Genomic DNA, 288358 nt, shown 5'->3' on the forward strand with positions numbered 1-288358 from the left:
AAGGGGCCAGATAATAAGCCAGACAGCCCACAAAAAAAAAAAAGAAATCCAAATTAAAAACATCGCTTTTAATAGAGTTGACAGATCTGCATAGAAGGAATAAGGTTAATTACAGCGCAGGCATTTCTAAACGCATCTCTAATATCACATAGTTCTAATAGAACTACATAATATGGACCTCTTTAAATCCGAGTTAGCATTGAGAAAGAAGAAATTAGACAACTATTGGCTAGTGAATAAAACTGGAGCTTATTTAGCGAGGCAAATCAATAGAAGAACCAGTCAGAAAAAAAATTTGTATATGTACTCCCTACAGGGAGGAGGGTTTACGATCCGAGGGATATGGCAGATGCTTTTGCTAACTACTATGTAGGATTATATAATTTAAAGGAAGACCCAAATATTATGCAACCAACTGGAGAACTTATAAATGGATTTCTTTCTAAAGTAGCTCTGCCACCCCTCACAGAGGCCCAAATGTTGGGGTTGTGCGCACCTTTTTCGCTAGAAGAAATAGTGAAACAGGTTCACCTCCTTAAACCTACAAAGGCGCCTGGACCAGATGGTCTAATAAATTAATTTTTCAGGACTCATATAGACAGGTTGTCTTTGCACCTCACAAATTTATTTAATGAGATTTTGGACACAGGCTTTGTAAGGGGGGAATTGTTGTAGGCAGTGGTAATCACGCTTCAAAAAGAAGGGAAGGATTGTTCTTCCCCCTGAAAATTATAGACCAATCTTCTTGCTAAACGGAGATCTCAAAATATATCCTAAAACACTGGCAGCAATATTATCGGAAATTCTCCCCAACCTGATCCACTTGGATCAGGTGGGATTTGTAAAAGGTCGCCAATCATCAGACGGGACCAGAAGGCTGTTGAATCTTGTGGATGGGGCGGTGTGCGGTCGAATGCCTTCTCTCCTCCTTGCTTTGGATGCGGAGAAGGCATTCGACCGTGTCCACTGGTGGTATTTCAGGGCAGTGTTGGAAAAATTTGGCTTCCCTCTATATTGATTTTGGCAATAATGGGCCTCTATTCTGCGCCAACTTCTAGGGTATGTGCGGAGGGAGCAATATCAAGGAGATTTGGAATCTCTAACGGTACAAGACAGGGGTGCCCTTTGTCCCCGCCTGTTATTTGTTTTGGCGATAGAGCCGCTGGCCCAGCAGATTCGGGATTTGGAGGGGATAAAGAGCATTCCTGTTGGAATAAGTGATCATCGTATAAGAAAAATAAGGGCATAACCGTTCTCAAGCTAAATCCTGTAAATGTGTGCATATGTTTTAGTGAGAATGGTTAGGTCAATGAGTACTAAAGAAATTAGTTTAAAATTATTTATATTTATTATTTCATAAACAATGTACATACATCAGTACTTTCAGTGTGTTGTCTGCAGGGCCCATGCAGATCACCCACTGTCACGATTCGGCTTCCAGGTAGTGGATCCTCTGTGCCAGAGAGGGATTGGCGTGGACCGTGCTAGTGGACCGGTTCTAAGCCACTACTGGTTTTCACCAGAGCCCGCCGCAAAGCGGGATGGTCTTGCTGCGGCGGTAGTGACCAGGTCGTATCCACTAGCAACGGCTCACCTCTCTGGCTGCTGAAGATGGGCGCGGTACAAGGGAGTAGGCAGAAGCAAGGTCAGACGTAGCAGAAGGTCGGGGGCAGGCGGCAAGGTTCGTAGTCAGGATGGGTAGCAAAGTTCAGGTACACAGGCTTTGGACACACTAAACGCTTTCACTGGCACTAAGGCAACAAGATCCGGCAAGGGAGTGCAAGGGAGGAGACTAGATATATCCAGGGAACAGGTGGGAACCAATTAAGCTAATTGGGCCAGGCACCAATCATTGGTGCACTGGCCCTTTAAATCTCAGAGAGCTGGCGCGCGCGCGCCCTAGAGAGCGGAGCCGCGCGCGCCAGCACATGACAGCAGGGGACCGGGACGGGTAAGTGACCTGGGATGCGATTCGCGAGCGGGCGCGTCCCGCTGAGCGAATCGCATCCCCAACGGCCATGACAGTGCGGCGCTCCCGGTCAGCGGGACTGACCGGGGCGCTGCAGGGAGAAAGACGCCGTGAGCGCTCCGGGGAGGAGCGGGGACCCGGAGCGCTAGGCGTAACAGTACCCCCCCCCTTAGGTCTCCCCTTCTCTTTGCCCGGTAACTGCCTCCCCTGGGATGAGGACACCTGGAAAGAATGGAGGGTTTCCTCAACGGCAGGCAGTACAGCAGGAGTGGGAATGGGGAGGGAGGGCAGAGGGCGAGGCCTGGCATGGGGCAGTGTGACACCAGGACGGGGGCCATGGGGTGGCACAGAGGCTTGGCTGACGGGACTGGGAGGGGGGGAAGGGCATTTCCTGTGGCAGGCAGAGTCCTTAATGACCTTAGGGGGACCGGATACAGAAGGAACCACAGGGTCACGGCAGGGAGTACTGGGAACCGGTTTTAGACAGTTCTTGGAACAAGAGGACCCCCAACTCCTGATCTCCCCAGTGGACCAATCCAGGGTAGGGGAATGAAGTTGAAGCCAGGGAAGTCCAAGGAGAATTTCCGAGGTGCAATTGGGGAGGACCAAAAGTTCAATCCTCTCATGATGAGATCCGATGCTCATAAGAAGGGGCTCCGTGCGGAAACGTATGGTGCAATCCAACTTGGCTCCGTTGACCGCGGAAACGTGGAGTGGCTTGACAAGACGGGTCACCGGAATGCGGAATTTATTCACTAGGGACTCTCGAATAAAATTTCCAGAAGCTCCAGAGTCCAGGCAGGCCACGGCTGAGAGAGAAGAGCTGGCTGAAGCAGAAATCCGCACGGGTACCGTGAGACGTGGAGGAGCAGACTTGGAACCAAGAGACGCCACACCCACGTGAGCTGGGTGCGTGCGTGCGTTTCCCAGGCGTGGAGGACGGATAGGGCAATCCACCAAGAAATGCTCGGTACTGGCACAGTAAAGACAGAGATTTTCTTCCCTGCGGCGATTCCTCTCTTCCTGGGTCAGGCGAGACTTATCCACTTGCATGGCCTCCTCGGCGGGAGGCCCAGGCGTAGATTGCAACGGATACTGTGGGAGAGGTGCCCAGAGATCTAAGTCTTTTTCCTGGCGGAGCTCTTGGTGTCGCTCAGAAAAACGCATGTCAATGCGGGTAGCTAGATGGATGAGTTCTTGCAGATTGGCAGGAATCTCTCGTGCGGCCAGCACATCCTTGATGCGACTGGATAGGCCTTTTTTAAAGGTCGCGCAGAGAGCCTCGTTATTCCAGGATAATTCTGAAGCAAGAGTACGGAATTGTACGGCATACTCGCCAACGGAAGAATTACCCTGGACCAGGTTCAGCAGGGCAGTCTCGGCAGAAGAAGCTCGGGCTGGCTCCTCGAAGACACTCCGGAGTTCAGTGAAGAAGGCCTGGACTGTGGCTGTGGCAGGATCATTGCGGTCCCAGAGCGGTGTGGCCCAAGACAAGGCCTTTCCTGAGAGAAGGCTTACTACGAACGCCACCTTAGACCGTTCTGAAGGAAACAAGTCCGACATCATCTCCATATGCAGGGAACACTGAGACAAAAATCCACGGCAGAGTCTGGAGTCCCCATCAAATTTGTCCGGCAGGGACAAGCGGAGGCTAGGAGCGGCCACTCGCTGCGGAGGAGGTGCAGGAGCTGGCGGAGGAGATGGTTGCTGCTGTAGCAGAGGCAGAAGTTGCTGTAACGTGGCGGTCAACTGCGACAGCTGCTGTCCTTGTTGGGCAATCTGCTGCGATTGCTGAGCGACCACCGTGGTAAGGTCAGCGAGACTTGGCAGCGGCACCTCAGCGGGATCCATGGCCGGATCTACTGTCACGATTCGGCTTCCAGGTAGTGGATCCTCTGTGCCAGAGAGGGATTGGCGTGGACCGTGCTAGTGGACCGGTTCTAAGCCACTACTGGTTTTCACCAGAGCCCGCCGCAAAGCGGGATGGTCTTGCTGCGGCGGTAGTGACCAGGTCGTATCCACTAGCAACGGCTCACCTCTCTGGCTGCTGAAGATGGGCGCGGTACAAGGGAGTAGGCAGAAGCAAGGTCAGACGTAGCAGAAGGTCGGGGGCAGGCGGCAAGGTTCGTAGTCAGGATGGGTAGCAAAGTTCAGGTACACAGGCTTTGGACACACTAAACGCTTTCACTGGCACTAAGGCAACAAGATCCGGCAAGGGAGTGCAAGGGAGGAGACTAGATATATCCAGGGAACAGGTGGGAACCAATTAAGCTAATTGGGCCAGGCACCAATCATTGGTGCACTGGCCCTTTAAATCTCAGAGAGCTGGCGCGCGCGCGCCCTAGAGAGCGGAGCCGCGCGCGCCAGCACATGACACCCACAAAGCACTGTACAATAAAAGTCTTTAAATAAAATCTAAAAGATATAGTGCAAAATATGTACACCGCTGGCTATGAGTCTGTATACTGTGGAGCTGTATGTGTTGGCCGCAATGAGTATATATTGTGGAGTTTCTTAGTATACCATGTGTACGGCACGTGTTTTGCTGTTATATGTGACTACATAGGTAAAATATGTAAAAATATGTAGTACATAAACCTCTTTTGTTGTGCCAACATTCAGATTGACAATTATAACTTACAATATAAAGCTCCTTCTGGGTAAACAATTTGCTGACACAATATAAGTCCTGTGTCAGCAAAACTGGAAGATGGCTTTGAAGGGTTGCTTAAAGGGGTTGTGCCCTGACTTTCGGAGCTCCGCTCACAGCGCCCGGAAGTTCATTACTCCGAACGCTGTGTGCGGGCTTCCGTGTTCACAGCCGCCGGGCGTGACGTCTCGCCCGCCCCCTCAACGAAAGTCTACGGGAAGGGGGCGCGACCGCTTCCCATAGACTTTGGTAGAGGGGCTGGCGTGACATCACAAGGGGGCGGGCGAGACGTCACGAGGGGGCGGGCGAGGGTAATAGTAATAAACTTCCGGACGCTGTGAGTGGAGCTCCGAAAATTAGGGCAGCGCACAACCCCTTTAACCTTTTAAGGACGCCGGGCGTATGCATACGCCCTGCATCCCGAGTCCTTAAGGACGTGGGGCATATGCATACGCACGTGGGAATTCTCCCACTGTTCCAGTTACAGGTTGATACTGTACTTTGTTTACATTTGCACATGTTGAGCCTGCATCCTGCCATGTGTGCTGAGACACTTTGTCTATATTATGTATGTACATCCTCCTTGTAAGTTGTAAGTTGTTAAGATTACAATTGTGGCAGCAGTGATGCCTCTTGTTGTCCTTGTTCCCCTGCTGTGTATGTTTTTACCCTCTACCACCATCATTTTTTATCTTTATTTAATAAAAGTGTATTTTTATTATTCTTGAAAAATGACTCCAGTGTCTTCTTAGTGTGTGCACACTAAGGTACACTAAGGACCACATTTATCATTGTCTTTAGACTGTTTTTTATGTCTAAAAAAAGGACAAAAAAGGCGCAAGCAGGGTTTTTGCGGCTTTTTTCCCCCTTTGTGTTCACACATTTCTGCTGATTTTGAGTTGCAATCCATTGATTTTGAGTTGCAATCCACTGATTTTGGCAATAGACATGATATGGAAGGGATTTATCATTGCCCCTTTTTGTAAAAAGGAGCAAAAAAAGGAGCAAAGCCAGTGAAAAGTCCCTAAAACTACACCAGGTGTAGCTTTTTGGTGTATGTGTAGACACAAAATTTATCAAAGCTCTTTTACCTTTTAATAAATTTGGTGCTCTTACACATTATCAGCACACAAAAAAAAAAGGTGTAAAAAAATGCTTCACTGGCACTGCAATGATAAATGTGTGCCTAAGCCTGTAAATAAGGAAAGTCATATGGCAATGTATGCCAACTCCAGAAATGCTGTGGAGTAAAAGGACAGTAAATTCCTGAGAATGAGCTTTCAAACTACATCAGCAGCTATTGAAAAAGAGACTGAGGAAGTCTCGAAACGCATCTAGCCAGGTTACTCAGTACACCACCATATCAGGTGCACATAGCCGCTTATATCTATCAAGATCATCATCTGTAAACGTCATCTTCTACTTCCAGCGACAAACCTCCACCACCTGACCTCTCCCTCCCTAGACCCGCCGTGATCTTACCCCCGCCAGCTGGACAGTGAGGAGGCGACCGGCTTGAGCTTACGATGGGTAAGTGTGGGAGCTACGTGGGATCTCCATTGGATGAGCAGCGCGAGCAGCACACACCTAATAACTGTATGTACAGCATACCTTTCTTCCATATGCATAATGACTATCGCATCGGGTGAGCAGCGCAAGCAGTGTACACCCATCACACTAAATATATGCATGAACTTTCTCTACGTACTGATAAGTAACGGCGCATAGCGCTGATGCAATAACCTCTACAGAAGGCAGGAATTTACTGTCCTTTTACTCCACAGCATTTCTGGAGTTGGCATACAATGACATATGACTTTCCTTATTTACTGGCTTAGTGTACCACGTTTTTAAGTAACCTCAAGAACACACGTTATTAAGCAACCTCAAAGCCATCTTCCATTTTTGCAGACACCAGGACTTATATCGTGTCAGCACAACAAAGAGGTTTATATACCACATATTTTTACATATTTTACCTGTATATTTAAATATAACACATTTACAGGATTTAGCTTGAGTACGGTAATACCCTTCTTTTTCTCCTACAATTCATGAGGTTGTATTAGGTACACAACCTTATACCGGTACTCGCTAAAAACCTGCTTTCAACATCTGTGGAGCCACCCCCTTTCCCCTTTTATATTCATCATCGTAGAAGCTTGTTTGCAGACGACATCCTTATTTCATGTACAACTCCAGTGGAATCTCTGCAGGCAGCAAATGAAGTGCCGGCACATTTCAGTACAGTAAGCTACTATAAGTCGAATACTGCTAAATCAGTCATACTCCCATTGAGAATAAGCAAGGAAATTAGAACCCAGTTAGAAACAAAATATCCCTTTGTATGGGCTAGGGACTCTCTAACATACTTAGGCAATAAATTAACCTCCTCTCCATCTCACGCTATACGAGTAAACACAGAAACATTAAAACATCAGCTGAATACTGATATTGTTAGCTATTCCAAACTGCCGATATCTTGGTTAGGGAGGATAGCGATAATCAAAATGGTTTTATTACCAAAAATATTGTACTTCATCAATTTACCTCTTAAGTTTCCCAGACAAGTGATTAAGACTCTTCAAGTAATCATTCTGAGATACTTTGGCAAAATAAAGGCCTAGAACGGCATCAACCCCCCTATTAAGGAAGGGGGGTTGGGGTGCCCAGACCTCCTGGCCTACTACCAAGCAACTCAATTCACCCAGGTACAGAAATTGTGGCATAATTAATTAGACAGACACTGGGTATTAATGGAAACACAATGAAGTAGGGCTGAAATGCCTAGATTAATATTATGGTAAACCGCACTATTAGGCCAAATATCAGATTACGATAGTCCAACCTTAACTGCAGCTCTGAAAGTGTGGTTGTATGCTGTTGAACATCAAGCCTTGAGCCCCTTGAAATTTAACGACGTCCCTATGGCTTTGATTCATTATTTACTCCCAGCAACAAACTTGTCTAATTGGGTTAGTAGAGGTATTAATACTTGAAATTAGCGAAAAAGGCCTCTTATTACCCTTTGAAACTGTTTCCAAATGCTTTGGAATATCACCAAAGGATTTTTTTTAAGTATCTCCAAGTATGTCACTGTGTAAACTCCTTTAAATGGGGAGGGGATAAAGGGTGGAATCCATATGATGACTATTTTATGGAATTTAACCCCTTCCCATAGAATAACTTATATAAACGTCATGATGTGCAGGTAGTTCGCGCATCATGACGTTTATATAAGTCATTCAGTTAACCCGGCGATGCGAAGCAGTTACCAGCGGGGGACAAATTCTGCAAGCCCCCCCAGGACCATCTGTGAATGGTCCTGGTCAGCGATCATTGTGATTGGTTCCTGTGGACCAATCACAGTGATCGTTGAATGGGGGACCACGGCATATACCTATGGGACCGGTGCGGCAGTGGGGACCGGGGATCGGCGGCAAGCACACGTGGAGGCAGCGACAGGCAAGTGGAGCCAGCAGTGAAGGGCGCTGTAAAGTGATCTTCACTGCATTCCTCTAGGAGTTTCAAAACTAAAACTCCCAGCATCTGGAGGGCTGCAGTTTGGAGACCACTGTGCAGTGGTCTCCAATCTGTGCTCTTCCAGATGTTGCAAAACTGCAACTCTCAGATGTTGCCGAACTACAACTCCCAGCATGGCTGGACAGTCTGGGCATGCTTTAAGTTATAGTTTTGCAACATCTGGGAGGGCTACAGTTTGGACACCACTACTTAGCGGTCTCTGTGTCAAACTGTTTTCCACCAGTTGTTGCAAAACTACAACTCCCAGCATGCCCTTCGGCTGTCTGGGCATGCTGGGAGTTGTAGTTTTGCAACAGCTGAAGGCCCACGGGTTGGGAAACACTGAGTAAGGAAACAATGTTTCCCAACCAGTGTGCCTCCAGTTGTTGCACAAACTACAACTCCCTGCATGCCCAGACAGGACATGCTGGGAGTTGTAGTTTTGCAACAACTGGAGGAGAACAGTTTGGAGACCGCTAAGTAGTGGTATCCAAACTGTAGCCCTCCCAGATGTTGCAAAACTTCAACTTCAAGCATGCCCAGACTGCCCAGACATATAGGAAGTTGTATTTCGGCAACATCTGAAGGGCCAGATGTTACAGAACTACAACTTCCAGCATGCATAGACAGCCAAAGGGCATGCTGGGAGTTGTAGTTTTGCAACATCTCGAGGCTTGACATCCCCCCCCCCCCCCAATGTGAATGTACAGGGTGCATTCACACGGGCGGGGATTTACAGCGAGTTTCTTGCTGCAAGTTTGAGATATAGCAAATTTTCCGCTGCAGCTCTAACTCACTTTCAACCCCCGCCCGTGTGAATGTACCCTAAAAACACCACACTACAAAAAATAAAGGGTAAAACACAAAACACTACACATACATATACCCCTAAACAGTCCGCAACCCTGGAGGCACCCTGTTTGGGAATCACTGGCGTAGAATACCCCTATGTCCATCCCTATGCAATCCCTAATTTAGTCCTCAAATACACATGGCGCTCTCTCACTTCGGAGCCCTGTCGTATTTCAAGGCAACAGTTTAGGACCACATATGGGGTATTTCTGTACTCGGGAGAAATTGCATTACAAATTTGAGGGGGGGGGGCTTTTTCTCCCCATATGAAAAGGAAAAGTTGGGGTCTACACCAGTCTGTTAGTGTAAAAAAATTAAAAATTTTACACTAACATGCTGGTGTTGTCCCATACTTTTCATTTTCACAAAAGGTAAAACAAAAAAAAGACTCCCCAAATGTGTCATACAATTTCTCCTGAGTACAGAAATACCCCATATGTGGGCGTAAAATGCTCTGCGGACGCACAACATGGCTCAGGAGTGAGAGCGCACTATGTACATTTGAGGCCTAAATTGGTGATTTGCACAGGGGTGGCTAATTTTACAGCAGTTCTGACATAAACGCAAAAAAATGAATACCCACATGTGACCCCATTTTGGAAACTACACCCCTCACGAAACGTAACAAGGGGTATAGTGAGCTGTAACGCCCAACAGGTGTTTGACAAATTTTCGTTAACTTTGGATGGGAAAATGAAAAAAAATATGTTTTCACTAAAATGCTGGTGTTACCCTAAATTTTTCATTTTCACAAGGGAAAATAGGAAAAAAAGCCGGCCAAAATTTGTAGACTCATTTTTTCTGAGTAAGAACATACCCCATATGTGGATGTAAAGTGGTCTGCGGGCGAAATACAATGCTCAGAAAATAAGGAGCGCCATTGGGCTTTTGGAGCCCCCTGTGGTGCCAGAACAGTGGACCCCCACCACATGTGACTCCATTTTGGAAACTACACCCCTCACAGAATTTAGTAAAGGGGGCAGTGAGCATTTACACCCCACTAGCGTTTGATAGATCTTTGTTACGTTCCTCGAGGGGTGTAGTTTCTAAAATAGTGTGCCATATGTTATTTTTTTTTGCTGTTCTGGCACCATAGGGGCTTCCTAAATGCAACATGCCCCCAAAAAACATTCCAGCAAAATTTGCTTTCCAAAAGTCAAATGTGACTCCTTCTCAGCAGAGAACTTGACGTCCACACATGGGGTATTTCCATACTCAGAAGAAATGGGGTTACAAATTTTGGGGGGCATTTCTCCTATTACCCCTTGTAAAAATGTAAAATTTGGGGAAAAAACAGCATTTTAGTGAAAAAATAATAATTTTTCATTTACACATCCAACTTTAACAAAAAGTCATCAAACACCTGTGGGGTGTTAAGGCTCACTTTACCCCTTGTTACGTGCCTGCCATGAGGGGGGTGTAGTTTCCAAAATAGTATGCCATGTGGGATGTTTTTTTTTTTTTTTTTTGCTGTTCTGGCACCATAGGGGTTTCCTAAATGCAACATGCCCCCAAAAAAACATTTCAGCAAAATTCACTCTCCAAAATCCCATTGTTCCCTTCTGAGCCCTCTAGTGCACCCACGGAGAACTTTACATCCACATATGAGGTATTTCCTTACTCAAGAGAAATGGGATTACAAATTTTGGGGGGATTTCTCTCCTTTTACCCCTTGTAAAAAAAAATGACTCTACAAGAACATGCGAGTGTAAAAAATTTAGATTTTGAATTTTCTCCTTCACTTTGCTGCTATTCCTGTAAAACACCTGAAGGGTTAACAATCTGAATGCCATTTTGAATACTTTGAGGGGTGCAGTTTTTATAATGAGGTCATTTATGGGGTATTTCTAACATGAAAGCCCCTCAAATCCACTTGAAACTGAACTGGTCCCTGAAAATTTCCGATTTTGAAATTTTCGTGAAAAATTGGAAAATTGCTGCTGAACTTTGAAGCCCTCTGATCTCTTCCAAAAGTAAAAACATGTCAACTTTATAATGCCAACATAAAGTACACCTATTGTATATGTGAATCAATATATATTTATTTGGAATATCCCTTTTTCTTACAAGCAGAGTTTCAAAGTTAGAAAAATCCAATTCAGTGGTCATATTTGCAAAAAAAGGGCTGCGTCCTTAGGGTGAAAATAAACTGCGTCTGGGGTTAAAAAAAAAAAAAAAAGAAATGCTTTTGACTTCCCAAAGCTTGTCTATACAAAATATTATGAGAATACTTTCACACGGGTGTATTTCTTTTCAAACTCGCAGCGGATTTTCCACACGCGGAGCACACGGAGACCCCGCATCTTTTCAAACTCGCAGGAAAATCCGCTGCGAGTTTAAAAAGAAATACACCTGTGTGAATGAGCCCTTAGGCTACATTCCCACTATGTTTTGGGAATCTGGCTGGCAAAAAAGGGATCCGTTCCGCATGCCATTTATTTAAATGAGCTGGCTGAAATCGGCTCATTTTTGCACCTTATCAGTTTTATTGCGAGACTAAAAATCGCAGTAGACCACAGTCTTCAGTCCAGAAACAAAACCAGATACGGTGCAAAAATGAGCCGACCGGAGTTGTAACTGTGACTTCAGTCAGCTCATTCATATGAATGGGATGCGGCGGCATGGGTTCGGAAGCCGTATCCCCAAAACGTAGTGTGAATGTAGCCTCAGTCCAATAAAAAAGGTATTACTAGATTTTGCACCATTCTATTATTTTGTATCTGCATCACTGGACTTATTCAACTACTTGCCATATTCTTTTGATCTATTTGAACTTTTTTGCACCATTTTTAGAGATTTAAATACAGGTAATGTTTAGTTTTATGTTCTTTTCATATGTAGAACATGCTTTTTTTTAATCAATCTTACAAGAATTCAATGTGGTAGATGACTTTTACACTAAATTGATACCTGTCCTGTCTTGTCCTAACTTGGTCCCCTATATCATCCTGTGACTTTCATTATGGGGCCAGTATTGGCCACTTAGGACCGGAAGGTGTTTGGTTTATTTACTATTATTTTGCTTTACTATATTTTATATTAGTTTTGAGTTATTTCATATTCATTTCTTAATTAAATATAGAACTGCATTTATTATTCTCTGTGCTGATCTTTCAAAGAGCAGTTTGGTTTCATTCCCATGATTTTAAAGGGGTACTCCTCCCCTAAACATTGTATCCCCTATCCTTTGGATAGGGGATAAGATGTCTGATTGCAGGGGTCACCGCTGGGCACCCCTGTCATGCGGTGCACCCCTGTCATGCGGTGCACGGAGTGAACTGACGGATGACGGGCGACCACAGCCGTCATGTCCCCTACATTCATGTCTATGGGGTGAGACGTTACGGCTAAGTACTAGCCGTCACATCGCCTTCCATAGACATGAATGGAGGGGGCATGGTGTGACTGCACGAACAGGGAAGCTCCAAGTTTCCCTGTTCAGAATGCCCTGGTGCTGGCCCTGAGATCGTGGGGGGTCCCAGCGGCCGGACCCACCGTGATCAGACATCTTATCCCCTATTCTTAGCATAGGCAATAAGATGTCTAGTGGTGGAGTACCTGTTTAAAGGGGTACTCTGCTATAAACATCTTATCCCCTATTCAAAGGATAGGGGATAAGATATAAGATCTTGGGGGTACCGCCGCTGAGGACCCCTGCGATCTCCAGCAACGGCTGCGTCTGTAACACGGAAGCTTGCAGCATTCATGATGTCACGCCACGCCCCTTCCATTCATGTTTATGGGAGGGGGCATCATGCCAGCCATCACACCTCCTCTCATAGACATGAATGGAGGGGGTGTGGCAGCTGACATCACCAATCATCAGGCACAGAGCGGAGTTCTCTCAGTGCACCGAATGACAGGGGTGCCACACTGATCCTTTGGATAGGGGATCAAATGTTTAGAGCAAAGTACCCCTTTAAGGAGAAGAAATGAGTGATCTGGCTATACTTTACTGTGGCTATGTCATCCAGCCAATCCTATAAGCACATCAGGGGACACATAGAAAGTAGATTCTGTGAGACTGATGTACAAGATTCAGATACAGTACAGCTAAGTGTGTAACTTGTGGTTTTCAATCCTAAAAGTAAACCAGCTGAGCTACTGTGCATATATTTTCAGAAAATGTGGGGGAAATGCTGCAAAAAGTAAGAATGCTATTAAAAAAAATAGAATCAATAGAAAAAAAACTACTATCAATTAAAGTGTACCTGTCGTTAGCAAAAACCTTTTATATAATAAAGATAATACCAGTATATGTATATATTTTTGGGTGAAAAATGCTGACCCTGCAGCTATTGTGTGTGTGTCTCTATGAGGAGACCAAATACAGGAAGTGAGGGCAGGACAAGCAGGGCTCCGTGCAGGCTCCTGGCTTGTCAATTATTCTGCCATGTGAGCCAGGGGCATGTCACAAAGCCTCAGTTCACAGAGCCCTGCTTGTTCACACTGCACAGAGTCCTGCTTGTCCTCAGTGTACAAAACCCTGCTTGTCCTCAGTGTACAAAACCCTGCTTATCCTCAGTACACAGAGTCCTGCTTGTCCTCAGTGTACAGAGCCCTGCTTGTCCTCAGTGTACAGAGCTCTGCTTGTCCTGAGTGTACAGAGCCCTGCTTGTCCTCAGTGTACAGGGCCCTGCTTGTCCTCAGTGCACAGAGCCCTGCTTGTCCTCACTGCAGAGAGCCCTGTTTTTCCTCACTGCACAGAGCCCTGCTTGTCCTCACTGCACAGAGCCCTGCTTGTCCTCAGTGTACAGAGCCCTGCATTTCCTCAGTGTACAGAGCCCTGCTTGTCCTCAGTGCACAGAGCCCTGCTTGTCCTCATTGCACAATGCCCTGCTTGTCCTCAGTGTACAGACCCCTGCTTGTCCTCACTGCACAGAGCCCTGCTTGTCCTCAGTGCAAAGAGCCCTGCTTGTCCTCACTGCACAGAGCCCTGCTTGTCCTCTCTGTACAGAGTCGTGTTATCCTCAGTGCACAGATCCCTGCTTGTCCTCAGTGTACAGAGCCCTGCTTGTCCTCAGTGTACAGAGCCCTGCTTGCCTCATTGCACAGAGCCCTGCTTGTCCTCAGTGGACAGAGCCCTGCTGGTCCTCAGTGTACAGAGTCCTGCTTGTCCTCAGTGCACAGATCCCTGCTTGTCCTCAGTGTACAGATCCTTGCTTGTCCTCGGTGTACAGATCCTTGCTTGTCCTCGGTGCACAGAGCCCTCCTTGTCCTCGGTGCACAGAGCCCTGCTTGTCCTCAGTGTACAGAGCCCTGCTTGTCCTCAGTGTACAGAGCCCTGCTTGTCTTCACTGCACAGAGCCCTGCTTGTCCTCACTGCAGAGAGCCCTGCTTGTCTTCACTGCACAGAGCCCTGCTTGTCCTCACTGCACAGAGCCCTGCTTGTCTTCAGTGTAAAGAGCCCTGCTTGTCCTCAGTGCACAAAGCCCTGCTTGGCCTCAGTGCACAAAGCCCTGCTTCTCCTCAGTGTACAGATCCCTGCTTGTCCTCACTGCACAGAGCCCTGCTTGTCCTCAGTGCACAGAGCCCTGCTTGTCCTCAGTGCAAAGAGCCCTGCTTGTCCTCAGTGCACAGAGCCCTGCTTGTCCTCAGTGCACAGATCCCTGCTTGTCCTCAGTGTACAGATCCCTGCTTGTCCTCACTGCACAGAGCCCTGCTTGTCCTCACTGCACAAACCCCTGCTTGTCCTCAGTGTACAGATCCCTGCTTGCCCTCAGTGCACAGAGCCCTGCTTGTACTCACTGCACAGAACTTCACTTGTTCTCACTGCACAGAGCCCTGCTCGTCCTCGGTGCACAGTGTTCTGCTTGTCCACACTGCATAGAGCCCTGCTTGTCCTCACTGTACAGAGCCCTGCTTGTCCTCAGTGTACAGAGCCCTACTTGTCCTCCATGACACCATGCCCCCCCCCCATTCATGTTTCTGGGAGGGGGCCTGAAACCGTCATGCCCCCTTCAATAGACATGAATGGAGTGGGTATCGCATGATGTCACTACCATGGGCTTTGGATAGGGGATAAGATGTCCAGCAATGGAATACCCCTTCAAAACCAGGTGAGATACAGCCAAACTCTGAAATAAAAGGTAAGCTTGGGGAAGGTCGTTTCATGTCCCAGGTCATACACCATGGCTAGACTGAGCAGAGCAACACAAGATAGTTATACTGCATCAGTAAGGTCAAGGTGCAGCAGATGAAAGACATATTGATGGACATTTATCCTCTGGTTTAGTCAGGTTTTCTTTACTATAATTGTCGCAAAATTGTCGCAACTGCGACTACGTGTGTTTTTGTGCGACAATTTGCATGAAGAACAAGAAAAGCAAGAAAATTCAAACTTGCTTACGTAGTAAATTTTTCAAAATGGATTTGCTTTAGTCGGGTATTTATCAACTGCGACTGTCACAACTGCGTGGAAAAAAAAAAAGAAACAAGGTTAAAAATTGACTTAATTTACTCCAGCTCAAACATGGAGCAGAAAAAGCTACTACCAAAGTAAAAAAGGAAAAATTGCTTATGTGAAAGAAAATTATCAACAGGCTGAAACCAGTTGATAAATAAGTCACACATAAGCAAAAAAAAAAGTAAAGAAAAAATTATTAAAAAAAAGAATACATAAGCAAACATTGATAAATGTCCCTCATTATGCTTACTTTCCTTCAAAAATTGTAATATACTCAGCAGTGCCATCAACTCAAAACTAGCAGAAAACAGAGGGACCCTGCACGTTGAAATTATCCAGCAGGAGCTACGACCGTTCAGAAATGCGCCGTCTCATAGACGGCAATGCATTTCCTGGCGAGATTCGCAGAAAGAATAGACAAATCGGAATCTGGATTTCTGCGACCGAAAAATCTGCCACAGAAATTCCACTGTGTGAACAGTGCAGCAGAATCCCATTGAGATCAATGGGTCTCTGCTGCAGTGGAATGTCTGTGTGGAATTTTCCAGCGGAATTCTGCATGGACATTCCACCGTGTGAACATACCCTTACGCAGACAGAGCTGTGGGCCATATTGTCTTAGCTTTGTTTTTTTTTCAGTTGTGGACCAACATCTATTAGACCATTTTGGCATACCCAAAGCACATGTCCTGAAAGTCTGAAAACGCAATACCCCTTATAAACCCCTCTCCTCTGCTCCTATGCCCCCATAAAAACACTGCTTACATGCACTGTCTACATACAGTACAAGGTATAGCAGACAGTATTATTAAGCAGATAGAGAGGTGGCTTGTGGACATTAGTTTTGATGGAAATTTTTTGGTCATTTTAGGGGTGATATCTAAGAATAAATTACATGTACCAAATTCACTTTTTTCAGTAAATTTTTGGGAATTAGACACAATTCACCTAAAAATTAAATTTTTTTCATAATATATTGCAAGCAATGTGACGGCAACTAGAAGATACACCAGACTGTGTTCATTGCCAAGGATCATGCTTTTTCTTAGTCTAGACACTAGATGGCATTTGACTCCACATTAATAAGAAAACCTTCCTCTTGTTGTTCTATAAAACATATACCGTAATTTTCTGAAATGTATTTTACAATAAAATTCAGTAACTTATTACGATGGGGAGTATAGTAGTATTCTTACTTAAAAGCGTACCTATCGTTTAAAGAGATTTTTCATAAACCTGCATGGTGATAAGGTTATTTAATGCTCTTACTGCTATAATGGAGCCCCAGAGAGTCCCCTCCATGGTGTGCAGTTATTTCTTATTCTCTATATTTCAGGGGGAAGGATCTGAGCATGGCTCCTTGCCAGTAGTACACATACATGGACTTCCTTCTCCTTACTCTTGGCCAAACGCAGAAAAAAAATCTACTCTTTTCTGTTATACCATGACTTGCTTGACTGAACAAGCTGTACTGTGCTGGGGGATAATTTACATAGTACACCACTTTACATAGCATGTGACAGGAGAAAGTGTTTCTGATACACTGGATTTGTAAGTTGCTATGTGAGCTTGATTCCATCTATCAGTGGTCTAGCCCAGTCACAGCAGTCACAAGGGCCTAGTACAGGCCTCGGGTTGCCATGACAATGGAATGGCTCCCTTGATCAAATTTTGGGGAGGTGATCTAGCCACTGAACCAGGAATGACACGTGCCAATCATTGTTTAAGCACTGCTGTTTTGACAGTGGCATTTAAAGAGTTAATAGCCCGTTATTGCTCCATGCTGGCTATTAGCAGTGGCCCTGAAAGCAAAGTTCTATCTCCAAGTCCTCTCTATACTTCCTTAATGGCCTCATGACATGTTGCTCACTGCAGCGACTAATGTCTTTGTCTGGAACTGTCCAGATTAAGAGCAACCCCCAAAAGGAAACCACCCCTACTCCAGAACTAATTAAAAAACCTGTATAAATTTCATCAGTTAATTTAAAAATATTTTTTTTCCAGGGCCGCCACGCCTCCTCCATATGGCTTTATGGGAAAGCCATTCGGCAATCATTGTCTCTCACATAGAACTATATAGAGGGGGCTTGGTAGCCCCCGCTACGGGCAGGGGTCGTGATGCGCTGCTGTGAAGAAGAGCTGGGGCTCTAAATGGGAGATTGCGGGGGGCCGCAGCACTCGGACCCCCTATGATCTAAAACTTATAAGTTTATTTTCATGATACTTGTACTTTAACCCCTTAAGGACCGGAGGTTTTTCCGTTTTTGCATTTTCGTTTTTTGCTCCTTGCCTTTAAAAAATCATAACTCTTTCAAATTTACACCTAAAAATCCATATGATGGCTTATTTTTTGCGCCACCAATTCTACTTTGTAATGACATCAGTCATTTTGCCCAAAAATCTATGGTGAAGCGGGAAAAAAAAATCATTGTGCGACAAAATTGAAAAAAAACGCTGTTTTGTAACTTTTGGGGGCTTCCGTTTCTACGTAGTACATTTTTCGGTAAAGATGACACCTGATATGTATTCTGTAGGTCCATACGATTAAAATGATACCCTACTTATATAGGTTTGATTTTGTCGGACTTCTGGAAAAAATCATAACTACATGCAGGAAAATTAATACGTTTAAAATTGTCATCTTCTGACCCCTATAACTTTTTTATTTTTCCGTGTATGGAGCGGTATGAGGGCTCATTTTTTGCGCCGTGATCTGAAGTTTTTAACGGTACCATTTTTGCATTGATAGGACTTATTGATCACTTTTTATTCATTTTTAAATGATATAAAAAGTGACCAAAAATGCACTATTTTGGACTTTGGAATTTTTTTGCGCGCACGCCATTGACCGAGCGGTTTAATTAATGATATATTTTTATAATTCGGACATTTCCGCACGCGGTGATACCACATATGTTTATTTTTATTTTTATTTACACTGTGTTTTTTTTTTATTGGAAAAGGGGGGTGATTCAAACTTTTAATAGGGGAGGAGTTAAATGATCTTTATTCACTTTTTCTTTTCACTTTTTTTTTTGCAGTGTTATAGGTCCCATAGGGACCTATAACACTGCACACACTGATCTTCTATGTTGATCACTGGTTTCTCATAAGAAACCAGTGATCAACGATTCTGCCGGATGACTGCTCATGCCTGGATCTCAGCGGTCGCCCCCCCCCCCCGCAAACTAAAACATATTCCCTATCCGCACGATAGGGGAAACGTTTTTCACCACAAGACTTCTCCTTTAAAGGAGTCCTAAAGAATGGGAAAAATGTCTAAGGAATCAGAGATATGCGATAGTCCTAAAGAATGTGATATCCCATGTACATTCACTTATTAAATATGCATTTACTATACAAGACAGATACTAGGCTTGTGTAGGAAATATACATGTAAATGAGTTGGTGTCTGTATGTATGGTTCTGTGGTAATCCTGACGAGTTTTCTTTCTTGTACTTTACACGATTCTACTCCATGCAATGCTGAAATGTAACCCCTAGGTGGCTCTGTGCTGCCATTTATACTCAACCTCCACCGAAAACATCTTGAGAAATTGAATCTATGCAGCAGAATAAAATGTTACAATCATGCAGGTAATTTAGGGATTATTAGTCCTATGCCAGTAGTTCAATGTACAATTTTTCTTTCAATGTCCCTTCATAGACATTTTGGTTACCGTATACTTAATTGAGACTGAAATTCTCTGCCATGCTGTGTGGCCAAACACCACAACCAGCAATATAGTGAATTCAGAACTCTGGGAACATGAATCTGTTATATCAGGATGACTGAAATATCTTTAAGGTAAATAAACCTCAGGCGATGGCTAAAATCTGGTGGTGTGCGCCGCATACCGGTGCTTACCATTACCGTGCTTCCCGTGCAGCGTCTCCACCTCACTGTAGGCTCCAGTCGTCCTTCTCTTCTGCACTTTCTCATGTGGTAGCAGTTTCTGCCATGTTCCATAGGGGCACATACACAAGCCCCCTCTTATAGCTCTAGTGTGTACTCTTGATTCCTGTCCACCTCCATTCTTTGCCAGGCACCACCTATATGAGAGCACTTCTTCCTTCCTGTGGTGTCTGGCACAAGCAAAAGGGGTCTGTCCCTTTGTTCCTGACCTGAGCCTGATATCCTGACCCTGCTACTGCCTTTTACCTGCTTGATTCTCCTGTGTATGACCTGCATCTGCTGATCAAGCATGCTTCACCTAGCAGCATCTGAGCTCCACAGCTCTGCTGTTCTTACAGCTCCAGCTCTACTATAGCACCAAGTCAGCTCTACTTTATCAGACTCTGTTGCTGCACTAATACCATCCATAGCAACAATTTGCCCCACCTGCCTGTATCCTTGGTGCTCGATATCAGGGCATTCTAGCCTGCCTGGCCAGCTGCCACTTAACTGGGACCACTCTTGCAGTAGCAAAATGATGTCTCCCCTGCAGCTGAAGTCAAGCTGCTGCATCCTAGAGTGGGATAAAGGTTGAAAATGAGGGGAACACTTGGACTCTGGTCCCAAGTTTGGCCCAAAGCCAAACTGGTAAGTGGCACAGCAGGTTCACAACTGTTAGGACATTGCAGTTGGCCATCATGTGCTTGTTGGTACTGATATTGTTTTCTCTGTCATGCAAATATTCAGAGCCATGGCCCCTAATTCTTTAGTTCCCTGGGGGTCCCTGAGGTCGAGTTCCCACTTATTGTAACTCGACCTCAGGTCCCGTGGACTATCGGGGCCCCATACAGGAGATTGCGGGGAGCCCCAGCGGTCGGACCCCCTAACGATAGGGGATACGTTTTTCACCACTGGACTACCCCTTTAATGCCTATATCATGCACACTCACCATCACTATTCCTAGGGCTGGTGCAAGGATTTTTGTCACAGGGAAAAGGGTAAGTAGGTAGTTAGATATCCCCCCTCAGTGGGGGGGGGGGGGGTGAAATAGGTAATTCCCCTACCAACCCCCAACCCTCATAAGGTAGATGCCCCCAGTAGATAGATAGGAAATCCCAAAGGTAGATATTAGGTAATCCCTACTTTTGTGTAGGTAATTTCCCCTGCTGGCAAAGAAATGGCCCCCAGAAGATATATAGGCAATGACCCCCCAGTAGATTGATAGGTTTAATAGGTAATGTCCCCAGTAGGTAGATACTCCATCCTAGTACATAGCCAAATGATTCGGAGATTGCTTTTTTGTGACACATTGTTTTTAATGTTATTGGTAAATCTTGATCAATACCTTTGTAAAAAAAATTAAAAAAAAACTTAGCTAAAATTTTGAAAAGCTAGCATTTTTCTAAGTTTGACATTCTCTGCTGTAAAGAAAGATAATCATTCCACCTACATTAGCTAATAATTTACAATATGTCTTTTTTCTGTTTGCATCATTTGGTAAAGGTCCATCTACTTTTTAGGTAATTTTATAAAAATTCCCAAAATCTATTCCTTAACCCAAGGACCAGGGGTTTTTCCATTTTTGCATTTTCATTTTTTCCTCCTTACCTTTAAAAAATCATAACTCTTTCAATTTTGCACCGAAAAATCCATATGATGGCTTATTTTTTGTGCCAATAATTCTACTTTGTATTGACATTAGTCATTTTACCCAAAAATCTACGACAAAACGGGATAAAAAATCATTGTGCGACAAAAATTTAAGAAAAAACACAATTTTGTAACTTTTGGGAGGCTTCCATTTCTACACAGTACATTTTTTTTTGTAAAAATGACACCTTAGCTTTATTCTGGTCCATAGGATTAAAATGATATGCTGTGGCCCCACGTTATAGAGAGGGAATGGACTCAGGGCATACAGGTACACCCTTGGTCCTTAACAGGTTAAGAAAGCAGATTATTTCTGAAGTGGATTTGAGAGGCCTGAATCCTAGAAACCCCCTAATGTCGCCCTATTTAAATTAAAAAAAAACTGTAACATTTTATACTTTGTAGTACTACTGATAAGATGACTTTTTAAAATATACATTTATTTAAAAAATCTATTTTACTAAAAAAAAAAAAAATGAAAATAGGGGTCATCTATCTTTATGCAGACAGGCTTCTCTGTATTTTGCAGCATACTGGATACCGGCCATAAAGTGTGTTGGTATCTAGTACAGGAGATCACCATTGCACTACTACAGCCTTCAGCTGTTCCTAAACTACAACTCCCATGATGCGAGTTGTAGTTTTGCAACAGCTGGGGGTACAATCTTTGTAAAACTCTGTTTTAGAGCTGTGTATTCTCCAGCTGCGTGCCTCCAGCTGGGCATGCTGGGAGTTGTAGTTTTGCAACAACTAAAGGCAACACTGCTCTAACACAGTGAAAAATAATAATTCTGTCATACATGCTACCCTTTGATCATTTTTATTCAGTTTTTTTGGAGGCAAGGTGACCAAAATGAGCAGTTCCGTGTGGGATAACTAACATTATAGTTCTATAGCACAAGTTGTTACAAATGCAGCAATACCTAATAATAAGAAAAGGACATTTTCTTGTTTGTTTTTATTTTTTGAAAACCTGAGATTTTCTGCTTCCTGTTATACCATAATGCAGCATCTCAGTGAACCTCAAAGGCTACTTTAGCAGAAAGAGTCCAAGCAAAATCAAGGTAAACTCAGGGACTCTGATTGCTGGGGCAACCATCAGAACCCCACGATCACCTTCTCACAAGCCCCTCGCCCGATCAGCTCTGTAGATTCGGCGGCCACACTGACCTCAACATCTAGGGTTTACTGTCATTATTGGAGCTCCGCTGTATATGTCACAGAAAGTTTAGTACTTTTCCCCCCTATGATGTGTATGCCCGTTATATTGTGGTAAGGGGTAAACATGGATGTTTTTTGCCAGTTTTTGAGCCAAAAAATAGCTATTAGGGCAAAAAAAGGCCCAAAAAATCAACACATTTGAATGTCAGCATTATGTATGTATTATGTGCCTGAGTATACCAACATTGTTTAGTGGTTGCCACATAAAAATAAACAGTATTATAAAAAGTGCATGGTAAGAAAGGCCATCATAACAAGTGGCTCCTATTTTTTGTAAAATGTTTGCCCAGTTTTTAATCCATATAGTGATAGATCTGTAGACTTGTAGTTTTCCCCTATTTGGATCAAAGTATAATGTTCTACTACTTGTGGTTAATGAGCTATTGGTAACAGGGGAATATATCATAAAGAGGTAGTCCACCAATGTAAGAGTTGACTTATGTCTGAGGCAGACAATCATGTCATGGCCATAAAGTAGTTAAAAAACAAAACAAAGCAAAGAACTACCAGAATGATGCCTATATTTCATGTTCTCCTTATCTTGTTTACCTTTATTGTGCTTAGCCTTACCCCTATTAAGTAATTGACCCATTGCTGCCATGTAAGGTGAGGAATTTCTGTCACGACTGAAGGCCAATGAAGATTGATATTTTTGAAAATTTAACAACTAAATTCTGTTTAAAAACCGGCCTCTGGACAAAAATATAACAATAATAATACTGCCCCTTACGTTCAAGAATATAACTACAACTATACCACCCTTTATGTACAAGAACATAACTACAATAATACTGCTCCTTACGTACCAGAATAGAACTACAATAATACCGCCCCTTATTTACAAGAACATAACTAGAAAGAAATGGAGTTGTCCAGCGCAGGATGTCAAGCAATACGATTTTTATTCAGCTGTAACAGTGGGTGATGACAAGGTTACGTGTTTCAGCCGCACTCAGCGGCCTTAGTCATACTGGCCGCTGAGTGCGGCTGAAACGCGTAACCTTATCATCACCCACTGTTACCGCTGAATAAAAATCGTATTGCTTGACATCCTGCGCTGGACAACTCCATTTCTTTCTATTATTACATAGACTGAGGTCCGGTCCGGTCCTTGAGCGGGAGGGGCGATCGAGTGAGCTGTGACGCACCTGTTGCACCTATAAGAACATAACTACTATAAAGCTAGGTTTTCACACATTTTTTTCTGGCATTTTTTGGAAATATGCCATTGCAGTTTTTGAGCCAAAGCTAGAAGGAGATTCAAAAGGAATGGGAAATATAAAGGAAGGACTTAAAGGGGTACACCGGTGGAAAACTTTTCTTTTTTTTTTTAAATCAACTGGTGCCAGACAGTTAAACAGATTTGTAAATTACTGCTATTAAAAATTCTTAATCCTTCCAGTACTTATTAGCATCTGTATACTACAGAGGAAATTCTTTTCTTTTGGGATTTCTTTTCTGTCAGGACCACAGTGCTCTCTGCTGACACCTCTGTCCATTTTTGGAACTGTCCAGAGCAGCATATGTTTGCTATGGAGATTTTCTCCTGCTCTGGACAGTTCCTGACATGGACAGAGGTGTCAGCAGAGAGCACTGTGGTCAGACAAAAAGGAAATCCAAAAAGAAAAGAATTTCCTCTGTAGTATAAAGCCATTAATAACCAAACAAGAGGAAGTCCAGCTCACTCCCAAGCCTGCAGCGCCTGGACTGGCGTGGGCAGCGCCTATAACACAGCAGTGAAAACGAGAAGAATGTCCAGAGCAGGTAGAGGAACTAATTCTTTATTTCATGTAAGCTCCAGCACACGGAAAACATGACAGAGTGACGCGTTTCGCGCCTTAGTCATACCTACCCATGACTAAGGCCCGACGCTAGGGCCGAAATGCATCCCTCTGTCATCTCTGTCATGTTTTCCGTGTGCTGAAGCTTACATGAAATAAAGAATTAATTCCTCTACCTGCGCTGGACATTCTTCTCGTTTTCAAAGCCGTTAATAAGTACTGGAAGGATGAAGATTTTTTGATAGAAGTAATTTACAAATCTGTTTGACTTTCTGGCATCAGTTGATTTAGAGAGAAAAAAAAGTTTTCCACCAGAGTACCCCTTTAAACTTATTCCTACTAGATTCATTTCTGATTTTGACGCAAAAACTGCTGTGGCAGTTTTACAAATAATGCCCGAAATACACCTGTCAGGAAATCTAGCCTAATAGTGATCCTATGTGCAAGAATTAAACTTCTATAATACTGCCTCCTATGTACAAGAATATGACTACTATAATACTGCTCCTATGTACAAGAATATAACTATTATAATATTCTCTCCTATGTACAAGAATATAACTATTATAATACTGCTCCCCTATGTACAAGAATATAACTACTATAATACTGTCTCCTATGTACAAGAATATAACTACTATAATACTGCTCCTATGTACAAGAATATAACTATTATAATATTGTCTCCTATGTACAAGAATATAACTATTATAATACTTTCCCTATGTACAAGAATATAACTACTATAATGCAATATCAAATAGAAATGAAGATAGACGGACGACTCACCCAGGTAGCAAAATAATCTTCTTTATTCAGAGCTTGCAGCTTAAAATAACAGCAGGTTCAGGGGGGTCTGTCAGCAGGAACGCAGGGCTGTGGAGTGCAACGACCGTATCGCTTCGGACTGAAGCTTCTTCCGGCCTCCAACAGGTGTTCCACGTCCTGCTGTGATTTAAAACCAGGTATGTGCAGAAGGGGGGAGGGGCCTTCACCTAGACAAAAAATCACCTACGTGCTAGGACATATCTAAAAGATACCACTCACCTGATAACCTCCATTCAATCCTTTCACATCTTACCAACAGACACCTTAGGAAGTATCGACGTAGAAAGCCTGTATACCCGTATCCCGTTGGATGCGGGTATACAGGCCATCCGATACTTCCTTACAAAAACAGGTAAAACCAACCATTTTATTAATTTTGTATGTGAAGCTCTCCATTTCGTATTAACAAACAATACGTTTAAATACGATTCCCAGTGGTACCAACAATGTACTGGTACCGCGATGGGGACCCCGGTTTCCTGTACATTTGCAACCCTTATTTTTAGCTGCATTTGAAGATCAATACAGTTTTTCTGATAGTAATCCCTACCTGCCATACGTGCGCTTTTTCAAGCGTTACGTAGACGATATCATAATAGTGTGGAGTAACACAGAAGGAAAGTTTCACAAATTTGTGCAATATCTAAATTATGTCAATTCCTGCAACATGTTTTTCACGGCAGTATATGGCAATAAAAGCTTACAATTTTTAGATACAGAGATAAATATTGAAGGTAATATGATATCAGTGACAGGCTTTAGAAAGAAAATAGCAAGAAACACTCTACTCCATTTTAAAAGCTCCCACCCTCACCATGTAAAAAAGGGTCTGCCATACAGCCAATTTATTCGATTAAAACGCATTAATACACACGAACATAAATATGAAATACAGGCAGGGGAATTAAAAGACAGGCTGTGAAAAAGAGGATATCCTGAAAAACTCATACAGCAAGCCTATGAGAAGGCAAATAAAAAGAAAAGAGAAGATCTGTTAGTTAACAAACAAAAAGTATCTAATATGCATGATATAGGAGATAAAAGATTTACCTTCTCATTTGCCAACACACCTATAAACAATATAATAACTAAAGCTATACACAATAACTGGAAAATATTAGAACAAGATGAAGATCTGAAATTAGTAGCCAAAAATAGACCTTTAATAACATTCAGAAAAAATAGCACGATCAGTGATAACATTAAAAAAATAAAAAAACGCAAGGAAACCGCACAGAAAGACAGAAAAGATTGGCTGACTAGTTCCCTTCCCCCAGGCAATTATGCCTGTGGTCAATGTTCACATTGCTCTCAGAATATGAAAGTGAATTTTGTAAACCTAGGAGGAAGGAACATCACTGTCAGAGAAGTTATAACATGTAAAAGTACACATGTAGTGTACGGATTAATGTGTCCCTGTGCCCGATTCTACATCGGGAAAACGAAAAGACAATTGTCTACCAGATACAGAGAACACATTTATTCATTAAAATCAGGGAAAGGAGTTCCAAAATTAATGAAACATATGAAAGAAGAGCATGATAATGATTCCAGGGCTCTTAAGTTCTTCGGTATCCAGCGCATTCCTCCCCCGAAAGAAGGAGGTGACAGAGAAAATATTCTTATACAAATGGAAACACGCTGGATACTAAGAACCGGAGCCCTGGGACCAGCGGGACTCAACGATAGGGCAGAATTTAGCCCATTTTTGTAAATTCGCTAAGAATGTTTTTAACATTATGTTAGCACGTAGGTGATTTTTAGTCTAGGTGAAGGCCCCTCCCCCCTTCCGCACATACCTGGTTTTAAATCACAGCAGGACGTGGAACACCTGTTGGAGGCCGGAAGAAGCTTCAGTCCGAAGCGATACGGTCGTTGCACTCCACAGCCCTGCGTTCCTGCTGACAGACCCCCCTGAACCTGCTGTTATTTTAAGCTGCAAGCTCTGAATAAAGAAGAATATTTTGCTACTTGAGTGAGTCGTCCGTCTATCTTCATTTCTATTTGATATTGTATGAAAGACTTTGCTCTTTAACAGACGTAGACGCTCCCCATAGCATCCAGTGCAGCAGGTTACACACCCGGATAGTCCGGACAGGATATTCTGACTTACAGTCGAGTAGACAGTGCCTGGTGCTCCTCTCTCTATTACAATAACTACTATAATACTGACCCCTGTGTACAAGAATATAACTACTATGATATTTCCTCCATGTACAAGAATATGACCATTATAATACTGCTCCCCTATGTACAAGAATATAACTATTATAATACTGCTCCCCTATGTACAAGAATATAACTACTATAATACTGTCTCCTATGTACAAGAATATAACTACTATAATACTGCCCATATGTACAAGAATATAACTACTATAATACTGCCTCCTATGTACAAGAATATAACTACTATAATACTGCCTCCTATGTACAAGAATATAACTACTATAATACTGCCTCCTATGTACAAGAATATAACTACTATAATACTGCCCTTAATTAACAAGAATATAAGTAATTACAATATATGTGCCTTCAAAACATCTTTACTTAGTTCATAAATGTGAAGGATCCAGCAGTTTAATAATTTCATGTCATGGTTTATTTTCTTTTTTCAGAGTGTCAGGGTGATTGACATATTTTATTTAATAATAAAAAAAAAAAAAAAAAAACTTTTCCAATTAATTAAATGAAATAATGTTTAATTTCCTTTTACAGTAATAAATGCAGAATTCAGTTCTTGTTAAATAAACAGGGTAAAATTGCTCATAAAATATGATCCCTGAAAAGACGTTTCTCCTGGTATGATCATTTTCCTCTGACAATCCTCATTGTTATTAAAAACGTGATGCTGTCTGGTCACATTTATACATGGAGCCTGCAAAAAGGCAGTCGAGATGACAATGACAGATTGTTGCATTTTGCTCTGTTTGATCAATTATGAAAGAGATTCTTTTATGAAATGATCCTCAGATGCTAAGAACAATGTATCATGGCAGATAAAGGATGCCGGACATGCCTTTGGCGAAGTAGCAGTCACATCAAGAGCTGTCCTGTCAGTCAATCGAATGCAAACTTCACTTGGGGTTTGTTAGTTCTGAAAAGTAGGATTAATATTGATGTTTCTCTAAGGCTTCTCAGCTTCTCATGGCCAAGCCTTTGAACAGGACTTAAATGCCGAATTGACGCATAATTTATCTTGTAAATAGATTAGAGGAGACATTTAACCTCCTGAAATCATTGGGTGATTGAGGGGTACTCCGCCCCTAGCCATATTATCCCCTATCCAAAGGATAGGGGATAAAATGTCTGATCGCTGGGGTCCCGCCACTGGGGGATCCCCGCGATCTCGGCTGCAGCACCCCAGACATCTGGTGCACGGAGCGAACTTCGCTCCACGTCGGATGACTGGCGATGTGGGACGAAGGCTTGTGATTCCACAGCCACAGCCCGCTTGTGACATCTTGACCACGCCGCCTCAATGCAAGTCTATGGGAGGGGGCGTGACGGCCGTCACGCCCCCTCCCATAGGCTTGCATTGAGGAGGCATGGTCGTGATGTCACGAGCAGGGCGTGGTCGCGATGTCACGAGCCTCCGGGGCTGCACCTGACTCTAAACGAATGCCGGGTGCAGTAGGGAGATTGCGGGGGTCCCCAGCAGTAGGATACCCACGATCAGACATCTTATCCCCTATCCTTTGGATAGAGGATAAGATGTCTAGAGGCGCGGAGTATTCCATTAACCTTTCCAAGAATAATCTCTTCATGAAGTTTCTTCATTATTGTGTACCAGTCTAGTCAGATCCTCCAGCATGACATCCTATTTTATGCGGGTCTCCTTGGGATTGCTTCAGAGTCTCACCTGTTTTGGAAAACAAGCTGGGTCAGCAAGGTCTTTTTATTTTCAGATGTGACCTGGGACCTTACCTTTAGCCTGTTGTCTACGTTGTCTGCTTCGAGAAAGAGGCATTGTTTGATTTGACTAGTAATTTGTTGCTCTTCTTGGATAAGCTGCCAAAAGATATTTTGTCCTATCTGTCCCATGAAGCGTGCCGTTCAAAGTCTTCACAAACGTTGATGGTCTCCTGGACATAAGCCCATTCTTCGAACAACTTCTCGGCTAATATCTGTTGGCTATGATGTTTTTAGCCATAATAAAACTCTTTGGAGTGATAGTGAACTTTTCTGATCATCATGCAGGCTCATAAGTAGTGTTGCTCGCGAATATTCGCAATACGAATTTTATTCGCGAAGATAGCATATGCGTGAATTCGCGAATATTCGTGAATTCGCGGATATAGCACTATATATTCGTAATTACGAATATTCGTTTTTTTTTTTCCACAGTACACATAACAGTGATCATCCCTCTCTGCTTCCAGCTTGTGTGGTGTAAAGAAGGCTCTAATACTACAGTGTGAGACTGGTGTGCGAAGTTTTGCATATGCGAAAATTTGCATATGCTAATTTTCGCATATGCGAATTTTTGCTTACTCGGGTTTTCATATATGCGCATTTTCGCATACGTGAATATTTGCATATGCGAAAATAAACCGCGATTATTCGCGAATATATGACGAATATTCGTCCATATATTCGCGAATATTCGCGAATTCGAATATGGCCTATGCCGCTCAACACTACTCATAAGCAGACTTCTGAAAAAGTCAGATTTTTGGCTAATCCACTGATGTTGACAGCATGTTGGTTCAGTGGTTTGTACTGTTAAAGGGTTTATCCAGGAAAAAACTTTTTTATATATATATCAACTGGCTCCAGAAAGTTAAACAGATTTGTAAATTACTTCTATTAAAAAATCTTAATCCTTTCAGTACTTATAAGCTTCTGAAGTTAAGGTTGTTCTTTTCTGTCTAAGTGCTCTCTGATGACACGTGTCTCGGGAACCACCCAGTTTAGAAGAGGTTTGCTATGGGGATTTGCTTCTAAACTGGGTGGCTCCCGAGACACGTGTCATCAGAGAGCACTTAGACAGAAAAGAACAACCTTAACTTCAGAAGCTCATAAGTACTGAAAGGATTAAGATGTTTTTACTTTCTGGAGCCAGTTGATATATGAAAAAAAGTATTTTTTCCTGGATAACCCCTTTAATTTCCACAACTGAACTTTGGAAATTCAGTTCACCCAAGGTCAACATGTGTCTGGAGCTGTGGCTTCTCCCTAGGCTTTTTACCTACAATCCAATGGCATGACTGATTGGCCTTGTATGAAAGTTGTCCTAAACGTGTTCATCTAACAGTGTTATATTTTGAGACTAGCTGAGTTGTGGACCAGGGCTCAAGTCCAGCAGGAACGTGTGGCAACTGAGTTCCTGGACTTTTTCCACAGCAGGGATATTGTTCCCATTAGCAGGACCAGCCTTTGAGTGGAAAACTTGGGTGAATTCACACACCTTTTTTCCCAGGACTTGACCACTGAATTGGACCACATATGCTTTGCAGTAAACTTTTGTACAGTTCGACTTGCCAGGCTTGCCAAATTTTTTTCAGAAATTGTCGATTTCAGTTCGGTTTGATGCGAACAGGCAATAAAATAGGCCCCTAACCATGTTTATAACACTGCCTAACAGCTCTAAAGTCCTGTATAACACTGCAAGGAATGTATTCAAGTAGTTTTAAAGTGGTTTAAAGGCTCAGTTATGGCGACATGCGGTAACTCATCGTAACCAACAGCTTGTTTAATTCTCAAGCAGATATTTTAGGCTTATTAACACAAAAATAAAGTAGCATAAAGTATCCTTGGTTGTCAGTTGATGCCTGCCGGTGTTAAAATGCACACAGAGGTATCTGAGGAGGCAGTGACCTTTTCCAAGCATGCCAAAAATTATCCCTAAATTAGGCACCTGGCTACTGTTGCTGCTATCATTACTGGTGTTGGTACTGCCACCAACATTCTTACTGGCAAAGGACATGGCAGGGGTCTTCAGTCCTCTACCCTGTCCAACAATTTTATTACCAGACACATTTTTTGTCAGTTTGATCTTTTTGCGGCGATTTCTGACTCTCCGACTAGTCAACTTTAACTTTCTATGCTTTGAACAACATTGTTATCTTACAACTAGGTAAGTATAAGGCAAGATTGATTAAACAAAGAATATAAATGTACAGTCGCTTTACAAGGCTAATGTGTTGTAACAGTGCTGGTTACTATGTGTCCTGGTTCTTACCAGAGTCATGCAACATCTTTTGTGCCATGTGAATGCTTCCTGGCCTTCCTCCTCTGGTTTGTCTCCTGCTGTTTCTGCCATAGCTGCAGTTTCCACTCTACCTTCTAGGGACCACATGCGAACACAGGCTGAAACATATAGAGCTAGTGTGGATTTACTAATGGATACCTTTATCATCTCCCTGCTATACAGAGAAGCTCTAACCTAGGTCAATCATTTATGGGAGTGATGCAGTCCTACTGCAAATCTACAAGTTTTCCTGGTAATTTTTTGCACAGCCTTTGAGGAACCAGGTCATGTCTCATCCGCAGCTTCCTCTCTCCTTCGCCTGAGACAAGGTAATCTGTCTGTGGCACAATACGCTATCCAGTTCTGTACCCTTGCTGCAGAACTGTCCTGGACCGATGAAGCCCAGTGAGTAGTTTTTGGAGAGGGCCTTAGTGACAGAATAAAAGAAGAGCTGGCTGGAAGGGATCTCCCTGTCTCCTTGGATTCTCTAGTCACTCTGGCCCGACACATAGGCGTTTCTTCCAGACCAATGAACAAAGTGGACTTCTGAACTGACTCCTGTCTTCCAGAGCCCTGTACAGACTCCTGCTGCTTTTCTGTCTGAGAAACCAATGCAGTTTAAACATCTGAAGCTCATTGATCTGGAGCATCAGTGCCTCCTGTGGCGGAAAAGGTCACATTGTGCGCAATTGTCTTGTCAAGGTGGAAAAAACTCAGTCCCTAGGCATTATAGAAAAAGTGATCATAGGCAATAGAAGTGATTCTCCTAAGCTCTTAGGGGGAGATTTATCTAAACCTGTCTAGAGGAAAAGTTGCTAAGTTGCCCATAGCAACCAATGAGATCGCTTCTTTCATTTTTTAAAAGGCCTATGAATGCTATGGGCAACTCAGCAACCTTTCCTCTGCACAGGTTTTGATTAATCTCCCTCTTTATTCCTGTGATCTTGACTAAGGGGAAAACCTGCATTTCTGTACCTGCCATCCTGGATTCTGGCAATGCTGAGAATCTTGTTAAAGAGGCACTGTCATTATGAAAAAGGTTTTTATATTTTGTAGTACTAGTGATAAGATGAGTTTTTTAGATATACATTTATTTTAAAAAAAATATATATATTTAAAAATGAAAATAGCCGCTTACTCTGTATTTTGAAGCATACTGAATACCAGCTGTAAAGTGTGTTGGTATCCAGTATAGGAAATCACCATTGCACCACTACAGCCTTTAGATGTTCCTAAACTACAACTCCCATGATGAGAGTTGTAGTTTTACAACAGCTGGGGATATAGGGAGAGATTCATCAAGACTTGTGTAGAGGAAAATTTTACTAGTTGCTCATAGCAACCAATCAGAGTGTTTCTTTAAATTTTTAGAGGCCTCTTTAAAAATGAAAGAAGTGATCTGACTGGTTGCTATGGGCAACTGGTCGACTGTTCCTCTGCACAAGTTTTGATGAATCTCCCTCAAAATCTTTGTAAAACTCTGTTTTAGAGTTGCAAAGCTACAGACAAATGATGTGTGGGCATGCTGGAAGTTGTAGTTTTGCAACAGCTAAAGGCAACACTGCTCTAATACAGTGCTTTACAAACATTGCAGCTCGTGCTGTTGCAAAACTACAACTTCCAGTATGCTTAAACAGCCAAAGCTTTCTTTGACTCTTGAATAGTGTTGAGCGGCATAGGCCATATTCGAATTCGTGAATATTCGCGAATATATGGCCTAATATTCGTCATATTCGCAAATATTCGCATATTCGTAATATTCTCATTTTATTTTCGCATATACGAATATTCGCGTGTGCGAAAATTAACATATGCGAAAATTTACATATACATAAATGTACGTATGCGAAATCCGCATATGCGAAAATTAGCATATGCAAATTTTCGTATATGCGAAAATTCGCACACCAGTCTCACACAGTAGTATTAGAGCCTTCTTACACCACATAAGCTGGAAGCAGAGAGGGATGATCACTGTGATGTGTACTGTGAAAAAAAAAAACCAATATTCGTAATTACGAATATATAGCGCTATATTTGCGAATATTCGCGAATTCGCTAATATGCGATATTCGCAAATAAAATTCGAATTGCGAATATTCGCGAGCAACACTACTCTTGAATGACAAAGAAGCTGATCATACATGCATACGTGAAAGCTTAATGACCCACATAGTGACAGCTATGTTGATTAGCATCCAGCTTTATCAGATGTATGCATAATGTAAATGTATGCATAAAAACTACTGTGCAGTGATTTGCAGACTGCCAGGCTTCTCCCAGACTCAGCGCAGATGAGTCATCACAGTGAGGGAGAGAGACGGAAGGCAAGAAGACAAAGCAAGTGAGCAAGCTATAAATGCTATTTGTTAGGGATATATAGGTCCTAGACACATAAAAATCATATGTACATGATCAGGATTAGGTACTGAGTAACATATCACTTTTTATTTTCTTTTGTATGCTTTAACCAAGACCTGGTAACCAGTTACCTACTACCAGTTTGAAGAAGCCACTGGTAGCAACATCTGCTAACATCCACTTCCTGAGCCTATTGGTATTATCAATACACTATAAGGCTACAAGTTGGCTCTCAACACTCTGAAGAGATCTCTTCCTATGTCCTTGTGGACTCTGCCGATCTTGTGCTTTTCGGACTGCACTGGTTGCAACAATATTCTCCAGTCTTAGATTGGCATACGGGCAATATCCTTCGCTGAGGACCTCTGTGCCATACCTTATGCCTTTCTTGTCCTCACATCTGTGTTCCAGAGACCTGTTCAGACTCCTGCTGTGATAATGTTGATGAGAGATCAGAGCCATGCCCTCTCGTGTTGGTTTCAAAAAGAAGGGGCATAAGAAAATGGGGAGTGGTAGGGAGTACTGTAACACCATTAGTTGGCAACCATGTGTCCTGGTTCTTACCAGCGTCAGATGACATCCTATGTACCATGTGCCAGTGACAACCCCTGTGCTTCCTAGCCTTCCTCCTCTGAAGGCAAGCTGCTTCTGCCATTGCTGCAGTTTCCACTCTGCCCTCTAGGGGCCGTGCACAAGATCCATGCTAATAAATCTGTTCCACCTGTTCCCTAATGCCTGAGCAATAGTGTAGCTCCTGCACAGCAAAGGTATCTGTGTTTGCTGTTCAAGTGTTTCCTGACTATAGACTGCCTTCTGGACTTTGCATTAGCCTCATCCCTTGTATCATGTCTCGTTTCTGGCATGAAATTAGATTGTCGATCATGGCTCTGTCTGCCTGAAAGCTTGTTCCAACCAGCTTCACCTGTAGCCTACTCGGTTCTGCTGGTCTCACAACACCTGCTTTGCTATAAACAGTTTGCTCCTCCTGCGTCAGTTTGCCCCTCCTGCCTGCCCAGCCAGCTGCCACTTACCCTAAGCCAAGCCAGTTAGTGGCACATATATGTTGCATGCACACATTGTTATTGGGCTGCTATTTCACAACCAGAAAGATATAATGCATGTTTGGTAAAACCAAGAATTTACACATTCAGTGGCTTTATAAGGTAATATGTGATGGGTGCACAGGTTTTTAATTGTGCTGCTATTTTTACAACCAGGTAGATATAATGCATGTTTGATAAAACAAAAATATACATGTTCACTGATTTTACAAGGCAAATATGTGTTAAATGCACAGGTTTTTAATTGCGCTGCTATGTCAGAACCAGATAGATATAATGTGCTTGATAAAACCAAGAATATACACGTACAGGAGCTTTACCATGCTAATATGAGTAGAATGTACACATTTTTAATTGCGCTGCTATGTCACAACCAGGTAGACATAATGCGTGTTTGTTACGCCGAGCGCTCCGGGTCCCCGCTCCTCCCCGGAGCGCTCGCTTCACTCCCTCCGCTGCAGCGCTCCGGTCACGTCCTCTGACCCGGGGCGCTGCGATCCTGCTGCCAGCCGGGATGCGATTCGCGATGCGGGTAGCGCCCGCTCGCGATGCGCACCCCGGCTCCCCTACCTGACTCGCTCCCCGTCTGTTCTGTCCCGGCGCGCGCGGCCCCGCTCCCTAGGGCGCGCGCGCGCCGGGTCTCTGCGATTTAAAGGGCCACTGCGCCGCTGATTGGCGCAGTGGTTCCAATTAGGGTTTTCACCTGTGCACTTCCCTATATTACCTCACTTCCCTTGCACTCCCTTGCCGGATCTTGTTGCCTTAGTGCCAGTGAAAGCGTTCCTTGTGTGTTCCTTGCCTGTGTTTCCAGACCTTCTGCCGTTGCCCCTGACTACGATCCTTGCTGCCTGCCCCGACCTTCTGCTACGTCCGACCTTGCTTCTGCCTACTCCCTTGTACCGCGCCTATCTTCAGCAGCCAGAGAGGTGAGCCGTTGCTAGTGGATACGACCTGGTCACTACCGCCGCAGCAAGACCATCCCGCTTTGCGGCGGGCTCTGGTGAAAACCAGTAGTGGCTTAGAACCGGTCCACTAGCACGGTCCACGCCAATCCCTCTCTGGCACAGAGGGTCCACTACCTGCCAGCCGGCATCGTGACAGTAGATCCGGCCATGGATCCCGCTGAAGTTCCTCTGCCAGTTGTCGCTGACCTCACCACGGTGGTCGCCCAGCAGTCACAACAGATAGCGCAACAAGGCCAACAGCTGTCTCAACTGACCGTTATGCTACAACAGTTGCTACCACAGCTTCAGCAGTCATCTCCTCCGCCAGCTCCTGCACCTCCTCCGCAGCGAGTGGCCGCTCCTGGGATACGCTTATCCTTGCCGGATAAATTTGATGGGGACTCTAAGTTTTGCCGTGGCTTTCTTTCCCAATGTTCCCTGCATCTGGAGATGATGTCGGACCTGTTTCCCACTGAAAGGTCTAAGGTGGCTTTCGTAGTCAGTCTTCTGTCCGGAAAAGCCCTGTCATGGGCCACACCGCTCTGGGACCGCAATGACCCCGTCACTGCCTCTGTACACTCCTTCTTCTCGGAAATCCGAAGTGTCTTTGAGGAACCTGCCCGAGCCTCTTCTGCTGAGACTGCCCTGTTGAACCTGGTCCAGGGTAATTCTTCCGTTGGCGAGTATGCCGTACAATTCCGTACACTTGCTTCAGAATTGTCCTGGAATAATGAGGCCCTCTGCGCGACCTTCAAAAAAGGCCTATCCAGCAACATTAAAGATGTTCTGGCCGCACGAGAAATTCCTGCTAATCTACATGAACTTATTCACCTAGCCACTCGCATTGACATGCGTTTTTCTGAAAGGCGTCAGGAACTCCGCCAAGATATGGACTCTGTTCGCACGAGGCGTTTCGTCTCCTCGGCTCCTCTCTCCTCTGGTCCCCTGCAATCTGTTCCTGTGCCTCCCGCCGTGGAGGCTATGCAGGTCGACCGGTCTCGCCTGACACCTCAAGAGAGGACACGACGCCGTATGGAGAACCTCTGCCTGTACTGTGCTAGTACCGAACACTTCCTGAGGGATTGTCCTATCCGTCCTCCCCGCCTGGAAAGACGTACGCTGACTCCGCACAAAGGTGAGACAGTCCTTGATGTCTACTCTGCTTCTCCACGTCTTACTGTGCCTGTGCGGATGTCTGCCTCTGCCTTCTCCTTCTCTACAGTGGCCTTCTTGGACTCTGGATCTGCAGGAAATTTTATTTTGGCCTCTCTCGTCAACAGGTTCAACATCCCAGTGACCAGTCTCGCCAGACCCCTCTACATCAATTGTGTAAATAATGAAAGATTGGACTGTACCATACGTTTCCGCACGGAGCCCCTTCTTATGAGCATCGGATCTCATCATGAGAGGATTGAACTTTTGGTCCTCCCCAATTGCACCTCGGAGATTCTCCTTGGACTTCCCTGGCTTCAACTTCATTCCCCAACCCTGGATTGGTCCACTGGGGAGATCAAGAGTTGGGGGTCCTCTTGTTCCAAGAACTGTCTAAAACCGGTTCCCAGTAACCCTTGCCGTAACTCTGTGGTTCCTCCAGTAACCGGTCTCCCTAAGGCCTATATGGACTTCGCGGATGTTTTCTGCAAAAAACAAGCTGAGACTCTACCTCCTCACAGGCCTTATGATTGCCCTATCGACCTCCTCCCGGGTACTACTCCACCCCGGGGCAGAATTTATCCTCTCTCTGCCCCAGAGACTCTTGCCATGTCCGAATACGTCCAGGAGAATCTAAAAAAGGGCTTTATCCGTAAATCCTCCTCTCCTGCCGGAGCCGGATTTTTCTTTGTGTCCAAAAAAGATGGCTCCCTACGTCCTTGCATTGACTACCGCGGTCTTAATAAAATCACGGTTAAGAACCGCTACCCCTTACCCCTCATCTCTGAACTCTTTGATCGCCTCCAAGGTGCCCACATCTTCACTAAATTGGACTTAAGAGGCGCCTATAACCTCATCCGCATCAGAGAGGGGGACGAGTGGAAAACGGCATTTAACACCAGAGATGGACACTTTGAGTATCTGGTCATGCCCTTTGGACTGTGCAATGCCCCTGCCGTCTTCCAAGACTTTGTCAATGAAATTTTTCGTGATCTGTTATACTCCTGTGTTGTGGTATATCTGGACGATATCCTAATTTTTTCTGCCAATCTAGAAGAACACCGCCAGCATGTCCGTATGGTTCTTCAGAGACTTCGTGACAACCAACTCTATGCCAAAATTGAGAAATGTCTGTTTGAATGCCAATCTCTTCCTTTTCTAGGATATTTGGTCTCTGGCCAGGGACTACAGATGGATCCAGACAAACTCTCTGCCGTCTTAAATTGGCCACGCCCCTCCGGACTCCGTGCTATCCAACGCTTTTTGGGGTTCGCCAATTATTACAGGCAATTTATTCCACATTTTTCTACCATTGTGGCTCCTATCGTGGCTTTAACCAAGAAAAATGCTGATCCCAAGTCCTGGCCTCCTCAAGCAGAAGACTCCTTTAAACGACTCAAGTCTGCCTTTTCTTCGGCTCCCGTGCTCTCCAGACCTGACCCTTCCAAACCCTTCCTATTGGAGGTTGATGCCTCCTCAGTAGGAGCTGGAGCTGTTCTTCTACAAAAAAATCCTTCCGGGCATGCTGTCACTTGTGGTTTTTTCTCTAGGACCTTCTCTCCAGCGGAGAGGAACTACTCCATCGGGGATCGAGAGCTTCTAGCCATTAAATTAGCACTTGAGGAATGGAGGCATCTGCTGGAGGGATCAAGATTTCCTGTTATTATCTACACCGACCACAAGAACCTCTCCTACCTCCAGTCGGCCCAACGGCTGAATCCTCGCCAGGCCCGGTGGTCTCTGTTCTTTGCCCGATTTAATTTTGAGATTCACTTTCGTCCTGCCGATAAGAACATTAGGGCCGATGCTCTCTCTCGTTCCTCGGATGCCTCAGAAGTTGATCTCCCTCCGCAACACATCATTCCACCTGACTGCCTGATCTCCACTTCTCCTGCCTCCATCAGGCAGACTCCTCCAGGAAAGACCTTTGTTTCTCCACGCCAACGCCTCGGAATCCTCAAATGGGGTCACTCCTCCCATCTCGCAGGTCATGCGGGCATCAAGAAATCTGTGCAACTCATCTCCCGCTTCTATTGGTGGCCGACTCTGGAGACGGATGTTGGGGACTTTGTGCGAGCCTGCACTATCTGTGCCCGGGATAAGACTCCTCGCCAGAAGCCCGCTGGTTTTCTTCATCCTCTGCCTGTCCCCGAACAGCCTTGGTCTCTGATTGGTATGGATTTTATTACTGATTTACCCCCTTCCCGTGGCAACACCGTTATTTGGGTGGTCGTTGATCGATTCTCCAAAATGGCACATTTCATCCCTCTTCCTGGTCTTCCTTCTGCGCCTCAGTTGGCTAAACAATTTTTTGTACACATTTTTCGTCTTCACGGGTTGCCTACGCAGATTGTCTCGGATAGAGGGGTCCAATTCGTGTCTAAATTCTGGAGGGCTCTCTGTAAACAACTCAAGATTAAATTAAATTTTTCCTCTGCATATCATCCCCAGTCCAATGGACAAGTAGAAAGAATTAACCAGATCCTGGGTGATTATTTGCGACATTTTGTTTCCTCCCGCCAGGATGACTGGGCAGATCTCCTTCCATGGGCCGAATTTTCGTATAACTTCAGGGTCTCTGAATCTTCCTCCAAATCCCCATTTTTCGTGGTGTACGGCCGTCACCCTCTTCCCCCCCTCCCTACCCCCTTGCCCTCTGGTCTGCCCGCTGTGGATGAAATTTCTCGTGACCTTTCCATTATATGGAGAGAGACCCAAAATTCTCTCTTACAGGCTTCTTCACGCATGAAGAGGTTCGCGGATAAGAAAAGAAGAGCTCCCCCCGTTTTTTCCCCTGGAGACAAGGTATGGCTCTCCGCTAAATATGTCCGCTTCCGTGTCCCTAGCTACAAGTTGGGACCACGCTATCTTGGTCCTTTCAAAATTTTGTGTCAAATTAATCCTGTCTCTTATAAACTTCTTCTTCCTCCTTCTCTTCGTATCCCTAATGCCTTTCACGTCTCTCTTCTCAAACCACTCATCCTCAACCGTTTTTCTCCCAAATCTGTTCCTCCCACTCCTGTTTCCGGCTCCTCGGACGTCTTCTCGGTCAAGGAAATTTTGGCTGCCAAAAAGGTCAGAGGGAAAAATTTTTTTTTAGTAGACTGGGAGGGTTGTGGCCCTGAAGAGAGATCCTGGGAACCTGAGGACAACATCCTTGACAAAAGTCTGCTCCTCAGGTTCTCAGGCTCCAAGAAGAGGGGGAGACCCAAGGGGGGGGGTACTGTTACGCCGAGCGCTCCGGGTCCCCGCTCCTCCCCGGAGCGCTCGCTTCACTCCCTCCGCTGCAGCGCTCCGGTCACGTCCTCTGACCCGGGGCGCTGCGATCCTGCTGCCAGCCGGGATGCGATTCGCGATGCGGGTAGCGCCCGCTCGCGATGCGCACCCCGGCTCCCCTACCTGACTCGCTCCCCGTCTGTTCTGTCCCGGCGCGCGCGGCCCCGCTCCCTAGGGCGCGCGCGCGCCGGGTCTCTGCGATTTAAAGGGCCACTGCGCCGCTGATTGGCGCAGTGGTTCCAATTAGGGTTTTCACCTGTGCACTTCCCTATATTACCTCACTTCCCTTGCACTCCCTTGCCGGATCTTGTTGCCTTAGTGCCAGTGAAAGCGTTCCTTGTGTGTTCCTTGCCTGTGTTTCCAGACCTTCTGCCGTTGCCCCTGACTACGATCCTTGCTGCCTGCCCCGACCTTCTGCTACGTCCGACCTTGCTTCTGCCTACTCCCTTGTACCGCGCCTATCTTCAGCAGCCAGAGAGGTGAGCCGTTGCTAGTGGATACGACCTGGTCACTACCACCGCAGCAAGACCATCCCGCTTTGCGGCGGGCTCTGGTGAAAACCAGTAGTGGCTTAGAACCGGTCCACTAGCACGGTCCACGCCAATCCCTCTCTGGCACAGAGGGTCCACTACCTGCCAGCCGGCATCGTGACAGTGTTTTTATTAAACCAAGAATATGTAAGTTCAGTGGCTTTAAAGCCTAATGCGTGTTGACTGCAAACACTTTTAATTGAGCTGGTATGTTACAACTGGTAGGTATACTGTGTGCGCGAATTAATCCACAAAAATGTAAGTAAAGGTGATATGCCGCATTTATGATGCTTTCAATATGTTTTGCTATCGTGCAGGTCAGCCACAGCTTTGCTCAGTTCAGTAGTTCAGTTTTTGTATAAGCTTAGAAAAATGCTTGCTAGGATTTGTAGTACAAGATGAAGGTTCTTGTTACGGTGTTTTCCTCTCTGCAGACCCGCTGACCGGGAGCGCAGGACTGACACTGCGGGCGGGGATGCGATTCGCATAGCGGGACACGCCCGCTCGCGAATCGCATCCCAAGCTACTCACCTGTCCCGGTCCCCGGCTGTCACGTCCTGGCGCTCTCTAGGGTGCGCGTGCGCCAGCTCTCTAAGATTTAAAGGGCCAGTGCACCAATGATTGGTGCCTGGCCCAATCAGTCTAATTAGCCCCCACCTGCTCCACGTCCTTATAACCTCACTTCCCCTTCCCTGCTTTGCCGGATCTTGTTGCCTTGTGCCAGTGAAAGCGTTTAGTGTATCTCCCAAGCCTGTGTTCCAGACCTTCTGCTGTTGCCCCTGACTACGACCCTTGCTGCCTGCCCTGACCTTTTGCTACGTCCGATCTTGCTCTTGCCTTGTCCTTCTGTACCGCGCCTGTCTCAGCAGTCAGAGAGGTTGAGCCGTTACCGGTGGATACGACCTGGTTGCTACCGCCACTGCAAGACCATCCCGCTTTGCGGCGGGCCCTGGTGAATACCAGTAGCTACTTAGAACCGGTCCACCAGTACGGTCCACGCCAATCCCTCTCTGACACAGAGGATCCACCTCCAGCCTGCCGAATCCTGACAGTTCTGTAGCAATAGACAGGAGGTCACACTAAGATGAGCCCACAGATCAAGGGTGTGAATGATCACGTTGGTGAGGATTTTTGTATAGCCTGTAGAGTATTTGTGCCAAGCCTGCTGTGGAGGTTATTGATAGAATAAGGGTTTTGGGATTCTGCAGGATTCAGGCTCCTGTTCACACATACTGTCTGTCTGTCTGTATCTCTGTCTGTCTGTCTCTCTCTCTCTCTCTGTCTGTCTCTCTCTCACACAACACTTACCACAACGCTGTAAGCCCTTAAAGCTGTGTAAAAGTTCCTACCCCCTTGCTGTCTCCTATTGGCCTTTGGAGCTGATTGACATATAATCCAGCAAATCATATAATAACCTGGGATGTCATGTAATATGCCTGAAACCCTGACGTCATTTCACCGACCTCTTCTCTTCCTGCTTCCTCTAGGCTCCAAAACGCCATGTGTTCCATGGGATTGTGAGATTTTTTTCCCAGTTCACGCAAGCCAAGCCAAACCCGAAAATCTGGGTTCGCTGGGCGTAGCTTGCTCATCTCTCTGCAGCTAGTGAAAAAGTGAACCCTACATTAGCTCCCTTATTTTAAAAGCTAAAATATTTTTCGGGTTCTCACCTTTTAAGTTGGTGTTGAGTCTTGTTTTGTTTTTTTATTTAACTCTGCCTTTTGAGATTGTTGCATGCCTGGTTTTAATGTATTTGTAGTCCCTGAATTATCTTCCCTAGGAAAGCATCTCCCTCTATTTCAAACAACAGCCCAAAATGGCATTCAGTGGGGTTGCTACTTCCACCAAAATTGAGGTATGTGGGGTAAAGTCAATCTGTACCTTTAACATTAACCAATGGAACTGCACCCCTTATTCCCACTGTATGCTCTTTGAATTAGATATCATAAATGTTTAGAGAGATAAACACAACACGGATACATTCTGCACGGGAATCTAATAATATCCACAGCGGCCAATCTCAGCTATACAAACCAGATTTATTGCCTATCAATAATGTATTATGCAATCTGCCACAATAAATGCATAGTATTCTCTGTGTGGGCTGCATGCAGATGATGAAGGTTTTCTCCCCAGCTGGTTGCAGTGTATGATGATGCTTCTGTCACTGTTATGGCAGGGTTGTCATGGGCAGGATGGAGGGTCCTGTGGGATTGATTACTATTAGTTTTAATATCCAGAATTTTATGAGATTATCTTCCACCCACCTGTCATTTGTAAGCCCGTAATGGTCGGCCGGTAGTTACACGGGAAGAAATTAGTTATATATATGCAGCCACAACATGTTTATCTTTACTAGTGTTGCTCGCGAATATTTGCAATGCGAATTTTATTCGCGAATTCACGAATATTCGCGAATATAGCACTATATATTCGTAATTACGAATATTCGTTTTTTTTAATTTATTTATTTATTTTTTTTCACAGTACACATCACAGTGATCACCCCTCTCTGCTTCCAGCTTGTGTGGTGTAAAGAAGGCTCTAATACTACTGTGTGAGACTGGTGTACGAATTTTCGCATATGCTAATTTTCTCATATGCAAATTTTCGTTTATGTAAATTTTTACATATGCAAATTTTCAAATTTGCGAATTTTCACATATGCGAAAATAAAACGTGAATATTACGAATATGCGAATTTAGCAAATATATGACGCATATTCGTCCATATATTCGCAAAATATTGCGAATTCGAATATGTCCTATGCCGCTCAACACTAATCTTTACCTGTCATCTAATACTTTAGCAAAATCCCATTTGCAGTTGCACACTTATTTATCCATAAGTGACCTACAGTCTATTTAGTTATATACTATTAATTGTTTAGTCACAATTTGTGTATTTTATATATTAAATCTCTATTCCTTGTATCAAGTCATAAGGGGCTACTGACCTGACTGAAGACTGGGGGCACTATTTCCAGTAATTTTATTACTGTCTGTAGGGGCAGTATTATAGTAATTATATTCTTGTAATAGTAGTTATTGGAGCATGCAAACCTGGATTTGACCCGAATTTTGGGGTGGCCGCAGAACTTTTGAACATTTCCCGGGAAACGTGCAAATTGATAACATGTGGGAGGAGGAACACATGTCGTTTTCTCGACCACGGGAAGCAGAAAGTACTGGGGCAGCGAAGTGATGTCAGATTGAAAGCATTCCTTACAACTATCACATGATAACCCCAGGTCATACAATGATTTGCTGGCTTATATGTCAATCAGCTCCCAGGCCAATAGGACACAGCAAGGGGAGGGGGGACTTCTACACAAGTTTAAATGAACTGTACTTTCAGATTACTAGAAAGCATGCATAAGCAGGAAACCCTTCTCATACCATACCCTGAGCACAAACCCAAATCTCTAAGTAGAGTAAAGCAAAGTAAGCACAGCCTTGATCTGTGAGATGATCTCAGGGATTGTCCCTACCTGCAGAAGTCTGATCATACACTAGAAATCCCAGACAGCATTGTTCCAGGCCATACATTTTATCACATACAAATATCTGGACAACTGAGCAAAGCTGTGGGCTAACCTGTATGATAACAATACATATTTAAAGCACCATAAAGGCAGCATAGCTATCTAAAGCGCCTTTACTTCCTGGTTATAAATTAACGCAGTTAACATTTTTTACATCAAACAGGCATTACCTATCTTATGCGCCTGCACGTATATATTCTTGGTTTAGTTAAAGGAGTTCTCTAAGCTAAAACTTTTAACCCCCGCTGTGCCCGGGCTGTAAAACTATACATAATAAACTTTCACTTACCTACCTATGATCCCCCGTTGTTCCGATATTGCCGTCCCGTTCTCCGGTCCCGGTCTCTTCCACTTCCTGCGGGTCGGTGACTTCACTCTGCACTCAGCCTATCAGCAGCTGCAGCAATGCCCCGTCGCGGCCGCAGATAGGCTGAGCGCAGAGTGAAGTCACCGACCCGCAGGAAGTGGAAGGGACCGGGACCGGAGAACGGGACGGCAATATCAGAACAATGGGGGATCGTAGGCAGGTAAGTGAAAGTTTATTATGTATAGTTTTAAAGCCCGGGCACAGTGGGGGATAAAAGATTTCAGTTGGAGAACTCCTTTAAACACACAGTATACCTACCTGATTGTAAGATAACAGCGTAATAAAAAGTGTGCAAATCAAACACGCATTAGCCCTCTAAAGCCCCTGTATGTATACTGCTCAAAAAAATAAAGGGAAGACTTAAACACCTCAATGTAACTCCAAGTCAGTCACACTTCTGTGAAATCACACTGTCCACTGAGGAAGCAACACTGATTGACAATCAATTTCACATGCTGTTGTGCAAATGGAATAGACAACAGGTGGAAATTATAGGCAATTAGCAAGACATCCTCAATAAAGGAGTGGTTCTGCATGTGGTGCCATAGACCACTTCTCAGTTCCTATGCTTCCTGGCTGATGTTTTGGTAATTTTTTTAATGCTGGCGGTGCTTTCACTCTAGTGATAGCATGAGACGGAGTCTACGACCCACACAAGTGGCTCAGGTAGTGCAGCTCATCCAGGATGGCACATCAATGTGAGCTGTGGCAAGAAGGTTTGCTGTGTCTGTCAGTGTAGTGTCCCGAGTATGGAGGCGCTACCAGGAGACAGGCGAGTACAACGGCGCAATAAAAAGTGTGTACATCAAACATGCATTATCCAACTAAAGCAAATAAAGCAAATGTATCTATATATATATATATATATATATATATATATATATATATATATATATATTCTTGGTTAAATCACATACACAGTATACCTACCTGATTGTAAGATAACAACACAGTTCAAACCACTGAAAGTTAAAGTTGACTAGCAGGTATGTATAAAATCACCCCGATAGGATCAAAATAACCCTTAAATCTTTCACAATACACCAAAAATATGTCAGTTAAAGTAATTGTCAGAAGGGGTAGAAGAAAGAATACCCCTGCAATGTCCTCTGCCTGTAAGAATATTGGTGGCAGTACCAGCACTTATAAAGGTTAGTGTTGAGCGCGAATATTTGAAATGTGAATTTTTACTGCGAATATCGTCACTTTGCGATTTTGTGAATATTTAGAATATAGCGCTATATATTTGTAATAACGAATATTTTTTTGTTTTGTTTTTTTCTTCACAGTACACATCACAACAATGATGTGTACTGTGTAAAAAAATGTGATCATCCCTCCCTGCTTCCTGCTTGTTGTCCAAAGAAGGCTCCAATATTAATTTACTGTGTGAGTCGGTCTGGAGCGCGAATATTTCGTTTATACAAATATGCAAATATTTGCATAAGGGATTAATGTCCAGAGGACATTAATCCCTTCCTTCTTTTAGCTTTAGATAGGATAAGTTAGTTTAACAGATTGGTTCTAATGTAGGGTATAGTGTTAGTAAGTTGAAAGATATAATCGCGCATGCGCACAATACGAATTTCATTACGATTTTCGCATGGAAAAAAAGTGAACAAACATAGCAAATATGCAAATTTTGTATGTGTGTGTGTTCAAGCATCACGTCCAAACGGCTAAAGATATTAACATGAAACTTGGCACACATGTTACTGCTAATTTAACTGTTACCCACCCCCATTTACCAGGGCTGGGGTTTTTGTTTAAAGTCCCATACAAGTCTATGGGAAATATATGTTACTGCATAACTTCTAAATGGCTGCAGATATTTTGATAATACTTGGTCACATGTAGTGTTGAGCGGCATAGGCCATATTCGAATTCGCGAATATTCGCGAATATATGGACGAATATTCGTCATATATTCGCGAATATTCGCATATTCGTTATATTCTCGTTTTATTTTCGCATATGCGAAAATTCGCGTATGCGAAAATTAACATATGTGAAAATTAGCATATACAAAATTAGCATACGCGAAATTTCGCATATGCGAAAATTAGCATATGCGAATTTTCGCACGCCAGTCTCACACAGTAGTATTACAGCCTTCTTTACACCACACAAGCTGGAAGCAGAGAGGGATGATCACTGTGATGTGTACTGTGAAGAAAAAAAAAAAAAAAAAGAATATTCGTAATTACGAATATATAGCGCTATATTCGCGAAATTCGCGAATTCGCGAATATGCGATATTCGCGAATAATATTCGAATTGCGAATATTAGCGAGCAACACTAGTCACATGTTACTTATATGTCCACTTAAAATATAGGATAGTTAATTTAACCCTTAACTACCCCCATTTGTTAGGGTCAGGGTTTTTGTTTAAAGTCCCACATTACTTCTGTATGGCTTGAGATATTTCAATACCTGGTCACATATTACTTACATGTGAAATAAAAATATATAATAGTTAAATTAACCCTTACCTACATCCTTCCATATGGGGGATATGGGGTCGGGCTCTGAGGTCGGGATATGAGGTTTGACATATGAGGTCGGGATATATGGCTGGGATATGAGGACGAGATATGAGGTCGGGATATGAAGTCGGGATAGGAAGTCGGGATAGGAAGTCGGGATAGGAGGTCGAGATAGGAGGTCGAGATAGGAGGTCGAGATAGGAGGATGGGATATGAGGTCGAGATATGAGGTCGAGATAGGAGGTCGGGATATGAGGATGGGATATGAGGATGGGATATGAAATTGAGATATGAGGACGGAATAGGAGGTCGGGATAGGAGGTTGGGATAGGAGGTCGAGATGTGAGGATGGGATATGAGGTTGGGATATGAGGACAGGATTTGAGGTCGAGATAGCAGGTCGGGATAGGAGGTCGGGATAGAAGGTCGAGATATGAGGATGGGATATGAGGTCGAGATAGGAGGACAGGATAGGAGGTTGGGATATAAGGACGGGATATGAGGTTCAGATATGAGGATGGGATAGGAGGTCAGGATATGAGGTCAAGATAGGAGGTCGGGATAGGAGGACAGGATATGAGGTCGAGATAGGAGGTCGGGATAGAAGGTCGAGATATGAGGATGGGATATGAGGTTGGCATATGAGGACAGGATAGGAGGTCGGGATATGAGGTCGAGATCTGAAGTTGGGATAGGAGGACGGGATATGAGGTTGAGATATGAGGACAAGATAGGAGGTCAGGATATGAGGTAAAGATATGATGATGGGATATGAGGATGGGATATGAATTTGAGATATGAGGACGGGATATGGGGACGGGATATGACAACAATGTATGAGGATGGGATATGAAGCCAAAAGCTTCCTCCTTTGTTCATTTTCCTCCCCAACAAGGATTAGGAAGGAAAAAACGGGCAACGCCAGGTACTCAGACTAGTATTCTAATAAACGTTAAGTTTTGGGGCTATCTCCTAAAAGGGAGTTCTGTACCCCTGACATTGCGTGCTGGGGTAGTTGTGTTCATATACACACAGTAAGTACATGGAGTGACATCACAAAGCCTGGCTACAAGTTTTCTCAGTCCACCAATGCCTGTTATCTGGTAGCTACAGCTATCATTACTTAACCACTGCATGCTGTCTTCTGTGCATAATCAAGTGATGGAGAAAGTAGCCCACTGCATGCGATGGTCGGGGTGCAGCACAGTGGATGCAGTGCAAAATGTGAAAAACCTCTGTTTATTATTTGAAAAACCAATTTTTAAACATTTTGCTGTGTGCTGGTTACTTCTAGACCCACCAGTCCGCCACCTCCTGCTGTATGCTGACTACTACTATACAATCCACCAACTCCTGCTGTACATTAGATACTATAACTACTACCAGTCCGTCACCACCTGCTTTACACTGTCTTTTACCAGTCCCACACGTCCGCCATCACTCTTGCTGCTGCTACTTTAAGTGAAAATTGGAAAAACTTATTTAAACCTTCTGCTATTTCCACTATTTTTGGACACCAAAACTCCCAAAAATGAATAGTTTATTCAAAAACCCATTGCTTTTTTTTTGATATGTCTGTGTGCATTGTAAGGATTCTTCCTTGGGGATTAGCTCCGGGATCGTCCTGGACACTGCCACTTCCACTCAATAAACCCGCAGACAACTGTTATTCATGCAAGCCTGGCACCTTGCCAGCTTTATTTAGACAGGTTGCAGGGGGAAAACAAACATAACACAGGAACAAAACAAAATCCTAGACCGTCTGGTCACTGACTACACATATCAGCATGCCCTGACTACTAGCTGGTGAGCTACCCTCAGCCAGTTAAACCTGTGACTCCTGCAACCTGTTACTCACAGTTCACACCACTTCTTAGACCACTCACAACTTCAGCTGTGAGCTTCCTCAACAGGGTCCGAGTGTCTCCCCCTACAGTGATGTGCTGTTTCCCAGGGAGAGCCCCAACTATTTTGTTTCTTTTCCTTTTAAACACACTTTCCCTTCCTGATACCTTATTAATCAGGCCACAGGTGGAGCATTTTCTAGAGTTAGCAAGGGAAATACACCCTTTCCTTGCCACACTGCCATAGTATTTAACACCGGCAAGTATCTAAAGACAACCAGGGATATTCAGCAAGCGCATTAAGCAAACTGTTAGTTACCATGGATTGCCAAATGTCGCCATCACTGAGCCTTAAAATCACTTTAAAACTACTTTAATACATTCCTAGCAGTGTTATACAAGACTTTAGAGCTCTTGGGCAGTGTTATAAACGTGTTTAGGGATTTATTTAATTGCCAGTTCTCAACTAACTAAAACAATTCGAGTAGTTATATTCTTGTACATAGGGGGCAGTAATATAGGAAGTATATTCTTGTACATAGAATCAGCATTATAGTAGATATATTCTTGTACATATGGACAGTATCATAGTAGTTATATTTTTGTACATGGGGCAGTATTATAGTAGTTATATTTTTTAACATAGGGGACAGTATTATGGTAGATATATTCTTATACATAGGAGACAGTATTATAGTAGTAATATTCTTATACATAGAGGGCACTATTATAGTAGTTATAGGCACGGTAAGAAGACAGCTGGGTGGCACCACTACATAAGCGTAATAATATATTCTAAAAATGTCATATATAATCGTGGAGTCCAGGGGAAGGAAAAATAATATGGTGGTGCACATGACAAAAGCAATCGTAATGCAGGAGAAGAGAGAAAAATTGTCAATGGCACTAGTAGTTATATTTTTGTACAAAGGAAGCAGTATTATAGTAGTTATATTCTTGTACATAGGGGGCAGTATTATAGTAGTTATATTCTTGTACATAGGAGCAGTATTATAGTAGTTATATTTTTGTACATAGGAAGCAGTATTATAGTAGTTATATTTTTTGTACATAGGAGACAGTATTATAGGATATATATTCTTGTACATAGGGAACAGTATTATAATAGTTATATTCTTGTACATAGGATGCTGCATTATAGTAGATATATCCTTGTACCTAGCAGGCAGTATTATAGTAGTTCTATTATTCTTTTACATAGAGAAAGTATTATAATATATTTTTATATATTGGGACAGTATTATAGAAGTCAGTAGTTTTGTCAGTTTTTTCAAATTTGTTTTCTAAGATTGATTTAATGTGTTACGTTATGCGCTCCCGACGCACACTCTGGCCGTGAGCACATGGTCCCGTTACCTGCTGCCGCTGGGGCTGGGATTCGCATCGCAGGACACACCCGCATGCGAATCCCAGTCCGTCACTCACCTGGTGCTTCCCCTGCCTCTGCCTCTCTGATCCAGCGCGTGTGTCCCTGTCCCCTTGGAGCTTTAAGATTTAAAGAGCGAGTGCGCCCATTAGTGAAGTAACACCTGTGGCTCATTGACAAATTCCTCCACCTCCCACACTTCCCTGCTGGATTTTTGTTGCCCTAGTGCCTGAGAGAAAGCGTTCCAGAGAGTTGCCTTGCCGTGTATCATACCCTTTGCCGCTTGCCTACTGACCTCCTGCTATGTCCTGACTACGCTACTGTGCCACCTGCCTTGACCTTCTGCTATCCTGACCACGAGTTACCTTATCCCACCTGGGCCTCAAATCACCTCAGCCGCCTGTGTGGTCGAGCCGTGCCAGTGGTAGCGACCTGGGTGCCGCCTGCTGGAGCAAGTCCATCCCACTTTGCGGCGGGCTCTGGTGAAAACCAGCAGCACCTTAGACTCCGCTCCCTGGTACAGTCCGAATGATCTACCACACAGGTCCAGCGGATCCACTATCTTCAGTGTTCCAGTCTACTAAAACGTGAGTGTTCCATAATGTCTATGTTATGAATAAATACATTATCATTGCTGTTTATCTAAGTAGTCATTGCATTTGTAAACGTATATAGTATTCTCAATGGTCTTTTGTCAGTTGTCCAGACCATGAAATTTGGTTACCTATGCTTTGCTTTAAAGGTTGTGTAGTAAGTCATTGCACGAGGCTAACAGCGTTATAGATCCCTATAGCTCTGCTCATTATGATGTTCTTACATATCATAGGGCAGGCAGATAATCCAACAAATGATTATGTCCTGGCAGGAGATGCATACATTATTAGAATGTAAGGCAGATTGAAATGAGATCTTCAGGTTAACTTTTGAGCTCCATCAATATATGAATGTGAGGACAGATAAATGTGTGCTCTCAGCAGCAGGGATCGGACTTTCTTTAATAAACCTGTCTTGTTGGGTGAGATGGAGCTCTTCCATTAAGATGCTAGGCTTGTCTCTGGCAGGTTCCTTGGCTGAGACTTATATTACCATCGCAGAGCAATGCAGATCCACAGCCAAAGGTGTACATGGAATAACACAACATAAAGCACCTAATCTCCAAATACAAGCATACGGCAGAGTCATATATCACACAGATCTCACCGCTAGCATGACACCTGGGAAGACATTTTCCTTGCGTTCAAGATGTGTATCTGTCGGATTGTTGGTCGATGATCGATGGTTAATGTTTAACAAGAGGGATGATTAAACTGTAGGTCTCTTATAGAGGAGGCTTGATACAGCCTATGTGGTCTGAATTCATGAGTTGTTTCTACCAGAGTCTAATGTGCCTCTCAGTTGATTCTCAAAGGTCAATACAAGGCAACAACCAACAACATAGATAAATTATTATTATTATTATTTTACTTTGATTGTTACTCCAATTGTGTACTTAATATCATCTTTACTGTAGGAGGAGCTTGCTACTGCATTAGGGATAGGTCAGAAATATTTACCATTGGAATATCCCTTCAGCTTTTGACACAACACATTAGTTTTACTGACCCGTAAGGATCAGTTGTGCCAAATCCAAAACACATACCCAGCTCTTCTACCTGTAAGTCACCATCCAATCTGAGCCAACATGGTTGCCATAAGGATCAATGATTTCCATGTCCGGCTCAGGTCACATATTATAATTTACTACCTGTGTACTGTCACTGGTTGCTTATTATCAGGGTAGGGAGGTATCAGTAGCCATTACAGTGCGGTGTTGGTGGTACTAAGGAACCATTAATACTTCTCTAATAGATGCTGACATTAGTACTAAGTCATTACTGTCAAACATTTCAGGTTCAGGGGAATATATTAAGGCTACTACTAGGAAAATAATGTTACTGGAGTATTTTCTTAGTTCCAGACTAACGTTAACATTATTACAATGTCTCAAGGGCAAGGGCAATATTAACTCTCTTATTATAAGGGGTCAGTACTCGGGGAGTATTACACTCTCATTAGTAGACGTGCAATTTGTTTCGGCACGAATGTCTAATTTACCGAATTTTACCGTTAATAAATTATTAATACATAATGTAATGTTGAATGAATGAGTGAATGAATGAATGTTGTATGAATGATTGATGTGTTTTATTGATGTGTTTGATTGTCGGGTGATTTATGTATAACATGTCATGTCACTTGCGCTAACACTGTTACTGTTACCAGGGTGCCTCAAGCTGTTGCAAAACTACAACACCCACCCAGCATGTCCTGACAGACAAACGCTGTCTGGGCATGCTGGGAGTTGCAGTTTTGCAACAGCTGGAGGCAAAACATGCGCAAAGCTTTTTAATTCATTTTCTACTTCCGCTCGCTTTTTTCAGAAATGGGTTAGTAGGTCAATGACATGCATAGTAATTGCCGTGGGAAAATTTTTCATTCATAAAACCGCAGGCTTAATTGGATAATTGCCGTTTAGAACGTTGGGACCCCAAACGTTCTAAACTTCAATTATCCAATTAAGTCTGCGGTTTTATGAATGAAAAATGTTCCCACGGCAATTACTATGCTGCAACTCCCAGCATGCCCAGGCAGCCTTTGGCTGTCAGGGCATGCTGGCTGGGTGTTGTAGTTTTGCAACAGCTGGAGGCACCCTGGTAACAGTAACAGTGTTAGCGCAAGTGACATGACATGTTATACATAAATCACCCGACAATCAAACACATCGATCAAACACATCAATCATTCATACAGCATTCATTCATTCAACATTACATTATGTATTAATAATAAATCACATAAAATTATATTATCTTACCTGTCTTCCAATGTTCCGATCTCTGCGGCTACCCTCTTTAAAAAGATTTACCCAAATGTACCCAAATACCAAATGTATCCGAAAGAAAATAAAAACCCGAATACTGAATTTATCCGAAAAATCAAACCGAACACCCGAATACCGAATGTATCCGAAAAATCAAAAACGAAAATATTACCGAACCGAAAATTTTATCCAAAACGAAAAAACAAAACGAAACAAAAATATTTCTTGTGCACAAGTCTACTCATTAGAAGGTGTATTAACAATCTTAGCTAGTGTATATTGCCATTTTTATTTGCTGGTGTCCAGAGGTTTATCTTGTAGCTTTTGGGCCCTGATGCAAAATCTGCAACAGGGCCCCATATGCCAATTATAATACTGGTCTCTTATGGGGCAGATGTGCTTTGGGGCCCCTTTAGGCACCAGGGCCCCGTGCAGCTGCCACCTCTGCTACCTCTGTAGCTAAGCACCTGCTGTTGTCAGACTAGAACAGTATAAACAATTATTTGCCAGTATTAGGGTAGTATTATCAGTCTCAATAGTGGACTAATATTAACAGTCTCATCAGCAGGTGTCAGTTCTGGGGACGTTATAACAGTCTTAGTCAGGTGTCAGTAATAGGGTAGTAATATCACTGTCATTAATAGATGTCAGTTTTAGGGCAGTTTTTGCACTCGCAATAGGTGTAAGTACTAAGGTTGAAGTAACACTCATTAGCTGGTGTCAGTACTGGTGCAATATTAGCCCTCTTATTAGGTGGTGTTAGTGCTAGGGTACTGTTAATGGAGTAGTATAGTGAAATTATATTCTTCCCTTTGTGCCCGTGCCTGCAAAAAAATAAATAAATAAATAAAACAAACATCAACTCACCTTTCTCCGTTCCCACGTTGCGTTGTTATAGTTCTTCAATCCTCCGTTCTTCTTCCTTCTTCTTTATGCACGGATCGTCACAATACGGTCAGCGTATCGCTGGTTGCAGTGATGGGCCTCGCCTTCTCCCTGCTGCCCGGGCTCCTTACATGACACTGAGCTTAGTCTATCACCGGCTGAGGCGGGACATCACTGCATTCGGCGATACACTGACAGCAGTGTGACGATCCGTGAGAACAGAGGAAGGTGAGTTAATGTTCACTATACTACTCTTTTAAAGGAGTAGTCCAGGAGTAGTCCAGTATAAAAATAAAACTGGGACCCCCGCAATCTCCTGCCCAGCGCCCCCTTATTCTCTACATGAGAGATGCTGTGTCGTCCATGGAACAAAGCAGTGGTGAACACGCCCCCTTCATGCATCTCTATGTGTCTGAGGTACATGAATGCTGAGAAGGACAGGAATCAAGGACATGCACGGACCTTAAAAGAAACAGCCTGAGCATGCATACAACCCCTAAAGGGTGTACCAGAAACTGCTGCCACCTGTGACAGTGCAAAGAAGGCTGTCCAGAGTCTACAGTGGGGAGGAGGAGAGCACGTGGCTCTACCGGCGGTAAGCAGCAGGACACGTTGCATGCATGGGACTGACAAAAGCCAGCGTTAAACTAGTGAGAGTGTTAATACTACCCTAGTACTGACACCAGCTAATGAGTGTTAATACTACCCTAGTACTAACACCAACTAATGATTGTTTATAATACCCTAGTACTGACACCAGCTAATGAGTGTTAATATTGCCCTAGTACTAACACCAGCTAATGAGGGTTAATACTGCCCTAGTACTGACATCAGCTAATGAGGGTTAATACTGCCCTAGTACTGACATCAGCTAATGAGTGTTAATACTACCCTAGTACTGACACTAGCTAATGAGTGTTAATACTACCCTAGTACTGACACCAGCTAATGAGGGTTAATACTACCCTAGTACTGACACCAGCTAATGAGTGTTAATACTACCCTAGTACTGACACCAGCTAATGAGTGTTAATACTACCCTAGTACTGACATCAGCTAATGAGTGTTAATACTGCCCTAGTACTGACACCAGCTAATGAGTGTTAATACTACCCTAGTACTGACACCAGCTAATGAGTGTTAATACTGCCCTAGTAGTGACACCAGCTAATAAGTGTTAATACTATCCTAGTACTGACACTAGCTAATGAGTGTTAATACTACCCTAGTACTGACACCAGCTAATGAGGGTTAATACTACCCTAGTACTGACACCAGCTAATGAGTGTTAATACTACCCTAGTACTGACACCAGCTAATGAGTGTTAATACTACCCTAGTACTGACATCAGCTAATGAGTGTTAATACTGCCCTAGTACTGACACCAGCTAATGAGTGTTAATACTACCCTAGTACTGACACCAGCTAATGAGTGTTAATACTGCCCTAGTACTGACATCAGCTAATGAGTGTTAATACTACCCTAGTAGTGACACCAGCTAATGAGTGTTAATACTACCCTAGTACTGACACCAGCTAATGAGGGTTAATACTGCCCTAGTACTGACACCAGCTAATGAGTGTTAATACTACCCTAGTACTGACACCAGCTAATGAGTGTTAATACTACCCTAGTAGTGACACCAGCTAATGAGGGTTAATACTGCCCTAGTACTGACATCAGCTAATGAGTGTTAATACTACCCTAGTAGTGACACCAGCTAATAAGTGTTAATACTATCCTAGTACTGACATCAGCTAATAACACTCATTAGCTGGGTGTCAGAGAATGACTGTTCTTAGTGATCACATATTCAGTCTAGTTAGTGCTTATGAATAAATTATGTTCTCTAGCAGTGATCATGAATAATGGATTGTGAGGTCTGATTCTGTCAACATGAATTATTGATTAGGACTAGTCTTGACTATTTACAATGCATCAGTACTAGTCGGTGTTGTGTAACGCACCCTGGAGTCTTCCCCTGTCTTCCAGACCAATGATCCGGTCCCAGCTGCCACCCTGAACTGATGGATATGCACAGGCAACGAAAACCCCACAAAATCTCAAATAACTTCCATTGATACATTTAAAAACTTCTCCAAGTTCTAACCTCATTACTAATTATTTAGGAAACATTCTAAAATTTCCTGCCTACATCTCAGGTTCCCTGAGGAAGGTGAATTCATTGGGCTGTCAAGTATAGAAGCAAACTGGAAATTGTTTATTCTTGCCAGATATTCAGAAAATAGAAAATGTATGTCATGTCTCTGGTGGCTTTAAGAATTATACATCCAAGCCTGAGGATAACCAAGACAGCGGTACCAGCAGCCTGGATGTTTTATAAGGGATATTGTCTTGCCTGGGGGATTAGTACAATGTGGGGTGGATAGGATAACATTTCAGGATCACAGTATTAGAGAAAATCTTACACTCCAGTAAGGAATGACAAAAAAGTGACAAGATGTGTCTTGGGACCTGCAGGGATATTCTAAACTTTCCAGTGGGTTCCTGCCAGGAGCTGTCCAGTGTGCTGAAATCAGCACCTTTATCAGTGTAATGCACCTTAAGTACTGAGTGAAAGCTCCGATATTGCCGGCAAATGTGGGATAAGATGGGGATGCTCAGAGATATGGCGGACCACCAGCCGTTGCTGACATGTTCGTAGTCTTTGAGGAACGCTGTTGAGATTTTCTGTTTAATTTCACACACAGTGAATGTCTGAGGACTGTGGACAGGATGGTATTATTCTGAATGTAACTATTCTCTCTCTTCCACTTCTTTCACCCTATAAATCCCGCCGGCTGAAAATTATAACATTTATCATTTGACACTACAGTAAACAGGAGATATTGAAAATTTCATACTGAGCACGATAGTACAGTCAACCATTTTTTTCCAAGATGACCTGTTTTCATAGCAGTGGGAGTAGCAATCAATCTAAGGAGTGGGCTGCAACACCCCAGCCATTATAGAGGTGACATGTCAGCATATGTGGGATCAGTGTGGAGGACGATCTTAGATGAAGATTCGAAACCAAGAATATGCAATGAATCCTTCATACTTACATTACCCAGCAGATACATCAGCAAAATGTAGGCTGATGTTCCTGGAATATAACCTGTATACAGGTAAACAGAGAGAGATGGATCCAGCTCGTGCAGATAAAAGAATTTTAATCCATAAGACAAGGAGAATACAAGTAACGCGTTTCAAGCGCTGAATGCGCTCTTAGTCATTGGTATGACTAAGAGCGCATTCAGCGCTTGAAACGCGTTACTTGTATCCTCCTTGTTTTATGGATTTAAAATTATTTTATCTGCACGAGCTGGATCCATCTCTCTCTGTTCTTCTGATTAGCTGGTGCCGTCCAGCACCTGGATCCGTGCTCTGCTGTCCGGGGCGGGGTGAGCTGGTCTTCATCTTACCTTTACCTCTGTATACAGGTAGGGTGATAAAGCTGCAGGGGAGTTTGAAATTCCTTAGATCTGCTGTTTATTCTCTTGTGGCTTCTGCAGCTGAATAGTATAATACTGACAATAACATTATATTGCAGCTTTAGAGCTAAGATCAATGAAAAACCTGAAACCTCAGAGCTGTCCAGTACACCTCACAGGGCTGGTTCTGATTATAGGTAAAATAGGCAGCCACCTAGAGGGCCCTCTTGAAGGGAGCACCACTCTGCCTGCTCTAAGAAAGTTAGTAGCCAGCCAGCATCCAAAGCACCTGCTGCTCATGCAAAGCACCCTCCCAGCACCACCATCGCACCCCCTAACCGAATACCCCCCCCTGCTGGAGGATTGTGCAGTGCCAGCCCCAAGACAGACAGGCAGGTCAGGTCATCGCATGCGCCTCCATACATCTGCCACAACTCTCGCCCTCCTGAGCGATCACGTCTGTCTGCCTCAGAGGAGTACTGCTTTCAGCCGCAACTTGCTCCTCCGAGGCAGACAGATATGATCGCTGATGTCCTCTTCCTCATGAAATCACAACTCCGTCTTCTTCTCCTATAGAGGAAAATGATTCTGATAAATTTGCTTAGTGTTAGGACCTTGTATGCGCCACTGCTGCAACCATCATACAATGAGACTAGAGATGAGCGAATTTTTGAAAAATTTTATTTGGCTGATTCGGCGAATTTTCCAGAAAAAAATCGGTTTGGTCTGAATTTATTTGCTGTGAATCTGTATTAAAAACGGCCTACAGAGAGCCTCAATAGGGGTGTAGAACACTTTGCCTTGCTGTAACATGCATAGGATGTGTGATGGGTTAGTGAAATAATACTGTTATTCAGTATGACATGCAGATTAGAGGCGTCGCTATTAGAATCACTGTCGCAGAGCAGCACAATGACAGAGCCTGGAGGTGGCATCAGTATGAGGAGACCATATAGTAGCTGAATGACACAGCGTAGATGTGGCGGAAGCAAGAGCAGACCATATAGTGGCTGAATGACACAGCCTGGAGTTGGCGGCCGCATGAGGAGACCATATAGTGGCTGAATGACACAGCTTGGAGTTGGTGGCAACATGAGGAGACCATATAGTAGCTGAATGACAAAGCCTGGAGTTGGCAGCAGCATGAAGAGACCATATAGTGGCTTAATGACACAGCCTGGAGTTGACGTCAGCATGAGGAGACCATATAGCGGCTGAATGACACAGCCTGGAGGTGGCGGAAGCATGAGGAGACCATATAGTTGCAGAATGACACAGTCTGGAGGTGGCATCTGCATGAAGAGAACATATGGTGGCAGTATGAGACAGTCTGGAGCTGGCATCAGCATGAGGAGAACATATGGTGGCAGTATTAGACACCCGGTGATATAGAGGGGCAGTGGGTGGCAATACCAGTACTCGGTGACGAAGGTGGGTGAAAAAAGGAGAACTTTGCATGAGATGTGTGGCATCAGGCAGGTGGCAGTATCAGAATAGTAGCTGAGGCAGGTAGGCAGAAGAAAATGGTCTCTTTTGTAAAAGTGTTACTGTGCATGTATTGAGGCTATGCATTACGTAAAACGTAACTTTTAGTAATATTCTTTGTATAAAATATGTGTACCAAATTTTTTTTTAAATCAAACAAAAGGAAAGGTGTGCAAAACACAATGTGTCACCTACACCACCAAGTATTGATGTGATGCAAAGATCTCTAAAAGGTGGAAGGGAACAACGTATGGTTCATTGTAACCGGTGGGGGTAAAAACTTCCCCTGTAAGGCTCTACTCTCTCATTATTATTTCCCTTCTTGGCAAGTGTTACTCGCCCTAAAAAGGGTGGCCCCACATAGGAACCTCTCCCTATTTCCACTTGCAAACACTGCAATTTCACAGGGTTTTTAGGAAGAAATAGGGAGAGGTTCCTGTGTGGGGCCACCCTTTTTAAGGTGAGTAACGCTTTCCTCGAAAAGGTGGAAGGGAACAATGTATTGTCCATCGCAGCAGGTGAGGGTAAAAAATTCCACTGTAAGGGCCTACTCTCGCCCTATCAATTCACATCTTTGCAAGTGTTACTTGTTAAAAAGGGCGGCCCCACACAGGAAACTCTCACTATTTCCACCTAAAAACCCTGTGAAATGGCAGTGTTTGTAGGTGGAAATAGGGAGAGGTTCCTGTGTGTGGCTGCTCTTTTTGTTCCCTTCCACCTTTTAGAGGTCTTGGCATCACATCAATACTTGGTGGTGTAGGTGGTACATGGGGTTTTTTGCATACCTTTCCTTTTGTTTGATTTCAAAAAAGATTTTGGGTACATATATTTTATCCTAAGAAAAATTAAGTTTTAGCTAATCCATATCCTCACTACTTACTTGTGGCCTGATGTGGAGGAATGTCTGTAACTGGGGAGCAGCATCTTAAATATGTTTTGCACTATCCATATTTGTAAAGTGTTGGTGTGGCACCATGGTCAATCTACTCTGATACATCAGCCATTGGTGGGTGAAAATCCTGGCTGATCCATGCCTGATTCATCTTCACAAAGATCAGTATCTCCACATTTTTCGAGTGGGGTTACTATGGCCCCCACTGTGCTAAACACCCACTCTAATGGCACACTACGATTATATAGGGCTGTAACATCACAGGGGTAGCTGGCTGCTGATAGGCTGCATGTGATTCAGAGTCATCCCGCCGACCCTTGTTCCTGCCTTCCCAGGATTCCTTTCCCCATGTCCTCACATGTGGATACGCCATTTTAAATGCCCGACCCCTAAAGCCTGGACCACACTAAATGGAGTTTAATGAAACAATTCACGCTATCGAATCACGGAGATATTCACATTCGTTACGAATCAAATTTTTCCTGAAATTTTTAATGAATTCGGATTCGTCAGATTCGATTTGCTCATCCCTAAATGAGGCCACCCATAATTGCATTGAAAACTGGTCTTCTGTGGGGGTGGTGTTGTCAAGGAAAATGGCTACTATGCACTAAAAATCAATTATATGAAATTGGTCATGGATAATGGGATAGTCTTTTCAAAGAGGTGTTCTTTGTGTGTAAAGTTTATTGTGTGTAAGTATCTGTGTGTCGTGGTCAGTGTATATGTATGCCGTTTCTATTTCTATCATCGTGCAGTTGTTATGGATTTGCAGATTTGTATATGATTATTTTACTTTCTGTATTCATTGCTGTATGGCGTGTATGTTCTCCTGATCTTTCATCAGCTGCACTCCCCTCTTTCTTCTTTACACGTCACCATCACAGATACATTACGCTATTGCGTTTCCTTACTGCAGTGCAGTGTATGCTAAGATGTACAGATTCCATGGTGTAACAGCCATTATTGATCTAGGCTGCATGCCACTTTGGTGAGGCAGAGCTGAGAGAAATTGATAATAGAAGCCCAATACTGTCGTCTTAGTTGATTAATCGCAGCATATCTACATTGACTGGAGAGCCACACTATATGCACACAAAGAAGCTACGTGGCTGCTGTTCCTTTTAATCCTTAATGGGTTACTCTGTAGGATCGGCCCCTCCCTGCTCCCCATGCCTGGAGAATGCAGCCTGTTTTGTGGAAATAAACCGGTTTTCCCTTTTGCAGCTTCTAGGAAACTAAATATCATAGCTGCAAGTATATCTGTAATGTCTGTCTTGGTTTATGTTCGGACGCAGCCCTTGGATTTAGGTTGTGGCTGAACAGTTTGATGTTCCCTGGCTATGGAATAGTTAAAGCTCTTAGCCTTTCACCCAGTGGCAGTGCAGGTGCCTCTAGCTCAGTCTAGGTTCTGAGCTGGTGATTGACCTGTTGCTACGATGATGTTTGTTTGTGCTTACATGCTGCTATGAAGTTGTTAGTGCAATGCTATTATGAGTCTGTGCAATTTACTTCTTAGTCTGCTTTAGCATGCACTTTGTATTTATCTTTGATATGATCTGAGTTTTTAGCCATCGGTTACATAGTTACATAGTTAGTTAAATAGTTAGTACGGTCGAAAAAAGACATATGTCCATCAAGTTCAACCAGGGAATTGAAGGGTAGGGGTGTGATTTGAAGGGTAGGGGTTAAATAGACTTTTATTTTAGATTTTAGTCTGTGTTTCATTAGTTGGTTTTTAGGATTGTATTTTCATTCTGCTAAATCGCTGTTTACACTGTGAGTCTTTTTGTATCTGTTTCCTCAGTTTTTGTAACAAGAAATCCCTGTGACCTTTTTTGGGACTCTGGAAAATTGAGTTTTGGTACAAGATATCTCTGTGCTCCATGGTGGACTCTGGGAGATTGAGTTCTAGTATAAAGGCATTCCTGTGTTTTCTGGAGGTTTTCTGGGGGATTGAGTTTTTAATCCTGTTTGTTCCTAGAGTCCATGCTGACTCATCTGTTTCCCAGCCTTGTGTTCTGGACCTAAACTGTTAGTTAGTTATTTGTGTCCAGTGTTCTATATTTATATCCTGTTTGGTTGATCTGATCTTTGTTCATTGTACTTGTATCAGCTTGTAAACAGTGTCCTATGTTCCTGATCAGTTTGCCTGTTTATATTCTGCCCTGTTAGCATTTGTATCCTGTCTGGTATGTCTGGTTTTCTAGTAGTTTTCCATTTCTGTTTCTGGCCTGTGACCAACTATGTATATATTTGTTTTTACTCCATTTCACTTTAGCGTAGGCAGGGACAGGCTCCAAGTTGTCGATCCATCGCTTAGGATGGATGGGCAAGCAGTCAGGGAGAGTGTTTTTAGGGTTAGTTTAGGTGTTCACCCTCCCTGTCCCCATAGTCGGTCATGACAATATCATTGAGAGCAAACTGGTTCATGAAGAATAAGACTCACATTCGGCAATGGTCTAAAGCAGGCAAAGGCAACATTCGGCACTGAAGATGTTTTGGATGTATCTCCCATGATGCTCTTACAGCCAAAATGCTCACAAAGCATCATGGGAGATGTAGTCTAAAACATCTGCAGTGACGAAGGTTGCCTATGCCTGGTCTAAAGTCTCAGCACACGCTGCTTTGGATCCATATCATTGACATGTACATCATTATATACTGTATGTTAAAGGGGTAGTTCTGTCAATTTTTTTTAGCTTATCCAATATGCCCAAGCTGCCACTATTGGAATAATAAATGTAAACTTACCTCCCACTGCTCTACTGGTGCCACCAATATCTGTCTCCCATTGTCTGGCCCTGGTCTTCTTCCTGCTCTTGGGGCAAGACACGTCACACACTGTGGCTCATCTAATTGCTTGCTGTATAAATTTCTCACCTTGGCCGGTCATAGGCTGAGCACAGTGGGATGTAAAGGGCACGGGCGACAGGTAAAAGGCCAGAGGGAATGGATTATGGGCAGAAAAAAAGGAGTAAATACCCTTTTACCTATACCATCTAAGAGCATATAACACCCTCCTCAGACTTATTGTGTGCTGTTATGTGAGCATTGTCTGTTGGTATTATTTGGGCACTGCATATCACAATGTAAAAATAATTATGCCCCAAAAACACATACATAAGGTATGAGGAGGAAATTTAACCCTGATACATGTATCATACTCCCATATAGTAAATAATATCTGGAAATAGAAATACAAACAGCCACAGGGTCTGTGATAGCGTCACAGACCCTGTAGATGTCTGTATTTCTTTGCACTTTCAATGGTCAGTATGGCATAATCATTGCACTTTATTTATACAAGTGTTGTTCATTTGTTTAGTTACTTTAGAGCCTGTATTGTAGGCTGGTTACACTATTTCCATTTTTCCAGTATGTATTATGACAGTGCAGGTTCCGGTATAGTTGTCTTTTGCATGTGATGTGTCCTCCTTTTAAATAAAATATTATGTGATTTGAGATGGGCAAATCAAAGCTGAATTTCATGAAAAATTTGATTCTGAACAAATCTGAATTTCCTCGCGCTTCGTGGTAACGAATCGCTTCATTCATTACATTTTGTGCAGGTCGGGGGGCTAAAATGGTAGCTACACGTGTGAGGACATGGGGCAAAGAAGTCTGGGAAGGCGGGATCACCCTGAATCACATGGCGGCATGCAGCTTATCAGCAGCCAGCCAGCCGGCCCTGTGATGTCACAGCCGTATATATTAGGCAGCCATTGCCAAAGACGGGCATTTCAGAGAGCAGAGACTGTGTGTGCGCACTAATCACCCGCGACTGACAATACAGATCTTAACAGCAGCAAATCCATTCAACTCAAGCCCGCATTCATTCTGGCTAGAGAGAGAGCAGACAATGTGTGGTCACTAATCAGCGTTACTGACAATACAGATCAGCACAAAAATCGATTGACCTCAAGCCCGCATCACTGCAGGCAGGCAGGGAGAGTTTAGAAGTCATTTCATAGTCTGCCAATTGAGAACATCACAGGAAGTACTCCCCATTCAAAGACTGCAAGCAACCATAGTGCATCCAGGCTCTGTCATTGTGCCGCTCTGTGGCAGAGATTCTAATAGCGACACCTGTTATTGTCACGATGCCGGCTGGCAGGAGGTGGATCCTCTGTGCCAGAGAGGGATTGGCGTGGACCGTGCTAGTGGACCGGTTCTAAGTCACTACTGGTGTTCACCAGAGCCCGCCGCAAAGCGGGATGGTCTTGCTGCGGCGGTAGTGACCAGGTCGTATCCACTAGCAACGGCTCAACCTCTCTGACTGCTGAAGATAGGCGCGGTACAAGGGAGTAGACAAAAGCAAGGTCGGACGTAGCAGAAGGTCGGGGCAGGCAGCAAGGATCGTAGTCAGTAAGGTAATAGCAGGAGGTCAAGTACACAGTAAGGACAACACAGTAACGCTTTCACTAGGCTCTAAGGCAACAAGATCCGGCAGGGGAGTGCAGGGGCAGAGGTCAGATATAGTCTGGGAGCAGGTGGAAGCCAATTAAGCTAATTGGGCCAGGCACCAATCATTGGTGCACTGGCCCTTTAAGTCTCAGGGAGCTGGCGCGCGCGCGACCCTAGAGAGCAGAGCCGCGCGCGCCAGCACATGACAGCAGGGGACGGGAACGGGTAAGTGACCTGGGATGCGATTCGCGAGCGGGCGCGTCCCGCTGTGCGAATCGCATCCCCGACGGCCATGACAGTGCAGCGCTCCCGGTCAGCGGGACCGACCGGGGCGCTGCGGAGAGAGAAACGCCGTAAGCGCTCCGGGGAGGAGCGGGGACCCGGAGCGCTAGGCGTAACAGTACCCCCCCCCCCTTAGGTCTCCCCTTCTCTTTGTCCGGTAACTGCCTCCCCTGGGATGAGGACACCGGGAAAGAATGGGGGAATTCCTCAACGGCAGGCAGTACAGCAGGAGTGGGAATGGGGAGGAAGGGCAGAGGGCGAGGCCTGGCACGGGGCAGTGTGACACCAGGACGGGGGCCATGAGGAGGCACCGAGGCTTGCCTGACTGGACTGGGAGGGGTGGAGAGGCACTTCTTATGGCAGGCAGAGTCCATAAAGACCTTAGGGAGACCGGATACAGGGGGAACCACAGGGTCACGGCAGGGAGTACTGGGCACCGGTTTAAGGCAGTCCTTGAAACAAGAGGTACCCCAGCTCTTGATCTCCCCTGTGGACCAATCCAGGGTTGGGGAATGGTGTTGAAGCCAGGGTAGTCCAAGGAGAATTTCGGAAGTGCAATTGGAGAGGACCAAAAACTAAATTTTTTCGTGATGAGGTCCGATGCACATTAGGAGGGGCTCCGTGCGGTAACGCACGGTGCAATCCAACCTGACTCCGTTGACCGCGGAAATGTAGAGTGGCTTGACGAGACGGGTCACCGGGATGCGGAATTTATTCACCAAGGACTCCCGAATAAAATTCCCAGAGGCACCAGAGTCCAGGCAGGCCACGGCTGAGAGGGAAGAGTTGGCTGAAGGAGAAATCCGTACAGACACCGTGAGACGTGGAGAAGCCGACTTAGCATCAAGAGACGCCACACCCACGAGAGCTGGGTGCGAGCGTGCGTTTCCCAGACGTGGAGGACGGATAGGGCAATCCACCAAAAAATGTTCGGTACTGGCACAGTACAGACAAAGATTTTCTTCCCTACGGCGATTCCTCTCCTCCTGGGTCAGGCGAGACCGATCCACTTGCATGGCCTCCTCGGCGGGAGGCCTAGGCGTAGATTGCAACGGAGACTGTGGGAGAGGTGCCCAGAGATCTAAGTCTTTTTCCTGGCGGAGCTCTTGATGTCTCTCAGAAAAACGCATGTCAATGCGAGTGGCTAGATGAATGAGTTCATGCAGGTTAGCAGGAATTTCTCGTGCGGCCAGAACATCTTTAATGTTGCTGGATAGGCCTTTTTTAAAGGTCGCGCAGAGGGCCTCATTATTCCAGGATAGTTCAGAAGCAAGAGTACGGAATTGTATGGCGTACTCGCCAACGGAAGAATTACCCTGGACCAGGTTCAGCAGGGCAGTCTCAGCAGAAGAGGCTCGGGCAGGTTCCTCAAAGACACTTTGAATTTCCGAGAAGAAGGAGTGTACAGAGGCAGTGACGGGGTCATCGCGGTCCCAGAGCGGTGTGGCCCATGACAGGGCTTTTCCAGACAGAAGGCTGACTACGAAAGCCACCTTAGACCTTTCAGTAGGAAACTGGTCCGACATCATCTCCAAGTGCAGGGAACATTGCGAAAGAAAGCCACGGCAAAACTTAGAGTCCCTATCAAATTTGTCCGGCAGGGACAAGCGGAGGCTAGGATTGGCCACTCGCTGCGGAAGGGGTGCAGGAGCTGGCGGAGGAGATGGTTGCTGCTGTAGCAGAGGCAGAAGTTGCGACTGAAGTTGCTGCACCGTGGTGGACACTTCCGACAGCTGGTGGGTTAGATGGGCGATCTGTCGGGATTGCTGGGCGACCACCGTGGTGAGATCAGAGATAGAAGGCAGGGGAACCTCAGCGGGATCCATGGCCGGATCTACTGTCACGATGCCGGCTGGCAGGAGGTGGATCCTCTGTGCCAGAGAGGGATTGGCGTGGACCGTGCTAGTGGACCGGTTCTAAGTCACTACTGGTGTTCACCAGAGCCCGCCGCAAAGCAGGATGGTCTTTCTGCGGCGGTAGTGACCAGGTCGTATCCACTAGCAACGGCTCAACCTCTCTGACTGCTGAAGATAGGCGCGGTACAAGGGAGTAGACAAAAGCAAGGTCGGACGTAGCAGAAGGTCGGGGCAGGCAGCAAGGATCGTAGTCAGTAAGGTAATAGCAGGAGGTCAAGTACACAGTAAGGACAACACAGTAACGCTTTCACTAGGCTCTAAGGCAACAAGATCCGGCAGGGGAGTGCAGGGGCAGAGGTCAGATATAGTCTGGGAGCAGGTGGAAGCCAATTAAGCTAATTGGGCCAGGCACCAATCATTGGTGCACTGGCCCTTTAAGTCTCAGGGAGCTGGCGCGCGCGCGCCCTAGAGAGCGGAGCCGCGCGCGCCAGCACATGACAGCAGGGGACGGGAACGGGTAAGTGACCTGGGATGCGATTCGCGAGCGGGCGCGTCCCGCTGTGCGAATCGCATCCCTGACGGCCATGACAGTGCAGCGCTCCCGGTCAGCGGGACCGACCGGGGCGCTGCGGAGAGAGAGACGCCGTAAGCGCTCCGGGGAGGAGCGGGGACCTGGAGCGCTAGGCGTAACAGTTATATGCATGTCATACTGAATAACAGTATTTCACTAACTCAGCACACTCCATATGCGTGTTACGCCAAGGTAAAGTGTTCTACACCCCTATTGAGACTCTCAGTAGCCTGCCCATCTCTAGATGTGATGATTTTAATCAATTGAAATAAAACATGTAAGTTTTAATAGAATTGTTGCAGTGGCTCCATTTTTCTTTCTTTTTTTTTTTTTTTTTTTTTGTATTAGCGTTAGTCTTCTGCCTAAAGTTTAATTTTTTTTTCCTAAGCTAGTGCCTTTCCCATGCTCCTCAAAACATACATGGTCTCCCACACAAGTTAGCAAATGAAAATTTTAGCTTACCTGTTGCTGTATTCCAAGATGACCAGAAGGCTCTCTCTGGGTCGTTATATATGCAATATATGTGTCGTTGTAAATGCAATATTCAACAATATATGCACTCACCCAGTGATATTACGCTACCAGGGAAACAAGAAGATAGAGTGTAGGTAAATGTTGTCCTGTGTATGTCACACCAGCCAGTATCCAGCCATAATCCAGCGTGGGACATGGAAAAGCAGCACAGTACAGAATATTCTTTGCCAAAGCAGTGGAGGAAGAACAAATACTTGTATGGTGCCAACCAGAAGTACACCAAATGACAGGAGCTTTATTGACTGCTTAAGAATAGACAACGGGGGATATTTATCAAAGAATTTAGACAGGTTTTTCCTGTCTTAATTTGTCCCACAGAAAGTCGCAGTCTAAATATGTGCGACTTTTTTGCAACTTTTGCTCTAGAGGATTTTTAGAACGTGATGCATTCCAGTCTATTTTAGACGGAAATGCATTGGAAAATACATTGGTGCTGAATTTATCAAATGCGACTTTTCAGCGACAAGTCGCATCGGCTGAAAGTACGCCGAAATGTCAGACCATGTTGGAGCAGGTTTAAATACAGTCTAAAGCATAGATCACAAAGTCTGTGCGCAGAATTTATCAAGAGCCGTGCGCCTTTTGATAAATTAGGCGCACAATAGACCAGCCAAACCCTCTGTGGTTTACATAGAAAGCTTTGATAAATATCCCCCAACCTGTTTCAAATGGTACATACCTTCTTTTTCAGGGTACACACAAGAAGTAGATGTATATTTACAGAACTTGGAGATGGTATATATTTACTGTCGCAAAATAACACCAACCCATGGGTCATGGTGACGTGATTTACTCACACACAGCTATACTTCACAATACTAAAACAATACTAAAAAAGGGATGTAAAACACATACAAAGACAGAACAACATCTACCTAGCACCAGAGAAGTATCTGTTCAAACACAGATCCAAGGTGCACATGGAAACAGTGTACATAAAGTGATTCCAGCATTCGCGTAATGAGGAACAAAGTAGCTTTTTTTATAAGGTGATATTAAAATGTCATTTAGACAACTTGTCCCATATCACAAGAAGTCAAAAGTTGTGATCTGTCATCACTGAGACCTATGAGGAGCGCTGGCTGGTTCTCCTAGTGGGTTAGGGTCTCGGCAGCTTTTTGATATACAGCAGTGGAAGACACCTTTGCGCACTTTTGCGGGGTTTAGAAACAACTGAAGTGGATACTTCCATTGTAACCATCAGTCATATTTTACCCACAGATTAACCCCCTTGAATTGTTCTGTCCCATTAGGCAGCAGGTTTTTGATGCTGCCCTCACAGATGACCTCCATACAGTATGACCTTTCCCGCAGATGTATCGTATATGTTCTGATGATTAAGAAACAAAATACAGATAGAATAATAGGAGCTGAGCGTCAGTCAAGTGGCTGATACATTTAATCTCTGCCAGCTGCAGTCAATTGTGCGGCTGCATTATTCCATCCCCCAGCTCTCCGATTTAGTAGCTTCCTGAGACAGATTGTGAAACAAGAGCAGACTCCAGAGGACGGGAAGGGAAGCTGAAGAGGCGCAGCTAGAATATCACTTTGGAAATTTTAATGTCGCTTTTCAAAACGGTGATATGTGTCCTAATTGTTTAAGATGATGTGAGAACCTACTTGAATAAAAAGTAGCCTACGTGCCAAGAGATGTACCTTACAATGTATTTGTAAACTTGTGGCGCCTTGATGATCAGCTGCTGAGCTTTTAAAGGAACTATCCACACAAGTATAACACAAAACTTAGTATGACAACTAGAAGTATTGGATAAAGGGGCTGTCCACTTTCAACAATACGTACTTGTTTAAAGGTTCCCTTAACAATAAGCTGTTTACAAAGTATCCCCTTGCTGTATCACCCAGTGGTCATCTGTGATATTTCTGTAAGGCTAAGTTTCCACTTGGTCTTTCTTTTTTTTTTTTTTTTTTGGCAGTTTTTGGAAAACTGCCACTGCAGTTTTTGAACCAAAGCCAGAAATGTATTTAAAAGGAATAGGACATATAAAGGAAGAACTTACACTTCTCCTCCCTTATGGATCCAACTTCTGACTTTGGCTCAAAAACTGCAGTGGCAGATATCCAAAAACTGGCAGAAAAATAACCAAGTGGAAACTTAGCTAAGTGTTCACTGCCCCTGCAGCAGCGCCACCACAGGGGAAATTAAACATTACGTAGTGCACATTCAAATCAGTGGGTTGTCTGTGTAATACAGGCCGAAGGTTGCCTATGCCTGGTCTAAAGGCTCAGCACACAGGGGGAGATTTATTAAAACCTGTGAAGAGGAAAAGTTGCCCAGTTTCCCATAGCAACCAATCAGCTCGCTTCTTTAATTTTGCAGAGGCCTTGTTAAAAATGAAAGAAGTGATCTGATTGGTTGCTATGGGCAACTGGGCAACTTTTCCTCTAGACAGGTTTTGATAAATCTCCCCTACAGTGCTTTGGATCCATATCATTGACATGTACATCATTATATACTGTATGTTAAAGGGGTAGTTTGGTCAATTGTTTTTATTATCCAATATGCCCAGGCTGCCACTATTGGAATAATAAACTTTAACTTACCTCCCACTGCTCCCCTGGTGCCACCAATATCTGTCTCCCGTTTTCTGGCCCTGGTCTTCTTCCTGCTTTTGGGGCAAGACACGTCACTCACTGTGGCTCAGCTAATTGGTGGCTGCAGCAATGTCTCGCCTCGGCCGGTCATAGGTTGAGCGCAGTGGGATGTAAAGGGCACGGGTGACAGGTAAAAGGCTAGAAGGAATGGATTATGGGTAGAACAAAAGGAGTAAATACCCTTTTACCTCTACCATCTAAAAGCATACAACACCCTCCTCAGACTTATTCTGTACTCTTATGTGAGCATTGTATGTTGGTATCATTTGGGCACTGCATATCACAATGTAAAAATAATTATGCCCCAAAAACCATACATAAGGTAAGAGGAGGGAATTTAACACCGATACATATATCATATTCCCTGTTTTTTTGTTGTTTTTTTTTGGGGGGGGGGCAGTTTTTGGAAAACTGCCACTGCAGTTTTTGAAAAAAAGCCAGAAGTGTATTTAAAAGGAATAGGACATATAAAGGAAGGACTTACACTTTTCCTCCCTTATGGATCCACTTCTGACTTTGGCTCAAAAACTGCCAGAAAAAAACTTAGCCTAAGTGGAAACTTAGCCTAAGTGTTCACTGCCCCTGCAGCAGTGCCACCACAGGGGAAATTCAGCATTATATAGTGCACATTCAAATCAGTGGGTTGTCTGTGTAATACAGGACAGGTCCTCCAAATTGACAGGTCCTGCTTTGTAACCACTTTCCACACCCAGAAATAAGGGTCCTGAACAAAGGACTTCACTCGCTACATTAACCCAGAATTCCATAATCGAGCGTATGAAATAGGTTTCCAAAATTAGACAACCCATTTCACTTGTAATGCTTAATTGTTTGACTTTGTTTCATAATGTGTGCAGGAATGTTAGTGAAGCATGTGGTATGATGTCTAATGTAGGGACATATGTACTGCCATGCTATGTATGCTATTTGTATTATTTTTATTTTTTGCTGTGTAACAGTACATAGCATGTATGTGTTATGATGTTTATTGCCAAAAAATATATTTTTAAGAAAACATTTCAGTCCTGCCAAACATCCCTGCAATTGTGTACTGGCATTGTAATTTCTTACCTCTTAAAATATTACTCCTAAGGTTAGAACCTCTTCTCCATGACTTGCACCCATAGCCACTATGCTACCTGCACTTTTTACACAATGTGAACAAACGCAAAAAAAAGAAAAAACATGATATAACTATAGTGTGTGAATACATCCTTACTCCTCTATGTAGAAACGCTTTCTGAATTTCAGAGAGTTCCTGATAGTGGGATTGCAATAAATGATAAAGCAGCGGATCCAGCCCACTCACCACTACTGCGAATATTTAATCTACAGTTCGAAACATTAAATTCCATTCATATTTATATCATAATATGAAGCACGGTCAAGGGAAATGGAATGTTTTTTTATGATATTCCTGCTTAGTGTCCAGATACCAAGTGCAAATAGCTTTGCATCTAATTTACGCTAAAAGCATTTTATGGAAAAGCAAACATGTATCTTATCCATCTGCCTTCATCATTAGATGTATTGCCGCCAGTCAAGGGCAAATTGCACCGCTACATACTACATGTCTACCTAATGTGAAATGATAGCACCATAAATAAAATCCTGTCACTCGCTGTTATAATGCACGTATCAGTCGTGAAGCTATTACTTACAGGGCCTCGAGCGTGACAAGTGCGTCAACAGAAGGGTCTGAGAGCGATTTATCTTCCTATAAGGATAATTAGGCTTTTTTACCTAGCCAGACTGGCTTCGGCTGGCATGCTGAGATTTGTAGTTCCTCCAGAACTACTGGCTGTTCTCTGTAGATGTATGTTTAGCATTGTTGGCAGATTATCCCAGTAGTGTAGTCATCTGAGACGCATCCAACAGTCTATCTATAAATATATCATAATATAAAATAGTCAGGCAAGGACACCCAGTGACATTTCACAGAATTTGCTCGGTGTTCTCAGAACCCCACAGAAGCTTGAAAATGTCACAGTGTCTCTTTGCCCAGCATTAGGCCCCATTAATTGTGTTATTCAGGCGCACGGCTGCACATCTACAGACAGAAAGGTCACATAGAATTATTCAACAAACGACACGGCTCAACGAGACCCATTACATGTTTATTACATATTTCACCAAACAATACAGAGGGGTATCCCACCTGGCACGGCCAGGGGGATCCACAGAATATTCCAAATGCAGAACAATGCACCTGCATAGCAAGGAGATAAAGAGCCCTTATGATTGCATAAGTGCAGTTTAGTAGATAAGATGGGAGCTAGAGACAGGTTTCTCTTCCTGATGTATTGTCAGCTGCTTATGGAGCTATAAAAGGGGTACTCCGGAGGGAAGAAATGTTCTCAAATCAACTGGTGCCAGATAATGATACAGATTTGTAAATTACTTCTATTTAAAATCTTAATCCTTCCAGTACTTAGCTGCTGTATACTACAGAGGAAGTTGAGTTGTTCTTTCCAGTCTGACCACAGTGCTCTCTGCTGACACCTCTGTCAGTAACTGTCTGGAGCAGGAGAGGTTTACTATGGGGATTTGCTCCTGCTCTGGACAGTTCCTGATCTGGACAGAGGTGTCAGCAGAGAGCACCATGGGCAGATGGAAAAGAGCTACACACCTTCCTCTGTATTATTACAGCAGAAGTAATTTACAAATCTGTATAACTTTATAGCACCAGTTGATTTGAACCCCCCCCCCCCTTAAGGATCCCCACTGGGTCTGTAGTATATCAGGAACCTTCAGATAACTTAATGAGAGTCCAGACTCTACTCCACATATTTTAGTTGGTGGAGAAATGTAAACTGCAGGGACAGATACTCTTCAGGTCTGGTAGCAGCCAATGTCAATCATTCCTTTATTAGAATGGTCGTCTTATATCTATGGTCGCGTCTGTACAGTCATTGGAATTTAAATCAGCTGACATTTCATGTCTATGCTATACACAGGCTCAGTCAGACAATACTGTAATGACGTTTGTCAGGTTTGTTACAGTCACACAGTCCCATAATAAAATATGTCAAGATCAGAACAGTCACTAAGTCCTATATGGACTATACTGTATATAAGGCACACCAAAATCATATATGTGAATATGTCTAAATGTTTTAAGAATGATTCATGATTTTTTTCTATTTTATTATTATACTATCTATATTTTATAATCATTATTAAATCTAGCAAATTTTATTCTGGACACTAGGCTTAAAACAATGCTGAGACTTCATGTTCTGTTCAGATAATTTCCCAGTAATGCCTTTCTTTTCACCACAGAATTAAAGAGAAAGGTGACACCAGTATATAGGTAACACTGGATCCACCACCTTTCACAGCAGATCTGTAGAATGACCTCTGAAACGGTCACATCTATTATTTCCAATTCATCTTAAAGGAGAACTCCAGCCAAATGAAATTACCTTTATATAGCTGCACGTGATAAAGTTATATAACTCTGCAATGTGAAGTGTAATCTTTGCTTAGCACATACCCTGTTTCTTTCAGCTTTTCCTCCAGGAAGGAAGTCCAGGAGATCTTATTACACTGATGACAAGCGTCTACCGTAGATGATGACTTTTCACTCTCCTTCTCATCAGCTAAGAGAGCTGACAGCTTCAGTGTGCTGTGTTTGAGTGTCCCTGATTGGCTGGAGGACGACAACCTCCCCCCCCCCCCCCCCCCAACACACACACCCTCACTGCTCCCTCTCGCTGCAGCTCCTCCCTGCAGATCAAACAGGAAACAAACCCTGTGTGTGTAGTTTTTGCTCACTCAGCAGGATTTTCAAAGGCTGTTTATGGGGGCTATGGGGTCAGATTTTGAAACAAATCAGCTGGGATGCCTTGCAGAGTCATGGTGAGCTTATATATATATAACTTATTTAAGTTGTTTTTTTTATACCACTTTTGGCTGGATATCTCTTTTAATGGGACATGTTCTGTCTATTGCTGTCTATGGTCTATGGGTCCTGCTGTAAAGCATATCACTAAATGGTGTAAAACAGCTCAAGACGGCAGTCAACAGGCAAGACGGCAGTCCCCATAATAATGTACAAAAAAATTAATTACAATCAGAAAATAGAAACAGATTAGAAAAAAAAGTATCTGTCTTAAATTTGGGGACACATTTAAAGGAAACCTGCCAACAGAATCACCAGCACTAACCTGTAGGTATAGGCCGGTAGTGCGGGTGACACTGATGACAAGGGTGTTTACTGTTATATGTGGCTCCGTTCCGCTGGTATTTTTCTGTATATGCAAATAAGCTGTATTGCTGCACTCAGGTTGTTTCTAAGCCGCAAGTGTACCATGGGAATAACCTTAGTGTACCAAGCTATCTTATTTGCATATACAAAAAACAGGTATAACAGAGGAACGGAGCCACGGATTGCAAAAGGTAAACACCTTTGTTATCAGTGTCACCTGCACTACAATCCTATACTAACAGGTTAGTGCAGGAGATGCTGTTGACAGATTCCTCTTAAAACAAAATGGTTAAGTTCAATAATCCGTTCCTATATCTTAAAGGGGTACTCCGGTGGAAAAGATGTTATATATTTTTTTTTATTACATTTTTTTTTAAATCAACTGGTGCCAGAAAGTAAAACAGACTTGTAAATTACTTCTATTAAAAAATCTTTATCCTTTCAGTACTTATCAGCTGCTGTAGAATACAGAGGAAGTTAATTTCTTTTTTAATGTATTTTCTGTCTGTCCACAGTGCTCTCTGCTGACAGCTCTGTTCATGTCAGGAACTGTCCAGAGCAGGAGCAATTCCCCATAGCAAACCTATCCTGCTCTGGACAGTTCCTGACATGGACAGAGGTGTCAGCAGAGAGCACCATGGGCAGACAATAGAAAGTAAAAAAGAAACTTCCTCTGTATTGTACATCAGCTGATAAGTAATGGAAGGATTAAGATTTTTAAATAGAAGTCATTTACAAATCTGTTTAACTTTCTGGAGCCAGTTGATTAAAAAAAAAATGTTTTCTACCACAGTACCCCTTTAAGATATAGGAACAAATTATTGTATCAGTACAGCCATAGCGCCCTATATTTGTAGTCAATATTAGTACAGTAACTCAGTCATATACCTATTCAGGACCAGTACAGTCACACAGTCCTATATCCGTTGTCAGTATTAATACAGTAACTCAGTCCTATAACTGTAGTCAGCACCATTACAGTCAGACAGTCATATTACTGAATTCAGAAATCAGGACCAGTACAGTCGCACAGTCCTAGAACTGTAGTAAGGATCAGCAGTTAAGCAGGCCTTAAACTGTAGTCAGTAGTAGACATTTGTCATTCAGTTGTGTGACTAAAGCTAAGGTCAATACAGGCATTCGGTCTTATAAATGTTGTCAGTATTAGTATTATCATTTAGTCCTATAACTGTAGTCAGTATTAGTATAGGCCTTCAGTGCTATAACTGTATTCAGGACCAATAAAGTCACCCAGTCCTGTAACTGTTGTTAGTCAACATTAGTACAATAACTCAGTCCCATAACTGTAGTTGGGATCAGTACAGTCCCACAGTCCTAATGCTGTAGCCAATATTATTATCCACATTTTGTCCTATTACTGTCGTCCATTTTGACTTTCACACAGTCCAATAACTGTTGTCAGGGCTCTGTCACTGTACTGATCTTATCAATGTACTTATCACACAGCTCTATACCTTTAGTCAAGACCAGAAAAGTCACTCAGTCCTAATATTGTAGTCAATATTAGTACCGTAATTCAGTTCTATATCTGTAATCAGGACTAGTATAGTCAAACAGCCCTATATCGGTAGTCAGGATCGGTACAGTCATACAGTGCTACAAATGTTTAGTATTAGTATTGCCATTCAGTTCCATAACTGTGGGCAGGGGCAGTATAGTCACACAGCCCTCAAAGTGTAGTCAGGATTGGCACAGTCACTCACATAACAGTCAAGATCAGTACAGCCATTAAGTCTTACAACTGTAGTCAGTATTTAGTCTTAAAACTAGTCAGGATCAGTACAGTGACGCACTTCCTTAGCGGATGTCAATATTAGTACTGTCATTCCGTCCTATACCTGTTGTCAAGATCAGTGTATCGTCATTTTGTTCTATAAGTGCAGGCAGGATATAATTATAGTTTGGGTTGGTAACGTCACTTGGTATTAGTATCCTCATTTACTACTATAACAGTAGTCAGGATTAGTACAGTCATTTAGTGCATTAACAGGCAGAACTATTAGGGCATGTTCACACTGAGTAATTAGTGCAGAATTCCTCTGTGTGAACTGCTAACATTAGTGTGAATGGGTCTTCCGCAGACCTGTTCACACTGCGGAATATGAGTGGCGGACTATTCTTCTGCTGAAATTGATCCACGCAAAGAGAGAACATGTTTATTCTTTGTGTGGAAGTCCTCGTGCACTGCATAGCCGTCAATGGTGACAGGGCAGTGCCACCCGGTCCTACCGCCGAAGTATTTTGGCGTCAGTTGCCAGATGGATTCTCCACTCGCGGAATTCAGCAAGCAGAGATTCTGTTCATGTTATGTAGTGTGAACATACCCTTAGGCCTTGTTTACACAGCACATTTTAGCATTTTTGACAAAAAAATAAATAATCTTTATTTTACCCAACTTAGTTCTTGGTTTAAAAATCAAATGCATGGAAAACCTTCACCAGAACGGCTCTCTATAAACAAGACATTAAACTAACATAGAACTACCGTATATACTCGAGTATAAGCCGAGTTTTTCAGCACGATTTTTCGTGCTGAAAACACCCCCCTCGGCTTATACTCGAGTGAACTCCCCCACCCGCAGTGGTCTTCAACCTGCGGACTTCCAGAGGTTTCAAAACTACAACTCCCAGCAAGCCAGGGCAGCCATCGGCTGTCCGGGCTTGCTGGGAGTTGTAGTTTTGAAACCTCCGGAGGTCCGCAGGTTGAAAACCACTGCGGCCTTCAACATCATCCAGCCCCCTCTCACCCCCTTTAGTTCTGAGTACTCACCTCCGCTCGGCGCTGGTCCGGTCCTGCAGGGCTGTCCGGTAAGGAGGTGGTCCGGTGAGGAGGTGGTCCGGGCTGCTATCTTCACCGGGGAGGCCTCTTCTAAGCGCTTCGGGCCCGGCCTCAGAATAGTCACGTTGCCTTGACAACGACGCAGATGCGTCGTTGTCAAGGCAACGGCTCTATTCCGGGCCGGAAGCGCGGAGAAGAGGCGCCCCCGGTGAAGATAGCAGCCCGGACCACCTCCTCACCGGACCACCTCCTTACCGGACAGCCCTGCAGGACCGGACCAGCGCCGAGCGGAGGTGAGTACTCAGAACTAAAGGGGGTGAGAGGGGGCTGGATGATGTTGAAGGCCGCAGTGGTCTTCAACCTGCGGACCTCCGGAGGTTTCAAAACTACAACTCCCAGCAAGCCCGGACAGCCGATGGCTGCCCGGGCTTGCTGGGAGTTGTAGTTTTGAAACCTCTGGAGGTCCGCATGTTGAAGGCCGCAGTGGTCTTCAACCTGCGGACCTCCGGAGGTTTCAAAACTACAACTCCCAGCAAGCCCGGACAGCCGATGGCTGCCCGGGCTTGCTGGGAGTTGTAGTTTTGAAACCTCTGGAGGTCCGCATGTTGAAGGCCGCAGTGGGGGTGGGGATGATTACAAGGGGATGATGAAGGGGGGATGTGTGGGATGATAAGGGGATGTGTGGGATGATGACAAGGGGATGATGAAGGGGGGATGTGTGGGATGATAAGGGGATGTGTGGGATGATGACAAGGGGATGATGAAGAGGGGATATGTGGGATGATGACAAGGGGATGATGAAGGGGGGATGTGTGGGATAAGGGGATGTGTGGGATGATGACAAGGGGATGATGAAGGGGGGATGTGTGGGATAAGGGGATGTGTGGGATGATGACAAGGGGATGATGAAGGGGGGATGTGTGGGATGATGACAAGGGGATGATGAAGGGGGGATGTGTGGGATGATAAGGGGATGTGTGGGATGATGACAAGGGGATGATGAAGGGGGGATGTGTGGGATGATAAGGGGATGTGTGGGATGATGACAAGGGGATGATGAAGGGGGGATGTGTGGGATGATGACAAGGGGATGATGAGGATGTTAATGACGGGTCTGGATGATAACAGGGGGGGATGAGGTATTTCCCACCCTAGGCTTATACTCGAGTCAATAACTTTTCCTGGGATTTTGGGTTGAAATTAGGGGTCTCGGCTTATACTCAGGTCGGCTTATACTCGAGTATATACGGTATATGTGTAGGTAGACTCAATGCTGTTTCTTTCATCTATATTTATAGGCAGAACTGGTCAATCCCACACCCAAAAGTCTTACTTTTCTTATATATGTTATTTCTGTATTATGAGCTACTATGAATAAAATAATTTGTTAATGTCTGGGTAAGTTTTCTAGCCTCTACTAAAGTGCATTTATTGCAGCAGGGCAAGCGTGCAGCATACACTTCCATGGCCCACAGAACCAGCATGCGTGGGATGTGGAACCATGGCACCAGGACATTTCATTGGACCAGAAGCTTACAATCTTCCCACCTGAAACAAGTAGAAAAAGTGCTTATGTTTAAGATGTACAAACATTCCAAGCATTGAAATAAAAAACAACAATAAAATCATTAGTATTGGCCCTATGGGGCCCATTTCACCAGTCAAGCATTGCTTTTCCCTCCACCATCAGATATGCAGCCGGCAGTGATTGGTTCCCTTTAGGCACATGGGATTGGCAGATTTCATTCAGTAAATGGTTTAAATTACATTTGTATTTGCAAAGATAGTTGTACCAGTGCTTGGCATTAAAGATAGGTGGTCATGACAATGGCATGGTGGCTCAGTGGTCATGGGTCCCCCATGGACTGTCACAAATGGATCTGGATAGGTTGGAGGTTTGGGCTGAGAAGTGGCAGATGAGGTTCAACACTGATAAATGTAAGATTATGCACATGGGGAGGAAAAATCTGGGCTGGGATTATGTATTAAATGGGAGAACACTTGGGACGACTGACATGGAAAAGGACTTGGGAGTCTTAGTTAATAGTAAATTTAGCTGTAGTGACCAGTGTCAGGCAGCTGCTGCTAAGGCAAATAAAATCATGGGGTGCATCAATAGGGACATAGATGCCCACGACAAGGAAATAATTCTACTGCTATACAAATCTCTAGTCAGACCACACATAGAATACTGTGTACAGTACTGGGCACCAGTGTACAAGAAAGATATAGTGGAGCTGGAGAGGGTTCAAACACGGGCAACCAGGGTAATACGGGAATGGGAGGACTACAGTACCCAGAAAGATTATCAGAATTAGGGTTATTTAGTTTGGAAAAAAGAAGGCTCAGGGGAGACCTAATAACTATGTATAAATATGTCAGGGGACAGTACAGAGATCTCTCCCATGATCTATTCATACCCAGGACTGTATCTATAACAAGGGGGCATCCTCTACGTCTTGAGGAAAGAAGGTTTCTACACCAGCACAGACGGGGTTCTTTACTGTAAGAGCAGTGAGACTGTGGAATTCTCTGCCTGAGGAGGTGGTCATGGTGACCTCTGTAAAAGAGTTCAAAAGGGGTCTGGATGCATTTCTGGAGAATAATAACATTGCTGGTTATTTATAATAGATTTATAGGGACAGAACGTTGATCCAGGGATTTATTCTGATGCCATATTTGGAGTCGCAGTATAAAATCCATAATAAATACTCCGCATTAGGTGCAAATTTTAGGTAGAGAAACTCTCTGGTTACATACTTGGATTTTACCTTGAATGAAATCTGCAGCATATATGCTTCATGTGAACATACCCTAATGTTGCCCCTACAGAGATGTATATGGTCCCTGAGTAGGCTTCTACAAAGGTTTCTCTTGTTGGATATATACATGGCAGGCCCTAGATATTCTCCACTAGAAGAAACATTGTCTCCGTAACACAATACAGAACACATAGCTCTGTGAACATGATGTTAGCTAAGCTCTAGTGGTCCATCTCTAATTCTAATTTTCCCTGGAAAAAAAAGAAAGAAAACATCTGTCTATAACATATTGGCTGTAATTTTGTTTGGTATTTCAATGGATCTAAAAGTAAAAAAAAAAAAGAAAAGAAAAATGATGGGAATTTTTCTACCTTCTGTGCCTAATGTTTCTCTGCAGATCTCTGTGTCTATGCGGTGGCAGGAACCAAATAAATCCTAGTAGTTTGTAAGCATAATGAAGGTAGGACTGATCTGCAGGATCAGACAACATACAGTTTGTTTGTAGTCTGTTAACATGGGGACACATAGATGTACTTTATACACAAAGGGTAGAATGATTTTTTTTGTACTTTAACATACAGTTTATTGGTGTAATAAAAGAAATTTAGGTATGAAGGTAAACATGGTCTATATTATGTAGGTTGCTAATAGTGTAAAGAAAATGGTTTGTGCAAGCAGGGATGTCTACATACATGAAATTCTCCAACACGTATCCTGAAGAACAAGATGGAGCTTGAAGCAAAGCTTAATAGTATGCTCAACCAAGATCATAACTTAAGGTTTCACTGCTTAAATTTTTATCCTTAACACATTATTATCCTAATATCTCATCCTACAGATAAGTGCACACATAGGTGGGTCACTCTTCAGTGGAGAGGAAATGAGTGTGAGGACTCTTGACAGAGATGGCTACAGGCGGTGGGTATCTGTGTAAGAGGCTGATCAGAGCAAGTTAATAAGTCGGAGGTGTGAAGGAGCAGTGATAAGATTCTATCCCATAGTCAGCAGGCAGTTTCCGACTTTAATTAACAAGAATAACATTATCTGGTTCATCTCCTATGCTCTGCTCCTGGGATTCTCAAATCTGTCTCCTCTAACCGGAGCTTGCAAGAGAATTAGCATCTGGCCAAATGAGGTAATGATGAGGGGAGGCGAGGGGTGGAGGGGGTCATTGATGTCTACTTTCTGTCCATTAACATTAGTCAATTACAGGCGAGACATTGTGGGCCATGTTCGAAAAAAAGGTAGAAAACTTTCCTTTATATTTGTGTATTATAGTGTTGGTAACTGATCTTATACTGGAGCTGTGTACCAAGGACCTACACTCCATGGTGGTCCTCATGTATCTGCTAATGGGTCTTTGACCAATTCCTGGTCTCTCATTTTCCCCATTTAATTGTAATCCTGAACCTTTATTGAGATGTAGTCTTTACAAGGGCTACAATTTTGGTAAACAAGTTGAACATGTTGGAAGCAGGAGGACCTCCTGTCCCATGTGGTTGGCATCAAGTAGCACATGAAAGACACCTTTCGTTTTAGCTAAAGGGCTGCCTTTTTATATGTTATTGCCAATTGCCTCTTAGCCCTTGAGAAAGCCACAGCTTGTGGCGAAACGTCGGGCTGGAGGGCAATGTGACATTGATTTTCATTTCAACTCACACTGAGAGTTGTGGACTGCAGCCACAAGATCTCCAACCTAGGGATAATTAAGCATGCAGTAGCATGTAATCACAATTACTTTTTCAATAGTGAGTTTAATTTTAATCATGGTTTTAACATTGGATGGGAAATATAGGGTTCTAGTGATCGCTTAGCGATCAATTGTAAATAATTTCACTTTTTATATGTAGCACAGAAAGCGGGTAAAAAAAATAGTGGTAAAATCTTCTGCCATTTTTACCCTTATGCATCAACCTTTTTGCCCTCTTTTGGTTATGCACTCTCCCTCATTGGCATCATAGCAGTTTTCATTGGAGCAAAAGATAGCTGGATCCTACATGTGTCCAGAGTAAAGTCTGTAGGCTTGAAGCCCAAGAGAGGTGAGTCAGATTAGTGTTTAGGGTCCCATCTGTTATGAAGTCCCCTCAGCACTGGTGGGTAACACAATTTGATCAAAATGTGTCCTAAGAGCCTTTTGTGCATATAAAGTAAGTCAGGCAATAATGCACTTAAAAATATTAAATATAATCAGTGTCAAAAAATGAAAGGTAAATTCTTATAAACTCCCACACCTACACAATGGCCACTATATTAGTATCTGCACATCATCAGTGACTTTCAAGGAAATGTACATGGCGCAGGTTGTCATTCTGAACACAGCAATGCTATCTAGATGATTCATGTCTGTCAGGACAGCGTCCGTGCCCTTATCATTAGTGTTGAGCGGCATAGGCCATATTCGAATTCGCGAATATTCGTGAATATATGGACGAATATTCGTCATATATTCGCGGATATTCGCATATTCGTTATATTCTCGTTTTATTTTCGCATATGCGAATATTCGCGTATGCGAAAATTAGCATATGTGAATATTAGCATATACAAAGTGTGCGCGAAAATGCGCATATGCGAAAATTAGCATATGCGAATTTTCGCACACCAGTCTCACACAGTAGTATTACAGCCTTCTTTACACCACACAAGCTGGAAGCAGAGAGGGATGATCACTGTGATGTGTACTGTGAAAAAAAAATATAAATAAATAAATAAAAAAACGAATATTCGTAATTACGAATATATAGCGCTATATTCGCGAAATTCGCGAATTCGCGAATATGCGATATTCGCGAATAATATTCGAATTGCGAATATTCGTGAGCAACACTACTTATCATTGCCTTTATAGCTGCAGAGAGAATCTTTACTCAATAATTGGGGAGCAGGGCATAGTGCCAAATGTTGGCAAGTTTCCCTCGGGAAGACTATCCAATTTTGGCTTGAAGGGGTACTCTGGCCCTGAGACATCTTATCCCCTATCCAAAGGATAGGGGATAAGATGTCCTGTCGCTGGGGACCCCCGCAATCTTGTATTCGCCACCCACCTGTTTGAGCTGCACGCCGTGGTGCCAACTCACATACAGCCGGTTGGCGACCACGGGACCGGAGTATCGTGACGTCACGACTCCACCCCCGTGTGACGTCTACCCTCGCCCTCGCTATGCAAGTCTATGGGAGGGGGCGTGATGGCCGTCACGCCCCCTCCCATAGACTTGCATAGCGAGGGCAGGGGGGTGACGTCACAAGGGGCCAGAGTCGTGACGTCACGATACTCCGGCCCCGTGGTCGCCAACCGGCTGTATGTGAGTTGGCACCACGGCGTGCAGCTCAAACAGGTGGGTGGCGAATACAAGATTGCGGGGGTCCCCAGCGACGGGACATCTTATCCCCTATCCTTTGGGTAGGGGATAAGATGTCTCAGGGCCGGAGTACCCCTTTAACTTCCTTGATTAAATTTGTCACCACTTATTGTCAACTAAAGGGATTATCAGCTCTTTTAAGATGTTCTGTTAAAGCCTGTACTTTATGGAAAGGTCTTGAATCTGCCAGGGAGGCATGGGGTGAGTGGGCTCGGCTGCCTCGCCGTACCAGTCTAGACGTGGGATTTCATTGCTTTGAGTAATCTGTTAAACGCTTGTGAGAAGAGGTAAGGGGAGAGGAAGTGGTAAAGATAGGGGGGCGACCAAACGTGCTGAAGAGATTAATGGTTTCTGAGAATTTTACAGATGAACCATCGGTAATTCTATTAACAAGAAAACAGGATAATTGCCTTCATTTGTTCTGCATAATATTAGCTTGATACATGTTCTCGATAATTGAAGCTAAATTATTCCAGAGAGAGGCAGCGTCTTTAAAGCACTATGGCTTACAGTGACCTAGACAAATGACACAGCCGCGTGGAGCGGTCTTTGTGTGTCGTTTCTGTGCACAAGGCCATTTTTGCATTAAGGATATATCTCTATATCTATCTTATCTTGAATTTAAAGTAAACCTGTCGTGCTGAACATGTTGTTCTATCTGCAGGCAGAGGTATATATCGATGGAAATGATTCAATATGACAATAAAATATATATTTTTTTAAACTTTAAATACATGAGGGCGGTCTCAATGTTTAACAGCTAGCTCTTTAAGAATGTGCACAGGACCCCCTTATTCCAGAGAGGGCTTTACATCAATATTATCTGCTCCTATTGCTTTATAATATGGCAGCCTGTAGATGGGACACCACACTAATGTCATTGTTTGATTTGTTGCCAGGACAGCTTATAATTTTTACGTGTCCTTGAGAGTAGGAACATCAACATCTGCCCAAACTGTTAAAGGGGTATTCCAGCCTATAACATGTATCCCCTGTACACATTGGGAGATTCAGGATTGAAATTACTATTAAGGTATGTTCACACGGGCTGATTACCTGCAGAATTTCCACAGTGTATCTGCTGAGGAAAATTCGCAACAGATTTTGCGACCATTGACTTCAATGACTCTGAAGGAAAATTTGCAAATCTGTTTCTATTGCGGATTTTCTGCTGACCCATCGAAGTCAATGGTAGCAAAATCTGCAGCAGATTTTCTGTAGCAGATACGGTGCGGAAATTCCACAGGTAATCCGCCCGTGTGAATGAGCCCTTAGGGTACGTTCACACGCGCGGATTTTCAGCGTATTTTACACTGCAGATCCGCTGGTGAAGGCCCGCTCTATGCTGCCTTTACATGTGCCAGCTCGTAGTGGCAATACGCCGCTACCAGTAGGCACACTGCGATGTGCGAGTCGCAGTGTACTCGCACATCGCGGGAGCTCTCTGCCTAGCTCAGAGCAGGGAAAGGGGGCCGCGATGTGCGAGTACGCCCGGCACATCGCTGCAGTGTGTCTGCTCATAGCTGCGTATTGCCGCTACCAGCAGGCACATGTAAACCCAGCATAGAGTGGGGCCTTCACCAGCGGATCCGCAGCTAAATACGCTGCGAAAATCCGCGCATGTGTGAACGTACCCTTAGGGTAGAGTCACACGTGCCATATTTTGCTGCAGCGTATTTTCCTACCCATTGTTAATGGGTAGATAAATCAGCTGCAGAAAATACACAGCAAAATAGAGCACATGTGACCCTACCCTAAGGGTCAGTTCACACTTGCATACTTTAAATACAATTTGAATACATTGAATACAATGTGCAGCAAAATCTGCTGAAACAAATTTGCGGCCTAAAAAAATATGAACTATGTTCATACCCCGAGATGTCCACAGGAAAAATCTCTGTATGAATATTCTGCAGACTGCGGGTGGCGGCACAATATGCCGGCGCTAGAGCCGCATGGGAATGCGCCATCTAATTGATGGCTATGCGTTCCGTGTGGACTCTGCAGAAAGAATGAACAGGTTCATTCTTTTTGCAGACACTGAAATCGAAATTTCCGTGCCGTGCCACCGAAAATTTCACCGTGTGCACAGCGCAGCATAATCCTGTTTAATTCAACAGGACTCTGCTGCAGCGGAATCTCTGTGCAGAATTCCAATGCGGAATTAAATGTTCCAAGGTGTGAACATAACCTAAAAGTGAATATTGACCCTGGAATCATTTTTTATATATATATATATATATATTTTTTTTTTTTTTTTTCAAATTAAACTTAGTACAAGGAAAAACTTTGCAATATATCATATGATGGAAAATGCTTCTTTCACTTTTAATCAAGTTCCTTTGCATCCCCCTAAACTTATCATTCACCCAGCAAAACTGCTAAAAATGCATCTCAAATTACAGCTGCCCTGTGGAAAGGGTAGAGGTAAAAAAAATATGCAAATTTCTCTAATTTATTACGTAATTTTAGAGTTTTTCACAAAAAAAGCTGACTGTATCGACCAAAATTAAGAACAATGTGTCATATAAAAAACTATCTCAAAATCATTGGATAAGTTAAATCGCCCCAGAGTTATCCCAACATAAAGAGGGACAGGGCAGATTTGACAAATGGGCCTTGGTCCAAACTGTGGTCAAAACCAAAATATTGTTGTTTTTTTCTTGAATGGGTAGATAGGTTAGGAGGGCCGATCACATGCCTTTTAACGATATGTTGATTGGGCCCCCCGTTCCCAAGATTAGGGGGGTTTGGTTTCCATCTGACAGACTGTTAGTCCGTCACATGGGCGGTGATTTAATAAGAATACTGTGCAGCGTCAGAGGTGAAGGCAGGCTTACTGCGACTAGGGGTATCTATAGCACATGCAATGTACATAAATAGTACAGGTGATTTCTGTCTGTGTAAGGTGTCCCATGACTAATACACCTGGGGCATAGGAATGATGTCTCCCCGGATATAGTACAGAAACTCTGCTCGGAAGGTGCCATATTTGAAAGAGAGAGAAGCCGGGGACCCGGAGAGCACACCCTGTATCGCAGCTCCTGGTCTTTCACGTCCTAACTCCTTCCTCCCTTCCATGGAGACCCACTTACCTTTACAGGAGAAGTGCTAGATTCAGACAGCTGTTGTTACCTGCCAACCTTGGCAAACTCACGTCCGGGGCTGTAGCTGCAGGCACTTCAGATGGGTGCTTGATCCGGAAGGTGGACGTACCGCAAAGATTCTCAGGGGATGCAGGGTACATTGGTGGAGGCTGTAAGAGTAAGTAGGTCCACAGGGAAGGGAGGAAAGAGTTAGGCAACGGCTGTCCGGGCATGCTGGCAGTAGTTTTGCAACAGCTGGAGGCTCACTGGTTGGAAAACACTGATCTACTGTGTATTGAAGCAAGATACCCATCAGTCTTAAGAATCTTAAGAAGGGTGGTGAGCTCTAAAACACATCATTATGCCTATATTTTACTATTTTATTTAATAAATTGCTTGGAAGGATCTCTGGAGCTGTATCTCTGGAGGGGGTGGATGAGTGCTCTACTTCCCAATATACCCCGCCTCCAATGCACCCTGCAGCACCATAAAAAGGCAGTTGTAACCGGCAGAACTTCAGACATACCGCAGCTAAAAATTTAAGTGACCCTTCCTTTTACAGCTATTCACCCGCACTATAACCCAGTATATTGGGTTTAGTGCGGGTGAATAGCTGTCAGGTTCTCTTTAAGGCCAAAATTGGATGGGTTGTGAAGGGGTTAATAGTACAATACATTTTTCTTTATTGCTGATTTCCCTTGTAAATGAGGCTAATGATAAAAGAAAAACCTCACTCTCTACAGCACTAGTGTTGAGCAGCATAGGCCATATTCGAATTTGCGATATTTCGTGAATATATGGACAAATATTCGTCATATATTCGCTAAATTCACATATTCGTAATATTCACGTTTTATTTTCGTGTATGCGAAAATTAGCATAAGCGTAAATTCGCATATGCGAAAATTAGCATATGCTAATTTTCGCATATGCGGAAATTCGTATGCCAGACTCACACAGTAGTATTAGAGCCTTCTTTACACCACACAAGCTGGAAGCAGAGAGGGATGATCACTGTGATGTGTACTGTGAAAAAAAAATGAATATTTGTAATTGCGAATATATAGTGCTATATTCGTGAATATTCGCAAATTCACGAATATGCGATATTTGCGAATAAAATTTGCATTGTGAATATTCGCGAGCAACACTATACAGCACTGATCTGAGTCTGCTAACACCCAGCAGCTCACTGAAGCTATCTGGCACCCAGTGATCTCGCCATTGCCAAGATAAGAAGCAGGAAGTCCTATGGCTCCTGTTGAGCTGTGTACACAGGAAGTCCTATGGCTCCTGTTGAGCTAAGTACATAGCAATTGGTAAGAAACAGGTGGTAATAAACTGTCCCTGCCTGTTGCTGACAGCCAAGTCTTCTCTCCTACAGCAGTACAATCCCTGTGCCACAGAAAACTCTGACAGGATGGTTAGGAACATCTCTGCATAGCTACTGCTGACTGCTTGGACATTTATAGTCTATACGCAGTCCGCAAGTACTTACAACACAGTATGCAGTAAACTGGCTGCAGCCAGTCAGAATTTCATAATGTATCTCTGCACTGTGTGTACAGGAGAAGCAGCAATATTTCTGGCCATTATGTAACATTTATATAGTATTTTTCTTCAGATTTCTGCTCTGCAGGCTTCATCTCTAATTTGCAGTAGAGCTGGTGGGCGGAGCTCCCTCCTCCCTCTTTATAGACTGCTCATACAGGACAAAGCTGAGCTGATTTTAGAGAAGATTTGAACAGCAGGAGGGGGAGGGGGAATTTGATAATAGGAGAAAGAAGCAAAGAAGCATTTTGTCTAATAAGATAAATTACAAAGTTTCTTATCTCCTCTTGTAGTAGTGATCTATGCAAAATTTGTTTAAATGAAAGTGCCTATTTAAGTAGTACTGAAAACCTGTAAGGGCATGCTGAGCGTGTTACCACATGTTGAGCAATTATACCATTTTAAGGAGTGACTGAAATGACCGGTTTTCTCACTTCTTTAGCCTTTAAACATTAATCCTGATGTGCCGGGAACCAACTGCTGTCCTTTTACCATTCAGTAACATCATATTTAAAGAGATTATCCAGGATTAGATAAACATAGCTGTTTTCTTCCAAAAACAGCACCACGTGTGTCTATAGTTTGTGTGCGGTATTGCAGCTCAGTTCCATTTAATTGTAATACCACACACAACCTGAGGGCAGGTTTGGCGCTGTTGTGGAAGAAAGCAACTATGTTTATTTCTGTAACTGGTTTAAGGTTTATCTGCTGTCATAGATATAAAGTGAAGGGATCATGGCAGTACAATGGATGTCACCTAAACCAATGAAAGCAAAATGATGATGCACAAGGAATAATCATTGGAAAACACCCTGACAATTCACAAGCGTGTAATGGAGATGTGCTAGGAATGTAAAACATCACATATATTTACCTTTTTGATAGTGAGCATATATATAGTCTAATATCTACATTAAAGAACAATTCCAGTCACACATCTTAAAATCACTGATACATAGAATTTTTTTCTGGTAAAAATATAAAAACTGTGCAACATAGATTTTTTTTTTTTATAAAGGATCTTTGCAGGGCCCTCCCACCGGGCCACAGGGTGCTGCACCTTTTCATATTCTCTTTATGCAGGGAGGAGCCTTTCCGTGGCCTCATTGGAGGTCATGGAGGAGAAATTAGGTGACAACTGCACAATTCTACATCAGGTAAGTCAAATGATGGCTGCCTCCTGTGGATAATAACAGTACTACTATAATACTGCTACAATGAGCAAAAATATAACAATTACAATACTGCCCCCTGTGGCCAAGGATGTAATTATCGTTAAAATTCCCCTGTATAGACCAAATTAAGGAACTGAAGAGGTTGGAGAATTTTTATATTTGACTGGAGATGCTCTTTAAGTATATAGGAATCTCCTGGAGCTGTCAGGTGGTCGGAGGGTTCTGTAGAGGTCCTCAGTGCTATCTTCATGTAGGACCCATTTCACAATGACTTTACATTCCTCGGGTGAATGAATTGGCTTTCCCAGTAATTGCCTCATAACGTGAGATAGATCTTGCTGCAAAATTTGAGCACAAAGTCAGTGAAGACAAAAGCATTTCTGTACAGGTAAGTGAGGGAGCCCGGAACTGGCCGCGTTCCAGGCAGACATTCAATGAGTCGTTCTGCTAGCACGAAGATTATGTGGGACATGAACCTGCATCCCGCAAAGCAGCATGTAAAAGTCACAGAAAACATTGGAGCAAGCAGAGGGAATCTGTACAGGAGGTGGGAGGTCACAAAAAAGAGGAACCATTAAGATCCAATGCTGCCCACTGAGAGACATCCACACGGGAGCCATTCATCGAAACCAGTCCACACCATACGGAAACACAACTAGAATAACAATAGAGTTAGCAATAAGGCACTCCTGCAAGCAGATTGCACTGTTCCCCTTCTAGTCATGATTTTCATTTCATTACGAATCATATACCACAATTTCACACTTCCAAAGGATGCATAAGACACTGCACAAACTGAGGAGGCAACAGATACAGCCCTGGGCTTTACAATGGCCACATTAACTTATATGATCAGACATTGGAATAATGTGCTGCTCTCTGTCTCCCTGGACACCTACCTGTGGCACAATTTGCTGGGTTACTCTAAGCCAATCATCTCATAAAAAAAAGTACTTATTGCCAGCTTTACAATAGAAACACCTATACCTGGACCCCCAGTTAATTGCAAATGCCATGCATCCATTTAGGACACTGTCACATTATAACGGAGCTATATACAATATCATATGCCTGCTATTGGGCATGATTATATCATTGTGTAATTAGGGGTTCCTAGATATACTGAGGTGGGGGGGGGCATTTATCATTGTAGGTGTAAGTGAAGCATTTTTCTACACCATTTTTTGTGAGCTGTGATGTGTAGGAGCACCAAATTTATGAAATGGTCACAGAGCATTTGATAAATTTTGTGCAGGTCACATTTTCTGAAATTTCTCTCTTCACATACACCGAAAAGCTAAGCTAAGTCTAGGCTGGTGTAGATTTTTGGCGGTTTTGCACCTTTTTGGTGGTGCACCTTTTTTGGGCCTTTTCACAAAAAGGCGCAGTTGATAAAACCTGTCCATGTCATGCATGTTGCCAAAATCAGTGGATTGCAACTCAAAATCAGCAGAAATGTGTAAACCAAAAGGTGCAAAAAAAGGTGCAAAAAAGGACACATGCGCCAAAATAGCTCCAAATATAGACGGAAAAAAGGGTAAACACAATGATAAATGCAGGACTGTATGTCTCTGCCACCCCAATAGCTATTGGCATCAGGCAGTCATTTTATACAATACATGATGCCCATTAATTCACTAAGAGACTTCACTAAGTGATTGAGAGGACTCTGAATGTAAAAGTTTCTGCCTCGTATAATACTGTATATGGGTACACTAATGTAGTATGTTGGTCCTAAGATGGGCTCAATCATGGTCACTTTGGAAAATAAGATGTCTTTTGACAATACTTATTGAGAATACTCATCCAAATGCAGTGACATTTTTTTGAAAATTCAGAATGAAATTAAAACCACAGACCGGGCAGGGCCATATTTTAGCCACAAACTGAGTTATTAATGAAAAAAGGTTTATCCTCCACATGGATCACAACATGGATCACAACTAAGCTACTTGGGACATAGTACTGCACCAATTTATCACTTAGATTGCCCACAATTGAACCCATTATAAAATAATTCTAACAAACATATTGAAGGCATCCATTCACACCATCCAAAATCATTCAACCAACACTAAAATTGAGGTCTGCAAGTGGCCCGTAAACACGCACTACACATACAAACTCCTTCGTCCTATGCTCCTGATCATGCAACTCCCTTTTCCAAGTCCAGAAATAGATACGGAGGTCCTAACCATTAAAATGTTCTACATCTCCATAAGTACTTAGAACCAGCAGAGGATAAGATTCTGTGCACTTTTTGTGTCACCTTACTTTTTCAGTCTAGCATGATCATGCAAAGGGCACTCTCAGCGGGCATCGGATCTTGGTCAATACAGCATCTTGTAGGGCACAAAATAAAATATCACGGCTACATTTAAAAAGTCAAGTGCTTCTCTATGCTGTCCTTCAGTCCAAAGGACACTCTTTTCTTCACTTGATGGACTCCGTTTGTTCACATAGGCTGGCATTGCGCCCTATGTCAGAAGCCCTACACATGGGCTGTTTCTAGATACTATGAAGTCATTACTCTTACAGTCACCATTTGCCTTTGGCTACAGCAGTTTTTTTTAGATTCCTTGCTTCCTGGAGCAAAGTTCAGCAGATCCCCAGTGAAGAAAGGCTTATAATTTTGAGGCTTCAAAAATGTATGTGAGTGAATATATATATATATATATATATATATATATATATATATAATCTTATGTATGTTTACATAGAGTATATACATCTAAATGTATCTATATATAGAAATCTGAAAGGCTTTAGATAAGGGCAACACTTGTCAGGAGAAGAGTTAAGGCTGCTTGAGTGTAACCTTCTCAATAATCGGATACAGATGAGTACATGGGCAAAGACCCATACCCAGTGTCCACGGAAAATCCTATCCGCGCAACTGACAGAAGCTGTAAGGAACTTTTTTGTCTGTAGTTTGGACTGTAAGTTCTGAAGTAAAAACATTTGTTCATCCAGCTGCGTAGAATGCAGCTGTCTAGTCCTGCAGAAAGTTGTGCCTTCTTAGACATGATCGGCTTGTCACCAATGACGTGAGTCTTGTTGGAGAAACATTAAAAAGTCCATCTGATATAAAGAGTTCAGATGCCTGAGAAGGGAACTATATCACCAAGTTGTAGTGGACAAGTCATACAGGACATTATCCACAAGGATGAATCGAGGTCTCTGGTATTCTCAAATATCTCAAATATGTTATCTTCATGACCATATTTGGCCAGAACTCATCATTCATAGACAATTCTTAGACAGTCTGTAGAAAATAAATCGGACAGATCTCTGTTGAGACATAAGAACCTTGCTTTGGTCATATATCTTCCAGTTTTAGACAATGACAGGTGCATGTGCAATTTAAAACTATAATACACTATGACAATTCTATGCACATACGGTATATAGAAATTATAGGCTGTACATAGGGAAACAAATCCCCTTGGGTGATTTCTGCTCCTCTGGAGCTAAATAACTTAAAAACTCTAGAAAAATCTTTGATTTCTGTACAGATTATAGATAAGGAAAGTTGAAGAAGATTTCAGTTTCAACAAGAAGGTTGCAGAGCTGATGAGTTTTCCCTTATTTTGTGTCTCTAGTAATAAGACTTACATCGGCAGAACTTTAGCTGAACCGAGCATGAATGTTCCGTTTTTACCAGAATTGGTCAAATTCCATATTAAACAACCAATGGATTTTCACTGTATTTCCATTGTATACATGAATTGCATCCATAAGGAGGTGTTTCTCGGTACACCTCCATCATCTTGGTCACAAAGCAGTGATTTGCGTCAGTTCTGCTTGTGGATTAGTCCCCACTTGGTCTGTTTCCCCGCCCAACATGGGCAGTTCCATGCCTAGTCATGCCGGATTATTCGGGCCATCTGAGTTCTTGCAGGCATAGGCAACATCTTTGGCAATGCTGCACATGCGGTTGGACATCTGCAGCTCGGTACGGAATGCGGAAGGAAAACAGAACTTCTTGAAGCATGCTTTGAAGTTCTCATCTAAGAAGGCGTAGAGAACAGGGTTGAGACTGCTGTTGATGTAGCCCAAGGCAATGCAGAAATGAAGGATGACCACCTTGATGTCACTGTTGGGCTTGGCTCCAAGGCTCTGTACCAGCACATAAATCTGAATGGGGGTCCAGCAAATAATAAACACAGCTACCACCACCAGAACCAGCCGTGTGATGCGACGAAGGTTTCGATCTTTTTCCCTTGACCCAGACAAGACTCTGACTTTTTTCAGCCTCCGGATCATCAAGCTGTAGCAGATGGTGATGATAAGAACAGGTATCACAAATGAAAAGAGAAAAACACAAGTACCAAAGACTGGTTCCCAATAATGTTCTGGATCAGGGAGCTGCACCATGCACTCGATATCTGCAGGAAAAGAAGACACCGTGTTATTAAAGACATGCCAGTGAATGCGCAAGGATAAAACCTGCCTAGTTACATGCAAATTGCAAATAATCTACACACAATGGGCACAGGAAAATTACAGGTTCAGTCATCCTCTGCCGCACAAACACAATGTATCCAGAGTGTCTGTGTAATTTGCTTCCTTAGAAATATTGCCTCAGTTTACAGCTATTGATTTCTCTCCTTATTGCAGTTATGTGTTATTCCCTACACCTGTAGCTTTTCAGCCATCTCTTCTTTATTAATGTGACCCGTATCTGCGGAGAGTTTATCTAATCCTCAGCTCTGTTACCGACCGCTGCCTGGAAATGAATTATTCCTTTCTGATTATTCTTTAGCACCATCGTAAAAAGAATTCATTCCTCCTCGACCACACGAGATTCTGTTCTCCAGTAATATGGGCATTGTCCAGTTAAAAATTGATGCTTTAAAATGAAAGAACAAGAAGCATAGATACCGTATTTTTCGCCGTATAAGATGCACTTTTTCTTCCCCAAAACTGGGGGGAAAAGTCGGTGCGTCTTATACGGCGAATACACCCCTATCGCGGCGGTCCCTGCGGCCATCAACGGCCGGGACCCACGGCTAATACAGGACATCACTGATCGTGGTGATGCCCTGTATTAACCCTTCAGACGCGGCAATCAAAGCTGACCGCCGCGTCTGAAGGGAAAGTGACACTAACCCGGCTGTTCAGTCGGGCTGTTCGGGACCGCCGCGATTTCACCGCGGTGATCCCGAACAGCCCGACTGAATAGCCGGGTTAGTGCTAACAGGACACCGGGAGGGACCTTACCTGCCTCCTCGGTGTCTTCTCCGTTCAGGGATCCCCTGTATGGCCGGTGCTCTCCTTCCTCGTCATCACGTCGTCGCGTACGTGCGTCGGCGTGCGTAACAACGTGATGGCGGCGACAGAGAGCAAGGATACCCGGCCGGCAGCAGAGACGTTCCGGAGCGACGGGGACATGGCGACAGCGATGGAGCGACATCCAGGGCAGCAGTGACGGGTCCGGAGCGGCGGGGACACGTGAGTATTACCTCCTATGCAGTGGTCTTCAATCTGCGGACCTCCAGATGTTGCAAAACTACACTTCCCAGCATGCTGAGAGTTGTAGTTTTGCAACATCTGGAGGTCCGCAGGTTGAAGACCACTATTGGGTTCAAAATCTTTATTTTTTTAGATTTTGCACCTATAAATCGGGTGCGTCTTATACGCCGGTGCGTCCTATAGGGCGAAAAATACGTTAAGTTTTAGCATATACTATGCAGGTTTAGCTTAATGGGTAATGGTCTGCAGTACAGGCGCCCTCTAAGTTAGGGTCAAAGCTCAACTGGGTGGGTGCCGGGTGAGGGTAACACAATAGCATCCAGTAAATGAATTCCTGAATCCTGGTGCATCACTAGGGAGAATTGAGGAGTACCTGTCATTTGGAAAAACATTTGACATGTCCTAGTGAGTTCAGACCTCCACCGATCTTGATAACAAGCCTGGAAATGTTTAAGCTGCTGCACGCTCCTCTCCCGACTCTGTGTCATGTGATCGAGACATGATCCATAGACTTACATTGCAAGTTTGTCTCAATCATGTGACACGGAGCCAGGTGCAAATTTCTCCCGGCTCATTCTCCTGATCGGTGGAGATCTGAACACTGATGCCCGCCATCCAAAACTTTTGCTATGCCGCTAGGACCTGTCAAAACTTTTTCCAAACTGTGCCCATTTAGGTTTTCCACTGGGTTTCCAAAAAACACTGCTGTGTTGCATTTCCAATTGGTTGCCAGGTCTAAATTACACACAACCAGTCAGTGGAGGTCTCTGTGTGTATTTTTGAATAGCTAATGTTAGGGTAGTGTTACGCCGAGCGCTCCGGGTCCCCGTTCCTCCCCGGAGCGCTCGCCTCATCTTCGTTGTTGCAGCGCCCCGGTCAGATCCACTGACCGGGTGCGCTGCGGTCCCGCCTTCAGCCGGGATGCGATTCGCGATGCGGATAGCGCCCGCTCGCGATGCGCACCCCGGTCCCCGTACCTGACTCGCTCTCCCTCGGTCCTGTCCCGGCGCGCGCGGCCCCGCTCCCTAGGGCGCGCGCGCGCCGGGTCTCTGCGATTTAAAGGGCCAGTGCACCAATGATGGTGCCTGGCCCAATCTTCCCAATTAGCTTAATTGGTTCCCACCTGTTCCCTGGCTATATCTAGTCTCCTCCCTTGCACTTCCCTGCCGGATCTTGTTGCACTTGTGCCTAGTGAAAGCGTTCCCTTGTCTGTTCCTAGTCCGTGTTCCTGACCTCCTGCCGTTGCCCCTGACTACGATCCTTGCCGCCTGCCCCCGACCTTCTGCTACGTCCGACCTTGCTTCTGCCTACTCCCTTGTACCGCGCCTATCTTCAGCATCTTCAGCAGCCAGAGAGGTGAGCCGTTGCTAGTGGATACGACCTGGTCACTACCGCCGCAGCAAGACCATCCCGCTTTGCGGCGGGCTCTGGTGAAAACCTGTAGTGGCTTAGAACCGGTCCACTAGCGCGGTCCTCGTCATCCCTCTCTGGCACAGAGGATCCACTACCTGCCTGCCGGCATCGTGACAGTAGATCCGGCCATGGATCCCGCTGAAGTTCCTCTGCCAGTTGTCGCTGACCTCACCACGGTGGCCGCCCAGCAAGCCCGACAGATCGCCCTTCTAACCCGTCAGCTGTCGGAAATGTCCACCATTTCGCACCAACTTCAGTCGCAACTTCTCCAGCAATCTTCTCCTCCGCCAGCTCCTGCACCTCCTCCGCAGCGAGTGGCCACTCCTAGCCTCTGCCTGTCCTTGCCGGACAAATTTAATGGGGACTCTAAGTATTGCCGTGGCTTTCTTTCGCAATGTTCCCAGCACTTGGAGATGATGTCGGACCAGTTTCCTACTGAAAGGTCTAAGGTGGCTTTCGTGTTCTGCCTTCTGTCTGGAAAAGCCCTGTCATGGGCCGCACCGCTCTGGGACCGCAATGACCCCGTCACTGCCTCTGTACACTCCTTCTTCTCGGAAATTCGAAGTGTCTTTGAGGAACCTGCCCGAGCTTCTTCAGCCGAGATTGCCCTGCTGAACCTGGCCCAGGGTGTTTCTTCCGTTGGCGAGTACGCCATTCAGTTCCGTGCTCTTGCTTACGAGTTGTCCTGGAATAGTGAGACTCTCTGCGCGACCTTTAAAAAAGGCCTATCCAGCAACATTAAAGATGTTCTGGCCGCACGAGAGACTCCTGCTGACCTACATGAACTCATTCATCTAGCCACTCGCATTGACATGCGTTCTTCCGGATGGCGTCTGGAGCTCCGCCTGGATATGGACTTTGTTCGCACGAAGCGTTTTTTCTCTCCGGCTCCTCTCTCCTCTGGTCCTCTGCAATCTGTTCCTGTGCTTCCCGCCGCGGAGGCTATGCATGTTGACCGGTCTTGCTTGACACCTCAAGAGAGGACACGACGCCGCATGGAGAATCTTTGCCTGTACTATGCCGGTACCGAACACTTCCTGAAGGATTGTCCTATCCGTCCTCCCCGCCTGGAAAGACGTACGCTGACTCCGCACAAAGGTGACACAGTTCTTGATGTCAACTCTGCTTCTCCACGCCTTACTGTGCCTGTGCGGATATCTGCCTCTACCTTCTCCTTCTCTACTATGCTCTTCTTGGATTCCGGATCTGCAGGAAAATTTTTTTTGGCCTCTCTCATCAACAGGTTCTACGTTCCTGTGACCAGTCTCGCCAGACCCCTCTACATCTATTGTTTTTACAATAAAAGATTGGACTGTCTCGTACGTTTCCACACAGAACCCCTCCTAATTTGCATCGGACCTCATCACGGAAAAATTGAGTTTTTTTTCCTCAGGTTCTTTGGCCCCAAGAAGAGGGGGAGACCCAAGGGGGGGGGTACTGTTACGCCGAGCGCTCCGGGTCCCCGTTCCTCCCCGGAGCGCTCGCCTCATCTTCGTTGTTGCAGCGCCCCGGTCAGATCCACTGACCGGGTGCGCTGCGGTCCCGCCTTCAGCCGGGATGCGATTCGCAATGCGGATAGCGCCCGCTCGCGATGCGCACCCCGGTCCCCGTACCTGACTCGCTCTCCCTCGGTCCTGTCCCGGCGCGCGCGGCCCCGCTCCCTAGGGCGCGCGCGCGCCGGGTCTCTGCGATTTAAAGGGCCAGTGCACCAATGATGGTGCCTGGCCCAATCTTCCCAATTAGCTTAATTGGTTCCCACCTGTTCCCTGGCTATATCTAGTCTCCTCCCTTGCACTTCCCTGCCGGATCTTGTTGCACTTGTGCCTAGTGAAAGCGTTCCCTTGTCTGTTCCTAGTCCGTGTTCCTGACCTCCTGCCGTTGCCCCTGACTACGATCCTTGCCGCCTGCCCCCGACCTTCTGCTACGTCCGACCTTGCTTCTGCCTACTCCCTTGTACCGCGCCTATCTTCAGCATCTTCAGCAGCCAGAGAGGTGAGCCGTTGCTAGTGGATACGACCTGGTCACTACCGCCGCAGCAAGACCATCCCGCTTTGCGGCGGGCTCTGGTGAAAACCTGTAGTGGCTTAGAACCGGTCCACTAGCGCGGTCCTCGTCATCCCTCTCTGGCACAGAGGATCCACTACCTGCCTGCCGGCATCGTGACAGGTAGGGTCACACCTGCTGTATTTTGCTGCCTATTTTGAAGTCAATGGGTAGCAAAATACACAGCTGATTTTGCTACCCATTGACTTTGATGGGTAGGAAAATATGCAGCAGCAAATGTGCAGCAATATATGGCACGCGTGACCCTATCCTCAAAATGTATAACCTCTGAGAATTGTCACACGAGTGACTTCTTAATAATTCAGAGGTCCATCAGTGTTGTGCAGCTGCACTGAGCACTTGGCCGTGTGCACTGGCATCATGTGGGCTTCTATTAATACACGTGCCTCCTCTGCAACAGAAGTTCCCTTTCATAGACCATTTTTTTATGTCTGACGCGCTCTTATTTTAACCTTATTTCACTAGAAATACAGCTTGGATCCTACAGAAAGCCCATGACATCCTTATTTGAACTCATCAGTGCATGTAAATGACTATGGAAGCCAGTTCCTCTCTTGGGGTGATATATTTGCCGGAAGCCAAGTGCAAATCACAGGCAGTTGAATCCAGACACTAATTCCAAGGTGATTAATCTTCACTTATTTCATTCTTCTCTCAAAAGGCAAAGCTACCAGCTTAGGCGAGTGAAATATAACTTTAATAACATTCCCCAGTAGCAGAATGTTGAACCCATTGGAAAATGTGAGAATAAAGTCAGTGCTAAGAAAGCAAGCAAGGTAAGTGTCCCCGAAACAGCTGGAAAAAATAGTATACATAGAGACATGTTTGCCAGGACTTGATCTGTCTGGGCAATTACTCGTATAAAGCAATGTTCGCTCTTCAAGCTGCACGAACGATGGATTTTATCGGCGTCTCCTCTTGGTCCTCAGTATGTGATGTGTTGATCACAGCAGGGACAGAACTCTACAATGATACTGGCTTAATAAGATCTTATTTCCCCAGAGACTTCTGTCTCTCCCCCACCTCTTGCCCATATCTGGCTATGGTACTGCAGAGAGATGCTTTGTCACTACCTGATGTCTTTGTTTTTACAAACCAGCAAAAATCTAAACTAAAAAGCAAAGAAATAAAAAACATTCCCAGTAAGAAATTTATATCTATATATATATATATATATATATATATATATATATATATATTACAGAATTAATAAAAAAAATCACCTCTTGTTGAATTAAGAAAAAAAAAATCTTGCTTCCATAATATTGCTACAGAAGACAGCTTAGTTCTATCTTAACCCTTTAATGACTGAGCGATTTCACGTTTTTGCATTTTCGTTTTTTCCTCCTTGCCTTTAAAAAACATAACCCTTTCAATTTTGCACCTAAAAATCTGTATTATGGCTTATTTTTTGTGCATCCAATTCTACTTTACAGTGACATTAGTCATTTTACCGAAAAGTCCACGGCGAAACGGAAAAAAAATTCATTGTGCGACAAACTTGAAGAAAAAATGCCATTTTGTAAATGATCGCGGCCTCGCACTATTAGCCGCGGGTCCCGGCTGTGAATAGGCGCCGGGACCCCGCGTTATAGACAGGGACCGGACTTAGGACGTACTCATGCGTCCTAAGTCCTTAAGGGGTTAATGGGGTACTCCGGTGGAAAAATAATGTTTTCAAACCAACTGGTGCATAACGTTTTGAAGATTTGTAAATTATTTCTATTTAAAAATCTTAATAATTCCAGTACTTATCAGCTGCTGTATGCTTCAAAGGAACATGTGTAGTTTTCCAGTCTGACCACATTGTTCTCTGCTGAAACCTCTATCTGTGTTAAGAGAAAATCCCCAACCTTTCTTGTTCCGGACAGTTCCTGACTGGGACAGAGGTGTCAGCAGAGAGCACTGTGGTCAGGCTGAAAAGACTACACAATTTTCTTTGAAGTCAATGGACAGAATGTAAACAAAAGAATTGGGCATACTCAAACAGACTTACAACAGAATCAGGACAAGATAAGGGGTCATATTTCAGGAACAAGGCCAAGAGAAAGAACCAGAAGCATACTAGAAATAAGAACAAATAAACAAGGCAGCTTGAGGCTGAATCCATAGGAAGAGGATTCCAGACAAAACTAGAACAGGAACCACCTTTAGCTGACACTTAGGCCCTGGTCTGATGGCCCCTACCTGTTTAAGGGTGCGTTCCCACAGGGCGTATACGCAGCGTATTTGACGCTGCGCAAATTTTACGGCAGCAGCGGGAAATACGCTGCGTATCCCTTCCTCACTATACACACAGGACTTTCCGGTGGCAGCCCTATGTGTGTAGTGAGTTTTGGAGGCGGGGCCATGTGCCGGCGTGTCTGTGACACGCGGCCCCGCCTCCAAAACTCACTACACACATAGGGATGCCACCGGTAAGCCCTGTGTGTATAGTGAGCAAGGAATATGCCAGCATATTTCCCGCTGCTGCCGTAAAATTTGCGCAGCGTCAAATACGCTGCGTATACGCCCTGTGGGAACGCACCCTAAAGGGAATCTGTCATGCCTGTCCTTTCAGTCATGCAATTTGTATGATTAAGAAAATTGTGTTTCGATGGGGGGCATTTACAAAGAGTGGTGTGAATTCTTAACTATTTTAGTGCACAAAAGTTGCTGTAATAGTTGCAAACGTGTGCCAAATTTATCAAATGGCGCACAGAATTTGATAAATTTTGCTGATGCATCTTATTAAAAAAAGTTGCAGATTTTGTGCGGGAAATGTACAGTCGTTTCTGATGACTGGTTGTAACTCTACAGGGGTTCGTCCTGAGCCTCTTGGGAAAAGCAACATGTCACCCCATCACCAGCACCATATATCATAAACAGTAGTGTACCATATATAATGTACACATAGTTATGTACACCATAAGTAATGTACACCTCAAGTCACATACAGTAGTACTGTAGCACTCAAAATTACACAGTCTACTTTAAAGTCATAAGTCAAATGTCTAATGTCATATGTTCTTGTGTTTGTGCACAGGGTGCTTTACTGGCCAGAAGGTACTCCTGATACTAGGTAATGCACGTAGTCAATATGAGGTAACAGAAATGTCAAAATGTTCTCTATATCAGTTGTCTAGGATAAAAATGTCTAGAATAAACTTAATATAGTGTTCTGGGGAGAAGTGTTTAAAATGCCAAGGGACCCCAGTAGCCAAGGCTTGGGCAGAAAGCCTCAGGCAACCCAATCCGCAAATGTCTAGTGTAAAGTATTAAGTCTAGTCATGAGTATTATGTTACCTGCATAGTCCAAATGTCATGTTGTGTTTAATCCACTGTTTTGCATAGTCAAGTCATCAAATGCATAGTCAAAGGTCCTTAAAGTAAAGTTATATGAATTGGTCCAAGTCATTATTAATCCTGTTCTCGGTTGGACACCAAAAATCAGAGCATGTATGAAAAATATTACGGAGACTCTTATGTTATCAGTGTGGTGTCCCGGTATCGTATTGCATCCAGTACCTAGTGTAGAGGTCCCCAAAGTCAGAGTAACTACGGTCGGGTAGGGTTCCTCAGGTTGGACAGCCACTAGTCGCCTCTCCTTAAGTTTAACTTGTAGATTAATAAATGTATATATTAGTAATTTTATCTATATTATATAGGAATGTACATTACTTACCTTGTTCAGCGTCGCAGGACCTTCGGTCATGTGACCAAGCTAGTAACCTCTATGGTATGTTGCAGGAGTTTAGGAGGTCCTTGGGTCACGTGATACCAAGCATTATCTGTAATGGTGATTGACATCCGTATGGACCAATTAGCTTTAGTTCAGCCCCTGCCCATATAAGGGAGCTGCATCCAATTATCGCTCTCTTGGGTTGCTGCTCTCGTGGATGCCGGAATAACAGGACGTTGTGCTACGCAACTTTCAACGACACGCTAAGCCTCAAAACCTACGGCCTCAGCAGAACCAAAAATCGTGAGTCTTATAATAATTACTGCTTATACTAGCCTGACTACTGGGCTGCAACTAATTCTCCAAATCCAGTGGAGCAGCGCAATAGTCTAGAGACTCTTAAAGCTAAAGTCCCTACCATTGCCAATCTCCAAAAGGAAGCTGTATTGATGAGAGACTGTTATGTTGTTGAAGTATACAGAAAATCTTCAGTAAAGTTAATGCTGTTTACAGAAGCTTTCCGGTTAAGGACAATCCATTATTACTCACTACTTAAACTCAGTATCATCTACCTCCCTATCGTTCCTGGGAAGGGCGGCGGTAGGAAAAGCTTTATTGAGGAGCCCTCACCCTGGCGTCACGAATAGCAAGGGTTAACAAACACCCTTTATTACCTGCACAGCTACACTCCCCATACCCTACACCCCCCAAGCTACCAAATAGCTTTTTGGCATCTTACAAACAGGATACGGGTGTGTGCCTCCAGCTGTTGCCACCAAGTAAAGTGTACTCCCCCGGTATAATAGACTGTCCCCATGTGTTACGGAGCACCATATACTTGTACAGAAGCTTGCATATGGTGCCGCGTGCAGAGAGCACACGCAAAAAGTAAGGGGGGGAGGCGAAAATTTTATTGCTGCAAAAATGTGTAAAGTGAAATGCGAATGTATGCTACGATCCTCAGGTCCGGTCAGCACTGCAACAGTTAACTCACTGCCGGAAAAGCGCGCAAAGAAAGCCCGCGCTGCGCAGCGACCCGCCCCTGGGCGTGGCTATCAAGTGAGTGTATCGCAGCCGAAAGGAAACTTAGAGACGCGGTTATTGTTTCCGGGAGAACAGGAAGTCAGGGCTGCACCGATGGCGTTCTTCCAGCCGGCAGCCATTTTGGCGAAGCCCAGTATAAAGGACACCCTGCACAGCGGCCTCTTCAGTCTGCACAAAGGAGAGCCGGAAGGTACAGACATGGCAGAGAGCAGCGGCACCAGATGGCACCGGAACAAAAGGAAAGTTATGGCAGTCGCAGCCCAGCTGTTACACGATCTTGCCGATTGATTGCAGCGGTTGTCATTGGATGAAGAGGGGGTCTGCAATCTTCCTCCACTGCCCGATGATGATGACGACTGGCAGGATACCCCTCCGGGGGACACTGCAGGGACACCCGGAACTCGATCATCGGTGAGATTGTCCCCTCACCACCGCACCTGGGGCTCATGGGCTGAGATCCCGACAGAGGATCTTCGGCAAGCACACTACCTGAAGCTGCCTTCTCTTCCTCTAGCAGCCCTTAGCCAGAGGTACCCTTATCTGCCCTGCAAAATGCACGACCGTGCTCACCGAAATTGCCCCAATGGGTCTTTGGGGATGAACCTGACTTTATTCAATATATGCATGATGTGCTTCAACCACTGCCTGGAAAACCTCTACCATCGGTTCCTAAGGCACATCAAGAAAGGGCCCGCCAGGGCTAGCCGACCTGATGGAACAATTAAAGGCCCGACACCGAGAACTTTAAGCTCCAAAACATGTACATCTGCCTCTTGAGGAGAGGATCCGCTATCAGGAGAACACCATGGAAATGGAGGCACTCTTAATCCGCAGATGGGATCATTCCCGAGAAGGGGAGGAGCCCTTGGAATGTCGCAGAGCAACAGTGACCAAGTTCGACAAGGTCAGAGGTTATGGTACCCTCATTGATCCCTGGAGATGGGTGAGATAGTGGAATACACCCCCGTCCGGGGCCTGCGAGGAGAGTGGGCGGCCACAGTCACTAGGCCAGCAGCTCCAACACAATTGCCTTTCAAATATTTTCCATCAAATGATTGGGAAGCGGATCCCTTCCAGCTGAGGCCGAAATGGCCTGCTCCTGATGCCTCCACCAACGTACTCAAGGAGGTGGAGCCTCTACAACAGTAACCAGTTCCTACTGTCTACAGCAAAGCACCCTGGCCTACTCCTGTCCAGGAGGTTTGGACTCGACCACGGGTGCCAACAGAAGTATCTGAGCCTACTCCCGACAAGGAGCTTTGGTCTGCCCCCCAGGTACCAACAAATGTGCTGCGGCCCACGCCTGATGAGGAGGTGGGGACGAATCAACCAGCACCAACGGTTAACCTCAATCCTTCTGTGTCACATTCTACCCTGACCAATGTAGTGTGGGAGAGCCAAATTAACTCTTTACCTGCTCGTGATCCTGAGAGGGGTAGAGGCTCTAGGCACAGAGCAGGACGATGTCGCCAGAGTTTTATTTGAAGCTGACACTCATTCTGCTTTGAGTATATATATTTTTTTGTTTCTGTCTTCACAGAATGTTCGCAACAAGTTCAAGAAATGTGTCTGGCAGGACTATGCTTAGACTGTTCCAGTTGTAACATAACCATCAAGCTTTTGTGCCTGGTCTTTAGACCAAGAGACTCCTAGAGGTAGGAGATTCGTAAGTGTGTGCCCGGCTGATAGCTACAGCCGAGAAAGTTTAGACTCTTAGTGCAGGTGGACTGCTGATCCTTGCACGCACGTTTACATGTACATACCTCAATTGTCAGACATTCTTTGTGAAAGTTGCACTTATCAGGTGTATGCACCTGAACCTGTTGGAGTGTTTAATAAATATTCCTACTAGAATAAGTTAAGATAAATGGTTATTGTACACATGTACATAAAAAAAAATGTATATAATAGGTGTTGTAGTAGTAGCTCATAGGTGATTTCCTCGGCAGAGGAAAAACAGTGTCGTCACCCATGCAGTGTTCTTTTTGGAACACTGATGACATCATGAGCACAGTGCTCTCTGCTGACATCTCTGTCCATTTTAGCAACCGTGCATAGCAGATGGATGCTAAGGGCAGCATGGTGGCACAGTGGTTAGCACTGTTGCCTTGCAGTGCTGGGGTCTTGGGTTCAAATCCCACTAAGGACAACAATAAATAAAGAGTTATTATTATTATTATAATGATGTCAGCAAAGAGCACTGTGCTCGGGATGTCATCAAAGAGAATTCCAAAAAGAAAAGAATTTCCTCTGCAGTATTCAGTAGCTAATAAGTACAGGAAGGATTAAGATTTTTTAATAGAAGTAATTTACAAATCTGTTGAAATTTCTGGCACCAGTTGATTTAAAAGAAAAAAGGTTTTCACAAGTGTACCCCTTTAAGATATCAAGACTGACCTACCTCACACAGTACTAAAACACATCTTACTTCACAAAACAATCACTTAAGTGTACCTGCTTCACTTAAACTTAGTACACCAAACAAACAAAAATTTATCTCACACTAAAGTAACTGCCTTGGGAATTGTAGCTAATGTTATTTTTCCAATTCCTGCCACTGTCATGTACACTAATTCTCTGTTCTCATACGTGTGTGAGATGTTCTGCCCGGCCAGTAGATAATCTTACTAGCTTAAAGGTAATGCACGTATTTAAAGGTAACCTAGATAAGGTTTATCTGTTGTGTTCTAGGGATAGGAGCGTGTAGCCAATAGACCCGAGTAGCTACCCTTATTGGTAGGAAGCCTAGAGCAAGCCAATATACTTCCAGTGTACTAAACAGGTAGCTAATATGGCACAAATGTATAGTGAAATTTCAATTGTCTAGTGAACCTAAATACAAATGTATAGTGAGATTTCAATTGTCTAGTGAGCTAGAGAAAAGAAAATGCTAAGTAGGATGTATCTCATGTGACTAATATCATCCTGTTACTAAATTCATGAACTAACCAACCTTGTTCGTGAGTTTACCCAAACCAATTTATGTACACCAAAAATAAATGTTAAGTAGGTTTTATAGGTTGTACCCGACCTTCACTTCGTACCTCTGTCTTAGGGGACTGACGTCGAGGCCAACTTATCTTAAGTATGGGGGTTTCGGGTGTCCCGGTACCGTATTGCCTCCAGTACCTAGTGTAGAGGTCCCCAAAGTCAGAGTAACTACGTTCAGGTAGGGTTCCTCAAGTGGGAAAGCCCCTAGTCGCCTCTCCTTAAGTTTAACTTGTATATTAATAAATGTATATATTAGTAATTTTATCTATATTATACCATATCAGTTTTTACTAAAGGAAATTTTCCAGCCTGGAATGGACGTTTGTTTGCAGAAAATGCCTAAGGACTGCATCCGGCCCCAGGGCCACCTCGACTCTCAACTCTAACAGAACCTGCATTGAGGGCGTCTTGTGATAAGTAGGGGGGTTTGTGATGTCCCAGTCCTGCACTACACTTCGGCCCTGTCAGGTTGAGTCCCTCAGTGACCTAGGGCTCTCCTGCAGTGTCTTCCCTGCTGTTACTATACTGTCATTTATAGAATTGTAGTCACTGTATAAATGTATAGTTAGTATAAATGACCTGTGAGAGGTCACATGTTATGTTTGTTATCACATGTTACCCAGAGGGCACCAGATAAACACATGACCCGCAGCTTGACCAATGGGCCTTGGCTAAGCCCCCCTCTATATAAGAGGGCAGCCATTACAATTCTCTCTCTTATGCTCCCTGCTGAGGAACAGTCAAGATCAGAGATCTTAATGCTAGTATCCAGTACCTGGAAGGCCTCAAATCTACAGTCATTCCAGTAAGTCAAGTCTGTGTCTGCTGACGCTACCTACAGTCCAGTCAAGCCTAAATTCAATGATCTAAAATTTATTACAAGTGCAACTAGTCCCAGCAAGCTACGAGGTCCTTCTGTGTTCCTGGCCACCTCTCTGGGATTCTGGCCTAGCTGTGAAGATAATAACACCTGTCTTAACTCAGTAAAGCCTCCGGTAAACCATAACTTGGTTGTGGACTCTCCTTTCACTGCCTAGCCATTGGAATATCGGAGATACCGTTCTTGTGGTTCCGGTACCCAAAAACCACTGTGCTATCACGAACATTAGGGGTTAATAGTCCTGCCGTCACCATGGGTCACCACAACTTTGGCATCACGAACATTAGGGGTTAATAATATCTTGCCCCTGGGGTTAATACCATCTGCCCCATTCACCTACACTGCTACACCCCATGGTCCCGCCATTCACCGTGGCTCACCACATAGCCATAGGGAAGAAATGCTGCAATGCTGAAGACTGATTCCTACATAATGGAAAATCAAATCAAAATATTTCACCTTCAGTTGCCACCTCCTCTACCTGTAGAAAAATACAGCTTTGGTTAAGGTCACTTGGGCTTCATGGCATTGTTTGTGAAGCTTCGGCAATGAGCCTTATAGTCTACATTTCCAATCCAATTCTCCAGTCACGGAGAAAACACTAAAGGCAGCTGTCCACATTAGCATTCATAAATTTTACCCAGAAGCAAGCACCCTGCAGTAGGAGCAGAGGACATGAATTATAGATGTGACTGAACGCTATGTAATATTACAGTGACAGGGACGGATGTGGCGGCGTTAAACCCAGCAGATCACTTTCAGAAGCGCCTGTTTTGTTTCTTCTCCCCCCCCCCCTTCACTATTCTTCCGCTTCTTAATGGCTCTTCCTCAGTCCACTGTGTGTGCACATTAGACAGTAAGCAGCCACATTAATTGTCACCTCGGTTGAGAATAAAATTGGGTCATTTGAGGAAAAAAACAAAACATTCTTTTTATTCTGCAAAATCATAAAAGGTGACGAGTTCCACTGGCCTTGGCTAACTACAAACCTGGCGCATTGAGCCTTCTTTTCTAATAAACCTTAATTATAATAATATTTCACTGCTGGAAAGACCCATTTCTCCATCCACAGAATAGGTTTAATTATAGTATGTAACAAATAACCCATCTCACACACTGGACTTATTAACCCTTTTCTCATAATCATTGCTGATAAAGGGCAGAAGGATATTCAACATGACAACCTCCTAGATATTGTCAGAATAAAGAAAGATTTCTGATACAGTTCTCCAGCTTTTTTTCAAATGCATTAAAATAACAAAATAATAGTTACTTACCTTTCCGATCCCACGCTTATACCCTGTTCAGGCTCCCGTTGGTACCCCGGTCTAATTTTTGGAGCGTTATATGACCACTGCAGCCAATCAGTAGGCTCAGCAGTCACAGACTTTACTCCATGTCATGGCTCACATAACTGATGCACGGTCCATGACTGCTGATTGGCTGTAACAGTTACGTGATGCCTGTTCCAAAATTAATACTAGAGTGCTGACTGGAGAATGTGGGATCAGCATAGGATCAGAGAGGTAAGTAACTGTAGGGGACCGGACCGGGGTGACTGCTGATATCCATCAGCAGGCACTCTGTACAAATGTTGCGGCGATTTTGGGTCATACGGGTCTCTGGTTACTCAGTAACTAAGGGAGATCAGGGTTATCCAAGACACCCTGATCCCCCTGAAGGGATAGGAGTGAGGTGGCAGGGGTGCCACCCCTCCTATCTCTGCTATTGGTCATTCAGAAGTGATGACCAATAGCAGATCCGGGGCGGGGGGGGGGGGGGGGGGGTTAACGTTTGGTTCCTCCGCTCTGCCCACCCACTGTGGTCCGGACAGAACGGGGGGACCGACGGTGACCGGCACCGAAGGTCCACTCAGCCATTGGCGGCGGCAGCGTGCGACGATCGGTGGGCGGCGATGACGTGCGGCTGGCTCCCTGCTGCAGACTACAGAAGCCAGTGAGTTGCCTAGCAAAATCTGGAGGATTACAGTTTGAGACCACTATACAGTGGTCTCTAAACTGTAGCCCTCCAGTTGTTGCAAAACTACAACTCCCAGCATGCCCAGACAGCTGTTTGGGCATACTGGGATTTGCAGTTTTTCAACAGCTGGAGGGCTACAGTTTGGAGATCACTGTGCAGTACCTCAGCTGTTGCATAACTACATCTCCCAGCATGCCCTTCGGCGATCAGTACATGCTGGGAGTTGTAGTTTTGCAACAGCTGGTGGCACACTGGTTGGAAAATACCGCCTCCAGCTGTTGCAAAACTAAAACTCCCAGCATGCACGGTCTGTCAGTACATGCTGGGAGTTGTACTTTTGAAACAGCTGGAGGTTTGCCCCCCCACCCCTCCCCATGTGAATATACAGGGTACATTCACACGGGCGGGTTTACAGTGAGTTTCCTGCTTCAAGTTTGAGCTGTGGCTAATTTTTCGCCGAAGTGCAAACTCCTAGCAGGAAACTCACCATAAACCCACGTCCATGTGAATGTACCCTAAAAAAACTAGACTACCCTACACTAACCCATATTAAAGGGTAAAAAATTACATATACACCCCCTTACATTGTCCCCCAAATAAAAATGAAAAATGTATCGTACGGCAGTGTTTCCAAAACGGAGCCTCCAGCTGTTGCAAAACAACAACTCCCAACATTTCTGGACAGCCACTGTCTGTCCAGGTATGCTGGGAGTTTAACAACAGCTGGAGGCACCCTGTTTGGGAATCACTGGCGTAGAATACCCCTATGTCCACCCCTATGCAATCCCTAATTTAGTCCTCAAATGCGCATGGAGCTCTCTCACTTCGAAGCCCTGTCATATTTCAAGGAAACAGTTTAGGGCCACATATGGGGTATTTTCGTACTTGGGAAAAATTGCACTACAAATTTTGGGGGGCTTTTTCTCCTTTTACCCTTTATGAAAAGAAAAAGTTGGGGGCTACACCAGCCTGTTAGTGTAAAATGTTTTATTTTTTTACGCTAACATGCTGGTGTTGCCCCATACTTTTTATTTTCACAAGAGGTAAAAGGAAATAAAGACCCCCCAAAAATTGTACGAAAATACCCCATATGTGGGCGTAAAAAGCTCTGGGGATGCACAACAGGGCTCAGGAGTGAGAGCGCACTATGTACATTTGAGGCCTAAATTGGTGATTTGCACAGAGGTGGTTGATTTTACAGTGGTTCTGACATAAAAGCAGAAAAATAAATACCCACATGTGACCCCATTTTGGAAACTACACCTCTCACGGCACGTGACAAGGGGTATAGTGAGCCTTAACACCCCACAGGTGTTTGACAAATTTTCATAAAATTTGGATGGGAAAATGAAAAAAAAAATTCACTAAAATGCAGTTTTTCCCCCAAATTTTACATTTTTACAAGGGGTAGTAGGAGAAAATCCCTCTTTTGGAGAGGGAATCTGTTTGGAATGGAAGTCAGGGGCCATGTGCGTTTACTAAGCCCCCTGTGGTGCCAGAACAGTGGACCCCCTCCCCCCACATGTGACCCCATTTTGGAAACTAAACCCCTAATGTAATATAACAAGGGGTACAGAGAGCATTTACGCCCCACAGGTGTCTGACAGATTTTTGGAACAGTGGTCCGTGAAAATGAAAAATGTCAGTGGGGTGTAAATACACACTGCACTCCTTATTAAATTATGTGAGGGGTGGAGTTTCCAAAATGGGGTCACATGTGGGGGGTCCACTGTTCTGGCACCACGGGGGGGCTTAGTTAACGCACATATAAGATGCCTGATCACGGGGGTCCCGCCGCTGGGGAGCCCATGATCTTCCATGTCGCACCCCGTTAGAATCAGTCCCCAGAGCGTGTTCGCTCTGGGTCTTAGTACTGGAGATCATGGGGACGGAGCATAGTGACGTCACGGCTCTGCCCCAGTGTGACATCACGCTGTCACGCCCCTCCAATAGACTTGCATTTAGGGGGCGGAGTGTGACGTCACATGGGGGCGGAGCCATGACATCACTATGCTCCGTCCTCGTGGTCGAGATGGACTTAGCCTGAGGACCTCCAGCGGTTCCGGAAGCCGCTAAAGGTGGGTGCTGCATGGTAGATCCCGGTGGTCCTTTGGATAGGGGATAAGATGTCTAGGGGCAGAGTACCCCTTTAACCCCTTAAGGACCAAGGACGTACATGTACGTCCTTGGTCCTGCTCTCCTGATATAACGCGGGGTTACACAGTAACCACGCGTCATATCACGGCGGGCTCGGCGTCATAGTGAAGCCTGGACCCGCCTCTAATAGCGCGCAGCTCCGATCGCGGCGCTGCGCGCTATTAACCCTTTAGCCGCGCTTAGAGCTGAGCCGCTCGGCTAAAAGTGAAAGTGAAAGTTGCCGGCTAGCTCAGTCGGGCAGTTCGGGATAGCTGCGGCTAATCGCGGCATCCCGAACAGCTTACAGGACAGCGGGAGGGCCCCTACCTGCCTCCTCGCTGTCCGATCGCCGAATGACTGCTCAGTGCCTGAGATCCAGGCATGAGCAGTCATGCGGCAGAATCGTCGATCACTGGTTTCCTATGAGAAACCAGTGATCAATGATGAAGATCAGTGTGTGCAGTGTGCATAGGTCCCTATGCCTATAACACTGCAAAAAAAAAAGTGAAAAAAAAAGGGAATAAAGATCATTTAACTCCTCTCCTATTAAAAGTTTGAATCACCCCCCTTTTCCAAAAAAAAAAAAACACAGTGTAAATAAAAATAAACATATATGGTATCACCGCGTGCGGAAATGTCCGAATTATAAAAATATATAATTAATTAAACCACTCGGTCAATGGCGTGCGCGCAAAAAAAATTCCAAAGTCCAAAATAGTGCATTCAATAAGTCCTATCAATGCAAAAATGGTACTGTTAAAAACTTCAGATCACGGCGCAAAAATTGAGCCCTCATACCGCCCCATACACGGAAAAATAAAAAAAGTTATAGGGGTCAGAAGATGACAATTTTAAACGTATTAATTTTCCTGCATGTAGTTATGATTTTTTCCAGAAGTCCGACAAAATCAAACCTATATAAGTAGGGTATCATTTTAATCGTATGGACCTACAGAATAAAGATAAGGTGTCATTTTTACCGAAAAATGTACTACGTAGAAACGGAAGCCCCCAAAATTACAAAACTGCGTTTTTTTTAAAAATTTTGTCGCACAATGATTTTTTTTTTCCGTTTCACCGTAGATTTTTGGACAAAATTACTGACATCATTACAAAGTAGAATTGGTGGCGCAAAAAATAAGCCATCATATGGATTTTTAGGTGCAAAATTGAAAGAGTTATGATTTTTTAAAGGCAAGGAGCAAAAAACGAAAATGCAAAAACGGAAAAAACCCCGGTCCTTAAGGGGTTAAAGTCACTTGTTTTGTTGCCTGGAGAGCACCAGGTGACCAGATGACCCGCCGCTAGCCTATGGGCTCCTTGCTCAGCCCCCCTTTCTAACAAGGGGAGGTACTACAATCTCTCTCTTGTGTTTCACTTTGTGTTTCACTTTCTGGTGTCACCCGGTGCGGTAGAAAATGGTGTCACCTCATGGTCAGACTAGAAAGGACATTCAAAAAGAAAAGAACTTCCTTTGGAACTTCCTGTGGTGCGACTGCATCCCCGATCCTTAAGGACTCAGGGCGTACCTGTACGATCTGAGTATATCCGGTCCCTGCTGCTCACCAAGCAGGGATTGGACTGGGATGCCTGCTGAAATCATTCAGCAGGCATCCCGTGACTACACCTGGGGGCAATTCCTGGTCAATCGGGTCCCCGGTGATCCTTTAGCAGCAGGAGTGAGGATGCACTGGTGCCACCTCACGATCGTCCTGATTCAAAATCAGATACGAATCATGACACCTGCTGTAGGGGTGTCCCTAACGGCAACCGCTCCACCCCTGTGTTGGGGGGGAAGAGCGGGTGCTGGGAGTGTGTACCTGTAGCTGGCGCCCAAGATCCCAGGCATCGGCGGCAGGATCGGGGCCCTAGGAGAGGAGTCGGCGACGGCAGGTGGATCTTCAGTGCGCAGCAGCAGGAGGTAAGGCTGGCTTCCTGCTGTTGCTTAGCAACAACTCCCAGCATGCACACAAGAGCTAGTGTTATGCAACAGCAGAAGGCATGCTGGGAGTTGCAGTAGTGTGCCTTCAGCTGTTGCATAACTAGGGCCCTAGGAGAGGAGTCGGCGACGGCAGGCGGATCTTCAGTGCGCAGCAGCAGGAGGTAAGGTTGGCTTCCTGCTGTTGCTTAGCAACAACTCCCAGCATGCACACAAGAGCTAGTGTTATGCAACAGCAAAAGGGCATGCTGGGAGTTGCAGTAGTGTGCCTCCAGCTGTTGCATAACTACAAGTCCCAGCATACCCTTTGTCTGTAAGTGTATGCTGAGAGTTGTAGTTTTGCAAAAGCTGAAGGCACACTGGTTGCGAAACACAGAGTTTGTTATCTAAGTAGGTGTTTCGCAACCAGTGTGCCTCCAGATGTTGCAAACTTCAACTCCCAGCATGCACTGATAGACCGTACATGATGGGAGTTGTAGTTTTGCAACAGCTGGATGCACACTGATTGCAAAACACTGAGTTAAGTAATAAACTCCCAGTGTTTTACAACCAGTGTGCCTCCAGTTGTTGCATAACTACAACCAGCATGCCCTTTGACTGTCTGGGTATGCTGAGAGTTGTAGCTTTTTACAACAGCTGAAGGCACAATGGTTGTAAAACACTGAGTTTGTTACCTAAATACGTGTTTCGCAACCAGTGTGCCTCCAGCTGTTGCATAACTACAACCCCCAGCATGCAAGACAGCCAAAGGGCATGCTGGGAGTTGTAGTTTTGCAACAGATGGAGGTTTCCACCGCCCCCCCCATGTGAATGTACAGGGTACATTCACACGGGTTGGGGTTTACAGGGAGTTTATCGCTGCAAGTTTGAGATGCAGCAAATTTTCCGCTGCTGCTCAAACTCCCAGCAGGAAACTCGCTGTAAACCCCCGCTTGTGGGAATGCACCCTAAAAACACTACACTACCACAAAATAAAGGGTAAAATTACCCTATGTTTGTTGTTGACAGATAAGTAACATGTGTGCCAAGTTTTATGTCGATATCTTTAGCCATTTGGAAGTGATGCTGGAACATACACACACACACATATTGGGTTTTAAATATATATATGTAGAAAGGGTCCATTTAACTGTAGAAATAATATATTTTTTATAATTAATTTTGTGAAACTTTTCATTAGTCATAGAGATGAGAGAAGTTACAGTGATTCGATTCGTCACGAACTTCTCGGTTCGGCAGTTGCTGACTTTATCCTGCATAAATGAGTTCAGCTTTCAGGTGCTCCGGTGGGCTGGAGACTCTCTCCTAGGACTGTTTACACCTCTTCCAGCCCACCGGAGCACCTGAAAGCTGAGCTTATTTATGCAGGCTAAAGTAAGCAACTGCCAAGCCGCAAAGTTCGTGACGAATCGACTTACTGTAAGTTCGCTAATCTCTAATTAGTAATGTATTTTAATAATGTATTTCATAAAGTGTGCGTGTTTTTAACTTTTTTTCCTTTTTATTACATGTTTTAGCATGCTGAGAGTAGTAGTACCTGTACTAATAGACAGATCGCCCTGGGTGTCACTTCTGACATCTGTTGCGATCCTCCTATATAATCTATAGAAGCAGGCAGCACGACCACACTTTTTCGCTCCCCTGCACTGTACTCTGCGATGTGAGGTTCTTCACATCACAGATTCATATTTCCCGCAGAGAGAAGTGGTTGGTCAGATGGTTCCAGCCAATCACAATTCTCAGCGGCATATACAAATCTGGGATGTGAAGAGAACTTTACATCAGAGACTACAGTGCAGGGGACCAGAGAAGTGCGGCCGGCTGCTTCTATAACTTATACAGGACGATCGCAGCGGTGTCAGGAGTGACACCCGCTGTGATCTGTCCTTAACTGCAGCTACTACTGCTCCCAACATGAACCACACTCTGCTCCATGCTGGGAGTTGTAGTACCTGCATTAATAAACAGATCGCAACGGGTGTCAGAAGTGACACCCACTGCGATCTGTCTATTAAATCTCAAATTTATGAAGAGCATGCACCTTTAAAATTAATGTGGGGGAAGAACACATGACATCGGCCCAGGCAAACAGAGGTAAAAAGGACTCAATTTACACAGACAATGATAAATTCCCCCTAATTTCTCAGATTGCTCTGGATAAATTAAAGCTGAGCTGTGTTTTGTTGCTATGGGCAAATCGGATACATTTTTGCCTTATACAAACTGATAAATATATGCCAGTGCTTTTTTTTTCTTCAAATTTTAGTGCATTGTAAAGATCAGGCAAAAAAAAAATGCATTGGGGAGGTAATCAAAATTGTCCGCACCAAAAATATGGTGCAATTTGTCTAATAAAAAAAGTCACTTTCATGTGTTTCAGACTTTTTTTAATGACTTATGCAGTACACCGAGAGTGACTTACCATGAAGTAGGTATGACTTTGCAGTCAGACGGTGCCAACTTGAAGTAAATAAACAGCCTGAACCACTTTTAGAAATCTGGTGTATTTGTATTACTATATTTTTTGATTCTCTCCCCCTCTGTGTTTACTGAAAAACCTGCTAAAAATGCACTGTCAACGACTTCAATGCAAAACTGATGCATGTGATTTTACTGTAAAATGTAATGTCTTTCCCCCTTGACCTTATACACACTATAAAAATACATCAATTAAACTCGTTATCTATGATAACATTTTCCTAAATTACTTTCATACTGACCCTCATTGTCCATCTCTGCCGACCCCATGACCATTACAGGGATTCCGATACAGGAGGCTAGAATCCAGATGCAGACATTGACTACTTTTGCTTTGTGAGGAGTACGGATGTCAAGGGCTTTTACAGGATGACAGATGGCAATGTACCGGTCCACACTCATCATGGTCAGGGTGAAGGTGCTGGTGAACATGTTGTAGTAGTCAATAGCGATGGCAATCTTACAAAGGGCATTTCCAAAGGGCCAGATTCCCATGATAATGTCTGTGCCTTGGAATGGTAGTGTTATTAACACTAAGGCATCGGCCAAGGCCAGGTTGAAGATATAGATGTTGGTAGCGGTTTTCATCTTGGTATACCTGGAATAAACAACAAGATATGTCAACAAGGCCAGCGGTTTATACAGAATTATAGAAAGACGTTGGGGAAGATGTATCAAAACTTGTGACGAGGAAAAGTTGACCAGTTGCCAATAGCAATCGATCAGATCTGCACAGATTTTGATAAATCTCCCCAATGTATTTTAATATATAAAAGTGCACAAGAATATATCCAATTATCCAATACGGCTAGGGCTTTTTTTTCCCTAGCTGTCACCATACGATGATAACAATACACATTCATTCTAAAATGTCAACTATAGGGTGGAAAAATTATTTATATAAAAGTAAATGTTGGGGACGCATATCAGAACCTTCTAAGGATGAGCCATACACAAACCCTACTGCCAGATTCTTTGCTTCCATTCTTTGGCTAAGCAGTTCGGCCTTGGCAGGACTTTCTGCCACACGTTCATAATACACACCAAGGGCTGCACACAGGAGCTTTGCATTTTATAAGGTTAACTCTACTGCATGGAGCCTTTATCAACAGATTAGGGTTTCACTTTGGATGCAATTTAACCCTGTGTTAGGGTGTGGTGGAGCAACTGACTTCTTCCTATGAAGATATATATAACATATCACAGGTCACTAGGTGAACTGTAGTCTTCAACAGTGCCAAGTGGGAACTAGTCCTTTGGCTTCTTGTTGAGTTAGCATAAGTCAAATGTTGCACTTAAATGGCTTATCCACCATAAGGTGATTTTAGTACGTACCTGCCAGACAGTAATGAACATGTTTAGGAAGAATCCGCACTTGTCTTCATATTGTTTATATTGTGAGATTACCATAACGCTGTTTCCTTCTTCAACTACAAATCACATAGTTCATAGTTTGTAAGTGGGAGGTCACTTTCCTCCCTCCCACATATCAGCCACCCCCTCCCCATCCCCCCATTGAAACACAAATGAACTGCATTCCATTCAAAAGACCAGTGTTTTCTAACCAGGGTTCCCTCAAGCTGTTGCAAAAATACAATTAATTGCAGAATGATCTCTCTCCCACCCAGCGTTTGCTTCACCCATTGAAGCAGGACAGGCTCCCTGTCATCACTTGACTAGTGATGAAATGTCTCGGCCACACTGCAACCAGGGAAAACCTGAGACCACCGTCACACACAGGTACAGACACTATAATATGAACTACACTAATTTTACAGCCACTGTAGCATAGTCAAATAAAAACATTCCTAGAATAACCCTTTAAAGCCTTTCAGTTGTGATGACTAAGCACAGCCCATTGAATTCTATGGGTGCCTACCTCTCAGCCAAGGCTATACAGGATGTAAATAAGTAAAACTATGTCTCTCAGATGACATGATGTAACCAGAAAATGGTAAGTTGTAAGGTCTGTGAACATTAAGCAGAAATAACAAGACACTTTTCTGCAATATGATAATCCCAAGGGACCTATTCCACTGACTCAAATAGGCAATGCTTTATTTCCAGCCTGCACTGCTAATCCCCATGGACTCGATGTAATGATATACAGCAAATTCTTCACTTTATAACCTGGATTTCTGGAATGTTGACCCCACATTGTAGAGCAAGTTGAAATATCTCCTTTCAGACAGAAGAGCTATGAGATCACAGGATACAGGACCACTTCATGACTGAGTTGATATTCCAGTGGTAATATAGTAATGGTATAAGATGGAAGTCTCTCAGTGCATACGTTTGGGCCTTCTTTGATTTCCCTCGAGCTACTTCTACCCCTGGTCTGTAAATTATTAAAATGACATGGAAATGAGGATTTGTGCAGAGCAGATATAGCAAGCAAATAAGATACACACTGAGCCTTCCTGCTGATGTTTGCAGTAGAGGATATAACACAGAAGCCAAATATATACAGTACAAAGAAAATACTAAGGTATCTTACCTTTCCCAGCATTTCATGCACCTAGAGTCAATATTTTGTAAGTCACATGGTTTCCAGGGGAGCATAGCTATGCTGCATTGGGTGGGTGGTTAGCTGGATAGAAGGGATTTACTGAAGTAACGCTATCCACCCATCCACACCAAGGGAGACCATGTGACTTATGACATATTGTCTCTGGTCGCATGAAATTGTCACGATGCCGGCTGGCAGGAGGTGGATCCTCTGTGCCAGAGAGGGATGGCGAGGACCGTGCTAGTGGACCGGTTCTAAGACACTACTGGTTTTCACCAGAGCCCGCCGCAAAGCGGGATGGTCTTGCTGCGGCGGTAGTGTCCAGGTCGTATCCACTAGCAACGGCTCACCTCTCTGGCTGCTGAAGATAGGCGCGGTACAAGGGAGTAGGCAGAAGCAAGGTCGGACGTAGCAGAAGGTCGGGGCAGGCAGCAAGGATCGTAGTCAGGGGCAACGGCAGGAGGTCTGGAACACAGGCTAGGAACACACAAGGAACGCTTTCACTGGCACGATGGCAACAAGATCCGGCAAGGAAGTGCAGGGGAAGTGAGGTGATATAGGGAAGTGCACAGGTGAAGACACTAATTGGAATCACTGCGCCAATCAGCGGCGCAGTGGCCCTTTAAATCGCAAAGACCCGGCGCGCGCGCGCCCTAGGGAGCGGGGCCGCGCGCGCCGGGACAGGACCGAGGGAGAGCGAGTCAGGTACGGGAGCCGGGGTGCGCATCGCGAGCGGGCGCTACCCGCATCGCGAATCGCATCCCGGCTGGAAGCGGAATCGCAGCGCCCCGGGTCAGTGGATCTGACCGGAGCGCTGCAGCGGGGAGAGTGTAGCGAGCGCTCCGGGGAGGAGCGGGGACCCGGAGCGCTCGGCGTAACAGTACCCCCCCCCCCTTGGGTCTCCCCCTCTTCTTAGAGCCTGAGAACCTGAGGAGCAGACTTTTGTCTAGGATGTTGTCCTCAGGTTCCCAGGATCTCTCTTCAGGACCACAACCTTCCCAGTCCACTAAAAAAAAAGTTTTCCCTCTGACCTTTTTAGAAGCTAAGATTTCTTTGACAGAGAAGATGTCCGAGGAGCCGGAAACAGGAGTGGGAGGAACAGATTTGGGAGAAAAACGGTTGAGGATGAGTGGTTTAAGAAGAGAGACGTGAAAGGCATTAGGGATACGAAGAGAAGGAGGAAGAAGAAGTTTGTAAGAGACAGGATTAATTTGACACAAAATTTTGAAAGGACCAAGATAGCGTGGTCCCAACTTGTAGCTAGGGACACGGAAGCGGACATATTTAGCGGAGAGCCATACCTTGTCTCCAGGGGAAAAAACGGGAGGAGCTCTTCTTTTCTTATCCGCGAACTTCTTCATGCGTGATGAAGCCTGTAAGAGAGAATTTTGGGTCTCTCTCCATATGATGGAAAGGTCACGAGAAATTTCATCCACAGCGGGCAGACCAGAGGGCAAGGGGGTAGGGAGGGGGGGAAGAGGGTGACGGCCGTACACCACGAAAAATGGGGATTTGGAGGAAGATTCAGAGACTCTGAAGTTATACGAGAATTCGGCCCATGGAAGGAGATCTGCCCAGTCATCCTGGCGGGAGGAAACAAAATGTCGCAAATAATCACCCAAGACCTGGTTAATTCTTTCTACTTGTCCATTGGACTGGGGATGATATGCAGAAGAAAAATTTAATTTAATCTTGAGTTGTTTACAGAGAGCCCTCCAGAATTTAGACACGAATTGGACGCCTCTATCCGAGACGATCTGCGTAGGCAACCCGTGAAGACGAAAAATGTGTACAAAAAATTGTTTAGCCAACTGAGGCGCTGAAGGAAGACCAGGAAGAGGGATGAAATGTGCCATTTTGGAGAATCGATCAACGACCACCCAAATAACAGTGTTGCCACGGGAAGGGGGTAAATCAGTAATAAAATCCATACCAATCAGAGACCAAGGCTGTTCGGGGACAGGCAGGGGGTGAAGAAAACCAGCGGGCTTCTGGCGAGGAGTCTTATCCCGGGCACAGATAGTGCAGGCTCGCACAAAGTCCACAACATCCGTCTCCAGAGTCGGCCACCAATAGAAGCGGGAGATGAGTTGCACAGATTTCTTGATGCCCACATGACCTGCGAGATGGGAGGAGTGACCCCATTTGAGGATTCCGAGGCGTTGGCGTGGAGAAACAAAGGTCTTTCCTGGAGGAGTTTGCCTGATGGAGGCAGGGGAAGTGGAGATCAGGCAGTCAGGTGGAATGATGTGTTGCGGAGAAAGTTCAACTTCTGAGGCATCCGAGGAACGAGAGAGAGCATCGGCCCTAATGTTCTTATCGGCAGGACGAAAGTGAATCTCAAAATTAAATCGGGCAAAGAACAAAGACCACCGGGCCTGGCGAGGATTCAGCCGTTGGGCAGACTGGAGGTAGGAGAGGTTCTTGTGGTCGGTGTAAATAATAACTGGAAATCTTGATCCCTCCAGCAGATGCCTCCATTCCTCAAGTGCTAATTTAATGGCTAGAAGCTCTCGATCCCCGATGGAGTAGTTCCTCTCCGCCGGAGAGAAGGTCCTAGAAAAAAAACCACAAGTGACAGCATGCCCGGAAGAATTTTTTTGTAGAAGAACAGCTCCAGCTCCCACTGAGGAGGCATCAACCTCCAATAGGAAGGGTTTGGAAGGGTCAGGTCTGGAGAGCACGGGAGCTGAAGAAAAGGCAGACTTGAGTCGTTTAAAGGCGTCTTCCGCTTGAGGAGGCCAAGACTTGGGATCGGCATTTTTTTTGGTTAAAGCCACGATAGGAGCCACAACGGTAGAAAAATGTGGAATAAATTGCCTGTAATAATTGGCGAACCCCAAAAAGCGTTGGATAGCACGGAGTCCGGAGGGGCGTGGCCAATCTAAGACGGCAGAGAGTTTGTCTGGATCCATTTGTAGTCCCTGGCCAGAGACCAAATATCCTAGAAAAGGAAGAGATTGGCATTCAAACAGACATTTCTCAATTTTGGCATAGAGTTGATTGTCACGAAGTCTCTGAAGAACCATACGGACATGCTGGCGGTGTTCTTCTAGATTGGCGGAAAAAATTAGGATATCGTCCAGATATACAACAACACAGGAGTATAACAGATCACGAAAAATTTCATTAACAAAGTCTTGGAAGACAGCAGGGGCGTTGCACAGGCCAAAGGGCATGACCAGATACTCAAAGTGTCCATCTCTGGTATTAAATGCCGTTTTCCACTCATCCCCCTCTCTGATGCGGATGAGGTTATAGGCGCCTCTTAAGTCCAATTTAGTAAAGATGTGGGCACCTTGGAGGCGATCAAAGAGTTCAGAGATGAGGGGTAGGGGGTAGCGGTTCTTAACCGTGATTTTATTAAGACCGCGGTAGTCAATGCAAGGACGTAGGGAGCCATCTTTTTTGGACACAAAGAAAAATCCGGCTCCGGCAGGAGAGGAGGATTTACGGATAAAGCCCTTTTTTAAATTTTCCTGGACGTATTCAGACATGGCAAGAGTCTCTGGGGCAGAGAGAGGATAAATTCTGCCCCGGGGTGGAGTAGTGCCCGGGAGGAGGTCGATAGGACAATCATAAGGCCTGTGAGGAGGTAGAGTCTCAGCTTGTTTTTTGCAGAAAACATCCGCGAAGTCCATATAGGCCTTAGGGAGACCGGTTACTGGAGGAACCACAGAGTCACGGCAAGGGTTACTGGGAACCGGTTTTAGACAGTCCTTGGAACAAGAGGGCCCCCAACTCTTGATCTCCCCAGTGGACCAATCCAGGGTTGGGGAATGAAGTTGAAGCCAGGGAAGTCCAAGGAGAATTTCCGAGGTGCAATTGGGGAGGACCAAAAGTTCAATCCTCTCATGATGAGATCCGATGCTCATAAGAAGGGGCTCCGTGCGGAAACGTATGGTACAGTCCAATCTTTCATTGTTTACACAATTGATGTAAAGGGGTCTGGCGAGACTGGTCACTGGGATGTTGAACCTGTTGACGAGAGAGGCCAAAATAAAATTTCCTGCAGATCCAGAGTCCAAGAAGGCCACAGTAGAGAAGGAGAAGGCAGAGGCAGACATCCGCACAGGCACAGTAAGACGTGGAGAAGCAGAGTAGACAGCAAGGACTGTCTCACCTTTGTGCGGAGTCAGCGTACGTCTTTCCAGGCGGGGAGGACGGATAGGACAATCCCTCAGGAAGTGTTCGGTACTAGCACAGTACAGGCAGAGGTTCTCCATACGGCGTCGTGTCCTCTCTTGAGGTGTCAGGCGAGACCGGTCGACCTGCATAGCCTCCACGGCGGGAGGCACAGGAACAGATTGCAGGGGACCAGAGGAGAGAGGAGCCGAGGAGAAGAAACGTCTGGTGCGAACAGAGTCCATATCTTGGCGGAGCTCCTGACGCCTTTCGGAAAAACGCATGTCAATGCGAGTGGCTAGGTGAATAAGTTCATGTAGATTAGCAGGAATTTCTCGTGCGGCCAGAACATCTTTAATGTTGCTGGATAGGCCTTTTTTAAAGGTCGCGCAGAGGGCCTCATTATTCCAGGATAATTCTGAAGCAAGAGTACGGAATTGTACGGCATACTCGCCAACGGAAGAATTACCCTGGACCAGGTTCAACAGGGCAGTCTCAGCAGAAGAGGCTCGGGCAGGTTCCTCAAAGACACTTCGGATTTCCGAGAAGAAGGAGTGTACAGAGGCAGTGACGGGGTCATTGCGGTCCCAGAGCGGTGTGGCCCATGACAGGGCTTTTCCAGACAGAAGGCTGACTACGAAAGCCACCTTAGACCTTTCAGTGGGAAACAGGTCCGACATCATCTCCAGATGCAGGGAACATTGGGAAAGAAAGCCACGGCAAAACTTAGAGTCCCCATCAAATTTATCCGGCAAGGATAGGCGTAGACCAGGAGCGGCCACTCGCTGCGGAGGAGGTGCAGGAGCTGGCGGAGGAGATGACTGCTGAAGCTGTGGTAGTAACTGCTGTAGCATAACGGTCAGTTGAGACAGCTGTTGGCCTTGTTGCGCTATCTGTTGTGACTGCTGGGCGACCACCGTGGTAAGGTCAGCGACAACTGGCAGAGGAACTTCAGCGGGATCCATGGCCGGATCTACTGTCACGATGCCGGCTGGCAGGAGGTGGATCCTCTGTGCCAGAGAGGGATGGCGAGGACCGTGCTAGTGGACCGGTTCTAAGACACTACTGGTTTTCACCAGAGCCCGCCGCAAAGCGGGATGGTCTTGCTGCGGCGGTAGTGTCCAGGTCGTATCCACTAGCAACGGCTCACCTCTCTGGCTGCTGAAGATAGGCGCGGTACAAGGGAGTAGGCAGAAGCAAGGTCGGACGTAGCAGAAGGTCGGGGCAGGCAGCAAGGATCGTAGTCAGGGGCAACGGCAGGAGGTCTGGAACACAGGCTAGGAACACACAAGGAACGCTTTCACTGGCACGATGGCAACAAGATCCGGCAAGGAAGTGCAGGGGAAGTGAGGTGATATAGGGAAGTGCACAGGTGAAGACACTAATTGGAATCACTGCGCCAATCAGCGGCGCAGTGGCCCTTTAAATCGCAAAGACCCGGCGCGCGCGCGCCCTAGGGAGCGGGGCCGCGCGCGCCGGGACAGGACCGAGGGAGAGCGAGTCAGGTACGGGAGCCGGGGTGCGCATCGCGAGCGGGCGCTACCCGCATCGCGAATCGCATCCCGGCTGGAAGCGGAATCGCAGCGCCCCGGGTCAGTGGATCTGACCGGAGCGCTGCAGCGGGGAGAGTGTAGCGAGCGCTCCGGGGAGGAGCGGGGACCCGGAGCGCTCGGCGTAACAGAAATGTTGGGAAAGGTCAGAGATTACAGTAAAACAAAAAGGCTTGCACTACAGCACTTCCGGGTGTACGGGGTCCTGTGCATGAAAACGGGACAAAGCAGCACATGTGTCAGACTTCTGTCTGAAAACAGAGAGGAGGGGGTTATGGAGCAGCCTGCAGTGATTGGATGAAAATACCAAGCACAGCACAAAAGACTCATGGAGGAAGTGACTGCATGGTGAGTGAGGGAGGGCACATTGCTTGTCTCGCACACACCCCTTCCTAAGCAGTGGATGTCAGAACGAGTGAGCAGCAGAACAGAGGGATTGTGAGACAATTACAGAAACTAGACAAATTATTTTTTTAGTGATATGACATTTTAAAACTTGGATTAAGGACTGCTAACCTTAAAACATAAATTGCCATTAAAAGGGAGATATTCCAGTTGTGGAATGGTGCAACACAAATAATTAAACTCCCTGGAGAACACCACGGTATGAAATGGTGTAGTACTGATCCAATATGGCAGGTTAAAGCACGGGAGGGTTGTGTCGATTCCTGAAATATGTTTATAAAATAAATAAAAAAAATGAATCGACTGGAACATTCTATAGGAAGCAGGAAGGAGAAGTTCCATGAACATTGATTTTCTGATGCAGAACTTCTGACCATGATAAAGGCTCGGTAACCCCCACAGATGGTAAAGAGCAACCAAATCTCATTAATCTGATTCTCTTCAAGTCAACTATCTGGGCTGAGGACAGCTGGCCTTGTATCTTGTATGTCATCAAAACCGCTAAGAACATTTTCGCAGCAGGCACAGCAGTTTTTCTGCATTATTAAATGTAACTAGAGAAAAGTGTGCCCAAGGGTACAGAGTAATGCTCCTGGGCTCTGATGCTGAATCGGTACTAGGGGCCTCAGAATCTCAGATGCCATTTCTAGCATTCCTTTACTTTTATGATGTAGAAGGGTCCCATCAATCTCCAGGACTAAGGAAGATAAAAGTCTGCCAAAGCCGCTGATAAAGGAGGGTCGGTCCGATGACCTAATGTTTATGGGAGCTTCCTGATTCTTCCATCTGACAGTTGATGTTGGATTTTAAAGGGTTACTCCACTGCCCCAGCATTCGAAAAATTTTGTTCCGATCACTGGGTGCGGGCTGCAGGGGTTGTGACGTCATGCCATGCACCCTCAATGCAAGTCTATGGGAGAGGGCGTGGCGGCTGCCACACCCCCTCACATAGACTTGCATTGAGGGGGTGTGGCATGACATAACAAAGGGTGTGGCCGTGATGTCACACCCCCCGTAGCCCGCACCCAGCGATCGGAACTAACAAAATGTTCCGAATGCTGGGGCAGTGGAGTACCCCTTTAACAGCCAATTCATTGTGTTCTAGGAGAGATAAGCCACTGCCAAGTATCTGGCAGCAGCTTTATCCCTATCAGAAAACAGGCCAAGTGTGCATGTGAATATCAGATTTGGAATAGACAGTGGTCAGCCAAATGCATGTTCAGCTGACAATCTAAAAAGTTTGGTCAATTTAGGCCTCTGCACCCTCTTTAGCTTTGCCGTTGAGCGTACTGGTGCACCCAATTTGGCTAAAGGGCCAATTATCAAGCCCCTACAAGATAATGGGCAAATTGTTTCATATTTGCTAAAGATTTCAAGCGGATTGTTACAGATCTTGCACTGATTGCTGCAACACAATCCCTTCTGTCAAGATGCAACACAGTATGACCAAGCTATGATTGACATACACTATAACTATAACAAAGTCACCACTATAGCTTATTTTTGTTGTGTGAATAAAAAAGTTGACAAGAGGTCTAAGAGTCTAGCGACCAGGTCATGTTATGAGAGATGTATCACTCTTCTACAGGGCTCTTGTTAAAGGGGTACTCCACCGCTAACCAAAGCTGATCGTGAGCATCCCGCCACTGCGACCCCACACGATCTCCCTGCAGCATCCGGCACTTGGTTAGAGAGCTGGCTGCGGCGTCAGAGGCTTCTCATGACACCACGCGTCACGGCCTCTCATGACATTACACCCCCTCAATGCAAGTCTATGGAAGGGGGTGTGGCGGCCCTTCTCATAGACTTGCATTGAGAGGGAGGATGTGACATCACGAGGGGGCATGATTGTGATGTCACGAGCCTGCATTGCTAGTCATTCGGCATGGAGCGAATTTCGCTCTGTGCACCAGATGACTGGGGTGCCGCAGCAGAGATCAGACATCTTATCCCCTATACTTTGAATAGGGGATAAGATGTCTAGGGGGGGGGGGAGTACCCCTTCAAGCAATTCCGTTGCTTGAAGCTGGCCATGCATGTTAGATAAATGTTGGCCAAATCAGCCAATTGCGGTAGGACTGGTGAACCATCTAATGTGTAAATTGGTCTCATGACTCACCCCCATTGAAGACACAAGCACACTCAACTGAGCATGCATGTGTATGGGGTTATCGAGCGAGGTAGCTGTCGGCCAGTCAACACCAAGCTAAAGTTACCCCATGAAGTGAACATGCACATGTTCTGTATGTGTGAAGGGGGGCTCTCAGAATCATTTAATCGAGGGGGCCCAACACTGTATAGTGGTAACATATTTTATACACATAGTTTATATAATAAATAATTTTTGAAAGACTGAAATATAAAATTTCCCAGATCTGACACATTTTGTTCCTTACTTGGCATCTATGAGAATCTACACAATACACAGATGATCCTTAACAAACAGAATAAGTAAATGTACCTTACACCATAGACCTGACCTAAAAAGATAGCCTTGGGCTATTCATCTCTTACAAACATTCAGGGCTTCCTGGCAGGGAGAAAAGAGTTACACGGGGGAGAGGAGAGGAAAAGTATTATCCAAAGACTTGGAGATCAAAAAGGTAAAAGTGATAAAAGCAATGGAAGAGGAGACAAAGAACAACTCCAGAAACCAGAAATAATCATTATCTGTGTTCAGATGCAAACAAATGTCTTTTCTCTGTATTGGATTTGATGGGTCATTTTGTGGTTAATCACGACATTACATCCTCACATCTTATCATGAACTATAGTCAGGGCAGACATATCATGTGATACATTTGCCGTTTTGTGAACTAGCCCTATTGTAAAATCTGCCTATGTTTGTGGTCGAGGCTACAACGTGAACAAGCTGCCTGAGACTAATATAATATCAGTAATAACGATAACAGTAATCTCAATAATAATAAAATGCTGACAGCGGTCAGAAGTGTGCCCAGAACCGCGACTGTGGGCACGCCTATAGAAGGCCTACCCAGATGGAGAATGATAGAATAAGGGTGGGTTGGGCGGCACAGAACGCAGAACACGCCCTGACCTGTATGCAGGGGGGCGTTATATACTCTCACGCCCCAACCACAAACTCAGCCTTAACAGGCTTCCACTTGTGGTTGAGGCTACAATGTGAACAAGCTGCCTGAGACTAATATAATATCAGTAATAATGATAACAGTAATAACACCAATAGAGGGCCAAAAAACCTGGCAGTAGTTGAGAAAACCAATTGTGGTGGCCCAGTACAGGAGTTATACTCCTGTTCCCTTGCTGCCCGGCAGGCAGCCTCCCTGCAGTGTCCCCTGGGCCCCCGACACCTGACCCCTTATGTATATATATTTTCTGCCATGTGTTATACTATAAAATGTATATAAGAGTGTTATTGCTTTAAGAAATGTTAACATGTGATCACCAGTTGTCATGTGAGTTGTCATGTGAGTTGTCATGTGAGCGTAACCCCGTGAGGTATCAGTGACCATGTGACCTAAGGGTGACCTATGGGACCCCTCCTAGTCTCCCCTATATAAGTCCTGGGTGGAGCTAGTTCGCTCTCTTATGCTCTTGATTTCCAGTTAAGTCTTTCCTGAGGTCCAGTCCAGTCAAGTCCTAGAGTGTGTATGGAGTCCATAGGAGGCCTCAAGTCTGTCCTTCAGCTACAAGCCTTCAAGTCTACGAGTAAGTTACACAGCTTAGTCAGTCTCAAGTCAAGTCAAGTAAGTCACAGTCATCTATTGTCAAGTCAGAGTGACCTGCACTAAAATTGTCCAAATCTACTCCAAGTCCCAGCAAGCCCTTAAGGTCTCTGAAGTCACTGGTCACCTCCGTGTGCCTGGCTGAACTGTGTAGACTGTTCAATTCATCACTCAGTAAAGCTACCTTTGTCCTTAACGTGACGTCGAAGTCATTATTGCCCCGGTGCCTAGCCCAGGATCCAGCGGTATACCTTCAGGTGGTATTGTGGATAAACCATGCCCATGTCATGAATACAAGGGGTTAATGCCATCTGCCCCTAGGGTAATTCCATCTGCCCTGAATCACACCCTCTACCACACAATTATCAGTTACCTCGTCCAAACACTAGACCTTAAAGAATAATACAGAAAACCAGGAAGCAAAGATGTATGTAGTTCAGCTCACTCCCTCAGCCCGTCGCACCAGGACCGGCGTGGGCAACCAACACCGACTGGAACCAACAAGCAGAAGCAAAATGTCCAGCGCGAGTATAAAGGAACAGGATGTTTTATTCCAATAAAAGCCAAAAAGACCAGGAGAACATGACAAGGTGACGCGTTTCGGTCCTAAAACTGGACCTAAACCAGGAACCATATAGTAATGTACCCTCCGCGTTTGAGGTGCCGGGGGTGTACAAAAGCCAGTGTAACATCTGTTTGACTGACTGTGTTACTTAACATGATATTTAGTAGTGAACTATAACCTCTTCCTGGACCCCGCCCATAAAGGGCCAAAAAAAAAAAAATGTTCTTTGATTCTCTACCATTACCTGCCCGTGATATTATTGCTCTGAATACATGTTAATAACAATAATTACGCAGTTTTTTACCCTGCAGACTTGGCAGGCATAACAGGTATACTACCTTCTATGAGTCATGATAATATTGCTCTGAAGATGTATCAGTAACAATAAATACATCCCCCTGCAGATGTGACAGGCACAACAGGAATACTGCAGCCTAAGAGCCTTGATATTATTGCTCTGAAAACGTGTCAGTAGCAAATACGCAATGCATCTCCTGCAGACGCGGCAGACAGAGTACTGCATACAGGACGTGACATTATTGCTCTGAAAACGTGTCAGTAACAATTGTGTGGTGCATCCCCCTACAGACATGGCAGGCATAACAGGTATACTACCTCATCAATGTTGTGATATTATTGCTCTGAAGAGGTGTCAGTAACAACAATGCTCAGTGCATCCCCCTGCAGGCGTGGCAGGCATAATGGGTATACTACGGCCTGTGGGTCGTGATATAATAGCTCTAAATAGGTCTGTAACAACAATTACGCAATGTATCTCCCTGCAGACATGGTAGGCTCAATGTATTTATTTTTTTCCCTTTTTTTTTTTTTTTCTGTGAACATACGCACAGTATAAATGCTTTGAGCATAGGTAAAGTAAGACTGCTCTGAGCGTGTGTGCAGTATAAATGTTTTAAACATATGAGGCGTATGAATGCAGTGAGTGTACGTGCAGCGTGAATGCTAAGAGCGGACGAGCAGTATGAATGCTATGAACGTGCGTGCAGTATAATGCTATGAACGTGCATGCAGTATAAATGCCATGAGCCTCCATGCAATCAAAATGCTATGAGCATACATTCAGTATAATGTTATGAGCTTAAAGGGGTACTCCTTTTTTAAATGAACTGGTGCCAGAAAGTTAAACAGATTTGTAAATTACTTCTATTAAAAAATCTTAATCCTTTCAGTACTTTTTAGCAGCTGTTTGCTACAGAGGAAAATCTTTATTTTTTGAATTTCTTTTTTGTGTTGTCCACAGTGCTCTCTGCTGACACCTGATGCCTGTATCAGGAACTTATGCTACTCTGGACAGTTCCTGACATGGACAGAGGTGTCAGAAGAGAGCACTGTGGACAACACAAAAAAGAAATTCAAAAAGTAAAGATTTTTTAATAGAAGTAATTTACAAATCTATTTAACTTTCTGGCACCAGTTCATTTAAAAAAAAAAAAGTACCCCTTTAAATGCAGTATAGATGCATAATCGTATGTGCAGTATAAATGCTATGAGCGTACGAGCAGTATAAATCCTGTGAGTATATGTGCAGCACAAAAGCTATAGCCGTACATGCAGTATGAATGTTCTGTCCATATTTGCCGTATAAGTCCATGTCCCCATTGCAATATACCTAATAACAGACATAAGGCAATGGTACAGGCTGGGTTCACATCACGTTTTTCCCAATACGGGATCGCATACTGGGGTGAGCTAAAACAGGGCGCTCCCGTATCCCTGCCGTATGCCGCCCGGATGTAATGTATTTCAATGAGCCGACAGGAGTGAACAGGTCAGCTCATTTTTGCCCGTATGCGGTTTTCTACCGAACCTAAAACTGTGGTTGACTCTACCTTCTCCCCAGCCGGATTTCTAAATGCTGGTGGTATAGGATCTGTGATGATGTCAACATCATGTGACATGTCACATGTTAGGGGTGGAGCAGAGCAGGATAGAAGAAATGATGACTGAAGGACCTGTGTGATGCTATGGAGGAGGCGGTGCCGAGCTGTGCTGGAGTGGAGGTCGCATGTCACCCCAGTAGGAAGAAGATTACATGAGGAGGAGGTTTGTTACAGTGTGTCACCCCAGTAGGAAGAAGATTACATGAGGAGGAGGTTTGTTACAGTGTGTCACCCCAGTAGGAAGAAGATTACATGAGGAGGTTTGTGACAGTGTGTTACCCCAGTAGTAAGAAGATTACATGAGGAGGAGATTTATTACAGTGTATCACCAAAGAAGTAAGGAGATTACATGAGGAGGAGGTTTGCTACACTGTGACATCCCAGTAGTGAGGAGATTACTTGAGGAGGGGGTTTGTTATAGTATGTCACCGCAGTAGTAATGAGATTACTTGAGGAGGAAGTTTGTTACAGTATGCCACCGCAGTAGTAATGAGATTACTTGAGGAGGGGTTTGTTACAGTGTGTTACCAAAGTAAAAAAGAGATTACATTAGGAGGAGGTTTGTTACAATGTGTCACCGCAGTAGTAATTTAATTACATGAGGAAGAGGTTTGTTACAGTGTGTCACCCCAGTAGTAAGGAGATTACATGAGGAGGCGGTTTCTTACAGTGTGTCACACCAGTAGTAAGGAGTTTACATGAGGAAGAGGTTTGTTACAGTGTGTCACCCCAGTAGGAAGAAGATTACATGAGGAGGAGATTTGATACATTGTGTCATGCTGGTAAAAAGAAGATTGCATGAGGAAGAGGTTTGTTACAGTATGTACCCAGTAGTAAGGTAATTACATGAGGAGGAGGTTTGTTACAGTGTGTCACCCCAGTAGTAATGAGATTACATGTGGAGGAGGTTTGTTACAGTGTGTCACCCCAGTAGTAAGGTAATTACATGAGGAGGAGGTTTGTTACAGTGTGTTACCCCAGTAGTAATGAGATTACATGTGGAGGAGGTTTGTTACAGTGCGTCACCCCAGTAGTAAGGTAATTACATTAGGAGGAGGTTTTTTACAGTGTGTCACCCCAGTAGTAAGGTGGGGCGTGTCAAAAGGCGGAGCCAATGGGCAGAGTCAAGGGGCAGCAAATTAGCTTTTGCCTAGGGTGGCAAAAATGCTTGCACCAGCCCTGCTGCCACCTAATTGTCGAGCATCAAAGCCCATCTGTACTTTTAAAATAAATCTAAAAACTTGCAAAGCTTTGTTAAAATCTTCAAACTTGAGACAATGTCATTTATGGATTCTCAATGCTGTTCCTGAGCCCCTGAGAGTCTTCTCCATAAAGCACAGCTATTTCTCACTTTATCCACTTCAGGGGGTAGGACCAGAGCTGGGCTGTTTGACAGCAGTATTCATACCTGGACTTCCTTTACCTTGCTTCTCTGGGCAATAATAAGATGACAGCACCGTTTCCTCTCTGTTATGCAATGACATAATGCTGGAACAAGTACATTGGGCTGAACAGGCTAGCACTGTGCTGTGGGATAGTTAACAATGTACACTAGTAAGGATGGCATGATTGGAGAAAGGTGGGTTATTGATGCACTGGCTTTTTAAGGTGCTATGTGAGTACAAAGGAAAACAGCAACTTCATCACAGCAGGGCTTACATCACAATACCCTCCCTGGTCTCAGTGAACTGCTGCTAATGATGATTATGAGAATCACAGAAATAATGCAGTGTCCAACAACAATAGAGAATCACTGAAAAAAAAGGACATACAATCAATTTTAATTACTTCCCCCTAAAAAAAGAAACCAAAAAAGAGGTTTCTGTAAAGCTCAAAGAGCGAAACAAAAATAAAAAAAACACACACGGCAAACACACACAGTGATTGAGCATAAAGATCATAATAGATATCACGCCTGATAAAGCAAATAAGACAGTACGTGCTGATAGCATAAAACCAGATAATTACACAAATTAGATACGTTATTATGATAACAAGTATAGAGTATACATAATAATCAGGCTATCATGCCTTATCCCCTGTGGCTCAGGAAGTGGCTCTGGGCGGGACCACCCCCTACATCTAAACCTACTCTAGGACCTATGCCTAGGCGGAATTGACGTCCTGAAAAGGACGGTCCCGCTCCGGAACCTAGCCTGCACTTCTACTCTTCCCCTGCAATAGGCTAACTCACTCAGTAATAAGTGACTGACTCACTAACAGAACAAATCCCTGATATAAATGTCTCATATATTGTGATGGTAAAATAGGAGACAGTCGGGATCTGGGGCAGCTAGTCAGATAATAAGTCAGAAATAAAGGAAGCAGGGGAGTAGGAAAGTGGGAAGTAAATAAATATATATTCAGGTTGGGGACCCAGAATTGATACAAAGATAGGTAATATAGCATCAAAGAAACTATCATGTTTGATAATCACATTGCATAGTCAGCACTCTGTATATGACATGCTTATTGCAATTCATAGGTATATCACATGTTAATGCGCATCCTTTTTACAACAATTTAGGTAGATGTATATAAATAATGGAAATATATATATATATATATATATATATATATATATATAGGTGACCACTATAACTTCACAATGCAACCTGCAGATACAGGTGAATCAAACATGCAGGTCAATCAGGCATGAACACTGTACCTAAAAAACACATAAATCTAGCATGCACCTAAATACCCCTGCATTCACAACAACCGACAGATAACTGGGTCATCAATAGTATTCACACCAACAATATACACACCTTGCGGAAGGTAGTGTGGCACCAATGATAAAGCAATACATAGATGGTATAGTCATATAGGCCCAGATTTATCAAACTGTGTGAGAGAAAAACTGGAGTGATTTTCCCCCAGCAACCAATCACAGCTCAGCTTTCACTTTACCAGAGCTTGTTAGCTGAGCTGTGATTGGTTGCTGTGAGAAAATCCCTCCACTTTTTCTCTCACACAGTTTGATTAGTCTGGGCCTTACAGTGTGCCTATGGTGAATGTGATGTAGGGCAAAATAGAAGTAAGAATGGATACTCAAGTATCAAGATGCATCACATATTAGTTCTCTCGACACGTTTCTCCCAACTACAGATCATCAGGAGAGAGATATCTTCAGATAGGCTCGATCCGCTGGAGCTAATGATATAGCGGTCCAGCTGTGAGTGGTGGCAGTTATGTTCCGTGCTCATTATAAGCGCACATGAACTTCCGCACGCCCGTCTGAGGTCACACCTCCACCTCCTCATTGGTAGATGCTGGAACGCAAACTACGTACCATCCCCATCTGTGTATCAGACACCGGAAGTGACGATTCATGTCACTTCCAGAACTTGCTGCCTTTACGATCAGTATCCATAGATACCATGTACACAACAGCTTGTGCCAGGTGCCAACAATGCAGGTTCCTGAAATGAGACCGGACAACCCAGGATCTAACTATCCAATGTCTATACTGGTAAAGCACATATTACAATCGTTATAGCCTACAATAATCAGGTAAGTATAGTATGTGTCACGATTCGGCTGGCAGGAGGTGGATCCTCTGTGCCAGAGAGGGATTGGCGTGGACCGTGCTGGTGGACCGGTTCTAAGTTGCTACTGGTATTCACCAGAGCCCGCCGCAAAGCGGGATGGTCTTGCAGCGGCGGTAGCAACCAGGTCGTATCCACTAGCAACGGCTCAACCTCTCTGACTGCTGAAGATAGGCGCGGTACAAGGGAGTAGACAAGAGCAAGGTCGGACGTAGCAGAAGGTCGGGGCAGGCAGCAAGGATCGTAGTCAGGGGCAACGGCAGGAGGTCTGGAACACAGGCTAGGAACACACAAGGAAACGCTTTCACTGGCACAATGGCAACAAGATCCGGCGAGGGAGTGCAGGGGAAGTGAGGTATAAATAGGGAGTGCACAGGTGAACACACTAATTAAGCCAACTGCGCCAATCAGTGGCGCAGTGGCCCTTTAAATCGCAGAGACCCGGCGCGCGCGCGCCCTAAGGAGTGGGGCCGCGCGCGCCGGGACAGGACCGACGGAGAGCGAGTCAGGTACAGGAGCCGGGGTGCGCATCGCGAGCGGGCGCCACCCGCATCGCGAATCGCATCCCGGCTGGGAGAGGTATCGCAGCGCACCCGGTCAGCAGGTCTGACCGGGGCGCTGCAATTGCGAGGATGTTGCGAGCGCTCCGGGGAGGAGCGGGGACCCGGAGCGCTCGGCGTAACAGTACCCCCCCCCCTTGGGTCTCCCCCTCTTCTTCGAGCCTGAGAACCTGAGGACCAGACTTTTGTCTAGGATGTTGTCCTCAGGTTCCCAGGATCTCTCTTCTGGACCACAGCCCTCCCAATCTACCAAGAAAAATCTTTTTCCTCTGACCGTCTTGGAGGCCAGTATCTCCTTCACGGAGAAGATGTCAGAAGAACCGGAAACAGGAGTGGGAGAAACAAGTTTGGGAGAGAAACGGTTGATGATGAGTGGTTTAAGGAGAGAGACATGGAAGGCATTGGGAATACGAAGAGAAGGAGGAAGAAGGAGTTTGAAAGAGACAGGATTAATCTGGCACAAGACTTTGAAAGGACCAAGATAGCGTGGTCCCAGTTTGTAACTGGGGACACGAAAACGGACATATTTAGCGGAGAGCCATACCTTGTCTCCGGGAGCAAAAATGGGGGGAGTTCTTCTTTTCTTATCGGCAAACCTTTTCATGCGGGATGAAGCCTGTAAAAGAGAATTTTGGGTCTCTTTCCATATGGTGGAAAGATCACGAGTCACTTCATCCACAGCGGGCAAACCAGAGGGCAAGGGAGTAGGGAGGGGGGGAAGAGGGTGACGGCCGTACACCACGAAAAATGGGGACTTAGCAGAAGATTCAGAGACTCTGAAGTTGTATGAGAATTCGGCCCATGGTAGAAGATCTGCCCAGTCATCCTGGCGGGAGGAAACAAAATGCCGTAAATAGTCACCCAGGACCTGGTTAATTCTTTCTACTTGCCCATTGGATTGGGGATGATAAGAAGAAGAGAAGTTTAATTTAATCTTGAGCTGTTTACAGAGGGCCCTCCAGAATTTAGACACGAATTGGATGCCTCTATCCGAGACGATCTGCGTGGGCAAACCGTGAAGACGAAAAATGTGTACAAAAAATTGTTTTGCCAACTGAGGCGCTGAAGGAAGACCAGGAAGAGGAATAAAATGTGCCATCTTGGAAAATCGATCAACGACCACCCAAACAACAGTGTTGCCACGGGATGGGGGTAAGTCTGTAATAAAGTCCATACCAATCAGTGACCAAGGCTGTTCGGGGACAGGCAGAGGATGAAGGAGACCAGCAGGCTTCTGGCGAGGAGTCTTATCCCGGGCACAGACAGTACAGGCCCGCACAAAATCAACAACATCCGTCTCCAGAGTCGGCCACCAATAGAAACGAGAGATGAGTTGCAAGGACTTTTTGATGCCCGCATGGCCTGCGAGGTGGGAGGAGTGACCCCATTTGAGAATCCCGAGACGTTGGCGTGGAGAAACGAAGGTCTTCCCTGGAGGAGTTTGCCTGATGGAGGCTGGAGAAGTGGAGATCAGACAGTCAGGAGGAATGATGTGTTGCGGAGAGACCTCTACTTCCGAGGCATCCGAGGAACGAGAGAGGGCATCGGCCCTAATGTTCTTGTCGGCAGGGCGAAAATGAATTTCAAAGTTAAAACGGGCAAAGAACAACGACCACCTGGCCTGGCGAGGGTTCAGCCGTTGGGCAGACTGGAGATAGGAGAGATTCTTGTGATCGGTGTAAATGATAACTGGAAATTTTGATCCCTCCAGCAGATGCCTCCATTCCTCAAGTGCCAATTTAATGGCCAGTAGTTCTCGATCCCCGATGGAGTAGTTTCTCTCCGCCGGAGAGAAGGTCCTAGAAAAAAAAACCACAAGTAACAGCATGCCCGGAAGAATTTTTTTGTAGAAGGACCGCTCCAGCTCCCACTGAGGAGGCATCTACCTCCAATAGGAAGGGTTTAGATGGGTCAGGTCTGGAGAGCACGGGAGCAGAAGAAAAGGCAGACTTGAGCCGTTTAAATGCGTCTTCCGCTTGGGGAGACCAGGACTTGGGATTGGCATTTTTCTTGGTTAAAGCCACGATAGGAGCCACAATAGTGGAAAAGTGTGGAATAAATTGTCTGTAATAATTGGCGAACCCCAAAAAACGTTGGATAGCACGGAGTCCGGAGGGGCATGGCCAGTCTAAGACGGCAGAGAGTTTATCCGGGTCCATTTGTAATCCCTGGCCAGAGACCAAGTATCCTAGAAAAGGAAGAGATTGACATTCAAACAGACATTTCTCCATTTTGGCATAAAGTTGATTGTCTCGAAGTCTCTGAAGAACCATGCGGACATGCTGGCGGTGTTCTTCTAAGTTGGCAGAAAAAATCAGAATATCGTCCAGATACACAACAACACAGGAATATAAGAGATCACGAAAAATTTCATTAACAAAGTCTTGGAAGACGGCAGGGGCGTTGCACAGGCCAAAGGGCATGACCAGATACTCAAAGTGTCCATCTCTGGTGTTAAATGCAGTCTTCCATTCGTCCCCCTCCCTGATGCGAATGAGATTATAAGCACCTCTTAAGTCCAGTTTGGTAAAGATGTGGACACCTTGAAGGCGATCAAAGAGTTCTGAGATAAGAGGTAGGGGGTAGCGGTTTTTTACCGTGATTTTATTAAGTCCGCGGTAATCAATGCAAGGACGTAGGGAGCCATCTTTTTTGGACACAAAAAAAAATCCAGCTCCGGCAGGAGAGGAGGATTTGCGGATAAACCCCTTTTTTTAATTTTCCTGGATGTATTCAGACATAGCAAGAGTCTCTGGAGCGGACAGAGGATAAATTCTGCCCCGGGGTGGAGTAGTGCCCGGGAGGAGGTCAATAGGACAGTCATAAGGCCTGTGAGGAGGTAAAGTCTCAGCTTGCTTTTTGCAAAACACGTCAGCATAGTCCATATAAGCCTTAGGGAGACCGGTTACAGGGGGAACCACAGGGTCACGGCAGGGAGTACTGGGAACCGGTTTAAGACAGTCCTTGAAACAAGAAGTACCCCAGCTCTTGATTTCTCCTGTGGACCAATCAAGGGTTGGGGAATGGCGTTGAAGCCACGGTAATCCAAGGAGAATTTCGGAAGTGCAATTGGAGAGGACCAAAAACTCAATTTTTTCGTGATGAGGTCTGATGCACATTAGGAGGGGTTCCGTGCGGTAACGCACGGTACAGTCCAATATTTCATTGTTAACACAATTGATGTAGAGGGGTCTGGCGAGACTGGTCACCGGGATGTTGAACCTGTTGATGAGAGAGGCCAAAATAAAATTTCCTGCAGATCCGGAATCCAAGAAGGCCATAGTAGAGAAGGAGAAGGTAGAGGAAGATATCCGCACAGGCACAGTAAGGCGTGGAAAAGCAGAGTTGACATCAAGAACTGTCTCACCTTTGTGCGGAGTCAGCGTACGTCTTTCCAGGCGGGGAGGACGGATAGGACAATCCTTCAGGAAGTGTTCGGTACCGGCACAGTACAGGCACAGATTCTCCATGCGGCGTCGTGTCCTCTCTTGAGGTGTCAAGCGAGACCGGTCAACTTGCATAGCCTCCACGGCGGGAGGCACAGGAACGGATTGCAGAGGACCAGAGGAGAGAGGAGCCGGGGAGGAAAAACGCCTCGTGCGAACAAAGTCCATATCCTGGCGGAGCTCCTGACGCCTTTCGGAAAACGCATGTCAATGCGAGTGGCTAGATGAATAAGTTCATGCAGGTTAGCAGGAATTTCTCGTGCGGCCAGAACATCTTTAATGTTGCTGGATAGGCCTTTTTTAAAGGTCGCGCAGAGGGCCTCATTATTCCAGGATAATTCGGAAGCAAGAGTACGGAATTGGATGGCGTACTCGCCAACAGAAGAATTACCCTGGACCAGGTTCAGCAGGGCAGTCTCAGCAGAAGAGGCTCGGGCAGGTTCCTCAAAGACACTTCGAATCTCCGTGAAGAAGGAGTGTACAGAGGCAGTGACGGGGTCATTGCGGTCCCAGAGCGGTGTGGCCCATGACAGAGCTTTCCCAGACAGAAGGCTGACTACGAAAGCCACCTTAGACCTTTCAGTAGGAAACTGGTCCGACATCATCTCCAAGTGCAGGGAACATTGTGAAAGAAAGCCACGGCAAAACTTAGAGTCCCCATCAAATTTATCCGGCAAGGATAGTCGTAGGCCGGAAGCGGCCACTCGCTGCGGAGGAGGTGCAGGAGCTGGCGGAGGAGATGATTGCTGAAGCTGTGGTAGTAGCTGCTGTAGCATCACAGTCAGTTGAGACAGCTGGTGGCCTTGTTGCGCTATCTGTTGCTACTGCTGGGCGACCACCGTGGTGAGGTCGGCGACAACTGGCAGTGGAACTTCAGCGGGATCCATGGCCGGATCTACTGTCATGATTCGGCTGGCAGGAGGTGGATCCTCTGTGCCAGAGAGGGATTGGCGTGGACCGTGCTGGTGGACCGGTTCTAAGTTGCTACTGGTATTCACCAGAGCCCGCCGCAAAGCGGGATGGTCTTACAGCGGCGGTAGCAACCAGGTCGTATCCACTAGCAACGGCTCAACCTCTCTGACTGCTGAAGATAGGCGCGGTACAAGGGAGTAGACAAGAGCAAGGTCGGACGTAGCAGAAGGTCGGGGCAGGCAGCAAGGATCGTAGTCAGGGGCAACGGCAGGAGGTCTGGAACACAGGCTAGGAACACACAAGGAAACGCTTTCACTGGCACAATGGCAACAAGATCCGGCGAGGGAGTGCAGGGGAAGTGAGGTATAAATAGGGAGTGCACAGGTGAACACACTAATTAAGCCAACTGCGCCAATCAGTGGCGCAGTGGCCCTTTAAATCGCAGAGACCCGGCGCGCGCGCGCCCTAAGGAGCGGGGCCGCGCGCGCCGGGACAGGACCGACGGAGAGCGAGTCAGGTACGGGAGCCGGGGTGCGCATCGCGAGCGGGCGCCACCCGCATCGCGAATCGCATCCCGGCTGGGAGAGGTATCGCAGCGCACCCGGTCAGCAGGTCTGACCGGGGCGCTGCAATTGCGAGGATGTTGCGAGCGCTCCGGGGAGGAGCGGGCACCCGGAGCGCTCGGCGTAACAGTATGGTTATATGATGGAAACCACTGATAAACATAAAATAAGACATAACAATTGATGCATGTAATGGGGGAGCATATTTAAAGGGGCAGGTCATGATAGATATATATGATAAACTCATGATGAATAATTGATCCATCATAAATATGACACAGTATGACCACTATCACGTGAAGATATAGTAAGAGCGAATCGTATGGTTAGGCAGGAAGGAAACCGTTGTCAGTGAGACCTAAAATACCTAAAAAAATGTACTACTCTGAAATACCATATTAAATGAAGCAATTAAAGGCTAATGCCTCCTTCAGCCAATGTGGAAAGAAAGATCTTATGTGAAAGATCCATTACTGCAATAAGACTTTATCATAGTTACCCTTTCGTGGAGAAGGCGTGCTATTTCAAATACAAAGAATTTCAGGCCCATACATTCGCCTCCATGATGTTCATGTACATGTTTAGCAATGGAAATATTGTGGCGAATATTGCCCAGATGTTCCCCGATCCTTCTCCTAAGTTCCCTTGTAGTTTTACCCACATAGTCCTTTGGGCGCATACCTTGACATACATATATCAAGCCCTTTGACCTGCAATTAGCAAAATCCCTAAAGGAAAAAGATTGACCCATATTGGAACTCACAATTCCATTTCATTTAACAACATAGGGACACGCTATGCAGGATCCACAGGGGAACACTCCACAGGGTTAAGATGGTAACCCTGTACCCGCAGGTCTTTGTCAGGTATAATGGCTGTAAACCACAGCAGGGGTTACATCACAATACCATCCCTGGTCTCAGCGAACTACTGCTAATGATGATTATGAAGAAAGCTAAATGGAGGAGAATATGGGATTAAATTAAACAGGTAGCACTATGTACTTTAAAACACAAGTATTTACACTACGGGCAGCTGCCCAGTACTTCGAATGGTCAGATTAAAGATGGAAGCTTTGATTTACCTTTTAGGCACAGTGTGGATCCTATGCTGCACAGTCAATCCTTGTGCTCTGACTTGGTCTCTTTGCAATTAAAGATGGAATTCCCCTAACAACAGGCAGTGAGACACCTAGTGGCCAAGGCTTTTTATAAGTCAGGGAGGAAATAGCTAAGTTCTCCTCCTGCTTGAGGATGAATTTAGCCTCAGACATTACTAGATTATAAAAAATAAAATAAAAAAGTAAAATGTGAGCTTGGTAACAAACGCATGTAGTAGTAGAAGTTGTCACGATGCCGGCTGGCAGGTAGTGGATCCTCTGTGCCAGAGAGGGATTGGCGTGGACCGTGCTAGTGGATCGGTTCTAAGTCACTACTGGTTTTCACCAGAGCCCGCCGCAAAGCGGGATGGACTTGCTGCGGCGGTAGTGACCAGGTCGTATCCACTAGCAACGGCTCAACCTCTCTGACTGCTGAAGATAGGCGCGGTACAAGGGAGTAGACTGAAGCAAGGTCGGACGTAGCAGAAGGTCGGGGCAGGCAGCAAGGATCGTAGTCAGGGGCAACAGCAGGAGGTCTGGAACACAGGCTAGGAACACACAAGGAAACGCTTTCACTGGCACGATGGCAACAAGATCCGGCAAGGGAGTGCAGGGGAAGTGAGGTGATATAGGGAGGTGCACAGGTGAACACACTAATTGGAACCACTGCGCCAATCAGCGGCGCAGTGGCCCTTTAAATCGCAGAGACCCGGCGCGCGCGCGCCCTAGGGAGCGGGGCCGCGCGCGCCGGGACAGGACAGACGGAGAGCGAGTCAGGTACGGGAGTCGGGGTGCGCATCGCGAGCGGGCGCTACCCGCATCGCGAATCGCATCCCGGCTGGAAGCGTAATCGCAGCGCCCCGGGTCAGTGGATCTGACCGGAGCGCTGCAGTGGGGAGAGTGTAGCGAGCGCTCCGGGGAGGAGCGGGGACCCGGAGCGCTCGGCGTAACAGTACCCCCCCCTTGGGTCTCCCCCTCTTCTTAGAGCCTGAGAACCTGAGGAGCAGACTTTTGTCTAGGATGTTGTCCTCAGGTTCCCAGGATCTCTCTTCTGGACCACAACCCTCCCAATCCACTAAAAAAAAGGTTTTCCCTCTGACCTTCTTAGATGCTAGAATCTCTTTGACAGCGAAGATGTCCGAGGAGCCGGAAACAGGAGTGGGAGGAACAGATTTGGGAGAGAAACGGTTGATGATGAGTGGTTTAAGAAGAGAAACGTGAAAGGCATTAGGAATACGAAGAGAAGGAGGAAGAAGAAGTTTGTAAGAGACAGGATTAATCTGACACAAAATTTTGAAAGGACCAAGATAGCGTGGTCCCAACTTGTAGCTAGGGACACGGAAGCGGACATATTTAGCGGAGAGCCATACCTTGTCTCCAGGGGAAAAAATGGGAGGAGCTCTTCTTTTCTTATCCGCGAACTTCTTCATGCGTGATGACGCCTGTAAGAGAGAATTTTGGGTCTCTCTCCATATGATGGAAAGGTCACGAGAAATTTCATCCACAGCGGGCAGACCAGAGGGCAAGGGGGTAGGGAGGGGGGGAAGAGGGTGACGGCCGTACACCACGAAAAATGGGGATTTGGAGGAAGATTCAGAGACTCGGAAGTTATACGAGAATTCGGCCCATGGAAGGAGATCTGCCCAGTCATCCTGGCGGGAGGAAACAAAATGTCGTAAATAATCACCCAAGACCTGGTTAATTCTTTCTACTTGTCCATTGGATTGGGGATGATATGCAGAAGAAAAATTTAATTTAATCTTGAGTTGTTTACAGAGAGCCCTCCAGAATTTAGACACGAATTGGACGCCTCTATCCGAGACTATCTGTGTGGGCAACCCGTGAAGACGAAAAATGTGTACAAAAAATTGTTTAGCCAACTGAGGCGCTGAAGGAAGACCAGGAAGAGGGATGAAATGTGCCATTTTGGAGAATCGATCAACGACCACCCAAATAACAGTGTTGCCACGGGAAGGGGGTAAATCAGTAATAAAATCCATACCAATCAGAGACCAAGGCTGTTCGGGGACAGGCAGGGGATGAAGAAAACCAGCGGGCTTCTGGCGAGGAGTCTTATCCCGGGCACAGATAGTGCAGGCTCATACAAAGTCCACAACATCCGTCTCCAGAGTCGGCCACCAATAGAAGCGGGAGATGAGTTGCACAGATTTCTTGATGCCCACATGACCTGCGAGATGGGAGGAGTGACCCCATTTGAGGATTCCGAGGCGTTGGCGTGGAGAAACAAAGGTCTTTCCTGGAGGAGTTTGCCTGATGGAGGCTGGAGAAGTGGAAATCAGGCAGTCAGGAGGAATGATGTGTTGCGGAGAGAGTTCAACCTCCGAGGCATCCGAGGAACGAGAGAGAGCATCGGCCCTAATGTTCTTATCGGCAAGCCGAAAGTGAATTTCAAAATTAAATCGGGCAAAGAACAGAGACCACCGGGCCTGGCGAGGATTCAGCCGTTGGGCAGACTGGAGGTAGGAGAGGTTCTTGTGATCGGTGTAAATAATAACTGGAAATCTTGATCCCTCCAGCAGATGCCTCCATTCCTCAAGTGCTAATTTTATGGCTAGAAGCTCTCGATCCCCGATGGAGTAGTTCCTCTCCGCCGGAGAGAAGGTCCTAGAAAAAAAACCACAAGTGACAGCATGCCCGGAAGAATTTTTTTGTAGAAGAACAGCTCCAGCTCCCACTGAGGAGGCATCAACCTCCAATAGGAAGGGTTTGGAAGGGTCAGGTCTGGAGAGCACGGGAGCCGAAGAAAAGGCAGACTTGAGTCGTTTAAAGGCGTCTTCCGCTTGAGGAGGCCAAGACTTGGGATCGGCATTTTTTTTGGTTAAAGCCACGATAGGAGCCACAACGGTAGAAAAATGTGGAATAAATTGCCTGTAATAATTGGCGAACCCCAAAAAGCGTTGGATGGCACGGAGTCCGGAGGGGCGTGGCCAATCTAAGACGGCAGAGAGTTTGTCTGGATCCATTTGTAGTCCCTGGCCAGAGACCAAGTATCCTAGAAAAGGAAGAGATTGGCATTCAAACAGACATTTCTCAATTTTGGCATAGAGTTGATTGTCACGAAGTCTCTGAAGAACCATACGGACATGCTGGCGGTGTTCTTCTAGATTGGCAGAAAAAATTAGGATATCGTCCAGATATACAACAACACAGGAGTATAAAAGATCACGAAAAATTTCATTAACAAAGTCTTGGAAGACGGCAGGGGCGTTGCACAGGCCAAAGGGCATGACCAGATACTCAAAGTGTCCATCTCTGGTGTTAAATGCCGTTTTCCATTCATCCCCCTCTCTGATGCGGATGAGATTATAAGCACCTCTTAAGTCCAGTTTAGTAAAGATGTGGGCACCTTGGAGGCGATCAAAGAGTTCAGAGATGAGGGGTAGGGGGTAGCGGTTCTTAACCGTGATTTTATTAAGACCGCGGTAGTCAATGCAAGGACGTAGGGAGCCATCTTTTTTGGACACAAAGAAAAATCCGGCTCCGGCAGGAGAGGAGGATTTACGGATAAAGCCCTTTTTTAAATTTTCCTGGACGTATTCAGACATGGCAAGAGTCTCTGGGGCGGACAGAGGATAAATTCTGCCCCGGGGTGGAGTAGTGCCCGGGAGGAGGTCAATAGGACAATCATAAGGCCTGTGAGGAGGTAGAGTCTCAGCTTGTTTTTTGCAGAAAACATCCGCAAAGTCCATATAGGCCTTAGGGAGACCGGTTACTGGAGGAACCACAGAGTCACGGCAAGGGTTACTGGGAACCGGTTTTAGACAGTCCTTGGAACAAGAGGGCCCCCAACTCTTGATCTCCCCAGTGGACCAATCCAGGGTTGGGGAATGAAGTTGAAGCCAGGGAAGTCCAAGGAGAATTTCAGAAGTGCAATTGGGGAGGACCAAAAGTTCAATCCTCTCGTGATGAGATCCGATACACATTAGAAGGGGCTCCGTGCGGAAACGTATGGTACAGTCCAATCTTTCATTGTTTACACAATTGATGTAAAGGGGTCTGGCGAGACTGGTCACTGGGATGTTGAACCTGTTGACGAGAGAGGCCAAAATAAAATTCCCTGCAGATCCAGAGTCCAAGAAGGCCATAGTAGAGAAGGAGAAGGCAGAGGCAGACATCCGCACAGGCACAGTAAGACGTGGAGAAGCAGAGTAGACATCAAGGACTGTCTCACCTTTGTGCGGAGTCAGCGTACGTTTTTCCAGGCGGGGAGGACGGATAGGACAATCCCTCAGGAAGTGTTCGGTACTAGCACAGTACAGGCAGAGATTCTCCATGCGGCGTCGTGTCCTCTCTTGAGGTGTCAGGCGAGACCGGTCGACCTGCATAGCCTCCACGGCGGGAGGCACAGGAACGGATTGCAGGGGACCAGAGGAGAGAGGAGCCGAGGAGAAGAAACGCCTCGTGCGAACAGAGTCCATATCTTGGCGGAGCTCCTGACGCCTTTCGGAAAAACGCATGTCAATGCGAGTGGCTAGATGAATGAGTTCATGTAGATTAGCAGGGATTTCTCGTGCGGCCAGAACATCTTTAATGTTGCTGGATAGGCCTTTTTTAAAGGTCGCGCAGAGGGCCTCATTATTCCAGGATAATTCTGAAGCAAGAGTACGGAATTGTACGGCATACTCGCCAACGGAAGAATTACCCTGGACCAGGTTCAACAGGGCAGTCTCAGCAGAAGAGGCTCGGGCAGGTTCCTCAAAGACACTTCGGATTTCCGAGAAGAAGGAGTGTACAGAGGCAGTGACGGGGTCATTGCGGTCCCAGAGCGGTGTGGCCCAAGACAGGGCTTTTCCAGACAGAAGGCTGACTACGAAAGCCACCTTAGACCTTTCAGTGGGAAACTGGTCCGACATCATCTCCAGATGCAGGGAACATTGGGAAAGAAAGCCACGGCAAAACTTAGAGTCCCCATCTAATTTATCCGGCAAGGATAGGCGTAGACCAGGAGCGGCCACTCGCTGCGGAGGAGGTGCAGGAGCTGGCGGAGGAGATGACTGCTGAAGCTGTGGTAGTAACTGCTGTAGCATCACGGTCAGTTGAGACAGCTGTTGGCCTTGTTGCGCTATCTGTTGTGACTGCTGGGCGACCACCGTGGTGAGGTCAGCGACAACTGGCAGAGGAACTTCAGCGGGATCCATGGCCGGATCTACTGTCACGATGCCGGCTGGCAGGTAGTGGATCCTCTGTGCCAGAGAGGGATTGGCGTGGACCGTGCTAGTGGATCGGTTCTAAGTCACTACTGGTTTTCACCAGAGCCCGCCGCAAAGCGGGATGGACTTGCTGCGGCGGTAGTGACCAGGTCGTATCCACTAGCAACGGCTCAACCTCTCTGACTGCTGAAGATAGGCGCGGTACAAGGGAGTAGACTGAAGCAAGGTCGGACGTAGCAGAAGGTCGGGGCAGGCAGCAAGGATCGTAGTCAGGGGCAACGGCAGGAGGTCTGGAACACAGGCTAGGAACACACAAGGAAACGCTTTCACTGGCACGATGGCAACAAGATCCGGCAAGGGAGTGCAGGGGAAGTGAGGTGATATAGGGAGGTGCACAGGTGAACACACTAATTGGAACCACTGCGCCAATCAGCGGCGCAGTGGCCCTTTAAATCGCAGAGACCCGGCGCGCGCGCGCCCTAGGGAGCGGGGCCGCGCGCGCCGGGACAGGACAGACGGAGAGCGAGTCAGGTACGGGAGCCGGGGTGCGCATCGCGAGCGGGCGCTACCCGCATCGCGAATCGCATCCCGGCTGGAAGCGTAATCGCAGCGCCCCGGGTCAGTGGATCTGACCGGAGCGCTGCAGTGGGGAGAGTGTAGCGAGCGCTCCGGGGAGGAGCGGGGACCCGGAGCGCTCGGCGTAACAGAAGTGTTTGCTGAGACACAGACCTGGAATACTTTGTTAAAAACTCTAAAAATCTGCTTTACATCATTTTGTAAACCACTGCATAAAGACTATAAATAATAACAAAAGGTACTACAATGAGGTCAGTATAACATCCTGCTACTCTCACCTCTACAGGATAGGCGATGAGCCAGAACATAACTATAAATAAGTCAATGCTAAAAATCAATAGTAAATGACCAGGCATAGTGATTCCTTAAGCAAGCAATGTCAGCGAGTGTTTAGGTGCTACTTTGTATCTGCCACATCATAGAACATAAAGCACGGCGTCCATGTGCTACTTACACAAAAATTGAATCTTTTGAAAGATTACTGTATTTTACTAAATATTAGTTATCTCTATTGTCAAATCTGTCACCATAAAGATAACCGCAACAACTCCCTCCCTTCAGTTCCATATGAAGGTATACATGTCAGCATGTCCCTCTTTGCTGATTGGTTTAGATGTATCACCTGATTGTCTCACCATTCCAACGATTTTTGTATATTATTTTGATGAACGAGTATTAGTATGTTGCTGCTATGGTCTACAAACTGCATTGAGGCTTCACTCGGGGCAGAACAATGCTTGAATTCCAGCAGCAATGATTCATTGCACGGCTGGAATAAGATACTGGCTGATTTATCACAGTTTAACTAGAGCAAAGAAATCTCTTCCTCGCTCAATTGTACAATGGCAACCTAGAAAATGTCACGGATAACCTATATTCCATACTTTATGGTCAAATCGGGAACATGAATAAGATGTGCTGTGTCTACAAGGATTTTTTCTGAAAGTATGGCTGTAAACCATCAGTAAATTTACTGACTGTCTACTTAAAGTGTACCTGTCGTCAACAAAAACTTTTCATATAATGTAGATAATACCATTGTATGTTTATTTGTAATATACATTGGTTAAGAAATGTGTCTATTTTTGTCCCTGCAGCTATTGCATGTGTATCCAAATACAGGAAGTGAGGGTGGACAAATAGGGCTCTGTGCAGTAAGAAAAAGCAGGACAGTGTGCACTGAGGCTCTATAACATGTTCCTGGCTCATACATCAGGAGGATTCACAAACCAGGAGTCTGTACAGAGCCCTGCTTGTCCTGCCCTCACTTCCTGTTTTTGGACTCTTCATAGAGACACACAGACAATAGCTGCAGGGACAACATTTGTTCACCCAAAAATATACACAATTTTTAACCAATGTATATTATAAATATACATATAATGGTATTATCTACAGTATATAAAAAGTTTTTGTTGACGACAGGTACACTTTAAAGATTTATTTATTTATTTGTCTACACCAAACGCCAATTTTAATTTTGTGATTTTGTTTTTTCCTCTTCGCCTTCTAAAATTCATAACTCTTTTATATTTCCATTCCCAGACCCATATGAGGGCTTGTTTTTTGCGTGACTTTGTAATGACATCACTAATTTTACCCTAAAATGTATGGTAAACCCTAAAAATATGTTTTTGCGTAAGGAAGTTTAAACGAAAATAAAATTTTGGAGGGTTTCGTTTTCGCGCTGTACATTTTGCGGGAAAAATTACATGTTTTCTTTATTCTCTGGGTCAATAATATTACAATGATACCCATGGTTGCATACCTTTCTATTATTGCACTGCTGTTAAAAAATCTCAAACTTAAAAAAAAAAAAAATCAGTATGTGTAAAATTGCCCTATTTTGACCACCCCTAACTTTCTCACTGTTCCGTATTCAGGGATGTGTGAGGGCTCATTTTTTGCGCCATGATCTGTAGTTTGTTTTGGTACCACAATTGCATATATGTGACTTTTTGATCGTTTTTTATTACATTTTTTTGCAGTTTGATGTGACAAAAACGCAGAAATGTTTGACTTTTTTTCTTACTTTAACGCCGTTTGGGATCATTAACATTATATATTTATAGTTCGGACATTTACGCTCGTGGCAATACCAAATATGTTTATTATGTATCTTTTTTTATGCTTTTTTGGATTAATATGGGGAAAAAGGGGGAATTTAAAACTTCATTGGGGAGGGGCTTTTTAACTTTTTTTTACATTTATTTTACACTTTTTTAGTCCCCATAGGGGACCATTTATAGCAATCATTAGATTGCTAATACTGTTCAGTGCTATGTAAAGGGCATAGCACTGATCAGTATTATCGGTGATCTTCTGCTCTGGTCTGCAGATAAGTGCAGAAGACCCCGGGAGATGGACAGAGGCAGGTGAGGTGACCTCCGTCCACCATTTTGGCTGATCTGATCCCCGCGGCACTGCCGCGGGCGATTAGATCAGCCATTATAAATGCTGCACTTCCGCAGTTGCCGTGATCTGTATTAATCACTGCATCTGAGGGGTTAATGGCAGACATCAGCTGCTGACAGCCACCGGAACCCGCCGGAAATGAAGCAAGCGCATCTCCTGCACTCGCATCACAGCCGCGCTGTAAATGTACAGCGCTGTGCGCTAAGTGGCACTATGCAGCGTTGTAGATTTACGGCGCATGTCCTTAAGGGGTTAAGAGACCAGATGTGCCCCGCGTAGGCACGCCAGAAGACGCAACCAGCCCACAGACAGGGGCGGACTGACCGGGCGGTCCAATTGGACATGGTCTGAGGGCCCGGTCGGGTAAAGAGCCCGACACTGCTGCCGCTACTGAGGATCCAGAACACTTGTTCCAGATCCCCAGGCAGACAGTGCTGCCTTCTGCTGTATGTGCGGTACACGCACATACAGCAGAAGGCGTCCCCTCTGTGTGTGTGAGCCCCATCTGCGGCCTACACAGAGAGGAGATGTGACCTCCGCCCCCACACAGCATGCAGTGCAGGCGCCAATGACATCACTCATCAGCACCTGCATTGTGAAGAAAGGAAGACTCCAGAGGAGAAGATCATTGCATGGGACATAAGGTGAAGATATATAAATATATATATATATATATATATATATATATATATATAATTTTATTTTTACAACCTGGGGAGGGGGCAAAACTCTGCTGCCTACACTTTTGGGGGAAGAGGAAAAAACTCTGCTGCCTACCCCTACTGGGAGGGGGAGCTCTGCTGCCTACACCTACTTGGGAGGGAAGGGGGAGCTCTGCTGCCTACACCAACTGGGGGAGGGCATAAAAACTCTGCTGCCTACACCTACTCTGGGGGCCCTGCTGCCTACACCTACTGTGGAGGGATCCTGCTGCCTACACCTACTGTGGGGGGACCCTGCTGCCTACACCTACTAAGGACGGAACCCTGCTGCCTACACCTACTAAGGACGGAACCCAGTTGCCTACACCTACTGTGGGCGGATCCTTGCTGCTCATACCTACTGTGGGGGGACCCTGCTGCCTACACCTACTGTGAGGGAACTCTGCTGCCTACAGATGGGGAGATTGTGTAGAGGAGGGCACTGGAAAAATGCGGAGTCTATCATGTTTATCCTGCAGATGCTGAAGAAATGAGTTTTGGTTGGAAGAAGTTGTCATGGCAGTCTACTCTGGACAGAGAAGAAAAGGAAAGAGGAAGCCACTGATCAGAAAAGGCATCACCTGGAAGAAATGGTTATCACGGAAGTCCCTGGAGGTAACGATAATCACTTACATGTCATTCAGATCCTGTGTACAGCCGGAATCTACCTCTAAATGGTCCTGTATATATTCACTTATATGGTATACAGATCTGTGTACACAGCTTACAGCTGGTATTTACTTCTATATGGTTCTGTTTATAATTATTTATATTGAATGCAGATCCTCTGTACAGCTGGTATCTACCTCTATATGGCCCTACATATAATAACTCCATGTGGGAATATTGGTCTTTTATACAGTGGATTTTTTTTGTAACAATATAGAGGTGTTAGTGATAATGGTGGTGGTGTTCGTGGTATGGCGGTATTTTTTGTACTTTACTGGTAACACACAACTAGCAATGTGCACCTGTACACAAATGTCATATTGTTTGAAAATGCTGACAATTTTTGTACTGGCATTATTGGTAATATTGGTCTCAGTAAACAGGATTTGGTCAGTAACAGTATGATGGTGATATGTATGGGGAAAATATTCCTCCTTTTATACTGGTATTATTGGTGATATTGGTCTCAGCATACAGGATTTGGTATGGTGGTGAGTCTGTTTGCTGATACAGCACTGTACAGGTGTCGGCTGGCAGTAGTGAATATATTGGGGGAGGAGGCTGGATGCAATTGGGGTGGATGAGGTTATGATTAGGGGAGTAACTGAGGGTGTGGTTAGGGGCGTAACTGAGGGTGTGGTTAGGGCCATGGCCTGGACTATGGGCTCTAGCCCCCAGTCTTCTGGAGACCTACTGTGTATATATATACTGTGTATATATATATATATATATATATATATATATATATATATATATATTTCTTTATTTACATTTTATTTTTTCCATATACAGCCATCTTATAGCTACATTGTGCATGGTCCTGGGCCTAAACCTGTTGTATCCTCTTGTGCTCTGCGACCATGTTTGCACAAAGGCAAAATAGAATAGCGACGCCTACCAGGGGCTGTCAGAGTTTATGACTTACAAAGATCTCAAACAAACATGAGGAGAGCTTTATGACTTCATAGAGTGCCTTCTCCAGCTTATGGAACCCACCAACCTTCTGAAAGACATAAGTTAAAAATATCAGACTGGCAATCCATATATAGGGCGGTCTAACTCTGGTTGTTCCCTCTCTCCATAGATCAGCAAAATAAGCAGAAATAGGAGACAGGAACAAGATTACCTGGGATACGCCCCTTCAAAGAATAGGATGCAGATAGTGAAACAGGCACTCATTGAATGAATGTGGAACTATAGAAGCCAGGTCATGGAGCCAGAAGATATGTTAAAGGAAATTTCAAAATAAACAGAGGATATGTGTTTATCCTCTCATTCACGTTAAACGGTCATTGTCATTTCAAACAACTTTCCTCCATTAAAAAGTGTAATACTTAACATATTTGTAAAATACTATATCAACCACAGAAAAACAGCTCTAAAGTCTCGGCCACTAGGCGTCCAACTTCTCTGCAATTTAGTACTGTACTGTGTAAATCATCAGTCCAGCACAGAGCCAGCCTGTTTAGCCCAATGCACTTTTCCCAGCATAACATAGCAGAGAAAAATATGTTATGCTGTGATTGGTTAAAGAAGTAAGGGAGAAAGAACCTCTGTGTGTACTCCTGGCAAATTACCCTGCTCTGGTGCCGCCCTCTAAAACTTAGACATTAAGATATAGCTCTCTACCATAGAGGGGGCTTTCAGGGGCTCACTAACAGCAGTGATGATACTAAAATTACATTGTCACCACTCTGCAGGGGTAATCTATCAAAAACAGGCAGGTTTATAAAAATCTATTATATGTAGGTTATGACAAATCTATTGAAAAGACAGGTAGGCTTTAAGGTGTTCTATAACTAATTGTCCCAGAATGTAACCAATATTTATGCAACTCCACACTGAGAATAAATTGGTGTCTTGCACTCTACTACCATTTTACATCGACTTGCTGTTCTTGGACAGATATCTACACGCATATGGGTCACAGTGGCACTAACATTTGCAAGAGCTGTCAGTACAACCACTATACTTGATTGACAAAAATAACTACAAAAGCCAGGGCACTCTGCTAAGTATATACCTTTCAGATAGGTCAGAGCTATAGCATCTGTGCCACCATCATTATGATGTATTAAATTCAATTGTGTAAGTTGCAGACCGATTGCTTTAGACACCGGCAGCTCTCTCTGGTATAATGATAAGGAGGAAGGAAGGGAGGTGGATAATGCAGTATATACACTTTTACCCTGAAGAAAGGAGTTCTACCTGCCTGGTATCTGTAGCTAACTGCTTGGTACAGCGGGCGATACTAGACTAGGGGAGTGTATGGAAATATGCTATGACAGAATGCACTACCATGAACATCTCTTCGGAGGCAAAGTGTGGTCTTCATGTAAGCAGTCCTCTAGTCCTTATCACCTAATATCTTGTGTTGAGGCCACTACCAGTATATCAATTAAAGTATAGGATGAAGCTGCAGGTAGAGGATAATGTATTTAGCACCTGAAAGCGCACCCATCAGCTCTATTTACTGCTGTTGAATAGTATCTAAAACAAAGGGCCCAAAAAGGAGCATCTAACACAGATGTGAACCTAGCCTTACATGGCAGTCATGGTGGTATATTCTCAGGAGAATGCAAACTAGCCATTTACACTAGAGAGCAGCAGCGACATAGCTGAAAATGCTGCCTACCCATTCACTACAGATCAATGGTGACATCGCAGAGAAATTAGAAAGCAAGGGGGGCATCACTGGGAATGCGGCCTATTATTTCAGAACAGCAGTGACATGACTGAGAATGCAGCCTAAACATTGAATAGAGAGCAGCAGTGACATCACAGTGTATCAGCCTACCCATTCACTAGAAAGCAGCAGTGACATCACAGTGTCAGGGCCGGACTGGCTTACCGGTATACCGGGAAAATTCCTGGCAGGACACCGCTGGGGGGGTCTAATCTGAGGGGACTACCTGGCTACTGGGGTGGTGGTCTAAACTGAGGGGACTACCTGCCTACTGGGGAGGTCTAGTCTGAGGATAATACCTGCCTACTGGGGGGGGGGTCTAATCTGGGGTGACTACCTCATTACTGGGGGATTTATCTGGGGTGACTACCTGCCTACTTGGGGGAGGCTAATCTGAGGAGACTACCTACCTATATACATACTAAAACAAAGTAGAGACAGGGCTCTGTGGTGTAATAAAGTTTGAGCAATGCTTACCTAATTCAGCTACACTCCACCAAGTGTAACAATGGGAAGAGCATGAAAGTATCAGTGCCCGCAGCCGCTTCACATCTATTCCAAACAACTAGCAATATGAAAATTCCTCCAAAACAGTGACAGGAGTAAGAGGGCGCTGGACACACAACCAGAGGAAAAGGATTTGTTTATTCACCCATGTTGCAACGCGTTTCACAGTCTAACTGTGAAACGCATTGCATCATGGGTGAATAAACAAATCCTTTTCCCCTGGTTGTGTGTCCAGCGCCCTCTTACTCCTGTCGCAGTTTTGGAGGAATTTTCATATCGTTGGTTACCTATATAGATGGCTACCTGCTCACATACCTGGCTACCTAACTACCTATATACATACCTGGCTACCTAACAAGCTACCTATTTACTGAACTATCTAGCTACCTAGCTATGTACCTACCTATCTAGCTACCCAACTACCTACATAACTACCCCTAACTACCTATCTACATAACTGGCTACCTAACTACAAACATACCTGGCTACTTAACCTCCTAGTTAGCTACCTACCTATATAGTTAGCTACCTGTCTACCTATCTTCTTGACGTTTAACTTAGCGGGACACCAAGAGGGGATTTCGGGGCCGATTAATGGGGAGATTGTGTAGAGTAGGGGAGGGCACTGGAAAAATGAGGAGTCTAACATATTTGTCCTGCAGTTGCCAAAGAGATGAGTTTTGGCTGAAAGAAGTAGAAGAAAAGAGGACAATGCTGATCAGAAAAGATGTTTCCTGTGAGTCCCTAGACGTAACTGTAATTACCATAATCACTTTTATGGTATACAGATTCTGTAAACAGTTGGTATTTACCTCTATATGGTCCTGTATATAATCACTTATATGGTATACAGATCCTGTGTACATCTGGTTTCTCCCTCTACATGGTCCTGCATATAATAGCTTATATGGTATACAGATCTTGTGTACAGATGGTATCTACCACTATATGGTCATGTATATAGTCATTTATATGGTATACAGATCCTGTATACAGCTGGTATTTACTTCTATATGGTCCTGTATAAAATCACTTATATGGTATACTGATCCTGTGATCAGCTGGTATATACCACTATGTTCATGTATATAATCATTTATATGGTATATAGATCATGTGCACAGCTGGTATCTTCCTTTATATGGTGAATGTATGTGTGAATAGTGTTCTAGTGTATAGTTGATTTTATTCAGTAACAATATAATGTTATAAGTCAGTGATAATGGTAGTGCTTGTCATGGTGTGGCAGTATTATTTGTCCATTACTGGTAGCACACAAAATTAGCAGTGTGCACCTGTTCATGTATTTCATTTTGTTTGGAGATCCTGACCAGAGAGGACTATCTGCCTATTGGGGAGTGGGGTTATCAGCCTACCTGTTCACTAAAGAACAGCAGTGACATTGTGGTGGGCTAATATGGCGTGTTGTAGTGTTAGTGTTGGGGTGCAGCGAACAGACAGACAATCACTAGTGACACGAGGGTAGTGTTAACCACCATGCTCCAGGGTAAAGCAGTTCTCCTAGGCCAGGCGCTGGGCAATAAAGATACCAGATGCAAGGTTACTTAAAACCACTGAGGAGTTTACTGAGGAAAATTGCAGGCAGATGTTATCACCATAGAAATACATTCTTTCCACAGCAGGCTAGGACAGAGAGTTGAAGAGGTAGTCAGAAGGGAAATGGCTGGGCACGCTGGGACTTGTAGTATACTCCATGTTTATGTAGTTGGATTTGACTTTACACCTTAGAGGTCAGACTTGAGACAACTGACACTGACTGGAGACTCGCTACAGTGCATCCACGGAATTAGCTCACCAGCAGGCTTGGACTTTAGACTATTTGTACCGGAGTTGCCTAAGGCTTTCTACTCTGATTCCTGACTTGTGCTACAGTGCCCATGTAGGAAATTTTGCTTCTTCTCCCCACAATTTAGGACTTGCACTTTTCCTGGATGGCGGAACACCTGTAGGTAGTGTTGGTGCTCACTTGCAGAACTTTAAATCAAACTCCACAACTTCTCTCCTCACTCTGTACAGCACTCCACTAACTGACTTCTCTCCACACTACACCTCTCCTAGCTAAACTCCACACAACACTGCCTTTCTTCCTGCCTAGACATGTCACTAAACTCAGGCAGGAGATCCTTATTTGCCACAGCTAATCACATGACTCCTCTGCAGGTCTCTCTTAACCCCTTAAGGACTCAGTCAATTTTGGCCTTAGAGGGGTATTCCAGCCCTAATACATCTTATCCCCTATCTAAAGATTCTGATTCGGTAAAAATTACACCTTATCTTTATTTTGTAGGTCCATACGGTTACAAGGATACCCAATTTATGTAGGTTTTATTTTATTTACTACTAAAAAAATTATAACTACTTGCACCAAAATTTGTATGTTTAAAATTGTCATTTTCTGACCCCTATAACTGTTTTATTTTTTCGCATACAGGATATGTGAGGGCTCATTTTTTGCACCATAATCTGTAGTTTGTATCGGTACCATTTTTATTTTCATGAAACTTTTTGATCACTTTTTATTAGTTTTTTTTATGGTATATAAAGTGACCAAAAATGCACAGTTTTGGACTTTGGTGTTTTTTTTACGTTTAAGCCATCGATCGTGTGATTTAACTAACTTTATATTTTAATAGTGCAAACGGGCATGGAGATACCACATGTGATTATGTTTATTTTTAATTATATTATTTTATTTAAAATATTAGGAAAATGGGGGGTGATTTAAACTTTTTATGGGGAAGGGGTTAATTCACTTTTATTAACTTGTTACACTTTTTTTTAGTGCCCATAGGGGTAATACCATGCATTGATCGGTGTTATTGGGGCTCTGCTGCTCTAGCCTACCATCGCTGGCCAGAGCTTCCAAGCACCAATCTGAGGGCGAGGAGGCAGCTCCTGCCATCCACTCAGCTGATCGGGACCCACGATTTCGCAGTGGATGTTCATGATTAGCTCCACTGAGCTAACCGGCACCGCACATTAGACGCCGCAATTGATTGCGGCATCTAAAGAGTTTATGCCGGCCATCAGCCCGTTCAGCATTGCCTGGCATTAACCGTGGGTCCTGGATGCCTATAGCAACTGGGACCCACCGAGTTTGATGCGTTCTTGTAAGAACGCTTTAAACCCCTGTAACGGGACTAGGGTGTACAGGTATGCCCTCGGTCCTTAAGTACCAGGACACAAGGGCATACCCATATACCCTTCATCCTAGAGGGGTTACAGGTACAGAATTCCTAATAATAACACATCCTTGGTACACAGGCATAATGAACATAAATTAATGATACAAAGGCATAAATCAAACCAGAATCAATGCAATTTTACAAAACATTCCCATTCCGTACCGGGACACCACAACATCACAGTATATCAGCTTAACTGTTCACTAGAGAGCAGCAGGGACATCACTGGGAATGCAACTTATAAATTCACTAGAAATCAGCTGTGACATCATGAAGAACTTCTAATGGAGGAGATTCATATGAACCTGTGTAGAGGAAGAGTGGTGCAGTTGCCCATAGCAACCAATCAGATTGCTGCTTTCATGTTTCAGCAGCCTTTTTAAAAATTAAAGAAGCAATCTGATTGGTTGCTATGGGTAAGTGGACCATATTTTGATAAATCTCCCCCTTTGTCAATTGACTATGTTGGCTACATATTCACTAAGTAAGCACAAGTGATGTCTAGGTGATAAATAACCCTAAAGGGTTAACCTTAAAGGGGTACTCTGGTGGAAAGCATTATTTTTTTCAAATCAACTTGTGCCAGAAAGTTAAACAGATTTGTAAATTACTTCTATTTAAAAATCTTAATCCTTCAAGTACCTTTCAGCTGCTGTATGCGCCACAGGAAGTTGTATTTCTTTCTGGAGTTCCTTTCAGTCTGACTACAGTTCTCTATGCTGACACCTCTGTCCATATCAGGAACTGTCTAAAGCAGGAGGGGTTTGCTATGGAAATGTGCTTGGACTCTGGGCAGTTCCTGATATGGACAGAGGTGTCAACAGAGAGCATTGCGGTCAGACTGAAAAGAACTCCAGAATGAAACACCACTTCCTCTGTAGTATACAGCAGCTGATAAGTACTGAAAGGATTAAGATTTTTAAATAGAAGTAATTTACAAATCTGTTTAACTTTCTGGAGCCAGTTAATTTGAAAAAATGTGTTTTCCACCGGAGTACCCCTTTAACTTTCAGTGATGTCATGAGTATTTAGTGAATGTACAATATTGAAAAGTCAGAGACAATAATATAGTTTGTAAAATGTAACTTAAAAAAAAAAAACAACAACAGAAAACCCATATGACGAGTCACTGAAAGAGTTGGAAGTGAGCACGTAGCTAGCGCTCAGCAGACAATATAATATCAGTGCATATAATTATGTGATTCACGGACAGGAAATTTAAAAAAGGGAGATTTGAATGCATACAAAGGCCGGGAACATAAAGTTCCCATAAAAAGGGGATTCAGAGGGAATCGTGTTCTCATCTCAGTAGCTACATTAGCACCCATCACTTCTCTTCTGTGCCTTTGTATCTTGTAGGGTTCAGACAGCAGGAGGCATGCTGGGAACACAGGGTTGGCTAATTCATTTGAACAAACCATTATTGATTTACAGCAAGCTCGATCAATATCTACATTTCATTAAAGTACAGTGAGTCTCGAGAACAGATAATGCGTGTCCCATTCCTAAATATCAAAGGACGGGTTTCTAACTACATCCTTCTGCACACAAACCTGGGATTTATGCTCTTTGGTAAGCTTAAAGGGGTACTCCAGAGGAAATCAAATCAACTGGTACCAGAATGTAATACAGATTTGTAAATTACTTACTTAATTAGCTTTCCAGTAATAATCAGTTGCTGTATGCTCCAGAGAAAGTTGTGTAGTTCTTTCCAGTCTGACCACAATGCTCTCTGCTGCCACCTCTGTCCATGTCAGGAATTGTCCTGAGCAGGTTTGCTATGGGGATTTGCTCACACTTTAGACAGTTCCCGACACAGACAGAGGTGGCAGAACTGAGGTCACGCTGGAATGAACTACACAACTTCCTCTGGAGCATACAGCAGCTGATAAGGCTAAAGATGTTTACATAGAAGTAATTTACAAATCTAATAAAAATGTTATTAAAAAAAAAACACTGAGAGAGATATTTGAATAATGATTGTGCTAATTAGCTATTGAAAAAGAAACCAAGAGGGTCTTGAAACACGTCAGGACAGTATTGAGAGTACATTACCAAATCAAGCATCTTAGCCGCATATACAAAATCATATCGAATGCGCTCCGCAAGCCAGTGGGAAAACCGCCAATGATTACATCATCAGCAGCTTCAGCGACGGACGTGCACCATCTGACTTGCATCATTTGACCTCTCCCTCCCCAGGCCCGCTGTGACCATACTCCCGCTAGCTGGACAATGAGGGCTGGACCGCCCTATGACGGGTAAGTGAGAGGGCTAAGTGGGATCCATACTCCGGGTGAGCAGCGAATGCAGCGCACACCTGCAAACTACAATTAACACTGGTATCCTACAGCAACAAGGAACGGCACATAGCGCCGATATCCTATAGCATCAGCCTTCATTGAAGGCATATATCTAATTCTCATTGTACAGGTCCTCCAGGACGGTGCATATCGCCATATGACTTTACCCCTTTGACAACATTTTTTCTTATGTGGGTAAAATAAGATATATTATATAAATGCGCAATTTGCAATATTGTCTGCCTTAAACATATATACCTACTGCTACCAAGCAGCCAATATTTTTATTTTGTGGTAGATGCATATAATTCCATAGCGTATAAGCTAACAAGCCAGCGGCATGAACATTTGCATTCTTTTCTTTTACTCTATTAAAGTTTTTTTTTTTAAGTATACAAAACCCTATTAGTGTTTTATGGGTGGTCTGCATGGGCCCTGCAGACACCACACATATAGCACGATTTTATAAATATATTATATATATATATATATATATATATATATATATATATATATATATATATATATATATATATACCATATATACTCGAGTATTAGCCGACCCGAATATAAGCCGAGGCCCCTTTTTTCACCCCCAAAACCTGGGAAAACTTATTGATTCGAGTATAAGCCTAGGGGGGAAAATACATCATCCCCCCTGTCATCATCCAGACCCCCCCCCTTTCATCATCCAGACCCCCATCATCATCATCGCCCCCTGTCATCATCACCCCCAGTCTTCATCCCCCTGCCATCATCCAGATCGCCCCCTCCGTCATCATATAGGCCCCCCTCGTTGTCTACTCACCTCCCCAGTTCTCTCGGTTCTGTTGCTTAGTAGCTGAAGGGACCGTCCGCATTCCGGTGGGGAGGGTGAGCCGGTCTGGGCCATCCATCTTCACCGGGAGGCCCTCTTCTCCGCTCCGGGCCGGCCCCAGGCTAGTGACGCTGCATTGACGCCGCCGCGCTGGGACGTCCGTGCGCAGGGACGCCCCTGATGTCACAGACGTGTTACGCCGAGCGCTCCGGGTCCCTGCTCCTCCCCGGAGCGCTCACGGCGTCTCTCTCCCTGCAGCGCCCCGGTCAGACCCGCTGACCGGGAGCGCTGCACTGACATTGCCGGCGGGATGCGATTCGCACAGCGGGACGCGCCCGCTCGCGAATCGCATCCCAAGTCACTTACCCGTCCCGGTCCCTGGCTGTCATGTGCTGGCGCGCGCGGCTCCGCTCTCTAGGGCGCGCGCGCGCCAGCTCTCTGAGACTTAAAGGGCCAGTGCACCAATGATTGGTGCCTGGCCCAATTAGCTTAATTGGCTTCCACCTGCTCCCTGGCTATATCACATCACTTCCCCTGCACTCCCTTGCCGGATCTTGTTGCCTTGTGCCAGTGAAAGCGTTTAGTGTTGTCCAAAGCCTGTGTTACCTGAACTCCTGCTATCCATCTTGACTACGAACCTTGTCGCCTGCCCCGACCTTCTGCTACGTCTGACCTTGCCTCTGCCTAGTCCTTCTGTCCCATGCCTTCTCAGCAGTCAGCGAGGTTGAGCCGTTGCTAGTGGATACGACCTGGTTGCTACTGCCGCAGCAAGACCATCCCGCTTTGCGGCGGGCTCTGGTGAACACCAGTAGCCTCTTAGAACCGGTCCACCAGCACGGTCCACGCCAATCCCTCGCTGACACAGTGGATCCACAACCTGTAAGCCGAATCGTGACAGTAGATCCGGCCATGGATCCCGCTGAGGTGCCGCTGCCAAGTCTCGCTGACCTTCCCACAGTGGTCGCTCAGCAATCGCAGCAGATTGCCCAACAAGGACAGCAGCTGTCGCAGTTGACCGCCATGTTACAGCAACTTCTGCCTCTGCTACAGCAGCAACCATCTCCTCCGCCAGCTCCTGGACCTCCTCCGCAGCGAGTGGCTGCTCCTAGCCTCCGCTTGTCCCTGCCGGACAAATTTGATGGGGACTCTAGACTCTGCCGTGGATTTTTGTCTCAATGTTCCCTGCATATGGAGATGTTGTCGGACTTGTTTCCTACAGAACGGTCTAAGGTGGCGTTTGTAGTGAGCCTTCTTTCAGGAAAGGCCTTGTCTTGGGCTACACCGCTCTGGGACCGCAATGATCCTGCCACAGCCACAGTCCAGTCCTTCTTCGCTGAAGTCCGTAGGGTCTTCGAGGAACCAGCCCGAGCTTCTTCTGCCGAGACTGCCCTGCTGAACCTGGTCCAGGGTAATTCTTCAGTGGGCGAGTACGTCATCCAATTTCGTACTCTTGCTTCCGAATTATCATGGAATAACGAGGCTCTCTGCGCGACCTTTAAAAAAGGCCTATCCAGTAGCATCAAGGATGTGCTGGCCGCACGAGAGATTCCTGCCAACCTGCAAGAACTTATCCATTTGGCCACACGCATTGACATGCGTTTTTCTGAGAGACATCAGGAGCTCCGCCAGGAAAAAGACTTAGATCTCTGGGCACCTCTCCCACAGTATCCTTTGCAATCTACGCCTGGGCCTCCCGCCGAGGAGGCCATGCAAGTGGATCGGTCTCGCCTGACCCAGGAAGAGAGGAATCGCCGTAGGGAAGAAAATCTTTGTCTGTACTGTGCCAGTACCGAGCATTTCTTGGTGGATTGCCCTATTCGTCCTCCACATCTGGGAAACGCACGCACGCACCCAGCTCACGTGGGTGTGGCGTCTCTTGGTTCAAAGTCTGCTTCTCCACGTCTCTCGGTGCCCGTGCGGATTTCTCCTTCAGCCAACTCCTCCCTCTCAGCCGTGGCCTGCTTGGACTCTGGTGCCTCTGGGAATTTCATTTTAGATTCTTTGGTGAATAAATTCTGCATCCCGGTGACCCGTCTCGTCAAACCGCTCTACATTTCCGCGGTCAACGGAGTTAGATTGGATTGCACCGTGCGTTACCGCACAAAACCCCTCTTAATGTGCATTGGACCCCATCACGAAATTATTGAATTCTTCGTCCTTCCCAACTGCACCTCTGAGGTCCTCCTCGGTCTGCCATGGCTCCAGCTTCATTCTCCCACCCTTGACTGGACCACCGGGGAGATCAAGAACTGGGACTCTTCTTGCCATAAGAAATGCCTCTCCCCCCCTCCCAGTCCCGTCAGGCAAGCCTCAGTGCCTCCTCGTACACCTGGTCCCCCCAAGGCTTACCTGGACTGTGCCTTGCCTCCTCATGGCCCCCGTCCTGGTGACACCCTGTCCCGTGCCATGCTTCACCCCCTGCCCTCCCTCCCCATTCCCACTCCTTCTGTACGGCCTGCCTTTGAGGAAACCCTTCAATCACTCCCGGTGTCCTCATCCCATGGGAAGCAGTTGCCGGACAAAGAAAGGGGGAGACCTAAGGGGGGGGGTACTGTTACGCCGAGCGCTCCGGGTCCCTGCTCCTCCCCGGAGCGCTCACGGCGTCTCTCTCCCTGCAGCGCCCCGGTCAGACCCGCTGACCGGGAGCGCTGCACTGACATTGCCGGCGGGGATGCGATTCGCACAGCGGGACGCGCCCGCTCGCGAATCGCATCCCAAGTCACTTACCCGTCCCACTCCCCGGCTGTCATGTGCTGGCGCGCGCGGCTCCGCTCTCTAGGGCGCGCGCACGCCAGCTCTCTGAGACTTAAAGGGCCAGTGCACCAATGATTGGTGCCTGGCCCAATTAGCTTAATTGGCTTCCACCTGCTCCCTGGCTATATCACATCACTTCCCCTGCACTCCCTTGCCGGATCTTGTTGCCTTGTGCCAGTGAAAGCGTTTAGTGTTGTCCAAGGCCTGTGTTACCTGAACTCCTGCTATCCATCTTGACTACGAACCTTGCCGCCTGCCCCGACCTTCTGCTACGTCTGACCTTGCCTCTGCCTAGTCCTTCTGTCCCATGCCTTCTCAGCAGTCAGCGAGGTTGAGCCGTTGCTAGTGGATACGACCTGGTTGCTACTGCCGCAGCAAGACCATCCCGCTTTGCGGCGGGCTCTGGTGAACACCAGTAGCCTCTTAGAACCGGTCCACCAGCACGGTCCACGCCAATCCCTCGCTGACACAGTGGATCCACAACCTGTAAGCCGAATCGTGACAGTAGATCCGGCCATGGATCCCGCTGAGGTGCCGCTGCCAAGTCTCGCTGACCTTCCCACAGTGGTCGCTCAGCAATCGCAGCAGATTGCCCAACAAGGACAGCAGCTGTCGCAGTTGACCGCCATGTTACAGCAACTTCTGCCTCTGCTACAGCAGCAACCATCTCCTCCGCCAGCTCCTGGACCTCCTCCGCAGCGAGTGGCTGCTCCTAGCCTCCGCTTGTCCCTGCCGGACAAATTTGATGGGGACTCTAGACTCTGCCGTGGATTTTTGTCTCAATGTTCCCTGCATATGGAGATGTTGTCGGACTTGTTTCCTACAGAACGGTCTAAGGTGGCGTTTGTAGTGAGCCTTCTTTCAGGAAAGGCCTTGTCTTGGGCTACACCGCTCTGGGACCGCAATGATCCTGCCACAGCCACAGTCCAGTCCTTCTTCGCTGAAGTCCGTAGGGTCTTCGAGGAACCAGCCCGAGCTTCTTCTGCCGAGACTGCCCTGCTGAACCTGGTCCAGGGTAATTCTTCAGTGGGCGAGTACGTCATCCAATTTCGTACTCTTGCTTCCGAATTATCATGGAATAACGAGGCTCTCTGCGCGACCTTTAAAAAAGGCCTATCCAGTAGCATCAAGGATGTGCTGGCCGCACGAGAGATTCCTGCCAACCTGCAAGAACTTATCCATTTGGCCACACGCATTGACATGCGTTTTTCTGAGAGACATCAGGAGCTCCGCCAGGAAAAAGACTTAGATCTCTGGGCACCTCTCCCACAGTATCCTTTGCAATCTACGCCTGGGCCTCCCGCCGAGGAGGCCATGCAAGTGGATCGGTCTCGCCTGACCCAGGAAGAGAGGAATCGCCGTAGGGAAGAAAATCTTTGTCTGTACTGTGCCAGTACCGAGCATTTCTTGGTGGATTGCCCTATTCGTCCTCCACATCTGGGAAACGCACGCACGCACCCAGCTCACGTGGGTGTGGCGTCTCTTGGTTCAAAGTCTGCTTCTCCACGTCTCTCGGTGCCCGTGCGGATTTCTCCTTCAGCCAACTCCTCCCTCTCAGCCGTGGCCTGCTTGGACTCTGGTGCCTCTGGGAATTTCATTTTAGATTCTTTGGTGAATAAATTCTGCATCCCGGTGACCCGTCTCGTCAAACCGCTCTACATTTCCGCGGTCAACGGAGTTAGATTGGATTGCACCGTGCGTTACCGCACAAAACCCCTCTTAATGTGCATTGGACCCCATCACGAAATTATTGAATTCTTCGTCCTTCCCAACTGCACCTCTGAGGTCCTCCTCGGTCTGCCATGGCTCCAGCTTCATTCTCCCACCCTTGACTGGACCACCGGGGAGATCAAGAACTGGGACTCTTCTTGCCATAAGAAATGCCTCTCCCCCCCTCCCAGTCCCGTCAGGCAAGCCTCAGTGCCTCCTCGTACACCTGGTCCCCCCAAGGCTTACCTGGACTGTGCCTTGCCTCCTCATGGCCCCCGTCCTGGTGACACCCTGTCCCGTGCCATGCTTCACCCCCTGCCCTCCCTCCCCATTCCCACTCCTTCTGTACGGCCTGCCTTTGAGGAAACCCTTCAATCACTCCCGGTGTCCTCATCCCATGGGAAGCAGTTGCCGGACAAAGAAAGGGGGAGACCTAAGGGGGGGGGGTACTGTTACGCCGAGCGCTCCGGGTCCCTGCTCCTCCCCGGAGCGCTCACGGCGTCTCTCTCCCTGCAGCGCCCCGGTCAGACCCGCTGACCGGGAGCGCTGCACTGACATTGCCGGCGGGGATGCGATTCGCACAGCGGGACGCGCCCGCTCGCGAATCGCATCCCAAGTCACTTACCCGTCCCGGTCCCCGGCTGTCATGTGCTGGCGCGCGCGGCTCCGCTCTCTAGGGCGCGCGCACGCCAGCTCTCTGAGACTTAAAGGGCCAGTGCACCAATGATTGGTGCCTGGCCCAATTAGCTTAATTGGCTTCCACCTGCTCCCTGGCTATATCACATCACTTCCCCTGCACTCCCTTGCCGGATCTTGTTGCCTTGTGCCAGTGAAAGCGTTTAGTGTTGTCCAAGGCCTGTGTTACCTGAACTCCTGCTATCCATCTTGACTACGAACCTTGCCGCCTGCCCCGACCTTCTGCTACGTCTGACCTTGCCTCTGCCTAGTCCTTCTGTCCCACGCCTTCTCAGCATTCAGCGAGGTTGAGCCGTTGCTAGTGGATACGACCTGGTTGCTACTGCCGCAGCAAGACCATCCCGCTTTGCGGCGGGCTCTGGTGAACACCAGTAGCCTCTTAGAACCGGTCCACCAGCACGGTCCACGCCAATCCCTCGCTGACACAGTGGATCCACAACCTGTAAGCCGAATCGTGACAGTGCGTCTGCTGCACACGGATGTCCCTGTGCGGCAGCGTCAATGCAGCGTCACTAGTCGGATGGTCCTGGCAGTAAAGATGGATGGCCCAAGGGGGGCATTTTCAGCACAAACAATTGTGCTGAAAAACTCGGCTTATACTCGAGTATGTACGAGTATGTACATTTTATTAAAAAACACAATCATTATTCAAATATCTCTCTCTCAGTATTTTTTTTTTCATATAATTTTTTTTTATTACATTTTTATTAAATTCCTACACTCCTCACACAGAATCTAGCTTGAAAAGGGTAACTTTCTCCTTTCATTATATTGAGGTTGTATAGGGTACACAACCTTTTACCTGTACTCGTTAGAATCTGTATTCATATCTGCTGAGCTGGGAAAACTGTCAGCTTGCTCCCCCCGCACTAACCAGTGGTACTGGCTGGTTGTGCGGGGGATGCTGATCAGTTTGATGCTTACCGTGGCCGGATTCGCTGTGCCGTTCGGCCATAATGTTCGATTTTCGGTATATGTTAATGAGGTGCTATCTGGTACTGGGCGGGCTAACTGGCACTCTGACGTCAGCGCCGCCGGTCGCAGTGCCACCCAGCTCATCAATATTCCTCCCCTCCCTCCTCCTCTCACTCTTCTCCCTGCTCTGTAATGAAGAGAGAGGGGAGGAATATAGATGAGCTGGGAGGTGCTGCGGCAGGCGGCGGTGCTTTCACTCTAGTATTGGCATGAGACGGAGTCTACAACCCACACAAGTGACTCAAGAAGTGCAGCTTATCTAGGATGGCACATCAATGCGAGCTGTGGCAAGAAGGTTTGCTCTGTCTGTCAGCATAGTGTCCAGACCATGGAGGTGCTACTAGGAGACAAGCCTCCAGCAGGCCAAAAATGTGCATGTGTCCACTCAAACTGTCAGAAATCGACTCCATGAGGGTCCTACGTCCACAGCATGGGGTTGTACTGACTGCCCAACACCGTGCAGGACGTTTGGCATGTGCCAGAGAACACCAAGTTTGGCAAATTCGCCCCTGGAGCCCTGTGCTTTTCACAGATGAAAGCAGGTTCACACTGAGCACATGTGACAGACGTGACAGAGTCTGGAGATGCCGTGGACGTTCTGTTGCCTGCAACATCCTCCAGCATGACCAGTTTGGCAGTGGGTCAGTAACGGTGTGGGATGGCATTTCTTTGGGGTGCCGCACAGCCCTCAATGTGCTTTCCAGAGGTAGCCTGACTGCCATTAGGAACCTAGATAAAATCCTCAAACCCCTTGTGCTCCCTTGTGTAGCAAAGTATATCAAAAGGTGTGTAAAAGAAGCAAAAATTTCACTTGGGTGCTGGTGTGTGATCCTGCTTAGTAGCTGTGCTGCTTTTGTGGTATACCACAGCAGCACAGCTACTGAGCAGGATTGCACACCAGCACCAAAGTGAAATTTGTACTTCCTTTTGGGGGTTGATCTGGTGAACCTAATGAAAGCACGAGTAAGTGCTAAAATGTATTGTCCTAACCAAATAAACTTTGTGTTGTCCTGTGCTCTGCCTGTGGTTAGATATGTTTCAGTTCAAGAGCAGCACCTCCTAAAAACCACTTTTGCCACTTTTCTCTAAATCCCATTCTTGTACCTTAGGGCCAGTATAATAGAAGTTATAGTCTTGTATAGAGAGGCAGTATTGTAGAAGTTATAGTCTTGTTAATAGGGGCAGTATTATAGCAGTTATATTCTTGTATAAAGGAGGCACTATTATAGAAGTTATATTCTTGTATATAGGGAGCAGTATTATAGAAGGTATATTCTTGTATATAGGAGGCAGTATTATAGAAGTTATATTCTTGTATATAGGGAGCAGTATTATAGAAGTTATATTCTTCTACATAGAAGGCAGTAGTTATATTCCAATACATAGGGGGCAGTAAAATAGCAGTTATACTCTTGTCAATAAGGGAAAGTATCATTATACCTATATTCTTGTAAATGAGAAGATGTATTATTGAAGTTATATTTTGGTCTATAGAAGGCAAATATAGTGAAGAAAAAAAAGTTTGATCCTCTAATGATTTTGCCCACTGACAAAGAAATTATCAGTTTGTATTTTTTTAATAGTAAGTTTATTTAAACATTAAAGGGGTACTCCGCCCTTAGACATCTTATCCCCTATCCAAAGGATAGGGGATAAGATGTCAGATCGCCGGGGTCCCGCTGCTGGGGACCCCGGGGATCGCTGCTGCAGCACCCCACTATCATTACTGCGCAGAGCGAGATCGCTCTGCATGTAATGACGGGCAATACAGGGGCCGGAGCATCGTTACATCACGGCTCCGCCCCTCGTGATGTCACGGCCCTCCCCCCTCAATACAAGTCTATGGGAAGGGGGCGTGGCGGTCATGTCATGAGGGGCAGAGCCATGATGTCACGCTGCTCCGGCCCCTGTATCACCCGTAATTACACACAGAGCGAACTCGCTCTGTGCAGTAATGATGGCGGGGTGCTGCAGCGGCGATCCCCGGGGTCCCCAGCAGCGGGACTGCGGCGATCTAACATCTTATCCCCTATCCTTTGGATAGGGGATAAGATGCCAGGGGCGGAGTACCCATTTAAGAGACAGAATAACTATACTAATTCCATAATAACAAAAAAAATCCAGAAAAACACACTGATTAGCATTTTACATTGATTTGCGTTTTTCTCAGAGAATTAACAACTTTTTCCCCTATAAATCATCCAGATTTCAGACTCGCAGGTGTTTTATTATTTTTTTTTTTTTCATTGAGCTGAGATTAGGAGCACTCTCTAAAAAAGGAAATCACAGCTTGTTACCTGTATAAAAGATACCTGTCCACAGAAGCAATCAAACAATCAGATTCCAAACTCTTCACCATGGCCAAGACCTGTCTAAGAGCTGTCTAAGGAAGAGTGTAGGCCTACACAAGGCTGGAATGGGCTACAAGACCATTGCCAAGCAGCTTGGTTAGAAGTTTACAACAGTTGGTGCAATTACTCACAAATCATTCAGATGTTCATTGACAAACTTCAGACAGACCTGTACATGGGCTTTCTTGAGCAGCAAGAAGTTGTGCTGCAGGATTTCAGTTATTTACAGCAAAGTGTGTTACCAGTTGTTTTCTTGTTGATTATAGTCCCAGCTGCCTTTAAGGGGTACTCCGCCCCTAGACATCTTATTCCCTATCCAAGGGATAGGGGATAAGATGTCTGACCATGGGGCCCCGCTGCTGGGACCCGCATGATCTCTGTGCAGCACTCAGCATTCTGAAAGTTATTTCCAGAAGGCTGGGCTTGGGTGGCTGTGATCGTGACATCACACCCACTCCCTCCAATAGACTTGAATGGAGGGGGCGTGGTGTGACATCCCTAGTGGGTGTGGCATCACAACCACAGCTGCCTAAACCCAGCCTTCTAGGAAATACCTTTCAGAACACCTGGTGCTGCACAGAGATCATTGTGGTCCCAGCGGCGGGACTTCATGATCATCTTATCCCCTATGCTTTGGATAGGGAAAAGATGTCTAGGGGCGGAGTTCCCCTTTAAGATCAATGACAAGATCCCCCTTTGTAGTCCAGGGCTGATTCCTCCCACTTCTCATGATCATTGAAACCCTACAAGGTCTTGCATGGAGCCCCCGACCAAGGGAGATTGACAGTTATTTTGTGTTTCTTCCATGCGAACAATCGCACCAACTGTTGTAAACTTCTCACCAAGCTTCCTGGCGATGGTCTTGCAGCCCATTCTGGCCTTCTGTAAGTCATTGTCCCTGACATCCTTGGACAGCTCTTTGGTCATGGACATGGTGGAGTGTTTGAAATCTGATTGATTGTTTCTGGGGACAGGTGTCTTTTATACAGGTAACAAGCTGAGATTAGGAGCACTCACTTTAAGAGAGTGTTACTAATCTCAGTTTGTTACTTGTATAAAAGACACCTCTTCTTGTTCAAATAAACTGACCACTAAAATACAGACTGATCATTTCTTTGTCAGTGGGCAAATGTACAATATCAGCAGGGGATCAAATACTTTTATTCCTTCACTGCTTTACTCTGGGATTATGATCTTTTATAATTATTAGTTTCAAAACAGCTTTAAAGCCATATTTAATAAATCCCCCCCCCCAAAAAAAAAAGAACAATATCCAGCTAAATTACAATGCCGACATCTAAAATCTTCTAATGTATAAATTACAATATTTGTGTCCTAAATGAATTAAAAGATGATTTCCTCTTTGCTAACATCCCATCATCCGCTACAGACAGACTAATCTATAACTATGTCCAAATTTCGGATTCTTTGTAACGCACATCTTGGTTCAGATAAGCCTGACTGACGTCACCAGTGTTTTCCTCTGCTGTCACTGTCATCAATCAGTTTATCTGGACTCTCATTAATAAATGCTCCAGTCCATGTGGGTGTATTGGACAGATATGTCTGCAAGACTGACACTCAAGGTGACCAAAATAAAATGTCTGACAATACCCATGAAGCTCACTGCAAGAATGTAATAATTATATTTAGGGCTGCAACTGAAGGGCACAGATTAGAAGACGTTCTCCACAACCTCCCTTTGACATTTAGCTTGTTAACCTGTAGAAGCGGAATGTTAGAACGTTGCCATCCTGTGTAATTTCATTACTTCGGACCCACTCCTCTGAGCCAGGAGAAATCCAATTACATTCTCATGCATTTGAAGTACATTTTTAATTCAAATACCCCGGAAAACTCTCTCTATCAATCAATAGCTGGATTAAATGAGTGCCTGGTAACATGTATTCATGCTGACATTTGCTCAACCCTTTTAATTAGAGTGTAAGCTCTAGGGGCAACTATGACCTGTGATTATATCTAGATCTCCTGATATGATGTCGCTAGCATTATTTCATTACTGACATGATACCACGTCATAACATGAATCATTGAAGAAACTAAAGCTAAGAGTGCAGTACTGCTGTCAGGCTTTAGGTGGTGCTGTGAGATAGTGGTCTTTGTACATGCCAAAAGGTCCACACAGCTGCTATACTCTACAATCCTAGTGCTATAGGGAGAAAAAACACAAAACACATGACCACACATCTACTTGTTACATATTGATCTACTGCTTCTCAGTAAAATGCAAAGGGAACCTGTCATCAGGATTGAGGGCATGAAACCAAATGCAGTGTGTAAGGCTAAATTCACACTCTGCAATTTCCGAGCGGAGAAATTCTACTTAGATATTTCGAAGCAACAGCCTCCCCTTGCCTACACCGTGCACCGTTTTTTCTTGCGCCGGATATTCGGGCAGAATGCATTGCTGTCATTGGTGATGAAGCATGTCTGCACGGTCGTAGCATTGAAGGATTTTGGTGGTCTCCACCCTGAGATTCCATGGAGAGAATATAGCCTTAGAGGCATCATAATAATGGTTCCTACAATGTCTGTATTCCATGAACTAACCGGTCTAAAAACTTCTTTTAATCCTGTGCATGTTAAAGGGTGGAAAACATATATATTTTTTTTTAATTAACTGGTGACAGAAAATTAAACAGATTTGTAAATGACTTCTATTTAAAAATCTTAATCCTTCCAGTTCTTATCAGCTTCTGTATGATCCACAGAAAGTTCTTTTCTTTTTGAATTTCTTTTCTGCCTGACCACAGTGCTCTCTGCTGACATCTCTGTCCATTTTAGGAACAGGAGAGGTTTGCAATGGGGATTTGCTCCTACTCTGGACAGTTCCTAAAATGGACAGAGGTGTCAGCAGAGAGCACTGTGGTCAGGCAGAAAGGAAATTCAAAAAGTAAAGAACTTCCTCTGGAACATACAGCAGCTGATTAGTCCTGGAAGGATTAGGATTTTTAAATAGAAGTAATTTAAAAATCTGTTTTACTTACTGGCACCAGTTGATTAAAAAAAAAATTGTTTGCCACCTGAGTACCCCATTAAGTCTCCAAGGGGGAGTTTATTGTACATGCCAGAAAGATATAGGCTGAGGAATGATCTCTCTCCAAAACACTAATCTTGTATAAACAGAAAAAGTGGGGTTAGCCCCTCTAGGCTACACAGTCAGACTTGTATAGAGATGTTTGGTAATATCTATAGTGGTATATACTACTATTGTATGTGTATGTGCGCAATATCTTTCTGGCATTGCCAAATGATGTGGTACAATAAAATATAGCTATATCCTCTTTATGGTGTGTATTTAGATATTTCACATAGACTTGTGTTAATAAAGTATGTTTAATTATTACTTAAAAGTATACTTGTTGCATAGGAGAGAAAGGACAGATATATACAAAAGTAATAAAAAATGTAAAATTAAATAAATGTACCAAAAATGAATAAAATAAATAAAAGTAAAAATAAATAAATACAATTTACCGTAATTAAAATAAATACAATTTTAATGTGGTACTGGGAGTTAGCACTCGGCGATAAGTGTGAGTGAGCCGCCATTGTCTATTTTTAGCCTTTTTTCTATAAAACACTAATCTTAGTGATGCTTGGCTCTTCCATCACAAAAAGTCTGCCAGCTACGTTCTTCTAAGTACCTTGTTGTAGAACCAAAGTTGTGTAAGTAAAGGAAAGTCTACATATTACACCACAGAAAATGCGAAACATGCAAAATGCCTACATATGCGGGGTGCTAATGATCACACTGCCATAGTATGCCCTCAAATGGTGGCTAAATATCATGACTATAAAAATTACCCCTTCCTTTGTAGAAATGCCTGAACTATAGACTCCAAATTATTACATTAAATACCAAAAAGCGGAGCTCTTCAGTAGTCTTAGCAATTTTGGACTGAGAACATATTCTGCTGTGAACATTCACATCTGCATTAGGCAAAAAAGCACCAAATGAATTGCTAAAATCAGTAAAGCTGCTAAGTGCAACATCTAAAGTAACAGTGACCAAATATCCAATCTGTCTCCAAAGCTGTAATATTCCAAGCTATCTCAGAACAACTGTTCTCAAAGTTGTGTCACAGAATTCTAGTGTCCTGCACTTTGCATTTGGGACACCTACCTTGACAAAGATTGTGGTCACAGGGAACATTTGATCAGCTACACTAACCTGTCATGTGATCAGTTAAAAAAAACTACTACGACCCCCCTCCCCCCCGGTCGATTCTGCTGTGTGACATTTGCTGTTCGATGATGATGATGAGGAAACTGAGGATGGGGTGTGGGGGGGTGCAATGATGATGATGATGAGGAGGAGGGGGTGCTGGGAGGGGGGATGGAATGATGAGGAGGAGAGGGGTGCTGGGGGGTGCAATGATGAGGAGACTGAGGATGGGGTGTGGGGATGCAATGATGATGATGAGGAGGAGGGGATGCTGGAGGTGCAATGATGAGGAGACTGAGGATGGGGTGGGGGGGGATTGCAATGATGATGAGGACGAGGAGGATGCTGGGAGGGGGGGTGCGATGATGAGAAGACTGAGGATGGGGTGTGGGGGGGTGCAATGAGGATGATGATGAGGAGACTGAGGATGGGGTGAGGGGGTGCAATGATGATGATGAGGAGGAGGAAGGGGGTGCTGGGAGGGGGGGAATGAATGATGAGGAGGAGAGGGGAGCTGGGGGGAGCAATGATGAGGAGACTGAGGATGGGGTGTGGGGGGGATGCAATGATGATGATGAGGAGGAGGGGATGCTGGGGGGTGCAATGATGAGGAGACTGAGGATGGGGTGTGGGGGGATTGCAATGATGATGAGGAGGAGGGGGATGCTGGGAGGGGGGGTGCAATGATTAGAAGACTGAGGATGGGGTGTGGGGGGTGCAATGATGATGATGATGAGGAGACTGAGGATGGGGTGTGGGGGGGTCCGATGATGATGAGGAGGAGGAGGAGGGGGGTGCTGGGAGGGGGGATGGAATGATGAGGAGACTGAGGATGGGGTGTGGGGGGGGTGCAATGATGATGATGAGAAGAGCCAGGATGGAGGGGGGAAGGCAATGATGATGAGGGTGTTTGCGGGGGGATGGGGGTGCAACAGGGGGGGGTGCAATGATGATGAGTCTGAGGATGGGGTGCGGGGGTGGTGGCAATGATGAGACTGAGGATGGGGGGGGGGAGTAATATGGAGTGTGGGGTGAAGAGCCAAGGATGGGTGGGGGGGGTTGATGATGAAACTGAGGGTGGGGTGTATGGAGTGATGAGAATACAGAGGATGCAACAGAGGGGGCATTGGGGTGATAAGCTGACCAAGCATGGGGTGGGGGGTTGAGAAGACAGAGGATGGAGTGTAGGGTATGTGGTGTATGGCAGTATTATATTCAGGGGGTACAGTGTGTGGCAGTATTATATGCAGGGGGTACAGTGTGTGGCAGTATTATATTCAGAGGGTACAGTGTGTGGCAGTATTATATGCAGGGGGTACAGTGTATGGCAGTATTATATTCAGGGGGTATGGTGTGTGGCAATTATATATTTAGAGGGTACAGTGCATTGCAGTATTATATTCAGGAGGTACAGTGTATGGCAGTATTATATTAAGGGTGTACAGTATGTGGCAATAATATATTTAGAGGATACAGTGTGTGGCAGTATTATATTCAGGGGGTACAGTGTATGGCAGTATTATAGTCGGGGGGTACAGTGTGTGGCAATAATATTGTAACACTCACATTTCAGAAGACAGGAACACCAGTGGATGGGGATGGCGGCAGTCAGGTCGCTACCCCTGGCACGGTTCGACCACACAGACGGCTGAGGTGATGCGAGGCATAGGAGGGATAAGGTAGCTCATAGTCTGGATAGCAGAAGGTCAGGGCAGGCAGCACAGTAGCGTAGTCAAGACGTAACAAGAGTTCAGTAGGCAGGCAACAGAGGAGCAAGGTCAAAGTCACAAAGCAAGGGATCAGATACACGGCAAGGCAATACCGAGGAACGCTTTCTCTAAGGCACAAGGCCACAAAGATCCGGCAGGGGAGTCAGGAGGGTGGAGGAATTTATAAATGAGCCACAGGTGAATTACTGAGCGTACTAGCCCTTTAAATCTTAAAGCTCCGGCGTGCACGCCCTAGTGGTCGGGGACACGCGCGCCGGAGCAGAGAGGCAGAGGTGGAGGCAGGGGAAACACCCGGAGAGTGACGGACTGGGGCTCGCATGCGGGCGCGTCCCGCGATGCGAGTCCCAGCCCCGTTGCCAGCAGCAGGTAAGGGGACTGTGCACTCATGGCCAGCTTGTGCGGCCAGAACGCATAACGTAACAAATATATTTAGAGGGTAAAGTGCATGGCAGTATTATATTCAGGGGGTACAAGTTGTGACAGTATTATATTCAGGGGGTACAGTGTGTTGCAATAATATATTTAGAGGGTACTGTGGTAGGCAGTATTATATTCAGGGGTACAGTGTGTTGCACTAATATATTTAGAGGGTACAGTGCGTGGCGGTATTATATTCAGGTGGTACCGTATTCGGCAGAATTATAATGTGTTATAATGAATATTGTCTTAATACAGAGAATGAGGATCTGCAGACAAATTAAGGAACCAATGATGTCCGGGCATCAGACTCTGCAGAGAAGATGGAGCTGGAAGAAGTCCTGGCGTCTGGACCAGATAAAGAAGGAAAGGAAAAACAACAGAGAAGACACTCAGGTCAGTGATATCATTGTGTATTCTCCTGACTGTCCTATCAGCTGGAGTCCCTTGTAAGTTCTGCAGTGATGATGGGTGACACTGTACCCCATTCTGTGGCTCTCCAGCTGTTGCAAAATGGCAACTTCCTTAATTCCTGAGGCTCTACAGACATGATGGGAGTTGCAGCTTTGCAACAGCTGGAGAGCCACTTGAACCGAGATGATTGGTGGGGGTCCCAGCAGTCTGACCCCCACCATAAAAATGTGCTGCTTATTTTAAAATGCCCGGGCCAATTTTTGGTCCCAGTCCAGCCCTGCCTGTAAGTCAATTAAATCATTGTGTATTCTCCTGACTGTGTCCCATCAGTGCTGTAGTCACTGATATCTTTGTGCGGCAAAGTAAGGGGTTGTCGGGGATTGGGGAAGTGGGTCGTCAGGGGTAGGGGGGCCCAGGACAATTTTTCACATCGGGGCCCTGTGGTTTCTAGCTACGCCCCTGCCTCTGTTGGCATTAACAATATTGTCAGCTGCCGTTGGTCCCTCCGGTGTAGGGTTAGTTCCACTATGGTAATATATATGCAGAAAAAACTGGGGCTTCTCAGTCGGCGCTTCTCCAAAAATAAAAGTTGATGTTCCAATGTATGCATAAAATTGCTTTAATGGTAATGTAACGCTAAAATACACATAAGCATTTCCAGCCCGGACTGGGCTCTTCATCAGGCATACAATAAACAGCACATCTCGTGTCTTTATACACATACAAATTAACTGTTCAGGGTCAGTGTTCACACTGATCCTGGAACTCATAGTTAAAAACCACATTCACAATGGATATTAAAACATCATATTTTATATATTTATTAAAAGAGGAATGTACAGAGAATTCCCCCAATGTTAATGCTGTATTGCTCCTTAGTTTGGGGTCTGGTCTTCACTGTACTCAGATCACTGTATACTATGCTGTAATCACTGCCGCGCTACCTAGTAGTGTTTTTAGGAATGGATGATGTGTATGCTTGCCAACTGTTTACATGGGCATTGTTTGGGTAACTTGTACCTGTTGTTTACATGGAAGTTGGTTCGGTAGATATACTGTCTGTAGTGTAATCTTTACATTTGGATGTGATCTTATGTTCATTGTAACATTAGCGGCATCGTTAGACATTTGTTTTGACTTACATTTTGTACTTTACATTTTACACTTTATGTATTCGCTAGATGTTAGATCGCTACTTTCTGTGCTGAGATCGCTCAGACCTGCGCTGGCTCCTGTATTGGCAATTGCCATTCGGATGGTATCTTCATGCTATTTACACAGGAATTAATCGGTGGAGTTCATCAGGAGGAATCTAAAAGAAATGAGTTAGGCTAAGTTTCTACTTGTTTTTTTTTTTTGGCGGGGGGGAGGGGGGGGGGAAGCCAAGAGAAATGCCAATTCTGCCGCATGGCGTTTTTTCGGCCAAAAAACGCTGCGGCCAGATGTTAGCCATAAATTAATGAGAAATCGCAAAATTCTTTTTCCATTTGGTGTTTTTCAGTTTTGCGTTTCTTTAATCCTTTTGGCGTTGTTTCACTCTTTTTTAGCGGTTTTCAGCTCCTTGGCGGTTTTGAAAAATTGCAGCATGTTGAGCCACTGGTGGTTTTTTTCCCTGAAATCATGGTGTTTTTCTCCCATAAGGAGTCTAAAAAAGCCAAGAAAAACGCCATGTGGGTTTTGACTTTGGCGTTTTTTCAGGCGGTTTTTATTCTCTTTTGAACTTTAGCGATCCAAAAAAGTGATAGAGATACCTTTTTTAATAAAATTTCGTAGGGTACCATTAAAACATAATAAAAAAGATACAGTAGTGATGGAAAAAATTGTATTTAATGAAATTGATCTTTTTTATAACAACATTTTTATTAATTTTTAACCCCTTAAGGAACTTTAAAAAAATCTAAACAAATCTAAAACTCTTTAAATGTTGCACCTAAAAATCTGTATTATGGCTTATTTTTTGCGCCACCAATTCTACTTTGTAATGATATCAGTCATTTTACCCAAAAATCTACGGCGATTCGGTAAAAATGACAACTTATTTGTAGTACCATTTTTGCATTGATCTGACTTTTTGATCGCTTTTTATTCATCTTTTCATGATATAAAAAGTGACCAAAAATACGCTATTTTGGACTTTGGAATTTTTTTGCGCGTACGCCATTGACCGTGTGGTTTAATTAGCAGTATATTTTTTTTATTCGGACATTTCCGCACGTGGCGATACCACATATGTTTATTTTTGTTTTTATTTACACAGTTTTTTTTTTTATTATTGGAAATGCCGGGTGATTCAAACTTTTATTAGGGGAAGGGATAATTCAAAGGGTTAATGATTTTTTTACACTTTTCTTTTGCAATATTATAGCCCCCATAGGGGGCTATAACATTGCATTTACTGATCTTTAACACTGTTCAATGCACCTCCATAGAGATGCAATGATCAGTGTTCTCGGTGATTGATTGCTCAAGCCTGGATCTCAGGCTTGAAGCATTCAATCGGCGATCGGACTGCAGGAAGGAAGGTAAGAGACCTTCCTCCTGTAGTACAGCTGTTCGGGATGCCGCGATTATACCGTGGCGATCCCGAACAGCTCCCTGAGCTAGCCGGGCACTTTTACTTTCACTTTTAGCCACGTGGCTCAGCTTTGAGCTAAAGGGTTAATAGCATTTGGCACAGCGATCAGTGCCCCGCGCTATTAGAAGCGGTACTATTACTCCCATCATTGAAAATTTCAAAAAAGACTTTATTAAAAATGTATTAAAATTTCGTAAAAAAATATATATATATAAATTTCGTTAAATAATTTTTTTTCCATCACTACTGCCTCCTTTATTTTTTATTTTTATTTATTCTTTTTTTTTTTGGTACCCAACAAATTTTGAAATTTGAAAAAAGAAAAAAATGCCAAAGGGGCCAAATATGCAATTTCCAAACAAATAAAAAAACGCCAGGCACAGGAAATTACAGTAGAAACTTAGCCTTAGTATTCCCATTGTTTTACTAGTTTAGATCGTTCCAAACAGATTTGCATTTATTTTGTTTCTGGTTTACTGAATATTATTATTGTTATATTCGACATCATATTTTTCATTTTACTGTTCTTTCCTGTTTTTTATTTCTTCTGTCTTGGTGAGAATTTGTACTTGAGTAGTACTGATGTAGCTAGATTCACATCTTAGGTATCTGGTTTTAGTTTGTTTTTGGTTGTTACAGTTTATTACGAAAAGTCATTGGGAGATATAATCTATCCAAATCAAGGGGCTATAATGGGATTATACATCACTGTGCTGTTTAGTGCAGCCACAGTTTGATGTTTTTGCCAATTTATTTAGGCAAAAAGCTGTTGTTTTAAGATACAAATATAAAGTAGGGTTTTTAGTGCAATTTTATAGTTAGGACAAGTGTGTGTACACAATAAAAGTGAACATGTTGATATAAATGATATCTTACATACTCATGGTATAATGGATGCATTTACACAATTACTTCTGTGATCTCATGTAGCCCCCTAGGGGAGATCGTGTCTAGGTTGTAAATCCAACAGATTTCAAGACATTTGAGTTGCTCGAATCTATTCCTTACGGATTGAGGCACATGATCAATAAGTGTAATGCTGATGATGTCTACACTCTGTGGGTGAAATAATGTGCAATGGCGTGATAGCTCATGTAGCATAAACAGTTTTTTATGTTTAGTCTATGCTGATTGGCGCGACAGTTAAGAGGTTGAGTCGTGTGACTAACATATTGTAATGGGCATTTTAGACATGGAATGAGCTAAACTACATAACTGGTAGCACAAGTGAGATGGTGTTTTATATTGAAAGTTTCTCCAGTGGTGTTCGCCTTGAATGTGGAGGCTTCATTTCCTGGCAGCATTTGCATCTGTGTTTGTGGCATTTAAAACTGCCTTTTTTTAAAGGGTTCCCAAACAGGCCTCTTTGTTGATTTCTCTTTTTCCATTGTTTTTTGACTTGGCTTGGGACCAACATGCTTTTTAGGGTTGGGCCTCTCCTAAACGTGAAACCCAGATTTTTAGGCAAAATCTTCGAGTAGTATATTCCAGTTGTTTTTTTACAATAGTCTCTATCATCCAAAAAAGGACATTCTTTAAACAGTGGGACTTGGTGCGATTTATATACCCTTTCATTGTCCATTGATGACTTAACCTTATTGGTCAATCTATATCTTTATTAGAGTGTTGAGAAATACTGTTTTAAGCGTAGTGGAGCACATTGTACTCCCCTCATAAGTGCATACTACGTACGCACATCTAAGTGGTGTACCATTTTGTTCCTGTTAAAGTCTAAAGGGCCTAGTTACTGTGAAAGGCCTGGCAAAAGTACACACCTGCTGGTGTTGTAGACAAATACTGTTTTAAGTGTAGTGAAGTGCATGAGAGGTTCGTGTGTGGGGCCACCCTTTTTACGGCAAGTAACACTTGCCAAGAAGGGAATTAATAATGCGAGAGTAGGGCCTTGCAGGGGAAGTTTTTACCCCCACCGGTTACAATGAACCATACGTTGTTCCCTTCCACCTTTTAGAGGTCTTTGCATCACATCAATACTTGGTGGTGTAGGTGGCACACAGTGTTTTTTGCACGCCTTTCCTTTTGTTTGCTTTAAAAAAAAAATTTGGCTACATATATATTATCCTAAGAATATTATTAAAAGTTACGTTTTACGTAATGCATATCCTCAATACGTACTTGTGCACACTAACACTTTTACAAAAGAGACCGTTTTCTGCCTCAGCAACTATTCTGATTCTGCCACCCACCTGATGTCACACATTTGATGCCAAGTTCTCCTTTTTTCACCCACCTTTGTCACTGGGTATTGATATTGCCACCCACCGCCCCACTATGTCACCAAGTCACTTTCAGGACTCCTAATGCTGCTAATGCCACCTCCAGGCTGTCTCATTCTGCCACCATATGTTCTCCTCATGCTGCTGCCAGCTCCAGGCTGTCTGATTCTGCCACCATATGTTCTCCTCATGCTGTTGCCACCTCCAGGCTGTCTCATTCTTCCACCATATATTCTCCTCCTGCTGATGCCACCTACAGGCTGTCTCATTCTGCCACTATATTGTATCTTCATGCTTCCGCTACCTCCTGGCTGTGTCATTCAGCCACTATATGGTCTCCTCATGCTGCCACCGACTCCATGCTGTGTCATTCAGCCACTATATGTTCTCCTCTTGCTTCCGCCATTTCCAGGCTGTGTCATTCAGCCACTATATGGTCTCCTCATGATTCCACCAACTCCAGGCTGTATCATTCAGCCACTTTATGGTCTCCTCATGCTGCCGCCAACTCCAGGCTGTGTCATTCAGCCACTATATGGTCTCCTCTTTCTGCCGCCAACTCCAGGCTGTGCCATTCAGCCACTATATGGTTTACTCATTCTTCCGCCACCTCCAGGCTGTCACTCAGCCATTATATGGTCCCTCTTGCTGCCGCCAACTCCAAGCTTTGTCATTCGGCCACTATGTGGTCTCTTCATGCTTCCGCCACCTCCAGACTGTGTCACTGTACTGCACCGTTCTACACCCCTATTGAGGCTCTCTGTAGGCCAGAAATAGCTGTTTTTAATAGAGATTCACCGCAAATAAATTCGGACCAAAAAGCCTTGTGTGCCTCTCTCCCTACAGCTCCCTCTTCCCATAGAAGGGTTCTGCAGCTTCACATCAAGGGACTCACTGCTAAAAAGAGATTTAAAAAAAAAAAAAAGATGGGTGAAATCTACCAAGTAAAATGCTTGGCCAGTGATGGCTAGTGAACTGGAGTGACACACTAGCGGTTCTGCACAAATTCTACCCAGTTGCCCAGCTATATCAATTATTTCCATAAGATATCTTCAAGGAAGGAACCGTTTAGCTGTTTATACCCAACAGTTGGCGAAAGTCACCAAAGTTAAAGGTAAATCCACTTCAGCACCTTGGTTCACAGGCATGGGGCATGTAAACACTCCTGCTGATAGAGTAAATTGAAAATGAAAATTGCCAACCAGTACCACCAAGCCTTCTGCAAAATTTGGTGGGGTTTGGAAAGACTTCACTCATCTAACATCACATAATCACAGACTTTAATTTGCTTATTAAAGAGATGAATCAACCAATTTCTTCTGCTATGTGCTAGCTTGTAAAGAAAATGCTGAAATTAAGGAAGCATATGTTATTCTTGAAAGCCAAAGCCCTTTGGTTGCTTCTTTGGTCTTCACAAAGAAGACTGGTCACCATGGACTTGACCAGTTGCCACTGGCATCTGAAGATAGGGAGAAAATTGTGTTCACCACTCTTTGAAGTTAAGAACATGCCATTCGGGCTCTGTTGCACTCCTGCTACAATCCCATGACTCATTGAAGAATGCCTAGGTCACGAAAATGTATAAAGCATTTTGCTTTATATTGATGACATCATTGTCTACTCCAGTACATATCACTAGAACCTATGTCACCTGTCTTTGGTGTTCCTATTCAGCATGGCCTAAATGTCCAGCCTCCCAAGCGTCTGCTACTAAAGCCACTAGTCAACAACCTTGGAAATGTCTTGAGCACAGAAGGAGTACAACCATACCCAGAAAAATTTGCTGCTGTGAAGAGATGACCAACACTAACCACTGTGAAGAAAGTAACAAGTTACAATGGCAGGCTTCCTATTGACTGGTGAAAACTGCAAGAAATGGCATTCCAAATGTTGAAAACTCTTTTGACTCAACCTCTAATCCTGGCATATCCGGACTATAGCCAATTGCTCCATTTCTATACCAGCTATCAAGGTTTTTGAGCCTTGTTAACTCAAGTTCAAGATAACATCGCCTATGTCAGCAGCAGTTTATGAGGTGCTGAAAGGAATGACAGAAATGGCAAGACCAACGTCCATGCAGATGCCTTATCTCATCTACAAGTCGGAGAAGAACCTTATCAAGACAATATCTGGGAAGAAGTCGAAATGCCTTCCTTCTATAACAGGTTCGCTCAGCAGAATGCCATTACTGCATCCACAGATAGTGGCCATCTGCCTGACAAGCCATCTAAACCTCTGCAAGTTTCTTCCATGTGGAAGACAATCCAGAGTGGTAGTTAAGTTCTAGGAGAAATCTAAATCATCCTTACTGCTGATAAAGGACCAACGCATCTATGTCATGCTCAACCAGAGTTAGAACTTATATATGGAGAAAAAGAAAGGGCCATTTTTATCCAAAAAGGTATGAGCCAGCACAATATTTCTTGATCTTGTCTCGGTCAAAAGACCATATCAGCTTCTTATTCCAAGGCTTACACAGGACAGAGTCTACGATACATGAACTGTTCTATTGGGTTAGGATGACATTGAGAAATGGTGTAACGAAGGCTTTACCTGCAACATCACCAAAACAAAACATAAAAAGGCTATAGCACCACACCATCAAATCCACACTCACACTCATCATGGACAAGCATTTAAATAACAGATGTCTCAAGAACTCTGTTAGTTTCATTAGAGTAAGAAGCTAATAACAACTGCATATTATCCTCAAGGCCTCAATGACCTTAGTGAAAGGATTAACAAAGTCTTTATCAACATGCTCAGAACTGTTTCAGTGAAGAAACAAGCAGAATGGCCAGATCTTCTGTCTGAACTTGTTGAGATCTACAACAATGCAACACATTATTATATTCAATATTTTCTGTTTTATTTCTTGTTCAGAGGACAAGGACACCTTCCAAGAGACTGCTGCCTACCTTATGTGGAGGAATTGCTGCCTACCTGGGGGACACTACTTACCTGGGGTCATTACCTACCTGTAAGTTCTGTAAGCAACACTTTATTTTCCGTCCACCAACACAAAATACTCTGGTAGTTCCCCTCCTGAGATTACATTTGGATCCGCCACTGGGTGGAGGGGGGGCACGGGCTACCTACTTGACTAACTACCTGGCTCCCTAACTTTATACCTAGTTTCCTAACTACTTACCTACATACCTGGCTGCCTAACTACCTACATTCCTGGCTGCCAAACTACCTATCTACATATCTTGCTACCAATCTACATACCTGGCTCCCTAACTACATACCTGGCTACCTACCTAACTATATACATACCTGGCCTACATACATGGCTGCCTAACTTCCTCCCTCTTTACGTGGCTATATAACTACCTGGCTACCTAACTACCTACCTACATACCTGGCTACATAACAACCTACCTAGATACAAGGTTACCTAACTACTTAGCTAGCTACCTACCTACATACCTGGCTATCTAAATAGTTATCTATATCCCTGGCTAACTAGCTAGCTGCCTGGATACCTATTTACCTGGCTACCTAACCACCTAGCTAGCTACTTACTTTTTATGCCTGGTTACCTACCCACCTACCAGACTAGCTATCTACCTACATATCTGGCTTCCTTATCTACCTACCTAGTTACCTACCTACCTTGCTACCTACAGCTGTCATGCCCCCTCCCATAGGCTTGCATTGAGGGGGCAGAGCGTGATGTCACACGGGGGCAGAGCCATGATGTCACTATGCTCCGTCCCCGTGATCGCCAGTAATCAGACCCGGAGCGAGCACGCTCCGGGGGCTGATTCTAATGGGGTGCGGCGTGGAAGATCACGGGGGTCCCCTGCGATCAGGCATCTTATCCCCTATCCTTAGGATAGAGGATAAGATGTCTTAGCGCTGGAATACCTCTTTAAAGTTACAATTACCAGGCTCTGTCATTGTGCCCCCATGTGATCTCCTCATTCTGCTGGCACATTAAACTTGTGAATCTATTCAAAATCTTATATTTAAATGTAAAAAAAATCTATGTTATCTTTTCAAGACTGAGGCCTCATGGTTGTCATCATATATTATGTCTGGAATTACCACAAGAATCCAATGAAACAGGTTGGAGCGATAGGTTGGAGGTTGGGGGTGGGGGCGCTAAGATTCGGGGGCTGGAACAGGTGGTAGCTTACCTCGTGGCGGACTGCCAGCTCGATGCAGGGTCCTCAAAAAAGGATTTTAAAAAATTTTAATAAATTTAAATTAAATAAAAATTACATTAAAAAATCTCTTTAATCTCTTCAATTGTGACGCAATATGGTCTCCCGACCCTGCTGCCACATCCAGACGCTCTTCGGCAGTGATTCTAAAAATGATGCCTGTAATCTGCATGTCTTACTGAATAACAGTATTATTTCACTAACACAGCACACTCCCTATGCGCTATGCGTGTTATGACAAGGCAAAGTGTTCTACACCCCTATTGAGGCTCTCTGTAGCCCAGAAATAGCCATTTTTAATATCGATTCACCGCGAATAAATTCGGACAAAACCAAATTTTGGGGGGAAATTCGGTGAATCGGCCAAATCGAATGTTCAAAAAATTTGCTCATCTCTAATACTGATCAAATCCTGTATACTAAGGCTAATATTACCAATAATACCAGTATACAAGGAGGAATATTATCACCATATATTACTATCATACTGTTACTGACTGAATCCTGTATAGTATGAGCAATATTACAGATAATACCAGTATACAAGGAGGAATATTATTATCACAATACATTTTACCATCATACTGTTCTTGACCAAATCCTGTACACTGAGACCAATATTACCAATAATACCAGTATACAAGGAGAAATATTATCACCATATATATTCCCATCATACTGTTACTGACCAAACCCTGTATAGTATGACCAATAATACCAGTATACAAAGAGGAATAATTTCAACATAGATATGACCAAATCCTGTATACTATTACTACCAATAATGCCAGTGAGAATAATACGGCCACACCATTACCACCACATACTGAATGTATAAAACTCACTGAACATAGACCAATATCGAAGAAAAGGATTGTCCAGCACTAGGCTTGCGGATAAAAGCTTGTTCTTTATTGGAAAATTCACTCGACAGAGGACAATGTCTGACGCGTTTCACACATAAGTGCTTAATCGTGAGTCTACGATTAAGCACTTCTGTGTGAAATGCATCAGACATTGTCCTCTGTCGAGTGATCTCTGTGAATTTTCCAATAAAGAACAAGCTTTTATCCGCAAGCCTAGCGCTAGACAATCCTTTTCTTCTGCATCGATTTGGGCCGAGGGCGGGACCGGCGTGTCCGTGCGCAGGTGTGGTGGAATAGATCAGTGTAGTGAGCGACACTGAAGTTTGCTATTAATAGACCAATATCCATCCCATACAAAGCCCATATAGTGGAGACCCCGGCTCTACACAGCCACTGTAGACCATTTCAGAGATTACAGTGCAGTAACATTCACTGACTCACAGAGGACATCTCCTTGAAGTCATTCTCTTTCCTTTTCTTCTTTGTCTTGCTCAGACCCCCATCAAGTCTTCTTCCAACCATAATTCATCACCACATAATAAAATATTAGGTCCAGCCTTTTTAGCACATTTCCAACCTGTTTCCTACCCTCAGCGCCCCAAATATTGTCTCCCTTGGTGCCCTGCATAGAATAAGGGAGTACATAAGTGTCAATATATTTATACTAGCGCTGCTGACAGTGTGCCTACAGCAGCCAAAAAATATATGGGTGGAATTCCCTGGTAACCACACCACAACAATATGCAAAGGTAGAATATGATGTATTTTAGCGCTTAGGTAGGACTTGTGATCTTTCTTTAAAAAGTAACAGATGTACGTATCTATAACATAAATGTCAGTATATGTTCAGGTGAGGAGGGTCGGTAGCGTCTCTATCTCACTTACCCTGCCTGGAGTAAAACGGATGTGGTTCAGAAAAAAGTTTGAGTGACGTCACTACTGGGAACCAAGAAGGACAAAAAGAACTCTGACGCGCTTTGAAAGCTTCACGGCTTCCTTTGTCTGGGATGTTGCTCCTTTGTCCCGTCATCCTATTTATCTCCAGGTAAAAAGTCGGTGGATCACAGCAATGCAAATAACTCAAACTCCTGATTTAACCCTTGCGGTGCTAGAGTGTTTAATTCGATGATCAGTTTGCTTTCTTCCCTAGACATCTGGGAAATAAAATTTCCCCCTCTCCAGTGCGGTATGATTTTTTCTATTCCAAAAAAGGTTGTTCCCTCAGGGGATGATTGATGGTTATCATTGTAATGTTTTGACAGAGGGTGTCCCTCGAATTTACGGTTAAAATTATACAGATGTTTACATATCCTTTTTGATAGGAGGCAACTTGTGCGGCCCACATATAGTGTATTACTGGGGCATCTAACACCATATATTACCCCCTTAGTTTTGCAAATTATGTGTTTTTGATTTTAACTTCAGTTTGTTGATCCTGAAAATTAAAGACAAAGCGTTTTGTCTTCTTTTTTTTAGGAATGATACTTCAGTTGTGTTTCTTTTTTTACCCACCAATAGAGAGGCCCTATTTACTTTTCCCACTTCTTTCTTTGTTTCCAGTAGGATATTCTCATTCTAACCCCTTCTAATGATTTATTTCTTAACATTTCCGGCTTCTTCATATTTTTGTTGCTTTGTACAATTTCTTCTGGTTCGCAGGAATTGGCTTCGGGGGATATTGTCCAGCCAACGGGGGAGGTGGCAGCTATTCTTATGTATATAGCTGTTACTATCTGTGGGTTTGCAAAAAGTGCTTGTGCTAATAATGTTATTTTTAATAGCGACATTTAAGTCTAAAAAATGGGTTTTAGTCATGCTATAGTCAGCTGTAAAATTAAGATACATTTTTTTTATATCCTCTAAAGTTCTAATGCTGATTACCCATTTTCCCATATAAAAAATCATGTCGTGTATAAATCTGCGCCAGAGGACAAGACCCGCACCTAGTTTGCCATCCAGGAAGATAGAGGTTTCCTCCCAGTGGCCAACATATACGTTTGAATAACTGGGTGCGAATCTGGTCCCCATTGCCGTACCCCACTTCTGCAGGTAAAAATTGTCATTGCACTTAAAATAATTGTGGGTTAAAATAAACATGCTTGATTCCCCTATAAAATCCACTTGTTCCGGTGGGATGTCTCCTTCTCGGTTCCTGAAATATTCTGCAGCTTTTCATACCTTTTGGTGTTCAATCACCGTGTGTAGTGAGGTCACATCTAGTGTGCCTATAATATAATGGTCTTTCCAATAAATCTCTTCCAGTAATTTTTATATATGGGTGGTGTCCTTTAAAAATGCGGGTAATTTTAAAACACAGGTTTGTAGTTGTAAGTTCACATATCTAGAGAGATTAGCCGTAAGACAGTCTACCCTCGACACTATTGGTCTGTCGGGTGGGTTATATGTAGACTTATTAATTTTGAGTATGTAATAAAATACAGGTATCCTGGGATTTTTTGTATATATGTAATCTCCCACTTGTTTTTTATGGATACCCTTATTTCTTCCCATGAAAGTTAAAGTGCATAGTGCCTTTTTGTATTTCTCTGTGGGGTCATTTTTTAAAAGTTCATAAGTTTTACTGTCACTTAGTAACCGCAAGGATTCTTTATGGTAGTCTTCCAAGGACAGTATCCCAATACTATCCCCCTTACAGGCAGGATGGATTACAATATTGTTATTAACTTGCAGTCATTTAATGGCCATTATCTCTGTCTGTGTCAGATTGTATGCTTGGTATTTTTTATTTATCTTTAATTTTCTCAAATCTCTGACAATCAGATGTTCAAAGGTGCGACAGGCATCTGAGTATTCATTAACTGGAAAAAATGTAGATCTATTTTTTAAATCTGTGTGTTTATAAAACACGGCTTCCTCCCCGTGTGTAGTAACTGGGTTTTTCAAAATGTATTTTTTGAGGGTTAAATTCCTCATGAATTTTTTGATACCGATGAAGGCATCAAATTTGTTAAGGGGATTCATTATTGAAAAACGAAAAACAAACCTCTTGAAAACAAAAAATGCTATCTCTGCACAATTCAAAAGTATACAACCGTATAAAGACTGCCCTGAAATTATGAATCTGTCAGCAAGCATAAAATACAGAATTAATCAAAAAGAGGGAGAAATAATCAAAAAGAAAGAAAGGTAATTTACTAGAGATGCGGTCCTAAATATGGTAAGAGAGGATGAAAGCACAGGAATTAATATAAGGGATTTGGAGGAAATAGAAACATTGGGCGAAGTAAGCATAGAACCAATAATGGACTCTAATGGGGATGCCGAGTGCAGTAGTACACTCTTTTCCACCCACGCAACACCACTCCCAACCACCAGGACCATACCACTATCACCAGAACTACTAATCATTAGGAATAAAACAACAAATTGGGCATCAAATAGATAAATGAGGATAGGGTGGTAGATGATAATAATACCCCTTTTTCTATATCCATAGAAAATAGATTTTCACCATTAGATATGCACACTCCCGCCCCTAAACATGGAGAACAAAGATAATCTATGGGATATAAGGATGCAGTTACCAAAGGAGGGGGCAAAACCACGAATTATAGGAGAGAATCCCTGACAAACAGACAAAAACAAGATAGAAACAAAAAACTTGATACAAAAAGAAAAACAGTGAATCAGGATTTTTTTTCAAAACGGGGGAAAAAGAGGTAGAAGGGGAGGGAAACAAACCCCCCCAAAAAAGAGGGGAATGAAAATAACCACTGACTCCACCCTCACAGACCAAAAAATATGTAAGCTTAGTAAATATGATCTATCTATGGGGGAGAAAAAATTATTACAAAAAGGTTTAAAATTCGCCCCCACGAATTCCCTTAACAAATTTGATGCTTTCATCGGCATCAAAACATTAATGAGGAATTTAACCCTCAAAAAATACTATTTGAAAAACCCAGTTACTACTCAAGGGGAGGGAGCCGTGTTGTATAAACACACAGATTAAAAAAATAAATCTACATTTTTTCCAGTTAATGAATACTCAGATGCCTTTCGCACCTATGAATATATGATTGTCAGAGATTTGAGAGAATTAAAGATAGATAAAAAATACCAAGCATACAATCTGACACATACAGAGAGAATGGCCATTAAACGACTGCAAATTTATAACAATAATTGTAATCCGTCCTGCCGATAAGGGAGGAAGTAGTATGATACTGTCTTTGGAAGACTACCATAAAGAATCCCTGTGGTTACTAAGTTACAGCAAAACTTACAAACTTTTAAAAAATGACCCCACAGAGAAATATAAAAAGGCACTATGCACTTTAACTACCATGGGAAGAAATAAGGGTATCCTTAAAAAACAAATGGGAGATTACATATATACAAAAAATTCCAGGATACCTGTATTTTATTACATACCCAAAATTAATAAGTCTACATCTAACCCACCTGGCAGACTAATAGTGTCGGGGGTAGACTGTCTTACGGCTAATCTCTCTAGGTATGTGGACTTACAACTACAACCCTGTTTTTTAAAATTACCCGCATTTTTAAAGGACACCACCCATATATTAAAATTACTGGAAGAGATTTATTGGAAAGACCATTATATTATAGGCACACTAGATGTGACCTCACTATACATGGTGATTGAACACCAAAATGGACGGAAAGTTGCAGAATATTTTCTGAACCGAGAAGGAGACATCCCACCAGAACAAGTGGATTTTATTGGGGAATGAATCACGTTTATTTTAACCCACAATTAATTTAAGTACAATGACAATTTTTACCTGCAGAAGTGGGGTACGGCAATGGGGACCAGATTCGCACCCAGTTATTCAAACTAATATGTTGGCCACTGGGAGGAAACCTCTATCTTCCCAGATGGCAAACGGGGTGCGGGTCTGGTCCCCTGGAGCAGATTTATAGACAACATGATTATTATATGGGAAAATTGGGAATCAGCATTAAAACTATTTTTAGAGGATATTAATAAAAAAAAATGTATCTTCATTTTACAGCGGACTACAACATGACTGAAACCCATTTTTTAGACTTAAATATCTCTATTAAAAATAACTATTAGCACAAGCACTTTTTGCAAACCCACAGATAGTAACAGCTATATACATAAGAATAGCTGCCACCTCCCCCGTTGGCTGGACAATATCACCGGGAGCCAATTCCTGTGAACCAGAAGAAATTGTATAAAGCAATAAAAATATGAAGAAGAAGCCGAAAATTTAAAGAAAAAATTCATTAGAAGGGGTTACAATGAGAATATCCTAGTGGAAACAAAGAAAGAAGTGGGAGAAGTAAATAGGGCCTCTCTATTGGTGGGTAAAAAAAGAAACACAACTGAAGTACCATTCCTAGAAAAAGAAGCCAAAACGCTGTTAGTTCCCATCATTACTACTTTTTGAACACACAGTCATCCGCTAAAGAGAATTGTCAATAGACATTGGGATATCCTACGTAATGATAAAACTGTGGGGGAACTGCTGCCACAAAAGCCCTCATTTATTTTCAGGAAGAGCCAGAACATCGGCAATAGAATAGCATCCACAGTTCAAAAATTTTAATCTGCTGGGAAAAAATTGGACACGTTATTACATGTAAAACCGGGATTCTTTCCATGCCGCCAATGTAAAGCATGTACAGTAACCAAAAATAAAACTCCACTTTTTTCCTTTCATTCTCAGGATCAACAAACTGAAGTTAAAATCAAGCAACACATAATTGGAAAACTAAGGGGGTAATATATGGTATTAGATGCCCCTGTAATAAACTATATGTGGGCCTCAAAAGTCACCTCCTATCAAAAAGGATATGTGAACATCTGTATAATATTAACCGTAAATTCGAGGGACACCCTCTGTCAAAACATTACAAGGACAACCATCAATCATCCCCGGAGGGAACAACCTTTTTTGCAATTGAAAAAATCATACCGCACTGGAGAGGGGGACATTTTATTTCCAAGATGTTTAGGGCAGAAAGCAAATGGATCTTCGAATTAACCCCTTGAGGACGGAGCCCATTATAACCCTATGGACGGGAGCATTTTTTGCAAATCTGACCTCTATCACTCTATGTATTAATAACTCTGGGATGCTTTTACTTATAAATTTGATTCCAAGACTGTTTTTTCGTGACATATTCTTCTTTATGTTAGTGGTAAATTTACGTTGATACTTGCATCATTTCTGAAATTCCAAAATTTCAGAAAAAAATTGAAAATGTAGCATTTTTCTAACTTTGAAGCTCTCTGCTTGTAAGGAAAATAGACATAACAAATTAATTATATATTGATTCACATATACAATATGTCTACTTTATGTTTGCATCATAAAGTTGACATATTTTTACTTTTTGAATACATCAGAGGGCTTCAAAGTATAGCGGCAATTTTCCCATTTTTCCAGAAAATTTCAAGATTAGAATTTTTCAGGGACCAGTTAAGTTTAGAAGTGAATTTGAATCCTCTATAATGGACCCCATTATGAAAACTGCACCCATCAAAGTATTAAAAATGACTTTTAGGGGTTTAACAGAAAAATCTAAATCTCAATTTTTTACACTAAAATGTTATTGTAGCCCCATTTTTTTCATTTTTACAAGGGGTAAAAGGTAAAAAGGCCCCAAAAAACTTGTAATTCATTTTTTCTCGAGTAAGGAAATACTTCATATGTAGATGTAAAATGCTCTGTGGCTGCACTAGAGGGCTCAGAAGGGAAGGAGCGACAATGGCATTTTGGAGAGCGAATTTTGCTGAAATGATTTTTGGGGGGCATGTCCCATTTAGGAAGCCCCCATGATGCCAAAACAGTAAAAACAAAAACACGTGGCATACTATTTTGAAAACTACACCCCTCAAGGAACATAACAAGGGGTACAGTGAGCCTTAACACCTCACAGGTGATTGACAAACTTTTGTTAAAGTGGGAAAATGAAAAATTTGATTTTTAACACTAAAATGCTGGTGTTACCCCAAACTTTTCATTTTCACAAGGAGTAATAGGAGAAAATTCCCCCCAAAATTTGTAACCCCATTTCTCTTGAGTAAGGAATACCTCATATGTAAAGTGCTATGTGGGTGCACTAGAGGGCTCCGAAGGGAAGGAGTGACATTGGTCTTTTGGAGAGCGAATTTTGCTGAAATGGTTTTTGGGGGGTATGTCACATTTAGGAAGCCCCCATGGTGCCAGAACAGTAAAAAAAAAAGAAAAGAAAAAACACATGGCATACCATTTTGGAAACTACACTTCTCAAGGAACATAACAAGGGGTACAGTGAGCCTTAACACCCCAAAGGTGATTGACGAACTTTCTTTAAAAAATGTTTTCAATAAAATGCTTGTGTTACCCCAAATTTTTCATTTTTACAAGGCGTAATAGGAGAAAATGCCCCCAAAAATTTGTAACCCCATTTCTTCTGAGTATGGAAATACCCCATATGGTGATGTAAAGTGCTCTGCGGGCAAACTACAATGTTCAGAAGAGAAGGATCACCATCAGGCTTTTGGAGAGAGAATTTGGTTGGAATGGAAGTCGGGGGCCTTGTGCGTTTACAAAGCCCCCCGTGGTGCCAGAACAGTGGACCCCCCACATTGCTCACTGTATCCCTTATTACATTCCGTGAGGGGTGTCGTTTCCAAAATGGGGTCACATGTCGGGGGGGGTCCACTGTTCTGGCACCATGGGGGCTTTGTAAACGCACATGGCCTTCAATTCCAGCTTAATTTTCTCTTCAAAAGCCCAATGGCGCTCCTTCTCTTCTGAGCATTGTAGTTCGCCCGCAGAGCTCTTTACATCCACATATGGGGTATTTCCATGGGGTTACAAATTGTGGGAGGCTTTTTTCCTATTACCCCTTGCAGGGCCAGATTAAGACTGCCTTGAAGACAGAGCACTTCATTATGTTGCCCCCCCCCCCCCCCCACGACAGTTCCCCCACATTAGGTGCAGTATAGTTCCCTCACATGAGGTGCAGTATATAGTTCACCCACATTAGGTGCAGTATAGTTTCCCCACATTAGGTGCAGTATAGTTCCCCCACATTAGGTGCAGTATAGTTCCCCCACATTAGGTGCAGTATAGTTCCCCCACATTAGGTGCAGTATAGTTCCACCACATTAGGTGCAGTATAGTTCCCCCCCATTAGGTGCAGTATAGTTCACCCACATTAGGTGCAATATAGTCCCCCACATTAGGTGCAGTATAGTTCCTCCCCATTAGGTGCAGTGCAGTTTCCCCACAATAGATGAAGTACAGTTCCCTCACATTAGGTGCAGTACAGTTCCCCCACATTAGCTGCAGTACAGTTCCCCCACATTAGGTGCAGTACAGTTCCCCACATTAGGTGCAGTACAGTTCCCCACATTAGGTGCAGTATGGTTCCCCACATTAGGAGCATTATAGTTCCCCACATTAGGTCAAGTATAGTTCCCCACATTAGGTGCAGTACAGTTCCCCACATTAGGTGCAGTACAGTTCCCCACATTATGTGCAGTATAGTTCTCCACATTAGGTGCAGTACAGTTCCCCACATTAGGTGCAGTACAGAAACCAGCGTTAGGTGCAGTACAGTTCCCCCGCATTAGGTGCAGTACATTCCCCCCAAATTAGGTTGGCAGTATAGTTCCCCACATTAGGTGCAGTATAGTTCCCCCACATTAGGTTGGCAGTATAGTTCCCCCACATTAGGTTGGCAGTATAGTTCCCCCACATTAGGTGCAGTATAGTTCCCCCACATTAGGTGCAGTATAGTTCCCCCCCACATTAGGTGCAGTATAGTTCCCCCCCCACATTAGGTGCAGTATAGTTCCCCCCCCCACATTAGGTGCAGTATAGTTCCCCCTCACATTAGGTGCAGTATAGTTCCCCCCCACATTAGGTGCAGTACAGTTCCCCCACATTAGGTGCAGTATAGTTCCCCCCCACATTAGGTGCAGTACAGTTCCCCCACATTAGGTGCAGTATAGTTCCCCCCCACATTAGATGCAGTACAGTTCCCCCACATTAGGTGCAGTATAGTTCCCCCCCCCCCCCCACACATTAGGTGCAGTACAGTTCCCCCACATTAGGTGCAGTATAGTCCCCCCCACATTAGGTGCAGTAAAGTTCCCCCACATTAGGTGTAGTATAGTTTCCCTCACATGAGCTACAGTATAGTTCCCCACATTAGGTGCAGTATAGCTCCCCACATTAGGTGCAGTATAGTTCCCCCCCATTAGGTACTGTATAGTTCCCCACATTAGGTGCTGTATAGCTCCATAACAGACATACAGCCTTCAGCCATATACAGTGTATGGCTGGAGGCTGTACGCCTGTTTACCGCCTCACTTCAGTGTTCCGACCACCGCTCCTACGGTCCGGGGACTGGGGTCACGATCCACTGCTATGGCCTATGGGCCATAACAGTAGGTCCCGGGAGCGGAGGTCGGAACACTGAAGATGACGTGCTGCTGGTAACTTTCCATGCGCGCGCATCCATCTCCTCGCTGCTCCGCTCCACTCTGCATTTCTTCTATGGGCGCATGCACGGGACGTCAGTGACGTCCCTGCGTGCGCAAACTCCAAGCAGCCCCTGCGTTTTTAAAGTTAAAGCAGGGGCCGCCAAAGAGAGATAACCGCCTGGACATCCTTGTGCCCTTGTGTCCTGAAAAGATTTTTTGGGACACAGGGATGTCCCGAGTGTGACGGGGGCCCCCTGCGGGCACGGGGCCCAGAGCAGGCACTTCATGAGTGCCAATGATGATCCGGCCCTGACCCCTTGTGAAAATGAAAAATTTGGGGTAACACCAGCATTTCAGGGGGAAAAAACACATTTTTAATTTTCATGTCCAACTTTAACGAAAATTTGTCAAAGACCTGTGGGGTGTTAAGGTTCACTATACCCCTTGTTATGTTCCGTGAGGGGTGTAGTTTCCAAAATGGGGTCACATGTGGGTGTTTTTATTTTTTTTCCATTTATGTCAGAACTGCTGTATCGATCAGCCACCTCTGTGCAAATCACCAATTTATTCAAATGTACATGGCGCTCTCTCATTCCTGAGCCATGTAGTTCGTCCACAGAGCATTTTACATCCACATATGGGGTATTTCCGTACTCGGAAGAAATTGCGTTCAAAATTTTGGGGTCTTTTTTTCCCTTTACCTCTTGTGAAAATGAAAAGTATGGGGCAACACCAGCATATTAGTGTAACATTTTTCATTTTTTTCACTTACATGCTGGTGTAGCCCCCAACTTTACCTTTTCATAAGGGGTAAAAGGAGAAAAAGCCCCCCCAAAATTTGTAACGCAATTTCTCCTGAGTATGGAAATACCCCATACGTGGCCCTAAACTGTTGCCCTAAACGACAGGGGTCCAAACAGAGAGAGTGCCATGCGCATTTGAGGCCTAAATGAGGAATTTGCAATAGGGGCGAACCCGGATACAAGGATGGGGTTTGTCTCCACCAAAACCCTTCAGCAGTGTTTCACAAACAGTGTGCCTCCAGCTGTTGCAACACTCCCAGCCTGCCAGGACAGTCAATGGCTGTCCGGCAATACTGGGAGTTGTTGTTTTGCAACAGCTGGAGGCTCCGTTTAGGAAACACTGCCGTATGAGACGTTTTTCATTTTTATTGGGGGGGGGGGGGGGGGAGACATGTAAGGGGGTGTATACGAATATGCAGTGTTTTACTTTTTATTATGTGGTAGTGTAGTGCAGTGTTTTTAGGGTACATTCACACAGGCGGGGGTTGACAGTAAGTTTTATGCTGTGAGTTTGACCTGCGGCGGAAAATTTGCCGCAGCTCAAACTTGTAGAAGGAAACTCACTGTAAACCCCCACCCGTGTGAATGTACCCTGTACATTCACATGGGGGGGGGGCACCCCAAATCTTCAGCTGTTGCAACACTACAACTCCCAGAATTCACTGACAGACCGTACATGCTGGGAGTTGTAGTTTTGCAACAGCTGTGGGCACACTGGTGGGGAACCACTGAGTTAGGAAACACTCTAGCTCAGTGATTCCAACCCGTGTGCCTCCAGTTGTTGCAAAACTACAACTCCCAGCATGTACAGTCAGTTAGTGCATTCTCGGAGTTGTAGTTTTGAAACAGCTGGAGGCACACAGGTTGGAATAACTGAGCTAGAGTCTGTTTCCTAACTCAGTGGTTCCCCACCAGTGTGCCCCCAGCTGTTGCAAAACTATAACTCCCAGCATGCCAAGACAGTCAGGGATGCTGGGCATGTAGTTCTGCAATGTCTGGCCCTTCAGATGTTGCAGAACTACAACTCCCAGCATGCCTGGATAGTCTTGGCATGCTAGGAGTTGTAGTTATGCAACAACTGGTGAAGAACAGTTTGGAGACCCCTAAGTAGTGGTCTCCAAACTGGAGCCCTCCAAATGTTGCAATACTACAACTCCAAGCATGCCGAGACTGTCAGTGCATGCTGAAAGTTGTAGTTTTGCAACATCTGGAGGGCTACAGTTTATAGAATTACGGAGTACACCTGTACTTGCTATACTCAAAACCCAGCGAGGATGGGAATACCATCCTCCCAATATATAATATCGGACATGTTTCATCAGCACGACATATGAATTCATAAGAACCAAAGTTACAGAAAAATCAGAATACGCTTGTAAGTACATATACTGACATTTATGTTATAGATCCGTACATCTGTTACTTTTTAAAGAAAGAACACAAGTCCTACCTAAGTGCTAAAATGCATTATACTCTATGAGCACATAAGTGTGTTGGGGGAAAGGGTAGGGGGATAGGGTGGTGGTGGATAGGTAGTTCCCTTCCCCTATTAGGTTATGCCCCAGTAGGTAGGTAGTAGGCAATGCCCCAGTAGGTAGTGCCCCTAGTAGGTAGTAGGCAGATAGTGCCACCAGATACATAGTACCCTCATGTAGGTATTGCCCCAGTAGTTAGTGCCAACAGGTAGGTAGTAGGTAATGCCCCCCCCCCCCCCAAGGCTTCTGGACCTTATACTAACCAATAGGCCAGACAAAGTATCTGAGGTAGAGGTACGGGGTCATCTTGGTAACAGTGACCATAAGATAATACGTTTTTGTTTATTTTATAAGAGGATGTCTACTAGTGGGGCTAGAAAAACATTTAACTTCAGGAGGGCCAATTTTCAACAACTAAGAGAGGACCTGAGTGACATAGATTGTGTACTTTTATTACTAAGGGCAAGGTCCCAATCTACATGGGACACTTTTAAGAACATTCTAAATAGATATTTTGAACGACACATACCCTATAGGAATAAAAGGGCAAGAAATAGGAGAAAACCAATCTGGTTAACCAAAACAATTAAAGGGGTACTCCGCTCCTAGACATCTTATCCCCTATTCAAAGGATAGGGGATAAGATGTCAGATGGCCGGGGTCCCGCTGCTGGGGACCCCAGGGATCGCTGCTGCGGCACCATGCTATCATTACTGCACAGAGCAGATTCGCTCTGTGCGTACTGACGGGCGATACAGGGGATGGCGCAGCGTGACGTCATGGCTCTGCCCCTCGTGACATCACGGCCTGCCCCTTAATGCAAGTCTATGGCAGGGGGCGTGACGTCCACCACGCCCCCTCCCATAGACTTGCATTGAGGGGGCGGATGTCACGATGGGGCGGAGCCGTGACATAACGATGCTCCTGCCCCTGTATTGCTCGTCATTACACGTGGAGTGAACTCGCTCTGTGCAGTAATGATAGCGTGGTGCCGCAGCGGCGATCCCTGGGGTCCCCAGCAGCGGGACCCGGCGATCTGACATCTTATCCACTATCCTTGGATAGGGGATAAGATGTCTAGGGGCAGAGTACCCATTTAAGGAAGCGATAAACGATAAGGGAAAGCATTTGAACTACTAAAACAAGAAGTTAGTGGGGAAACATCAAAGAATTATAAGGAGAGAAATAAAATCTATAAAAAAAGAAATAAAACTAGCAAAAATTGCAGCAGAGAGAATTGCCATAGAAAGGGAAATGAACCCCAAAATATTATTCACCTACATAAATATTAAGAAATTTAAAGCTGAAAATGTTGGCATCTTAAGAAATAATATAGGGATAATGATGGAGGAGGATGAGGAAAAGGCCAATCTACTAAATGACTTCTTCTCTACTGTATTTACAAAGGAAAATCCAATTCCAAATAACAGGAGAGGGAACAAAGTAAATTCTCTGGCAAATCTCACCTGTTTGAACAAGGAAAAGGTGAGGTGCTGCCTTGGTAACATAAAAACACACAAATCACTGCGCCCAGATGGCATCCATCCCAGGGTTTTGCAAGAAATAAATACTGTGCTAGACAGACCCCTATTCCTTATATTTAAAGATTCTATAATGACAGGGATTGTTCCACAGGACTGGCGCTTAGCAAATGTGGTACCAATATTCAAAAAAAGGTCAAAAAGGGATCCTAGGAACTATAGGCCTGTAACTTTAACATCTGTAGTGGGTAAGATTTTTGAGTGCTTTCTGAGAGATGTCATTCTGGAATATTTTAAAGAGTTTTACATAGGTGGAAAACATTTTTTTTTTTAAATCATCTAGTGCCAGAATGCTAAACAGATTTGTAAATTCCTTCTATTAAAAAATATTAACCCTTCCAGTACTTATCAGCTGTTGTATGCTCCACAGGAAGTTCTTGGATTTTGAATTTCTTTTCTGTCTGACCACAGTGCTCTCTTCTGACACCTCTGTCCGTGTCAGGAACTGTGCAGAGTAGGAGCAATCCCCATAGCAAACCTCTCCTGCTCTGGATAATTTCTGACACGGACAAAGGTGTCAGCAGAGAGCACTGTGGTCAGGCAGAAAATAAATTAAAAAAGAAAAGAGCTTTCTGTGGAGCATACAGCAGCTGATAAGTACTGGAAGGATTAAGATTTTTTAACAGAAGCAGTTTACAAAGTTGTTAAACTTTCTGGAACCAGTTGATTTAAAAAAAAACATTTCCACTGGAGTTCCCCTTTAATGAAAATAACCTTCTAACAGAGCACCAACATGGGTTTATGTGGGATCGTTCCTGTCAGACTAATCTGATCAGATTCTAAGAGGAGGTCAGTTATAGATTGGATCGGGGTGAAGCTGTGTGTGTTGTATATCTGGACTTTTCTAAGTGCCACACAAAAGCTTAGTACATAAAATGAGGATGCTGGGACTAGGGGAGGATATGTGTAAATGGGTTAGCAACTGACTCAGTGATAGGAAGCAGAGGGTGAGTATCAATGGAACTTACTCTGGTTGGGTGACAGTTACAAGTGGGGAACCACAGGGGTCAGTACTGGGTCAACTTCTTTTCAACATGTTTATTAATGACCTTCTAGAGGGAATACAAAGTAGACTTTCTATATTTGCAGATGACACCAAACTTGGTAGGGTGATCACCACAGAGGAGGATAACATAATATTACAGAGGGATCTGGGGAAGCTGGAGACTTGGGCACAGGCATGGCAAATTAAGTTTCATGTGCATAAAATGTAAGGTTATGCATTTTAATCGTAAAAAAAAAAATGTACAATTATGTGCTAAATAATAAGACACTTGGTCAAACTTCTACTGGAAAAGACTTGGAGGTACTGGTGGACAGTAAACTTAACTTTCGTCATCAGTGCCAGGCAGCGGCTGCCAAGGCTAACAAAGTCATGGGAAGTGTCAAGAGGGGCATAGAGGCATGTCACAGGGACATGGTTTTGCCGCTGTATAACTCACTAGTCAGATTACACATGGAGTATTGTGTCCAATTCTGGGCACCTGTATATAAAAAGGACACAGACAAACAGGAGAGGGTGCAGAAAAGGGCAACAAAGATAATTAATGGTATGGGAGGATTACAGGACAAGATAGGTTATCAAGCTTAGGGTTGTTTAGTTTAGAGAAAAGACGTCTTAGGGGAGATCTGATCACAAAATACAAATATATGAATGGACAGTACAGAGATCTTTCTAATAATCTTTTTATATCTTGGCCGGTAACCATGACAAGGGGGCATCCTCTATGTCTAGAGGAAAGAAGGTTTCACCATCATCACAGCCAGAGATTATTTACTGTAAGAGCAGTGAGACTATGGAACTCTGCCACAAGATGTTGTGATGTCTGATTCAATAAAGTTTTTCTAGAGAATAATAATATTACAGGTTATAGATACTAGATCAGTATGGATAGAATGTTGATCCAGGGATTTATTCTGATCGCCATATTGGGGTAGGGAAGGAATTTTTCCCCTGTCATGGGACAATTGGCATCAGCCTCATGTTTTTTTTTTGCCTTCCTTTAGATCAACACAGTAGGGTTTTAGATTGGACTCGATGGACTCTGTCTTTTTTCGACCTTACAAACTATGTTACTATGTTAAAATGTTACTAGGCAGGGAGTGCCCCCCCTGGTAGATAGTGCCCCCAGGTAGACAGTGCCCACCAAGGTAGACAGTGCCCCAGGTAGATAGTGCCCACCAGGTAGATAGTGCTTTCAAGCAGATAATGCCCCCCATGAGGGTAATGTCCCCAGGTAGGTAGTGCCCCCCCAGGTTGAGAGTGCCTCAAGGTAGATAGTGCCCTCCATGTAGGTAATGTCCCCAGGTAGGTAGTGCCCCCCAGGTAGATAGTGCCTCTGGGTAGATAGTGCCCCTCATGTTTATAATGCCCTCCTAGTTAGATAGTGCCCCCCATGTAGGTAATGCCCCCATATATTTAGTGCTCCCATACAGGTCCTCTAAAAAGAATTTAGAAAAATTCCCACTCACCTTTCCGTCGATCCTTCATTGAGGCCAGGCTCCCTGCAGCCTCCGATGCTTGCAGGACTTCTCTGAAAGGCAGAGTGATGAAATGGCATTATCATGCGGCCTACAGCGTATGTCTACGCTCCTGTACGTACATTACATATGCCATTTGCTTAATGTACGTACAGGAGAAAGAGACTGATGTTTAAAAAGCAGTGCTGGGGCTGCCACAGGGGGGTGCAGCGGGTGCCTATGCCTCCCTGGGAGCCCAGGCCCCTAACTGGGGTACTAGCCCCCCCGACCCCCCCCCCCCCCCCGACAGCGGCGCTGCAGACAAGCCAATTACAATTACCTTTACTCTCCTTGTTAACAGTGCTACATAACCGTGCTCGCAGTTATATAGCGGATTTCTAGGTGACAAATATGCTGAGAGCAGTTGTCACCACCCACACCCCTTCTTTTTCAACTTGTAAACGTATATTTTTCAACAGGGGTGACAAACGCAGAGGAGTCCACCTCCCATAGAACAAAGAGCCCTAAATCAGTGCTGTATCCTGAGTCATCGTGAGAGTGAAATGAAACGGAACAAAGTTGCTTTAGTCAGGCTGTAATTTATTCCTCTTCTGAAGGTCCCCACCAATGGGCCATACATGGTGCTTAAGACCACTGTGGATGGAGGAACTTACATCCCCCATCTCAATATCCTGTATACAAATCACTTTTCTCATATAGGTCACTGGGTAATATCTGTTTTGCATCCAGAGAATATGATTGGGATCTTTAGTGATGAAGTGATGATTTCTAGCAGTGGGTGAAGATCCTGAGTCATCCTATACTCACAATCTTTATTTTGGCTGCTCTTTACAGAAGCTCATTCCATCCCTCTGGAAGTGGGAGTAACTATGTTTGGCAGGGAATCTAGGCTTTAATACCATTTACAACCTAATAATGTGTTTAATGATTAGCCCTTTAAATTTCCTCACCGGAAGAGTCACATGTAGCTGTAGATTCATTTCTGCATTCAGGCTCCTATATATTTTGAAGAAAGACAAGGACTGACCATATAGTGGGGCAAAAATTGGGGCAAAAGTATTTAGTCAGCCACCAATTGTGCAAGTTCTCCCACTTAAAAAGAAGAGAGAGGCCTGTAATTTTCATCATAGGTATATCTCAACTATGAGAGACATAATGAGAAAAAAAAAATCCATAAAATCACATTGTCTGATTCTTAAGGAATTTGCAAATTATGGTGGAAAATAAGTATTTGGTCAATAACAAAAGTTCTTCTCAATACTTTGTCATATACCCTTTGTTGGCAATGACAGAGGTCAAATGTTTTCTGTAAGTCTTCACAAGGTTTTCACACACTGTTGCTGGTATTTTGGCCCATTCCTCCATGCAGATCTTCTCTAGAGCAATGATATTTTGGGGCTGTCACTGGGCAAGACGGACTTTCAAATCCCTCCAAAGGTTTTCTATGGGGTTGAGATCTGGAGACTGGCTAGGCCACTCCAGGACCTTGAAATGCTTCTTACAAAGCACTCCTTCGTTGCCTGAGTGGTGTGTTTGGGATCATTGTCATGCTGAAAGACCCAGCCACATTTCATCTTCCATGCCCTTGCTGATGGAAGGAGGTTTTCACTCAAATTTGCACGATACATGGTCCCATTCATTCTTTTCTTTACACAGATCAGCCCCAAAGCATGATGTTTCCACCCCCATGCTTCACAGTAGGTATGGTATTCTTTGGATGCAACTAAGAATTATTTCTCCTCCAAACACGACGAGTTGAGTTCTTACCAAAAAGTTCTACTTTGGTTTCATCTGACATTCTCCCAATCCTCTTCTGGATCATCCAAATGCTCTCTAGATGGGCCCGGACATGTACTGGCTTAAGCAGGGGGACATGTCTGGCACTGCATGGTTTGAGTCCCTTGCGGCGTAGTGTGTTACTGATGGTAGCCTTTGTTACTTTGGTCCCAGCTCTCTGCAGGTCATTCACTAGGTCCCCTCGAGTGGTTCTGGGAATTTTTCTCACCATTCTTGTGATCATTTTGGCACTATGGGGGTCAGATCTTGCTTGGAGCACCAGATCGAGGGAGAATATCAGTGGTCTTGTATGTCTTCCATTTTCTAATAATTGCTCCCACTGTTGATTTCTTCACACCCAGCTGCTTGCCTATTGTAGATTCAGTCTTCCCAGCCTGATGCAGGTCTACAATTTTGTTTCTGGTGTCCTTCGACACTCTTTGGTCTTGGCCATAGTGGAGTTTGGAGTGTGACTGTTTGAGGTTGTGGACAGGTGTCTTTTATACTGATAACAAGTTCAAACAGGTGCCATGAATACAGGTAACGAGTGGAGGACAGAGGAGACTCTTAAAGAAGTTACAGGTCTGTGAGAGCCAAAAATCTTGCTTGTTTGTAGGTGACCAAATACTTATTTTCCACCATAATTTGCAAATACATTTTTTAAAAATCAGACAATGTGATTTTATGATTTTTTTTTTCTCATTATGTCTCTCATAGTTGAGGTATACCTATGATGAAAATGACAGACCCCTCTCATCTTTTTAAGTGGGAAAACTTGCACAATTGGTGGGTGACTAAATAATTTTTTTGCCCCACTTTTCAATTATCACTGGTTGTGTTAGTGCAGCCACTACTATGATGTCACTCAATGAGTGATGTTAGTGCAGTCACTAGTGTCATGTCACTCAATGGGTGAAGTCAGTGCAGCCAATATTGTGATGTCACTCAATGGGGGATATCAGTGCAGCAACTACTATAATGTCACGAGTGGGCTTGTACTTTTTGATCAAAATGTATACTAACAACCTGTTAGTTTTTTTTTATTATGCTGAGAAGCAAGTAGATCAAAATACAAATGGTGGCTGTGCCACTATGTTTCTTTATTTGTGTTATACACTACTGTGATGCCATTCAATGGGTGATGTCAGTGCAATATAATCACAAAAACCCAGGGCCTAAGCCCAGGGCACAAAATCCCTTATGAGAACCCCCCCCCCCCCCCCCTCTTTTTTTTTTTTTTTAAATATAACTTTTATTAGATTACCACTTAAAATGTATGTGACCGGTGACTTTAAAAACTAAGCAATACAGCCCCAGATATTCATATAGACTTAGGAATAAACCCACTCATATGCATGTTCCGGGGTCTGCAGTCCCCCTTCTTAGACTGGGTAGCTGTAGTGCAGATTTAAAATCAATACTTTGACCACCCCCACCCCCACCAGCACCACCGTCCTTATGGGAATTAACAGACAAACATCCTCCCCCCTGAGTTTTAATTCTAGTTTTAATAATTATCCTATACCATACAGCTCCCGAGCAGCTCTCTCTAGCTGTCACCCTTCTCACACGCTGCTCCATACTTGCAGAGTGTGAGCCGCGGGAACATGATCTCTGGGCGCCGGCGCAATGATGTGACGTAGGAGCAGTGGATGCAAGAATGGAGCAGTGTGTGAGAATTGTCCCTGGATCCGCCACTGCTGTGATGTCACTCATTGGGTTATTGGGTTACTGCTATGATGTCATTAAATTGGTGTTGTCAGTACAGACACTACTGTGAAGTCACTCAATGGGTGATGTCAGCCACTGCTATGATGTGGGTTTCAGGGCTAATATGATTGCTGGTCTGTCTCTTTCAGTTCATGCAGGACTTTGGGCACTATTAAAGAACAATTTCCTTAAAATAGCAAACACTTAAAAGCAGAGAAATCTGTAATAGGGTCACTAGCTGCCACATGTCATTCAAAACAATGGACACCTCATATGGGGTAAAAGGAAGTCATAAGTCTTTACATGCTCCAAGGCCCAGGTTCTCTGATGTCACCTCTGCATGGAGGTGACATCATTCTTGATACTATACTTTCTCTAAAGTCTGAGGACAGATACCTTGTGTCCAGCCAAGATTATTACAAGTTGCTGCTGTAACAATGTTGTGCCTAGAGAGGTTTGGAATGTGCTATGGTCTAACCTGTGCTTGTTTACAATCCATTGTGGAATATGGCTCGGCTTCAAGCAACGCAGCGGTGATTGGCAGCCCTGGTACTATTCATAGCTGCCTTAATGTTGAATAATGAATGATATATTTGTTTACAGTAAAGTTGTGTTTTAGCGCAGAATGAATTGTGGTGTGGAGCTGTGCACCTCTGCTGGGCGACTATGTAAACACATAAGGAGAGCTATGATACTGATCACTGCGCTGGGTTGTTGCTGCTTATTTTATTTATCTGTTTCCAAAACTGAGCAACCATTGAGAGCCAACAATGACCAGATGGGCCGGCAAGAACCCTGCATACCACATCGCTATGCAACATGTACACCATATGGCAACTGCACTGTATACAACTGAGCAGCTAATTGTGCACTGTATACTGATCATTCCACATTGTATACCACTCACCAAATATTTTTGTACTGCATACTATCTGATAGATAAGGCAGGGTTCACACCTGTACTGGAGGCTCCATTGTGTGCCAAGGTTGTAGGTTCCATAAGTGTTGGTTAACTTAATTAAGTGGAAGGAGTCTGGATGATGTCCAGCAGGTTGGCGCACTTCTTGCTTTCCAGCGTCGTCACGTGTTCAGTGCTCGGTCTAGGAGCGTTGGCCTGTGCGGTAGGTAAGGGCACAATCCATTTTTCTTTCCTTTGCCAGAGGAGCAGTTGGCTAGTGGGGGCTTGTGTGTCAGCAGCCAGCATGCGGCTGCAGAACAGGGCTGGTAAGTATTTTGCAAAGCCACACTCTGTAGCACGGAGCCGTGTTCCACACACATGTATTGCGGCACTTGCCGCCATCCCGCTTCCAGGTTATGAGGGGTAACGTGCTTCCATTCATGAGGGGTAACGTGAGCTGCCATGGCTGAGGTAGGATGCACACAGAGTCCGGGTGGGATTCTCTGGGCTCTGTCTATTGTTAATCCCACTCTCATGTGACGGCAGCAGCTGTTAGGCGCTGATCTGGCCAGTAATGTTTACAAGTTGCACTGTACTTCCGCTTGCAGGTAGTGCCAGGGTGTCATACTACATTGGGGTTTAGCCTGTCATAAACAAACACTTCCTTATGCCAGTTTCATACCACTAGGGTTATGTTTTGCTTGTTGTGTACTGACTTTGAGTTATTTTTTCATATTATGCCCTAGAACTATTTTTCTTTATAATCCAGAGCTGTACCCACACTATTCTGCTGGTAGTATCACTGTATATATTTTACATTACCTACTCTATTGATCCTGAGTTCTCCTGTGTTGTACCCAGGAGCTGTGCTCTCTGTTCGGCTGGTGAGGTCACTGTGTATATACATTACATTACTTATCTTGTACTGATCCTGAGTGATATCCTGTATTATACACCAGACCTGTACTCACTATTCTGCTGGTGGAGTCACTGTGTACATACATTACATTACTAATCCTGTACTGTTCCTGAGTTATATCCTGTATTATACTCCAGAGCTGTACTCACTATTCTGCTGGTGAGGTCACTGTGTATATACATTACATTACTTATCTTGTACTGATCCTGAGTGATATCCTGTATTATAATCCAGAGCTGTACTCACTATTCTGCTGGTGGAGTCACTCTGTACATACATTACATTACTTATCCTGTACTGATCCTGAGTTATATCCTGTATTATAATCCAGAGCTGTACTCACTATTCTGCTGGTGGAGTCACTGTGTACATACATTACATTATTATTCTGTGATGATCATGAGTTATATCCTGTATTATACTTTAGAGCTATACTCACTATTCTGCTGGTGAGGTCATTGTATGCATAACAAAAAGAAAAAACGTGATCTCAAAAAGCAGGAGGTGCTCAACCCCAAATGCAGTTGCGCATTTATGCTGGGGGAGCAGATCCTGCACTTGTGGTCTGTTGCTAAGGGCAATCCCCAGCATAAAATGCATTCAATGGAGGATGCCTGCAACAGACTACAAGTGCCACAATGACATCCTACACCAGATAGACGGTGTGGATGTGTAACATAAAGAGTAATAGATAAATTTAGGTGCATTACTGTGGTAGATATAGACAGTGACATATGGCTAACCCTCAAACTGATGTTAAAATTGAGACATTAGCCAGTATATCCTTATATGAAGGATATACCTGAGCCTGCACACCAACGCCAAGGTTTCCCCCATGCCACTTGAGAAACCTTCGCGTTGGTGTGCGGGCTTAGGTATGTCCTTCATATAAGGATATACTGGCTAATGTCTCAATTTTAACATCAGTTTAAGGGTTAGCCATATGTCACTGTCTATATCTATCACAGTAGTGCACCTAAATTTATGTATTACGTAATTGTGTACATACATTACATTACTTATTCTGTCCTGATCCTGCGTTACATCCTGTATTATACTACAAAGCTGCACTCACTATTCTGCTGGTGAGGTCACTATGTACATACATTACATTACTTATCCTGTACTGATTCTGAGTTATATCATGTACTATACTCTGGAGCTGCAGTCATTATTCTGCTGGTGGGGTCACTGTGTACATATATTACATTACTTATCCTGTACTGATCTTGAGTTATATCCTGTTTATAACCCAGAGCTGTACTCACTATTCTGCTGGTGAGGTCACTGTGTAAATACATTACATTACTTATCCTGTACTGATCCTGAGTTTTATACTGTATTATACTCCAGAGCTGTACTCACTATTCTGCTGGTCGAGTCACTGTGTACATGCTTACAGCATTCCATGTTTTCATGCCTTACGTTACTATTTTATATACTGTGTTTTAGTGGTTAATTCAACTGTTTTACTGCATTGTTATTCGGGGGCTGACACTACTTTATCTGATATACTGGGCATTAATGTTACCATAGCTGGTATTTGCGTTACATTACTGTTACTCTTAAGCTGTATATTAGAGGTTAGTTTAGCTGACTTGCTGAATATTATTTTACTCAGGGCTTATGTTATCGTAGCTCACATACTGTGCATTGATGTTCTAGAGCTGCTTTACGGTTCTTACGTTACCTCAATTGATATTCTTGGCTTAATGTTAACAGTTTCCTACAGTATTACGTGCATACGAATCCCCACAGCTTTTGTCAAGTTTTCTCTTCTTGTTGTTAGGAATCCCGGCAGGTGAACAGCAGGTAGTGGATTCACTGGGTCTGTGGATAGAGACTTGAGCGGTGCCAGGGAGCAGAGTCTAAGGTGCCACTGGTCTTCACCAGAGCCCGCCGCAAAGCGGGATGGTCTTGCTGCAGCAGGTGGCACCCAGGTCCCTACCCCTGGCACGACTCATCCACACAGGTAGCTGGGGGGTGACATGGCACAGACAGAGACAGGCAGGAACGTGGCAGGCAGGACATAGCTGGCAGGGCAGAAGGACAAGGCAGGAACACAGGTACAGGAAAGGCCGGAACTAGGAACACGTACACAAACTCCGGAACAGGACTTGCCCAGGGAGCAGGGAGTAACAGACACTTATGGACCAGAGGACAGGGCAAGCACTTAAACTAATTAGGTACTGGCCCTTAAGAAAGTGAGCTCCAGCGCGTGCACGTCCTAAGGGCCAGAGCTCATCCAAGATTTCCACTCACGGGCTTGTCCTGCTAATGGAAACGGTGTTCCTGCTGTGAAACAAGTGCAGGAACTCAGTTCCCATGCGTTCTTGTAGGACTTGAGCCCTGGTTACAGAGCATAAGGAGGTTTAGGCGATGTTTACCCAAGCTGGTATTGTTTTACAACCATGTTTGGTTTCCTTTCGTTTGGTTGTTAGAGACCGATTGCCCTCATAAATCCACGAAGCCTCTTGTATTTACAGGTTCCCTCCTGGTCGTTACACACCTCGCTACAGCCTGTTTGACCTCACTACAGCCTGTTTGACCTCACTACAGCCTGTTTGACCTCACTAAAGCCTGTTTGACCTCACTACAGTCTGTTTGACCTCGCCATTCTAGGTAAGCTTCAAGTCGCCACTTTTTGTTCCTTTTTTTGTACTTCATATATGCTCACATTAGAGACAGGCTGTCCGATAGTCTTCGAGCCTCATGTCATTTTTGTTCGTCCTTGTATGTTTCTTACATTCCTGGTGAAGACAGTTTGCTTATCAATCCACGGGACTCAAGTAGAGATCTGTTAAGTTCCTGAACGTTACATTTCGCCCATTAGAGGCAGATTGTTTGACAATCCACGAGCCTCATGTTGTCACCGTTTGTTTCCTTTGTATGTTTTACGCTTTTGTCTGAGGCAGATTGAATTGTTAATCCACGAACCTCACGTTGTCTTCATCTTTACCTTTATCTTACGTTACTAGTATGGTATTGTGGTTAGATGTACTTTGTCTTTGTGATTAACTCTTATGTGTGGGTCTAGCTTCTTAGCCTTTTGTTGTGTATGTTCATGTCTTGTCACTTGTGTTTTCCGTTTGAGGTGAACTTGCCCTTGTCAGTCTAGGTAACCCGCTCGTCATGTGATACTCCTTTGTGGTGGTTCAGAGCACAACAATAATCATCTTCCTTATGTTTGCAAGCCTCACATCAGGTACATCATGTCTTTTGATATTATTTTACTGTATGTCCTTTCAAGGTCTTCCTGTTATTGGCTAAGAGTTCTAAGAGTATTGCTATGTGTAGCATAGGCCACTTTGCGTATTCGATGATTACTTCCCTCTTCTTTCACCACCTATCTTAAATACTTACTGGCCTGTTCTCAATCTAGCTTGCTCTCTGTACCTTTCTACTCTTTCCAGCAATTCGTTAGCGCTTTCTATCTCCAATCACTTGGTTACCTTCATAATCCATGCATACCCTGGTTGAACCATTTCTAGTAGACGTCAGGAGTTCAGAAGTCCCAAGCAGTACCTCCAGATTTCTATCTCCTGTTTGAGGCAGATTGTTTGACAATCCACGAGCCTCATGTTGTCTCTGTTCTGTCTCCAGTTAACCAAAAAAGGGTGTGCCTCAAGGGAACATAGGTGTGCATTGCTAAAGTGTGAGAGGTGGCATATGGGGCATGAACATTGACTGGAAGCCAAGGACACCTTTATACTTCTGGCATCAGTAGACACAAGCAATGATGGTGGCCTATAGGGGCCCTTATCTTCTATGTATCCTCCCCACTGTGTGATGCCTGGAGTATACAATCTACATTATAATGGGAGTTTTACATTCAGCTCTGATTTGATGCAGTTATTCATGGTTGCTGTTGCCATGGTAGCGAAGCAGTCAGACAAATTATATTGGCAACATTGCAGCAACACCAAGATTTATATACATATATATTACCGGCTGATCATTGGATGACTGTGAAGAGCGATAAGTGAATTGCTTGTTATCAGATGTTACCAAACAGCCCCAAACTGACTGTATTTGGGGAAAAAGAACAGCGAGGACAGAGTTACCCTTTGTTATATTACATTTGGATGGACAGTCGTGCAAAGAAACCACCGACAGTGAAGACAATGTGAACAAGGACTTATATCAGTTCAAGTACTAACAATGCAGGTAGGGAAGTGTAGCAGAGCCGAGTTAGCCAATTGTTGCCGCACGTGTGGATATGTGTTACCTGACAATTACCATAGGACTGTAGGAAACAACTAAAAGATAATATAAGATACACAATTAAATGACAAAGTCAGCTCTGCTACATCTCCATTTGGAAGAGGAGTGGAAAATACAATGTCGAGCCAGGGACTGGAATTCTACCATGAGACTTACGTGGAAGCTTCACCCAGAGGTATTCCGGGCGGAGATTCCATCTACAGCCGATGCAGGCAAGACAAGCCCACGCTAGGACTGCTCGGAGATTCACTTTCACAATAGACACCAATGCATTTCAGAAAGGATTCTGCCGAAAGGATGAACATGTTTATTCTTTCGGCCGAATCTGGGGTCCACAATTTCCACCATGGTATGTCCACTGCGGAAATTCCGGAGTGTGAATGGTGCAGCAGAATCCCTTTGAAAATAATGAGATGCTGCTGCACCGTATATTATAAAGTGTAATTCCGAAAGGGAATTCTGCTCGGAAAAACTGTAGTGTAAATGGGCCCTTAAGGCACTACAACATTTTTTTGAGTGACAACCTTTCGTGACTTTGCAAACAAGCACCCAAAAATACTTGGTGCCGCCTTTTTGCTTAGGCTAAATTCACATGGCTGTTGTGCTCCGACCCATTTAGGGACCAACCGGCTCTTTTTTTTGCGCCGAACAGACCCTGAACTTGTATGAGCACAAATGACACCAGCAGGTCCCAAAGGATCCCATTGATTTAAATGCAGTTTGTCAGGTGTCCGGTATTTTACAGGAGTTGAGCAGAGATAAAATAGGAGATGCAGTATTTCTTTCTTCGCTCAACTCCCATCCTTCTGAAGGATGACCTAAGGAACTCCCTTTAGCGGAGCACAGCAGCAATGTGAACGACCCATTAAGGGTAAATGCAAACTAGACAGGTTACTTGTAGAAAGAATCTAGATGAAATCTGCATAAAACTCTGTAGGATTTTTATAACAAATTTGGTGCAGAAAATGCTGTGGATTTTACCTTTCAAAATATGGAGTGATAAACAGGCCCATGGGGATTGCTGTATTGGGTCAGTGCATATGGCTTTGTCCAGAAATCCTTACATACATATACATGGTGTTGGTGGTTTAAGTGTTTTCCAGCTTCATGATAAGTGGCAAGCTGCAGCCGCCCTTGACTGCCCCATTGAAGTGCACTAGTGATGCCACCGAACTACAGAGGAGATTTTAAAATACAATATGCCCTTTTTGCTCATATCAACAAATCATGATGCAGCTTGTATTTTGCCTTCTGCTATTGAAAAACCAAAATGTAATTGGTCGCTATGGGCTAGTGGTCACATACAAGAGAAAGTGCCAAAGACCACAGAGGCCAGTGACTGAACATAACGCCCTGTTCCCATTGGGGGAGATCACCAAAAGGGTCTTCAGGCATGTACACATCCTGCAGATCTGTTGTGGAAAAAGTTCAGTGTTTCTTCACCAAAATAAATTAATAGAGGGGAATTTATCATTCCCTGCACTAGCGCAGAATGGCAAAAATTGCACAATTTAAATTTTATATTTTACCAATTCCCACTTTGCACAAACGTTTGACACTATATGCTGGCCAGGGAATGATACATTTAATTTAAATTGTGCCTGTCACCAAATAAACATTTAATATAGTGTTCCTTGTGTAATTAGAAGACACTTTCCCATTCACTTGCTTTTAAAATTATCAACATAAATATGTTTAAAGGGTTCCTCTCATCAAAAAAACTTTTGATATATTATAGATTAATGTATGCAGAATAACTTTACAATTGCATGTTATTAAAAAATATGCATCTTTCTATTTAATTTTCCACTTTGAAGAAATGACCACTAGGGGTCTCCCTACCAGTCCTGGCAGCAAGCATTTCAGACTCATGCTGGAGTCCTAAACACTACGAGCTGCCAGTCTGCTTTGTTCACAAAGGAGAACACTCAGAGCTGCCAGCCTGCTTTGTTCACAGCCTGTTTGGCTGTGAACAAAGCAGGCTGGCAGCTCTGAGTGTTTAGGACTCCAGCATGAGTCAGAAATGCTTGCTGACAAGACTGATCGGGAAAAATACAATAGAAATAAGCATATTTTTCATTAACATGCTATTGGAAAGTTATTCAACATTCATTAATCTAAAATATATCAAAAGTTTATTTGATGAGAGGTACCCTTTACAATGTAATAGAAAAAACGGCCACCAGGTGGCTCTGTTCTGTTCCCTGCCACAATTAATACAGTGAGTTTGGTCTCCTCCCGGCCTGGCAGGAGTCCAAACTCAGGAAGTGCTTCTGGCTGCACTGAGCTTGATTGACAGCTGCACGGAGTGAAAGCCCCACAGATTCTCACAGAAAGCTGCACAGACTGAAACCTACAGGAGAGCCTAACTGATAGCAACACAGACAAATACATGCAAGGAGCCTGATGTCTTCTATTCATCACAGCACTGCAACCACGTGAGGGCAGAAGTGGTTCCCCAGCCTGCTGGGAAATGTGAGCAAGAAGAATGGTAAGATACACAGCTTTTTAAAGCTCTGAATTTTTTTTTTTTAAGGGTGGGAGGGGTGTTAGCAGTAGTTAGGGAACATAACCTGAGTTAGTTTAGAACAGTTTATTTGGTGACAGGTATTCTTTAATGTATTTCAAATCAGCTGCAGGTCAGTTGCAGAAAATCTGCAGCAGATCCACAGCGTGTGAAGTGAACGCAACCTGATTTCAGTGACACTGATTTGTCTTGGCGCGGAAACACTGTATATTTTCTGAACCTGATCTGAGAACAGACCCGCGGCGTGTGAACATGCTCCCCAAAAACTGTCTTTGTTGCCCATGGCAACTAACCGGAGCTCAGCTTTCACGTTAACAGGACAGTTTGAGAAATGAAAGCTGAGCTGGGATTAGTTGCTATGGGCAACAAAAACGGACTGCGTTGGAGGACAGGAAGCGGGTATGAGTTTTCTTCATTGCTTATACCAGTGTTTCCCAACCAGGGTGCCTCCAGCAGTAGGAAAACTACAACTCCCAGTATGCCCGGACAGCCGAAGGCTGTCCGAGCATACTGGGAGTTGTAGTTCTGCAACTGCTGGAGGGAAACAATGGATAATACCATTTACCTGTCCCTCAAGTCATTTTTCATGAAGCTGCAAAAGGCCTTCAAGCCAGTTGGTCACACTCAGATGATCTCCTTGGCTCCTTGGTCTCTTCGTATGATCATAATGGCCAAAACATTCAGGTCAAGACTACAATATTTTTGACACAATACAAGTCAGCAGCACAGCGCATATAGATGCATACGAATCCTGAGCTCCTCGGACACATTCCCAATAACACAGTAATACCATTATGAACTTCATCCACTTTTATTTCATTTCATTGTGAAGCTTCAATTTCACAGCTGAAGGACTATAATGAGGACACTTGATAAGGACCATGATAAGAACACTTACTGGAACAATTAATGGCATAAACTGGAATGCTATGGATCGATGATACATGTCATTCAATGACTAGCACTGAAGGTCTTACCTAACAATGACGTACATCACCGCACAGTTGCCCACAAGGCCCACCACACAGACAATCAGGTATACCACCACTATGGTGACCTGGATGCCCAGTGGCAGGAACCTGTCTCCAGTCCCATTGAAGAAACTCCCATTTAGGGAAGAATTGCGTAGGAACTCTCTCAGAAAGGCAGGCTCATAAGGGAAGTCCGGCAGAGGGAAATCCATTTGTCAGCAGAGAACTGCGGGAGAGAAGAAGACATGTTTAGGGGGAGACCACTAAGCCGCAGCCACCCTGCTATGGTAGAAGCTTCATATTAGACCTACCAGGCAATACCATAAAGTGATCCCGTCACTGTACCGAGCTCAGACTCTAATGCATTAAACATGGAACAGCAGAGCAATAAAACATCTCACCTGAGAAGCGGCCGAGCCATAAAATAAAATGTCACTGAGCACATGTTCTAAACACGTCCCCAGCGACTGGCTCCCTGATGTTTTACACCCTGCTAGGACCGAGAACTTGGCTATGCTTGAGCCACGTTGCTGGACAGAGGATCATCACTAGTCCCATCTTAAAGGGGTACTCCGTCCCTAGACATCTTATCCCCTATCAAAAGGATAGGGGATAAGATGTCAGATCGTGGGGGTCCCGCTGCTGGGGACCCCCGGGACCTCGGCTGCAGCACCCACCTGTTGCGGCTTCCGGCAGTGCAGGAGGCTCTCATCCTAATGCCTCACGATCACAGTGACGGGAGCTCATGATGTCTGGCGTGACGGCTGTCACGCCCCCCTCCCATAGACTTGCAATGAGGGGCGGGGCGTGACATCACACAGGGGCAGAGTCGTGACATCACAATCTCCCGACACCGTGGTCGGGAGCCGAAACCTCCAGCGTTTCCGGAAGCCACAACAGGTGGGTCCTGCAACCGAGATCCTGGGGGTCCCCAGCGGCAGGACCCCCGCGATCTGACATCTTATTCCCTATCCTTTCGATAGGGGATAAGATGTCTAGGGGCGGAGTAAGTACCCCTTTAAAAAGAAGCAGGTTCCTTGAATGTACTGAGTATATAGAGAGACGTTTCAAGGCTTAAATTGGCTTTTTATATGTTGTAGTACATCTTGGCAAAACATTTACTTTTCTATAACCAAAAAAATGTATATCCTTCTTGTAGAAATCATGGCTTATTAAAAAGACCACTAGGGGTCCCCATTGCATCCAGAACATAATCCTGCCCGGCTGCAGCATTATCTTTGTCCCAGCTGAAGCACAGGATGGGACAATGTCATGTAAGTAAGGGTGGGAATAGCAATTATCTGTGCTCACTCCTGTCCTATCAGCACAGAGAGGTGGGGGGGGGGGGGTACAGAGCAGCCTGCAGTGACTCTATTAAAAGATATCACACAGCAGACTCAGAGAGGAAGTGAATGCATGGTGAGTGAGGGGGGGCTCAGTGCTTGCCTCGGTCACGCCCCTCCCTAATCAGTGGATGTCAGAATGAGTGAGCAACAGAACAGAGGGATTTGTTAGCCAACTACAGAAAATCTAGGCATATAAAAAAGACATGTAAAGAATCAGCATGACCTAGTGAGTAACCCTTTATTAGCATATTATTCATTTTTTTTCGGTGAAATGACAGGTACGTTTTAATGACCAGAGATTCATGACTACACAAGTGTAATGATGCCTTGTCTGAATCAGGATATGTTTAGCTGTATTAATCCATGACTATCATTAGGTAAAGCAAATCTTAATTGAAAAAAAGAATAGAAAATGTGAGAACAGAGAGCTACATGGTCATATAGGCGGTGTGGTGGCTTAGTGGTTTGCACTGCTTTCCTGCAGCTATGAGATCATAACTCTACACGTACAAAGTTAAGATCCAACAGTGGAAGTTGATACTTAAAACACTAGATGGGTAGACATGTTATTGACATATAGGGGGAGATTTATCAAAACCTATGTAATGGAAAAGTTGACCAGTTGCCCATTGCAACCAGATTGCTTCTTTTTATTTTTCAGAGGCCTTGTTAAAAATTAAAGAAGCATTCTGATTGGTTGCTATGGGCAACTTTTCCTCTGCACAGGTTTTGATGAATCTCCATCTATATGTCCAAAACATATACTACTACCCAGGATTATAGTGCAGGTGAACTGGATTAAAATGATAACTTATTCCGATCGGAGCCACCATCCAGGAGATACAAGAAGTATTAGGGTCCATTGCTAATATGCTAATGCTGTCCTTTGCGCAATGGGGGCGGGAGACGGGATACAATGCTTCCCTGCCTCTGTCCCCTCTGCTCTCATATGCAGGCCGATATGGGAGAAGGAGGGACGGAGGCAGGGAAGCTCTGTATTTTAGCATGTTAGCAATGGGCCCTAATGCAGCAGCACAGATTGGGGTAAATTATATCTCATTTTTAACACAAAAAGAGAAACACAGCTGCACATCCACCATTTGTAATTTGATCTACTTGCTTCTCAGCATAATTTCAAAAACTAACAGGTTGTTAGTATACATTTTGATCAAAAAGTACAAGCCCACTCACCAAATCAAGGCCACCTCGTTAGAGTGGGTCCCTAACCTGACATAGCGTAGCCCCTGGCGGCGACCACTGCCTCCGAGACCCTATGCCCAACGGGGGGAGCGACCCAGTGGCCAGGCAGCCCCACTACTGCCCAACCAAGCCCCTTGCTCTGGGTCACTCCACCCCACAGACAAAGCATCACAGAAACAATGGCCGCCACAGAGAACCACACCAGTATAAAACCTACCATGTGCTCACTGCCAAAGGGCTGGGAGAATCGTAGGAGGAAACCCTTATGCAGTTTCCTGCTAATTAAAAACGCCTGGGCCAAATGGGTGGAGTGGAGTACTGGTTGTGGAAGAAGGGAGAGACTACAAATGTGCAACACAAAAAGAGAAACACAGCCGCACATCCACCAGCCCAGGCGTTTTTAATTAGCAGGAAACAGCATAAGGGTTTCCTTCTACCATTCTCCTAGCCCTCTGGCAGTGAGCACATGGTAGCTTTCATACTGGTGTGGTTCTCTGTGGCGGCCATTGTTTCTGTGATGCTTTGTATGTGGGGTGGAGTGGCGCAGAGCCAGGGGCTTGGTCGGGCAGTAGTGGGGCTGCCTGGCCACTGGGTCGCTCCTCCCGTTGGGCATGGGGTCTCGGAGGTAGTGGTCGCCGCCGGGGGCTACGCCAGTGTCAGGTTAGGGACCCACTCTAACGAGGTGGCCTTGACATGGTGAGTGGGCTTGTACTTTTTGATCAAAATGTATACTAACAACCTGTTAGTTTTTGAAATTATGCTGAGAAGCAAGTAGATCAAATTACAAATGGTGGATGTGCAGCTGTGTTTCTCTCTTTGTGTTGTATATCTGATTTTATTCAGGTAGCCCGCACTATAACCCTGTGCATTGTGTTTAGTTCGGTTGAACCAGATGTATTTTTTTTTTAACCTTTACGTCCTAGTCATTACGACATAAGAATGAAGATTTATGAATATGCATAAGATGGGCTGGCACAGTGCAGCATACAGGACGAAGGCAGGGAAGCTTGGCAAAACGGCTTCCACCTCCATTGCGCTTTAAACCTAATGTACATTATAGCAATGTAATGTAAGTATGTACTGCACTAAGTAGGTGATACCTCATTTTACTACTATTTACCCACACTATAACCCAGTGTATTGGGTTAAGTATGGGGGAGCAGCCTTTCAGTTTCTCTTTAAAGAGGACCTGTGGAAAGTGTTTTTTTTTTTTTAAGGGAATTTTTTCAAATTTTTTTACTGTATTTTAGCTGTTTTGCAGCAATTTTCAAAAATCATGGTAAAAGTTATGTTTTATCATATTTTGCACAATGGCGGTACAATCTCCATTTCTGCCATGATTTGGGAAAAATCTCAAAACTGAAATGCAAGAAATGCAATGTGAGAACACAGCCTCAGGGGAGATGTATATCTGCTATATAGCCTTATTCCATAGAGTAGTGTTCCCCAGCCTTTGGCTGTCTGGGAATGCTGGAAGTTGTAGTTTTGCCACAGTGGGATGCACATTGGTTGGGAAACACTGCCATAGAGATAGCAGATGGAGCTTCAAGAGGTCTGGCAGCTAGCTGAAGGGGATCTGGTAGGTGGTCATATAATGTCATCCTCTAGTCCACAAGAAGTCAGGGTCTGACATCCTGAATCCATTAGGCATTGGAAGATTTGGAGTGCCATGACCAAATTAGAGTAATAAAACACATGAATGCAGGTGTACTGGAATAAAACAGATGGCGCTGTACCATTAGTGATGGTGAATGTAAATGATGGGTTTATAGTTCGTCTGACAATTCAGGCAATCAGTCAGATGGGCGTAAATGTAAATGGGCACTGTCAGATTAAAAACCTTTTATATGTTGTGCAACTTGACAAAACATTAACCTTTCTAATATGCGTCATATGAAATTTTTATTTCCTTTTTTTTAATAGAAATCATGACTTATAAATAACACCACTAGGAGTCCCCACACCATCCAGAACATAATCCTGCTTGTCTGCAGCATCATCTTTGTCCAAGCTGAAGCACAGGCATGAACAAAGTCCAGTAAGTGAGGGCGGGATCTAGCACTACTCTGTGCTCACTCCTGTCCCATCAGAAAGACAACCCAAATGTTTTTTCTAGGTAGGAAGTGAAATATAGGTGCTAGACACATAAAAATTATATGTACATGATCAGGATTAGGTACTGACAAACATGTGACATTTTGTGTTTTTGATGGAATATGACAGGTACTCTTTAATTTTAATAATGGGAGTGTATTAGGCAGACACACCCCCAATGTGCAACATCTATACCCCCGACTGTGTAACCCTGATAGAAGTCACTAGAAGTGCCAGCATATATTGGAGGTGAGCTGACCTACTTGCTAAAGTTTTCATGGGCTGCAGCACTCCTATTAGGCCTGGTTCCACACAGTGGCCCTTATTTACTAAGAGTGGAGTGTAGGGTTTTAATTCCCTACAATTTATTTTCCATGGTATTTACTAAGGTTTCCCTACATTTTGCACTTTCCCTACACTTTGCTTTTTTTTTTTTTACACATGCTCTGATCTGTCTGGTTTTCCTCAGTTCAAATCACCACATTTTATGTGGAAACCTTAGTAAATATGTTGGGTTTTTGTGAAAATGTCGGGAACACGGCCCTATTCTGAGACCATGCCCCCTTTTCCCGGTGGCAACAACCCTTTTTGGGGTTTTCTTAGCAAAATAGAGAGTTAGTCATGGTTTTTTAAATTCTGGCGCAAAATCTGGGGCAGACAGAATTTCTGGAGCAATGCGACAGAATCTGGCGCACAATCCGACAAAACATGTCGGGTTTACAATAGTAAATGAGGACCATTTTTTTTTCTGGCATGTTTTTTTATTTTTTTTATTTTTTATTTTTTTTTTAAACTGCCCCTGCAGTTTTTGAGCCAAAATTAGAAGTGGATCCAGCAGTAAGGAGAAGTACACTGCTCAAAAAAATTAAGGGAACACTAAGATAACACATCCTAGATCTGAATAAATGAACTAATCGTATGAAATACTTTCGTCTTTACATAGTTGAATGTGCTGACAACAAAATCACACAAAAATGATCAATGGAAATCAAATGTATCCACCCATGGAGGTCTGGATATAGAGTCGCACTCAAAATCAAAGTGGAAAACCCCACTACAGGCTGATCCAACTTTGATGTAATGTCCTTAAAACAAGTCAAAATGAGGCTCAGTAGTGTGTGTGGCCTCCACGTGCCCATATGATCTCCCTACAACTCCTGGGCATGATCCTGATGAGGTGGCGGATGGTCTCCTGAGGGATGTCTTCCCAGACCTGAACTAAAGCATCCACCAACTCCTGGCCAGTCTGTGGTGCAACGTGGTGTTGGTGGAGGGAGCGAGACATGATGTCCCAGATGTGCTCAATCGGATTCAGGTCTGGGGAACGGGCGGGCCAGTCCATAGCATCAATGCCTTCCTCTTGCAGGAACTGCTGACACACTCCAGCAACATGAGGTCTAGCATTGTCTTGCATTAGGAGGAACTCAGGGCAATTCGCACCAGCATATGGTTTCACAAGGGGTCTAGAGGTGGCAGTCAGGCTACCTCTAGCAAGCACAGAGAGGGCTGTGCGGCCCCCCAAAGAAATGCCACCCCACACCATTTCTGGCCCACTGCCAAACCGGTCATGCTGGAGGATGTTGCAGGCAGCAGAACGTTCTCCACGCCATCTCCAGACTCTGTCACGTCTGTCACATGTGCTCAGTGTGAACCTGCTTTCATCTGTGAAGAGCACAGGGCGCCAATGGCGAATTTGCCAATCTTGGTGTTCTCTGGCAAATGCCAAATGTCCTGCATGGTGTTGGGCTGTAAGCACAACCCCCACCTGTGGATGTTGGGCCCTCATACCACCCTCATTGAGTCTGTTTCTGACAGTTGGAGTGGACACATTCACATTTGTGGCCTGCTGGAAGTCATTTTGCAGGGCTCTGGAAGTGCTCCTCCTGCTACCTACTCCATGCACAAAGGCGGAGGTAGTGGTCCTGCTGCTGGGTTGTTGCCCTCCTACAGCTTCCTTCATGTCTCCTGATGTACTGGCCTGTCTCCTGGTAGCGCCAAAATGCTCTGGACACTATGCTGAAAGACACAGCAAGCCTTCTTGCCACAGCTCGCATTGATGTGCCATCCTGGATGAGCTGCACTGTTGTAGACTCCGTCTCATGCTACCACTAGAGTGAAAGCACTGCCAGCATTCAAAAGTAACCAAAACAGCCAGGAAGGAAGCATAGGAACTGAGAAGTGGTCTGTGGCCACCACCTGCAGAACCACTCCTTTATTGGGGGTGTCTTGCTAATTGCCTATAATTTCCACCTGTTGTCTGTTCCATTTGCACAACAACATGTGAAATTGATTGTCAATCAGTGTTGCTTCTTGAGTGGACAGTGTGATTTCACAGAAGTGTGATTGACTTGGAGTTACATTGTGTTGTTTAAGTGTTCTCTTTATTTTTTTTCGAGCAGTGTATAAGTCCTTATTAATATTTCCTATTACTTTTGAATACACTTCTGGCTTTGGCTCAAAAACTGCAGTGGCAGTTTTCCCCAAAAAACCACCAGAAAAGCTAGCCGTAGGCTAAGTTTCTACCTTTTTTTTGTGTGCGTTTTTCCCCCAAAAAACGCTGAAACGGCACCCATGGCGTCTTTTCAATGAAAAAACTCTGAGGCCAGATGTTAGCTGTAAATCAATGAAAAATCTCAAAATTCTTTTTCCACTTTGCGTTTTTCATTTTGGTGTTTTTTTTAATCCTTTTGGTGTTTTTTCACTCTTTTTTTTTTTTTTTTAGCTCATTGGCGGTTTTGCTAAGTCGCAGCATGTTGAGCCTATGGTGTTTTTTTCCCCCTAAAATCGTGGCATTTTTCTCCCATAGAAGTCTATGGGAGTAAAAAGCGGCAAGAAAACATGTGGTTTTTAACTTTGGCGTTTTTGCAGACGGTTTTTATTCTTTTTTGGACTTTAGCGATCCAAAAAAAGTGATGGAGATACCTTTTTATAAATAAAATTTCATAGGGTACCATTAAAAAAATAATTAATAAAAAAGATACAGTAGTGATAGAAAAAATTGTATCTAATGAAATTTATCTTTTTTATAACAAAATTTTTATAATTTTTTAAAACAGGGATCAATTTATGTCAGAGGACAGGGTGCTAAAAATGTAGCCGACAATAATAAAAATGTAGTGTGCATGTTTTTCACTTTTTTTTCTTTACATTTTTTAGGTAGTACTACTACTCCCAGCATGAAACACACTGTTCCATGATGGGAGTAGTAGTACCTGTACTAATTGACAGATCGCCCGGGGTCTGTTGGGGTCCCCTGCACTGCCGTATATATACACCTATTCATATTTCCCGCAGAGAGCTGTGATTAGCCAGATGATTCCAGCCAATCACAACTCTCTGCGGGAAATATGAATAGTTGTATATATACGTCAGTGCAGAGGACCATAGAAGAGCGGCCAGCCGCATCTATACATTATACTGGAGAATCACAGTGAGTCTCAGGAGTGACATCTCCTTAATCTTTCCTTAACTTCGGGTACTATTGCTCCCAAAATGGAGCACACTCTGCTCAATGCTGGGAGCTGTAGTACCTGCATTAATAGACAGATCACAACAGGTGTCAGAAGTTACACTCGCTGCGATTTGTCTATTAATGCATGTACTACAGCTCCCAGCATGGAGCAGAGTGTGCTCCATGTTGGGAGCAGTAGTACCTGCAGTTAAGGACAGATCACAGTGGGTATCACTCCTGACACCCGATGCGATCTTCCTATCTTTTGCAGAGATGCGGAGCTGCTCTGTACAGCGCTCACATTTCTGAACTATACTCCGGCCAGTGATATGACTAGAACATCACTCATTCATGTTTCCCACTGAGTGTTGTGATTGGCTGCAACCATCCGGCCAATCCCCGCTCTGGGCGGAAAATATGTATGAGTGATGTTCTATTCACATCACTGGCCAGAGTATAGTGCAGAGATGCGAGCGCTGTATAGAGCCGCTCCACATCTCTGCTATACTATGGACGATCGCATCGGGCGATATGTCTATTAGTACAGTCACTACTACTTCCATCATGGAACAGTCTGGGAGTAGTAGTACTACCTAAAAAATGTAAAAAAAACAAAAGTGAAACACACACACTTTATTAATAATTTATTAAAATTTCATTCAAAAAAATATAAATTTTGTTGAATAAATTTTTTTTCCATCACTACTGCATCCTTTTTTTTTTTTTCTTGGTACTCAACAAATTAAAAAAAAAAATTCAAAGGGGCCAAAAAATGCAATTTCCACTCAAAGGCAAAAAAACGCATGAAAAAACGCAAGAAAAAAAGGCCAAACACAGGAAAATACTGTGGCATTTTTTCTGGCATTTTTTTTCTGTTTTTTTTTGGAACTTTGCCTTAGGGTGGGTCATATGGAATGAATCTGCAGCGTATTTTATTCTTCGGATCCACGGATGATGGACGCTACATTGTTGCCTCCAACACAGCGATGTGCGAGTAGACGGGTACATGCGCAGTGTACTCGCAGACATCGCGGCTGCACCCCCTGCTCCCTGAGCTAGGCCGAGAGCAGCCATGATGTGTGCGAGTACACTGCGCATGCACGCGGTGACTCGCAGATAGTTGTGTGTCTGCTCGTAGCGGCGGATTGCACAGCTGGAGGCATCCGCAGCGTAAAATACGCTACCTACCCTTAAGGAAGAATTTATAGCACTGTAAGTTTAAATCTTCTTGGTTCAAGAACAGATTTGCAGAAATTTTGCACCACCACAGTCTAAGTGGAAATCAATATACCTCTGAATTTGTGGAGTTTTTTTCATACATAATCTGACAGATATAGGACAGTACATAAGTCATTTTCCTTAGAAACACTGCATGAAAAAAACATCTCCATGATACGTTGGCATATAGTTACTCAGTATGCAGAACTGTAATATGCAAAACAAATATGCACCATTTTATGGTGGTCTAAAAAAAACAACGCATGAGAGACTTACACCAACCTTATTATGCGCCATCTTGACCATTTTCCTGCATTTTATACCACAAATAAATTCACCCATTGACACTCTTGATGAACTCCATATATAAAAGTTGCAGAATTTTTCAATAAATAATTAATAATCTGCACAACTCGTTTTGGAATTTTCGTTAAAAATCTAATAACTCATGTCAAATGACATACGGAATCCAGATTTCAAAAGCATTCGAAGATCTGCAAGGGGTACCACCTTCAGGAGTACAGCAAGAGACACTGCATAGTATAAAGTTGTACTCGGGCCATGGAACCCAAAAGACTCCTCTGCTAGATAAAAAGTCAATGTCAGATCATGATAACTACACTTGTAAGAAGGGGTTTTATTTTCAGCTTCCAGAGGAAGAAGGAGATTGATTCAACTTAGAATCTACTCCCTGCAGTATAGATTACTCATAAAAATCTTCCTCCCTTCCGTCATACCAACTGGATGAACTTTAGGTGCAGAAAAAGTGAAAAAGAGTAGTTTTATGGTGCAGCATGTCGGAAATGTCACCATTTCCCACCACATGATCTATCTGCCTGTTCTGTAGAGTTCCATATAGTTTGTCATTTTAGTCAAGAACCAGAAATTTTAGGATAAGCAGTGATGGAAGCCGACTAGGTCAGAAACTGTGTTGTAGAACAAGGGATTATGGGAAAATAACCTCCTATAGGGTAAAAGATCTTAAAGGGGTACTCCGGTGAAAACCTTTTTTACCTTTAAATCAACTGGTGCCAGAAAGTTAAATAGATTTGTAAATTATTTCTATTAAAAATCTTAATCCTTCCAGTACTTATTAGCTGCTGAATGCTACAAAGGAAATTCTTTTCTTTTTGGAACACTGATGACCTCACGAGCACAGTGCTCTCTGCTGACATCTTTGTCCATTTTAGCAACCATGCATAGCAGATGTATGCTAAGGGCAGCATGGTGGCTCAGTGGTTAGCACTGCTGCCTTGCAGTACTGGGGCCTAGGACAACAATAAATAAAGAGTTATTATTATTAAAATGACGTCAGCAAAGAGCACTTTGCTTGTGATGTCATCAGAGAGAATTCCAAAAAGAAAAGAATTTTCTCTGTAGTATTCAGCAGCTAATAAGTACAGGAAGGATTAAGATTTCTTAATAGAAGTAATTTACAAATCTGTTTAACTTTCTGGCACCAGTTGATTTAAAAGAAAAAAAGGTTTTCACCGGAGTACCCCTTTAATGCCAATGCGTAACCACTTAAAGATGACGTGCCACCCTAGTGTACCATGTGCAAGGACCAAGGCACAACAAGCAAACTAACCCTACAGTTACCTTTCTGTACCGTGTCTCTACTGCCACATTACAATTTAGGACAGGGTTTCTCAACCAGGATGTCACCAGCCAAAGGCTGTTCGGGCATGCTGAGAGTTGTAGTTTTGCAATAGCTGGAGGCACACTGGTTGGGAAACATTGATCTAGGGCCGTTTGCTTATATTATTGTGGAATCATTGTGTAGGCCGGGTGCCTGATATAAGTCACATTTGTCTCTGGAGGTCCACAGAACTTAAGAAGTGTGTCATCCTAGTGAAGAATACTATGATCAGCTTATAACAAGTCTAATAACAGGGAGCAAGAGACTGCATACAACTGCACAGCACAAGACAAGGGAGACTGCGGCTCTAGTTCCCCTTTATACACATGGGATACCTTAAATCAGTATGTGTCAAAATATAGACAACAATGTATGGTAGACCAACAATGTTCTTGTGATTTCAATGAGACATCTTTGTATGTCTAGAGTGTGTATGAATAATGAATATATATATATATATATATATATATATATATATATATATATATATATATATATATAATGTATATAGCAATAGGCAATTGACTTCTAACTTCCCCCATCAGAATCACAATCCACATAGCCCTACTATGCAAAGTATCCATATCCAGACCATTCCAGTGATCTTTAAATTGTGGACCTCCAGATGTTGCAAAAACTACAACTCCGATCATGTAGTTTTGCAGCATCTGGGGGGGGGGGGGGGGGGTCAGCAAATCTTAAGTGTGATGTCACTTATGTGTCACACTAACCCCCCCCCCCTCTTTAAATCCCCTTCATCGTGATGGTTTAAAGGTCAATTTTTACATAATAGGGGGTCTGCCCATTTCTATACTCTTAGACCAGCCGTCTTCAAACTGTGGCCCTCCAGATGTTGCAAAACTACAACTCCTATCATGTAGTTTTGCAGCATCTGGGGGGGTCAACAAATCTTAAGTGTGATGTCACTTATGTGTCACACTAACCCCCCCCTCTTTAAATCCCCTTCATCGTGATGGTTTAAAGGTCGATTTTTACATGATAGGGGGTCTGCCCATTGTTATACTCTTAGATCAGCGGTCTTCAAACTGTGGCCCTCCAGATGTTGCAAAACTACAACTCCCAGCATGCCCGGACAGCCAACGGCTGTCCGGGCATGCTGGGAATTGTAGTTTTGCAACATCTGGAGGGCCACAGTTTGAAGACCACTGTCTTAGACTGACCATATAGGACTGATAAGCAAGGTGCAGACAGACAGACTGTAGTGTGAATGCTGGGAATTGTAGTTTTGCAACATCTGTAGGGCCACAGTTTGAAGACCACTGTCTTAGACTGACCATATAGGACTGATAAGCAAGGTTCAGACAGACAGACTGTCGTGTGAATGCTGGGAATTGTAGTTTTGCAACATCTGGAGGGCCACAGTTTGAAGACCACTGTCTTAGACTGACCATATAGGACTGATAAGCAAGGTTCAGACAGACAGACTGTCGTGTGAATGCTGGGAATTGTAGTTTTGCAACATCTGTAGGGCCACAGTTTGAAGACCACTGTCTTAGACTGACCATATAGGACTGATAAGCAAGGTTCAGACAGACAGACTGTCGTGTGAATGCTGGGAATTGTAGTTTTGCAACATCTGGAGGGCCACAGTTTGAAGACCACTGTCTTAGACTGACCATATAGGACTGATAAGCAAGGTTCAGACAGACAGACTGTAGTGTGAATGCTGGGAATTGTAGTTTTGCAACATCTGTAGGGCCACAGTTTGAAGACCACTGTCTTAGACTGACCATATAGGACTGATAAGCAAGGTTCAGACAGACAGACTGTCGTGTGAATGCTGGGAATTGTAGTTTTGCAACATCTGGAGGGCCACAGTTTGAAGACCACTGTCTTAGACTGACCATATAGGACTGATAAGCAAGGTACAGACAGACAGACTGTAGTGTAAATGCTGGGAATTGTAGTTTTGCAACATCTGGAGGGCCACAGTTTGAAGACCACTGTCTTAGACTGACCATATAGGACTGATAGACAAGGTGCAGACAGACAGACTGTCGTGTGAATGCTGGGAATTGTAGTTTTGCAACATCTGGAGGGCCACCGTTTGAAGACCACTGTCTTAGACTGACCATATAGGACTGATAGACAAGGTGCATACAGACAGACTGTAGTGTGAATGCTGGGAATTGTAGTTTTGCAACATCTGGAGGGCCACAGTTTGAAGACCACTGTCTTAGACTGACCATATAGGACTGATAGACAAGGTGCAGACAGACAGACTGTAGTGTGAATGGCCTCTGCAGGGTTGGGAACATAGCTGTGTGACATTCCTACCACTGCAGCACGTCCTTAGAGTCTGCAGCATATAAACTGCTGTAAAGGAATACTACCAGATACATAAACAAGCTGTAACATAGTGTTTATAAACAACCAATACATAGTGTTACACAGAAGAGTCTGCAGTCAACAATATAGATCTAGTGCAACAATGTTTCTCCACACTGAACACGTCTCCATACAAGACTTGGGAAGATAAATACGCACGCTCCTCTGCAACATTCCAGAAACAGAAGCAACCTGTAGCTGGCAGGACCTGCTGGAACTTGTAGTTCCCCAACTACTGCAAAGCTACAGGTTGTCAAATCCCGCATAGGTTCCGTAGAAGAAACATGATGAGCAGTGACTGAGCATCCCCTATAGGAGAAGAAGTGCATGCATTGCAGAGGATGTTATATGGGGTAATCGGTGCTACCCCTGGACCGTGTTAGTGTATGGGGTGACACTTAGTTGCCTGTGATGGTCCCAGAAGTTGGGATATAGTTGGGGGTCTCTCTGCTGCAGAGCTTCTCACTCACACTACACCACGCATCCCTGCACCAGTACATAGCAACAGGGCACTTGGTGCAGACTGCATGGCAGCAGAGCATCCAACAGCAAGGCAGGCCTGGCAGGAGAGGGGGTGAAGGGGTACCCCATGCTAATACACCCTCTCAGGTGATTTAGGGAGGAATGGGGAGAAGGGGTCTTACCCAGGCTGGTTGCACCTTGGTTTGCAGTGTGATGTCTGGAGTCTCCCTGCTTCTCAGGCTGATGATGATGATACCTCCTTCCCCAAAACAGAGACAGCTGCAAAGCCCTGGCCAGGGAGGGAGAGGGGGGATAATCACATCGATGCTTCGGAGGGGAGCACAGACACGGGGAGGGAGGGGGTGCTGGCTGCAGAGAGCAGGGCTGGAATTCTGCATTAACTCACTGTGCTGCTGATGCTATACAGACAATGGGAGAGGAGGAAGCACCAAGCTCAGACCTGGGCTGGAGGGGAGGAGAGGAGACACTCATTACAGAGACATAGACCTGTGCAGTGTCTTGCCCACTGATCCTGCACATCTACAGGATGCTCTGTGGCACCTCAGGGGTTAAAGCACTGAAGACAATGCCATTGGCTAAGAAGGGGTTTAATGGTACTGGACATATAAAGGGCAGGAAGGTAGGTAGCATCAAGCAATGGAAGGAGTTAATTCCAAAAGATGGGGCAATGGAAAGGGCTAAGGTTTGCAAGATGTATAAAGGTCATGCAAACAGACCCAGATTGATACACAAATATTGATTATTTTTTTGTCTCAGACAATTAACAACCAACCACAGCTCAGCATTCATGTTAGCAAAGCAATTGGAGTGCTGAAAGGTGAGCTGTGATTGGTTGCTTACCAAATAAAAAAAAAAGTCACATACATCCTGACCTAATACATAAGACAGTGTTTCCCAACCAGGGTTATAAAACTACAACTTCCAGTATTCCCAGACAGCCAAAGGCCATATAGATAGTTTGACAGAAAGAAAGGGTTACATAGAAGTTGGGTTCATGTGTAATTCGTTGTATGTTGAAAACTTGGCCGAATTTTATCAAAAAACACTGCACATAAACCACACAGATCTCAAGCTTCGACAGCTTCGAACACATTTTTTTTTTTTTGACTGGATGGGTCAATAGGACCCCTCGCAAATGTGCCTTCTCCATAGACGACAATGCATTTCCAAATGGTTTATGCAGAAAGAATGAACCTGTTCATTGTTTCTGCCGAGTTTGGGATTAGAATTTCCTTGGCAAATGTTTTCACCGCTGGAAATTCTGCAGTATACACGGTGCAGCAGAATCCCATTGGAAACAATAGGAGGCTGCTGCGACGGAATTTTTGCACTGAATTTTTCTACTGGGTTCCGCTCAGAAATTTCAACGTGTAAAAGGGCATTTAGGCTAGGGCCATGTGACACAGATCACACAACCATAGGTCACAGTGTTGCTTGTCTGGATCGCAGTTGGTGAAAAGGAATGTGGCAACCCTGCAACATACAGACACTTATGCCCTTTTACACGTTGAAATTTCTGAGCGGAACCCAGTAGAAAAATTCAGCGCAAAAATTCCGTTGCAGCAGCCTGTTAACCTATAGGAGTTTTCAAAAAAAATCCAACAAGTTTAGAAATTTTTGTGTTCCTACCTGCCTAATGGTGGTGGGCTGAGATGATGGGGTGGCAACACAATTGTGGCTATTGATTACTACATGCAGGCATGGTTTCACCCACATGTACAGATCTTGACATCTCACATCTCATCCCGCCCCCTTCAGGTGAAGAAGTTAGACAACCAATAAAAGAGGACCGATCTGGAAGTAAGTTGCTAGGAGGTGAGAAAATACCTTTTCGATCACCCTTTTAAAGGGGTACTCCACTGCCCCAGCATTCAGAACATTTTGTTCCGAACACTGGGTGCGGGCTACGGGGGTTGGCAGCCCATAGACTTGCATTGAGGGGGTGTGGCATTATGAGGGGCATGGCCATGTCGTCACGACCCCCCGCAGCCTGCACTCAGCATTCAAAAATGTTTTGAATGCTGGGGCAGTAGAGTACCCTTTAAGGGCCCGTTTACACAGGGCAACTATTGACCCGATTAATGCCTGTATACAGACACAGCCACCAGGATTGCATGGATCATGTGGCCCTATACATTATCATTAGTCAGCAGCACATGTAAATAATGGAAGTGAATGCACAAGGGATCCATCGAATGTCCGGGACAGCTCCCAATAACTGGGCCATGTGAAACCTTCTTTAAAGGGGTACTCCGGTGAAAACCTTTTTTCTTTTAAATCAACTGGTGGCAGAAAGTTAAACATATTTGTAAATTACTTCTATTAAAAAAACTTAATCCTTCCTGTACTTATTAGCTGCTGAATACTACAGAGGAAATTATTTTCTTTTTGGAATGCTCTTTGATGACATCACGAGTACAGTGCTCTCTGCTGACGTTAATATAATAATAATAACACTTTATTTATTGTCCTTAGTGGGACTTGAACCCAAGTCCCCAGCACTGCAAGGCAGCAGTGCTAACCACTGAGCCACCATGCTTCCCTTAACATGCATCTGCTATGCATCTGCTATGCATCTGCTATGCATGGTTGCTAAAATGGACAGAGATGTCAGCAGAGAGCACTGTGCTCATGATGTCATCAGTGTTACAAAAAGAAAGGAATTTACTCTGTAGCATTCAGCAGCTAATAAGTACTGGAAGGATTAAGATTTTTTAATAGAAGTAATTTACAAATATGTTTAACTTTCTGCCACCAGATGATTTAAAAGAAAAAAGGTTTTCACCGGAGTACCCCTTTAACCCCTTAATGCCACAGCCAATTTTCAATTTAGCATTTTTATTTTTTATTCCTCGTAGTTTAATAGCCCTGGTATGATTGTAACGATACCCACTTTGCATAATTTCTTGTCATATTTTTAAACTATTTTTTTTTTTTTTTTAGAAAGGTAAGTATGCTTAAATGGGCACTCTTAGATTCCAAAAAAATCTGAATATGTTGTACATCTTGGCAAAAAAATAACCTTTCTAATAAACTATATAAAAAGTATATTATAAAAATCATGGATTATACAAAAAAAGACCACTAGGGGTCCCCATACCAGAACACAATACTGTCTGGCTACAGCATCATCTGAAGCACAGGCTGGGACAAATTCCAGTAATTGAGGTTGAGACTAACACTCCTTTGTGCTCACTCCTGTCCTGTCTATTAGACTCCTGTCTGAAAACAGAGAGAAGGGGGTTACAGAGCAGCCTGCAGTGATTGAATGAGGAAACCCAGCACAGTAGACTCAGGGAGGAAGTCAATGCATGTTGAGTGAGGGTGGGCCCAGTGCTTTCTTTGGACATGCCCCTTCCTGAGCAGTGGATGTCAGAATGAGTGAGCAGCAGAACAGATGGATTTGTGAGCCAAATACAGAAGCTAAATGCATAAAAAGACAAGTAAAGAATCTACTTGACCTAGCGAGTAACATATCTAAGCATAATTTTTTTCTGTGATATTACAGGTATGCTTAACCCCTTAAGGACCACAGACGTATGAGTACGTCCCTGCGCCCTGGGTCTTAGGGACGTTCCAGCGAATTTCGCATCCCGCCACGCGGGTTGCGAAACCAGACGCCTGCTGAAATCATTCAGCAGGCCTCCCAGGCAAACGCCAAGGGGGGTCGCGGGACCCCCACATGTCGACGATCGCCGCAGATCGTCCGCGAAATTGCGCGGGTGATCTGCGGTGATTCCGGTCATTCGGATCAGTGATGACCCGATGACCTGGAAATAAATGGTGATCGGCGGTGTACAATACACCGCCAATCACCTACCGTTGCTGGGGAGCGGTGACAATACTGTCACCGCCCCAGCAACGCTACTATTGGCCGGCAATCGTCCAGCCAATGGCAGAGCGGCAGAGGAGGGGTTAACGGCTCCTTCCCGCTGCTGTACCCGATCTCTGCGTTCAGTCAGCGGGTGCCGCAGTGAGGAGAAGCCATGGATCCCCCCTCGGAGCCGGAGCCCCCTCAGGAGCTGTTACAATAGGGAGAGCAGTGTATAGGGACAGGTAGGAGTAATAAAGTTACAAAAGTGAAAAAAAAGTAAAAAAAAGAGGAAGAAAAAAAAGCACCCCCCCATCGACCCCCTAATAGGTCCCCAAGGGTCCTATTAGGGTCTGATCCCTGACCCCGGGTCCTATTAGTGGTTCAGGGAGCTGCGTGCGCCACCCCCTTTTTTTTTTGGGCCGCAGCGTTTCCCCCCTCCCCCCCAATTATAACACACCGTTATATAAAGTAGTACACCAAGCACCACATACACACTCCCTCCCCCCCGCACACACACCCTCCCCCCCACACCCTCCCTGCATTATGCAGATATTGCGGCATGTCCGCCCCGAGGTGATCCCGTCCATGACCGGCTTTACAAAGTGAGGCCGGTCATCGATCACTTTGGGGCCAAATATTTGGAGGCCTACGTACCACTCAGGGACCTCTCGGTAGATGAGTCTCTCATCAGTTTTAAGGGGTGACTCATCTCCCGGCAGTATATTCCCTTGAAGCGGGCGCGGTATGGCGTGAAGCTCTAAAAACTCTGCGAGAGTACCTCCGGGTACACTTGCAAGTTTAGAGTATATGAGGGACGAGATTCCCGTATTGAACCCCCAGAATGTCCCCCAACTCTGGGTGTTAGCGGGAAACTCGTTTGGGACCTTATGCACCCATTGCTGGATAAGGGTTACCACGTGTACATGGATAACTTTTATAACAGCATCCCTCTGTTCACATCCCTTGCCGCCAGATCCACGTCCGCTTGTGGGACTGTGCGGAAAAACCAGAGAGGCCTCCCTCTAAATTTGGTCAAGACGCCTATTCCCAAGGGTGAGTCCCGTGCCCTGACCCATGATAACCTGTTGTTGGTGAAGTATAAGGATAAGAGGGATGTCCTTATACTTACCACTATTCATGGGAATGGCAGCACCCCTGTCCCTGCGCGAGGTACCGTGGGACCGGTCCTCAAACCCGATTGTATTCTGGACTACAATCGGCATATGGGGGGAGTTGATCTCTCAGATCAAGTCCTCAAGCCATACAACGCCATGCGGAAAACACGGGCATGGTACAAAAAAGTTGCGGTCTACATGGTACAGGTTGCCATGTACAACGCTTTTGTACTATCCCAGTACGCTGGCAACACAGGGACATACCTCCAGTACCAAGAAGAAGTCCTAAGGTTCCTGATCTTTGGCGACCAGGAAAGATCAGGCCGGACTTCCCAAGGGTCTGGAGTTATAGGCGCCAGGATCGTCCCCGGACAGCACTTTCCAGGTGAGATCCCCCCACTGGAAAGAAGGGACGAACCCAGAAAAAATCCGGAGTGTGTCACAGGAAGGGGAGACGGAAGGACACCACATATCAATGTGGCACTTGCCCAGATAATCCGGGCCTCTGCATAAGCTGCTTCAGGGAGTATCACACTTCCATGGAGCGCTACATTTTCCCTTTTCATTCGAATTTTCCATAATTTGACCAATGTACCAAGTCCAGAGTACATTCCAAAATGTAACCCTATAAAATCACTAAATTGCCCAAAAAAAACTGAAAAAAAAAAACTGAAAAAAAAAAACCAAAACCTGATAAGACCTCTGGGGGTGTTTTAAAAAAAATGGGTCATAGGTCACTGAGTCACTATCATCGGGGACTTTATATGTTGCCTCAAATGCGCAGCGCTCTCTCTCCACCTGAGCGGGTGCACATTTGAGGCAACAGGTTAGGGACGGCCACACACATCACATTCCCAGAATGATGACTCAGAGCATAGGGTTTGGGGCGGGCATATTTTTTTAGTTTTGGCTATGCTCTGGGTCATCATTCTGGGAACATTTCCTGTTTTATTATGTTTTATAATTTTCTGGCCCACTGTACCCCATATTATGGGCCTCTGTACCCCACCTGTCTACCCCAGTTACGGCCCATTGTCCCCCATAGTGTTCACCTATTTTAGGGCTCAGTGCTCCCCCCCATTAGCGCTCCTTGAGGGGGGGTCCCACATCCTGGCTCCATATCAAGCTCAAGGTCCCTGACTGCGCTCCCACTCAAGCAAGACCTGCTGTGCACCCGCCAAGCCTAAATCATCAAAAAATAAGGTATGTCCTTACTCCAAAGAAATGTATTTACAAATTGTGGGGTGTCTTTTCGGCTATTTACCCTTGTAAAAATGTAAAATTTGGGGGGAAACACACACTTTAGTGAAAAATATTTTTTTTTTACATATGCAAAAGTGGTGAAACCCCTGTGGGGTATTAAGGCTTACTTTACCCCTTGTTACATTCCTCATGGGGTCTAGTTTCCAAAATGGTATTGCATGTGGCGGGTATTTTGCTGTCCTGGCACCATAGGGGCTTCCTAATTGCGACATGCCCCCCCCATTTCAGCAAAGTTTGCAAATGTGACTCCTTCTCTTCTGAGCATTGTGGCGCTCCTGCAGTGCACTTGACGTCCACACATGGGGTACCTCCATACTCAGAAGAGAGGGGGTTACAAATTTTGGGGGGTCTTTTCTACTATTAACCCTTGCAAAAATGTGAAATTTGTGGGGAAATATTTTTTTTTTACATATGCCAAAGTCGTGAAACCCCTGTGGGGTATTAAGGTTCACTTTACCTCTTGTTACTTTCCTCAAGAGGTCTAGTTTCCAAAATAGTATGCCATGTGTTTTTTTTTTTCTGTCCTGGCACCATAGGGGCTTCCTAAATGCCCCTCAGAGCAAAATTTGCTTCCAAAAACCAAATGTAACTACTCCTCTTCTGAGACCTGTAGTGCGCCAGCAGAGCACTTTTCACCCCCACATGGGGTGTTTTCTGAATCGAGAGAAATTGGGCTTCAAATTTTGGGTGGTCTTTTCTGCTTTAACCGTTTGTAAAAATGTAAAATTTTTGGGAAAACAAGCATTTTATGTAAAACTTTCTTTTTTTTTTTACATTTACAAAAGTCATGAGACACCTGTGGGGTATTAAGGCTCACTTAATTCCTTCTTACGTTCCCCGAGGGGTCTAGTTTCCAAAATGGTATGCCATGTGTTTTTTTTTTTTTGCTGTTATGGCACCCTAGGGGCTTCCTAAAGGTGACATGCCCCCCAAAAACCATTTCAGAAAAATGTTCTCTCCAAAATCCTCTTGTCGCTCCTTCCCTTCTGAGCCTTCTACTGCGCCCACCGAACACTTTACATAGAAATATGAGGTACGTGCTTACTCGAGAGAAATTGGGCTACAAATATCAATAAAAATGTTCTCCTTTTACCCCTTGCAAAAATAAAAAAAATTGGGTCTACAAGAACATGCGAGTGTAAAAAATGAAGATTTTGAATTTTCTCCTTCACTTTGCTGCTATTCCTGTGAAACACCTAAAGGGTTAAAACACTTACTGAATGTCATTTTGAATACTTTAAGGGGTGTAGTTTTTATAATGTGGTCATTTATGGGGTATTTCAAACCTGAACTGGTCCCTGAAAAATAGTGAGTTTGAAAATTTTGTGAAAAATTGGAAAATTGCTGCTGAACTTTGAAGCCCTCTGGTGTCTTCCAAAAGTAAAAACTCACAATTTTATGATGTAAACATAAAGTAGACATATTGTATATGTGATCCAAAAAATTTTATTTTGAATATCCATTTTCCTTACAAGCAGAGAGCTTCAAAGTTAGAAAAATGCTAAATTTTCATTTTTTTCAACAAATTTTGGGATTTTTCACCAAGAAAGGATGCAAGTTGCCACAAAATTTTACCACTATGTTAAAGTAGAATATGTCACGAAAAACAATCTCGGAATCAGAATGATAACTAAAAGCATCCCAGAGTTATTAATGTTTAAAGTGACAGTGGTCAGATGTGCAAAAAACGCTCTGGTCCTAAGGTGTAAAATGGCCTGGTCCTTAAGGGGTTAAACTTGCCCTGTTCTGAGCCCTATATCGGTTTGGTTTATATTGGGCTTTTTGATCTCCTTTTATTCACTTTTTTTTTCTGAAATGTAATGTGACCCAAAAAAATGCAATTATAGTTTTTAGTATTTCACTGGGTGGGATCAATAATGTTATATTTCAGACTATTCTGCATCATGTGATACCAAATATGTTTATATGTATTGTTTTTATTATTTTTATATGAAAAATAAGAAAAGATGGGGGATTTCAATTTTTAATATGGAAGGGTTTCATTTATATTTGTAAAACCTTTATTGAATTTTTTGAACACTTGTTTAGTCTCCCTTGGGGACTTGTATGGGTAATACAGATCAAAGCAATACATTCGTACTGCTTCCATCCATTCTATCTGTGCTCTTTTTCCTGCCACAGGCAGGCTCTAATAATAGAACTACATTGGCAGCCATGGAGGCTATGGTAAGGTTTAGGGCTGCTATGACAACAGGTCAGCTACTTGTGATCATGCTGTGAAATCTGACCTGTAACTCTATACCACCAATGAGCAGTGGCGTTGCTAGAGTTAGTGTCACCCGGGGCGGTAGAAAATGGTGTCAACCCCATACCTACCCCCAGTAAGTTTTAGCCTGTTGTGACAGACACCACTGCTGTAGCGCATTGTGAGAAATTCCAGTATAATAATCAGATATACCAGTTGCCACAGAATAGGAAAGTGTTAAAGAAGTTTTCACCATTTAACCCCTTAAGGACCAAGGACGTACAGGTACGTCCTTGGTCCTGCTCCGTGATATAACGTGGGGTTACACGGTAACCCCGCATCATATCACGGCGGGCCTGGCGTCATAGTGAAGCTGGGACCCGCCGCTAATAGCGTGCAGCGCCAATCGCGGCGCCGCGCGCTATTAACCCTTTAGCCGCGCGCTCAGAGCTGAGCTGCGCGGCTAAAAGTGAAAGTAAAAGCTGCCGGTTAACTCAGTGGGCTGTTCGGGATAGCCGCGGCAAAATCGCGGCATCCCGAACAGCTTACAGGACAGCGGGAGGGCCCCTACCTGCCTCCTCGCTGTCCGATCGCCGAACGACTGCTCAGTGCCTGAGATCCAGGCATGAGCAGTCAAGCGGTAGAATCATCGATCACTGGTTTCCTATGAGAAACCAGTGATCAATGATAAAGATCAGTGTGTGCAGTGTTATAGGTCCCTATGGGAGCTATAACACTGCAAAAAAAAAAGTGAAAAAAAAGTGAATGAATATCATTTAACCCATCCCCTATTAAAAGTTTGAATCACCCCCCTTTTCCCATAAAAAAAAAAAACACAGTGTAAATAAAAATAAACATATATGGTATCACCGCGTGCGGAAATGTCCGAATTATAAAAATATATTGTTAATTAAACAGCTCGGTCAGTGGCGTACGCACACAAAAAAATCCAAAGTCCAAAATAGTGCATTTTTGGTCACTTTTTATATCATTTAAAAATCAATAAGTCCTATCAATGCAAAAATGGTACAGTTAAAAACGTAAGATCACGGCGCAAAAAATGAGCCCTCATACTGCCCCATACACGGAAAAATAAAAAAGTTATAGGGGTCAGAAGATGACAATTTTAAACGTATTAATTTTCCTGTATGTAGTTATGATTTTTTCCAGAAGTCCGACAAAATCAAACCTATATTATTAGGGTATCATTTTAATCGTATGGACCTACAGAATAATGATAAGGTGTCATTTTTACCGAAAAATGTACTACGTAGAAATTGAAGCCCCCAAAAGTTACAAAATGGCGGGGTTTTTTCAATTTTGTCGCACAATGATTTTTTTTCCGTTTCACCGTAGATTTTTGGGCAAAATGACTGACATCATTACAAAGTAGAATTGGTGGCGCAAAAAATAAGCCATCATATTGATTTTTAGGTGCAAAATTGAAAGAGTTATGATTTTTTAAAGGCATGGAGCAAAAAACGAAAATGCAAAAACGGAAAAATCCCCGGTCCTTAAGGGGTTAAATATACAGCTTCCAGAATTACTTAAAGGGGTACTCCACTGGAAAACATTTTCTTTTATATCAACTGGTGCCAGAAAGTTAAACAGATTTTTAAATTACTTCTTTTTAAAATCTTAATCCTTACAGTACTTATAAGCTGGTGTATGCTCCACAGAAAGTTGTGTAGTTCTTTCCAGTCTGACCACAGTGCTATTTGCTGACACCTCTGTCCATGTCAGGAACTGTCCGGAGCAGGATAGGTTTGCTATGGGGATTTCCTCCTACTTTGGACAGTTCTTCACATGGACAGAGGTGTCAGCTCAGAAAATAAATTAAAAAAGAAAACAACTTCCTATGAATCGCTTATACAGCAGCTAATAAGTACTGGAAGGATTAAGATTTTTAAATAGAAGTAATTTACAAATCTGTTTAACTTTGTAGCCCCAGTTGATTAAAAAAAAATGTTTTCCAGTAGAGTACCCCTTTGAGCAGTGGTAAGGTTATGCTGGGAGTTGTAGTTTCACTCACCATAACTGTAGAACTGACAAGCGACTACAGCTCTGATAGGACATAGAGAGGAGAATGTACAATGATATCAGTGACTACAGGTGACGTCTTCTCTATAGTGAGGAGAATACACAATAATATCAGTGACTACAGGTGACGTCTTCTCTATAGTGAGGGGAATACACAATGATATCAGTGACTACAGATGACGTCTTCTCTATAGTGAGGAGAATACACAATGATATCAGTGACTACAGGTGACGTCTTCTCTATAGTCTTTCCTTATCTAATTCAGATGGTACATACCGCCAGGACTTGTTCCAGCTAAAACTATGTGACGCCCAGACATCTCCTCACTATGTCAGCGCATTCTCATCCTCTATATTAAAACAAGTATTATTATAAACCTGCCAGACACTGTATCCTCTAAATATAATACTACTATACACTATACTCTGATTATAAACCTTCCATACACCATACCCACTGAATATAATACTACCACACACTGTACATTCTGAATATAATCCCAACACATAATGTACCCTCTGAATATAAATCTGCCACATACTGTACCCTCTGAATATAATACCAACACATACTGTACACTCTGAATATAAATCTGCCACATACTGTACCCCTGAATATAATACCGCCACACACTGTACCCTCTGAATATAATACTACCACCCACTGCGCCTTCTGACTATAATACTACCACAAACTGTGCCCTCTGAATCTAATACTACCACAAACCGCGCCCTCTGAATATAACGTTGCCATACAGTGTACCCTGTGAATATAATACCACAACCGCAGTAACACCCCTCAACATCCGTTAGCTGATGCTATTACCACGGGATGGGGGTATTGGTGGTGTTGCTAGTGGATGATGGGAGTGCTACCACTGGGGGGTGTTGCTGGAGGATGATGAGGATGCTACTGGCCATCCCCCCTGGCAGTATCACCTCATCATCCATCGGCAGGATCATCCTCTTGGCAGGAGGACCGCCATTATCCACCATCAGGATCTTCTGATGGAGGTGCTACTGCTGGGGGGGGGGGTGTTGCTGGTGCAACTGCCAGGGGGGTAGCATTAGGTAGGCAGCAGTTCCCCCACTTTAGGTAGGCAGCAGTTCCCCCACATTAGGTAGGTAGCAGTTTCCCCACATTAGGTATCATATTTTTCCCACATTAGGCAGCATAGATTCCCCACATTTGGTACCAGTTCCCCCACATTAGGTAGGTACCAGTTACCCCACATTAGGTAGCAATGTCACCACATTAGGTAGCACAGATTCCCCACATTAGGTAGCAATTTACCCACATTAGGTAGCACAGATTCCCCACATTAGGTAGCAATTTCCCCACATTAGGTAGCACAGATTCCCCACATTAGCTAGCAGTTTCCCCACATTAGGTAGCATAGACTCCCAACATTAGGTAGCATAGACTCCGCACATTTGGTAGTAGTTTCCCCACATTAGGCAGCAGGTTCCCTTGCAGGTTCCCCACAATGGGTCAAAGTCTCCCCACATTAGATCGCTGGTTCATTCCCCCCCCCCCCCCCCCACACACAAAAAAAAGACACACACACAGTCAGAGAGACACACACGCAAACACACACACAGTCAGAGAGACACACACTCACAGACAGACACACACACAGAATCACACACACAGTCACACTGTCACACACACTCACACAGTCACATACACACACAGTGTCACACAAATACACACACACAGTCGCACAAACACACACACAGAGTCACACAGTCACACACACAGAGAGTCACACAAACATACACACACAGTCACACACACACAGAGTCACACACAGACACACAGAGTCACACACACAGAGTCACATACACACACAGTCACACACACACACAGTCACACAGTCACACACACACAGTCACACACACAGAGTCACAAACATACACAGAGTCACACACACACAGAGTCACACAGTCACACACACACAGTCGCATACACACACAGAGTCACACACACAAACACACACACAGAGTCAGACACAGACAGTCACACACAGACAGAGACACACAGACAGAGATAGAGACAGACAGAGAGACAGACACACACACTCACTCATCCAGCGCAGCGATCCTTCTCTCCTTCTCTCACAGACAGACACACACACAGAGTCACACACACACACAGAGTCACACAGTCACACACACACAGTCACATACACACACAGAGTCACACAAACACACACACACAGAGTCACACACACACACACACACAGAGAGTCACACAAACACACACACAGTCACACACAGAGTCACACACACAGAGTCACACAGTCACACACACAGAGTCACAGAGTCACACACACAGAGTGGCGATGAAGGCCGGGGGGGGGGGTTGCTGACGGACAGGCGCACAGCAGCGATGAAGGCTGGGGGGGGGTTGCTGACGGACGGGCGCACAGTGCAGGTGAAGGCCGGGGGGGGGGTCGAGGGGTGCTGACGGTCGGGCGCACAGCACAGGTGAAGGCTGGGGGGGGGTGCTAACGGACGGGAGGCCAGTCGGGCACAGATGGGGGGTGTCGGTGTAGCTGGGGAGGGTGCTGCAGAGCGTCTTGGTATCACCCCATTAGGTTGGTGTCACCCGGTGCGGGCTGCACCCCCCGCACCCGGGTCGCAACGCCACTGCCAATGAGCACTCCAACTACCTCTTAGATGCCCATTGTAAACTTTGAGCAGTGGCCCGAGGCTACAGAAAACAGTCAGTGGTCACCAGGTATGAAGCAAGATCACATGTGAATCCCATTCCATGCACCTTCATTGGCACTATGATAAAAAATATATGTCATGGGGAGGGTGTAGTCACTGTGTACATACATGACATTACTTATCCTGTACTGATCCTGAGTTGCATCCTGTATTACCCTTCAGAGCTGTACTCACTATTCTGCTAGTGTAGTCACTGTGTACATACATTACATTACTTATCCTGTACTGATCCTGAGTTACATCTTATATTACACTTCAGAGCTGTACTCACTATTCTGCTGGTGGAGTCAATGAAGGACATTTATCATTGTTGCTTTGGTAAGCGAGGTCTGCAGTCATCTTTTTTTTTGCTTTGGTTTTGCTTATGTGTGACATTTTTATCATACTATCACAAGGGATTGATCAATTTGACTTACATAAGATAAAAATAATAAAAAATTACATAAAAATATAATAAATCACTTTGGAATACCGTATTTTAGCACACATAAGCAAAAAAATGTGTATGTGTTTATTACATTTTTTTTACCACTCCCCCCGCCCCCTAAATGTACTAACCCATTTATCTCATTTCAGATCTGTGTATGCAGAGGACTACTTCGGATTCAGTGGACTATGGCGATGAGCATTTTTTTTTGTTGTTATTAAATACCGTATTAATAAAATGGTTAATGATTTAAATGGGTACTCTCATTTAAAAAAAAATTACTAAATAGATCATGTAAAAAAATGTTTCTAATATATTTTATTTAAAAAAAATTGTGTTATACGTTTTTTTTTTTTTTATGTTTGTAAACCTGGCCACTAGGTGTCACCCTATATGGCTCAGGATTACTTTCTACCCCCCCTGACGTTCAGCACTTTTGGACCAACGCTGGCCGGGCAGTGTGGCACTGCGTGGTCCGGAACGCGTGTTCACATGAATGAGGAGAGGGAGATGCAGGGGGGCGGGGATATTTAAATTTTTGCGCAAAATTTAAATATCCATGCCCCCTGTATCTCCCTCTCCTCATTCATTGCAGCACGCGAGCTGCGGGAGAGAGAGGAGACCGGTGGAAGCGAGCCCCGACCAGGCTTCAGATGACGTTGCGCCTGCCGGGGCCGCCCACTTCCTGTCCTCACCAGAGAGCTCAACTCTGAGCTCCTGCAGCTGTGCCACAAAAGACATTTTTATGGGGATTTGGGGGAGAATAAAGACAGGGATAGACGTAGTTAGTGTCAGGGACAGATGAGGAGGGGGAATAGGGAAATTTAATTTAGAGATAGCTACTCTTTAAGTTTTTAAAATGTGTTAGTAGTGGAAGCCGGTCTTAAAGACGCAGTCCATGACTAAGACAGGGCTTAGCGTTGGCCCCAAAAACAGCTAGCGCTAACCCCCAATTATTAGAGTCAGTACTAACAGGCCCAGAGGCCCAGAGCATCAAAAATGGCGCTCCTGGGCCTAAGCGGTAACAGGCTAGCATTATTTAGGCGGAGGAGGGCCAGTAACAATGGTCCTTACTCACCCTGGTAACATTAGGCTGTTGGTTTTTGGTTGGTATCTGGCTGAGAATAAAAATAAGGGGAACAACACACTTTCAAACTTTTTTTTATCATTATTTACTTATTTATGGGGAAAAATGCGTAGGGTTCCCCGTATTTTCATTCTCAGCCAGATACCAACCAAGAAGCAACAGCCTAAGGTTACTAGGGTGAGCGAGGACCATTGTTACTGGCCCTCCCCAGCTTAAATAACGCCAGCCTATTACCAACTAGGCCCAGGAGAGCCATTTTTGATGCTCCCGGCCTGTTGGTCTTCCCCGCACCCCTGTGGCGGTAGGTACTGGAGTAAAAATTGGGGGTTAGCGCTAGCTGTAATTGGGGCTAATGCTAAGACGGCTTCCACTATTAAGCCTGCAAAGTAAATAAAAAAACACATGTTTTAAAAACTTGTATTCCAAAAAACACTCCCCCACAAGCCCTCGTTAACAATTTTATTAACAGTAAACAACAAAAAAAACACGGGTCATCATCGTAGTTCACCAAATCCGCTGTAATCCTCTGCATACACGGATCTTAAATAAAAAGAAAAAAAAAATGGTTAGTACATTTATGGCATTCTCCCCTGGGGATAACGCTCATAATGCAGGGTTTCCCAAACAGGGAGACTCCAGCTGTTGCTAAACTACACACCCCATCATTTCCAGACAGATTTGGGAATGATGGGAGTTGTATTTTACAGCAAGCCTCCAGTTAAGCACCAGCGGGAGACCCACTGTTCCTAAACTACAACTCTCGTGATGGGAGTTGTAGTTTAGCAACAGCTGGAGGCACCCTGGTGTTAAAATGTCTCCCTGGTAACCCACCGGAATCTCCTACCTGCGTGTTAGCTATTGTACCTACAACTCCCAGCAATCCCTTAAAGTGAAGATATGCTGGGAGTTGTAATTGAACCAGCTAATGGGTAGGTGTCAGATGCGGGTTGGTGACCGCGGAGCAGAGCCAGCCGACTCACAGAAATATGAAAGTACGGCACTGTAATATCATATTTTCCACCCGGAGCCCTAATCAGGGATCCAGATGGAAATATGAAATTACAATGCCGTACTATAATATTTCTGTGAGCCAGCTGGTTCCACTCCCCGTCCAGCGCCCCCCAGCCTGCATCTACCGCCCCCTAGCTGTAGCAACTACAACTCCCAGCATGCCCTTAAAGTGAGGACATGCTGGGAGTTGTAGTTGCAACAGCTAGCGGGCGGGTGGTAGATGCGGGCGGGTGGGGGGTGGAGCCGGCTGGCTCACAGGAATGTGAAAGTACGACACTGTCATTTCATATTTCCTGCCTCAGCCGTGATCAGGGCTACGAGCGGGAAATATGAAATTACATTGCTGTACCTTTATATTTCTGTGAGTGAGCTGGCTCTGCTCCCTGGCCGCCCTCCCAGATCTACCACCCACCCGCTAGCTGTTGGATGACTACAACTCTCAGCATGCCCTTATAGTGAGGACATGCTGAGAGTTGTTGTTGCACCATCTAGCGGTTGGGTGGCCGGGAAGTGGAGCTATGCAAAAAGTCACACAAAAGTCAATGCGGTCTGACCTGGTTTACACTTGCGACTTTTTGAATGGGGTCTGCGACTTTTTTTTTTTTTTGCCTACGCGCGACATTCCCGACCACTGCAAAGTGAAAACTGAACATTGCTTAGGTAGGGCAGATTGGTATTTTATGCTTACCCATACAAGTCGCACAAAAAATTGCTTAGGCGCATGTGTGACTTTTTGTGTGACTTTTTGTGTGACTTTTGTAAGCAAAAAAAACCTTTAACCCCTTAAGGTTGGAGGGCGTACCCGTACACCCCCGTGTCAGAGTCCTTAAGGACTGAGGGCGTGCAGGTATGCCTTTGGGAATTTCAGAAATCATTCAGCAGGCATCATGGCACATTGCCAAGGGGGGTCCCGAGAACCCCCCCCCCCCCCCATATCGGCGATCGCAGCAAATCACCGGTCTGATGAATCTGCGGCAATTCCGGGTCATATTATTGGTCAGTCAGAAGGAACTAATAGCAGATCGGGGACGGGGGGGTTAAAGTTCGGTTCCCCCATTCTGCCCACCCACAGTAGTTCAAACAGAACAGGGGAACTTTCCTGTTTGCTGTTTGGGCATGCTGGGATTTGTAGTTTTGCAACAGCTGGAGGGCTACACTGGTTGGAAAATACTGAGTTAGGTAACAGAACCTAACTGAAGGTTTTCCAACCAATGTGCCTCCAGCTGTTGCAAAAGTACATCTCCCAGCATGCACGGTCAGTCAGTGCATGCTGGGAGTTGTAGTTTTGCAATAGCTGGAGGTTTGCAGTGAGTTTTCTGCTTCCAGTTTGAGCTACGGCAAATTTTCCGCCGCAGCTCAAACTCCTGGCGGGAAACACCATAAACCCCCGCCTGTGTGAATGTACCCTAAAAACACCACACTACACTACACTACAACAACACATAATAAAGGGTAAAACACTACATTTACACCCCCTTACAAGGTTCCCCCCCCCCCCCCCAATAAAAATGAAAAACGTATTGCACGGCAGTGTTTCCTAAACGGAATCTCAAGCTGTTACAAAACAACAACTCCCAGCATTTCCGGACAGCCACTGACTGTCCAGGCATGCTGGGAGTTTAGCAACAGCTGGAGGAACCCTGTTTGGGAATCGATGGCGTTGAATATCCCTATGTCCAATCCCTAACTTAGTCCTCAAATGCGCATGCCGCTCTCTCACTTCAGAGCCCTGTCGCATTTCAAGGCAACAGTTTAGGGCCACATATGGGGTATTTATGCACTCAGGAGCAATTGAGTTACAAATTTTGGGGGGCTTTGTAACTTTCACCCCTCATGAAAAGGAAAAGTTGGGTTCTACACCAGCCTGTTAGTGTAAAAAAAATAAAAAAACATTTACACTAACATGCTGGTGTTGCCCTATACTTTTTATTTTCACAAGAGGTAAAAGGAAAAAAAGACCCCCAAAATTTGTAACGCAATTTCTCCTGAGTACGGAAATACCCCATATGTGGGCGTTAAATACTCTGCGGACGAACAACATGGCTCAGAAGTGAGAGTGCACTATGTACATTTGAGGTCTAAATTGGTGATTTGCACAGGGGCGGCTGATTTTATAGCGGTTCTGACACAAATACAAAAAAAAAAAATACCCACTTGTGACCCCATTTTGGAAACTACACCCCTCACGGAACATAACAAGGGGTATAGTGAGCCTCAACACCCCACAGGTGTTTGACGAATTTTCCTTAAAGTTGGATGGAAAAATGGAAAAAAAAATTGAAGTCCACGTGTGTTTACAAAGCCCCTATAGTGCCAGATCAATGGACCCCCCCCCCACATGTGACCCCATTTTGCAAACTACACCCCACACGTAATGTAATTAGGAAATACCCCATGTGTGGACGTCAAGTGCACTGCTGGCGCACTACAATGCTCAGAAGAGGAGGAGCGCCATTGGGCTTTTGGAGGGAGAATTTGTTTCGAATGGAAGTCGGGGGCCATGAGCATTTACAAAGCCTCTCATGGTGCCAGAACAGTGGACCCCCCCAAATGTGACCCCAGTTTGGAAATTACACCCCTCACATAATTTAATAATGGGTGCAGTGAGCATTTACTCCCCACAGGTGTCTGACAGATTTTTGGAACAGTGGTCTGTGAAAATGAAAAATGTAATTTTTCATTTGCACAGCCCACTGTTCCAAAGATCTGTCAAACACCAGTGGGGTGTAAATGCTCACTGCACCCTTTATTAAATTTCTTTTGAATTTCTTTTCTGTCTGACACCGTGCTCTCTGCTGACACCCCTGTCCATGTCAGGAACTGTCCAGAGAAGGAGAGGTTTACTATGGGGATTTGTTCCTACTCTGGACTGTTCCTGACATGGACAGATGTGTCAGCAGAGAGCACTGTGGTTAGACAGAAAAGAAATTAAAAAAGAAAAGAACTTCTTGTGGAGCATCCAGAAGCTTATAATTACTAGAAGAATTAAGATTTTGTAATAGAAGTAATTTACAAATCTTCTTAACTTTCTGCCACCAGTTGATTTAAAAAATAAATAAATAAATGTTTTCCAGTGGAGTAGCCCTTTAAATCCCTTGAAAATCTCCCACATTGTGTACATTACATTACTTATCCTGTACTGAGTTATATCATGTATTTTACTTTTAAAAGTGCACTCACTAATCAGCTGGTGGGGTCACTGTGTACATACATTACATTACTAATCCTGTACTGATCCTGAGTTACATCCTGTATTTTACTCCAGAGCTGCACTCACTATTTTGCTGGTGTAGTCACTGTGTACATACATTACATTACTTATCCTGTACTGATCCTGAGTTATATCCTGTATTATACTCCAGAGCTGTACTCACTATTCTGCTGGTGGAGTCACTGTGTACATACATTACATTACTTATCATGTACTGATCCTGAGTTACATCCTTTATTATACTCCCGAGCTGTACTCACTATTCTGCTGGCGGAGTCACTGTGTACATGCCTTCCATTACTTATCCTGTACTGATCCTGAGTAATATCCTGTAAATCTTTTATTAGAAAAATATAAATCATAACAAAACATAAACCAGCACAACTTTGCCATAACGGAAAACAACAACATGAAATAACATAAACCCAAACTTTACATTTAAATAAAAGAACAAAAATCCTGCCTAACCGGCCAGCCCAGCTTTCCTACTAGAACTAGAAATATTACAACTACACCTTTCATAGCCAAACAACACACTCATAAGAAACATAAATATAGCACTATTTCGCTTTAACTCAAAACACCCAAACTCGGGAAAAATCATACATAGAAAACACAACAAGCACTCACACTGCACACCATGTTTTTTTTTTTTTTTTAAATAATAATATTAATAATAATAATAATAACACTATACCACACTCACACATGCACACATATATATCCATATATTAACTACATTTAACCAAGAAACCAAAAATAAATAAATAAATACATTAAATTCAACTCAAAATACCCAAACTCGGGAAAATATCTCAGAAAACACAATACACACATGCTTACACACATCTTTACTACATACTACATATATAAACCAAAGAAAATAAATCCACAACGGGATACTAAAGAAACATTACTACAAAAACAAAACTGGTTCGACTGCCATGTCTATCTCTACTATAAATACTATATACTTAAAAAAAAAAAAAAAAATTAATAAAATAAAAAATATATATATAATAATATTACATACATTATACATACTATATACATAACTAACTATATACACTACTATGTACAATACTATACACAAACTATATACACCTATAAATAAATAGAAAACACACCTACAAATATAAAAGAACATTCTACACTAAACTGACCCTTCACCCACACCACCCGCCCTCCTGTACATGGGTCAGAGTTTTTTCCATACAGTTCATAGTCCTCAATGTCCAGTCCACAACTGACCCATGCCAGGTCCACCAAAAGAAAAGACCACCACCACCCACAAATATACCCTCCCAACCTAGAACTCCTCCCAACCAACTTAACCATAACCAGCTTTAACATACATAAGCAAACAATACAACCCACTTTAGGCCCAAGTTCGGTGCCTGTAAGCCCTTCATAACCATAGCATCTGAAAACAAAACAAAAAGCTAGGGTGCACATGCATTAGCCCACCACCAGGAAGAAGGATGGCAATCCTGATACATACAAAAAGTATATTCTTTCCCTAACTGCACCCTACCTCTCACCCTACCATTATCCCTAAAGATAAACTGACCCTACTATCACCCTAACCCTGTCCCTGCATCACTGTCCCTAACAAAAACAAGGGTACTCTACCCAAAAGGTCTAGTACCTAGGGCACATCAAAAGAAAACCCTCTCCATAGGAGAGAAGCCCTACTGGTACCAAGACTGCCATACTCCAAAGACCTGATCTTCCCGAGGTCACCGGTGATGTTCCTACAGACCTCCACCTCGGAGAGGACTTTGCGCTGATTAGACACTAAACACCGTGCATTCCACGTGTAGTACCTAACCACTAAGCTGACTAAAAACAAAGTGCCCCGATCTCGGCCACCAAGGTTCCTGAATGCCCCATAAGCCCACTCTGGATAGGTAAGGCCGGCAAGTTGACTCCAGCCGATGGAAGCGCCCACCCGGTTGTAGACCCTTATATTAAAGGGACAATGAAGCAGGAAATGGTCCATGCTTTCCAGCATGTCCCCGCACTCTTCTCGGGGACATCCCCGGTCATCAGATCTCCTGCACTTCAAATTGTCCCTCACATATAGCTTCCCCTGAAAGCAGCGCCAGGCCAAGTCCCAAAACTTCTGGGGGATCCTTTTCATATTTAAGAGATACAACCCCACCCTCAGATCCCGACCTGGGCAGTCCCTGAGCGCCAGAGGCTTCTGGAAGTGGGTCAACAGAACCCGTTTGTCAAGGAACTGCCTTGACTGGGTCCTGATCTCCCACACTCCCAGACCCCACCGACGTATCGCCTTCAGAGTCGGGGTAGCGTAAGCCGGAAGATGCCCATGGGGCGTACGGAGGTCCTTCACTTGCCCTCCTGTCTCCCATTCCTGGAAGAAAGGCCGAAACCATTCCCTGCAGGAGAGTACCCACGGAGGAGTCCTCTCTGACCAGAGGTTTGCGAGGTTGGCTTTCAAAAAGGTGTTTGTTAAGAACACCACAAGGTTTACCATAGATAAACCCCCTAGTCTCCTTGTGCGGTACGTAACCTCTCTCTTGACTAGGTTCATCCTGTTCCCCCATAACAGTTGGAAAAACAGGCTGTAGATCCTAGTGTAGTAACCCTCTGGCAAGATACATACACTGCCCAGATAGATAAACAAGGGGAGCAGGTACGATTTGATCAGATGTACCCTTTCCCTGAGGGTCATAGACCAACCCTTCCACTGATCCACCCTATGAGTGGCATCCTGTAGCTTACCGTCCCAGTTTTTGGTGGGATAATCATCCTGGCCGAATGTGATGCCCAGAATTTTTGCTGAGTCTTGGGGCCCTGGGAGGGTGTCCGGGAGATCAAAAGTGGGATCTCCCCCTCCCAGCCAGAGACTTTCACACTTATCCCGGTTGATCTTAGACCCGGATGCCTCCGAGTAGCGTTCCACCTCCGACATCACCACATCGACCTCCTCTCTCGAGGACACGAAAATGGTGACATCATCAGCGTACGCCACCACTCTCTGGGCGACATCCAGCTCCGCCAGACTCATCCCGACTCCCGCCAACGGCCCACAATCTACCCTCCGGACGAAGGGATCGATTGCGAACACGTATAAAAGCGGGCTCAAAGGACAACCCTGACGGACTCCAGACCCCACCTCAAAAGAGCGGCCAGACCAACCGTTCACCAGCGGGAAACTCTCTGCCCCTGCATATAAGGTCTTAAGCCAATTAATAAAAGCACACGGTAAGCCATATCTCAGGAGGACTGACCAGAGGTACTCGTGGTTCACCCGATCAAATGCTTTGGCCTGATCCAGGGACAGCAAGTACCCCTTCCAGAGACCTGCACTACTCCGCTCCACTGCCTCCCGGACACCGAGAACAGCACTTAAGGTGCTTCGGCCTGGAACAGAGCAGTGCTGGGCCCCCGAAAGGAGCCGGGGTGCAAACTTCACCAGCCGATTAAACAGTATCTTGGCCAGAAGCTTCCTGTCCGTATTGAGAAGAGCTATGGGCCTCCAATTCTCAATACGGCTGGGATCTTTACCCTTTGAGAGAAGAATCAGGGCTGACCTCCTCATTGACTTCGGCAGAGTGCCCGGGGAGAGACACTCATTGAATACCTCAGTCAAGAGGGGAGCTAAAGACTCCTTAAAGGTCTTGTACCACTCGGATGTTAAGCCATCCGGACCTGGTGACTTCTTGGGGGCAAGCCCCTCAATCACCAGTCTCACTTCCTCTTCCCTGATTTTTTCTGCCAAAACATCAAGAGAGGGGTCTACCCCTGGCTCAGGAATGGTTTCAGCCAGGAAAGCCGACATCCCGTCTCGATCTAGATCCTTCCTTCCCAAGAGGTGCGAGTAGAAGGATCTGACGACCTCCAAGATCCCTGATCTGGACCGATTCAGAGATCCCGTACTATCAATCAGTCCTGAAATGACTTTACTACTCACTGACATCTTACAGTTTCTGTAAGGGTCGGGCGAGCGGTACTTCCCGAAATCCCTCTCAAAAACCAAAGATGCGTGCCTATCGTACTGACACCTCATCAGCAAGGATTTCACTCTGGAGATATCCTCTCGGCTACCTCCAGTCGAGACGAGAAGCTCGAGTTTCCTCCTCAGTCCCTGATACAGGCGATACCTATTCAGGGACCTGAGGCTCGAGAGCTGGCGGAAGAACCCCGCAACCCGCTTCTTGAACATCTCCCACCACTCTGACTTACTACTACATAGGCCCAGTAAAGGTACCTGACTCTGAAGAAAATCCTCAAAGGACTGTCTTACCTCCGCTTCCTCCAGGAGGGCCGAATTCAGCTTCCAATAACCTTTACCCATCCGAGGGGTCTCTGAAACATTCAGGGAAAACAAAATCATACAGTGATCGGAGAACTCCACCTCAACCACGGACACTGCAGAAGAGACAGCTTCCTCCTTCAAATAAAACCTGTCTATTCTAGACCTGCAGCTACCTCGATGATAGGTGAAACCCGCGTGGCCTGAGGGGCTCCGGATGTGGGCGTCCTCTAGGCGAGCTTCCCTAACTATACTATTGAGAGCTATGCTATCATAAGCCAACCGATCATTGGAGCCTCTCCTATCTTGGGATCTCGTGACAGTATTGAAATCCCCTCCAAAGATCACCTGTCGGCTTGTAAAAAGAAAGGGCTTAATCCTCATAAAGAGATCTTTTCGTCCCCACTTGGTTTGTGGGGCGTAGATGTTAATGAGCCGGAGCTCTTGCCCCTTCATGAGGACATCTAAGATCAGGCACCTCCCCATTTCTAACTCAATAACCCGTCTGCATTCAACCGGAGCGGTAAAAAGGACCGCCACCCCACTATACGGCTCAGCCGCAAGAGACCAGTGGGAGGGGCCACGCCTCCACTCTCTCCTGGCTTTTACCAGAGAGGCAAGATCTGACAACCTGGTCTCCTGCAGATACAAAATATCGGCTTCAACACGGCCGAGAAAATCAAAGGCTGCAAATCTAGCCGTATCAGACTTTATGCTGGCACAGTTAATAGATGCCAGCGTCAATGGGGTGAGTGCCGCCATCATGGGTGATTGAGTTAGATAGCCCTAACCCCCTCATTTCTGTTTTTTCTTTACCCCCTCATCCCCGGAAGAGGAGGCTTCTTTCTCTTTAAACCTTTTTTTGGACTCAGACTGGTCCATTTTAGAATCCCCATCTCCACCTGGCTCTGGTTTGGCCCCATCCCCTGAGGAAATTGCCCCATGTGGACAGGGCCCAGTTCCCCCTGGAGGCTCCCCCACTTCAGGCACCCCATCCTTGACCCCCCCCTCCATGGAGGGGGAGGAGATGTCTTCAAGGACAGAGTACCGGTTAGACAGATCAATCAGAGGGGGGGCAGGTAAGCTTCCGCTTGGGACCTGGTCCGTAGCACGGGGACTAGAGGGCTCTGACCTCTTCTTTCTCCCTTTACTGCCCTTCTTTTTTGGCCTCTCTTCACCCTCCTCATCCACACTTTCACAGTGGGAGGAATCGGAAAGATCGGCCTTGCTGCCCTCTTCTTTACAGATTCTCCCCATTTCCTCATCCAGCACATTCTCCTCCAGGGCCTCAGCAGTTTCAGGACTAACCTCTGGAGCAGGGCCAGAAGCTACCCCTGCCACATGGGAACTCTCCAGTTCTCTGCTCCTTCTGCGATTAGCCTCCCGCCTCAGCTTGGCGGGACTTTTCCTCTTCACTGACCCTGTTGCACCTTCACCCGCACTCGTGCCCTCCCCAGCTGAAGCAACATTACTGCTGTCTCCAGCCAAGGTGACCGTCGCACGGGCAAAGGCGCTAGGACAACGGCTGAAAGGGTGTCCTAAGACACCACACAGATGACACCTGATCTGCCTACAGGATGCGGCAAGATGACCTACCCCACCACACAGAGCACATACCTGCACAGTACAGGCTGCGCTAAAGTGAGTGGGGCTGCCGCACCTGTGACAGACCTTGGGCTGCCCCTGGTAGAAAATTTGGATTCTGTCTCTCCCAAGAAAAGCAGCTGATGGGATGTGGGCAACAGTGCTCCCTGAACGCTTCAGTTTGACGGAAAACGTCCAGGCCCCAGACCAGATCCCATGTTCGTCATAGTTCTTTTTTGGCATGTCCGTCACATCACCATATCGGTCAGGTCAGGCCAGGTCATGATATCATAGCAAGATAGTGACTCGTTACGTGTCAAAACGGTCACTTTCTTGGTCAAATTCTGACGGGATATCGCTTTTACAGCAAAATCCCGCCAGCCGGGCTCGTTTTTCACCACCTCATAGTTCGACCAGAAGAGTTCAAGACCCTCCGGCCGAACAAAGCTGATGTCAAACTCAGAAGTAGCGTAGGGGTGGATCAGGGCAAAGATGTCACTTGCCCTGAATTCCATTTGGAGGGGGAGCTCAACCACCTTACCCCGTGGCGGACACACATCTTCGCCCCTCCACACTAAACGGACCACATTCCTACGGCCACTTTCCTGCCCGGATGTCGGGAGGGACCAGACCACCTCCCCATTATGTTCTCGGAATGCGCCTAAGCCATGTCTTTCTATCCAAAAAGACAGGTCAACCTCACCCCTCCCCTCTACATGGATTGACCTGTCTCCCCTACGTAGAGCCTCCAGTAGGCGCTGTTGCAAGTGACCACCAGAGCCAGACGGAGATGGGGATCCCCCTGATCCCCCGGCAGTGACGCTGGCATAGCTTCTGGGAGAAGCAGCCACTACCGGGGGGGCAGTCGAACCAGAACCTGATCCAGACCCCAAACCAGCACCCTTATTCTTAACAGAGGTGTCTGCCACCAATCCTCTCTCTGGCATTCCACTACCACCCCTCTCTTGCGCTCCACTACCACCCCTTTCTTGTGCTCCACTACCACCCCTTTCTTGCGCTCCACTTGCACCCCTCTCTTGCGCTCCACTACCACCCCTCTCTTGCACTCCACTTGCACCCCTCTCTTGCACTCCACTTGCACCCTTCTCTTGCACCCCACAAGTTCCCCCCTCATCCACACTGCTACCACAACTCCTCCCATGCACACTATAACTCACATTCTGCACATTACCATTTTTAGTCACATTTTTTCCCTCACTTTCACTCTTGCCTACACTGTCCCTTGATGTATTAGAGGCCGGGCTGGCTTGGTCTATAGCTCCGTGTACAAGGGTTGCTGGCTTAAGGATCAGCACTGCACAGCTCCTCCGTTCAGTCTTCTGGGGCACGGACACAGGCTCCGCCCCCTCGCACAGCGCCATAGATTTTGGCGGGAGCTGTCCCACCGGATGCACTCCCGCCCCGCTTACTGCAGCTGACGGGCGCAGAACCTCCCCCTTCACAGGGGAGAGTCCCGACGCGCCAGAACTGGTACCAACTGTGTAACCTAGGGGACCGCCCCCTGAACCAACAAGGTCCGGCACCCGGACACTCCCCCCCCCTCACAGGGGAGTGCCTTGCAGTGCCAGGACTTATACTGCCATCTTCAATCGGGGGACCGCCCCCCAAATGGGTAAATCTGCCGCTATTTTCTGGTGCCCGGACACCCTCCCCCCTCACAGGAGGGTGCCCTTTTTTTTCTATAGCACCCGCGGCCATTTTGGGTGCACTACTGTATCCCCCATGCTGGCCCCGCTCCACTACAGAAACGGGGTCTGGCAGATTGGGGGACCCAGCACCCTGAACCGACTTTTCAGCCGACCCAGGCTGCTGGAAGGGAGAAAAGACAAACTTCACTGCCTGTGTCTTCTTCCTCTTCTTGCCCTTCGCTTTTTTCTTCTCCTCTGGGCCCAAATCATCCCCGAAAGAAAAATTTTCTAGACGAGTGGGGGACTCCTGCATAACAATTGCCCGCAGGAGACCCCCATCTGCCAAGCCGCTGCAATCACTACAGTCACTGCCATCCTCATCGTCCTCACTGGAGGGAGGTAAGGCCACCTGAGCTGGATTTATATAGTCCGCACTCAGGGTAAGTGGGGGGTCTGGGGTAACAGTGGTGGTGGTACAAACAGAACCCGTGTCCATATCCCCCTCACTCACATCCCCCTCCTCACCTTCCTCCATCTCCTCCTCCTCCTCACTCTCATCTTGGTGACTTTCTTTTTCTGAACCTCTGGAGACCCCCTTTTTGGGGAACCTCTCTTCATTTAGAATCTTCTCACTGAAGAAGCCGGCTCCAGCCACAATGTCCGCTCTCAGCTGAACAATCTCCTCCACCTCTTTCTTTAGTGCTCTCACCTTTGCAGTGAATGCTGCTCTCTTGCCCTTGGCTGCTGTATCCGCCTGGTAAGTTGCAAACTTTATGTCTTCTCTAAGACCACGAAGCTGTTTCCCAAGTTGCTCATATTGGGCCATCTTTGCCTGGATTCTTGAACCAAAAGTCTCCAGGGATTCCCTTGGCCCCTTGACCCCCCATTGCTGGGGTTCTGAGGAGCCTGAGGTAGAAGCCTTCACTCCACTCCTCTGCCTGGATGTGCTTCTTTTCCCAGAGGAACTTTTGCTGGAAGCCTTGCAGCTCCCAGCTGGGGATGGGGGAGGGGGCCCCACATGGCGATGGGCCCTGGTGGATCGTCTCACCCCATCCTGGCTGCTGGCCGTCGCATTTTCCTTTGCACCCCCCGCCGGCCGGGTACGGGGAGTGCAAGATGAAGCTTCCTGGGGCTCCATAGCAGGAAAACCCTCTACCCAGGTATCTGCCACACACCTGGGGAGGGGCGGATGGAAATCACTGCTTCACTGGAAGAGTCTGGAAGTAACAGGAGCTCAGACACACCCAACCTCTCTCCAGAGCTGTACTCACTATTCTGCTGGTGGGGTCACTGTGTACATTACATTACATTACCTATCCTGTACTGATCCTGAGTTATATCTTATGTTCTACTCCAGAGCTGTACTCACTATTCTGCTGGTAAGGTGACTGTGTACATACATTACATTACGTATCCTGTACTGATCCTGAGTTATATCCTGTATTATACTCCAGTGCTGTACTCACTGTTCTGCTGGTGGAGTCACTGTGTACATACATTATATTACTTATCCTGTACTGATCCTGAGTTATATCCTGTAGATCTTTTATTAAAATTTCAAACATAACAATAAATAATTACAAATATGAACATACCATATCTGACAGAACATAACAATATAATGAATCATAAAACCAACACCATAGCATAAAATACAACACCGGTCCACTCCACACTCATTCCTGCACACAAACAAATATATACAATATTTACAAAAGACATATTTCCATAATACCCATAATACCCATACCATATTAATAAACTATATACACTAATATACACTAATACTAAATGTGAATTTCCTGGCCCAGTTGCAATACCAAAAACCCAATACTAATAATATTCCAAAAAGAATAACAACAACAACAATGATAATATATACAAAATAATAAAAACCAACACAAAAAAAATAACACCACTTTTTTTTTTTGGCCCTGAGCTGGTCCCACATCCCATGCCCCCAGTACATGTTACCAGACGTCCATGAACCAGTCCAGGATTTTCTGTATATATATATATATAAAAGACCCATACAAACCCCCTCCCCCTTTTTTTCCACCACCCAGTGGTTATATCTTGTGTTATTCTCCAGAGCTGTACTCACTATTCTGCTCGTGGGGTCACTGTGTACATTACATTACCTATCCTGTACTGATCCTGAGTTACTTTTTGTATTGTACTCCAGAGCTGTACTCACTATTCTGCTAGTGAGGTCACTGTGTACATTTCATTACATTACCTATCCTGTACTGATCTTGAGTTACTTTTTGTATTGTATTCCAGAGCTGTACTCACTATTCTGCTGGTGAGGTCACTGTGTACATACATTACATTACTTATTCTGTACTGATCCTGAGTTATATCGTGTATTATACTCCAGAGCTGTACTCACTCTTCTGCTGGTGAGGTCACTGTGTACATACATTACATTACTTATCCTGTACTGATCCTGAGATATATCCTGTATTATACTCCAGAGCTGTACTCACTCTTCTGCTGGTGGGGTCACTGTGTACATTACATTACATTACTTATCCTGTACTGATCCTGAGATATATCCTGTATTATACTCCAAGCTGTACTCACTCTGCTGCTGGTGGGGTCACTGTGTACATACATTACATTACTTATCCTGTACTGATCCTGAGTTATATCCTGTATTATACTCCAGAGCTGTACTCACTCTTCTGCTGGTGGGGTCACTGTGTACATTACATTACATTACCTATCCTGTACTGATCTTGAGTTACTTTTTGTATTGTACTCCAGAGCTGTACTCCCTATTCAGCAGACCTCGTAGCTGGTGTTCCAGCATCTCCTGCTGATTCAGTATCTGATTCCTCCTGTATTTTAGGATCCCTGCTCAGCTGATATGGATTCCAATAAGCTTTCTCATTGTTTTACATAACAAGTAACAGAATTGTGTCTGTACAGAGACTATTCGATATAAAAAATCTAATTATAAAAATGGACATATTTCTTTTTCCCTGCATTTCCTCCCTGGATAAATATGCACAAGGCAAAACTCTTCTTTAGTTGCCCATGTTTCATACTTTGCTGGTATTATGTATCCATGTTATCAGCCCCTTGTGCTGGACCCATCACCACTTATTGCTGCTTCTGTATGATACAAATTACATCCATGTACGTTCTTCATGAATATAGGAGATATGGTACAATGCTCCAGAGCTGCGCTCCCCAACAAATGAAGAAAAAGTAAACTTGTTCTGTTTTACGCATCATAAATATCTTCAGGCCGTATTCCATCTCCTCAGATGTCCTGCTCTGCCTGATTTGGTTTATGTAGACAACATTTTGCTAAATATTTCTGGAAAATAATTCCTTTTCTGGGTGACCTTTTTCTGAGTCTTTGCTCTCAGCTATATTCCTGATGTCTTCCTAGGTGACTGGATGTGTTAGGGTCAAACAGTGTTATCCTGGTGTATTTTAAGTATCTGACTCATTTACATTTAAAGTTTAATGGTCCCCCAGTTATCTGTGATCTTTGATGGGATGAAGGAATGATATGGTCCAGTGAACCTGTTTAGTGGCTCTATGTTGAAACTTTGTATGGTACTATGACATTTGGTGATATGATTACTTTACTTACGATATATTGGTGTATTGTGGTGGGACACAGCACAGCTACTGTGTTTTAGTGTGACATTTTGTAGCTGTTATATGTATGGTAATACTGTGATACTGTATGGTAACACTATACTTTTCATAAGATTTATGGTGATATAAGGATGGTATATTTCCCATTATACAGTTGTATGTATACAGGGATAAACAGGATAGTACAAAAATGTTGATAGATGTTATGCAATGGCTGAAAGAAAATGTGTTTGTATTACTATTTGGATATCAGCTATTGGATACAGATTTTTGAGGATCTATAGTTATGCAGATTTACCTTATAACTAGTTGGAGAAATATTAGTCCGACATCCAGATGAGACGGGGCTGGTAGTAGGGTGCAACGTGCTGCAGTCCAGGAACAGTGCAAAGTGCTGTAATTGAACTATATAGTATATAGTGGGAGATTTATCAAAACCTGTGCAAAGGAAAACTTGCCCAGTTGCCCATAGCAACCAATCAGCTCGCTTCTTTCATTTTTAACAAGGCCTCTGCAAAAGGAAAGAAGCGATCTGATTGGTTGCTATGGGCAACTGGGCAACATAGTCGTACCTCGCTTTTTCGTAATTAGCCGATCCGGAAAGATACACGTATTTCCTTCGGTATTTTCTTCAGTTTTCTTGAGATGGATAGCAGGTTACAGGATATGATGTGAGGATATCGGGAGGGAACAGGAGAAAGCCCCGGCCGGTGGCGTCTCTACCGTTGTCTTTCCCGCTGAATTCCAATGGATTCCGGTGAATCCGTGGTCTCTGCCAGTGACGTCACTACAGATAGCAGAGGAGGACACAAATTCCGACGTGTTTCGAAAGTATTCTACTAACTTCCTACTTCCATTTACGTCCTATGCATAACCGCGAGCATCGGAGCAATGCTCGCATCATGCGCGGCAGGTCCCGGCTGCTGATAGCAGCCAGGGACCCGCCCGTAATGGCGGACATCCGCGATCGCGCGGATGTCCGCCATTATCCCCTCAGATGCCGTCATCAATACAGATCACGGCATCTGCAGCATTGCTGTACTTTAAATGGATGATCAGATCCCCACAGCGCTGCCGCGGCGATCCGATCATCCAGCATGGCGGCAAGAGGTCCCCTTACCTTGCTCCAGCCGTCTCCTGGGTCTTCTGCTCTGGTCTGAGATCGAGCAGACCAGAGCAGAAGATGAACGATAATTCTGATCAGTGCTGCGTCCTATACATAGCACTGAACAGTATTAGCAATTGAATGATTGCTATAAATAGTCCCCTGTGGGAACTATTAAAGTGTAAAAATAAAAGTAAAAAACAGTAAAAAATTTAAGTAAAAAAAATTTGAAAAACCCCCTCCCCCAATAAAAACGTAAATTGCCCCATTTTCCCTATTTCACCTCCTAAAAGTGTAAAAAAAAAATTTTATATACATATTTGGTATCACCGCGTGCGTAAATATCCCAACTATTAAAATAAAATGTTAATGATACCGTACGGTGAACGGCGTGAACGTAAAAAAAAAATTCCAAAATAGCTGCTTTTTTATAACATTTTATTCCCAAAAAAATTTATAAAAAAGTATTAAAAGTTTTATATAAGCAAATATGGTATCAATAAAAAGTACAGATCACAGCGCAAAAAATGAGCCCTCATACCACCGCTTATACAGAAAAATGAAAAAGTTATAGGTCTTCAAAATAGGGGGATTTTAAACATACTAATTTGGTTAAAAAGTTTGCGATATTTTTTTTTAAGCGCAACAGTAATAGAAAAGTATGTTATCATGGGTATCATTTTAATCATATTAACCCAAAGAATTAAGAACACGTGTCATTTTTACCGTAAACTGTACGGCGTGAAAACGAAACCTTCCAAAATTTACTAAATTGCGGTTTTCTTTTTAATTTCCCCACACAAATAGTATTTTTTGGTTGCGCCATACATTTTATGGCAAAGTGAGTGATGGCATTACAACGGACAACTGGTCATGAAATAAACAAGCCCTCATACTAGTCTGTGGATGAAAATATAAGAGTTATGATTTTTTGAAGGCGAGGAGGAAAAAACGAAAACGTAAAAATAAAATTGTCTGAGTCCTTAAAGCCAAAATGGGCTGAGTCCTTAAGGGGTTAATGAAACCTGATGGCATATGGTAAAGTTATCATGCTGTATGGTGAGATTATGATGATGCATTGTACATTGACTATGACATAGAGCACTCCTATGGTGATATGTAGTATAGTCGGACCAATGTTTCTTTAAGCGCTGAGTAAGTCAGATTTATTAAATTTGCTGATCAGACTTTCTAACGGGTAATTGTAGTCTTTGATTTTTGATTGTTTAGAGACTAATTACAGCTGCAATTATTCTGTTTGACAGAGATTCCTGGAATACAGCTGCTTAATGAAATGAGAAACACATATATACAGCTATGGATTTGACATCAAGGCTTTTTACACAATATCTATTTTACTTGAAACCTGACCCCATAGGGGTGACCACACAAAAGCCCTATAATTAATCCTGAATCATGTGGGTGATTATTAGTTCATACTTCTGTTTAAAGAGTACCTGTCATATTCCACAAAAAAAGTTATACTGTTACTCAGTACCTAATCCTGATCATGTAAATATATATTTTTTAAATGTTTTTAGCACCTATATTTCTCTCACAAATACCTTCTTTCTGTTGATCACTTGCTTTGTCATGCTGTGCCCTGGATGGGGTGTGTCTCTCACTCTGCATTACTTATCTTCCTCCCTGCGTCTTGCGTGCTGTGCTGGGTCTCTTCATCCAATCACTGCAGACTGCTCTGTAACCCCCTCTCTGATAAGACAGGAGTGAGCACAGAGGAGTGATAGTCCCATCCTTACTTACTGGATTGTGTCCCTGCCTGGGCTTTAGCTTGGACAAATATGTTCTGGATGGTATGGGGACCCCTAGTGGTGTTTTTTTTTATAAGCAATCATTTCTATAAAAAGGGAATAAAAAATGTATAAAGTATATTAGAAAGGTTATTGGTTTACTAAGATGTAATAGATAGGAAACGTTTTTGAATTGCATAGTGCTCATTTAAGTGTATGTTCACACAAGAATGCAATGCTGCAGATTTTTACGATGTTCTCAATTAACTTAAAAAGGGAAGTCAAAATCTAGAAAAAATCTACAGAATTTCTCTCCGGCTTAACCCCTTAAGGACCACGGGCGTACAGGTACGCCCTGACATCCCGGTACTTAAGGGCCAAGGGCGTACCTGTATGCCCATGGGAATTTCCGTTCCCGCCATGTGCAGGCCTGGGACTGGACCGGGATGCCTGCTGAAATCCTTCAGCAGGCATCCCGTGAAAATGCAGAGGGGTCTCAGGCGATCGCCAAAGATCGCCGGTGAATTCCCACTGGCGACCTGTGGTGATTTCGGTCATATGGGTCACACGTGATTTAGAAGGTGGATTTAGAAGGTGACCACCAATCCCCTCCTGTTGCTGGGTGGAGGTGGCGATCCTGTCACTCCCTTAGGAGTACTGCTATTGGTCGGACGATCAGACCAATAGCAGCAGGCAGAATAGGGGTTAATGTCCCCTTCTCTCAGGTCTGCTCATCCACCACGCTCAGTCAGCGGGCAGAGCTGAGAGAAGGAGCCAGGGACCCCCCCCCCCTCCCTCTGTCAAGATCTGTGCCCCTCAGGGCAGAAGAAGTGGCCTCCAGCCACCTGTCGTCAGGGTGAGTTTACAGTAAAGGGAAAGGTGGGGAGGGGGGACGCTAATGTTAAAAAAAAAGTAAAAAGAAAATTTTGCAGATTTCCCAGAATGATGATTCATAGCATAGGGTTTGGGGTGGGCATTATTTTTACTTTTGGCTATACTCTGGGTCATTACTCTGGGGACATAACCTGTTTTATCATTTTACGTCCCACTGTGCCCCATTTTAGTAATTGACCCCATGTAACGCTCCTTGAGGGGGGTCCCGCTGTTCTGGCTCCATAGGCAGCTCAGTAAATGCTAAAGGCTCCTGACTGCTTTCCTGATCTTCTGAGACCTGGTGTGCACCCGCAGAGCTGTTTACGTCCAGATATGAGGTATGTCCTTACTCCAAAGAAATGTATTTACAAATTTACGGTGGCATTTTCTCCTGTTACCACTTGTGAAAATGAAAAATTTGGGGTAACCCCAGAATTTTTGTGTAAAAAATAAAATTTTTCCTTTTCACAGCCATGTTTAATGAACATTTATCAAACACCTGTGGGGTATTAAGGCTCACTGTACTGCTTGCTAACGTTCCTTGAGGGGTGTAGTTTCCAAAATAGTATGCCCATGTGTTTTTTTTTTTTTTTTGCTGTTCTGGCATCATAGGGGCTTCCTAGATGTGACATATCCCCAGCCCCCCCCCCCCCCCCAATGTCAACAAAATTAGCAAATGTGACTCCATCTCTTCTGAGCATTGTAGTGCGCCTGCAGTGGACTTGAAATCCACACATGGGGTATTTCCATACTCAGAAGAGATGGGGTTACAAATTTTGGGGGGCATTTTCTTCTATTACCCCTTGTAAAATGTAAAAGTTGGGGAAAAGCCAGGATTTTAGTAAAAAAAAAAATTTATTTACACATCCAAAGTCGTCAAACACCTGTGGGGTGTTAAGGCTCACTGTACCCCTTGTTACGTTCCTTGAGGGGTTTAGTTTCCAAAATAGTATGCCATGTGGTTTATTTTTATTTATTTATTTATTGCTGTCATGACACTATAGGGGCATCCTAAATGTGACATGCCCCCCAAAAATCATTTCAGCAAAATTTGCTTTTCAAAAGCCAAATGTGACTCCTTCTCTTCTGAGCATTGTAGTGCGCCCACAGTGCATTTGACATCCACACATGGGGTATTTCCATACTCAGAAGAAAAAGGGTTACAAATTTTGGGGGCATTTTCTCTTATTACCCCTAGTAAAAATGTAAAATTTGGGGGAAAATTTGCATTTTAGTGAAAAAAAAATTCATTTACACATCCAAATTTAACAAAAAAGTAGTCAAACACCTGTGGGCTGTTAAAGGGGTACTCTGCCCCTAGACATCTTATCCCTTATCCAAAGGATAGGGGATAAGATGTCTGATCTTGGGGGGTCCCGTCGCTGGGGACCCCCGGGATCTCAGCTGCAGCACCCTGCTATCCTTACTGCACAGAGCTATCTTGCTCTGTGCAGAATGACGGGCGATACAGGGGCCAGAGCATCGTGACGTCCCGTTTCTGCAACCTTGTGATGTCACGCCCTGCCCCCTTTATGCAAGTCTATGGGAGGAGGCGCCACACCCCCTCCCAAAGTCTTGTATTGAGGGGGCGGGCCGTGATGTCACAATGCTCCGGCCCCTGTATTGCCCGTCATAACACACAGAGCAAGTTTGCTCTGAGAATTAATGACAGAGGGGTGCTGCAGCCGAGATCCCGGGGGTCCCCAGTGGCGGTACCCCCACGATCAGACATCTTATCCTTTGGATAGAAGAAAAGATGTCTAGGGGCGGAGTACCCCTTTAAGGCTCACTGTACTCCTTGTTATGTTCCTTGAGGGGTGTAGTTTCCAAAATAGTATGCCATTTATTTTTATTTTTTTTGCTGTTCTGGCACCATAGGGGCTTCCTAAATGCGACATGCCCCTCAAAAAACATTTCAGAAAAACTCACTCTCCAAAATCTCATTGTCGCTCCTGCCCTTCTGAGCCTTCCGCCAAACACTTTACATCCACATATGAGGTATTTCCTTACTCGAGAGAAATTGGGTTACAAAGAACCAGCGAGTGTGAAAAATTAAGATTTTGAATTTACTCCTTCACATTGCTGCTATTCCTGTGAAACGCCTAAAGGGTTAAGGCTAAGTTTCCACTTGTTTTTTTTTTCTGGCTGTTTTTGGAATACTGCTGCTGCAGTTTTTGAGCCAAAGTCATAAGTGGATCCATAAGGGAGGAGAAGTATAAGTCCTTCCTTTATATTTCCTATTCCTTTTGAATACACTTTTGGCTTTGGCTCAAAAACTGCAGTGGCAGTCTTCCAAAAACTGCCAGAATAAAAAAAAAACAAGAGGAAACTTACACACTTACTGAATGTCATTTTAAATACTTTGACGGGTGTAGTTTTTATAATGAGGTCATTTGTGGGGTATTTCTAAAATGAAAGCCCTTCAAATCCACTTCAAACAGAACTGGTCCCTGAAAAATTCAAATTTTAAAAATTTTGTGAAAAATCGGAAAATTTTTGTTGAACTTTGAAGCCTTCGATGTCTTCCAAAAGTAAAAACATGTCAACTTTATGATGCAAATATAAAGTAGACATATTGTATATGTGAATTAATATATAATTTATTTGGTATGTCTATTTTCCTTACAAGCAGAGAGCTTCAAAGTTAGAAAAATGCAAACTTTTTATTTTTGTTGCATCAAAGTTGCATTAAATTTGTGCAAAAGGCATCGCCAATCCTGACCATACTTACTGTATCTGGCTACACAAACATGTTAACACTCCCTGGGTTGGCTACTGAGCAACCGGCTCATATAGTGTTAGTAGATAAGTAGTGACACGTTTTCTTTTTTAAAGGGGTACTCCGGTGGAAAACTTTTTTTTTAAATGAACTGGTGCCAGAAAGTTAAACAGATTTGTAAATTACTTCTATTTAAAAATCTCAATCCTTTCAGAACTTATTAGCAGCTGTATGCTACAGAGAAAATTCTTCTCTTTTTGAATTTCTTCTTTGTCTTGTCCACAGTGCTCTCTGCTGACCCCTCTGTCTGTGTCAGGAACTGTCCGGAGCAGCATAGGTTTGCTATGGGGATTTTCTCCTGCTTTGGACAGTTCCTGATACCAGCATCAGGTGTCAGCAGAGAGCACTGTGGACAAGACAACAAATAAATTCAAAAAGCAAAGAATTTCCTCTAAATAATAATGCCAGCCTGCTACCACAAAGTCCCAGGGCGTATTTTTTTCATGCTCTGTGCCTGAAGGTACATGGTTAGCAATAGGCCATTTTCAGGCTAATGCTAAGCCCCAGCTTAGTAATGGACATTATCTGTCAGGTGGCTTCCACTACATAGCCTGCAAAGTGATACATAAAAATAAAAAAAAACAGTTAATAAAATCTTTATCACAATTCAAACATCCACACACCACTCATTAGCTATTTCATAAAAAAAAAAAAAAAAAAAGCTGGTCATTGTTGTAGTCCTCAAATCCAACATAGTCCTCCATATACTGGTATTTGAAATAAAAAGGTATGTTAAAAAGCACAATGTGAAAATATAGGGGGAGATTTATCTATGAGGAGCGATTAAAGGAGTTACAATTGTTTAGTCTTGAGAAGAGACGTTTAAGGGGGGATATGATAAACGTATATAAGTATATTAATGGCCCATACAAAAAATATCGAGAAAAACTGTTCCAGGTTAAACCCCCCCAAAGGACGAGGGGGCACTCCCTCCGTCTGGAGAGGAAAAAGTTTAGTCTCAAGGGGCGACACGCCTTCTTTACCGTGAGGACTGTGAATTTATGGAACGGTCTACCTCAGGAACTGGTCACAGCAGGAACAATTAACAGCTTTAAAACAGGATTAGATACATTCCTGGAACAAAATAAGATTAATGCTTATGAAGAAATATAAAATCTCATCCCTTCCCCAATATCGCACCACACCTTAATTCCCTGGTTAAACTTGATGGACATATGTCTTTTTTCGACCGTACTAACTATGTAACTATGTAACTATGTAACTAAAACCTGTCCAGAGGAACAGTTGCTGAGTTGCCCATAGCAACGAATCTGATAGCTTCTATCATTTCTCAGAGGCCTTTTCAAAAATGAAAGAAGCTATTTGATTGGTTGCTATGGGAATCTCAACAACTTTTCCTCTGGACAGGTTTTGATAAATCTCCCCCTATGTTTTCACATTGTGCTTTTTAACATACATTTTTATTTAAAATACCAGTATATGGAGGACTATGTTAGATTTGATAAATCTCCCCCATAGTCTAAGTCTTACCACGCCGTATCTGACTGTGATCTTCTGCAGCAATGCAGCCTCTAGTGAATATCCTGTCACAGTCACTAGAGACTCCAGAAGAAGACACAGACTGGAGAAGAAGTTGTAACTTGTATACAGTGAATAACCTTCTAAATAGATGGCTGCCTACTGTATGGCCCCAAGCAGTTAAGTAGCAATGCTGTTCATCGCTACTTAACTACTTCCCCACTTGGCTAGCTTTTCTGTGTCAGGAACTGTCCAGAACAGGAGAAAATCCCCATAGCAAGCCTCTCATGCTCTGAGCAGTTTCTGACATGACAGAGGTGTCAGTAGAGAGCACTGTGGTTGTCACGATGCCGGCTGGCAGGTAGTGGATCCTCTGTGCCAGAGAGGGATTGGCGTGGACCGTGCTAGTGGACCGGTTCTAAGCCACTACTGGTTTTCACCAGAGCCCGCCGCAAAGCGGGATGGTCTTGCTGCGGCGGTAGTGACCAGGTCGTATCCACTAGCAACGGCTCACCTCTCTGGCTGCTGAAGATAGGCGCGGTACAAGGGAGTAGGCAAAAGCAAGGTCAGACGTAGCAGAAGGTCGGGGCAGGCAGCAAGGATCGTAGTCAGGGGCAACGGCAGAAGGTCTGGAAACACAGGCAAGGAACACACAAGGAACGCTTTCACTGGCACTAAGGCAACAAGATCCGGCGAGGGAGTGAAGGGGAAGTGAGGTGATATAGGGAAGTGCACAGGTGAAAACACTAATTGGAACCACTGCGCCAATCAGCGGCGCAGTGGCCCTTTAAATCGCAGAGACCCGGCGCGCGCGCGCCCTAGGGAGCGGGGCCGCGCGCGCCGGGACAGAACAGACGGAGAGCGAGTCAGGTAGGGGAGCCGGGGTGCGCATCGCGAGCGGGCGCTACCCGCATCGCGAATCGCATCCCGGCTGGCAGCGGAATCGCAGCGCCCCGGGTCAGAGGACGTGACCGGAGCGCTGCCGCGGGGAGAGTGAAGCGAGCGCTCCGGGGAGGAGCGGGGACCCGGAGCGCTCGGCGTAACAGTACCCCCCCCCTTGGGTCTCCCCCTCTTCTTAGAGCCTGAGAACCTGAGGAGCAGACTTTTGTCTAGGATGTTGTCCTCAGGTTCCCAGGATCTCTCTTCAGGACCACAACCCTCCCAGTCCACTAAAAAAAATTTTTTCCCTCTGACCTTTTTGGCAGCTAAAATTTCTTTGACCGAGAAGATGTCCGAGGAGCCGGAAACAGGAGTGGGAGGAACAGATTTGGGAGAAAAACGGTTGAGGATGAGTGGTTTGAGAAGAGAGACGTGAAAGGCATTAGGGATACGAAGAGAGGGAGGAAGAAGAAGTTTATAAGAGACAGGATTAATTTGACACAAAATTTTGAAAGGACCAAGATAGCGTGGTCCCAACTTGTAGCTAGGGACACGGAAGCGGACATATTTAGCGGAGAGCCATACCTTGTCTCCAGGGGAAAAAACGGGGGGAGCTCTTCTTTTCTTATCCGCGAACTTCTTCATGCGTGATGAAGCCTGTAAGAGAGATTTTTGGGTCTCTCTCCATATGATGGAAAGGTCACGAGAAATTTCATCCACAGCGGGCAGACCAGAGGGCAAGGGAGTAGGGAGGGGGGGAAGAGGGTGACGGCCGTACACCACGAAAAATGGGGATTTGGAGGAAGACTCAGAGACCCTGAAGTTATACGAGAATTCGGCCCATGGGAGGAGATCTGCCCAGTCATCCTGGCGGGAGGAAACAAAATGTCGCAAATAATCACCCAAGATCTGGTTAATCCTTTCTACTTGTCCATTGGACTGGGGATGATATGCAGAAGAAAAATTTAATTTAATCTTGAGTTGTTTACAGAGAGCCCTCCAGAATTTAGACACGAATTGGACGCCTCTATCCGAGACAATCTGCGTAGGCAACCCGTGAAGACGAAAAATGTGTACAAAAAATTGTTTAGCCAACTGAGGCGCAGAAGGAAGACCAGGAAGAGGGATGAAATGTGCCATTTTGGAGAATCGATCAACGACCACCCAAATAACAGTGTTGCCACGGGAAGGGGGTAAATCAGTAATAAAATCCATACCAATCAGAGACCAAGGCTGTTCGGGGACAGGCAGAGGATGAAGAAAACCAGCGGGCTTCTGGCGAGGAGTCTTATCCCGGGCACAGATAGTGCAGGCTCGCACAAAGTCCACAACATCCGTCTCCAGAGTCGGCCACCAATAGAAGCGGGAGATGAGTTGCACAGATTTCTTGATACCCGCATGACCTGCGAGGTGGGAGGAGTGACCCCATTTGAGGATTCCGAGGCGTTGGCGAGGAGAAACAAAGGTCTTTCCTGGAGGAGTCTGCCTGATGGAGGCAGGAGAAGTGGAGATCAGGCAGTCAGGTGGAATGATGTGTTGCGGAGAGAGTTCAACTTCAGAGGCATCCGAGGAACGAGAGAGAGCATCGGCCCTAATGTTCTTATCGGCAGGACGAAAGTGAATCTCAAAATTAAATCGGGCAAAGAACAGAGACCACCGGGCCTGGCGAGGATTCAGCCGTTGGGCAGACTGGAGGTAGGAGAGGTTCTTGTGGTCGGTGTAGATAATAACAGGAGAACTTGATCCCTCCAGCAGATGCCTCCATTCCTCAAGTGCTAATTTAATGGCTAGAAGCTCTCGATCCCCGATGGAGTAGTTCCTCTCCGCTGGAGAGAAGGTCCTAGAGAAAAAACCACAAGTGACAGCATGCCCGGAAGAATTTTTTTGTAGAAGAACAGCTCCAGCTCCCACTGAGGAGGCATCAACCTCCAATAGGAAGGGTTTGGAAGGGTCAGGTCTGGAGAGGACGGGAGCCGAAGAAAAGGCAGACTTGAGTCGTTTAAAGGCGTCTTCTGCTTGAGGAGGCCAGGACTTGGGATCAGCATTTTTTTTGGTTAAAGCCACGATAGGAGCCACAATGGTAGAAAAATGTGGAATAAATTGCCTGTAATAATTGGCGAACCCCAAAAAGCGTTGGATAGCACGGAGTCCGGAGGGGCGTGGCCAATCTAAGACGGCAGAGAGTTTGTCTGGATCCATCTGTAGTCCCTGGCCAGAGACCAAATATCCTAGAAAAGGAAGAGATTGGCATTCAAACAGACATTTCTCAATTTTGGCATAGAGTTGGTTGTCACGAAGTCTCTGAAGAACCATACGGACATGCTGGCGGTGTTCTTCTAGATTGGCAGAAAAAATTAGGATATCGTCCAGATATACAACAACACAGGAGTATAACAGATCACGAAAAATTTCATTGACAAAGTCTTGGAAGACGGCAGGGGTGTTGCACAGTCCAAAGGGCATGACCAGATACTCAAAGTGTCCATCTCTGGTGTTAAATGCCGTTTTCCACTCGTCCCCCTCTCTGATGCGGATGAGGTTATAGGCGCCTCTTAAGTCCAATTTAGTGAAGATGTGGGCACCTTGGAGGCGATCAAAGAGTTCAGAGATGAGGGGTAAGGGGTAGCGGTTCTTAACCGCGATTTTATTAAGACCGCGGTAGTCAATGCAAGGACGTAGGGAGCCATCTTTTTTGGACACAAAGAAAAATCCGGCTCCGGCAGGAGAGGAGGATTTACGGATAAAGCCCTTTTTTAGATTCTCCTGGACGTATTCGGACATGGCAAGAGTCTCTGGGGCAGAGAGAGGATAAATTCTGCCCCGGGGTGGAGTAGTGCCCGGGAGGAGGTCGATAGGGCAATCATAAGGCCTGTGAGGAGGTAGAGTCTCAGCTTGTTTTTTGCAGAAAACATCCGCGAAGTCCATATAGGCCTTAGGGAGACCGGTTACTGGAGGAACCACAGAGTTACGGCAAGGGTTACTGGGAACCGGTTTTAGACAGTTCTTGGAACAAGAGGACCCCCAACTCTTGATCTCCCCAGTGGACCAATCCAGGGTAGGGGAATGAAGTTGAAGCCAGGGAAGTCCAAGGAGAATTTCCGAGGTGCAATTGGGGAGGACCAAAAGTTCAATCCTCTCATGATGAGATCCGATGCTCATAAGAAGGGGCTCCGTGCGGAAACGTATGGTACAGTCCAATCTTTCATTATTTACACAATTGATGTAGAGGGGTCTGGCGAGACTGGTCACCGGGATGTTGAACCTGTTGACGAGAGAGGCCAAAATAAAATTTCCTGCAGATCCAGAGTCCAAGAAGGCCACTGTAGAGAAGGAGAAGGCAGAGGCAGACATCCGCACAGGCACAGTAAGACGTGGAGAAGCAGAGTAGACATCAAGGACTGTCTCACCTTTGTGCGGAGTCAGCGTACGTCTTTCCAGGCGGGGAGGACGGATAGGACAATCTCTCAGGAAGTGTTCGGTACTAGCACAGTACAGGCAGAGGTTCTCCATACGGCGTCGTGTCCTCTCTTGAGGTGTCAGGCGAGACCGGTCGACCTGCATAGCCTCCACGGCGGGAGGCACAGGAACAGATTGCAGGGGACCAGAGGAGAGAGGAGCCGAGGAGAAGAAACGCCTCGTGCGAACAGAGTCCATATCTTGGCGGAGTTCCTGACGCCTTTCGGAAAAACGCATGTCAATGCGAGTGGCTAGGTGAATAAGTTCATGTAGATTAGCAGGAATTTCTCGTGCGGCCAGAACATCTTTAATGTTGCTGGATAGGCCTTTTTTGAAGGTCGCGCAGAGGGCCTCATTATTCCAGGACAATTCAGAAGCAAGAGTACGGAATTGTACGGCATACTCGCCAACGGAAGAATTACCCTGGACCAGGTTCAACAGGGCAGTCTCAGCAGAAGAGGCTCGGGCAGGTTCCTCAAAGACACTTCGGATTTCCGAGAAGAAGGAGTGTACAGAGGCAGTGACGGGGTCATTGCGGTCCCAGAGCGGTGTGGCCCATGACAGGGCTTTTCCGGACAGAAGGCTGACTACGAAAGCCACCTTAGACCTTTCAGTGGGAAACAGGTCCGACATCATCTCCAGATGCAGGGAACATTGGGAAAGAAAGCCACGGCAAAACTTAGAGTCCCCATCAAATTTATCCGGCAAGGATAAGCGTATCCCAGGAGCGGCCACTCGCTGCGGAGGAGGTGCAGGAGCTGGCGGAGGAGATGACTGCTGAAGCTGTGGTAGTAACTGTTGTAGCATAATGGTCAGTTGAGACAGCTGTTGGCCTTGTTGCGCTATCTGTTGTGACTGCTGGGCGACCACCGTGGTGAGGTCAGCGACAACTGGCAGAGGAACTTCAGCGGGATCCATGGCCGGATCTACTGTCACGATGCCGGCTGGCAGGTAGTGGATCCTCTGTGCCAGAGAGGGATTGGCGTGGACCGTGCTAGTGGACCGGTTCTAAGCCACTACTGGTTTTCACCAGAGCCCGCCGCAAAGCGGGATGGTCTTGCTGCGGCGGTAGTGACCAGGTCGTATCCACTAGCAACGGCTCACCTCTCTGGCTGCTGAAGATAGGCGCGGTACAAGGGAGTAGGCAAAAGCAAGGTCAGACGTAGCAGAAGGTCGGGGCAGGCAGCAAGGATCGTAGTCAGGGGCAACGGCAGAAGGTCTGGAAACACAGGCAAGGAACACACAAGGAACGCTTTCACTGGCACTAAGGCAACAAGATCCGGTGAGGGAGTGAAGGGGAAGTGAGGTGATATAGGGAAGTGCACAGGTGAAAACACTAATTGGAACCACTGCGCCAATCAGCGGCGCAGTGGCCCTTTAAATCGCAGAGACCCGGCGCGCGCGCGCCCTAGGGAGCGGGGCCGCGCGCGCCGGGACAGAACAGACGGAGAGCGAGTCAGGTAGGGGAGCCGGGGTGCGCATCGCGAGCGGGCGCTACCCGCATCGCGAATCGCATCCCGGCTGGCAGCGGAATCGCAGCGCCCCGGGTCAGAGGACGTGACCGGAGCGCTGCCGCGGGGAGAGTGAAGCGAGCGCTCCGGGGAGGAGCGGGGACCCGGAGCGCTCGGCGTAACAGTGGTCAGACTGGAAATAACTATACAACTTCATGGTAGTTGGTAATTTACAGATCTGTATAACTTTCTCTGACACTAGTTAATTTGACATTTCTTTTCCACCGGTGTACCTCTTTAACCCCTTAAGGACCAAGGACGTACCGGTATATTCAGAGTCCGCTTCGGTTCTATAAGCATTGCGGGGCGGGCCTAGCACCTAGTAATGGCAGGGACCCTTTGCTAATAGTATATGGTTTTAACTGCATTTCCCCTATGTCTAAAATTTACCTAAAAGTAAAATAAAAAAATTATGAAGGGTCAGATTAGGCCAGCGAGCCTCTATAGCCGCACCTGCGGTGCACAGCAGGCTATGGTCGGTGGTTGCCGAGGAGCCACCAATGGATGTCAAACTGTGATTTCCATTTGACAGCCACATACATGAGCACCCCCTTGTGATAGCCACATATAACAGTGGCATCAATTTCTTGAGTGTGGCTTACATCAAGCTAATACAGTACCTATACCGCCTAGTATACAAGTGAGGGACATATGTCCCCAAACCCAGTAACAAGGGGCAAAAGGGAAAATAGGCATAGGGTTGTCTGGTCTGGCATTGTAATAGACAGACCTGAACTTACATCAACTGTTGGTTAGCTATTGGTGGCCACATCGGCTATGACCAAGAAGTGTTGGTTCTCAGATACCTAAATGACATCAGTGGATCTGTAATTTTAAACGTGTGTTTCTCACCTTTTTGTTACATCTATATAAAAGTTAAGTTTTAATATATTTGTGGCACATGTAATTTAGAGGTTTATTTAACCCCCTACAGTTATCATGTTTGGTTCTTTACCTCTACATGTGCTATTTGGCCTATAAGAGTAGCATGCTATTAACCCTTTAGACGCGGCATTCAAAGTTGATCACTGCGTCTAAAGTGAAACTAAACTACCCCCGGCTAGCTCAGCAGGCTGTTCGGTATCGCCGCGGTGAAATCGCGGCATCCCGAACAGCTGTAGGACAGCTTGAGGGTCCCTTACCTTGTCTCCTGTTGTCCGATCGCCGAATGACTGCTCAGTGCCTGAGATCCAGGCATGAGCAGTCAAGCGGCAGAATCATTGATCAATGGTTTCTTATGTGAAACCATTGATAAATGTAAAAGATCAGTGTGTGCAGTGTTATAAGTCCCTATGGGAGCTATAACATTGCAAAAAAAAAAATAGGAAAAAAATAAGTGAATAAAGATCATTTAACCCCTTCCCTAATAAACGTTTGAATCACCCCCCCTTTTCCCATTTAAAAAAAACAAACAGTGTAAATAAAAATAAACATATGTGGTATCACCGTGTGTGGAAATGTCAAAATTATAAAAATATATTGTTAATTAAACCACACGGCCAATGGCGTATGCGCAAAAAAATTCCAAAGTCCAAAATAGTGTATTTTTGGTCACTTTTTATGTCATGAAAAAATGAATAAAAAGCGATCAAAAAGTCTGATCAATACAAATATTGGTACCACTAAAAACTTCAGATCACAACACAAAAAAATGAGCCCTCACACCGCCCCATACGCGGAAAAGTAAAAAAGTTATAGAGGTCAGAAGATGACAATTTTAAACGTTTACATTTTCAGCCATGTAGTCATGATTTTTTCCAGAAGTACGAAAAAATCAAACCTATATAAGTAGGGGATCATTTTAATCATATGGACCTAAGGAATAAAGAGAAGGTATCATTTTTACCGAAAAATGTACTGTGTAGAAAGGAAAGCCCCCAAAAGTTACAAAATGGTGTTTTTTCTTCAATTTTGTCACACGATGATATTTTTTTCAGTTTTTTCGTTGATTTTTGGGTAAAATGACTGATGTCATTACAAAGCAGATTTGGTGGTGCAAAAAATAAGCCATCATATGGATTTTTAGGTGCAAAATTGAAAGAGTTATGATTTTTTAAAGGTAAGGAGGAAAAAATGAAAGTTCAAAAACGGAAAAAACCCTGGTCCTTAAAGGGGTACTCCGGTGAAAAACTTTTTTTTTAAATCAACTGGTGCCAGAAAGTTAGACAGATTTGTAAATTACTTCTATTAAAAAATCTTAATCCTTCCTGTACTTATTAGCTGCTGAATACTACAGTGGAAATTCTTTTCTTTTTGAAACACTGAGCTCTCTGCTGACATCATGAGCACAGTGCTCTCTGCTGACATCTCTGTCCATTTTAGGAACTGTCCAGAACAGCATATGTTTGCTATCGGGATTTCCTTTTACTATGGCAGTTCCTAAAATGGACAGAGATGTCAGCAGAGAGCACTGTGCTCATGATGCCAGCAGAGAGCTCTGTGTTTCAAACAGAAAAGAATTTCCACTGTAGTATTGAGCAGCTAATAAGTACAGGAAGGATTCATATTTTTTAATAGAAGTAATTTACAAATTTGTTTAACTTTCTGGCACCAGTTGATTTAAAAAAAAAGTTTTTCACCGGAGTACCCCTTTAACCACTTAACCCCTTAAGGACCGAGGGTTTTTCCGTTTTTGCATTTTCGTTTTTTCCTCCTTGCTTTTAAAAAATCATAACTCTTTAAATTTCTCACCTAAAAATCCACATGATGGCTTATTTTTTGCGCCACCAATTCTACTTTGTAATGACTGTCATTTTGCCCAAAAATCTACAGCGAAACGGAAAATAAAATCATTGTGAGACAAAATTGAAAAAAAAAAATGCTGTTTTGTAACTTTTGGGGGCTTCCATTTCTACGTAGTACATTTTTCGGTAAAAATTACACCTTATCATTATTCTGTAGGTCCATACGATTAAAATGATATCCTACTTATATAGGTTTGATTTTGTCATATTTCTGGAAAAAATCATAACTACATGCAGGAAAATTAATACGTTTAAAATTGTCATATTCTGACCCCTATAACTTTTTTATTTTTCCACGTATGGGGCGGTATGAGGGCTAATTTTTTGCGCCGTGATCTGAAGTTTTTAGCGGTACCATTTTTGCATTGATAGGACTTATTAATTTTTTTATTAATTTTTTCATGATATAAAAAGTGACCAAAAATGCACAATTTTGGACTTTGGAATTTTTTTGCGCGTACGCCATTGACCGTGCGTTTTAATTAACAATATATTTTTATAAATCGGACATTTCCACACGCGGCGATACCATATATGTTTATTTTTATTTACACTGTGTTTTTTTTTTTTTTATGGGAAAAGGGGGGTGATTCAAACTTTTAATAGGGGATGGGTTAAATGATCTTTATTCATTTTTTTAAACTTTTTTTTTGCAATGTTATAGCTCCCATAGGGACCTATAACACTGCACACACTGATCTTTTACATTGATCACTGGTTTCTCATAGGAAAACAGTGATCGATGATTCTGCCGCTTGATTAGATCATGCCTGGATCTCAGGCACTGAGCAGTCATTCGGCAATCGGACAGCGAGGAGGCAGGTAAGGATCCTCCAGCTGTCCTGTAAGCTGTTCGGGATGCCGCGATTTCGCCACGGCTATCCCGAACAGCTCCCTGAGCTAACCGGCATGCTTCACTTTCACTTTAGACGCAGCGTTCAACTTTGAACGCCGCGTCTAAAGGGTTAATAGCATGCGGCACCGCGATCAATGCCACGGGTCCCGGCCTCTATAACGCCGCGGCCACGCGTTATAGATCGGGAGCGGACACATGACGTAGCGGTACGTCATGTGTCCTTAAGGAGTTAAGGACCTAGGGCGTATGGATACGACTTGACGTCCTGGTACTTAAGGACCCAGGGCGTATCCATACGATCAGCAGGCACCCCGCGCAAATGCCCAGTGGGGTCATCAGACCCCCCCATGTCTGCGATCGGCGCAAATCGCAAGTGAATTCACTTGACCCGGTGACCTGGAATATAAGGGGGATCGCGGTTCTCTAAGACACCTACGATCCCCCTGAAGGCATAGGAGTGAGGTGGCAGGGGTGCCACCCCTCCTATCCTTGCTATTGGTCTGCTATTGATCGTCAGAAGCGACGACCAATAGCAGATCGGGGGCGGGGGGGTTGACTTTCATTTTCCCCGTCCTGCCCACCCACAATAGGCTGGCAGAACGGGGAAACGAAGGGGAACGGTCGCCGACGTCCATTTACCGATCCGGAGGCAGCGGCGACGGTGATCGGCGGGCAGCATGAAGTGCGTCAGAAGAGGACGGCTCCCTGGATCCTACGGAAGCCGGTAAGTTGATCTGGAGGGCTACAGTCTGAGACTGCGGTCTCTAAACTCTAGTCCTCCAGATGTTGCAAAACTACAACTCCCAGCATGCCCAGACTGCTGTTTGGGCATGCTGGAATATGTAGTTTTGCAACAGCTGGAGGGCTGCAGTTTGAGACCACTATACAGTGGTCTCTAAACTATATCCCTCCAGATCTTGCAAAACTACAACTCCTAGCATGCTCACATAGCTGTTTGCTGTCTGGACATGCTGGGATTTGTAGTTTTGCAACATCTGGAGGGTCACAGTTTGGAGATCACTGTGCGGTGGTCTATAAGCTGTAGCCCTCCAGATGTTGCAAAACTGCAAATCCCAGCATGCCCAGCATGCCCAGACAAATCCCGGCATGCTGGAAGTTGTAGTTGGGTACCTCCAGCTGTTGCATAACTACATCTCTCAGCATGCCCTTCGGTGATCAGTACATGCTGGGAGTTGTAGTTTTGCACCAGCTGGAGGCACACTGGTTAGAAAATACTGAGTTAGGTAACAGAACCTAACTGAAGGTTTTCCAACCAGTGTGCCTCCAGCTGTTGCAAAAGTACAACTCCCAGCATGCACGGTCTGTCAGTACATTCTGGGAGTTGTAGTTTTGAAACAGCTGGAGGTTTGACACCCCCAACCCCCATGTGAACGTACAGGGTACATTCACACGGACAGGTTTACAGTAATTTTCCTGCTTCAAGTTTGGGCTGCAGCAACTTTTTCGCTGCAGCGCAGACTCCTAGAGGAAAACTCACCGAAACACGCCAGTGCGAATGTACCCTAAAAACACTACACTACACTAACACATAATAAAGGGTAAAGCACAACATATACACCCCTTAAACTGGTCCCCCCCCCCCAATAAAAATTTAAAACGTATTGTATGGCAGTGTTTCCAAAACGGAGCCTCCAGTTGTTGCAAAACAACAACTCCCAGCATTTCTGGACAGCCACTGACTGTCCAGGCAAGAAAAGAATAATTCAGCTCACCGTTATAGTTCTCAGACCCAGATCACGTATGTGGTAACACACCTCTCCAGACGGAAGACTCGGAATGAGGCAAGGGCCGTGTTCCCAGGTGCAGCAATTAGACAGAAAAGGAAATGGCATCTGGCTCCCAGACTGGATAAAATAGTGGCTTTATTGGAACATATTAAAAACCAAACTGGAACATAATGTAGATAAGAACAAACGAAACGCAACCAATGCGTTTCGACCTGTTAACAAGTCTTAATCATGGTAAATGTGACAGACAAAGAATGCATCTTAAATACTCTGGTAACCGGTGATGTCATATAGGGATGTACGGAAGATATGGAGCTGGGAAAATATATAAACCCGAAATGGAGTATACACATATACACAATGAGTTATGCATTGACTATATGTCATTCAATAGTAGATTATTAATAAATATAACTTAAATCATGCCTGTAATTGAGTCCAGACGGGAAGCGCGTATCTAAACAAAGTATCCAAAAAGCCTACCGTCTGAACACGGCTCTGCTCCAATCCCCGCCTCTCTTGGGCGGGCGCACCCTTTCTATACCTGTCACTGAAATGTTCGGAACAATACCTGCATGATGATCGATAATATGCTTGGTGAAACCTGACACAGACCTACTACCAATTTTATTGCTGTCGGGTAGGTATAAGTGTTCTTTGATCCTAACTTTAAGTTTTCTACTCGCGCAACCTACATATTGGAGGTTGCACGGGATACAGATGATAGTGTAGACAACATGGTGTGTCTGACAGTTAATAAAACTTTTTGCATGAAATTCTTGTCCTGTGGTGCATGAATGAAATTTATTTGTATTAGGCATATATTGACAGACTGTACATCTTGAGTGGCTACATTTGTAGCTGCCCTTGCATATTAACCATGTGCCTGTATGGAGAGCCGTACTAAAATCACTAGGGGAAAGTTGGTTTTGCAATGAGCGTGCTTTACGGGGTACTACCCGAACACCTTGCCGCACAATATCAGACATAGTTTTATCAAGATGTAATACTGGTAAATGCTTAAATATAATATGTTTAATATCTTGAAACTGTCTGTAAAAAGGTGTAGTAAAGGTGGGTAGTAATTTGGTATTAGACTGAGTGTATTTCCTATCACAGAGATAGTAATTTACCGGTTTTGAATTAACAATTTTTTCTGCTCTATTTATGATGTGCGGTTTATACCCTCTGATTGATAGATGTTCTATAATATCCTTGCATGCATCCTCATATGTGTGTTGTTCAGACGATGCATGTCTAGCTCGTACAAGTTCCCCAATAGGTAAGTTACGTGTTACATGTTCCGGATGACAACTTGATGAGTGAAGTAAACTATTACCCGCACAAGCTTTACGGAACAATTTGGTATGAATCAAATGTAATGTACAATCACCTATTAGGGTAATATCTAGAAAATCTATTTGTTTGGCCGAGATGTTGCCTGTAAAAACCAATGACAAATCATTATTGTTCAAAAACTTAAAGAAATCCTCCCCTTGTGTAGGGGTCCCCCTCCAAATTAGGAGGAGGTCGTCTATGTATCTCCCATACCAACCCACAAGATGGAAAAATGGGTTGGCATGGGAGAACAGGACAACCTCCTCCCAATAAGCCATATACAAATTTGTTAACGAGGGGGAGAACTTGGAGCCCATCGGGCAACCCGTGACCTGTACATAAAAAACAGAAGCAAAACTGAAAAAATTGTAATGTAACAAAAAATGCAAAACATCCAGTATATACTGCTGCAAAATGGGACCATAAGTACTATATTTACTGAGGTGGTATGATATAGCTTCTATTGCCCGATCATGAGGGATACAAGTGTAAAGGGCAGTGATGTCACATGACATCCAACTGTCCTCACTAGTCCATTCGCGGAGTCTCATAGCCTGTAGTAGGCTCTTTGTGTCTTTAATAAATCCCTTGGTCCGGGATACCAGGGGCTATAACATTCCATCAAGCCATGCACTAAGTCTTTCTAGGAGAGAATCAATGCCCGCGACTATGGGCCTCAGAGGCGGGGGAAATTTTTCTTTATGTAGCTTAGGCAATGCGTGTTACACCGGACACTTTGCAAAAGGAGGTAAAAGATAATCTGCTTGTTTCTTAGTGATGATGGACAATGCTACACCTTCTTCTACCAGCCGTGATAGTTTGTTCTTAATGGTGTCAGTTGGATCGTGCGTTAGACGTCGATAAGTATGTGTATCACTTAGCATGTCCAGCACCAATTTATCATAAAGTGAAGAATCCAGCACTGCAACAGAGCCTCCTTTGTCTGATTGATAGTAAGTAAGTAAGTAAGATAGTAAGTATTTTGTTATTGGATAATTCCTTTAAAGCTTGACGTTGCTGAAAGGTGAGAATATGATGTTCAATAGTAGATGTTTGTTGATACAGTTTCTTTAAATCTTCTTCTACTCTGGTTTGAAAGATGTCCATGCCTTCCGACCGAGATTGGATCGGGTAAAAGTCAGGATTTTTGGTTGGGAAGGAACTAAACGTATTTTCAATAGTATTAATACAAGAACTTGCTTCCGACTGTAGGTCTGTCAGGATTTGTGTATTCAATTGTTCCCTGAAATCCCTATATAGGGGTAAACCTTTTTGTCCTACAGTGCTCAAAGGATCTGGGGTTTCCAAGTTGTCCAATATTTCAGTAGTATCCTCTGTAAAAAAAAAGTTTTTTTCACCGTAAGAAGACGTACAAACTTGTTGACGTCTAACAAGGTGCCATATAGATCGAAGTTACATGATGGAACAAAACTTAACCCCTTCTCCGTAACCTCAATTTGGGCTTGGCTCAGGATTTGTGCTGACAAATTGACTACTGAAAAATTCGCTATTTGTATTTCTGTTGGTACTTGTTATTGAATGACATATAGTCAATGCATAACTCATTGTGTATATGTATATACTCCATTTCGGGTTTATATATTTTCCCAGCTCCATATCTTCCATATATCCCTATATGACGTCACCGGTTACCAGAGTATTTAAGATGCATTCTTTGTCTGTCACATTTACCATGATTAAGACTTGTTAACAGGTCGAAACGCGTTGGTTGCGTTTCGTTTGTTCTTATCTACATTATGTTCCAGTTTGGTTTTTAATATGTTCCAATAAAGCCACTATTTTATCCAGTCTGGGAGCCGGATGCCATTTCCTCTTCTGTCTAATTACTGACTGTCCAGGCATGCTGGGAGTTTAGCAACAGCTGGAGGCACCTTGTTTGGGAATCATTGACGTAGAATACCCCTATGTCCACCCCTATGCAATCCCTAACTTAGTCCTCAAATGCGCATGGCGCTCTCTCACTTCAGAGCCCTGTCGTATTTCAAGGAAACAGTTTAGGGCCACATATGGGGTATTTCCGTCCTCGGGAGAAATAGCACTGCAAATTTTGGGGGGCTTTTTCTCCTTTTACCCCTTATGAAAAGGAAAAGTTGGGGGCTACACCAGCCTGTTAGTGTAAAAAAAAAAAAAAAAAATACACTAACATGCTGGTGTTGCCCCATACTTTTTATTTTCACAAGTGGTAAAAGGAAAAAAAGACCCCCAAAATTTGTAACGCAATTCCTCCTGAGTACGGAAATACCCCCGATGTGGGCGCAAAATGCTCTGCGGGCACACAACAAGGCTCAGGAGTGAGAGAGCGCACTATGTACATTTGAGGCCTAAATTGGTGATTTGCACAAGGGTGGCTGATTTTACAGCGGTTCTGACATTAACTCAAAAAAATAAATACCCACATGTGACCCCATTTTGGAAACTACACCCCTCACGGAACGTGACAAGGGGTATAGTGAGCCTTAACGCCCCACAGGTGTTTGACGAATTTTCATTACATTACATTGGATGGGAAAATGAAAAAAAAAAATTTTTTTCACAAAAATGCTGGTGTTACCCTAAATTTTTCATTTTCACAAGGGAAAATAGGAAAAAAGCTCCCCAAAAATTGTAACCCCATCTCTTCTGAGTAAGAAAATACACCATATGTGAATGTAAAGTGCTCTGCTGGCGAACTACAATGCTCAGAAGAGAAGGAGCGCCATTGGGATTTTGAAGAGAAAATTTGTCCGGAACTGAAGGCCATGTGTGTTTACAAAGCCCCCATAGTGCAAGAACAATGGACCCCCGCCACATGTGACCCCATTTTGGAAACTACACCCCTCATGTAATGTAATAAGGGGTACAGTGAAAATTTAAGCCCCACAGGAGTCCGACAGATTTTTGGAACAGTGGTCCGTGAAAATGAAAAATTGTATTTTTAATTTGCACAGCCCACTGTTCCAAAGATCTGTAAAAAGCCAGTGGGGTGTAAATAATCACTGCACCCCTTATTAAATTCTGTGAGGGGTGTTGTTTCCAAAATGGGGTCACATGTGGGGGGTCCACTGTTCTGGCACCACGGGGGGCTCTGTAAACGCACATGGCCCCTGACTTCCATTCCAAAGGAATTCTCTTTCCAAAAGCTCAATGGCGCTCCTCCTTTTCTGAGCATTGTAGTTCGCCAGCAGAGCACTTGACGTCCACACATGGGGTATTTCCATACTCAGAAGAAATGGGGTTACAAATTTTGGGGGTGGTCATTTTCTCCTATTACCCCTTGTAAAGATGTAAAATTTAGGGAAAAAACTGAATTTTAGTAAAAAAAATATATTTTTTTCATTCCCACATCCAATTTTAACAAAAAGTCGTCAAACACTTGTGGGTAGTTAAGGCTCACTGTATGCCTTGTTACGTTCCTTAAGGAGTGTAGTTTCCACAATAGTATGCCATGTGGGTATTTTTTGCTGTTCTGGCACCACAGGGGCTTCCTAAATGCGACATGTCCCCAAAAAAACATTTCAGCAAAAGTTGCTTTCAAATAGCCAAATGTGACTCCTTCTCTTCTGAGCATTGTAGTTCGCCAGCAGAGCATTTTACGTCCTAACATGGGGTATTTCCATACTCAGAAGAGATGGGGTTACAAATTTGGGTGGGCATTTTCTCCCATTACCCTTTGTAAAAATGGTAAATTTGGGGAAAAAGCTGCACTTTAGTGAAATTCTTTTTTTTCTATTTCAACTTTCGATTTTAACGAAAAGTTGTCAAACACCTGTGGGGTGTTAAGGCTAACTGGACCCCTTGTTATGTGCCTTGAGGGGTGTAGTTTCCAAAATGTTATGCCATGTGGGGTTTTCTGCTGTTCTGGCTCCATAGGGGCTTCCAAATGTGACATGCCCCCAAAAAAACATTTCAGAAAAATTCACTCTCCAAAATCCCATTGTTGCTCCTTCCCTTCTGAGCCCTCTACTGTGCTCGCCGAACACTTGACATACACATATGAGGTATTTCCGTACTCGAGAGAAATTGGGTTACAAATTTTGGGGGACTTTTTCTCCTATTACCACTTGTAAAAATTCAAAAACTGGGTCTACAAGAACATGCGAGTGTAAAAAAATGAAGATTTTGAATTTTCTCCTTCACTTTGCTGCTATTCCTGTGAAACACCGAAAGGGTTAACACACTTACTAAATGTCATTTTGGATACTTTGAGGGGTGCAGTTTTTATAATTGGGTCATTTGTGGGGTATTTCTAATATGAAGGCCCTTCAAATCCACTTCAAAACTGAACTGGTCCCTGAGAAATTCTGATTTAGAAAATTTTGTGAAAAATTGGAAAATTGCTGCTGAACTTTGAAGCCCTCTGATGTCTTCCAAAAGTAAAAACATGTGAACTTTATGATGCAAACATAAAGTGGACATATTGTATATGTGAATCAGTGTATAATTTATTTGGAATATCCATTTTCCTTATAAGCAGAGAGCTTCAAAGTAAAAAAAAAAAAATGCAAAATTTTCAAGTTTTTTTCCACAAATTTTGGAATTTTTCACCAAGAAATGATACAAGTATCGACAAAATTTTACCACTAACATAAAGTAGAATATGTCACAAAAAAGCAATCTCGGATTCAGAATGAAAGGTAAAAGCATCCCAGAGTTATTAATGCTTGAAGTGACAGTGGTCAGATGTTCAAAAAATGGCCGGGTCCTTAACCCCTTAAGGACGCAGGACGTAAATGTACGTCCTGGTGCGGTGGTACTTAACGCACCAGGACGTACATTTACGTCCTGTGCATAACCGCGGGCATCGGAGCGATGTGATCGCAGCCAGGGACCCGATCTCGCGGGTGTCCGCCATTAACCCCTCAGGTGCCGGGATCAATACAGATCCCGGCATCTGCGGCAGTGCGCGATTTCAATGAATGATCAGATCGCCCGCAGCGCTGCTGCGGGGATCCGATCATTCACAATGCCGCACGGAGGTCCCCTCACCTTCCTCCTTCCGGCTCCTGGCGTCTTCTGCTCTGGTCTGAGATCGAGCAGACCAGAACAGAAGATAGCCGATAACACTGATCTGTTCTATGTCCTATACATAGAGAAGTGAAGCGGATGATCCGATCCGAAAAAAAGTGGAACATCTGAAGGAGCGCAGACCTCTAAGGGTTAGGTTAAAATGAATGGTTTATTATAAAAGATGCAACGCAACATTAAAACAGCATTTCCAGCCCGTACCGGGATCTTCCTCAGGCAGTAATAGGAACAGGTAGTTACACGTATACATTTAAAACAAACTTGTGTTTAACTTCCGGGTCCGGTATCAAAAACCCCAAACCAGAACCGCACCATAAGATCCAAAGTAAGAGGTGACACTAATGAATATCAATAAAATACAATAAAATTAAAAGGAGAACATTCCTAAACGGGTGGCTAAGCTGGGAGAGATGTGTATGAATGAAATTTCAAACATTACCGGTGTCGTTGAGAAACCGGTGGCGCAGGCGCAAATGGTGTTAGTCTTCTGAGCGGCTGACGGTCGGATGTGGAAAATCGTAGTTCACGCATGCGCAGCAGTGCAAGCGAAGAACTTAAAGTCTGGACTCGTATGGTACTTCTATATCGGTAAGGACAGTTGGCAAGTTTCATCCAATTACTTCTTTTACCTCATTTAACCCATGAGGGGACAATGTACATCCAAAATATTTCCAGTTTCTTCAGCTGTTCAAAATGATTGTTAGCCGTTTTGGGTACAGAGTCAATAGGTTTAATAGTGATGGCGGGATCTAGTCCTGGGAGTGAAATAGTGGTATGTTTAGATAATCTGTGTAAGAGAAATTGTCTTTTCATATTTAACCTGTGCTGATTTAGTCTCAGATGAAGGGGTCTGGTGGTCCGACCTATATATTGGAGTGAGCAACGGGTACATTCTATCAGATAGATGACCTAATCTGTGGTGCAGTTGTGATAATGTTTGATCGGGAATGTGTCACCCGTAGTGGTAGATTTGAAAGTAGTATGACCATGGCATATTTGGGTGCAGCATAGGCATCTTGATTTAAAGCACTTATAGCTTCCCTTGTTCTGTGATGTTCCAGGGACGGTTTGGTTCTTGGTATGCCGTCTGACCTGGCTTTGTGCTAGAATGGTTTTTTGTGATGCTGCTTTCCGATATGTGCATCTCGGTTGTGTTGGAATTTTACAGGAGAGGAAGGGGTCTTCACGTAAGATATGCCAGTGCCTGGCTAGTATTGACTTTATTCTAATTGCATCTTTGCTATAAGTCATGATTAGGTTGGTGGAAAAGTTATTGTTTGTTTGTATGATATTGTCCTTTGTTTGCTTTCGGACACACTCAAGTTGAGACAAAGATTTTGTACGGTTGTAAGCATCATTAAGTACCTGTTCTGGGTAATGTTTTTGCCGGAACCGGTCGTGGAGGATACGGGATGACAATTTGAATTCTATCTGATAGAATGTACCCGTTGCTCACTCCAATATATAGGTCGGACCACCAGACCCCTTCATCTGAGACTAAATCAGCACAGGTTAAATATGAAAAGACAATTTCTCTTACACGGATTATCTAAACATACCACTATTTCACACCCAGGACTAGATCCCGCCATCACTATTAAACCTTTTGACTCTGTACCCAAAACGGCTAACAATGGGGAGTTGGATGTTGGGGGGGGGGGGGGTTGGGTGTTGGGGGGGGGGAAGGGGTTCTGGGAGGGGAAAGAGTTATTTTGAATAGAATTTCTTTATACCTTTTTGTTTCACAGTTATTTGTTTAGCTGCCTGTTTTGTTGCATGTAGCTTATTGTTCTTTCATTTCTTTATAACAGAATCACCTTCTACCTCACCTCTCCATACTCACGTCCCGCTCATCCCAATCTCCCATCAGTCCTCCACCGCTCCAGGTAAGTAACCTTTGTATTGGTCCTTTAGCTAGTTTGTATAATTTATTTTAATACTATCAATTTAATGGGTATGTTCCTTTATTTTGATCTCTTTTGTCCCTACACATCTTCCAACGCGGATATTTGATTCTTATCCACTGTTTATTTTGAAATCTATTGCTTATTGTTTGAATAAATTCTTGGCTGGCTTTATAAGAAGGCCGAGAAAGTAAACCCTTCATTTAGGCCTGTTGGGCTGAGAGTTTTCAGCCTGTATATCCAAATGGCTTCTTCCTTCAGAAGTTTTTTATCCAAATTCCCTCCTCTTGGTCCAAGACTGGGTTTGATGAATCCCCAAAATCTTAGGTCCTTCACCTCTCCTCTATGCACGTCTCGTATATGCCGTGCCAAGGGGGTGTCAGCCCCTGTTCTAATTGTACTTAGATGTTTTGATATCCTTCTTCTTAATTCTTGTGTAGTTTTTCCTACGTACAGTTTGGGGCACCCACACTCGGCAATGTACACCACTCCTTGTGTCTGACAGTTAATGAAGTCTCTGACCTCATATTTCCTCCCATCAAAGGGATTAACAAATTCTTTTTTCTTTGGGAGAAACCTACAAAAATTACATCTGCCACATGGATGTGAGCCTGTTAGCTTGGATTTTAGCCACGTGCCCTCATGATTTGTTTCTTTTGATTTGTAGTGACTCCGCACCAGCCTTTCTCTGAAATTCCTACCTCTGCGATATGTCACACTCGGCTGCTCCGTAAGTACTTCTGTCAGATCTTTGTCTGCCAATAAAATTGGCCAGTATTTTCTTAATATTTGCATCACCTGTTGATTATTTTGGTCGAAGGTACCTATGCATCGAACTGTCTTTTTCTGTTGTTGTTCAGTTATTGTTTTATTTCTCAGTAAATCACATCTCGGGGTGTCTCTTGCCCTCGCAAAAGCCCTATAAAGAACCTTTTTGGGGTATCCTTTTGACAAGAAACGATGCATTAGTACCTTACTTTCCTCAAGAAAAGCCTCTTCAGTGGAGCAGTTTCGTCTGGCCCTCAAATACTGCCCCACCGGTATGCCACTCTTAAGGGGCCTGGGGTGGTGACTTCTCCAATTCAAGAAGCTATTCGTTGAGGTAGTTTTTCTGTAGACTTTCGTCTGGATGTTGCCTTCAGGCTCGAGGAAGATTTCCAGATCTAGAAAGCAAAGTGTTTTTTCATTTATTTCTGATGTGAATTGCATTCCTATTTGATTGTGATTTAGTTTGTGAACAAATTCATGAAACAGGGTGATAGTGCCATCCCAAAATAAAAGAACATCATCTATAAAACGACCCCAAAATAAAATGTGTTTTGTATACATACCTAGTGTCTCAGTGAATACCACTGTGTCCTCCCACCACCCTAAAAATAAATTTGCAAAATTTGGTGCACATGCTGTGCCCATTGCTGTGCCCTTAGTTTGTAAATAAAAGTGACCATCGAAAGTGAAGTAATTATGTGTTAATAGAAAAAACAAAAGTGTAGTGACAAACTTATTATGTGTAATAAATTGTGTACCTTTCGTGCATAGAAAGTGCTCTACCGCTTTTACCCCCAGTTTGTGGTTAATGTTCGTGTACAGTGCCTCAACATCGAGGCTTGCTATGTAAATATCTGGGGTAAACGAAATCTCCTCAAGCCTGGAGACAGCATCTCTTGTATCTTTTATATATGATGGTAAGGAGGTGACAAACGGTGCCAAAATCTGATCAACATAGAGGCTTATTCCTTCTGTAAGGTTGTCATTGCCCGATACAATCGGGCGACCCGGAATTGGGGTCTTTTGTTTGTGGATTTTTGGCAATGCATTAAACGTTGACAGTGTTGGTCTTTCATTCAGCATTGCCTTATACTCATCATCTGTGATCAAACCATCACTTTTCCCTCTGGACAGGATTTCCTTCAGTTCAGCTACATATGCACTTGTGGGATTGTAATCCAATTTTTTGTATGCACTTTGGTCTTTCAGCAGGCGTAGTGCCATATCTTTATAATCATTTTTGGTCATTATGACGATGTTGCCCCCCTTATCGGAGGGCTTTATGATTATATCGTCATTTTCCTCTAGTTGTCTTAGAGCCTGATTTTCTCTTCGAGTTAGGTTGGTATTGTACTTCCTAGAGGACAGTTGTTCTAAATCTGTACTGACCATTCTCACAAAGGTATCTATGTTGCTGAATTGACCAAAGTGAGGTGTAGTTTTACATTTGGGTTTTAGACTTGTAAAGGGAGGGAGTGGCAATCTCCGCTCTCCCGTCTCACTTTCTTCTAACAGGTCAGCCAAATCTGTCACTACCTGTATATCTTGTCTTGTAGTATTAGTATTTATTTCATTGTTTTTATGTACCTTATGCAAAGCAAGTTTCCTTGCAAATAAATGTATATCCTTTACCCATGTAAAGGAATCGTATTTAGGAGTGGGGGTGAAAGAAAGTCCCTTCCGTAGGACAGATATTTGATCGTCTGTAAGTTGTAATGATGTTAGATTACACACTTGCATTTCTTCATTTTCCCCTAAATTGGTTTGGGATGAAGGGGATTTTGTAGATATCCCCACTTTTCCCTGTCCCTGAGTTGGACACCTCCCCCTAAAAAAAGGGGGGCAACTTGTGGGGGCAGGTATTGATTCACATTCCCTGCTGAGTTGACAGGTGGCATTGTTGTAGTCACTACTTGTGTAGAGGGATATGAAGACTGTGAACCAGAGGATTGTATGGGAGGACATGAGGACTGTAGACCAGCGGGTTGTGATGAAGCGGTATGAATGTGTGGAGGCATACCACTTACTCCTGGGGGGCACAAATTTAAATCCTGCTGCCATTGTTGTTGGGGATTAGAATTAGGATTAAGTTGACTCTGATAACCGTATCCTCCCCTTTGTTGATTACCCTGGTTCTCCCCCTGTCCTTGGCTTCTGTAATTTCCTCGATAAGTTGTTCTTTTGTTTTTTATAAGTCTTACGTTTGTTCTTGTTCCTATATCTACCCTCATGGGTTAAATGAGGTAAAAGAAGTAATTGGATGAAACTTGCCAACTGTCCTTACCGATATAGAAGTACCATACGAGTCCAGACTTTAAGTTCTTCGCTTTCACTGCTGCGCATGCGTCAACTACGATTTTCCACATCCGACCGTCAGCCGCTCAGAAGACTAACACCATTTGCGCCTGCGCCACCGGTTTCTCAACGACACCGGTAATGTTTGAAATTTCATTCATACACATCTCTCCCAGCATAGCCACCTGTTTAGGAATGTTCTCCTTTTAATTTTATTGTATTTTATTAATATTAATTAGTGTCACCTCTTACTTTGGATCTTATGGTGCGGTTCCGGTTCGGGGTTTTTGATACCGGACCCGGAAGTAAAACACAAGTTTGTTTTAAATGTATACGTGTAACTACCTGTTCCTATTACTGCCTAAGGAAGATCCCGGTACGGGCTGGAAACGCTGTTTTTATTTTGCGTTGCATCTTTTATAATAAACCATTCATTTTAACCTAACCCTTAGAGGTCTGCGCTCCTTCAGATGTTCCACTTTTTTTGTGATCGAATCATCCGCTTCACTTCTCTATTGATGTACTGGACCCCGCTACCCAGAGCCCAGAGGAACCTGGATGCTGCGACCCCTCTCTAATTTCAAAGTGACTGCAGGTGTTATGCTCTGAGCATAACACCATAAAGTAAGGGACCACCCTGCTGGCCCATTTATCTAACTATTTACACACGAAGTTACCTTGTTTACCTGCACGAGGTGCGCACCGTTCTCTTTCTTGTATCCTATGTCCTATACATAGAACAGATCAGTATTAGCAATCATGGTATTGCTATGAATAGTCCCCTATGGGGATTATTCAAGTGTAAAAAAAAATTAAAAAAAATGTCAAAGTAAAAGTAAAAAAAAGTGAAAAATCCCCTCCCCCAATAAAAAAATAAAATGTCAGTTTTTTCCTATTTTACCCCCAAAAAGCATAAATAATAAATTTTATAGATATATTTGGTATCACCGCGTGCGTAAATGTCCGAACTATTAAAATAAAATGTTAATGATCCCGTACGGTGAACGGCGTGAACGTAAAAAAAAATGTCCAAAATTGCTACTTTTTTAATACATTTTATAAAAAAAATGATAAAAAATGTATTAAAAGTTTTTTATATGCAAATGTGGTATTAAAAAAAAGTACAGATCATGGCGCAAAAATGATCCCTCATACCGCCGCTTATACGGAAAAATAAAAAAGTAAGAGATCATCAAAATAAAGGGATTATAAACGTACTAATTTGGTTAAAAAGTTTGTGATTTTTTTTAAGCACAACAATAATATGAAAGTATGTAATAATGGGTATAATTTTAATCTTATTGACCCTCAGAATAAAGAAAACACGTCATTTTTACCGTAAAATGTACGGCGTGAAAACGAAACCTTCCAAAAATTAGCAAAATTGGGTTTTTCTTTTTAATTTCCCCACAAAAATAGTGTTGTTTGGTTGCGCCATACATTTTATGATATAATGAGTTATGTCATTACAAAGGACAACTGGTCA

The 288358-nt window shown here is 44.5% G+C and overlaps 1 protein-coding gene and 1 long non-coding RNA gene across 3 annotated transcripts in view; one reads left to right on the forward strand and one right to left on the reverse strand.

Moving 5' to 3' along the window:
* Nucleotides 1–82922: 82922 nt before the first annotated feature.
* Nucleotides 82923–226747, reverse strand: OPRL1 (opioid related nociceptin receptor 1). 2 transcript variants are annotated; one of them, XM_056547538.1, is made up of 4 exons: nucleotides 226480–226747; nucleotides 212545–212764; nucleotides 114993–115348; nucleotides 82923–93077 (listed from the first exon to the last, which is right to left on the reverse strand). In XM_056547538.1, exons 2-4 carry the CDS (start codon nucleotides 212748–212750, stop codon nucleotides 92554–92556), a joined length of 1086 nt encoding a protein of 361 aa, XP_056403513.1. In that variant the 5' UTR covers nucleotides 212751–212764; nucleotides 226480–226747; the 3' UTR covers nucleotides 82923–92553. The 2 variants fall into 2 exon arrangements, with proteins under 2 accessions (XP_056403513.1, XP_056403514.1); XM_056547539.1 differs by lacking the exons at nucleotides 212545–212764; nucleotides 226480–226747 and adding an exon at nucleotides 130921–131079.
* Nucleotides 226748–283737: 56990 nt separating this feature from the next.
* Nucleotides 283738–288358, forward strand: part of LOC130296737 (uncharacterized) — a 13849-nt gene continuing 9228 nt past the window's right edge. Inside the window, exons 1-2 of the long non-coding RNA XR_008849274.1 lie at nucleotides 283738–283791; nucleotides 284477–284539. This is a non-coding gene — a long non-coding RNA (uncharacterized LOC130296737). The remainder of the gene's footprint in view (nucleotides 283792–284476; nucleotides 284540–288358) is intronic.

Source organism: Hyla sarda, chromosome 12 (assembly GCF_029499605.1).
Source record: "Hyla sarda isolate aHylSar1 chromosome 12, aHylSar1.hap1, whole genome shotgun sequence".
NCBI lineage: Eukaryota > Metazoa > Chordata > Amphibia > Anura > Hylidae > Hyla > Hyla sarda.

Excerpts from the sequence above, each read along its gene's own strand:
- OPRL1 (XM_056547538.1), bottom strand. The coding sequence starts at position 212,750 with ATGGATTTCCCTCTGCCGGACTTCCCTTATGAGCCTGCCTTTCTGAGA. Across the intron at positions 115,349-212,544 it reads GTGATGTACGTCATTGTTAG|GTATACCAAGATGAAAACCG; the intron begins GTAAGACCTTCA and ends TGTTTATTCCAG. Across the intron at positions 93,078-114,992 it reads GGCAGAGATGGACAATGAGG|ATATCGAGTGCATGGTGCAG; the intron begins GTCAGTATGAAA and ends CTTTTCCTGCAG.